This window comes from Dromiciops gliroides, chromosome 2 (genome assembly GCF_019393635.1).
Source record: "Dromiciops gliroides isolate mDroGli1 chromosome 2, mDroGli1.pri, whole genome shotgun sequence".
Lineage (NCBI taxonomy): Eukaryota > Metazoa > Chordata > Mammalia > Microbiotheria > Microbiotheriidae > Dromiciops > Dromiciops gliroides.
Genome location: NC_057862.1, coordinates 520607569 through 520895926, shown reverse-complemented (window position 1 = coordinate 520895926; position 288358 = coordinate 520607569). Strand labels below are relative to the sequence as shown.

The 288358-nt window shown below is 40.4% G+C and overlaps 6 protein-coding genes across 11 annotated transcripts in view; 2 read left to right on the top strand and 4 right to left on the bottom strand.

The window, feature by feature from the left end:
- Positions 1-2058, bottom strand: part of TMEM230 (transmembrane protein 230) — a 16854-nt gene extending 14796 nt beyond the window's left edge. The window contains exon 1 of one of the 4 annotated variants that reach the window (XM_043987419.1): positions 1882-2058. The gene's annotated coding sequence lies outside the window, so the exon portion shown is untranslated. Of the gene's footprint in view, positions 1-830; positions 854-1317; positions 1551-1572; positions 1743-1881 lie in introns of those variants that run through there. The other 3 variants (XM_043987421.1, XM_043987420.1, XM_043987422.1) reach the window with 3 other exon arrangements.
- Positions 2059-13230: 11172 nt separating this feature from the next.
- Positions 13231-18568, bottom strand: PCNA (proliferating cell nuclear antigen). The gene is made up of 6 exons (XM_043980047.1): positions 18175-18568; positions 17440-17537; positions 17285-17352; positions 16006-16200; positions 13917-14040; positions 13231-13822 (listed from the first exon to the last, which is right to left on the bottom strand). The coding sequence occupies exons 1-6, from the start codon at positions 18393-18395 to the stop codon at positions 13743-13745; spliced, it is 786 nt and encodes a 261-aa protein (XP_043835982.1). The 5' UTR covers positions 18396-18568; the 3' UTR covers positions 13231-13742.
- A 33632-nt stretch (positions 18569-52200) lies between these two features.
- On the top strand, positions 52201-89387 carry CDS2 (CDP-diacylglycerol synthase 2). Its single transcript, XM_043981043.1, is given in 22 exon segments — positions 52201-52341; positions 53014-53067; positions 54763-54883; positions 60392-60465; positions 60467-60517; positions 62748-62755; positions 62922-63018; positions 63663-63760; positions 66441-66580; positions 67592-67650; positions 68937-68957; positions 68959-69023; positions 78543-78630; positions 80354-80422; positions 86045-86132; positions 86135-86196; positions 86827-86874; positions 86876-86947; positions 87333-87386; positions 87389-87438; positions 87746-87788; positions 87791-89387. Coding segments are annotated over 22 exon segments (1602 nt in total). The 3' UTR covers positions 87890-89387.
- Positions 89388-120491: 31104 nt separating this feature from the next.
- Positions 120492-248007, top strand: ARHGAP25 (Rho GTPase activating protein 25). Of its 3 annotated transcripts, none has more exons than XM_043988591.1 (11): positions 120492-120947; positions 186416-186615; positions 198502-198589; positions 202631-202747; positions 222444-222651; positions 227531-227663; positions 231532-231605; positions 233477-233598; positions 236206-236402; positions 239084-239616; positions 246735-248007. In XM_043988591.1, exons 1-11 carry the CDS (start codon positions 120887-120889, stop codon positions 246946-246948), a joined length of 1947 nt encoding a protein of 648 aa, XP_043844526.1. In that variant the 5' UTR covers positions 120492-120886; the 3' UTR covers positions 246949-248007. The 3 variants fall into 3 exon arrangements, with proteins under 3 accessions (XP_043844526.1, XP_043844529.1, XP_043844527.1); XM_043988594.1 differs by lacking the exon at positions 120492-120947 and adding an exon at positions 122218-122274; XM_043988592.1 differs by lacking the exon at positions 120492-120947 and adding an exon at positions 186058-186160.
- LOC122743551 (40S ribosomal protein S25) lies at positions 176785-177284 on the bottom strand. The gene has a single exon (XM_043988595.1). The coding sequence runs from the start codon at positions 177222-177224 to the stop codon at positions 176850-176852; it is 375 nt and encodes a 124-aa protein (XP_043844530.1). The 5' UTR covers positions 177225-177284; the 3' UTR covers positions 176785-176849.
- Positions 248008-283780: 35773 nt separating the features above from the next.
- BMP10 (bone morphogenetic protein 10) overlaps positions 283781-288358 on the bottom strand; it is a 19292-nt gene continuing 14714 nt past the window's right edge. The window contains exon 3 of the mRNA XM_043987442.1: positions 283781-284156. The gene's annotated coding sequence lies outside the window, so the exon portion shown is untranslated. The remainder of the gene's footprint in view (positions 284157-288358) is intronic.

Sequence of the window (288358 nt, the reverse complement as noted above, 5' to 3'; positions counted from 1 at the left end):
CTGGGTCGGTCGGTCTGTCTATTTTTCTGGGTCCATTTATTACACAGCAGTGAAGGGATCAAAAGATAATGTGAAATTGAAGATGAGAGATAATAGATAATATTGGGAACAATCTCCTAGAGAAAATGGGGGCAGGATAGGGGGTACTGGCTCCTAAGTGGCTCAGTAGATGAGAGTGCTAGGCCTAGAATTAAGAAGACTCACCTTCCTGAGTTCAAATCCAGCTTCAGACACTTATTAGCTGTATAACCCTGGGCAACTCATTTAACCCTGTTTGCCTCAGTTCTTCATCTGTAAAATAAGGTAGAGAAATGGCAAACCACTCCAGTATCTTTGCCAAGAAAACACTAAAATGGCCTCCTCTAGTTGGAAAAGGCTGAACAACAACAAAGGAGCCAGGGCACATTTGTTTAAAAAAAAAAAGGTCATCTCTTCATCAGACTGGAACAAAGGGGATAGTGGGAGATCACCTCAAGGTGATATAATTTAAGAACAAAAGAGTGGGCTCTTGATTTTTCAGTGAATTACAAGGAAAAATCCTCAGCTGAGTAGATGAGGGAGGCCTAGAGAAGTTTTGGAACAGAGCTTTTTATAATGGGAGAAAAAAATCAGTTCGGGAAAAGAAGGATCGATTTGCATTATTGATCTATCCATTTTTAATATCATTCTGGAAGCTCTTTTGCCCTTTTTTTCCTAATAAGGAGGAAAAAAATGAAGAAAAAAACATTTGTAGGTAATGAAAATAAGGTTCTAGAAAACAATGAGACTGAGCATAGTAGACTGGAGAGAGCACTGGATTGCAAGTTAGATGTACTGGGTTTGATACCTGCCTGTTACTCCAGGCCCCTGGACAAATCATTTTATCCCTCTGTGCCTGTAAAACGACAAGAATGGACAGGATGATCCCTAGGTCCCTTCCAGCTCTAATGCCTACATTATGAATCGGTTAGTAATTACCACACCAATCACAATTCTTTGATATATAAATGTGCAATCAATGCACATCACGATATCACTTAAGCCTCATTCTTAAATCCACACAACCATCTTTCCCAAAACAGCCACCCTCATCTTTAGACACAATTACAGGTATAGATTTAGAGTTGAAAGATTAAAACCCTACTGGTTGCTGTGGAAAGACGGCATCGGAGTCCGAAAATCGAATCTCCCCTCTGACCCTAAACTGCCTGTGTGACAACCTTGGGCAAGTTAACCTCAATTTCCTTATCTGTAAAATTAGGGATAGGTTGTTTGCCCTCTGGGGGTCTCTTCGGCGCTAGATCTAAAAGATCCTGGGGTCTTCCCTCCTTTAAGGACCTGGGATTTGTTAGGAGTGGGTGCTCCCTCCGCTGACGTCAGTGAGAAGCCCCTCTAAGACTAAGGTCGTAAAGAGCAGAGGCGGCTGGGCGCGTCCAGGCCGCAGGTAACGGTTCAGGAGCCGCTGGGGCGTAGCCACGCAAGGCCGAGGACCGCGGGCCTACGCTCCCCCGACCAGCTTCCCAGGACGCGGCACAGGGGGCGTCGGAGAAGTGGGGAAGCGTAGCCCCGTGGGAGTGCGGGGGTCGTCCTCGCCTTAGAGGTCCACTCCGCAGCTCGCCCACAGTCGGCGCTTAGGCCTCGTCCTTCCGCCACTGTCCGGCCCAAGGGCGGGATCCCCTTCCACCCGGCCCCAGGGCGGATCACTACGCCAAGGCCAGCCCCGGCCGCGGCTTCTCTCCCCGACGCCTCCCCATGCCCCCGAGCTCGGCCACGTCCCCCCGCTTCCGGCTCCGGCTACGCCTCTTGCACGCCCAAATCCCAGCTCCGGCGTCCTCGGGCAGAGGAAGGACCCCGCAGGGTACGAATCCTGACAGAGCGAGGAGTGCCCGGTCCAGGCCCTACCTCCGGCCCAGTCCCATCTCTCTTTCCTCAGGAGGCGGCAGGACACTTCCCGAGCAACCGGTGAACGCTACGACCCACGGAGAACGAATAAACGATAGCCGGCCGGCAGGAAGGGGAGCTGCTTTCCTCAGAGCCCTACTTCCTCTCCCGGGGCTTCTGGGCCGTCGCCTTCTTAATAAGACGTCTCTTGATTGGTCAGAAAGAGGGACGAGGGACGTCTGATTGGCTCCTGGGTTTGTTTATGTCTGTGAGGGCCTGGGAGGTTCAGTGCATGAGGATCTGGATGAGGTAGAGGCGGGTGGGTTGGATCTTGGAATGTAAAGGTAGGCCGGCGCCTTAGAATTTTGAGCTTGGAATGTCAGAACTGGGAGGGAACTGAAAACGTAGACTGTCAGAATGGGAAAGGGATCTTAGAACATAAAACGGAGACTATCAGAGCTGGGAGGGAACTTAGAACACAAAATATCAGAGCTGGAAAGGAACCACAGAACATAAGCCTATCAGAACAGACTGGAAAGGAACCATAGAACATAGACTATCAGAGCTGAAAGAGAACATAATATGTGGGATATCAGATCGGAAAGTGATCTTAAAACATGGACTATCAGATCTGGCAAAAACCTTAGAATATAGAATGTCAGAACTGGAAGGGAGCTTAGGACATAAAACATGGAATGTCAGCTCTGGAAGTGATTTTAAAACACGGAATGTCAGAGCTGGGAGGGACTTTAAAACATAAAATATCAGAGTTGAAAAGGACCTTAGAACATAGAATGTCAACACTGGAAGGGAAATTAGAACATAGAATGTCTGATCTAGAAATGATTTTAAAACATGAAGAGTCAGATCTGGGAAGGACCTGAAAACATAGAACATAGAATGTCAGAGGTGGAAGGGACCTTAGAACAAAGACTGACTTTAGAATATGTAATATCAGCACTGCACAGCCCCTAGAAAATAGAGCAAAGTAAAACCAATCTAGCCAAAATTAGAAGGAAAACAATTTTTTATAGACAGTTTCTTGGTTAAAGACTTCATCTCAGTTATATAGAGAACTTTGCACAAATTTGTAAGACTATGAGTTATTCCCCAATTGATAAATGGTCAAAGGATATAAACATGTAGTTTTTGGAAGAAATCAAAGCTATAAATAGTCATATGAAAATATGCTGTAAATCATTATTGATTAGAGAAATGCAAATCAACACAATTGTGAAATACCAAAATGGTAGAAAAGGAAAATGACAAATTTTGGAGGGGATATGGAAAAATTGGGACACTAATACACTGTTGGTGGAAGGAACTGTCAATCAATCCAACCATTTTTGAGAGCAGTCTGGAATTTTGCTCAAAGAGTTATAAAACTGTGTATACCCTTTAATCCAGCAACACCACTGTTTCCCAAGATGATCAGGGGAAAAAGGAAAAGGACCTATATATTCTAAAATATTTATAGCAGCTCTCTTTGTGGTGGCACAGAACTGGAAATTGAGGGGGTGCCCATCAATTGGGGAATTACTGAATAAGTTGCAGTATAGGATTGTGATGAAATACTACTGTGCTCTTACAGAAATAATGAGCAGGTTGGTTTTAGAAAAACATGGGAAGACTTGCATGTAATAATGAAGAGTGAAGTGAGAACCAACAGAATGTTGTATACAGTAGCATCAATATTGCTCAAAGAGTAGCTGTAAATGACTAAGCTATTCTGAGTAAGATGAATATTCAAATCAACTACAAAGGGCCTATGATGAATGACGCTATCCACCTCCAGAGAAAGAACTGATATAGGGAAGCTTGCATTGTTTGATTCCACATATATATCTGTGTTAAATGTTGGCCTCCTTTAGTGCCGGGCTGGGAGGGAAGGAAACACAATATTATGTAATATTTTGGAACTCAAAATATAAAGATAAATGAATTTTAAAATTTTAAAAGAAAAAAAGAAAATAGAACAAAGAATACTAAGGCTTAAAGAGCCTTTAAAACACAAAGTGGCTGCATGCTGCCAGCAAAGAGTGGGGCTTGAACCAGATTAAAATGTAATTCGGGGGGCAGCTAGGTGGCACAGTAGATAGAGCACCGGCCCTGGAGTCAGGAGTACCTGAGTTCAAATCTGGCCTCAGACAATTAACACTTACTAGCTGTGTGACCCCAGGCAAGTCACTTAACCCCAGTTGCTTCACCCCCCCTCCCCAAAATGTAATTGGGAGGGGGCAACTAGGTGGCCCATGGATAAAGCTCTGGCCCTGGATTCAGGAGGACCTGAGTTCATATCCGGCCTCAGATACTTGACACTTACTAGCTGTGTGACTTTGGGCAAGTCACTTAACCCTCATTGCCCCACCAAAAAAAAAAACCTGTAATTGGTAAATTTTTAACAAAATAAATAAAAATAAAACACAACCCAGATAATGAATGTTAATTTGTGGTTTTCTAAATCAGTATGTGCCTCCAAGGATCCATTTCTATTTGATTTTGACACTTGTTTAGAGCATAAGATATTAGAGCTGGGAAGCCCCTCTGAACATAGAACAGAATGTTAAGGTTAGGAAAGGTCCTATAGATCACCTAGTATAATCCCATAATTTTACAAAGGGAGAAATTTAGGGCCTGAGTAGACAAGTAGCTTCAAGGTTGTGAGTTCTGCCTTTGGTCATCTGGTTCATCTTTACCTAAGAAAGAAGAGATGGTGTGGTGGAAAGAACCACGGACAGAGAAGTAGGAAGTCTTGGAGTCAAGTTCTTACATTAACCTGGGTAAATCATTTACCTTCTCTGGGTCTCCATCACTTTCTTTAAAAAAAGGAATTACCTCACCTCAGAGGTTCTTTCAATCCCTGAAGACAAAGCAGACTATGATTTCAAGATATGTTGGGGCAGGACTTTGCATTTGTCATATGATTTTCTTGCTTTTATATCACCTGGAGGTATCCTCATCTAAGAAGCTTAGGTAGGACTGGAATCAGGAAGCCTCATCTATCTGAGTTCAAATCCAGCCTCAGACAAGGTCATCCCAGTTTCCAAGTCCGTATCCGTTAAAAGCATCAGTTCATGAGGCCTCACCAATGTGTTTAACGTTATTAGTCAGGCAGGAGACGTAATTAGTTCAAAAATGGTATTTTTAAAATTATATAGCAAGAAAAGTAACAATAACCATTCCACTAAATTTGGGGTATACTGTTGGGTGGATGTGGAATATCTCTTTGTAGCTTCATACAGAGTACTTACTGTTTCTTCCTCAGAAGTCTGGCCTCTTTTTTCCCCCCTCAAGATGTAGTCTGTTTAATTCAGAATCTTGCTCAGAAAAGACTTTTAATTTCCAGCAGGAAATTCTTTGGGCAAAGATGCTGAGCTCCTTAGGATACAGAAGGTGATTTGCAGCTAACTAACTGGCTAGTGTCTCTTGATTATATTTTTCTGAACTCAACTTCCTAGTTTCTAGGCCTAGGATCTGTAGATCAGAGACCACGTTAGCTTAGGATAGCTATCTCCCCCATGCCTCTTTTTCTCTGAAGGTTAGACTGTATCTCATCAACTTCAATTCTAAAGGGTGGTCCCCAAAAAACTGTCAAGGGCTTTTGGGATACTGGATCCTAGTTCCTTAATACAAACCTCCTTTGCCTTGCTGTGAAGATGAATTGGTAGAGTGGGGGTGATTAATAAGACTCAGAGAAAAAACTAAGCCTGGGGCCATATTATCTTGCCTTAGTCTAGACAAATTTCTGTCTTTATTATGCATTATCCAATAAAGCCTAAAGCCTTTTCTGGATTTTGGTCCCTTGTACCTTATTTCATGTAAATTAAAGCAAATTAAGAAGTTTCTCAGTGGTATGATGAGTTAGGAGAATAACTGTAGTAGATTTTGGAGGCTGTTGGGAAGTTTGGGGAAGGAACAATCCATGATAAGAAGACTTGGTTGATATTAGGTGACTCTAAGCTATTGATTCAAATCCTGTGATTGAAAGGTCTGGAATTGTTTAGGCCAGTAATAATATTAGAGCTTGATAGTATTTTGTTCTGTATGTTTCTAAAGCAGTTATCACACGATACTGTGTATTATAGTTATCTGTATGACTGTCATTCTTCTACTAGACTACTAGTTCAGTAAGGGAAAGAATCATGATGTTTATTGAATTTGTGAATTAAAATCATTATAATTTTAAAAATTCAAATACATGCATTTAACAACTATGGAATCACAGAATCTCAGAGTTGCCTGGGTGAAAGGAATCGACTACCTTCCAAGGCAGCCCTTCATATTTATTAAAAGCCCCAGCAATTTCTACATATTGTCTGTTACTAATTCAGCCCTTTGGGGCCAAGCAGAGGAAACCTAACACCTTTTCCAGGTGACAACCTTTCAACTATTTGGAAGACATCTCCCTGACTCTTTTCTCCAAGTTAGGTTTCCTCAGTTCCTTCAACTAAACCTCTTATGGCAGAAGCTTGAGGCCTACTCTGCACACTTTTTACCATATAATTTTTCTTGAAATGTCACACCTAGAACTGAACACTCTAGATAATAATGACAGAAAACAACAGTACTAGATATCCTTATTTATACATGTTGTTTCTTTCTTAATGGTCTGCAGTGTCTACAATTCTTTTTTCACAGATACCATGAAATGGAAAGATTGGAAAGGACTTCAGATCCTGTTGTTAAGGCTAAAATTCTAGCTATACTGTCTAAAATATTTAATGAGTGGTCGTCAATAAATTATAAGCTTTAGCAAGAGTTAGGCTTTTAAGCATTTATTAAGGAGAATAAGAATTTGGTAGAGAGAAAGGCCTACATTCATCTATCTATTAAAGGGAGAGCGCATTTCTTCCTCCCACAAGCAAACGTCACTTCCTGACGCCAAAGAAAAGATGCATGGTCTGGCCCTCAAGAGACTTTCACCTCACGGCAGGGCTTTTCTACAGTAAGTCTCCGGCAGGTGGCGTCATTCCAATCATTACACTGTTTAAAGTCCAACCCCTTCCTGAACCAGAATTTCCTATATAATATCATCAACAAGTGGTCATTCAATCTAGAGATCTCTAGAGAAAAGGGAGCTCACTTTCCCCTTAGGAACAGGATTCCACTTTTCTAATAACTCTAATCTTTGGGAATTCTCACCACACATCAAGTGTACCTAAAATTGTCCCCCCATATATCAAATTTGTCCTTGTTATTGTCCAGTTGTTTCAGTCATCTAACTCTTCATGACCCAGTTTGAGGTTTTTTTGGCAAAAATTTTGGAGTGGTTTGTCATTTCCTTCTCCAGCTCATTTTACACATGAGGAACTGAGGCAAACAGGGTTAAGTGACTTGTCCAGGATTACACAGCTATTGTCTGAAGCCAGATTTGAATACAGGTCTTCCTGACTCCAGACCTGGCCCTTTATTCACTTTGCCACTAAATGTGCTAAACCTCAAGCATTTGGAAGTAAAATGTTGATAAATTTGACTGAGGTGATCTGGAGACAGTACCCTACCTGAATAAACGAAGATCACAAATTTGATAGGGTTCAAAACCTGCCTACTGTAACAGGCATTCCATGTCAGAATCCAAGGTTCCTATAATCAAATTACTCGTATCACTAAACTGAGAAAGTAAGAGTAATTCAGGTTAGAATTATTTAAAGTATTTCAGAAAGTAAGAATATTCTGGAGACTGCATTAAAGCATCATATTAACCAGCCAGCAGAGTTCTTAGAGAGATCTTAATGGTGATGGGCTTAATGCCAAGTACACAATTAAGAATACAACATTAATTTTTGTTCCTCATTATTAAACTAGACATGTAAACCAAATGGTCTAAAAATAATTAAAATAAAATTGGGCAAATGGTTTTAATATACCCCGTAGCAAAAACAAACAAAAAAACAAATTACTCATATCATATCCCTTTTTTTGTCTTTTTTTTTTTTTTTTTTGCAGGGCAATGGGGGTTAAGTGACTTGCCCAGGATCACACAGCTAGTAAGTGTCAAGTGTCTGAGGCCAGATTTGAACTCAGGTCCTCCTGAATCCAGGGCTGGTGCTTTATCCACTGCGCCACCTAGCTTCCCCTAGTGTGATACTTTTTACAAGGACATAGGCAAGGTCATCTTGCATCTGAGTTGGTCAAGTTATTTCCAACTATTTTCTTTTAGTTGGTGTGAAAGTCCTGTCCAGTCAGCACACAAAAAATGCTGTTTTTTCTTATGTGAAAATGCAGCTAATAATGCATCATCATGACAACCTAGTACTTTGTGGGTTCCTCCACTTTCTCCTATACAATTAAAATATATTTTCCCATAATTCATTCATAGTATCTTGTCCAGCCTTTCCTTTGTGACCAATGGCACTCATTCATTTTCCAAGATAGCCGTGGCTTAGATGTAGAAAAATAATGTTCATGGTAGCATTATGTGGAATAACAAAATGCTAGAAACAAAATGTGCTCAATAACAGGAGAATGGCTGAATAGACTGTGGTATATCAATGCAACTGTAAAGTAAGGAATAAAAAATATGAATTTAGAGAAATGTGGGAGGACTTCTATGAAGTGATGCAGGGTGTTGAAAGCAGAGCCAGTATTCATAATGGCAACATTGCAAATAAAATCAACATTGAGAAACAACAGAGGCAGCTAGGAGTCGCAGTGGATAGAGCACCAGCCCTGGAGTCAGGAGTACCTGAGTTCAAATCTGGCCTCAGATACTTAACACTTACTAGCTGGGTGAGCCTGGGCAAGTCACTTAACCCCAGTTGCCTCACTAAAAACAAACAAACAAACAAAAAACTGGTAAAATACAGTGATCTGTTTTAGTATCATAATATCAATGTTAAAGGATACATTGACTGACAGGGCACTATAAGGTTTGTATATTGCTTTAATACATTGTTGTTTGAGCTGCACAACAGACATTACATAATTTCCCCCATTTTACAGAAGAGGAAAGGTCAAAAAAGTTAAAAGTGATTTGTCCATATCACAAAGCTAGTTAAGCATCATAGGCAGGATTTGAATCCGTGTCTTTGTGATTCCAACTCTTATCTCTATCCAAGATTATACTTTCTCACATCTTTCCTGTTAATGTTTGATAAATTGTTTTCAGGGAATGTGGGAATACCTAGATGGTGAAATGGATAGCGTGCTGGAGTAAGAAAGACTCCTTCCTGAGCTCAAATCTGGCCTTAGACACTAGTTGTGTGACTCAGAGCAAGTTATGTAACCCTGTTTGCCTCCATTTCCTCATCTGTAAAATGATCTGGAGAAATGGTAAACCACTTAAGTATCATTGCCCCCCAAAACCCCAAAACAAGTCACAAAGAGTCAGACATGACTGAAAAACAAATTTCAGGGAATGTACTTTATAATGGAGTTTGTGAGGAAGTGTCTTTTGCATTGAGAACAAACTGTTTCAGACTGTAAGTTTAAAAAGGCAGTTTTGATTATGGAACACTCAAGTTTAAGTGACTCATTGTTTGAAAAGTCTTGGCTTTTCAGCACTGACCTTCTTAACTGTATCCAGTGGAATATAACAAGGGTCAAAGGACATGAAGATGTGTGAAAGGTGAATTAATGTTGGGGCACACTGTTAGAACTTCCTACTGCCACCCCTTCTCAACCTCCCAGCCACAAAGGTGTAATTAGATCAATAATAACTGGTATCTATCAGACTGAGAGACAGGATGATAGTGGAACACTGGACTTAAAGTTATAGATCTAGGATAAAATTCAGTCTACCTTATTTATATGGAACCCAGTCACCACGGAGCCTAATCTATAAAATGGGATAATTTTATGCACCTCAAAGGCTATTTTGAGGGAAATGCATTATAAAGCTTAAATTGTTATATAAGGGTTGCTATTTCAAGATCTTTGATTTCATAGTTGTTTTCCCAAACTACTATAATCTACCAAGTTTATGGGCTTAAGAGTGGCTGTAGCTGAAAAATTCAACTGGTGGCCAACATGGAGATGAGCCTTTTAGTAACATAAACAAGTGTGTCAGGGGCAGCTAGGTGGGGAAGTGGATAGAGCACTGGCCCTGGATTCAGGAGGACTTGAATTCAAATCTGGACTCAGACACTTAACACTTACTAGCTGTGTGACCCTGGGCAAGTCACTTAACCCCAATTGCCTCACTTAAAAAAAAAAAAACCCAAAACAAATGTGTCTCCAGGCTGTGAAGACTCTGGCCCATATCTGGAACCTTTCTAGTAGCTTGGGATATGTTGGTATAATCTTTGAAGACTTAGGTCATCTCTGTATCATAATGAGGCATTGGAATAATACTTAAAGAATCAAGTGTGAGATTAAAGTAAATCCATTTGGAGGCATAGTGATAGTGTTGTACCTCTAAATACCACCAATACATTTTATCTTGTACCCAGAAGTCCGGGCTGTGAATTATCACCTAGTAGATAAAAAGGAATCTCTGGAAATCAAACAGTTCCATTCAGTAGATGCTAGTGTGAAATAGGATTGAACAAACTTTGACAATTTAATGCTGGACCTAAACTCTCTTGGGTATGTTAGTTAACTAAGGAAAAGTAATTGTCCCTCTATTGCCATTTTCCAGAGTAGGAGGACATCACTGAAATTGTGTTAAGTATGAGGATGTGGAATAATTCTTTTCCTTTACTTCTTAGAATCCTTGGTTTCTGTCAAAACTTTCCTCAAATAGCACCTTTTTGTTTCCTACTTCCACCTTCTCTTCACCAAAATATTATTATATTAAATGTTTAAAAATTTAGTTTAATAAAAAAAACCTAATATATCAAAGTATTGCTTTGTATATTTTTATTTTGTACACAATTTATCTTACCCTATAATATTGAGAATTTTTTTCTACATAATGGGGGAGTGGGGCAGAACCCCCAGGTTAATTATTCCTGCTATATTGTGTACCTATATAGATTTTAGACAAGCAGGTGACAGTCTCTCATACTGTCTTCACTGAAAACATGAAATGATGAGCACAATAGCACCATTGAATAGAACTGGAGTAAAAGCTGACTGACTACAGCTGTCACGTTGTTGACTTGGGTTTCTAGTGGAGGACCTTTGGTCCTGTGCTGTTCATTTAAATCAATGAATCAAATATTTTCAGATACAAAGCTGAGGATAGCCAATATACTGGGTGACAGGTTAAGGATCCAATAGGATCCCGACAGGTTGGAACTCTAGGTTAAATCTAGTAAAATGAAATTTAATAAGGTTAAGTGTGATTTTGTAAATACTAGGTTTTTAAAAATTCACTTCAGAGTACAAGATGGAGGATATGTGACCATACAGCAACTTGTATGGAAAAGATCTGGGACTGATAAATTGCCAGTGCAATTGATAGTATGACAAGATGGCCAGAAAAGCGAAAAGAATCCTAGCCTAGAGTTTCCAAAAAGGAAGGAGATAGTAGTTCTGTTACAGCACTGTCCTGGTCAGACCATGTTTTGAAGCTGGGTCATTGTCTTATTTCTCACCTGGCTATGTAACTTTGAGACTTCTCTACCATGCTTCAGGGAGCACATTACTGGGAAAACTACTTCATCCTAGACCTATCAGCCTTAGTGTGCTGCCTCATTACTACACTCAATCCCTCCAGGTGGACAATGGATTTATTTAAGGAGCTCAGCTCAGAACATCTTTCTTAACCAGCTTACCCTATCTTGGTACTTCTATGACTTCATCTCCCTGCTGCAGGAACTTTCCTTGCTCCCTTCCACTTTTCAGCTTCTTTTTGTGGGTTGTCTTTCATTAGACTGTAAGTTCCTTGAGGGCAAAGATTGTCAATTTTTACATTTCTATCCCCAGCATTTAGCACAGAGCTTGGCACCAAGAGTTTGACTGACTCATCCAAATACAAGATCATAGAAGTTGGATTATCTACTTCAAAAATCACAGAACTGGGATTTGAACCCAAATCCTTATTCTGAATCTAGTGTTCTTCTGCCTAAATAACATTGCTTCAAAGCTTAGTCATCTGAGGCCTCTTCAGTTGCTGAAATTGCTTTTCTTAGGAATCTAACCATATACATGGGGCCAACGCTTTAAGCAGCTTTCTCTTTGATACTCAAAGTAAACCATTGTTGGCAGAACTACACCTAATTTACATTTCATATTTTTGTTATCATACCCACTAAGACCATACTGAGAATACTGGTCTTTTAAACATCCAACAAAAATGCAAACTAATTCTATTTTTAAGGGCTAACTAAATTTATTCTTGAACTGTAATATAACTATATAGCCTGAGATAATACAAAAGATACACTTGCAATGAGATTTATTGCTTACATTAATTAGGCTTTCAAAGTGCTTTGAAATCATTAGTAATTGACCTAGATTTTTACCTGACAAGAGGCCTCTCTGCTTTTTTACCTGTAGTGTAGTTGAAGAAAAACTCCAGGATCCTATGGAACCATAAACTCATTAAACATGAACTTTTGTTCTTTAAGTACTTAAGTATTCAAGATACAAAAAAATAAAGATCTTTTTGGTTATTTTATGACCAATATAAATCCAGATTAAGTTAGTCTATTATAAAAAATTATTTTAAAAAGGAATTTGCTAGTGACCACATTATCAAAGATGGTCAAGATGCTTACTGAGATTATCAAGGTAATTTTAAACCTATACTATAGCAAAGGTCACACAGTGTATTAAGACTTCAAATAGGGGCGGCTAGGTGGTGCAGTGGATAGAGCACTGGCCCTGGATTCAGGAGGACCTGAGTTCAAATCCAGCCCCAGACACTTAACGATTACTAGCTGTGTGACACTGGGCAAGTCACTTAACCCCAATTGCCTCACCAAAAAAAAAAAAAAAAAGACTTCAAACAGAAATAGGCATAAAAATAAATATATTGGTGTCAACCCATGCAACTTGAATTAGCATTCTTATCTGGGAAGAACTAAGGACATTCTCAAGCTGGAAATAAAAAGGACACAAAACATGAATTTCTGTATCAGAGAATCCTACATCTAGAGCCAGAAAAGATTTTGAAGGTCAGTCACTAGCCCAACTCCTTCCCTTTATGGATGAGGAAAGAAGCCCACAGAGGTTAAATGACATTACAAGGTGAGTAGCAGACTAGGAAATGGAACTCAGTCTGACTAATCTCAAAATCTCAAGTCTTTATCGAACACCCCACTATTCCATGATTCTAATTTCTTGATTCTTACAGCCAAAGCAAAATGCTACCTTATACTACCGACATGTTCAATATTCTTCACCTCTATATAAATTCACTCCTTCCCCACCTGCTTAAGTCTATAAACCTTAGATATGCACAAGCCCTACATGCCCCTAAATAGCTTCTTGATCTCCACTACTCTATATAAATACACATTTATGTAAACACCACACACTCACTAATATTTGAAATACCCTTTTATTGCTATTTCCACAATGCTTTATATTCAACAGCTCCAGGGTGAAAAATAAACGTCTGCAAGTAATTTTTACATAAACAATAGCTATAGCTGAGAATCCATGAAGATTTTTGCAGCAGAGCAGGGTCCAATTTGAAGGCACTACTCTGAAGAGCTCAATTTCCATACAACTTTATTTAAATCGAAGAAACCCCCTTTTTCTTAGAATTACAAAAGAAGTTTGTTGGTATAAAAACATCTAAAATAGAATTTCTAAATAAGGCATGGTCTAGGATAATAGTATTAAGAGCCAACTTTGGACTTTTAAAAACAAATTATGTGGAGAGAAGTAATATATTTACAGAAAATTATCTACATATATATGTACCTAGAGGTACAAATTGAAAGTTAAGACTGAAAAGACTTAACAGTTAAACATATTGTTGACTATCTCAAAAGCAGTTCTCTTTTCAAGAGCCTTTTTTCCTTTATCTTCTTAGAAATGAAATATGTCTAAGATCCTCCTTCATCCTCAATCTTGGGAGCCAGGTAATATTTTAAGTGTCCCATATCTGCAATCTTATACTCTACAACTATAAAAAAAAAAAGATGGTTAATCATTTGGTAGCATTATGAGAGGAAGATTTTAAGTCCATTGATTAAAGGTGATGTAATTTATTATCTTACCAAGTGGTACATCTGCAGACATACTGAGTGTTACTGTAGGAGAGAGTGGAGTGGCTTTGGTAAAGAAATTCAGGTATCTAAGTGCAAAGGTCAACTGAACTGGCTCATTCATCTCAATTGTTACCTAAAAGAATAGAGAAGTCTTAGAAATGTGTTCTGATTTTACAAAGAAAATTCAATTAGAAATTTGATTAAAAATTTAAATTTTATAGAATACCTCCTCCTTCAAAGTAATTGAAATGTAGACATCATATTGCCTTAGTACAGACTTAATTAGCTATGCAGATATCAGAAGGCCATTTAACCAGAAATATAACTACCTATTTTTCTTTGAGCAATTCCTTAAAAATTTCACTTTCATTTCCCTGGTTCTAAAATGGGATCGAATTTTTGTGGTAAAGGGAAGAAAAAGTAATGATTACAGTTCTTTGAAAATGTGTACTGTTGTAACGGAAAAAATAAAATACCTTGTATGTAATAAAAAAAAAAAAGAAAATGTGTACTGTTAGTATACCTATTTTTCCACATCCCCTCCAACAGCATTCTCACCCTCTGCAATCTTTTCTAATTTGCTGGGTATGAAGTGGAACATGATAGTTTGATTTGCAGCTCTTATTAGAAATTTGGATAATCTTTCATATGGTTCTAATAATTTAGTCTTAGGATATCAGCCTTTATTAGAGATGTGATAAGGTATTTTCCCTAGTTGACCATCTTCCTTCCTAACTTAGTTGCATTACTTTTTTTCCCATGCAAAATCGCCTCAACTTTTATGAAAGCAAAACTGTTTTAAATTGTCTCAACCCCTTGTTTGGAAAAGAACTCTTCATTGATGCAAAGAAAATTAAGTAGATCCAGGAAAACAACATTCACACAATGTAAACAGAAAGGACAACAGAAATTGAGACTGAATGCTGTGAAATTAGACTTGGCTTCAAGGAAGAGATATGTGAAGGCATCTCCCTCCCTTCTTTGCAGAAGTGGGTAGCACTAATACTATGGATGTGGAACACTGCATATAACATCAAACTTGGTTAAACTGGTAGGTTTGTTGAACTGTTTTCTTATTATAGAGGATGGATTAGTAGGAAGATAACAGTATATTGGGAAAAGAAGGTGATGCAAACCCAAGATATTACCTTAGTAAGGTCATACTTCTCGATAATTTGTTTAAAAAAATTCATCATTTTTTTGGGGGGAATTTATTGTTTACTCTGTTTTAATATCTAGAATCTAAATTATAATTAGATATCTAATTGAAAGATCAACTGAGCACCTACATGCAAAGCACTGTGCTAGATGCTTATGATAGTTTCTGTACTCAAGTTGCTTAAAATCTTGTACATGAGCTGGGAAAGATAATATGTATGCTTCAATACAAAGTGGTTGTAGTCAATTCTATGAGTAAAACCCACAAACTACGCCAAATTCAAGATAAGTAAAAGTAAGCTTATGTCAAGTCAGAGAACATGGTTCTTTAATTAAACTAGCCAACCACTACATGTGACCTCAGATAAATCACTTAACCTCTAGGGTTTAGTCTCCTCATTTATAAATGAAGGTGCTGATTCCAACTAACTCTAATTTTTTTGGTTTGATGTAACTTAACATTACCTGGATTCCATATTGAACTTTAAATATAAAAACAATATGGATACAACAAATTTTCCATTATGATACAGCTGGAGGTTAGGGTGCATTGCTGCAAACTAGGGATTCTGGCTCAAAATCATTTCAGGACAAGACTCTCAAAACTAGTTGCTTGTTTCTTTTCATTGGTAAAAAACAAGAGGTTAGCCTCAATGATCTATAAAGTCCTTTCTGATTATAAATCTACCATCCTATGTTCTACAGGTAAAAAGGCATGCCATTTCCTACCTTTCCAAATGTCATCGACCAAGGTAAAGCTGGAAAACACACCAAAGACAAAATAGGTCTCTAGCAATGACTTTCAGTTACATATCAAATTATACCCATTAAATTCTTAGAATTCCAACCTATTATTCTAGACCAGACAGGTTATTTTGTTTTACCAATATCATTCACTGAACTTAAAAAATTATTTTCTCAAGATCTAGATTTGACTTACAGCTTCCTCCTCTTTGTCAACATTACTTGTCTGTGACAGTTTTACATTTCCACTTCCCAGTTCTCCACTGGCAGAAAATTTTACACCATCTTTTGCACAGGAAATTACAACAGCATCTCCAATATGACTGAGATCCCGACAGATTCGTGCAAATTCACCAGAAGGCATTTTCACTACACAACTATATTCTTGTTCCTGTAATACAAAACCAGCTTTGAATATTAGGAGTTGAAATGCTTAGATTTGTCACTGATCTCATTTGGCGAAAAAAATAAAAGCTATGAAATTGCCTTTTTTTGAATAACATCTACCCCCAAAAGATAATTTTAAGTCATGACAATCAAAAAATCTATTTAGCAATGGTTCAAAGCTTAAGCGTACAAGTGTTTTTAATGGAATGTTTTATATAAAAGTAAATGAGAAACACATTTAATAATATTTCAAATATTTAATAACCATAAGTAGCCAAGCCCATTTTTCTTGAATGTGTTCTGGAATGACCAAGAGCTTTCTTTGATTCCAGTCACCCTACTAGATACTAGGTTATCAACATGAATAATCCTGACAGATGAATAAAGATGGGGAACAGAACTAGTCTTCCAAAAATAAATACATTATTTTATATTAGAAAATTTAATATACAATCACTCTTCTACTTTGATGTGGATAATAAAAATTTATCTTTCCCTAGAAATGATTAAAGCCAACTACAAGTCACTTATAAACTGTTATTAATTAAAACACAGCATGTCTAATGAGCTTAACAATTAAGACACACCAGGGCAGCTAGGTGGTGCAGTGGATAGAGCACCAGCCCTGGAGTCAGGAGGACCTGAGTTCAAATCCAGCCTCAGACACTTAACATGTACTAGCTGTGTGACCCTGGGCAAGTCACTTAACCCTCAGGCAAAATTTAACCTGTCTGGCTTTGCTGTATGGTGGTAAGGCCATGTACTCTCTTAAGGTGGTTTCTAGCTCTAAATCCTAACTGTATTATTTTGGTTGTTGTTATGCATTCTTAATTCAAACACAAGGAAAAATAAGATCTAAGCTCTGATTTTAGACCATTATTTAAAACCCTGTATTTCATTAAACAGATGAACAAAGCAGTACATAATGAACGCCACATTAAAAGTGATTTTTTTTCTCTTGACAAATTTTTTCCTTTACATTAGAACCTTAAGTGGATATGTATATGAAACCAGCTTCGGTCATGGTATTAAGTTTATTTTCTTTAACTATTATAATTACATGCATAGCATGAAACCTTGATACTTACTGGAATTCCAAGTTGTTCAACATCTAAATCCATTAATTTCATCTCGTAGTCTGATACTTTTTCCTGATCTACAAATAAAACACGATATGCCAAGTTACATTTCAGTATCCATGTATGCATTTAGTGGGGGTGTGATTTTATAGAAGACAACTTACTTGGTGCCTCAAATATCAGCGCGAGTGTATCTGCATTGTCTTCAGCTCTTAGGGTGATAATATCTTCGTTGCTGGCACATTTTAATATTTTGGACATGCTAGACAATGGAGAACAGGGAGCAAATAAATACGTTCGTCTATAAAGTCCAGAAAGTCCCAGCGGGACTACTGTGGTGATTGTACCTGGCCATCTTTACCTAAAGGGCACTGAGCTGTATCAGCGGGATGTCAACATGAGCCTAGCGCAGCGCAGCCACTTCGGTGGCAGGGCACGCAGCATCTTCCCTCCCGATACCGATCTTTTTCTAATGGTTAAGCAGCATAGACATCCGGGGCCCCCCATCACAGGATCGCCACGACCTCGGGCTACAACGCCTCTCATGGAGGGTGGCATGCTTTGACTTTAAATTCGGGTTTTCGGAACTGCTTGTGGGAGCCTTCCCGCCACAGCTTCTCAGGCCGCATTGTCAGCTTGGCGCCGAAATGACGTTGGGCGGGAGGCGGCCGGGGCGCGCTTCCACTTCCCCAAAACGCGCGCTTCAGCCTGGTCCCGCCCCCCGCTCCAGCTCCGACCAATGAGGTATGTCCGTCCCCCCCACAGTCCTCCAGGCCCGGGCAACGAGAACTACCCCGCTCGGCCGCGCTCCCGCCAAGAAGCTCGGGAAAAGTCAGGGGGAAGGAGCATTTTCTCTCCTCCACCAAAAAGTCCGAATTCGTGCCCACGGTCGTGCTTACCTGGTGAGATTAACGCCCATGGCCAGGTTGCGGTCGCAGCGGTAGGTGTCGAAGCCCTCCGAGCGGAGGGTGAGTTGCACTAGGGAGATGTGGGACGAGTCCATACTCTGCAGGTTCACCCCGCCCGAGCTGATGTCCCAGCAGGCCTCATTGATGAAGTCTTTCAGCGCCTCCAGCACCTTCTTGAGGATGGAGCCCTGCACTAACCTTGCCTCGAACATGGTGGCGAACAGGGATACCAGAGCAGAAGCGAGGCAAAACAAAGACGGCCTAGGCGCGAGGGGAGCACAGATTGCTGGGCTCACCCACCGAAGCGAGGTCCTCGACCCGAGAGGAGACGCGGGCGCAGAGAAACACGCACAACAACCGCTTCTAACCAAATGAGGCTCAGCTTCTTCTGCTCGCGCTCTCGCCGGCAAGTCGCTGTGACGTCACGACGTAACCGCCCGCCTCCTCGATAGCGCTACTGGTTCTCTGCCAACCAATCCCATTACGAAAGCCTCACCTAAACCCCTTGAGCCAATCAAAGGGAATGAGTTTACCCCGCCTTCCATATTTGCCCGGGCTTGTTCAGGTTCATCTAATTTATTCTCAATCTTTTTTGATTGGGTCTGGGGTATTTTGTAATTGCAACCTAATTCACTGAAGGTGACTTTTTCCTTGTAAAGTGGGATTTAGGGCTGGAAGTGACGTTGGAGATAATTTTATCCAATCCCTTCAATTTACAGATGAGGAAACTGAGGCCCCCTAGAGATGAAATGACTTGTCCAAGGTCGTCACTTAGGCAGTAAGTGGCAAAACGCATTCAAACCCGGGTCCTTTGGCTCCAAATCCTTGGGGCTTGTTTTTGTGGTTTTTTACCTCTCTTCGCTACGCCATCATGCATTTTTTAATTCGAAAAAATATACGAGACATAAGTTTCCGGCACAAAGTAAGCATTTAAGTGCTTTTCCCTTCATTCTAAGATAATGGGCAGTAATGTATCCCATAATTTTTCTGTTGTTGGCAGGTTCCTGAATATATTGGAACACAATATCCATCAGTTATTAGTAAAGCTAAGCCCCCACTAGTAACTGTTTTAATTTTTAATAACTATATTGTTTTGGCTAATTTGTGTGAAAATGTTGGATTAATTAAGGAAGGTTCTTTTAGTTCTTTTTTTTTTAAGTGAGGCAATTGGGGTTAAGTGAGTTGCCCAGGGTCACACAGCTAGTATGTGTTAAGTGTCTGAGGCCAGACTTGAACTCAGGTACTCCTGACTCCAGGGCCGGTGCTCTATCCACTGCGCCACCTAGCTGCCCCTAAGGAAGGTTCTTTTAAACTTGTTAGGCAGCAACAATTTCTTGAGTGCCTTAACTTTTTTGTATCCCATTAGTGGATTAATTAAACTAAGTTGAGCTATGTTTCCATGGTTGGAAGACAAAGTCCATAGCTACATTTCCTTTTCCATCCCCTTTTTACTTTTTTGTTTTATTTTTTGCGAGGCAGTGAGGGTTGATTTGCCCAGGGTCACACAGCTAGTGTCAAGTGTCTGAAGCTGGATTTGAACTCAGGTTCTCCGGAATCCAGGGCCGGTGCTTTATCCACTGCGCCACCTAGCTGCCCCACCTCTTTTGACATAAAGAAATTGAAGCCAAGAGAGATTAAATGACTGGCCGAAAGTCACAGAGGGATGCTGTACAGAGGCACAGATAAAATCCTGAAGTCTCTTTTCAGTATTTTCCAGTGCCCTCTACTGCAAAGCTCTTTTGTCTCCACACCAAAAGTTCCCAACTTGGAATATGTTTACTCTTAGGGGATACTGGGAGCTTGACGAAAAGGTAAGGGGATTATTTGGTAAATAACTATATTACCCTTTTGAAATATTTCCAAGGTAGTAGTGTTAGGGGGAAAAATGATCATTCGAGAGAGTATAACAATAATGCTAAAAGTGGTATCTACAGAATAAAATTTTTATTATAAAATTAATCTCTTGATTTTATTTTAATGTGCATATGCATAGTAAACTTTAGAATTTATTTCCTTTCATATTGAATAGGAAGTACACAGCGATTTATTGAAAGCCAGATATGGGGCTGAAAAGAGGTTGGGAATCCTTGTTTTTTTTCTCTTAATGACTTCATTAACTTTCATGGATTAAATTACTGTCTCTACTAAATTGACTCCTAGATATATATTCCAAACTCCAGTCCTACATCATTAACCGCCATTGGACATTTCAAACTGGATGCCCTATAGGCATCTCAAACTCCATATGTCTAAAACAGAACTAATTATCTTTTCCTCAAAACCACCTCTCTTCCAAACCTCCTTATTTCTGCAGGGGTACCATTCTCCTTCTAGTCACCCAAGTTTTCAATCTTGGAGTTATCCTCCATTTCTCACTCACCATGATCCCCTATGTTCATTCAGTTGCCAAGTCTTGTCAATTCTACCTCTGCAACATCTCTTATATCCCTCAACATCCCTTCTGTCCATTCACATGGACACCCCACAAATTCTGGCCCATGTCACTTTACACCTGGACCATACTGCCCCTTCATAACTACAATCAATCTTTCACATAGCTGCCAAAGCTATGTGGAAAAAATATTTTTTTTCCTCAATGTTCAAGCATTTGTTATTTTCCTCCTTCCCACCTCTATACCTACTTAATATAGAAGAACCCTGTATCACATAAGCACAGTCAAGCATTCACATTCAAGATAGTTTTATATTTTCCTCCATCCTATTTTCTACTTTTTTCTTTATTCCTCAAACTCTATTATAGATTATTATTATTATTTCTTTCCTTTAACCCCTTACTCATGATCCCTCTCTAAACTTAGGGTTTGTTTTGGTTTTGGGTAAGAGGAGGCAGGAAGTTGGGAGAGAATTTGGAATTCAAAATTAAAAAAAACATGAATATTCAATTTATTTTTTTAAATGAGAGGGGCAGGGGGCGGCTAGGTGGCGCAGTGGATAAAGCACTGGCCCTGGATTCAGGAGTACCTGAGTTCAAATCCGGCCTCAGACACTTGACACTTAGTAGCTGTGTGACCCTGGGCAAGTCACTTAACCCCAATTGCCTCACCAAAAAAAAAAAAAATAACGAGGTAAAAATGAAAAATGAAACAGATTATAATAATGAAACTTGAAAATTAAGAATAATATAAAAATATAAATGAGTTAAAAGCTATCTGAACATTCGGAGTCTGGAAGATATATGTGTTTTGCATTTAAGATCAGATTGCTTAGTATTATAATTTTCTCCAAGTTTTCTAACCTCTACTTATTTCACCTATATGTCCAACTCAGAGGCTGAGGCCTCTCCCCTTACAGCCCTGTGTTTCCCTTCTTACCAGAAGGCCACCCTGAAGGAAGAAGTCAGTACAAGAGAAGGGTAGATTCTGGTTAATTAGTGCTTTTTCAATGTACCTCACTCTGAGCTATGAAGCCACAGCCACTTAAAAACTCTTAATGGTAAGCAGACCAGAACCAGTCATAGAGTTTCTCCTCCTCTAAAGTCCTTGTGAGGATTGCATCAAAGACATCTTGCATATGTTCATAGCAATTGGGACCCCATTACAACCTATAAAAAAGCTCAAAAAATGATCTCCAGGATTTCTTGCAGCTACAACAGCCAACATAGTACAATTAGTGAATAATACAAAACAGAATATCTGTTTCCTAACAATAGAATGTAAGATCTTTGAATTCAGGAACTATTTTCACTTTAGTCTATATATCTCCAATTCTTAGCAGATACAACTGAGTGTATTTGAAAGGCAACAGGCTTTGAAGGCAACGAGTAATGGAGTTCTCAGTAACCTCATCAGCTCTCATAAATTTAATTCCCATCTCTATAAAGACTACTGACAGATAAGAATACCCAACCCCAATCTCTCCAAGTTTCAGTCACTAGTTGCTAATGGAACATTTCAAACTGGATCTCTCTGAGACAAATCAAGCTCAATAGGTCTGAAGCTGATTTCATTCCCCAAATTCTTCCCTCTTCCAAATCTCACTATTTCTGTTGAAGACACCAGACTCACAGGTTTATAAACTCGACATTATCCTTGATTCACCATTCTCTATTACATATATCCAATCAGTTGCCAAATCTTGCCATTTCTACCTCCACAACATTTCTTTCATGAGACTACTCTTTACTCACACAGCTACATCAAGCTGGTGGTGTAGTAGAGTGCTGGACCTGGAATCAGAAGATCTGAGTTCCAGTGTGACATTAGACACTTAACTATGTGACTCTGGGCACTGTTTGCCTTAGTTTCCTCATCTGTAGAATGGAAATAATAATAGCACTTACCTCCCCAGCATTATTTCGAGGAACAAATAGGATATTTGTGAAGTATCTGCCACGTAGTAAGCACTATATAAATGTCAGCTATTATTATTATTTGCTGTATGATTCTGGGAAAGTCACTCAAGTGCTGTCTGCCTTAGTTATCTCATCTGTAAAATGGAGCTAGTAATAGCATCTACCTAGTAGGGCTGATTTGTAGTACAGTGTCCAGCACAGAGTAGGAGCTATACAAATTCTTATTCTCCCCTCTCCTGCCTAGATTATTATTATCAGCCTTCTGATTAGTCTTCCTGCCTCACATGTCCACACTCTACTCCATCACAGAGAAGATCAACTAGTGCCTTTCTGTCCAGGAATCCATAGCCAATCAAAAAATCTCCTTTATGATAGCAGACCAGAAAGAACCACAACTACTGCTGCTAAAGACATTTTCTGAAAGTATAGATCTGACCATGTGACTTCATTAATCAGCTACTATGGCTTTCTATTGTTCCTTTGTTTGGTTTTTAAAGCCCTTCACAACCTGACTCCAACCTATCTTTCCAACCTTATTGGACTTTATTTCCCCTCGGCCAAACTGGCCTGCTTTTTGTTTCTTGAGAGATAACCCATCTCTCATTATTTCCATGCCTTTACACAGACAATCTCCTATGCCTGGAATGCATTTCCTCCTACCTCAGGCTCCCTCCCTCTTTAAGCTCTAGCACTGGGTTCTTTATGAAAGTCTTCCTTATCTCTCCCAATCACTACCAGTGCCCTCCCTCCCTAAAGACCTTGTATTTAACTACTTTGTGTTTCTATTTATTCACTATATACTGATGCCGTTTGTAAAGCCAGTATATATTTGTTGACTTCCCCATTAGAAGCTCCCCATTTAAGCTCCTTGGGAGAAGGGATTGCTTCATTCTCTGAATTTTGTATCCCCAGCTCCTAGCAGAGTGCCTGGCATAGTAGGTATTCAATAAACACTTGTAGATGGACTCCTTCCTAAAATTTCCCTCCTCCCAAATCTTTGTGGACTTGTAGTTGTGGCCTAGGAGGAACCAGAGGAGTCAAACTTTAATTGTAGAAATGTTACTAATATAATGTAAGGCAGAATGAGGAGTGGTGGCAAATCTAGAATTTGGAAGCAAGAACAGTATCTGGGGGATAATATGCGATCCTCCAATGACATTCTACCTCATGTCTGCACCTTTGAACAGGTTGTCCTCCTCTGCTTTTTGGAAACAGCTTCCTTCAAAACTCTGCTCATATATCACTTCTTGGCAAAGATACTGAAGTGGTTTGCCATGTCTTTCTCCAGCTCATTTTATGGTTGAGGAAACTAAGGCAAACGGTTAAGTGACTTGCCCAGAGACACACAGCTTAGTAAATGTCTGAGGCCAGGTTTGAAGTCAGGTCTTCCTGACTCCAGGCCCAGCACTCTCTATCCACTGAACTGCCTATCTGCTAGCAAGCAAGTATCCCTTCTCCAGAAACTACCTTGTATTTTGAATCTATCTATCTATCTATCTATGTAAATTTCAGGTCCCTTCCAAATTGGAGATTGTCATTTATCTTTGCAACCCTAGCATATCACAGCCAGTCACAAAGTACCTTCTATAAGAGTATATCTTTATATATAGTATTTCAAACACTAGATTAAATCCTGGGGATACAGTGAAAAGCAAAAAACCGGACAAGCAAAGCCACAAGTTTCTGCTCTCAAGGAGCTCAAAGTCTAATGTTGGAGAAAATGTGTCTGGGGTAGGCTGGAGCCAGCTCCTTCCCCCTTGTTAAATTTTCAGTTTGAGCATTTATACTTCTGAAATCAGAAAACCGATGGGAGCTGAAAAGATTACTGAGAAAGAGACAGAACCAAAACTAAACCAAGATTTACATGACAAGGTGCACCTAGGTAGTTCAGTGGATAGAGTGCTAGGCCTGGAATCAGGATAAACCCGAGTTCAAATTCAGATCCTGGGCAAGTCACTTGTTTCCTCATCTGTAAAAGGATAAGGAAAGGGCAAACCCCTTCAATATCTTTGCCAAGATTACCCCAAATGGGGGTTACTAAGAGTCAGACATGACTGTACAACAAAAAAAATCAATAATACATGCTTCCTGATTTCTAGCAAAAAACAATCAGGCTACAGATTGTTTTATTGTTTAGACTTGGGAAAATGATGGAGATATTTTTGATATTTAAATTCATAAGTGTTTTGTCTATATTTTTTAAACATTCACCAGAACACAGAAAAAAAAGGCTTAAAGTGGGTAGAAGTGAAATTTCAGACGATTATTAATAAATCACACTCCTCTTTCCTCCCTCACCCCCCCCCCTTTCAAATTTCGGATTCGGCCAATTGTCACTAGGAGAACCTCGGGGAGGGGTAGGAAAGCCAAAGAGGGCCCCCACCTCCCACCCCCGTGGAGCTGGGGGCAAGAGAGAGAGGGTCGCTCGTTTCCGGCTAGGTTAGGTAAAGAGGATGACAATCACAGTGCTCACTCCCGAATCGCCAGGGGCTTTTGCAATCAGCTCTTGGCAGCCGGATTTAGGGGTCGAAGGCTCGGCTGAGAGGGGGGAGGGGAGGAGGCAGGGATTGGTTGGGGGAGGGGCAAACGCATTACCGGCGGGAAAAACCTTGCCTAACTGTCACGTCACCCAGCCACCGGCTAGGATCCGAGCTTGTCAGTCTGCCAGCCCTCCTTCCCTCCCCAGGGAGAGCACAGGCATCCCCCCTGGCCGCCGGTATCCGGCATGGCGCACTCTCCCCGCAGCCAGTCCCGCGGCGGGGAGGGTCCACATCTCCGCGGATCCCGGTCAAGCAGCCCAGCTGCGCGCATCCCGTCGCCCCGCCCACCCCGGGCCGTTGGCGAACGGTCCTCTTACGTAAGCGCTGCGGCCCCGCCCTCTCCATTATTAAGCCTTTTCTCAACCTTTCTCCCACACCCCCTTCTCTATTCTTCCTTCGGTTCCCCAAACCTATTTATAGAACGATGCGGGAAGCACTGTGTTAAGGATACAGCGACTAAAATGGAATGTCTGCCCTCAAGGAGTTTACATTCTACTGCTCTCTGTAAGACTCAGGGACTCTTAACCTGGGGTCTGTGAACTTTTTTTCTTCACTATTTCAATTATTAGTTCAACAGAATGGGTTTCCTTTGTAATCTCATGCCCTTAAAAAGATGATTCTGAGGGGGCCCCGTTAAAGGAGCCCCGCCGTCACGTCTCCCCTAGGAGCTGGGCAGCCAATGAGAGCGCGCCTCCCAGCTCTCGGCCCTCCGCAGTAGCGTGCTGGGGTGATTGGCGGTCAGCGTGCCCACGCCCACTTGCGCGCTCCCGAGCCTGCTTGCACGCTCTCGAGTCCTGCGCCTGCGGGCTCCCTCTGGAGGGGAGGAGGGGAAGCGACGAGCTCGAGGCCGGCCTTGGTTAAAGGAGGGGGTGCGGCCCGGGGCGGGGCCGATCTGGGGGAGGTGTAGGGGGCGGGTGTCTCGCGTCTCGAATCTGGGCGGAGTCGGTGCAAAAGCAGCTTCCCAAAGACCCCGGCCGGCGGCTGTCTGTCTGTGGGGGGGGCGTCCTCGCGTGAGGTTCGGTGGCGTAGTTTCTCCATTGGTTTCCATCTCTTTGCTGCGCTTCGCTTTTCATTTGCACCTGGGAGGGGGGTGCCGAGCGGATCCGAGCCTCGTCGGAGGAAGCTGCGCTCCAGCGCAGCTGGGGGCGGCGGCCGGGGCTCGGCCAAGGCCGGGGAAGGTCCGCTCGGTTTTGCTTCTCCCTGGGGGCTGAGCCCCGCCGGGGAGCAGCCTGCGAGGAGGCAGAGGCCTTGAAGCTCCTGCTTCGCTGAAGGAAAAGAGCGTCCTTGGAGGGAAGGCGGGGGCCAAAGCGAGGATTGCTTCCCCACAATGACGGAGCTGAGGCAGAGACTGGCCCACGAGCCGGATGGGCGGCAAGAGGCGGAGGACAAGGTAAAAGGAGCAAGAGGGGCGGGCGGGTGCCCTCGTGCCCTTTCCGCCCTTTGCGGAAGGGAGGGAGGAGCGCGGGGCCGCGGGGATGCTTCACCCCCCTCCCCAGACTCTCTCCGGGGTCCTGGGGGGAGGGGGATAGGGACTGCGCCGGAGCGCGTCTGCAGTGGAAGGTGAGGATGTTAAAACACTGGGGAGGAAGCCTCGCTGTCCATGCTTGTAGGACGAGGTGGGCGGCGTGCGGTGGTGGAGAGCGCTGCCCGGAGAGGTCAAGGGGCCTGGATCCCAGCTCCCGCACTGCCTCTCTTACGGGCCTAACCTCGACTGAACCCCAGCTTGGGGGCTTCGGTTTCCTTATCTACCAATTGAAGGGGTTGGATTTGGAAGAAACCTAAGGGCCCTTCCAGCCCTACTATGAGTGTCTCTAATCCGTTGTGAGCTCCCAGATGCAAGAGTCGTGAAAGAGGCAATCCTAGGAAGGCATGTTTGTACTAGAGATGGACAGAAGGTGATCTCTGTAACAATAACAAGGAAAGGGTCTTGTGGTCACCTCCCTAAAATGACACATATCAGCATATGTCCCTTCTGAGACGTCCTGGCAAACATGGCTTTATGAAATGCTTATCAGTGAGAGAGGAATGGTTTACTCCACTTTCTCCACCACCTCCTCCCCAAAGCATAACACTAATCATGTGGAGATAACATTTGAAGTTCTCTAAGCATCCTAATCAAGAAAATATGTCAGTAAGCCATTCATTGTAGACACTATGTATTGATGAACTTGAGAATCTAGTTTTATTTTTTGTGTAAGCTGAGACTCATGGCAACTTCAGTGCAAACTATTCAATCTGAAGTAGGTGAAATACTCTGTGGTGTCTTCAGCAAAAGTTCCTTTTGTTGTTGTCACTGTCTGTTAAATAACATTGTCCTCTTTTGAGTACAAGACACCAATCTGTATGCTTGGGATACAAATTTATATACCAGATAAATTATCATAAGGGAATTACAGTCCAGTTGGAAAGAGAAGACGTTTCCAGTTTCAGTAAAGAGATAAATTGAGAGATGTGGCAACATAGGTTGCCTGATGGTAGTCTATATAGATAAGTGCTATAGGAATAAAATGGAGAAAAATGATTGTGGCCAGGAAAGGCTTTGTAGGTAAGGTGGGACTCTTATGGGTCTAAAAGGAGTTAGAAGACTTAGATTTGAAGGCAGGTTGGGGACAAGCAACCAGGTATAGGTAGGAATGTTCACTACTTCGAGGTATAATTAATAGGCCAATTCGAGTTAAGTGGAAGATTGTATTAGGAGTTATGGAAGATAAAATTGGAGAAGGAGATAGGGTCCAGATAGTGGAGGGTCTTATTATGTAGACAGTATGGTTGGTGCCTTTGAAAGTTTTGAGCAGGTTGGTGATGTATAAAGCTGGGTTTTAAGAAGGTAATTTGGCAGTGGGAAGTAGAATGGTTTGATGAGGAAGGACAACAACGTAGGCATCTTGAGTAGGTTGATAGCATCAGGAATGGAAAAAAGAGAAAGGATTAGTGAGAAGTTGGATCAACCACACTTAGGATGGACTGGGTGTGGAAGGAGAAAATGGTGCCTTCATTTTGAAACTGATTGATTCTAAGGCATGACAATACCAGCGATAGAAATGGGAAATTCTAGAGTGAGTCCTGGTTTTGAGGCAAGCTTGTTTTTAAACATGATAGCATAAAATAATCAGGACATCCAAGTGGAGCTATGTGGGACAAGGTCTTTTGGAGAGAGACTAGTACCGGACCTAGAGATTTGGGAGTCATCTGTGTAATTAAAGCCACAAAAATGGATGATGAGATGAGAGAATGAAAATGAAAGTGAGAAAAGGGGGCAGAGGAAGAAGTAGAAATAAAAGGAATAGCAAGAGACAGACAGACAGACAGACATAGAAACAAAGAGAGGAGTTTCAAGAAGGGAGAGAGACTTAAAATCAGTATCAGTCTGATACTTGGGAAGCATTGGTCTTGGAATCAGATTCCTAAAGGTGGAAGAGAGACCTCAGACATGGCATAACTCAAGCAGTCTGTACGAATTTCTGTTTGTAAGATGTCTGTTTAAATACTTCCTTGCTATTTTATGAGGTAACCTCTTTCCTAGTTAGATACCTACAATTGTTAGTAGCTGCATGTGTGGCTTAGGCCTATGGAAAAACACAGAACAAGTCTGTTTCCTTTATAGATACTAGTAGTAGTAGGCCTCCACCAGCCGCTGACGACCATGGATCAGCCCCCTGAAGAACCACAGACCACAGTGTGGCTGTGCATGTTGTATCTACCCCATGAGGAGTAGCTGGAGTGTCCTCTCCAGGGTGCTGGCCTGCGAGGATCAATATGGAAAACAAGCTGTTGCCCATGCAGCAGGTTTTCCCTCTCCGCGACATTGGTGGATCCAAAGGAGAGGCAGAGCAATACAGTTTGGCACCAGTGCCACCGCCGGAGTTGTCAGAGGGATGCGATCTCCAACATCCAACTGCCTAAGGGACTCCAACTCCTGATTTTTCCTCAGGGTTAACTCCTGAAGCCTTTCCCATATATGGGTATAGCTGCAAGGCAGTGGAGGTTTAAAATCAGGGTTTCCCTTCCCCTAGGGGAGTTGCCTGCCAAGGCTAACGAGCCCCACCTGCCCAAAACGACTGGTTTTTAAGGCGTCAGTGACTTGCCTTTGCCCCTTCTCCTGTTAGTGGAAACAGTTCTGCCGTGAGAAGGCCAGGAGTTGGGCTTCCGTTGTCAGAGGCTATTTGAGACGCATGCCATTGGAGCATTTTATAGAGAGTGGGAGCTTATCCCCACTCCCACCCTGGCATGACAACCTTTGGAACCTTTATAGATAATAACCCTCCAAATATTTGATGACTTTCTTTTCTAAGTTAACTTCTTTTATCTAGGCTAACCATCCTCATTTCAGTCTACCAATTACTTGTATGATCTGATTTTGAGTGTTGATTGTTCATTTCTCTGAAATATTTTATATTCTTCATTGTCTATTTTGAAATATGACCCCATGAACTACAAAATACGACTAAAATCCAGATGTGGTCTAATCAGGGCAAGATTTTATATTCGGTAATTACAGTGGAATCTTGTCTTCTCTGTACTGTCGGTCATGTTACTGTACATATGTGGCCTGCAGCAGAAGACAGTTTGCTAAAACCTGCCTGAAGTTCCTTTCTCATGTTTTTTTAAATTAAGGAGAATTCTCATTATATGTGTAAGATCATTATCATAGAGATTTTGTAAAGATGACAAAGTAGATATATAGGTCTGTAGTTAATGATTGATCTCTTGGTCACCTGTTTAGGCAGCTGGGTAGTGAAGTGGATAGGGTGCTAGGCTTCGAGTTAGGAAGACTTGAGTTCAGCTCTGGCCTCAGACACTTACTAGCTGTGTGACTCTGGGACAAATTACTTAACCTTTGTTTGCCTCAGTTTCTTCATCTGTAAAATGGGTATAATAATCACACCTATCTGCCATGTTTTTATGAGGATCAAATGAGATATTTTTAAGTGCTTAGCACAGTGTCTGGCACATAGTAAGACCTATATAAATGTTAGAGATATTATTATTGATAATATAAATTGCGTATATATGTTTTTTGTTCTCCATTCTTTTAATATTTTCCCTTCCATTAGATATTGTATAAGATGGCGCCTCCATGCTTTTAAAATGTATTCTCTCCAGCACAGATTTCCTTGTTTATTTGGGCAGATTCAACCATTTAGAAGATTCATCCGTTCTTTTTTGGGGGGAGGGGCAGCAATGGGGATTAAGTGACTTGCCCAGGGTCACACAGCTAGTAAGTGTCAAGCATCTGAGGTCGGATTTGAACTCAGGTCCTCCTGAAACCAGGGCCAGTGCTTTATCCACTGCGTCACCTAGCTGCCCCGATTCATCCATTCTTCCTGACCTTGTCTGCTAAGGGACAATTTCAGATTCCTTATATATAGCACATTAGTAACTGAGGTATTAGGTGTGGTGGATTTAGTAATAAAGATATGTTGTTTCCATAATCAGTTTATTCCATTTTAGATCTGTTTGTTGTCATCCTGCAATGAGTTGTCATTAATTCTTGAGTTCTTTGGAAGGTGTGGTTCATTTGGTTCTCGTACCAAGTATTTTCTGTAAAAATGTTTTTGTTTTTATTGCTTGTTTTCTTTTTCTCTTTTATGAAGTGTTATTAACTGTTTCAGTGTTGCCCTTGGTTGCCATGGTTTTCTTTCTTAGCAAGTAGATCATGTGACTTGCACAGGGTCACCCAGCTAGTAAGTACCAGGGGCCATATTTGAGCTCAGGTTTTCCTAACTCCAGGCCCAGGACTCTATCCACCGAGCCACCTGGCTGCCCTTGATAGAGTTCTGCTAGGGATGATTTTGAAATTTGGGTATATACACTTAGTAATGGTATCTTCAGGTCCAAAGGTTATGCATAATTTTGTGACTTTTTGGGTCATAGTTCCAAAATGCTTTCTAAGACTTTTGGACTAGTTCATGGGGACACCCATAGTGTATTATGAGCCTGTTTTTCCACATCCCTTCCAACATTTGTCATTTTCTTTTTTTGTCATCTTATCTAATGGGCATGATATAGAACTTCTGATTTGTTTTAATTTGCATTTCTCTAATTGTTAGTGATTTGGAGTATTTTTTCATGTGACTGTTCCCTCTCTCTCTCTCTCTCTTTCTCTCTATCTCTCTATCTCTTTATCTCTTTCTCTTTCTCTCTCAGCATTGAGGGTTAAGTGACTTGCCCAGGGTCACATAGTTAGTATCTGAGGCTAGGTTTTAACTCCAGTTCTCCTGACTCTAGGGCTAGTGCTTTATCTGTTGCACCAACCAGCTGTTCCTGCCTCAACTTCTCTTGATGTTTTCTGGATAATGGGGAAGTGTATGGACCATCATTGGGTTATCCCTCACCATTGCTATTTGACTGGCTCTTTGTTGTTGTTGGTTTTGTTTTGTTTTGTATTGTTTTGGTTTTGTTATAGTTTTTTTAAATAACGTACTCCAAACTACTTCTGCTTATTTTCCTCATTCTGTAACCTGCTGCATACCATGCAGCTCTTGACTACCTTTTCTGGTGATCATCACCTTGAGATCTTCAGAGATTGTAGTATTCTATGACTCACAGCCACGTACAATTATTGGATGATTATTTTGTTAAAAGGAGGAGCCTTTCTTCCAAAGAGTAACCTGGGGTCATGAAAAAAATAAAACCCTAATAACGTAAGTAGGGGAAATATTCCTATCTTTGCCGATGAAACTATAGAAATGGAGGCCCGGTGGTAGAGTAACTTGTCCATGGGCATGTAAGCTAAGAAGTGTTAGAAACAATTTTTGAACCCCAGTTTGTCTTGATTCCTAGCTCATTGATGCCAAAATTCATTTTTTGAGTAGTTGCTGATTTAAAAAAATTAATAACAGAGGAATTCAGAGAACCACTTCACATCAGTTCTATATAAGAGCTGGAAAATTTTTGAAAGATTCCTCTAGACATAGCTGTTTAACTTCTCTGCCAAACATTTCTTCCAAATAAGCCAGCCATTATTTATTTGAAAATAATCTGGAATATGTGTTTGTGCTTATGCAAGTAAGAGACATTTATAGTATTGAGAATCTTAGGGCTAAGCTTTTAAGGTCAGTTTTTACTTTTCTTTTTTTAAAAGCCAGTTTCTAATAAAGGAACTGCTCTCCTAGGAATAAGACTTATGATCTCAACATCCCAGTGTTCATAGCACTTGCCAAACGAAATGAAAACACAACTGTTTCATCAGTAACAATAAGGAAATAGAAAGATAAAGTATGTACTTCAAAAGGCTGGGTTATATTCAGCCACTATATCTAGTTTGTCAATCAGTCTTGGTATTGATAGCTAGAAGGAGGACTCTAGGGTTATCTATTTTGCCAACTAATTTGCTTGCTCTTAAATTTTTTTTTTAATTTTAGTTTTTTTACATTTAGTTTATTAATGCCAATCCAAGGATTTTTGTTATAAAAAGTTTCTAAATTCCTGCTCACAGACTCAGGTGCTGAAGGCTGAAGAGGCTTTAGAGATTATCTACCTCAGTCCTCTCATTTTACATAGGAGTAATTAGAGGGCCAGCAAAGGGAAGTGACTTTCCCAAGGTCATATGACTGTTTATGTCATCTTATTGATCTGTCTCACAGTTTCAAAACTAGTATGCTTCTTTACTCTTGTTTGCTATTTAAATTTTTAGAAAGTCTTTTTGTTTTGTTTTGTTTTGTTTTGTTTTGTTTTGTTTTTCAGGGCAATGGGGGTTAAGTGACTTGCCCAGGGTCATACAGCTATTAAGTGTCAAGTGTCTGAAGCCGGATTTGAACTCAATTACTCCTGAATCCAAGACCAGTGCTATATCCACTGTGCCACCTAGCTGCCCCCGCTTCAATACATTTTTAAATTGGGGTCTACTATGTGCAAGATTGTATGCCTACTCAGGTTCTGTAGATGATACAAAATATACAAGACATGATTCCTGGCTGCAGGAAACTAATACAAATCACTCTATAATAGTCAGGGAGAGAGAAATTCTTATGCTGAATTTAATAATAGTCCATATTTTTATTACATAAGATATAGTTGTAGTGTAGTCGTAGAAGCATTGGATTTGAACTTGAAAGAACTGATTTTTAATTCTGCCACTGCCACATCCTAGCTGTATAATCTTGGACAGGTAACTACCTTTCTCTGGTCTTAAGTTCTCTTCCAGTTCTAAATCTATGATGTTATGTATGGCTTGAAGGTTTGACAAGTGTGTCCCTCACAATAAGACTGGGAGGTAGCAATCATAAGTATTACCTCCATTGTGTAGTTCAGAGGGGTTGTGTGATTTCCTAAGGATCACACATCCATAAAGGGATAGAGTCCAGACTCCAACTCAAGTCTTTTTACTTCAAGATAAGTCCTCTTTTAAGTACTCCACAAGCTGTCTTTTTAGTGACAATCTGTATGACCTTTTAAGTTTTATGAATAATGTGCTTTAAATTTGTCTCTACTTTTTGTTCGGTTTTTGCTGAAATTCTCAATACTAGTACTAGTCCGTCTTCAACTTCTTCAGAAGTTGTGGTAATTTCTTCCCCAGCAATTCATCTTTCATATTAGTGACAGTAAATTTTAGACAAAAGTATTTAAGAAATAGGCTTGCCATGGCCTTTTAAAGAAGGCAAATGAAAGGAACTCTCTTACATGTTAGTATGGAAACAATTTAATCCAGCTGTTAGAAGTAGCAAGCACATTTTATTTATTTTAAATTGAGGAGAAATGGGAAAATATCCCCCCAAAGCCCTCCTTTCTTTCCCAGTTTGAAAGGGGGGGGTCAGGGAAGGAGGAAGGGAGGGAAGGGAAAAGGGAAAGATTCTCCCTACCACTCCACTAGGTGAGCTTATACTCTTCAATGAACATGACTTGGAAGACATGAATCTGCTGTACCCTCATTTGGGCTCCATTCCCCTTGTTGGTGTAAGCATCTTGCCAGGCTGTGTGGGATTCTACAATCTCCTCTTCTTCATACTCACAAACAGTCCATTCATTCTGCTCAGTCTGGTAGAACTAATAGCACACCTTTCCTAGTAGCATTTGGAGTCAATGAGAAGGCCCCTTCTTTGTTCTCTTTGACTTCCTTGTGTCTTATCTTGTAATCACTTTTATATGCCAAGCTTTTTCAAGATTATTTTCCTCCTAATCATCATTGTTCCTGCCAGCTGTCTTTACCTGTTTTTTGTTGTTGTTGTTGTTTTTTACATTTACCTGTTCTTTTACTTGAATAGATGTCTTGGTTCTTTCCTTCCATTCATTTATTTTCAAAGCAACTACCTGAGATTTTTCTGCTTTGGGCTACAAACTTCCTTCTTTTAAAGAGACCTTAAGTTTTTTTTTCAATAAAACTTTTGTAACATTTTTTTTTTTTCGGTGAGGCAATTGGGGTTAAGTGACTTGCCCAGGGTCACACAGCTAGTAAGTGTCAAATGTCTGAAGCCAGATTTGAACTCAGTTACTCCTGAATCCAGGGCCAGTGCTTTATCCACTGTGCCACCTAGCTGCCCCTATAAAGGATTTTTAAGAGTAATTTCGGCCGCATACAATTTTTACCTTTTGTTCTGACTTAGAGTCTAATGCCCACTTCAATTGTTGATCAAATTTCTCAAGTCACAAAATTTAAAATGTTCTTGGTTGGGGGAATTTTATTGAAAAGGATCCTGTAGGTATTATTTCCGCAATGTAATGTAACAATTGGAGTGATGCCACCTGTTGGAGAGTTACTGTAGGAAAGCTCTGCCATGAGGAGAAGGCGTCTGAGGGCAAGATATGCGGCTTGGAAGGAGAGTTTCTTGGCATCAGGAAGTGACATTTGCTTGTGGGTACTGTCTATCAAAGCTACCAGCCAATTAGCTTGGAGCTGTGTGTGCTCCTGTGGATGAGATGTTCCCAGTTTCACAGGAGGCTTCTGGGAGGAAGAATGAAGAGTTGGGTCCTTTTTTGTTCCTGACCTTGACATGGCAGGTCAGATGATGGGGTCTCTTAGAAATAGTTAGGTTTTTTTTTTACCTTTCTCTCTGATTATTAGATCCTAATGCTCTTTAAGAAATACTTAAACACTTAAATACTCTTGCTAAAGCTTCTAATTTATTGGCGCCTACTCATTAGATATTTTAGACAGACTAGCTAGAATTTTAGCCCCTTACAGTGAGCATTCACCTCTAATGTTTCTGTCTAGGCTTTCTGTGGGCAGGTTTCCTTATCTAGCAGAAAGAGTGCTGGATTTGGAATCCTAGGACTAAACAAGTGAAAATCTGCTCTTCCTTTTACTACCTGTGTCACCCTGAGCAAGCTTCTTTACTTCTTGGCCTGGCTTTCCCTCTTAAAGCAAAGGCATTGGGTTAGACATCTCCTGAAGTTCCACCCAGTTTTTTTTTTTTATTTGTTTTTTGTTTTTTTGGTGAGGCAGTTGGGGTTAAGTGACTTGTCCAGGGTCACACAGCTAATAAGTGTCTGAGGCCCGATTTGAACTCAGGTCCTCCTGACTCCAGGGCCAGTGCTCTATCCACTGCGCCACCTAGCTGCCCCAGTTCCATCCAGTTTTAAGCCAGTCTCTCTTTGGGCTTTGGTTTCTTCATCTGTAAAACTGGAAAATTACATATGCTAAATGATCTTCAAGGTCCCTTCTAGAGGCAAATTTTATCCTATTCTATGGTTTGGTTTATTTTAAAGTAAGGCCTGACCACTTTTATCTAGATAATTTTATCTAGATAATATTCAGATAACTAAACTGTCCTTTTCTGTTTGAGCAACTAATAGATTAAATGTGATGTTGTATATTCATTATGTGTTTCAAACCTTTGAGGCAAAAGGTGGCTAAGTACAGAGTGTGTCAGTAGATTTATTGCATATGTTTTTAATGTATGTAACTAACCAGGGGCTCCTTATGATTCACTGGTAATGCCAATGCTGTTTAAGGCTCCCAAGACCCTTTGGGAATGACCCAGAAAAATTCAGAACACTGGCTCTTAGAATCACTTGGTGAAAAATCATTTGACTGTAGCAGTGCATCAGCTTTAGGAGTGATGTCTGACTGAGATATTTACTGATTTTTCCTTGAGTAGTTAACATGCTTAGTGGGCTAAGCATGCCCACTGAGATCGCATCTTCATTTTTCTTCTTGTGTGCATTCCCTAACCGTGACAGCTGGAGGAACAGTGCATCTTCTGTAGTCAGCCCCTGTAGGAAGAATCCGTGCTGGTAGACCTTGGGTCTGTGCTAGGCCCCGCTTTGTGATTGGGAAGTCAGAGGATGAAGAGCTAGAAGGGATTTCTGTGATCTAGACTGAGACTATCATTAGCCCTCTAATTTTAGAAAGGAGGAGATAGAGGCCCATGGAGGAAAGTGGCTGGCTTATTGTTACACAATCACTAAGTGGCAGCCCTTGGAGTCAGACTCAGATAGTTGGGTCCTGGTGCCACTGCTCTTTCTCTCATGCTAAACTATTGCTCGACATAGGCTATGTAGAATAAGTCTAAATCTCCTTACTGGTAATAATAACTGTCTTGAGGTATTCGAAGGGCCATCATTTTGCCTCCCTCCCTAAATTTTCTCTTTTCCAGGTCCTTCAACCTGGCTGGCCTTGTTAGAATAATCTGTTTCTTTTAGCATTGTCATTACACATTGCACATTTTCCACCTTGTCAGTGTCTCTCCTAAAGTCTGATTTCCCAAAATGAACACAATACTCCACATGTGTGTCAAGACTAGGACAAAGGATAATAGAACTACCACCTTACTTGTTCTGGGCTCAGTGCCTGTCTTCACAAAGCCTACAAAAGGGCACAGTAGTTTTTTTGGCTAACATGTGGGAGCTGTGGAGTCAGTCTTGGCAGACTTGAGGCTTCACTGGATTTTTGTCTAATTGACATTTATTCACTTGATTCACTTCTCCTAGGCAGTAACAGAAGGTATGAGGATACCAGGTACAGCAAGGTAAATGCCCCTTTGCATTGCTTATACTTCTGAGGCTGATCCATTCTTGCCTAAACTTTGGGTTGGGGTCAGTATGGAAAACAGCCCCTCCCAGGCCCTTGAGGCTGTCTGTGCTATTGTGAGAGTTTCTTGGAAGTACTAGCTGCTCAGTACCTTGATACATTGATGGATCTGTGAGCTCTGTGGTGTGGGTATTCTGACTCCCAATGCCAGTCACAGTTTCCTCTCCATTCCTTCTCATTCTTTGTGACTTCTTATTCAGGCTTCTTGTGATAACATAATAATTAAACAGATTTAATAAAAGCACTATGCAAGTATAAGATAATATAGATTGAAACTTGCCAACTTATAGACAGGAGAAACTTATTTAAATATTTAATTGATGCATTTTTAAAAATTGCTATAATTTCCTAGTAACTCCCTCTCCCCACTCCCTACTCTCATCTTCCTTTGTCAAGTTAACAAACGTTTATTTATTATTTATACTATATTTACTTACATGTACCATATTTACTACATTTATTTATTTATATATACTATATGCCCTGGGGGCTGAAGTAAAGAAAACTTATCTTCTTGAGTTCAAATCTGGCCTCAGCTGCTTACTGTAGGCAAGTTACTTAACCCTGTTGGCCTCAGTTTCCACTTCTGTAAAATGAGCTGGAGAAGGAAATGACAAACCATTCCAGTATCTTTGCTAAGAAGACCCCAAATGGAATCACGGAAAGTTGGACATGACTGAAAATGACTGAACAACAACAATATGTGTGCCCTGTGCTAAGTACTGGGGATGGAAAGAAGGGCAAAAATCACTTCCTGCTCTTAAGGCATTCACAGTCTAATGAGGGAGACAATATGCAAATAACTGTATAAATCAGATATATACAATATAAATTGGAAATAATTTCAGGTGGAATGCACAAAGATTAAAGAGTATTGGGAAAGAATTCTTGTTGGAGAACTTGAAGCAAGGAGACAAAGATGAGGAGAGAGTTCTAAGCATGTATCCAAAGATCCCCGGTTGTAGGCGGCCTGGTGGTTCAGTGCAGTGGGCCTGGAGTCAGGAAGAAGTGAGTACAAATCCCACCTCAGTTACTTTCTACCTCTGTGGCCATGGGCAAGACATTTAGCATCTATTTGCCTTAGTTTCTTCCAGGATTGTTGTGAGGATCCAATGAGATAATGTTTGTAAAGTACTTAGCACAGTATGTGGCACATAGTAAGCAATATATAAATGCTAGTTGTTGCTGCTGCTGCTGCTGCTGCTGCTGCTGTTGTTACAAATGACTGAAATTAGGAAACGGAATGTCTTGTTTGAGGAATAGCAAAGAAGCTGAGTGCATAGAAGAGGGAGTAAGAAGACTGGAAAGATGGGAAGGGGCCAGGCTATGAAGGGCTTTAGAAGCCAGAGAACTTTTTATTTGTTCCTGATAGTAATAGGGAACTCCTGAAGTTGATTCAATAGGGACATGCCTTGGTCAGATCTGCATTTTAGGAAGAATACCTTCATAATTAAGTGGCGGGTTGGACTGGAATGGGGAGAGATTTGAAGTAGGTAGACCACTAGCATGCTATTGCAGTAGTCCAGATTTGAGGTGAGGAGGATTTATACCATGGTGCTGTCAGTAACAATCAAATATATTGGCCATGCCTTACAATGCATGGCTCATTTTGCATCTGTAGCCTTCTACCTCTCTTCTGAGAGAAAGGACACTCATAGTCCTTTTTGGGGGGGGGGGCGGGCAGTGAGGATTAAGTGACTTGCCCAGGGTCACACAGTATCAAGTGTCAAGTGTCTGAGGTCAAATTTGAACTCAGCTCCTCCTGAATCCAGGGCCATTGCTCTAACCACTGTGCTACCTAGCTGCCCCCACTCATAGTCCTTTGAAGTCAAGATTGGTAGCTGCCCTGAGCAGAGAAAAATCCAGTTCTTCTGACTCTCAGTCCACACCCATCTGGGAAGTGGCCTTTATTCACAAATCAAAATATCATTTGAATGTGAAAGAGGGTTTTATTGTAGCAAACAAAAGTCTTCTAGAAACAAAACTGTAACAGTAATTGAGACTTTGGGGCTTTTAAAGAGTTTTACCTTAATGGCTTTCCAAAGCATCGAGAGGAAGGACTGACTAGCTCCCACTAAGAGGTTTATTTGCCAAGCAGGATGAAGTTGGATCTAAAGGTCTGATTTTGAGTGATCTTAGTGGTTCATCTTAACCTGGGTGGGACCCAAAGGCCTCTCTGTGAATGGGCAATAATACCTACTTAATGGTTTTCTATATCCTGGTAGGATTGGGAAATGGATGCTTCTTTTCCATTAACCCCTTCACCCCATAGCCATCACTGTTCTTTGTACTTTAGTGTTCTGCATACAGAGTTATTGTAAGGATCAAATGAGGTTATGTGTAAAAGCAGTAGGCAAAGGCAAAGGATTGTTTTTATTAAGGTATTAAAGGGCTGCCATAGATCATTTGACCCATTAGCATTTTCAGAGGGCCTCCTTCCTGACTGTTTTGGGTTTTCTGAAGGATACAAAAGAAATAGAAGATGCCTTCCAGATAAATGGTATAGCCATTCATTAAAAACTGTATTGAGCACTTGACTGTGGAGAATGTTATGCTAAGGGATGGAGGAGACATCAAGTTTGGATAAAATATAGTCTCTGTCCCCAGGCTAAGGGGGGGGGGTATGGACAGTATGACACTTATTGAGGGAGAGAAATAAAACTTAATATGATAAACTCCTTAGCCTAGAATTCAAAGTCTTCCGTAATGTATCTCTCCCCTGCCTCTCCAGACACTTATTTTTTTGTTTTTGTTTTTTAGTGAGGCAATTGTGGTTAAGTGACTTGCCCAGGGTCACACAGCTAGTAAGTGTTAAGTGTTTTGAGGCCGGATTTCAACCCCTGCCCCCCTCTCCAGACATTTAATACAATATTTCTCCATACTTTTGCACAAGAATATTCCCCATGTTCCTCTTTACCTCACTCTCTTAGTATTCCTGGTTTAGCTCTGGGACCATGTCCTGTGGTCAGTCAATAAGCATTTATTAAGCCTGTTACATGTGCCAGGCATTGTGTTAAGTACTAAGGATACAAAAAGAGGCAAAAGACAATCCTACTCTCAGGGTAGCAATCCAGTGGGGGACACAAGCAAACAAATAGGTATAAATAAGCTATATATAGGATCAATAAGAAATTAAAAGAGGGAAGGCACTAGAATTAAGAGAAGTTGAGAAAGGCTTCTTGTTATGGTTTTAGTTGGAACTTAAAGAAAGCTAAGGAAGACAGTAAGCAGCTAAGGAGGGAGAGCATTCCACGTGTGGGAAACAGCCAGGAAAAAATTCCTGGAGCTGAGAGATGGAATGTTTTCTTTTCGGAGCAGTAAGGAAGGAGGCCACTGGATAATCGATGGATGGAAGAGTATATGGCTAAGAGTAAGGTGTAAGAAGAATGGAAAGATGGAGGGGGTCGATAGATTATGAAGGGCTCTGAATGCCTCAGGATTTTGTATTTGATCTTGGAGGTGATAAGGAACCACTGAAATTTGTTTATTAAAAGGGCAGCATGGTCAGACTGGCACTTTGGTGGCTGAATGGAGGATGAATTGGAGTGGGGAGAGACTGGAGGCAGGCTATGACAGTAGTTCCTACTGGTAACCCTTCCTGATATCTGCAGTTGTTAGTACTTTCCCAGTCCTCAAATTCTCTTGTACTTATTTAAATGTGAATATGTGTATCTCTTCTCCCCCAACCCTGCCCCAATCTAAGGTCCTCAAGAGATCTTTCCTTCTTTCCTCTCTCCTTTCTTCTGCTTTTGACCTCTTTTCTTTATCCCTCTCTTTCCCTTTTTCCCTTTTTTCCTTTCTTTCCTTTCTTCTCTTTTTCTTTCTGCCCTCTCTTCTTCTTTCCTCCTTTTGTTTCCTCCCTTCTTTCTTCCTCCTCTTTCTCCTTTTCTTTTTCTTTCTTCTATTCTTTCTCCTTCATTTCTTTGAAAATGTCTAGAAGAATATTTTGTACATAGCAAGTGCTTAATAAATGTTGACTGAATCGAATGGGGGCATTGAAAAGATAAAGTGCTAGGGAGAAGGTCCTTACTTGGTTGTTGTTCATGAGTGGAGTAGGGTTCTAAGAAGTTTTCAGGGAAGAGGTGGCATTCGAATTGGACCTTAAAGGAAGAGTTCATCAGATGAAGATGGGAGAGGTGAGGAGAGAGGACCTTCCTGAGCAAAGGCACAGAGGATAAGACATATTTGGATGACAGCTTGGAGCACTAGAAGGAGTATAAGAGAAAACTGGAAAGCTAGGCTGTGGTTGCCACATGGCTTTACAGAATGAGAAGAATGGGTTTTTGCCTTCCTTGGAGCAGATGTATATTGAACCTAGTAGAAAATAATTCATAGCTAAGGCTTTTTCTCTTGGAAACCCCTACATCATTCCCTTTTAGTAGGGGTGTTCCTCTCCTGTTTTTCTCAGACAGAGGACATGTTTTGTGTTGTTCTCTCTTATCTATTTCTTCATGCCTTAGAATCTTATTTATATTAATACTTTTCCTCTTTTCTTTTTTTTCCAGTCTCAGTAGAAGAGTTTGTTTTTATATTAAAGTGATTTCTGGAAATCTTCCTTTCTTCTCCCTATCCCCTAATATTGAAATTTCTTTTGCAACAAATAGTTAAGTAAATCCCTTATTTCACCCTTATCATAATTTCCTATACCACTTGATTCCTCCCCACACTTTGTCTGTTTTCTCCCTTCTGGCTTCACTTGCTGCCTCCATACTAAGTCTTGACCTCGTGTTCAGTGGCTTTATTTATTTATTTTTTTGATTATGAACTTGACAGACATCCTTTAAAATAAGTATACATTCATTTTTTTTTTTTTTTAGTGAGGCAATTGGGGTTAAGTGACTTGCCCAGGGTCACACAGCTAGTAAGTGTCAAGTGTCTGATGTCAGATTTGAACTCAGGTCCTCCTGACTCCAGGACCTGTGTTCTATCCACTGCGCCACCTAGCTGCCCCCCCATCTTGTTTATTTTTGATGCTAAAACATCAAGGTCTCAGTGCCCCGAAGAGACAGGCTGGCTGTGTAGTGAGAATGAGGAGGGAGTACTGGATGAGAGAATATGGATTGACATTGGTATACCCTAGATACCTTATAAAAGCAGAGGGAGGACTCCAGTGCTTAGGTTACATTTTTAGTGGAGGATTTCTGGTTCGAGAGAGTGTAGAAGGGAAGGGAGGGAGTATCTAAGCTGATGAGATCAGTGTTCCCTTAAAAGTTTCCCCCAAAGCTAATTGCAGTTGCTTCTGGTTTATTGGAAGTGCTCTGTACCACTCAACATATTAGGAAGCATTTATCCCAGAGGGAAGATTTGGTGGGGACTGAGGGAGGGGTGGTAGTGGTGTGATTCCATGTATTTCTATTCAGTTTGGTCCTTTTTTAACTCTCTAGTTCTGTATGGGAGAACAGCTAGATGTCTACTGGGTGGAAAACATAACACTTAATGAAAACTGTTAACAGCATATACTTGAATACCTTTGTATTATTTCTGCAAGATCCTGCTGTTTATGTATTGTGACCAGATTTAAAGAGGCAGATTGTCAGATATTGGTTTTATCACATACAAGTCAGAAAACATTTAGGTGCTTTCTTACTTTGTACAAAACATATTATTAATAAAACACATGTGACACAGGCCCTCCAGGAATTCATAGTCCAATGGGAGAGCCAACTATAGTTGTATAAGTTTGTGGGCATGAAGGATGAAGAATGGGGAGCTCACTGGAATCAGTGATACCATATGTTGAGTGGGATGAAGAGGATGGAGCTTCACAGAAAAGATGAATAACTGGCTTATAGTTTTAGAGCTGGAAAGGGCCTTATCAGTCATATAGGCCAACCTCATTTTATGGATGAGAGACAGAGTTCTATGGGTTGAGAAATATGCCAATCAGCACACAGTTCACAAGTGACCTAGCTGGGATTTGAATATAGATCCTAAGAATCCAATTAAAGTTTATCAAGTTCTCTCTCTCTCTCCCTTTTTTGTTGTTTTTTTTAAAGCCATTGTTTTTTAATTTTCTTTCATTCATTCATTCATTCATTCATTCATTTATTTGCAGGGCAATGAGGGTTAAATGACTTGCCCAGGGTCACACAGCTAGTAAGTGTTAAGTGTCTGAGGCCAGATTCTAACTCAGGTCCTCTTGAATCCAGGGCTGGTGTTTTTTCTACTGCGCTACCTAGCTGCCCCCCTGCAGAGTGTTTTTAAAAGCACAAAATAAAATACATAAAATTACAGAGGAAAGTATATTGAAATAAAATCATCAAAATATTAAAACGTTTGCAGATTCTATGTTAAGAACCCCTGTATTAAGCTATGAGATACCTTGTTGTCATCCACCCAGATCACTGGAAGTAGTTGCACAATTAAATCTTAAATCTTTTTAAGTACTGAAGAAGAAAAACTTATTATAAAACAACTATACCTTTTGATTTTGTATCCCCTGTAAATCTTCAATTATAAAAGTACCAGAACATGATCAGTGTACCTGGGGATGGTGAATGAAGGAATTATTAGTATGCATTTATTTTCATTGATTAGTGGGTGGGAGAGTGAAGCTGGAATTGAATCTGGATCCCTAAGTTGATCCCCCTGTCCTTTTCTCATTTGTTTCTCATGTGTTGACATTTCATAGATTCATAGATTTAGATTGGAAGGTATTGTAGAGGTCATAGAATCTGGCCTCTTTGTTTTGTTTTGTTTTTTTGTTTTGTGGGGCAGTGAGGGTTAAGTGACTTGCCCAGGGTTACACAGCCAGTGTCAAGTGTCTGAGGCTGGATTTGAACTCAGGTCCTCCTGAATCCAAGGCCAGTGCTTTATCCACTGCGCCACCTAGCTGCCCCTAGGGCTCTTTGTTTTACACATGATACCAAGACTAGTTATGTGGCTTGCTCAGGCTCAGATGGGCAAGCATAATTTGTAGCATGATTTGAGGTCTTCTGACTTAAGCCCAGTGCTCTGTCCACTTCAGTACACTGACTCAGACTTTGTTGTTCTCTTCTGATGCCTGGATATAACTTACTATTTCACTAGGGAAAAGTCATTGACATGCATGCAGTTTTTTCATCATGGTAGTAAGCCTTCCCTATGAATTAATAATAGCTAGCTAAAGATTCAGTAGTAAATGACCATATTAACCTAGTGTTTGGTAAACTGAAAAACCTCAGCCTTTGGGATGAGAACTCACCATCTGACAAAAACCTCTGTGAAAACAAAACAGTAAGACACAAACTAGATATAGACCAACATATCTCACATGGTAAAGGCCTCATTTCTCAAATATAAAGAGCACTGAGTAAAATTTATAACAATACAAGCCATTCCCCAATTGAAAAATGGTCAAAGAATGAACAGGCAGTTTTCAGATGAAGAAACCAAAGCTATCTATAGGCTTATGAAAAAGTGCTCTAAATCACTTTTTTTTTTTTTTTTAGTGAGGCAATTGGGGTTAAGTGACTTGCCCAGAGTCACACAGCTAGTAAGTGTTAAGTGTCTGAGGCCAGATTTGAACTCAGGTACTCCTGACTCCAGGGCCGGTGCTCTATCCACTGCGCCACCTAGCTGCCCCTCTAAATCACTTTTGATTAGAGAAATGCAAAATTTTGGCAAATGTGTTAGGACACTGGGAAACTATTTGGACTTGTGAATTTAATGCCACTGGAAAGGGATAGGGCATAAACTGAAAAAAAAAAAAAGATTTAGGTGTGGAAGGGATGTTAGCTGTTATCCACTAAAGCCCCTTTATTTTAAAGACATGGAAATGGAGGCCCAGAAAATCAATAAGTGCAGAGGTAGGATTTGACCCTGTGTCCTCTGATTCTCAATTTAATGTTCTATCCAGGTGTACTGATGCATATTTCATGTTCCTAGGCTACAGAGTGGGTAATGGGAACGGGAATGCTTTCTATTTTTTTGAATTAGGTAATTTGTGTACCTTTTATGTGAGTGGCCAACCAGGAACAGCAATTCTATTCAACAAATATTTATTCTCTGTTGTGTGCAAATTACTATACTGCTATACCAAGTGCTTATGATACAAAGATAAAAATCATTCCTGTCTTCAAGAATCAGAGCACAACCCTTCTCTTCCAGTTACCAAAACTTAGAATTCCTCTTCTATCCCCTTGTTGCCATAGATTCCCTTTGTAGCTCCCCAACTGTTCTTAAACAGGCAGTCAAGGAAATATGGGTTCTTTGTGCTGAGCATTTGATTATCTTCTCACTGAACCTGGTAATTCTTTGGAAATGTACATAAGTCTTACAGAAAGACCCAATGTTGGTAGCTGTGTAATTCCAGTTTAGTTACTACTTAACCTCTCTGAGCCTCAGTTTCCTCATTCATAAAATGACAGTGATTCTTGCCCTATTTACCTCATTGTATTGTGACAGAAGGACTTTGCAAACTTTAAGTTTTTATAGAGATGTGAGCTACCTACCCTGCAGCAATAATTGTGCATGGTTTATATTTGGAAACTTGCTTGTAAGCTGTATTTATATATATTTCTCAGGGCACAAGGCTCACTGAGACATTAGGAGTCTGAGGTGGGAGGAGGAGAAAAAGAAAAGTGATTGGGGCAGCTAGATGGTGCAGTGGATAGAGCACCGGCCCTGGAGTCAGGAGTACCTGAGTTCAAATCTGGCCTCAGACACTTAACACTAGCTGTGTGACCCTGGGCAAGTCACTTAACCCCAATTGCCTCACCAAAAAAAAAAAAGTGATCTTAGAAAAACACCTTCTATATATGTCTTATAGTTGGTATCATTAAACAATAATAACAACCCCCCTCCCCCAACCCTTAGAATACCTCTTGTTAGGGTTACTAATGTTAGGGATATGAGAATAGGTAAGAAATTGAGACTGCTCTCTGTTTTGCAGAACCTGGAATGAGAGAAGCTGTAGTTAGAAATAATAGGTGTTGAAGGCAGCTAGGTGGTGCAGTGGATAAAGCACCAGCCCTGGATTCAAGAGGACCCGAGTTCAAATTTGACCTCAGATGCTTGACACTTACTAGCTGTGTGACCCTGGGCAAGTCACTTAACCCTCATTGCCCTGCAAAAAAGAAAAAAAAGATAAAAAAAAATAATAGGTGTTAAAAGGGGGAAAGGGAAGCAGGCAGTCTTGTGATTTTTTTCTGGACGATGTTCCTGGATTCTCCTTGCCCTCTGATCTCTGTTTCCCTATGTCCACTCTTACCTTTCATCTTCATACTCCTCAGCCATAACTGAGTCCACAGGAATCACCATCAATGTCTTGGAGCTGAGTGAGGCCTTCTTCCTGTAGTTTGGCTAATATGAAATGAAGGAGTGTTTAGGATTAGGGATATATTTTGGAATGTTGAAAATGTGTTCCTATGTAAACACTCTTGTAAGAGAGTATGGTTGCTCTCTCCTCACTGTTAGGAATTGGTTCTGTGAAAATGATGTTGGGTAACCTGATTTTATTTAATATCGGTTAGTTTCACAGGAAGAAGTGAGCAGTTGTCAATATGACATTGCAGTGGAATTTCACAGTGTTTTGTGTGGCTGAACCTTCCCACTGGCACATCCCCAGGGGATCAGCAAAAGCACAGATGGGCAGGAGGAATGGAGTTACTGGGCATCAGAGCATCCATAAAGCGTCAATCACAGAATTCCCATATGTAACTGGAAATGACTATCTGTATGATTGTTCAGTACCTAGCCTTTGTGTAATTGATCTTAGCATATCTGGCTCAAGTTGTTTAGGGATACTAAACAGATCTATAAAATGAGGAATTTGGCCTAGATGATTGAGGTCCTTTTCAGTTCTCAGTTTATGATCTTGTGATTCCTTGTTAGACAATTCTGTGCTTGCCTTTTCCTTGAAACATTCTTCTTTTCTTTCATACTGATTTTTCCTATTTTGTATGCATCTTGGTTTAACAGAGACCATTAATTAGTGTTATTCAATATTCTTTTGAGCAGCATCAGTCCCACACTTGGTGACCTTTGATTATAATGTATTAATGATATTGTTTTAAACTAACATTGGTCAGAACAACATTATCTGGGATATGATTAGTCTTTTATGGGTTGACATGGGGACCCTATTGTTGTGTATAACAACATTATTCCTGTGAGAAAATGTGTTCCAGATTTTAGACAACTAAAATAAAAACTTCTAAAACACAATCCTTTAATAAGTTGGAAGGAATTTAAATAGAAAGAGGTACAAAGAGGGCAAAACATTAATTACATGTCAGTATGTGAATTAAAAAATATCTTACATATTCATATTCCCTCAATTCCAAATACATACCACCTTCCCTTTCCCTTACCAAGTGAGCCATTCCTTGTAATAAAGGATTAAAATTAAAGAGAAACAAAAAGCAGTTCAGCAGAACCAAGCAACAATCAACCTTGCTGCTAGTGTATACAATATTACTTGCCTTTGGGTCAGAGCAGCTCAGGTTTTGTCCAGTGCACTAAGACCTGTTTTCATGCATTGATTAGAATCAGGCCTTTATTCTCTCGTCTCTCTTTGCATAACTACTGTCCCTGTTGATGAGAGCATGATGTAGTGAAGAAATACTAGACTGGGAGGCAAGAGGTGTATTTAGTGTTTGCTTTGCTTAGTTGTATGATCTTAGGCAGATTGCTTCCTTACTTTGGTCTTCAGTGACGGGAGGGTAGCTATGTGCCATGATTGTTAGACCCATAGAATCTCAGTGTTGGAACAGATCTTAGCAGACATCTAGCGCTGAGGTGGAAATCCAGTTACTGTAGCCCCTACACAGTTTTCTTTGTGCCTGCCTAGCTCCAGAGGCAGCCCATTCTTCCATTTGGTGTTTGGTAGTTTTCCTTTGTGTGGAACAGCAGTTTGCCTTTCTGTAACTTCCCTGTTATTCCTAGTTCTGTCCCTAGGGACCAAGCAAAAATAAATATGTTGCCTTTTCCTTATGAAGGCCTTCAGATATTTGATAGTGGTTATAATCCTTTCCCTATCTCCCTTAATTTTTTCAAAGGTAAGCATCCCTATTTCTTTTAACTGAGTCTTCTGTAGTGTTGTTTCAAGTCCCTTCACCATCCCACTCTCATACCTGGCAGGATGTGCTCCAGATTATTAGTGTCCTTTCTAAAATGAGTTGCAAAATCATGGACAAAGTATTCCAGATATTGTCTTACAAGAGCAGAGAACACCATTCTTGTTTTGGAGACGGCTTTTGTTTAATGTAGAATAAGGTCACATCTTTAAAAAAAAATCATTCTGTTAATCTCAACCCTTTCCTAACCTGGAGGAATAAGGAGGAAAGGAAGAAGCATTTGGTTATAGTTGTGGCAGGAAAATATTGGTGGAGGCATAGTAGCCAGGGCTACATTGAACAATATGGATTTTTGAAGTTTAGAAGAAGACAGCTTAAAATATCCACAGGCACAAGGAGAAAATCCTGAGTAAATACTGAATCATCTGGCAGCCTTCCAGAAGTATGGTCTGACCTTTAATCCTGCAGGCATTGTTACTCCCTGGCCTCTCGTCCTCTTTGGGAAACAGCATGAGTGAGTTTCTTTGACAACAGGATGGGGAAGTTAAAAATAACTGTGCTAGTTCATCTTTCTCTCTGTGCAGCCTCTACAGTTTCTGGTGGGGAAACAAGGATGCCACTGTACAGAAGCCTCACTTTGAGAGGCAGAATGCTCTAGTGGAAAAGAGCATTGGAGTTGGTACCAGAAGGTCTGGGTTCAAGTCTCAGTTCTGATATCCTTTCTGGACCTTAATTTCTTCCTATGTAAAATAGGAATTCTATTTTTTAGTTTTATTTTATTTTTTTAGGAATTCTGATATTAATACAATCTGCCTCATAGGGTATGAGACTCAAATGTTGCTTTGTAAACCATAAAAGTGCTATGTAAACTACTTAATGGCAGGAATTATTTCATTTTAGTCTTTGCATAGCATAGGTGTTTATAATGCTTGCTGATTAGGTGAGATTATAAATGTCAATTGCTTTTATTATTACTTCAGGGGAAAGAACAGATGAAGGAGCTTACCCAGCTCAGCAGTATTTTGAAAATAACCTCTTTGCTACAGTATTGAGAAATTTTGCAGACTAACAAGTGCAGTGTTTGCTTCTTTGCCTCCTGAAGCTCTGTGAGATGTAGATAGCGATTCTGAATGATTAATTGTTTGACATAGTTAACAATATTTTATTGACAGTTGCTAACTAGATTAAAAAGTTATTTCCAGAGGCCCCAGAAGACCATTCAGCTTTTTTCCAGATAGAATAGAATATGTATTTCACCATGTAGAAGAGTGTGCTCTCCCTGCTGTATATACATTGTAAAGCCCCATATTATACCTTTGAGAATAATGAGTCAATACTTAGTCCTTTAGTTTTCCTTAATAAGCAGAAATTATAGAGCCTTCCCTGCTTTGTTAGTATACTGTGTTCTAGTGAGGAAGTATTTACTTCTGACTGCTTTAGTTTTTTCATTTTCCTTGCTGACACTTGGCCTGAAGCTCTTCTTCCATACTTACCCTCTTGACAGCCATCCATTCTCATGACTCCAACTATCATCTCAATGCAAATCTGTATAGGATCATAGATTTAGATATGGAAGGACCTTAGAAACAATCAATTCTAAACCCTTACTTTTTTTTGAGAAAAAAATTGTTGTATAAATTGTTCTGGTTCTGCTCACTTTACTCTGCATTATTTCATACAAGTCTTCCAATTGTCTCTGTCACCATCTTAATTTTCAATTCTTAAAGCATAATAATATTCTATTACATTCATATAACCATAATTTGTTCAACCTTCTCCATCTGATGGACACTCCCTTAGTTTCCAGTTCTTTACTACAACCAGTAGAGCTGCTTAAATATTTTTGTACATATGGGTCTTTTCCCCTTTTCTTTGATTTCTTGGAAAGTATGTGCTTAGTAGGGCTATCATTGAGTTAAAAGATAGTTTAGTGACTTTTTGGGCATAGTTTCAAATTACTTTCTGGAATGGTTGAACTAATGCACAGCTCCATTAACATTAATATAACAACTTTCTGCTAACCCCTCCAACAATTGTCATTTTCTTTCTTTAATTATCTGATGGTATGTGTGAAGTGGAACTTTAGACTTGTTTCATGTGAAGTTGAAAGCTTAGGATTCTTCTTTTGAGAACTCTCTTCTTTTTTTTTTTTTTAAGTGAGGCAGTTGGGGTTAAGTGACTTGCCCAGGGTCACACCGCTAGTAAGTGTTAAGTGTCTGAGGCCGGATTTGAACTCAGGTCCTCCTGACTCCAGGGCCGTGCTCTATCCCTGTGCCACCTAGCTGCCCTTCTCTCATATTTTTTACTGTATTGGGAATTGACTTTTGATCTTATATATTTGAATCTGTTCCTTATATAGAGGATATGAGACCTTTATTGGAGAAATTTCCTGCAAATATTTTTTGCCATTTAACTGTTGCCCTTTTAGTTTTATAACTACATTGGTTTTGTTTGTTTAAAACCTTTTTAATTTCATATATTCAAAGTGTTCATTATATCTTCTGTGATAATGTATTCATTGTTTGGTAATGAAGTCTTGTCCTATCCATAATTGGGAAAGGTTTTTCCTTCTTTGCTCTTAATTTGCTTATGATGTGACTTTTTATATCTAAGGTATTTATCCAATTGGATCCTTGACATGTGGTGTGAGAGATTCAATTCATCCAACTTACACATAAGGAAATTGAGACCCAAAGAAGTGAAATGACTTGCCCCCAAAGTCACTTAGGTAGTAAGTACCAGAGACAGAATTGGAACTCGGGTCCTCTGATTCCAGATCCAATATCCTTTCCAGCTTCTCTGTGATTTCTCCCAGGAGTAAAAAAGAGAATGTGTGTGAAATAAATTTTTTTTTTTTGGTGAGGCAATTGGGGTTAAGTGACTTGCCCAGGGTCACACAGCTAGTAAGTATTAAGTGTCTCAAGTCGGATTTGAACTCGGGTCCACTTGAATCCAGGGCCGGTGCTCTATTCACTGTGCCACCTAGCTGCCCCGTGAAATCATTTTGTAAACAGTAAAATGCTCTACAAATGTAAAGTGACATCATCATTGTCTACCAGATCAAGTCACTTCAATTTAGCAAATATTTAAATGCTTTTTCTGTACAAAGCACTGATAAGAAATCTTGAAGGAGGCATAAAGACAAATGAGAAGCATTGCCATCTTTGCTGTTAAGGAATTCACGGTCTAGTAGTCCATATTCCTTAGTTTGACTTTCTAGGCCTTAGAAAATATGTCCCTACATTTTTCTATGGTTCATATACCTGATGTTCCCAAAGACAGACATTTCATACTTAAAACCACATTAAGACTTTTGAGACATTCCATAGAACTACTTATTGCAGTCAATGTTTCCCTCCTGGTGCCAGCTCAGGTCATGCTATCTTGCCCTGTGACTTTGTTCATATTTTAGTCTTCCTTCCCTGATTAGATTAGTAAGGCTATTGGGTAATGGAACTAGGCCATGTACCACTTTCATATTCTGCACAGGGGTAGTGTAGTGGGAAATTAATGAATGTCAATTGATTTGAACTGCCTTCTGCCATGGTCAAGACTACATCCGGAATATTGGAAATCTGGGCATTATGGGATCATAGGATGATGCATCTAGAGCTAGAAGAGACCTGAGAGACTATTCTAATCCATCCACCTCAACTGAGGCCCAGGGAAATGAAATGACTTATTTCCTAAAATCAGCCTGGCTTCAGAACTAGTATTCCTGGCATTTTATCACTCGACCTCACAAAATGTCAGACTTGGAAAGGCTCTTGGAAACCATGTAATCCAACTCATACCTGGATCAGAATTCCTTCTCCAACACACCAAGCTCTTCAATGGCCAACTGACTAGAAGACCTTCAGTGAGGGGGAACACATTTCTTGGGGCAGCCCATTCTGCATTTAGACAGCTCTAGTCCTTAGGAAGTTTATTGCTTACAGAGAGCCCAAATGGGTCTTTTTGCAACTTTCTGTTGCTAGTTCTACCCTCTTGGACTGCCAGACAGACTAAATCTAATACTTTTTCCAAGTGTTGTTAGCCCTTTAAATACTTGGAGACCTCTTTCATGTTTCTTTCCTCCTATCTACTAGTCTTTTTTTTTTTTTTAGGCTGAACAGCCACAGTTTCTTCAGTCATTTCTCATATGGTGTGAACTTGAGACCCTTCACAGTTGTCTCTCTAGTTTGAGTGTTCTTCCTAAACATGGGGTTCTCAGAATTGAACATAGTATTCCAGATGTTGCCTGAAAGGTCAGAGTACAGTGGAACGAATACTTCCTGCTTGCTGGATACTATGCTTCTCAAGAGAGCCTTTAAAAAAGTATTCACATTTGGGGGCAGCCAGGTGTGCAGTGGATAAGCACTGGCCCTGGATTCAGGAGCACCTGAGTTCAAATCCAGCCTCAGACACTTGACACATAGCTGTGTGACCCTGGGGCAAGTCACTTGACCCTCATTGTCCCCGCAAAAACAAAAAAACAAACAAACGAAAAAGTGTTCACATTTTTGATACTAATCACTCTAGTGTCTCATGAGCTTTGAAGTATAGCTAACCTCCAGATTCCTTTCAGATGTTCTAAACTGTCATCCACAGCATAGAAGAACCCCAACAAACTGGAACCGTTTAGAGGAAGGCAGCCAGGGATGGGGAACACTAGAAGCTTGTGCCTTAGGGGGGGTTCAAGGTACAGGAATGTTGAGGGCTGGAGAGGAGGAGAATTACAGGAAATAGCATAGCTTTCTTCAAGTGTTGGCAGAGGAATTAAACTTGTGGTTCTTGGGTGCAGAGAGGAAGGCTAGCAGTAAAAGGGGGAAGGTTCTAGTTTTCCCACTTACTAGTTGTGTGATGCGGGGCAAGCAACTAAGTTCCCTGAGCTAGTTGCCTTATCCTGTAAAGTGGTTTAATACTTTCCTTCTTCTTCCAGGGTTTTGAAGAATCATTTGCAATATTGGATGTGAAAGTAATTAGAATCATAGACTGACGAGTCTAATTATTATAATTTCTTCTCATTTATAGGGTGAAGACTCAGAGCAAGAGACTGTGTCCGAGGTGCCAGGTCCACACATGCGAGTAAGGTATGAAGAAAGTTGTTGTTACTCATGTTAAGAAAACTGTCCCAATGATTAAAACTCTTCAAAAAGTGGCATGGCCTCGCTTTGGTAGGAAGTACCCTACCAATTGAGAGCTTCAGAAGAGGCTGGATGGCTACTTTGGGAAGTTGTTGTAAGAGGGGGATGCTGGTTCAGGTATGAGTCACAGTAGTTGAAGGCCCTAAAATGCCCTCCCAGAGCCTAGTTGTTGTGCTTTGTTTTTGTTTGTTTTGCCTTCAAGGCACTGTCATATGTTGTCTAACTATCCCCTGATAATAGGTAAGGGAAGGCATTACCATCCCCATTTTAGATATGCAAGAATAGAGAGGTTCAGTGACATTAAGTTGGCTCTGCAAGTATAATAGACGAAGAGAAGTCAAGGCTAAATAAGGTCAATTAGCTACTTAGGGGCAGGGCCAGTATAGGATCCAGGTTTCCTGACTCCCAGCTCATGTTCTTTTTCATAGGATCTTATTGGCTAAGGCTATGCACATTAACTTATAAAAGTGTCAGCCCTGAGAAGTGTGGAAGGGAAGTATGTGAAGGAATTATTTTTCCTTTTTGGGCATGACTTAGGCCCTGTTGTTCTCTTTCTTACTTCCAGGGGTGGATAAAGCCAGTTTGCAAAGTGAAAAGTTTCTTTGGTATGCACTTGAACAAATGGCGTTTCCAAGCAAAAGTCTGCAGAGGAGCCCTCCTCTAAACCTACTGTCTCACAAAACACCTTCAGCAGCCTAGCCCCTCCTCTTTCCTGCAATTGCAAGGGCTGCTCGGCAGGAGCTATAGCTTTTTCTTATTCCAAATCTTGCAGAGCAAACCATACTGGGTATGATGAACTCTTGAACTTTTGTGTTTGACTCAAACTTTAACAGTGGACACTGGGGCAAAATAGCTTCTCTTTTAAATTTTTGTCTATGGTGCTCATAAACATGTGAGGTTAGGGGACTGAGACTCATCATCTATCTGTTTACTTTCAGGGTCATGGTATATTTGTATCTGCTGGCTATCTGGCATTCTAGAGAAAGGCAAACACCAAACAGCAGGACCTCGGAGCTGAGGCAGTGTTTTCAGTGACAAAGGGTTCACTTGTGCCCAAATAATAGATTTTCCTGGTACAGTCCTTTGCTGTGTAATCTAGCATAAGGAATTTGACCTGCTATTCCCGCAATCCCTACTGCTATCTACAGTCCATTCAATTCATCAAGTATTTATTGAGTTCCTGCTGTTAGAAGCACTCTGGTGGATAGGGAAAAATTCTAACATGGGTGGATTCTGGGACCTTAAAGTCCCGGTGCAGAGACCAGAAGCACACAGTGAAACAATTGCTAACCGATGTGAGTTGTTCCTACATAGTCCAGTGGTGTAGTGTGTGACCTAGCGCTGGATTGAGTCAGGAGAGTCCTGGGTTCAAAGCCTCATTGCCACTCATATGACTCCAGATAATCACTGACCTCTATGACCATCAGCTGCAAAATGGAGATTATAGGCTTTACATGGAAGTGACTTTAGAGATTGTCTAGGTTAACTGTGCTCTCTTCTCCTTTTAAAGGTGAAGAAAATGAGGCCAAGAGATGTTAATAGACTTTCCCCAGGGTCACACATAGAAACATAATTTTATTGAGCTGGAAGGGAAGGAATCTTAGGGATCAGAGAGTACAGCTCCCTTGTTTTATAGATGAAGCAACTGAAACCCATAGAGAAGAAGTGGCCTGCCAAGGTGGAACATGAACCCAGCTCCTTCAAACTTCAGATCTGGTGCCCTCCTCAATATACTGTCAGACCAGACCTACACAGGAGCAATATCTGTCTCTCCTTCACAGGATTACACTGAGGCTCAAATAAAGTAGTGATGTAAAGCATTCTATAAAAGTGAGTTGTTATCAAGAGGCAGCACTGGATAGAGGAAGATGTGCTGGATTGGAGTCTGGAAGACCTAGGTTTGAATCTTAGACATTTCATAGCTGTTTGACCCTGCGTAAGCCACCTAAAGTAGTAATCTCTTTCATCCTCAGTATCTTCATTTCTTAATGTTGACAATAATAGCACCTCTCTTACAGCTATTATTGGGATAAGATAGAGACTAGACTTGCGATTTCATTAAACATAAGAGACCCTCCCAGTGAGGAAACTCCTTTATCACCTGCTTTTCTATGTACTCTGGAGTCACCTAGAGCAGTGAGAAGTGAAGTATCTCTTGCCCAAATAACCAGAGCCGTTATATGTCAGAGGCGGCCCTTGAACCCAGGTTTTTCTGACTTTGAGGCTATTCCATGCCAGCTCCATTATTATTAATGAATGCCAGACTTTGTGGTTCTTATCCTCTTCTGTGGATAACTAGCTCCATTCACCTAATGCTCTAGTGTTCTGTTCTGTTCTAAACAAATTTCCCTTGAGTCCCCAGTTTCTCTTAGATACCTTCTGCCTTGTTGAGTTCATTGAAATTTGTATTGGCCCTTGGTCCACATCCCTTGCAGCTTAGTTCAGGGTTGGTTACACTTTCCCTCTGGTGTCCTCCTCCCCCAACTTCTAATATCATTCAGTAGACCCTGCTCTCTTAAATTCTATCCCACCCCACTTTTTTATGCATGAGGAATTCTTCCCCTTCTTCAGCGACTTCAGCATCTAGTTTATAATCTTTCCCCTTTTCCCATCCCCTACTATCTTCTTTATTGATGTTAGTATTACATTGATTAAAAGTCTTAAAATTATCTCCACTTTCATCTCTACTCAACTGCTCACCAGAATGGGTACACTTTAGACCTTACTGTCATCTAAATGAAAAACTCCAAGATCTTGACCTACACAGATTCACTCTCCAACCATAATGGTCTATTCTAGTACCTTTCATACTCCCCAACTGCTCCTGAAACTGTTCGTCTCTCCCTTTTTGTGGCCTTGCTCTTTCCCTTTTTCCCCCAGTCCATTACTGACTTGGCTTCCACCAGTTCAGAGTTTTGACCTTAAGGTCATTCACTCCAACGTTGAACTTTCTACCCTTGAGTTTTTCCATCATTCTTTCCCTGTAGATCTCTAGCTTTTGGGTTACCTCTATTGATTTTCTTTTTCATTTGTTCCTCTTCTCTTGATATACCAGTTTAGTAAACTCTGCCAAGAAAGTGAAATAAAGTTGTTCTGGGATGTTGGACTTTGGTTTTTTGTTTTTTTTGTTTTTGGTGAGGCAATTGGGGTTAAGTGACTTGCCTAGGGTCACACAGCTAGTAAGTGTTAAGTGTCTGAGATTGGATTTGAACTCAGGTCCTCCTGAATCCAGGGCCAGTGCTCTATCCACTGCACCACCTAGCTGCCCCCGATGTTGGACTTTGTGATCATAACTTTCTTTTCTAGTTGTTCATCCACTCTTTTAATAATGTATTCTAGAATTTTGCCAGGAATTGAAGACTAGATCATCGGTCTACAGTTTGCATGCTCCATTCACTTTCCTTTTAACAAAATTGGGACATTTGCCCTTCTACAATCCTGTAGTAACTTCTCTCATTGTCCAGGGTCTATTCAGAGATCACTGACAGCTCAGCATTTACATCTGCCAGTTCTTTCAGTTTACTAGGTCATCTGGGTCAGGTGATGTAAATTCATGAAGGGCATCTAAACTAAATTGCTTTCTTCTTAAACGGTAGTATCAGCTTCCCTTTAGTTATTATTTTCCTTTCCATGCAAAGATCATTCTCCATGACTGAGAAAACAGAAACAAATGAATTGAACAGCTCTGTCTTTTTTCTGTTGTCAATTATAGTTCTTTTTTACCTTCAACAATATTCTCTTATTCCTTCTTTGATCTTTCTCTTCCCCAAAAATAGCTAAATAAGCCTTTTCTTATCCATAGGTTTCTTCACTATGTTTAGCTCATTTTGAGCTTTAGTGCTCTTAACAGTTTTTTTTTAAAGTGCTATTGATCTCCTCTTTTGTTTTCTACAGCACAGTCATTTCTTGTTCTACCTTCCTTTCTAACAGTTAAAGCAAAATAGTTTAAACAAAACCGCTACAATCCAGTCACTATTCTATATATTGTTCTCCTAGTGCTCCATTAAGAAGAGGGCAAGTGCATCTCATCATCTGTTCACTAATTTGGCTACTTTTAATGTTGTTTTTATTTACATTGTTGTAGTCCTAGGTGTATGCTGATTTGGTTTTGGATTCCTTCCTCTTCATCAGTTCATATGTCTTCCCGTGTTTCTCTGAATTTCTTATTTATCTTATTTCCTTATCTTTTTAGTTACTAAAAAAATCGATTTTCTCCTTCTACCTCCTTCCTACCATTAGAAAAGCAAAAGAGGGGTAGCTAGGTGGCACAGTGGATAGAGCACCAGCCCTGGATTCAGGAGTACCTGAGTTCAAATCCGGCCTCAGACACTTAACAATTACTAGCTGTGTGATCCTGGGCAAGTCACTTAACCCCAATTGCCTCACCAAAAAAAAAAAAAGAAAAGAAAAGAAAAGCAGAAGAGAACAAAAAACTCCAAGCCCCCTTCTAACAAATGTATGTGGTCAAACAAAACGAATTCCTACATTGGCTGTCTCCAACAAAGTATATATATATATATATATATATATATATATATATATATGTATATATATATATGTATATATATATATATCTCATTTTGCATCCTGAGTCTATCACCTCTCTATCAGAAAATGGGTAACATGCTTGACCATTTATCCTCTGGAGTCATGGATAGACATTGTATATTGATCAGAATCCTTAGAGCTTTTAATATTGTTTGTTTTCACAGTGTTATATTGTATAAATTATTCTCGGGGGCAGCTAGGTGGTGCAGTGGATAGAGCACCAGCCCTGGAGTCAGGAGGACCTGAGTTCAAATCCGGTCTCAGACACTTAACATGTACTAGCTGTGTGACCTTGGGGAAGTCACTTAACCCTCATTGCCCAACCAAAAAAAAAAATTATTCTCCTAGTTCTGCTCACTCACTTTGTATCAATTCATATACGTTTTTCCAGGCTTCCCTAAAACCTTCCCCTTCATCATTTTTTGTTACAAAATAGTATCCCATTACATTCATTAACCATAATTTCTTTAGCCATTCTCTAATTGATGGACACCCTCTTTATTTCTAGTTTTTTTTTTTCCTACCATAGAAATTTGTATGAATATTTTAGTACCTATGGGCACTTTCCTATCGTCTTTTGACCTCCTTGGAGTTGTAAAGTCAAGTTATTCTACTTCTTTGAAATAAAGGATAACTGTCTAGAGTCATATTCTCGTCATGTTGCCAAGTCACAGTGATACCTATGAAATTAAATTTGCCTCCTTGTGTTAGGCCCTCTAGTTCATCTTGGCAGGTCTCCATAGGCTATTTGTTTCCCCTCCACTTTTTTTTTTCTTTTTTTAGTGAGGCAAATTGGGGTTAAGTGACTTGCCCAGGGTCATGCAGCTAGTAAGTGTCAAGTGTCTGAGGCCAGATTTGAACTCAGGTCTTCCTGAATCCAGGGCCGGTGCTTTATTCACTTCGCCACCTAGCTGCCCCTCCTCCACTTTCTTTTTACTGAATTCCTTTGGATTACATTTATAGGACTCTGGTTCTCAATAGCCCTTGTTGCCCTTTTCTACCTCATAAATCTATCTAATGTTAATGTGTGTCTCTATCACTAACTTTTAATTTGTTGTCAGTGAATTGTGGAGCAAAAGAATTTCAGGTCTTCTGCTTTGGTGGTCAGTGCAGCTTCCTTCTAACCTTCCTCATAGAGTACTCAAGAATTAGTGGGTTTCTTGGCTTCTTCTTTGTGGGATGATGCTGGTAGTAGAATGAAGAAAGGGTGAAGCCAGTCCCACCTGGAACACTGACTATATTACAGTCTCAAGTCATATGTCTTAAGATTAACTTTTTGAGGGTTTGATTCCTTGTGTGCCCAGAGCAAATACACTAATTTTTCTGAATTGTTTGCATTAAACAGTTTTTTTGGGGGGGCGGGGCAATGGGGGTTAAGTGACTTGCCCAGGGTCACACAGCTAGTAAGTGTCAAGTGTCTGAGGTCAGATTTGAACTCAGGTCCTCCTGAATCCAGGGCCAGTGCTTTATCCACTGCACCACCTAGCTGTCCCCTACATTAAACATTTTAATTATGAAATAACTCCAATTTCAGTCATGCTTTAACGTTTACAAAGCATCTTCCTCACAATAACCCTGTAAGGTAGTATAAGTATTATTATCCCCAATTCTCAGATGAGGAAACTGAGGCTCAGAGTGGTTAAAGGAATTGCTAAAGTTCACATGGCTAAACTGTCAGAAGGAGGATTCAGACCCAGGTCTCTTGATTATAAATCCAGTGCCTTTTTCACTATATCATGCATCCTTTCTATATAGGGGAGCACATATTGGGTGATAATACTAATAACAGTTCATTTTTCTACGGTACTCCAAGGTTTATAAAATGCTTTCCTCACAACAGTGTCAGTAGAGATGGAGCCAGTGGCCAAAATGCCTCCTTTCAGTTGAAGGAGCCTTGCTCATACTTACTGTGCATTGCTCTTGCTTCTTTGCACTAGTCTCATCAGCATTTCTTTGGAGAACCTAAGCAATGCTGAGAGTCAAAATTATATAAAAAGAACTTGGATTCCTTCAAAGTCGGGGGTGACTCAGCCATGATAAGAATTTAGCACTGGAATTAAGTAGCGGGCAGATTTCATTTCTGGCTTACAATACTCCTCTCCCTCTCCTTCTTCACAAATGTCTGCCAGTTTCATTTTGTGCCTGTCATGCTGCTTGAACAGAGAAGGCTGCTCTGTTGTGAGTGAATTTCCATTAGACTTTAGTTTCCTCTCTTCCTCCTGGATTATAAACATGATAGTAACAGGGAATAGAGATTATAAGGGGTCTGCTCTACCTTTCCTTTTTCTGTGCTTTATATAAAGCACAGAGATTGTCCATGCCTTTAGTCCTGCCGACATTCCCTGTATGGCAAGGTAGACACAGGATCAGCATCCAGTGATGACAGGGAAACTTGGCCAGCAGTATAGAGTCTCTTGCCCATTTTCATTCATGTTCTTCAGCTGTGCTTAGATTGTGTAATTAAATATACTGAGTTGGAAAAGATCTCAGTGTGTTGGAGAGATAATCTCCCATTTTCTGTTGTGGAATCTGAAGAAGGCCCAGTGTGGTGAGAAGTGACTTGTTCAAGGTCCAGAACTGCTCACTGAGCTGGCATCCATCTATCTATCTAGTTCTCTTCTATCTATTTGTCTGTCTATCTGTCATCTCGCTATCTAGGTTATAGTTACTTAGGTCAGCAGTCGTTCTTTTAACATTCTGGATTTCCACTTGTTTAGAGTCTGAGGTGGAAACAAAGACAGAGGGGGAGACTGCAGCAGACAGTGAGAGCCGAGCTGAACCTGCACCAATAACCCACCTCTGATGATACTCCTGAGGTCTTCAACCGGGCACTGTCAAAATTGGTCCTCAAGGTAATTCAGATCATCAAGTATTTGAGAATCACTTAATATCTACCTAGTTTAATGGCCCCTGTAGGAGATACAGATGTGAATTGTCCATTTGTTCAAGTTAATGAGTATCTTTACAGAGGAATCATGATTATACAGAAAATAATTAAAGATAATCCTGGACAGTTTGTGGTCAAGGGTTAAGATTGCATGCATTCAGTTCTAAAGTGTGTGAAATAGATGATAAATGCTATTGTTGGTCTGAAGATAATGGAAGAGATTATCATTGGTCAATATCATTAGACAGAGATTTGTGAAGGGAAAATGCTAGAGCTTGGAAGAATGAGAAAAGGCACAGAGTTGGAATGAGTGTGGGGGGATATGTGTGTTGTGTGCGGGCGCATGCGCATATGTGTGGATGTGTGTGTGTATCTTTTGAATTCATTTGTTTGTTGTTGGGAAAACAGTGAGGAGAAAGAGCTGGTAAGCAAACTGCTCTGCCTTGTTCTTACTTAAGTGGGTATTCTCCCACTCCCAAGTATACCCTGATCATGTTTTGAAGTTTGGCTATTGTCCACAGTCCCATACATATAATTTTCCTCCTTTCCAGTTAGAGAAATTTTGGTTTAAATTAAGTTGAGTCATATAAGGATTGTAATTTGTTATAGTTAGATTTAGAAGCTCTGTGGTTGATTAAGTTTTGAACAGAATTTATGGCCCTGCCACACTCCACTAGGGAGATCCAGGTTGACAAGAATCTGTGAATCATGTTTTTTTGTTTTTTGGGGTTTTTTTGGTTATGGTTGGTCAATAAATTCCAAGTTTCCTAATTTCATTCTCCTCTGCTGCAACATTTATTTAATCTTGTCTCCATGTTATTGTGAAACACTCTGTAAAATGCCAATTTTGTAAAATGCCAATTTGAAATTCAGTTATATTTTGTATAATATTCCCCTTATCTAATAACCCTGTCCCCCCAAAAAAGGAGCTTAGTCTGACTTGACTTATTCTAAATGAACCTATGCTGGCTCTTGTTGATCATAATTTATTTCCTTTTCTAAGTGCTCATAACTAACCATTTACTAAACTGTTCTAGAATTTTGCTAGGCATTAAAGCTAATTTCTAAAGTGTATAGTTTGAAGACTATGCTTTCTCATTTTTGAAAATTGGTACATTGTCTCTTTTTCATCTTGCATCACCTTTCCTATTCTCTGTGATTTTTCAGAGATCACTAGCAGCAGCTCAATAGTCTTGTTCTTTCAGTAACCTGAGAGGCAGGTAGCATGTTTGGGCCTAGTCACTTTAACTCATGAGAACTCTAGAAGGTTGTTTTTTTTAACCATCTCCTCACTTATCTTGTTCAATACTTCCTAGTTTTAAATATCACTTTCATGCTTGAACTATCCAACGGGGATCAGAAATAGAAGAGTCCATACTTCTTACAAGTCCTTCAGAATTTGTTTGGGATGGAGAGCAGGGACATTGAGCCTGAGACTAGAGTTTATGCTGAGATGCGCAGTGATTCTCCTGGGGACCTTGTGTTCTAATAGATTTGTTCTTAATATCTCTTTTCTTCCTCTAGTAAGATAGAAGGAGTGGTGACCAGTGTTGGAACTTCTGCCTCATTATCAAAGTGGGGGCAGGGGGGAGAATCTGAGAGAACCAGCCATGTCATTAAAAAGAGAAGTTTTGGGCAACACTGGTTTTGGAGGACAAAAACCAAGCAGGGGATCAGTTGAAAGAAGCCCCAAAAGATCAATTCTATTTCCATTTATGTTTTACCAAAGCCAACATCTGTCATTAAAGTTTTAAAGAATTATTGTAATTCTGTAATTTTACCCTTTTGCTATTTTAAACTTCTGTTTCCACATGTTCATCATCAATAAAGTTTTGTTTTTTTCTAATTGGTTCAGAGCCTTCAAGAAAAGGGAAGACACAGAAATTTAAATTCCCTTTTCTGTGAAAGATCTGAGGGAGAAAGATACTAAAAAATAAAACAAAACAAAACGATAGTGGGAAAAATACCAAGGGATCTGAAAAGCCGAGTCCTGGGGCTTAGAGACAAGGATTTTGGGTCATAGGACTTGAGACTGGGACCATGTGGTATGTCTAGGATTTAACATTGGCAAGAGGCTTTGGATGACCCCATGAGCTCATTGCTTAGTTTCCTTCAGTACTTGGGACAAAACATTCATTTGGCTGAATGAAGGTCCTTTGCTCCCAACTTCTCTGAAGGTGTTCTAGAGTTCCTGGCTTGGGGGAAATATATTTTCTTATAAAGAAAATGCTTAATTTTCCTTAATTGTAGATATCCATCAAAGGTGAGTGATGTAAGAAGAAAAAGGGTTTGATTCTAGGTTCTACTTAGGCAGATTTAAGTCTCTTTCTGTGTACCTCACTGCATTTTCTCTGAATTAGGTGGAAAAACTGGTGGGTGAGAGGTATCCTGACTTTGGCTATGATTGTCTTTTTCTTCATCATCATCTATTTGGGACCCATGGTTTTAATGATGATCGTAAGTAGCATTTGCATGTAAATATAGTCTGACCTTGAATGCTATAGGGCTTGTCATCTTATTAATTGTGGGTCTGATTTGATCTGGAAGTGAGTGTTCTGTCAGAATTCAGTCACAGACATTTAGTAAACATTTATTAAGTGCCTCCTGTGTGTAGAGCAGTAAGGATAAGATCAGCCCAGCAGCCCAGCTAGAACCCTTTTTGATTTCCCAGGGCCCTTGTCTCACCTCTCAGTAAGGGCTCCAGTGTTCCTGGAAAGAGGTTTAGGTTTGAATAATGGAGTTATCATCTCTAGTAAAAGGAACACCTATGTCAAGGAAATCCCAGGTCTTTGAAGCAAGTTTTTAAAAAAGAGTATAACTTGTCCAGGATTTATGGGGGAAGGCAAAGGAAGTGTTATTGGGAATCAGAATAATGAGGATAGGAGTATCATTTGTAGGTCTGAGCAGGTTAGATCTTTGTTAGGTATTTGCTGTTTGGCCAATAGTTTGTGGGACAAGGCTACTGATTTCAAGTCTTGTACACAGACACACACACACACACACACACACATCTTGCTCCCTCAAATCATAAGGGTGGAGTGGAGGGAGTGGCTTAAAATATAAATAACTATAATAAATGGCTTAATTCTTCTGTCTTACAGGTGATGTGTGTTCAGATTAAGTGTTTCCATGAGATCATCACCATTGGCTATAATGTCTACCACTCATATGACCTACCTTGGTTCAGGACCCTCAGTTGGTAAGCACCTTGGTCCCCTCAGGGCCTATAAAAGCCCTAAATAATAAATCATGGGCTTTGTTGACTCCCAGATATTTCACCAACATCTACAAAGGTTTGCAGTGCCCATCTCTGCAAAGTGCTTCTACCCCATGGAAGCCAAGGAGCCATTAGGCAACTACTAAAAGTTTCAGTTTTAATTTGGAACCTGACTGGTCATATCTATGGCATGGAGTATGTCTGGGCTTTATAGCTTCTGCTTTAGAAACCTATATTTTCTGATCCACTATAATTTATCCACTAAAGTTTAGAAGATTGTTCAACTGGGGGTCAGGAAACCTGGGTTCTAGTCCCAGTTCAGCTACTAACCACATTTGTGAATAGGAACAAATCACTTCGTCCCAGGCACTTTTCCCCTTTCCTCCTTTCCTGTCAGTCTCAGTTTTCTCTTTTGTAAAATGAAGGTTTTGATATAAACTAGACTTTCTAGTCCAAGACTGAGATTTTTGGCTAAGCCAATTTTAGTTGTCAGTCTATTCTCTGATTCCTTTTTTTTTGGTGAGGCATTTGGGGTTAAGTGACTTGCCTAGGGTCACATAGCTAGTAATTGTTAAGTGTCTGAGGTTGGATATGAACTCAGGTCCTCCTGAATCCAGTGCCAGTGCTCTATCCACTGTGCCACCTAGCCCCCTCTGATTCCTTTCAATGTTGAATTTACTATCAATTTACTTTAGACACTGATCTGGCTCCTCCCATTGAGCCAGAATTTAGAGATTTAATATTTTATCTTTTCACAAAATCACTGAACTGCATATAATAAGATAATAAGGCTAAGAAAGAAAATATGCACAAAGTATAATGGGCAGTGGCAGGCCACTGGGAGGACTGCAAAATTTCTTCCTGCAGAGAACTAGAGTCTCCTCTGTGACTGACTAGGGTTATTCTCTGGGTCTTGTGAATAATCTCTGGGGGCCTGTGACAGAAGAGTGGCCAATAGGAGTTGGGGTAGTACCACTGAAGCACCAGGATTTGCACAGACAAGATATCTGACCTTTCTGGGTCTCAACTTTCTCCTTTGTAAAATGAGTGTTAGATGATTCCTTCTAGGTGTGTGCAAGTGTATACATGCTGCATACATATGTACATACATGGTGTAGTACAGTAAGTCAAAATATAGAGGCAGCAGGGAAGCTTGGGCAGTTGGATGGTGGGTTTACCACTTAAGGTAGAACTTCCCTATAGAAAGGTAGTGAGAGAGAAGGTTTGCAAGGTAGATTGGAACCAGAAATGGAGGGTCTACAATGCTAGCCTAAGTGGTTTACATCATTCTGATTTTTGCATTCCTGGTTAAGATTGGAAGCTTCACAAAAAGATCAAGAGCTAAAAATTTAATTTGTAGGATCTGACTTCTGTTCAACAAATATCTATTAAGCACTTAATATGTGCAGAATCTGGTGCAAGGTGCCAGGGAATAAACAAAGTTTAGTTATGATAAGGTCCTTGCAATCTTGGCCCTTAAAATCTGGTAAGGGAACTATCACACGTATATGTCATACAAACTGTGGTGTGACATCATACAGAAGTAACATATTTTTTATGTATTATTGTTAGTACAAAACAGTGTGAGAGCCAAAGGAAAAAAATCGGTATATCAAAATTGTATATTGATTTCAAACAGAAAGTGACATTTGAATAGGGCTTTAAAAGATGGGAAGGAATTCATTGGACCAAGAAGACCTACAAAAGAAGGTAGAAGAACATTCCAGTAACGGGAATAGCCAAGATAGGTAAGAAAACATGTGGCTGTTCAGGGGACAAGAGAGTAAGTCTGTTTTGGCTGCACCACCAAGTATGTGAAGTGAATTAATATTATAGAAGGCTGAAAAAAATAAGGAGATGCCAGATTTTGAAGGGCATTGAATGTGAGATTGGAGTTTAAATACTACTCAGATGGCAGGAAATGTCCACTGAAGAACTTTGGGCAGTTAGAGACAAGATATATTCTAAGGGAAGATTAGTTTGACAGTGGTATGAAGGATGGAGGAAAGAATAGGGATAAGATTTGTAAGGAGGTTTATTTCAATAATCTAGGTGAGCAGTAATAACGGCTTGTACCATAGCGGTTGTAGTGAAAATAGAAAGGAGGAAATATATGGATTTGGGGAAGAATTGAAAGGATTTTTAGTAATTGATGGATAAGAAAGTTGAGGGAAAGGAAAGTCAAAGATAACTAATGGTTCTGGATATAGGCAACCAGATGAATAGTGGTGTCATAACCAGGAATACTGAAATCATAAAGTTTTTGAAGGAAATGTGACTAAAATTTGGGATCTATTTAGTTTAAAATGTTGGTGATGTCTTGGAGGCTAATGGACTTACGGAGTTTAGAAGGTAGGTAAAAGAAGATCTGAAGAACTAGATTTGGGAGTCATTTGCATAATAGCTAGTATTTGTTTCCATAGAGGTAGTAATTGAAGACTCTGGAGTGAATAGAATTGCTAAGGATTGTTCCCAACTGAAAAGCCTAGGAAGACTTGAGGAAGTTGGAAGGCCCAGTTTTCCCCATCTCCATGTATAGGAAGCCATAGAACAAGGAGGATGGGACATCTGTTGAACACCTTCCTGCAGCATTGTCTGCTTCAGTTCAAAGAACATATTGTGGGTCCTTTTTTCATGGAAAGCAACTTTTCTTTGTTTGCAGGTACTTTCTGCTGTGTGTGAATTATTTTTTCTATGGTGAAACAGTGACTGATTACTTCTTCACGCTGGTCCAGAGAGAGGAGCCTTTGAGGATTCTCAGTAAATATCATCGCTTCATTTCCTTTGCTCTTTACCTAACAGGTAATTAATTATTACTCACTTCACTAATTGTGTTTTTGACATTTGCAGAGTTTGTTGAGTGGAAATAAGGCAGTCTGGGCAGCGGTAGCATGGTGTGGTAGAGTTTGGTACTAGGATTCAGGAAATTTCAGTTTTGATTTGACTTCTGAAATTCAGTAGTTGAATGACTACAGGCAAATCATAATCTCTCCTAATATCAATTTCCCCATCTTTAAAATAGGATTATATTTATACAGCTTTTCTGAAAGATTCATTGTGAGGAAGTGCTTTGTGAACTGTAGTAGTTATTTACAAATGAGCTGTCATTTTAAAATTATTAACAGGAATTATTTTATATAATAATAATTTTTTTGAAAGTTTGGACCTGAGCAGTTAGGTGGTGCCATGGATAAAGCACTGGCCCTGGATTCAGGAGAACCTGAGTTCAAATCCGACCTCAGACACTTGACACTTACTAACTGTGTGACCCTGGGCAAGTCACTCAACACTCATTGCCCCTCAAAAAAAAAAGTTTGGATTTGTTTCTCCATGCATAAAATGAAGGGATTGGACTCAGAGTTTCCTTATAACTCTAAATGTATGAGTATATAAATATACAATAAGTGAATATTTAAATTTATATATGTATAAAACATGTACATACGTGTACGTATGCACATATTTGATGAAGCTTGACCATAGAGTTTTACCTCAGTTGCTTGTCCAGAAGACAGGATAAAACCAATATCTATACAACATCAGTACCAACAGCTCAGTCTTGTGTTGCAGCATGAACAACATCTTTCTAGTGGGAAAGCTGCTGAAAAGAGCAGTCATGTGACTGAATCTGGTAGAAACATTAGTGGTAATGCTATTTTTTTGTTTCTCTGGCCTTTGTAACAAAGCTTTGAAATGTTGCCAGGAATTTAGCCAAAGGGCCACTAAGCACTGATAATGGAAATAATTAGAAAAGAGATGATCCTAGGAAGTGACTTATCACTATCTTTGTCTGTTTTCCTTCTTTCCATCTAGGGTTCTGCATGTTTGTACTGAGTCTTGTTAAGAAGCATTATCGACTCCAGTTCTATATGGTAAGAGGAAATGGTGGATTGTATGGGAGAGAGGGGCAAGTGGGAAGAGGCAGCTTTAATGCTTTTAGCTTGAATTAGATTCCAGTGTGGAAATTCAGCCAGTTTTTCCTGTCTTTCAATGTAAGGCAATTCGGTGTCCATAAGAACTCCTTCTCTGTTCTCAAGGCATCAGGAACAGATGCATGATGGGGGAACATCTTATTAATCTAGAGTATTTGGAGTTGCTTAGTTTCTTCAATCAGATGCCATTACTTAGTATAGTATGTAGGACAGATCTCTTGATGCCCTTCTGAAAGATTTGAGCAAGTCATTTTGTTACAAGAATCTTTCCCCTCCTATTCTTGTAGATTGACAACTTGGTAAATTCAGGAAGTGTTAGGCTTTTTTTTTGGAAAATGTAACTTTTTGGGGGATTCTGGTTCTGCTACATAATGATTGTGTACCTTGTGGAAATTGTTACCCTATTGTAAGCCTTAGGTTTCCACCTATAAAATGATGATAATAATACTTGTACTTTTTTCCCCAGTCATGGTTCTTTTAAGGAAAATATTTTTGTTAATCTTGAATGAAGTATAATTCAAGTATGAATTATTATGATTAGTGTCTGCCTAGGCTTTAAATCCCTATGCTTTTTAAATAAATGTTCCTCATAGGGCCTTAAGTTAAGGAGTTGGATTAGGTGACTCTGAAGTTATTTTCTGCTTTTGGATACCATGCTTCTAGGATAATGATTTAAGAACTCTTACACAGTATTAGAATGCTAGCATAATATGGTGTAAAGAACACTGGACTAGAAATCAGGAAACCTGGGTTCTAGTTTTGGCTCTGTCACTAAGACAATGAACTTTAGTTCCCTGGCTAAAATTTGGGGAACTGAAATCTAGCTCTAAATTTTCTGATGAGATGTATAGAAACAGTCATTAGTTGACAAACATTTTTTAAAGCACCTATTATGTGCTAAGTGCTGCTGATACAAATAAAAGCAAAAAACAGACCCCATTTTCAAGGAGCCCACAGACCATAGGTCTTCCCTGGTTTGGCCACATTGCTAATCTCGGTTTTCTTGAAAGGAAATTAAGATGAGAGGAAGTGCGGAAGGGGAGGATCAACATGAATAAGAGCTCAAAGGTATAGATTATGTACCTGTCTGCCAAAGGGAATAGAAAGGGACAGGAAGAAGAATTTCTTCTGTTCATAATTCACCATAGCTTTCTACCTCAGTCTGTTCTCTGAAATGAATTTAGAGAGGACTGGAGTCTAGGTCACTTTTTTTTTCTTTCCTACAGTTTGGTTGGACTCATGTGACACTTGCTTATTGTTGTGGACCACAGTCCCTATCTCATTATCCACAACTTGTTTGAAGGAATGATCTGGTGAGTTTGGAGCAAGGTAGATGTGTGAACATGTGTGCGTTGTGCGTGCGTGTGTGTGTGTGTGTGTGAGGTGTGTGTGTGTCTGTGTGAGAGAGAGAGAGAGAGAGAGATGGGAGTGGAGGGAGGAACAAGCTTACTCTTTCCATGTGAGATGAGACCTTAAACTAAAGAAAAATATTTTGTGGGGATGTCCTCTTGAATATTTGGACCAGGTTTCAAATCATTTCGTCTCCTTGCAGGAATCCAGATTTAAAGTCAATCACCAGGCACTCTGTTAAACACTGCATTTACAAAAAGAATCTCCCTTCATCCCCCCAAATTGCCCTTCCTTTCAGAGAGCTTACATTTTAATGGGGAAGGCAACATGTAAATAACCAGGTACATACAAGATCTATAGAGTAGATGGAAAGTAGTTTAAGAGGGGAGGGCACTAGCAGCTGGGAAACTGGGAAAGGCCTGCAGAAGGTGGGAATTGAGATAAATGAAGCCAAGGAAGCTAAGAGATGGAGGGGAGTATCCCAGAGCATCCCAGGTGTGGGGGACAGCTGGTACAAAGGACAGGAGATGGAAGTGTCATGTGTGGGGAGCTGCAAATAGGCCAGTGTAACTGGATCATAGACTGGAAAGGCAAGAAGGGTCAAGATTGTAGAGAGCTATAAATGACAAAGAGAGGACTTTATATTTGATTCTGGATATGACAGGGAGCCACTGAAAAGCTTTGGGATAGGAGAGTGAGGTTGATGTGACTGGGCTTAAAAGTCACTTCATCAGCTAAGGGAAAAAATTGAGGCCAGTATACCATTGAGAAGTAATCATATGAAAAACCAGAGTATCCAAAACCACATGATCATCTCAATAGATACAGAAAAGACCTTTGACAAAGTACAACATTTTTTTATGCTAACCCACAAAGTATAGGTATAGAGGGACTTTTTTTTTTAAATAAAGTATTTTTTTTTCCAGTTACATGTAAAGATAGTTCTCAACCTTTGTTTATACAAGCTTTCCAATTTCAGATCTTCCCCCCCCCCCCCAACCCTCCCCTAGACAGCAGGCAATCTGATATAGGCCATATATATATGCGCTGGCTCGGTCATGTGCATCGCATGCAAGACAGGCGCATTCCTAAAGACCTACTCTATGGTGAGTTAGCCCCAGGCCAAAGACCTGCTGGACTCCCCCAGCTTGGCTACAGAGATGTATGCAAGCAAGACTTGAGGGCTCTGGGAATAGACACTTGCAGCTGGGAGGAGATGGCCAAGGACCTCGCCTGATGGAGTTCAGTACTCAGGAGCAGCTTGCATACAGCTGAGATGGGCCTCCAAGCTCTGGAGGAAGAAAAACAAATGAGACGCAGGAACCGACGGGTAACAGAGCGCAGTTTTCTGATGTTTTCGTTGCGGCAGGAGCTGCGGCTCCCATATCGGACTGTACAGCCACACTGTGGTCGTCCGCGACTGGTGGAAGCCTTCTACTACTATATATAATAACATTAAACCTATTTCTGCATTAGTCATGTTATAAGAGAAAAATCAGAGCAATGAGGAAAAACCTCAAAATAAAAAAACAACAGCACCAAAAACAAAAGAAATAGTATGGTTCCATCAGCATCTATACTCCACAGTTCTTTTTTTTTCCTGGATTTGGAGATCCTCTTCTATCATGAGTTTCCTGGAACTCTTCTGTATCATTGCATTGGTGAGAAGAATCTAGTCCATCACAGTAGATCAACATACAATGTTGATGATACTGTGTACAATGTTCTTCTGGTTCTGTTCATCTTACTCATCATCAGCTCACGCATCCTCCAGATTTCTCTGAACTCCTCCTGCTCATCGTTTCTTACAGCACAATAGTATTCCATTGTATTTATATACCACAACTTGTCCAGCCATTCCCCAATTGATGGGCATCCCCATAACTTCCAATTCCTTGCCACCACATAAAGAGCAGCTATAAATATTTTTGTACATGTGGGTCCTTTTCCCTTTTCCATGATCTCTTTGGGAAAAAGACCCAAAAGTGGTATTGCTGGGTCAAAGGGTATGCACAGCTTTATAGCCCTTTGGGCATAATTCCAAATTGCTCTCCACAATGGTTGGATCAGTTTACAGCTCCACCAACAATGCATTAGTGTTAAAATTTTTCCACAGCTTCTCCAACATTTATTATTTTCCTTTTTTGTCATTTTAGCCAATCTGATAGGTGTCAGGTGGTACCTCAGAGTTGTTTTAATTTGCATCTCTCTAATCATTAGTGATTTAGAGCATTTTTTCATATGGGAATAGATAGCTTTGATTTCTTCATCAGAAAGCTGCCTGTTCATATCCTTTGACCATTTCTCAATTGGGGAATGACTTGGATTCTTATAAATTTGATTTAGTTCCCTATATATTTTAGAAATGAGGCCTTTATCAGAAGTACTGGCCATAAAAATTGTTTCCCAGCTTTCTGCCACCCTTCTAATTTTGGATGCATTGCTTCTGTTTGTACAAAATTTTTTTAATTGAATGTAATCAAAATCATCCATTTTGCATTTTATAATATTCCCTATCTCTTGTTTGGTCATAAACTGTTCTCCTTTCCAAAGATCTGAAAGGTAAACTATTCCTTTCTCTCCTAATTTACCTATGGTATCACCTCTTATGTCTAAATCATGTATCCATTTTGACCTTATTTTAGTATAAGGTGTAAGATGTTGGTCTATGCCTAATTTCTGCCATACTATCTTCCAGTTTTCCCAGCAGTTTTTGTCAAATACTGAGTTCCTATCCCAGAAGCTGGAGTCTTTGGGTTTATCAAACTCTACATTACTAGTGTCATTTACTACTGCATTTCCTGTGCCTAGCCTATTCCATTGATCCTCCACTCTATTTCTTAGCTAGTACCAGATAGTTTTGATGACTGCCACTTTATAGTAAAGCTCCAGGTTTGGTACCATTAACCCACCTTCTTGTGCATTTTTTTTCATTATTTCCCTTGATATTCTTGATTTCTTGTTTTTCCAGATCAATTTTGTTATTATTTTTTCTAGCTCTATAAAATAATTTTTAGGTAGTCTGATTGGTATGGCACTGAATAAGTAAATTAATTTAGGTAGAATTGTCATTTTTACTATATTAGCTCTACCTATCCATGAGCAATTGATATCTTTCCAATTATTTAGATCTGATTTGATTTGTGTGAAGAGTGTTTGGTAATTGTGTTCATAGAGTTCCTGGGTTTGTCTTAGCAAGTAGACTCCCAAGTATTTTATATTATCTATCATTACTTTAAATGGAATTTCTCTTTCTATCTCTTGCTGCTGGACTTTGTTGGTCATGTATAGAAATGCTGATGATTTATGTGGATTAATTTTATATCCTGCTACTTTGCTAAAGTTGTTAATTGTTTCAAGGAATTTTTGAGTTGATTCTCTAGGATTCTTTAAGTATACCATCATATCATCTGCAAAGAGTGATAGTTTTGTTTCCTCCTTGCCTATTCTAATTCCTTTAATTCCTTTTTCTTCTCTGATTGCTAAAGCTAACATTTCTAGTACAATATTAAATAATAGGGGTGATAATGGACATCCCTGTTTCACCCCTGATCTTATTGGGAAAGCCTCTAACTTCTCTCCATTGCATATAAGGCTTGCTGATGGTTTTAGGTAGATACTGCTTATTATTTTAAGGAAAGCTCCACCTATTCCTAAGCTCTCTAGTGTTTTTATTAGGAATGGGTGCTGTATTTTGTCAAAAGCTTTCTCTGCATCTATTGAGATAATCATATGATTTTGTTTAGTTTTCTTGTTGATGTAGTTGATTATGTTAATAGTTTTCCTAATGTTGAACCAGCCCTGCATTCCTGGTATAAATCCCATCTGGTCATAGTATATTATCCTGGTGATCAATTGCTGTAATCTCCTTGCTAATATCTTATTTAAGATTTTAGCATCAATATTCATTAGGGAAATTGGTCTATAATTTTCTTTGGTTTTGCTTTGCCTGGTTTTGGTATCACCACCATATTTGTATCATAAGACGAATTTGGTAGAACTCCACCTATTTTTCCAAATAATTTGTATAATATTGGAATTAATTGTTCTTTAAATGTTTGGTAAAATTCACCTGTAAACCCATCTGGCCCTGGGGATTTTTTCTTAGGGAGTTCATTAATGGCTTATTCAATTTCTTTTTCTAGTATGGGCTTATTTAAGGATTTCCTCTTCAGTTAACCTGGGAAGTTTGTATTTTTGTAAATATTCATCCATTTCACTTAGATTGTCAAATTTATTGGCATATAGTTGGGCAAAATAGTTCCTAATTATTGCTTTAATTTCCACTTCATTGGTGGTAACATCACCCTTTTCATTTTTGATACTGGTAATTTGTTTTTCTTCTTTTTTTAAATCAAATTAACCAATATTTTATCTATTTTATTGTGTTTTTTTTCCATAAAACCAGCTCTTAGTTTTATTGATTAATTCTATAGTTTTCTTGCTTTCAATCTTATTAATTTCTCCTTTAATTTTCAGGATCTCTAGTTTAGTATCTAATTGGGGATTTCTAATTTGTTCTTTTTCTAGCTTTTTAAGTTGCATGCCCAATTCATCAATCTCCTCTTTCTCTTTTTTATTCGTGTAAGCATTTAGAGCTATAAATTTTCCCCCAAGCACTGCTTTGGCTGCATCCCATAGATTTTGGTATGTTGTCTCATTATTGTCATTCTCTTGGATATAGTTATTGATTGTTTCTATGATTTGTTGTTTGACCCATTCATTCTTTTTTTTTTTTCCTCTCTTTTTTTTTTTTTTTTTGCGGGGCAATGGAGGTTAAGTGACTTGCCCAGGGTCACACAGCTAGTGTCAAGTGTCCGAAGCCAGATTTGAACTCAGGTACTCCTGAATCCAGGGTCGGTGCTTTATCCACTGTGCTATCTAGCCGCCCCCGACCCATTCATTCTTTAGAATGAAATTATTTAGTTTCCAATTGATTTTCAGTCTACTTTTCCATGGCTTACATGTAATTTTTATTGCATCATGATCTGAGAAGGATGCATTTACTATTTCTGCCTTTCTATATTTGACTATGATGTTTTTGTGCCCTAATACATGGTCAGTTTTTGAAAATGTGCCATGTACTGCTGAGAAAAAGGTATATTCTTTTCTATCCCCATTCAGTTTTCTCCAGACATCTATCATGTCTAACTTTTCTAGTAATCTGTTCACCTCTTTCACTTCTTTCTTATTTATTTTTTGGCTAGATTTATCTAATTCTGAGAGGGGGAGATTCAGATCCCCCACTAGTATAGTATTACTGTCTAATTCCTCTTGTAACTCATTTAACTTCTCTAAGAATTTGGATGCTATACCACTTGGCACATACATATTTTATATATATATATATATATATATATATATATATATTAGTGAGGCGATTGGGGTTAAGTGACTTGCCCAGGGTCACACAGCTAGTAAGTGTTAAGTGTCTGAGGCCGGATTTGAACTCAGGTACTCCTGACTCCAGGGCCGGTGCTCTATCCACTGCGCCACCTAGCTGCCCCATACATATTTAATATTGATATTACTTCATTATCTATAGTACCTTTTAGCAAGATGTAGTTTCCTTCCTTATCTCTTTTAATGAGATCTGTTTTTGCCTGTTCTTTGTCTGAGATAAGGATTGCTACCCCTGCTTTTTTTACTTTAGCTGAAGCATAATATATTCTGCTCCAGCCTTTTACCTTTACTCTGTGTGTATCTCTCTGCTTCAGATGTATTTCTTGTAAACAGCATATTGCAGGATTCTGTTTTTTAATCCACTCTGCAATTCGCTTCTGTTTTATAGCAGAGTTCATCTAGAGGGACTTTTAAAAATATCATGAAAAATCAGTATAGAGCCAGGAGCAAGCATCACATGTAATGGAGATACAATAGAACTTTTCCGCATAAGTATAGAAGTGAAGCAAGGATGCTTACTCTCCCTTCTATTTAATGTAGTTCTGGAAAATGTTAGCCAAGAAGTAAGACAGGAGGAGGAAATTAAAGGCAGTGTAGTTAGGTAAAGGACATAAAACAATTCCTATTTGCCGATGATATGATTGTTGACTTGGAAAGTCCTGGGGAATCAGCAAAGATACTAATTGGAACAATTAATAGCTTCAGCAAAGTTGCGAGTTGCAAAATAAATCCTCAAAAATCTACAGTATTTACTATATATTGATAGAACATAAAAAGGCAATAATAGAAAGGGAAATACCATTCTAAATAATTACAAAATGCATAAAATACCTGAGGATCAGCTTCCCAAAGCACACAAAAGACTGGTATAGATTTACTTACAAAGTGCTCCTTAAATAAACAAACAATTTAAATGGCTGGAAGAATATTCAATGCTCATAGCTAGACTGTGCCAATATAATAAAAATTATAATCCTACCAAAATTAATTTACACTTTTTAATGTTATACCAATCAAATTACTAAGGGGATACTTTATAGAACTTGAAATAATAAAATTCATTTGGAGAAACACATAGCTAAAACATCAAGGGAAATGATGAAAAGAAGTATAGATGAAGAGAAAATAGCATTTCTAGACCTCAGACTATATTATAAAGCAGTATTCACCCAAACCATTTGGTATTGGTTTAAAAATAGATCAGACTAGACAAGGGAGATTCAGAAACAGTAGAACTCAACCCAGTATTTGATAAAATAGAAAACATAAATAACCTAGGACAGAACTCTTCATTTGATAAAAATTACTGGGAAAACTGAAAAGCAATCCAGAAATTAGGCTTAGATTAACACCTTACAACACATCTCACAATACATTATAGATATGTGGCTTTAATATTAAAGATTATACTAGAAGAAAAGTTAGAAGAGAAACAGATCATATGCTTCACAGCTATAAGTAGATATATCCTTAACCAAATAAAAGATAAAATAGAAAGCTTTGATTACTTGAAACTAAAAAGCTTCTTAACAGACAAAATTACTTAGAATAAGAAGTGTACTGGTCAACTGGGGAAAAATCTTTGTATCAAATTTCTTTGATAAGGGTTTGGTATCCAAGTGTCCAAGATACATAAATAACATATGTATGTATATGTATATAATGTGTATATGCATGCACATAGATACAATATCTATGTTCACTCTCTCTGTAATGGCCATTCTCCAGTAGATAAGTGGTCAATGGATATGAACAAACTCTCAAAAAGAACTGCAAAGTATACACAACCACAAGAAAGCATGCCCCAAATCACTGATAGTCAAATGTAAATCAAAACAATTCTTTCACCCTATAAATTGGCAAAAATGACAAAAAATGGTAGTAGTGAATGTTGGAGGGGTTGTGGAATGATAGGCATCCAATACCTTGATGGTGGACCTGTGAACTGACACAAGCATTTTACACTCTATTTTGCAAATAGAGTGACTAAATATCTATACTCTTTGAACCAGAGATTTCATTACTGGGCTTATACCCCGAGGCAGCCATCAATAAGAAGAAAAGTCCCCACATACTCCAAAATATTTACGGAAGCACTTTTTGTAAGGGCATCTAGGTGGCTTAGTGGATAGTGTCAGGCCTGAAGTCAGGAAGACTTCTTCCTGAGTTCACATCTGTTTGCAAACATTTACTAGCTGTGGGACCCTGAGCAAGTCACTTCACCCTATTTGCTTCAGTATCCTCATCTGTAAAATGAGCCAGAGAAGGAAATGGCAAATGTCTGCCAAGAAAACTCCAGTGGAGCCAGGAAGAGTCAAACATGATGGAAGCGACTGTACAACAACAGGAATTGTGAACAAAGTAGATGCCCATCAGCTGGGGACACATTTTGGTGCATAAGTGTAATATAATATGACTGGGTCCTAAGAAGTGACATGTGATGACTAGAGAGAAACATGGAAAGATCTAGATGGAAACTGAAGAAAGCAGTCAAGAAAACTATACAAAATAACTCATAAATAGATAGAACAATTGCACACTGAACAAATCAAAAGAAAATGTAAATGGGGGCAGCTAGGTGGCACAGTGGATAGAACACTGGCCCTGGATTCAGGAGGACTTGAGTTCAAATACAGCCTCAGACACTTGACACTTATAAGCTGTGTGACCTTGGGCAAGTCAAGCCCAATTGCCTCGCAAAAAAAAAAAAAAAATCAGGGACGAATAGAACGTTTGCCTTGAGGATACAGTTGAGATTAGCTGCCATAATTTGTAATGAGACCAGTCAGCAGTTTCATGATTTCTTCTAGCTCAGTTCAGCAGCACATCAATAGGAATGGAAGAGACAGATGGTGGGGGTAATCCAGAGTTAGGCTTGGCAAGGCATGATCACCAAGGTTTGGAAAAACTAATGTGAGTTTTAGAATAAGAAACAAGACTTTTCAGGATGTTTTCCCCACTTCTGAGCTAGTGCTTTAGCAGCAGCTTTTAAAAGTTATGCATAGGGCAGCTACATGGCGCAGTGGCTAAAGCACCAGCCCTGGATTCAGGAGTACCTGAGTTCAAATCTGGCCTCAGACATTTAACACTTACTAGCTGTGTGACCCTGGGCAAGTCACTTAACCCCAATTGCCTCACTAAAAAAAAGAAAAAAGAAAAAAAAAGTTTTGCGTGTCTTATTCTCCCAAAGGCCTCCTCTTTGCAGATGAATCACAAATCTCTCTCTAGTTCTCTTGAAATCTCTTGAGTCCAAACAGATACATGACTTAGACTAAAAAGGTCACATCAAAAACAAATTAAAGGAAGAAGGAAGGAAATGTTAGTGACACAAACTCAAGGAATTACTTTGAAGTTAAAGAGGCTTGGAGTTCAAGTGTTGTTTCATCCGAGACTCAAATTAGTTCAGAGAGGCTTATTCCTTGTCCAAGTGATCTGTGTTGATAGAAGGAATGTTCACAACTGTGAATTTGTAGATCCTTACAGTGTGGAGGTGTCTCAACTATGTTGGTATTGTTCCATTATGGTCACACTTGTGATGCTGATGAGAGGATGCTACAGACATCAGAGATGATACTTGTTCCTGTATGGAACAGATCAGAGGAGAGAACATCAAAACTGAGATAGCCAGGGCCACTTTTTTTATCTTTTTCTTTTTTCTCTTTTGGAGGGCAGTGAGGGTTAAGTGACTTGCCCAGGGTCACTAGTAAGTGTCAAGTGTCTGAGGTCAGATTTGAACTCAGGTCCTCCTGAATCCAGGGCCGGTGCTCTATCCACTGTGCCACCTAGCTGCCCTCAAGGACAACTTTTAAAGATATTCTTTAAAAACAAATGTTAGGAGGGGCAGCTAGGTGGCACAGTGGATAAAGCACCAGCTCTGGATTCAGGAGGACCTGAGTTTAAATCCGGCCTCAGGTACTTGGCACTTCCTAGCTATGTGACCCTGGGCAAGTCATTTAACCCTCATTGCCCTGCAAAAACAAACAAACAAAAAACCAAATGTTAGAGTTATATGTACTTAAATAATCTTCACGACTTGCTAATGATGCTTCTGACTTCCCTCTTTTTTTCATTCCTCCTAGGTTTATTGTCCCTATTTCATGTGTGATCTGTAATGACATCATGGCCTATATGTTTGGCTTTTTCTTTGGTCGGACCCCACTCATCAAGGTGAGAGAATTTTCCTTGACATGAAATATCACAGGGCAGTTCTTTCACTGGGAAAAAGTTGCCTTGTAAGACAGAGAAAAACCTAATTGATATTTTAAAATCTTTTTTTAAATTCTGAACTCAGCAAAGACCAAATAAAATGAGCATTTCCATATAAAATACAAAGTAGAATGGAAAAATAGAACTGTGCATGAAACTGTGAATCTATATTATGTACAACTTCATTTTTTCTATTAAAATATAATATATTTAATGTGTAACTTTCAGAGCTATCTTGCTTGTCTTTGTTTCTTTCTGCTCTCTCCTATGTGTTTAAAAAATATTTCAATGATCCTCTTTTACTTTCTTTTCTTTGGGTAACATCATTAGGTGTAAAGCTGAAAGGGACATTATAAAATCATCTATTCCAATCCTTTTAAAAATTGTTGTTATTGTACAATTTGTTCTTTTGGTTCTGTTTATTTCAGTCATACAAGTTTTCCCAGGCTTCTTGGAACTCATCCCTTTTATAAGTTTTGGGTTTTTTGGGGTTTTTTTGGTAGCATCATAATATTATCTTCCATTCACATACCACATATATATTTTTTAATCCATTCCCCAGTTGATGGGTATGGTCTTAATTTGCACTTCATATGTATATATATTAACATGCAAAGTGCTTTTGTGCTTAGGGGTCCTTCTTCTTTGATCCCTTATGGTATAGATTTAGGATTGGTACTCAAGGGTAACTTTTGGGCCATAGTTCCAAATTGTTTTCCAGAGTGGTTGGACCAATCCACAGCTTCTCCAGTGTATATTAGTATGTATTTTTTTTATGCAGCCCTCTTACAGTAGTTATTTTTCGTTTTTGTCCTCTTTGGCAATTTGATGAGGCTGAGTAGAACCTGAATTGTTTTCATTTTCTATCTCTAATTATTCATATTGTCCATTTTATCTTCTCATATCTTCTCTACCCTTTTTTTGGTCATGAACTTCCCCTGTTCATAGTTGTGAAAGGTATTTCCTTCCTTCTTTAATTTTTTTATGATGTGACTTTTTTAGACTTAAGTCATGTATCTGTTTGGAGCGCAAAAGCGATTTCAGAACTAGAGAGAAAGATTTGTGATTCATCTGCAAAGAGGTGGATGAAATGGATGAAATTGTTATGGGAGATAATGTAAAGAGAAAAGAGGAAGGTTGAGGACAGAGCCCTAGTGAACACATAGCCATTTAAAAATATCAAAGTTTAAGGAGCAAGTGAAGAGCTGAATGGCCGGAGAGGTGGAGGAGCTCTGAAAACAGTGTTACAGATACCAAGGAAAAAGAGAATGTGCCAAGGGAAGTGTACAGTGTTAAGTGATACAAAGAGAAAGGGGACCGAAAAAAGGCCATTGGGTATGTTAATTAGGAGTGTATCCTTGGAGCAGTTTCTCTTAGTGTGAGGGAGAGAGAAGCCAGATTACAGCAGTTTGAGGTAGGAATAGGCAGTAACAAAATGTAAGCACTATTCTTCCTAAAATTTGACATTAAGGGGGAATAAAGAAATTGGATAGTAGTTTAAGAAGCTAGTAGGAGTGAGGGATTTCTGAGCATGTTTAAATAAAAAGGAAGAAGCCTGTGGAAAGGGATTCATTAAAGGTGTAGAGAAAATCAAGCTATGGTAGGATACATGCAGGTTAACAAATAATGTTGTCAATCAAATTCTACACTCATCTTTTTTTGTTTTGCTTTTTTCTTCCTGCAGCTTTCTCCAAAGAAGACATGGGAAGGCTTCATTGGAGGATTCTTTGCTACCGTGGTGTTTGGGCTTCTGGTAGGTAGTTGACAATCCCAAGTGTGAAAATGTTTGTTGTTGAATTATTATTGCAGGTAATGTGGTCAGTGAGCCATGAGTGTATCAGTGTCTGTGAGGTTGGGAGGGTGCTGAGTGTTCACCTCTAGGTTCAGTGACTTGTTAGAGGAGAGAGAAATGGACCAAGAGTCAGGAAGACCAAAATGTGAGTCTTCCCTCTGATGTTTGCTTACCTACCCATCTCTTAAATTGAAGATAATCATAACACTTACTTGATAGGGTTATTGTGAAGGATCAACTGAGATATAAAGTATATAAAGTGATTTGCAAACCCTGAGACATAATATAAATATGAACCATTTGTCTATCTTTCAATTTTACATTTTGCAGACAAATCTCCTTATAAAAAACATTTCTCAGCTAGAGTATGTCCATATTATAGTTTTGTAGCTGCCTGAGTCTGTGTCAGGGTAAGCAGGGACCAGCTGGGAAGCAGCCAGCTAAAGAATGAGAGGACCTTGGATCCATTTGAGTTGCCAGCCTGTTGCCAGAATGTCAGTGCTTTAAGACATTGAGAGAGCTACTACAGTCACTAACTCTTTTTTTTTTTTTTTGTGAGGCAGTTGGGGTTAAGTCCTTCTGAATCCAGGGCTGGTGCTCTATCCACTGTGCCACCTAGCTGCCCCCAGTCACTAACTCTTTTTTTTAATTTTTAGTGAGGCAATTGGGGTTAAGTGACTTGCCCAGGGTCACACAGCTAGTAAGTGTTAAGTGTCTGAGGCCGGATTTGAACCCAGGTACTCCTGACTCCAGGGCCGGTGCTCTATCCACTGCGCCACCTAGCTGCCCCTAGTCACTAACTCTTAATGGGTCATAGGAACTAAGTATTTTCTTCTGTGTTCTAGGTTCCTGCTCCAGAATCTGGCATGTTTCCATACCTCCTTAAATTCTTTGCTCAACCCTCTTGTGACCAGTCAAAGCAGTCAGCTCACTGAAAGGGAGGAGGATTTGGGGGAGGGATATGTGGGTGTGACGATTTATTAAAAAGGAGAGGATGGGAGATCGTGGGCCTGGGTAGGTGGGAATATCCCAATGTTGCCCTCTGCTGCCTCTATGTAAAAATGCATTCCATGGCCTGTATTCCTGTATTTAACCTCTTAATGACCAAGGTTCCACTTCTGAAAAATACCCTGACCAAACTCCCAATGTTTGGAAGAGTCAAAAAATATCCCTGAGCAGGGAAGATTCCATCTTTTTGGAGACAACTCAAAATCCCTCCCTCAAGTCAGTAATTGTGCTTTTCCCTGAAGAACCCACATGGCAGCATCACCTTGTTTGTTTATGTGCTTGCACACCTGTATGTGATCTGAATATGTGATTTTATCAGTGTAGGGAACTCCTGGTATAGACATTCTATCCAGAGATGTAGATCATCTGTTCTTTTTTTGTTTGTTTGTTTTGTTGTTGTTGTTGTTGTTGTTTTAGTGAGGCAATTGGGGTTAAGTGACTTGCCCAGGGTCACACAGCTAGTAAGTGTTAAGTGTCTGAGGCCAGATTTGAACTCAGGTACTCCTGACTCCAGGGCCGGTGCTTTATCCACTGCACCACATAGCTGTCCCCCAACTTCTACTCTTAAAGAACAGATGATGGGGCAGCTAGATGGTGCAGTGGATAAAGCACCGGCCCTGGATTCAGGAAGACCTGAGTTCAAATCCGGCCTCAGACACTTAACACTTACTAGCTGTGTGACCCTGGGCAAGTCACTTAACCCTCATTGCCCTGTCTCCTCCTCCCCCCCCCTGCAAAAAAAAGAGTAGAAGTCACGTATGAGTTGATGTGGTATTAGATGAGGACCTTAGTAGACATTTAAATAACTGAAACAAACCCAAGGTTGAAGCAGCAGATGGTACTTTGTTACCAAGAACCCCCAAATCCTCCCTTCTCAGTTCAAGTCCACCAACGAGTCAGCCTGTGATCTTCTAGGGGCAGGAAGCACCTCTAACATTTTCAGAGAAAGGAAAGAAACAGATGATTGCTATTATTATTCCCATTTAATTGAAGTCAGCAGGTTAAATGATCTGTCCAGGGGTCATAAAACTAGTAAGTGGTCAAGGCAAGATTTGAATTCAGGTCTTTTAGACCAGAGCTTCTTAAACTTTCTGTTCACAATCCTTTTTCACCTGAGAAATTTTAATGCAACCCTGGGTATATAAGTATGTAAAATAGGTATACATAAATGTTTACTGTTGCCAGATCTTTTTTGACCCCCACATTCAGTTATGTGACCCCATTTGGGGTTGTGACCCATACTTTAAGAAGTTATGTTCTAGAATACATGCCCGATGCTTTATCCACCATGTTCCCTGGTTGCCTAAAGTATATACCCTTTAAGAGCCACATTCTAGGTATGGTTATCCCAATTTCAGTGATGACTATGAGATTAAATTTGCCACTTTGTGTTAAGACTCTCGTTCATCTTGTTGCCTAAACTTTTGTATCTCATCAGCTCCCATGGATTTAGTGATCATCTCAGTGCTAATGATACTCAGATCTGCTTATCCATCCTGACCTCCAATCTTGTATCTCTGGCTGCCTATTGGGCATCTTGAACTGGATATCCCCTTTACATCTTAAACCTGATGTCCAAAATGGAATTCATTACTTCTCCCCCAAAACTCTCCCTTCTTAATTTTCCTATTCAGAGGGTTACACTGTCCTCCCAGGCTCATAGCTTAAGTCTCATCCTGGACTCTTCTCTTTTAACCACTGTCTCCAGTCTGTTGGATATGGCCTGTCCAGTATGCCCTCTTCTCTCCTCTGACATTGCCAGCACCCTGTTGCTGCTTCATCACCTTATGTCTGGACTACTGCAATACCTTGCTCATTGCTTTCTCTGCCATAAGTCTCTCCCTATTTGAGTCTGTTAACGTGATCTTCCTAAAGTGCAGGTTTGATTGTGTCACCCCTCCCCCCAATTCAGTAAACTTCAGTGGTTCTGTATCATTTCCAGGATCAAATGTAAAATCCTCTGTTTGGCATTCAAAACTCTTAACAACTTGGCCCCATCCTACTTTTCCTTTCCACCTTCCTCCCCTCTCTATACCCTGCAAACCAGTGATCCTGGCATCCTTGCTGTTACTTAAAAAAAGATTTCCCTCCATGTTGCTATTGTGGATGTTTTCACTGATTCTCCCTCCTCATCTCCCCCTCATGCTTCTGTGGCTGCCTTCGATCCCTGCTAAAATATCACCTTCTACAGGAAACTTTTCCTGATACTACTTAATTCTAGTGCCTTCCTCTGATGATTATTTCCAGTTTATCTATACAGCTGGTTTATACCCATTTGTTTACATATTATATTCCCCATTAGAATGTGAGCTCCTTGAGAACAAAAACAGTCACTATCTTTGATTTTCATTGCATCTCTAGCACAGTGCCTGGCACATAGTAGATACTTAAGAAATGTTTATTGACTGACTGACATACATTTGAAGCAATGGTTTTTAGGGTTGATTCCTTTTCTGATTTTGTCTCCCATGAGAATGAGGACCTTTTTTTCTCTATAGAGAGTGAAGACTCTTTTCAAGTTTCTGAGATAATGTACTTGTGGGCAATGAAGTATTTGCCTGCTTCATGACACTCCTTCATGTAGACCGGGTGTTAATCAGGTTCTCTGGACCACTGGATACTGACAACATTTCTCAGAGCATGCACTAAGCAGGTAGCTTTCTTGTTCAGATAGTAAATGTTTTAGAGTGAGTTTAAGTGGCCTACCCTCTACCAAAGCCTTGTTCAATACTTTATCATGATGTGGAGGTGACTTTGCGTTTTAGAAAGTAAGATCATTCTCCTGAGCCCTTCCATTTTGGGTGGGACAGATTTTATCTTGCAGGATAAGCAGGGATGGATGGGTTATAATCTACAGATTTCATTACTTTAACCTTCCCTCCAAACCTATCTCTCTTCTATACTTCCTTATTTCTGTCAAGGACACCCAAATCCTTTAAGTCACCTGTCATCCTGAACGTCCGACTTTCACTTATCCCATCTATCCAATCAGATCTTGTCATTTCTACCTATGTGGCATCTCTTACATCTGTCTCCTCACTACTCACACAGTTCCCATCTTAGTTCAGGCCCCCATTACTTCTCACATGAATTACTACAGCAGTCTCCTAATTGGTCTCCCTGTCTTAAGTCTTCTCTTCAGTTTATTATCTATACATATGCTAAAGTGATTTTCCTGAAGTGGAAGTCTGACTGTGTTCCCTACTTGCTCTATGGTTAACTATTTAATGTGTTTATGCCCATAATTATGAGTAAAGTAGTACATCTGTATCTTACAAATAAGTAAAAATACAGATATAAGGGATATGTGGTCAAAAATGCTTTTTATTAGTAAAGCTGTTCAATTGAAAAATGTTTGGGGACCACTAGTTTAAAGAATCAGCTTAAGAAAGTGTAAAGAGGCTGTCACCAGATGTTTGGCCTCCAGGTGATGAATTCTTTTTGCTTAAGCAATTCAGGAAGACCATCTCCCAAGAGACAGCAGAGTGATCATCTGCATTCCTAAAGGGAGTATCCACATGGATGAAATGATAGATTCTTGAAGCAGCCCTCAAGATCAAGAAACATTCTGTTATATAAAATCTCAGAGTATCCTCTGAGAGATCCACAAGGGAATCTTTGATCCTAAAGCATGAGATGGAACAGGGATAGAGCCCTGGGCCTGGGGTCAGGACAAGTTCTAAGTTCTTATCTGGCCTCAGACACCTCAAGCTATGTAACCCTAAACAAGTCACTTCCCCTCTGTCTGCCTCAGTTTTCTCAGCGGTAAAACAGGGATAATCATAGCACCTCCCTTCCCTCTTTTCCCTCCCCTCCTCTTTTCCCTTTTTCCTCCTTTCCTCTGCTTTCCCTCCTTCCCTCTCTTCCTCTCTCTGTTCATTGTGTGTGAACAACATGTTTAGTGTGATGTTAGGATTTTGTTTGTTGTTATTGCTATTGCTATTGTTCAATTCTTTTAGATCCCAGTCATGAGAGGTGTCCTGGTCTGCTAGATAAAAGAATGGATTTGGAATCAGAGGAGCTAGGTCAAATTGCACCCCCACCTCTTACTCCCTGTGGGAATTTGTTGGTCTAGAGAGTCTCTAAGTTTCCATTGAGCTCTGAATCTATGATCCTTTTGTTTTTGTTTTGGGGCTGGATGCCCTTAGTCACCAAGCACTTATTAAGTACCACCCCTATGCCCATCAGGTTACAGAAGATTCGGACATAGCCTCTGTCCTCAAGAAACTTAGAGTCTGTTTGAGATGACGAGGTATGTAGTGAGCACAGAACAAAGAGTTAGTTGTGTGTCATGGATAGTGAGTGTCTTAAGAATTTGAGAAACAAGGTCAGTATAAACTGAAGTCACCAGGGGTGTTTCGCAGAGAGATGAAACTTGAGGTGGTCCTAAAGGACTGGTAGGATTTGGAGAGGAGGTGGGGAGTTCCTTGTACATGGACCTGAACTAGATGGATAAGTGGGAGCAGTTATAGTTTGAGGATACTGTGTGTGTTTTGGGGGGGTCACTTTGGAGGCCTAGAGGAGAGACAAGTTGTTATCTTATCATTAACCTGGTGCTCTTTTTCCTTCAAATAGCTCTCCTATTTAATGTCTGGATACCGATGTTTCATCTGCCCTGTGGAGTTTAACAATGACCCCACCAGCTTCACTGTGGATTGTGAGCCTCTGATCTCTTCAGACTTCAGGAATACAACATCCCTTTGGGGATTCAGTCTGTCCATTGGCTGGTATGTACCTTTTAACTTGGCATGAATGAATCCCAACTAAGGTCATGTATTTGTTTAGTCTAAAAGTGAGGGGTCTTGTCTACAAAAATTTTCCAAAGGTATGAAGATGAAGATGCCAAACTAGAAAAAGGTAACTAACTATAAGGAGTCAGGGCAGGTTCAAAGTGAGGGTAACCTTCTCTCTCCTGCTATAACCCCTTATTCCCCCCCCCCCCACGCATTTGTTTAGAATGATATGGAAGGTATGTGTGTGCATCTCTTGTATCTTGCATGTATTAAGCACTTAATAAATAGTCTTTGAATCAAATTTTGGAGGAATAAAAAAGTCATCATGGGACTATTTGTCAATTTTGTTAAGAAATAATCTTTCATTAATTCCAATTAATGATTACTTCCTTGTTCAAGGTCTATTGATGTTTGAAGCAAAACGAAGCCAAATATGTTTATTTCTCTTACAAAGAAAAATAATCAAAGATTATGGGGTTCTTTTTTGGGGGGGGTTATATGTTGTGCTTTGCACATTGGAGAAACTGCAGACCTGGCAAAGTTAACTTCTATTAGGAATGTTATTAAAGAAATAAGGTAAAAACTGAAAGCAGCCTCAACTTTCTTTTGCTGTATCTTTTGCAGAAACAGTTCGGGATGTATCCCTTCCAAATACATAGCATTGCTCTCTCCCACCTTTGCCTCCCTCATTGGACCCTTTGGAGGTATTTTTGCAAGTGGATTCAAACGGGCCTTTAAAATCAAGGTAGGAGAACCTCCTTACTTTTCCATCTTTCCTCTCCCCAAAGATGAGGTCAGTCAGGCTTTCTGAATCTATTTGGCCTTCATATACATGTGCTGAATTTAACTGGATCAATTCAAAATAAGCATGCAGTTGTTCAGGAAATAGAGTTTATAATGGCAGGCTACTTAATTTGTCTGTATTTTTTAAAGTTCCTTTGCCACAAGCCCCACCATGGTCCATCTGTCTTTTAATATGTACATCTTTGTTATCTGTTAGGGACAAGGGACACAATGCTTAGTTTTTTTCTATATTGGAAGCTATTTGGGCATGTGGGTAGGACTTTTAGATGGGTATGTGATTGCTGTGTTGAGTTAAGATTCACAGATTCTCTCCTTAACTCTGATAGGACTTTGCCAACACCATCCCTGGCCATGGAGGTATCATGGACCGCTTTCGACTGGCCAGTACCTGATGGCTACTTTTGTTAATGTGTACATTGCCAGCTTTATCAGGTAAATACAGCTTTCTTCTTGCATCCAGGGAAGGTTCTTTAAGTGTGGTTGATCCAGTTTGTTCTTGCAACATTGAGTTTATTAGAAAGTCAGGACAATTCCCTATTCAAACTAATAGCACCAAAAAACATGTCCTATAGCCTAAATGTAAATGAATTTTGGGATTCACCATGCTACTGCTCCCTTGCCACTCAGTTGACAAGGTATTTACTGATAGTGCAAGAAACAATAAGCCATTGGGCATAATCAGTTTCAAAAGTGCCTTCGACCATGATTTCGTTCTTTTTTTTTCTGATTTTCCTTTCAGGGGACCCAACCCAAGTAAGCTGATTCAACAGTTTTTTGACCTTGCCGTCCGGATCAGCAGCTTCAACACTTCAACACGTTAAAGGCTCACCTTATTGACAAGGGGATGTTGACTGCCAGCACTGAAGACCAGGGGACAACCTAGAAAGAGGACAGTAGGATCAGAACTGAGCTCTAGGGCAAGTCTTCACGTCAATCCCAGCTTGTGTGACTTTTAAGACCATTACAAGACCTCATTTCACTGTTTTCCTTTTTTTGGTAAATTTTTTGTGTCTGTGCTGTGGGTTTTAAAGAACAAAGAGCTGTCTATATATACACATACTGATATGTGTATTTATATGATGTGACTAAGTGCATAAATTAGAACTTTGAATTGGAAGGAAATCACAGGAGTTAAACCTATGTGGGTTTAAACAAAATAAAATACAAAACCCATAATCCTGGGGGCATCTGTTCCAAGGGTTGTTCTGGTGGATCCAAGCCCCTTTAAATTTAACATTCCTTCTGTCCTGTTTACTTGGAGATCAGAGCCGCCAAATACAGACTGATGGCCACACCAGAGAGTAAACTTTTGCCCAATGCTGCAGCCTTTCTAGCTAGCCTAAACTCACGGCACAGCTGAACTACTTTGCAGTCACAGAAAGCTTTTACCCAAACCATTTTCAGTTCACAGTATTACTCTGATTGAAAGCAAAGTTGTCTTCTGCTAGAAGGAAAACATGGTGTCTGACAAATGCTATATTTATTGAAAAAGCATCTTAATGAGATGACATTTCATTTAAGAATCCCATTTTGTGTGAATATTACTATAGTTTGATTATAACCTTTGCTCAGTGCACCTTAGAAGATATCTTTCAGTTTTAAATTAAAAAGCAAACAAGAAAACCATGGAGCACGAAAAGTGATTAAAAATAAAGTCTGGAGGAGGGAAATGCCCACATACCTGTCTGTAGGAGAGAATACCTAGCCTAATATACAGACTTCTCATATTATTAGACTCAAGTCCTAGCTGAAAATAGTATTGCTGGTTCTGTTCACTCTTCAGGGATCAAGTCCCTCAGGTCTGTCTGCTGTATTTATTAAGCTGGAGACTTGAATGCTGCTGATCATTTCTGTTGATTTTGTGTTTTTCTTTGAGCCAAAGAGGAGGGATTGGCTTCTAGCCCATGGGCTCTTTGCTTTATCATTTACTTGGTTGACTTAAATTATACTTGTTGCACTGGTAGTATCTGTGTAAATATTCACCTATTTGCCTAACTGTTATGTTTATCATCTAAATGGAACCCTGCTGCAAACTCAGTCTGAGTCCTTGAGAACCTTTTGTACAGTTCTGGAATACCTTGATGGTTAAATACATAATCAATCTCTGACATGCTAATGTCAGCCTACAATTGTCTTTTCCCAGGGGTCTTAAAAAAGAAAGTAAAAAGTTAGTGACATTTTTTTCTCCCTGAATATAGGATGAAATTGACAGAAGAGACAAGCTCTCCACCTCCCTGGACAATCATCCAGGGCAACCAGGGGTGATTCTGAAGAACTTGGTAGCCTGATAGAGGTTGTTCAGATCACACTGTGCCAGTGTGATCCACTTTCTCTGTTGAAAATAGAGATGTGTAATCTAATATGATGTAATTTCCTTGGCACCTTGGTCTGTTTAGCTGTCTTTTAACTAACTTTGTTACCTTTCTGTACTCGTTAGGCCAAAACCACTGGGGCCTTGGCACAGGCCAAACCACTTACTGGGGGACAAATGGATATTCCGGGGGGGGGGGGAAAGCAGAGTTGAGTTACAGCTTTAAACCTCCTTCATGCATGTGGAATAGAAGCAAATTCACACTGTGTGTGTGTGTGTGTGTGTGTGAGAGTGAGAGAGAGAGAGAGAGAGAGAGAGAGAGCCGAGCGAGCGCACGCACATCAGTATACTTTGGTGGTTAGTACCAAGACCTCCTTATGAGGTAGTTCTGGTGCAGTGGAAGGGTTTTTGGAGTCTGAAGACCTGTGTTCTAGCCCTGACATCTAATTAGTAGAAGATGATTTAGCTTGCCTCTAATTCAGTTTCTTCACCTGTAAAGTGAGAGGCTTGGGCTAGGTGATCTCTAAGGTTCCTTCTAGCTCTAAAAGCTCTGAAACTGGCTGAGCAGGGATAAACATAACAAGGTCACCTTTGTTTATTGAGTTAATTTCCTGGCATCCCAAATAAACTCTATCAGAGCCTAAAACTCTTAAGGGGAAAAAATCAACAACAAATGCTTGGTTTTCACATTGAAATGATGTAACTGTATATCTAGTCTGAGAATCAGACAAGTTTATTTTGGATTTGGTGTATTGGCTGTCTTTCCTTCAATTGATGGAATTTCATTTACAGTTCAAAGAAGGAAACTGGAATGCTACCCCTGGGAAGACTGTTGAAAGAATCTTGAAAAGAGAAGGAATCTGACAACCCAAGTGCATGCTGGCACAGTTAGTGAGTTTGGACAAGGAGGACATTTTGACTGAATGTGAGGATCATTGTAGGACTTGGTATGGGAAGTGTCAGCTATTAGATGAAAATTAAGGTCATGGTATGGCTTTTGAGGATGGCAAAAACATAGGTATTAAACTTCTGACTGAAATGAAACTTCTCGATTTTCTGTAAAGACATTTTGGTTTAGTCCTTCTGCTCTCACCTTTCCGTCAGGGTTGCTAGCATAGCAATTTGCTTTGAGTTTCATATTTCTCTTCAAAGATAAGTGATATCATTGTGGTGTGGGGTCCACCCCCTCACCACCATAGATCCCAGCTCTTCAGTGTTTTAGAAGATGAATATTTTCAGCCCATGCAACTCATAAAGAACCTCACCTCTTGACCCAACCTTTGATGGTGTCTCATTGACCTTAGTCTTGAACTTAATTGGTCTTTGGATGATTATGTGCAGTACGTAGCTAGATCTTTGTTCAAAGATTTTTTCATCTTCATATAGGACCTACCAGAGTTTACAGTGCACTGGCATAGTGCTTGAGAGCTCAAGTTACTCCCATAACCTGATAGTATTGAAATTTCTCTTTTGCTTATTTCCCCTTGTTTGTACCCTGACTATAGGGTTTACAAGAGAAGTTTTCAAAAGTCAGGCAAGCCAGAAGGAGAAGGCTGCACAGCCTGGATCAATCTTACAGGATTATCAATCCCAGAATTAATTTGGAATTGGACTGTATTTGAACATTAGCCCTCCTTTACTGCACTCCAGATAGGAGGCAACCTGCTGCTTCCAGACTGGAAGAGTAAAGTCAGATTTAGGCTTGTAGATAGTATTGTGTAGTTAGCATCCATTCAGGTAGAGAGGGTAAAGGAAACAATTGAATGGGTTATTACACACCAAGCAATTGCTAGGAAGAGTTAACCATTAAAAGCATGAGCTGGGTACTTCCTCCCTGAAGCCATAAGTCGCATTTGACAGCATATTAACATCTCATCAATTTCTCTTGTTAATGTGACTTTGTAACCTAATATCTTATTTTGTGTACATAACAGTACCATTTCCATCAATTCTCTCCTGACTGCAGATATCTAAAAGGTCTGGCAAAGACACATTTCCATTTCAAGACAATAAATTTTGCTTTAAGAAAAATAATCCTAGGGCATATTTCTGTGAAGGTTTTTTTGTTGTTGTTTTTCATTTTTGTTTTTGTTTGTCTGTTTTTTGTTTTTTGGGGTTTTTTTTGCTTGTCTGCAGGCTTCAGGCATTTTCAGTAGCTGTTGGTCAGTACAGTGGGTAGAGTGTTGAACTTGGAGCCAGGAAGACCTGAGTTAAATCCTTCCTCAGATTCTTCCTAGCCTTGTGACTCTGGGCAAGTCACTTCATATCTCTCAGTCTCAGCTTCCCATTTGTAAAATGGGGATAATAGCACCCACCTCCTAGGGTTTTTGTGAGGATCAAATAAGATAATATTTGTAAAGTGCTTTACAAACCTTAGAGTGCTATTATTAATAGTGTGGCCATATTTAAAATATATCTACTTCTGGTATTAATATAAGTATGTGTTATGGGTTTTCTTTAAAAAATGGATCTTTTATTTTAAAAAATTTGTTTTCAATTAATAAGCATTTATTTTCTTCTCCCTCATTATAAAAAAGAAAAAGCTTTTGTCACAAATATGCATAATTAAAAAAACAACCCCTCCCATTAGCTGTATCTAAGAAACATGTCTCATTTTGCATCTTGAGTCACAGATCTTTTTTTTTTTTATTTTTTTAAATTTTTTTAATTTTTTAAAATTTTGCTGGGCAATGAGGATTAAGTGACTTGCCCAGGGTCACACAGCTAGTAAGTGTCAAGTGTCTGAGGTCAGATTTGAACTCAGGTCTTCCTGAATCCAGGGCCGGTGCTTTATCCATTGCGCCACCTAGCTGCCCCGAGTCACAGATCTTTTTAAAGTTCATTTTGAGCTCACAGATAATTGGAGGTGCCCCCTCTGTTAGCCTCATGGTGGAATGAAATTTTGAGTTACTGAAGGCTCTGTCCATAGAGCCCAAACTCTACTAAGTCCCACCAAGCTGGGAAGGGTTCAAATAGAAGCTTGGAGACCGACTTGTCTGTTCGTCTGAGAACAAACTTAAATCTAAGTTTGGCCACAAAATGATGAACTTGTCAATCACAGTATCTCAGGAGGACCATCTACTGTGGTGTGAAGAGGTGATAATCTGCATCAGCTGAGGAAGTATATTTATTGTACCCTTTTTATTTTATTTATTTACTTTTTTTTCTCACCCTTCTGCCCTTCATGTGGTAATTGCCTATAGTTGAGCAAAGAAAAAAAAACCCCATCAATTGAAAGTATCTAAAACGTATTAAAATAAAAGCTCATAAAACTATGAGGTGCATTATGATTCTGAGGTGGTTAGCTTTGTTGGCTAGAGTACCATGGATCAAGGCCAGACACCCTCCCTTATCATAGCTTTTGTTTACAACAGGCAAGAAGTCGTAAAGGACTCCGTTCAAAGCCAACACCACTACTTCAAAACTAATCCAAATGTATTTGCCCTATTGGGTATATAGAAAATATTATCTTATAGTGACAGGCCACATTTCTACAACACTTTCAAGTTTATAAAATGCTTTCCTCACATTAACCCCATGGGGTGAGTAATACAAGTATTATTGCCCTCATTTTACATATGGGGAGACTGAGGCTCAGGGGTGAAGTAACTTGGTTTTGGTTAGATAAAGAGAGTTAGAAATAGATTTCATACATAATCAAAGGAGAAAGGACTACAAACTGGAGGTCTGGAAAGAAGAGACTTGAGTTAGTCTGACTAGGGCAGGCAGAAAAAAAAGAAACGGGGAGGCTTCTAGAGGTTAGTAAAGAGTGTTTTGAAATAATGAGGGTCAATAAAGAAAGGCTCTAGTGGCCTTTCTAAAAATTGTTTGCTGGGGCCAGCATTTCAGGTTCTGCTTCTGGCAGGACTTTGCTAATTGCAAATCTGTTACTCTCTCCACCAGACAGAACATTTAATGTGTACAATGTGTGCGCCAGAGGGCAAAAGATTTCTTGAGTAACTCTCTTCAGTCTCCTCCTCATTTAACAAGCCATAGGTTTGTCTTTAAAAAAACAACAAACCAACCCCATCCATTTGGTTCTTTATCCATTCTCTTTGATACCATCCTTTTCCACTATTAATTGCAAATAAGACATTTTTAACCCACTTTTTGGGAATTCTCATTAATTTGCCAATTTTCAAGGACATTATATAGATATGAGAATAAGTACTAAGAAAAGGGGCCAAGAGGAGAAAGTTTATTGTTTTTTGAGTCTATTGTTCAAATTTAGATTCAAATTTCAAATGGGGGGGATGGGGGTAATACCTTCATATGAAGGCAGTGGTCATGAATTGACCTACCAGAGCTGCATTATAGATATTGCCATCAAGGTTGGTAGCCGTATGTTACAGTAAGAGCCCTGGAGTGGGAGTCAGGAAACTTTGGCTTGAGTGTTGGCTCTACCACTTAGTAGTCATGTGACCCCTTGAGAAAATCTTCTTCAAAGCCTTAGTTTCTTTAACATGAGAAGTTTGGACTAATTGATTTCTAAGGTCCCTTCCAATTTTACTATTTTGCATTCTGTGTTCTAAGATTCCCAGTAGTGCTAATATTCTGTGATTTCCTATGACTGGAACAGTGCAAAGCTTAGAAAAATTCATCCTCTTTTCCAGGTACAGTGATTTTTGCCAGGAGTCCCTTTGTAAAGAAAACCAGAGTACAGTTTGGGAAAACAATCCGTTCCAGAGTCTAAGAATTATGTCCCATTGGCAGTTATGGATCAGAGCATTGATTAGTTGTTCTTTTCTTTCCCTCTCCCTCTTCAAGAAGACGAAGACTAACCCTCTCAAATTTGTGTTTCCCTTGGCTCTGTGTTTTCTTCAGTTGGGAAAAGCAAGTTGGAAAAGTATTTGTTGATTTGTTGTAGAAGTTTTTCTTTTCCTCATCAAGACCTCTTTTTCTTTTCTTTTTTTCCTAAAGTTGATTTGATTTCTGGTCTTGAGAGTCAGTTTGAAATTGTTAATACGATCTGAGTGCTAATGGCTTCACCCAATTCCCAAGCTGAAAGTATTATTCTCATAATCTTTGTGGAACATCTGGTGATGATGCTGATAGGAAACATATTAAGGACAAATATTATGGAATGAAATAACTTGTAGTAGTCAGTGCTGAGGCTGAAGTTCTCCTTGAGAGTAGAATGACATGCCGGTGATGAGGTCATTGTTGTTTTGATAGTGGGAAGGAAGGTTCTGGGCCCAATAGTGAGTTATTCCACATCTGATCTGTTTGATTTCTTGTCTCCAGCAGCCAAACCATTTCCTGTTCCTCACCAAACATGGCAATTTATTGGCTTGTACCCTTGCCAATTGCTGGTGTGGCAACTCTTCTCCAGGTTCAGTGTTAGGATCAAAGGGGTTGGCTGAGGGTTAGACAGATAACCATTACTTTGGATGTCTGAGCTGAGAGGACCAGAATGTATGTTCTGCAAGTGAAAACTAAACACATTGAAATTTGCATTAATAACATGCTGACTTTGTCCCTCAGGCAATTTAATTATAATTCTTTGAATTAATAGATTTTTATTAAGTGAGACACTATTAACTGCAAACACAAAGAGTTGTAGGAACACATCATGAGTTCTGGGGCCCTATTGGTTCCGCATCAAGGATAATGTACTCAGAGATCCTCTTTAGAAACTGAAGTTCCCCTTGAGTGAAATGAGAAGAAGCTTAACTGATTCTTTAAGCTCAGCAAAATCAATTTTTGAACATCAGGGTTGTAAAGCCGGCACTATCAATTTGTCTTTGAGTTCTTTGATTCAGTCAAGTTCTTCATTGAGATTTCTTGACTAAAAAAGAGGTGGCTTGACTTTGCCTCCTATAGATTCTACCTGGTAGTTAATGCAGTATTAGTTTCTAGTTTCCAGAGATTTGGGATTTACTAACACTTTCCAAAATTTGACATGTAAAGTTAGGATCTGGGCTAGTGGTTACTCCCCCTTCTTCCCCTCTAACCTCTTCTTCTTTGTGCAGCTATTACATTCATTCACGGGATTTTGGCTCACAGACTTCAAGGTCTGGCAGTTTCATGTGTATTCATCTCCTCCCCCAGTGTAACATTGTAACCCTTTAATACCTTTCCCTGAGTCTCCAGAGCTGGAAAAAAAAAATCACTAGTTTGCCAAATGATGAGCCTGTCCAAAGTTAATTAGATTTTACTACTCTGATATCAGACATTCTATTGCCAGGCTCCTATTCAAAGCCTTTCCAGTTCAGTACACAGCTTGCCAAAGGTTGCCTGGGAGAGCCCAGGGTCAGCTCCACACCTGGAGAAGGCACTGAAGCAGGGCCTCAGTGGAGGCCCATGTTGTAGTTATAACCAAAAGAGAAAGTCCATTTTTATGTAGTAAACACTGTATTTATGTTAAAGGGACAGAAGAACAATTTCAGAGAATTATGCTCCTTCCCCAACGTTGGGGTTCATGAAGAGATGTGTCCATTCAGAGACCATCTTAACAGTTTTAATGAACTCATATTATTGATTCATATTGTAAATTCAGCTTTTTAGTGTGCAGAGTATTGCAGACTTGAGTCTGAGCCTCCTGTGGGGCTGGAATATTTCCATTTCCATTTTTGTGTTCCCAGTGCTTAGCCACAAATGCGTGTTGAATGAGACACAGGCCCTGAGACCACGTTGTGGGGAAGTCTGATATAAATACACAAATAACTAATATGAGACCATGGAGAAATGTGTCCAGTGAAATTGAATTAATGGCATATCTTGTAGTTTAGATTAAATTAGTTAGCTTGCTACTGGTTCTCTTCAACTGTGAGATTTCTTTTTAAGGTATAGTATTATTAAGAGAGACCTGGTGGGGCAGTGAGGCATAGAAGTGGATAGAGTAAACTTCAAGCTAGGATGCCCTGCATTCACTCATGTTTATGTGAATCCTAGGCAGTTCACTTCACCAAGACAGCTCTGTAAATTGTAGAGAGTGTATCAGTTCTTATTGGTAGAGGGAGTTTTCTTACCGTGGCACTTCTTATACCAAGGAGATCACAGGTCCTGTCCCTTCCTGTTGTAATAGCACAGTGAGACATGTGCATTGTGATCAGATGGAAAAAAGTCTCAGCCTGGTAGGATAGGAACCCTTTCTTTTTGTTCAGACTCTGCTCCTGACTCTGTGCCTTTGGGTAAGTCACTTGACTTGATATATCTTCTTTTGTAAAATGATGATGCTAATACCTACCCTATCTATTTTATAAGTTTTAGTGATCTAAAAGATGAAAAAGCAGATGTGAAAACTGTTTACAGGGTTCTAGGAAGGAAAAATAAATTATTTGGCAATTTTGAATTAAAAGGATTCATTTACAGAAGAAGAGTGTTGTCACTGCAAACCAAGTGTTGAGGCTTTCAGAGATTCTTGACTCATTCTTTTATTGGCCTAAATCTTGAATCCAGACTATTTTAAAATTTTGGGGGAGGGGGATAGTGAGGGTTACGTGACTTGCCCACGGTCACACAGCTAGTAAGTGTCTGAGGTCAGATTTGAACTCAGGTCCTCCTGAATGCAGAGCCGGTGCTTTATCTACTGTACCACCTAGCTACCCCAAATCCAGACTATTTTTAAATACATTTGTAAAGTGACTAGGGTGCCAGACACTTTACAAATTTAGCAGTGTTTAGAGTTGTATTCTTCCTATTTCTTAGCATGTTCCCAGAATTGGGGACCATGATATTGGTCTAAACCTAGTGAGACATTTCTTTGAGGTGTCAAAGGTGCATGTTTTCCCTTAGGATAGAGGGTTTCCCCCACCAATGCAGGTCATTGCCCCTTCTGCAGTAGCAGACTACTCTTCATGAAGTGCTGTGACCAGTTCATTGTCCTGGTGCCAAGCTTTTGGTGATAAGCCTTGTGTGGCCTCGACAGACTGGCCCTCAGACAACAGGTACCTGATCCATTGCTGAGACTGTCTATGTTAGCCAGACCTGTCAAGCAGAGCTTGTACTGTGCTGACATGGTCTCAAGGTACCCACAGGCACTTCCACATTGCATCGAGGAGGACTTCAGTAGAGTGTGCTTGCTGTCTATGTTTGCACAACATTTTGCCCCTCTTGTATCATCCACTAGAAACCCTGAATCTTCACAATGACACAATCATCTTGGAGACACTACAAAATATCTTTGGGGAAGCATTATTCTCTGGCAGCAAAAAGTGATCCTTGTACCCCACCATATTAGGGGTTCTGAATCACGGTGTCCTCATAGTTCCATCCTCTACAACTTAACAGGTAGCAGGGAAGGAGATCTCTAACAAATATTTATATCACGCTTTAAGGTTAGCGGAGCCCTCTACCTAATTAATCTCTTTTGATCCTCACAGCAACCCTGGTGAGGTAGGTGCTATAATATTAATCATCCCAGATAGGAAAACAGCCTGAGAGAGGCTCAGCTAATAAATGTCTGAGGCAGGATTTGAGCCCAGGTCATCCTGACTCGAGTAGGGCTTTTGTTATTCCACTGTTGCTGCCTATGTTGGTTAGGGAATTGACCCTGGGAACTGCTTCTGACAGTATGAAACCAGGCCATTGTTCTGAAGCTCCTGCTGTAATTTCCTCCAGTAGTGATGCTTCTGAACACTTGGCCAGAGTTATTGACACCTTTTTAGTCACTGCCATTTGTCAGACTGCATCCATCTTGAGCCACTGGCAGGTTTTCCAAATTATTTTCATGTTTACCACAAGGTTTAAAGAATCAAAACAAAAGTTTGTTGGGGAAAGCATCAGTAATTAGTGTAGGTACTTGAAGATCTACTTGACAAAACAGCAGGGCAAAATTTCACTGAATTTCTTATCACATGAATTATTCTTACCAGATTAACTTGTGAGAAATGTCTGTAAAATGTGTTCTTGGTTGCCATTAGGCAACAGGTCTAGTGCATGGATTTGTCGTTGCTTTGGGGAACTTTTCATGGGGCAAGCAAACCTTTCTTTATACAAATAAGACACTTTTGGTGGTGATCCATTCTTGTGATTTAACATCATCAGCTCCCAGAATTCTCCAGGTTTTACCTGATGATAGGAAACCCTCGGCAGAAACCTATATTCAACTACATGGTTTGGGATGCAATTATGTGTTCCCCTCATAGTTGATAAATTTCCTATGGCCATCTGCATATTTCCCAATTAAGGGTTCTTTCATCTTTTCCTCAACCTTAGTACTTGGAACTCACCAACCACCAACGAATGCACTGATTTACTCACTAGTCTTTAGTTGCCACTATGTCCACTACTAGGAGTGGTAAAGTCTTAGCTCAGTTCAATGCAATAGACATTAAGTACTTGAAAAGCTTATATTCTACTGGAGAAAAAGGGATATGACAAGTTAGCAAATAAGCATAAAACAAAGTAGAATGCTGTCAGGGTAAGAGCTCTGGACAAATGCTTTAAGAAAATTTGAATATGTAAAAATCATTTGGAGAGCTGAGGGAAGGAAGGTGGAGGAGATGGCTGAGTTGTTCAACCATTGTTAGTCACCCCATTCTTTTTTTTTTTTTTTTAGCGAAGCATTTGGGGTTAAGTGACTTGCCCAGGGTCACACAGCTAGTAAGTATTAAGTGTCTGAGGCCGGATTTGAACTCAGATACTCCTGACTCCAGGGCCGGTGCTCTATCCACTGCGCCACCCCATTCTTAAAATGGAGCTTGTATGAGATCAGTGCTTTGCCCCTCTCCATCCTGTTTGACTTCCCCCTTTCCTTTGATTCTCAAGAAGATAACAAGCCAGTAGTGCTTTGATGAACATAATGCATTGAATACAATGATTTTAATAGCCTACTCTATCCAAGTCTCTTTAAGGGTAAAGAATCAAATCACTGACATCCTCACAGATTCAAAGAAGGGAATGGGACTTGGTCATTCAGTCCAACCAACCTCTTCATTTGGTAGAAGGGGAACGACTTGCCCAATATTGCCTAATGCATTAGTGTTAGAGCCATGTCTGGCTCCCATTTTGGTTGTCTTCTCATTAAAGCGTGCTCTCCAGCGCCAAGTCTGATGCTTTGTGCCTCCGTTGAAATGCCCGCTCAGTAAGGTGGAAAGGAAGAAGACATTGCTCAACAATTAATTCCTACAGGCTTTTGTTGGTATAGAGTCAGGACAGAAACTTACTCATTTTCTGTCTCCATTCTCTGATCACATTTGGACATAGCCTTGCTGAGTAGTGTTCTCTGTGGGTAACTGAAGCTTTCTTTTCATTTGACTAATACCAAATTACCCTGTTCTAAGAAGGCAGCTTTAGTTTTACAAGGGGCTGGTGTCTGAATGCATGCTGGAATAAACCTATTTCTCTGAAGCCAGCAGAGGGAGCTGACAAAGCTGGGCTTTACCTTGACTTTTAATGTTAAATTTCAGTAGGTTAGTGCAAGAAGGGTCCAAGGAATGCTTGCCCCAGTAGATCTTTGTGTGAGCTAGATCAAGTTGGAAACATGAAATTCTGACCAGATAGACCCTAGGAAGTTCATGTCTTATGCAGCTCTGGCCCAAAACACCCTCTCTGTGCCATTCTAGGGTATTCCAGCAACACAGCACTGCCAGTTTTGGGGTTGGTTTGTTTGGGGTTATTTTGGTCTTTGAATTGTGATTTTGCATGTGGGGCAGAGCCAGCAGGAGTTGATTTAAATAACATTGGGCTTTGAACCAAAAGAAAAAAGCTCCCCTACACTCCAAAAGGCATTCTTTCCTTATCACCATCTTTTTCCACCTCCTCTCTCAGCAGGAAACGCCTCTTCCCACCATTTATTTCTTCAGTACTTCAATGGAGCCACAATCCTTTCCATGTAGGAACTGTCTCTGCCAGTATAGATTGTAACCTGTCCGTATAGTATGGTATAATGTATAATGTTGGACATGAGTCAGAAAGACTTGGGTTCAAATCCCACCTTAGACACTCACTAGCTCAGTGACCATGGGCAAATCACTTAGCCTTTCTCGCCTTAGTTTCCTCATTTATAAAGTGAGGGGATTGGATCCATGACCTCTAATATCCCTTCCAACTCTAAATGTATGATCCTGTATAGAAACTTTTGTCCATTTTTAAGTGGGGAGGAATGAGGAGGGAAGAGATGGCTAAATCTTCCGTAGAGGATCTGGCCCTGTGAAATATACCTACATGTATTTTTAAAAATAAAAACTAAACTTAAGTATTTCAGGTTCTTGAAACATATTGTCTTTAAGAGAATAACTCATTTCTATAGCACTGTATGATTTTACTAAGCGCTTTCCTCCCAAAACAGGGGTGAGAGAAGTAGGGTTCTTTTTCCAATAGATGCTTTGCCTAAGAAACACACTTGGGGAATTCAGGCCTCGAACTCTTTGATTTGATTCTTGTTAAGAGAAGCAGATGGTTAATTCTTCCCATTTGACTTCAAGGGAGAAAAGGAAGCCGCTTGGGTGACTCCTGAATAAGGGTAGGAGAATAGTGCATGAGGAATGCAGTGAGGAATGGTGCTTTTCACCTGGTCTTCTCAGAATGGGCCTGTGAACTGCACCTGTTGAAAGGGACTGATTTTGGAGCAGCTGCTGGACAAGAGGATCCATCAGATCCCCAAGCAAGCTGAAGTATTCAAATCATCCTCTGGGGATGAGTGGTGGTAATTGACATCTAGGGACAGAACCAGACTTCATCTTCATTGTTCCTTAGAGGTGTGTGATGATTTCTGGGTGAATGAGGAGGAGAAAATGTGAATGAAGGTCTCTTTTCAAAGAAGTGGTTAATAAGAATAGGATTTGGGAGGTTGGAGCTCAATGTCCAGAACTTTTGCCAAGATGACACAAATTCTTTGTATATCCCGTCTGATTAGAGGAAAAACACTTTAAAAGGCTTGTTTTTAGAAATATCTTAATTTAAAGACCCCCTGATCCAGGTGGTTCTGAGCCCTCTGCCTGGGGAATGTTTCTACAGTGGCCTTGAAGAGGGATTATGCTGAAACTCCTTAACCTTCATTTTCCTAAGAAGATACCCTAAATGGGAAGTATTATCACCTCACCTCAATACAACACCCAGAGAATTGAGGTCAGTTTTCCTGCTCCAAATAATAAGCTATACTCAGTCAGCAGGTCATTTGCCAGACTTGACAATTCTTGTTTATTGAGCTGGACCTTGGAGCAGTTTTGTGCTTTAGGGCCTCCCCCCACCACTTTCCTTTCTCTGGCACCTTTCAGGAAGAGTAGTGCAGGCCAGGCCTCTTTTTGTCTTTGCAGAGAAGGCAAATTAGGAACCACACAGACCGGTAAACATCCTGAAGCTGGTTTACACTCATACCTGTTCAAGTGTTTTGTGTGACGGTTCTCAAAAACCATGTGAAAAAGAACCAAATCGCTTGGGGAAACTGTATGTAATGCTAATTTGTCACAGCTGGGAATGGGCAGAGGTAGAACCGATCTGGGACCAGAATAAAGAAGAAGGCCGGCGGAGAGGCAGTAGAGTGTGGTAGAAACTACACAACCAGGGCATTGGAATCCTGGCACTGATTCTAGGCTGTTCACCCTTTTGTTCTAAGGGCCTTTGTGTTGGGGTAGGAAATTATCTCAGGGTCCAGGCCAGCAAGTATGTGGAAAGTAGATACCATTTGTTACTAAGAGAATGTAGGGAGCTGGAGCTGAAAATAGGCTCCTAGTTATATGGCATCACAAAACATCAAGATGAATTGGAATGCTATAAATGATCTCTTCCAAGAATCAATGCCAATACTAAACCTCTGTTTAATGCTGGTTAACTCCTAGCCCATTCCAAAACAACAATGGGGACAAGAAATGGGACCTAGGACTATATTGAAACATACTTAAACTAGACAGACAATCCCTGGCATAAAGCATTCCCAACTCTGATAACAAGGAGCATAACTGGGAAGTGCCACCCAGTGCTGTGGATATCATTAATTACTCTTCCTTCCCTGGAAATAACAGCCTTTAAATGAAAGGGTCCCTGCAAAGAGTAGGACCCTGAAATCATGAATGATCTCACAGTCATTAAATCTGGCTGTGGGGGATGAAAAGCACTCTGGGGACTCTGGGATCCATGTCTTAGCTCTTCTGCTCTCGCCTCTCCCTTCCTGGTTTGGGCAGATCACCTCCCCTATTTGAAGACTGCTGGTTCTGCCTCTGCCGTGTGGGGGGGCCTGTCCTTCCTCAGCATGGTGGTGTGAGATTTCGTTTAGTCATCTCCTGAATTACACTTTCATCTGCATGAAAACGTTAGGTTTCATCTAGGCCTGCCCCTTGTATAACTCTGCAGTGGCTCTTGTGTTCCTGTGAAGACCAAATGGCTTTGGGGCCATCCCTTGTAGATGCCGCTGTTCAGTTGTCTAACTTGTCATTCCTCCAGACTGATGTGTTTGGTAACTCAGCTTTATCTTTCTCTGTGCACTGTTTGATCAATGTTTAACAAACCCTGTAAAGGTCACTTCGATTTTTTTTAACTGAATGTCAGAATGTGATATATTGTATATTTTAAAAGTACTTACCCTATTTATGTACCTGTATGTTACTGTTATATAAATAAATATCTCTATCTATTAAGTTTGGGGTCCTGTCCTTTATGTGGTTGGAGTGAGGAGCACCAACGGCAATTGATGTGCCAAATTCTGTTCTCTTGTTGATTCTTTTTAGGGATCTGTTAGAAGTCATTTTGGGCAAGTTTCTTCTCTCCCCTTCCATTCATCTATTGGGAAGCCAGGGCCTGCTTAGTTGTGGGCATTCTGCTATCTGCTCTGCTACCATTCATGAAAGCTCCTATCGCGCTCTGGCATCTTCTCCACCGGGATTGCCCATTTCTTCCTTTGGAAACAGTAATCAATACTACAAGTTGCTCTTGAAAAGAGTGAGACAATTGCTGTCCTATAGTTCCACCTACTGTCCCTTGTAGATCAAAACTCCCTCCCCTGGGCTCCACTCCCTGATGTGTTGTATCCTCCTATGATAATGTAAGGGACTGTCTTTGTATCTCAGTGTCTAGCGTAGCTCATAGCACATAGGTGTCTAATAAATGACTTCTATTAATTCATTCTCTGCAGACCTCTGTCTGGCTCCTATATAAAGGGCACATAGGAGGCATTTAATAAATGTTTATTGATTGATTATAAGATAATGAAAGTATTCTCTGCCTCTTTACAGGGGAGATGCAGGGAGGGAGGGAAGGAGGTTGAGATGGAGACAGCCTGGTATAGATGGAGAAAAGCCTTTGCTGGGGGAATCGAGAGGTCTGGGTTCTTAATCCCATTCAATTTAATTTTTTGTGTTGCTGTTCAGTCGGTTTCAAGTATTTCAAGTAGTTTCTTTGTGACCCCAATTGGGGTTTTCTTGGCAAAGGGTACTGGAGTGGTTTCCATTTCCCTCTCCAGTCATTTTATAGATGAGGAAACTGAGGCAAACGGAGTTGTGACTTGCCCAGGGTCACATAGCTAGTAAGTATCTGAGGCTGGGTTTGAACTCAGAGAGATGAGTCTTCTTTTGGGTTTGTTTGGGGGGGGGGGAGGGGAAAGGCAATGAGGGTTGTGACTTGCCCAGGGTCACGCAGCTAGTAAGTGTCAAATGTCTGAGGCTGGATTTGAACTCAGGTCCTCCTGAATCCAGGGCTGGTGCTTTATCCACTGAGCCAACTAGCTGCCCCCGAGATGAGTCTTCTTGACTCTAGGCCTGGCACTTTATCCACTGAGTCACTTAGCTCCCTGCCTGGCATATAGTAGATGTTTAATAAATGCTTATTGATCAGTTGAATGAAGTGTAGTATTCTCAGGCTTGAGATTACAAAGAGGCATAAGACTTTGCTGTGGATAGGTTTTTAGGATTTAGAGCAGGGAGAGGCCCTTAGAGATCTCCTAATAATTGCTAGCTTTTATATAGTGCTTTAACATTTTCAAGGCATTTTACAAATATTAACTCATTTCATGCTCACAACAATCCTGGGAAGGAGGGTTATCATCATCCTCATTTTATGGATGAAAAACCAAGGCACAGAGAGTTTACGTGATTTACCCCAGGTCACACAGCTGGTAAATGTTTGAGGGAAGATTTGAACTCAGTGTTTTTAAACTCAAGTCATTTTCTTTCCATGTGCACCGTAACAGCCTAACTAGCACAACCCTGTTCCCTCCCCCTTTCTTTTTTCAAGTGAAGGAACCGAAAGTGACCTTGTATATTGTGAGGTGCAGTGGATAGATTGCTGGAACTGTGGTCAGGATGACCTAGGTTTGACTTTGGTATGTAGACATTACTAGCCGTGTAATCCCGGGCAAGGGTAACAATCTGAGCTTGGTGTCCTCATCTGTAAAATGAAGATAATATTCTATAGAGCCTTCCCTTCACAAGGAATGGAAGGGAAGAAAAGGGAAAAGAAAGGAAGGGACGGAAGGGAAAAGAGGGAAAGCAAGGGAGGGAAATGAGAGATAGGGAAGAGAGGGAAATGAAGGGAAGAGAAAAGGGGAAAAAGAGGAGAAAGGGAAGGAGAAGGAGGGGAAAAGTGGGAGTATCAAGATAATGTGTGTAAAGCACTTATGGTGATATAAATGACCACTATTATTATTATAGACCTTGAACTTATATATCCACTTGAATAGTCAGTAAGGGAGCCTATTTCTTCTTTTTTTTTTTTTTTTTTGCGGGGCAATGGGGGTTGTGACTTGCCCAAGGTCACACAGCTAGTAAGTGTCAAGTGTCCAAGGCCGGATTTGAACTCAGGTATTCCTGAATCCAGGATCCAGGGCCGGTGCTTTATCCACTGTGCTATCTAGCCGCCCCCTCAACATTTGTTTTTATAAGATTTCTAGTTTCAAATTTTTCTCCCTCTCCCTTCCCTAAGGGGGCCTATTTATTCTAATGATATTCAAAACATTTTTTTTAGGATTGCCTTTAGAACAGATTCATGAGAGAGAAAACCCATCTCATCACTTAATAATCATACCTTTTTTAAAAATCAAAATGGTATTCTACAGCTTGGGCACTCACTCTACTCAGAAGATTTTACTCTGAATAACTTATGGCTTTTTCCAAAAGTCAGATCCATTTTGAAAAGATGAAGATATGTCACAATTGAGGATAGTGCAATGCACACAGTAGGTATCAATATTTGTTGAATGATTAAGTGACTGGATAGATGGGTGAATGAATGAATGGCCCAGGGAGCAGAACTCAATTATTTAATGTTTGTTAACCAAGTGACCAAGGAGGGTCACTAATCAGTCACTGCCTCCTTATGTGAACAGAGACTGAGCCTGTGATTTCAATGGTATAGGGAACTCCCAGGTAAAGAAATACTTCAGACCTGTACGGGTTGGCACTTTCTCTGAAACTTACAGTATTTAGAGTATTCTAGAGCATTGAAGGATTAAGTGATTTCTTCAAGGTTATATAGCCATGTGTCAGAGGTGGGATTTGAATCCAGGTTCAATGGGTGTTGAGGCCAGCTTGTTAGCCACTGTGCCCCTCTGTGGTCTGCTCATAGGAGGCAGAAAATGGGACGTGAGCAAAGACCATTCAGGGCCCTGAAAGGCAGCCATGTCAATAGGTCATGGGAAGAAAATTAGATTATGAAGTTGGAAGCTCTGGTTCTGGTCAATCAGCTAACATTTATTAAATGCCTACTTTGTGCCAAACGCTAGGGATACAAACAGCTAAATCATCTCTGCTCTTGAGCTTGACTCTGCCACAGACGTGGAGGTGATAACTGATAAAACCTAATCTCTTTTATTCACATTGTCTTTTTTTTTTTTTTTCCCACATCAAGCCTTATTGGACTCTTGATACCTTCTTGACCTGGAACAAGTCCTGTCCCCCTATCTGCACCTCAGTGTCCTAAGCCATAAAATGGGGATAATAATTCCCATCCCATCTCATGAGGCTTTTGGGAAGATACGATATTAAAAAATGTGTGTGAAATTATTTTGATCAGTGAAAAGTGATGTACAAATACCTGGTACTATTTATTATTTTATTGAAATGACTAATAGAGATGCACTTTCTCACCCCACCCCTCTCTGTCTGCTTTGTATCTCACATATAAAGCTACAAACACCAAGCTGGAGACCTTTCATATCACAGGAAGAAATCAGCACCCTTGGTACTTCCTGCAAGACTGAGAACCTTGTGATAAGTAGCTGTGGGAGCAGGCACATTCCACAGGGTGGGGCCTGGCTTCCTCCCCTTCAGGTTCTTGTTCCCATTTGTCAGTGGGTCTAAGCTTCCTCTCAGCCAAAATCCCGAGGGAAGGACAATCTTGAATGCAAAATGGAAGAGGGGGGGTGGGTTGGGAGGGGGGCAGGATAGGAATCTACTGCCCTTTCGCCAAGGTATTGCAGTTCCAGTATTGTAAAAGTCAAATTCAAAGCTGAGTGTGTCGCTGCTCTTTGCTGGTGGGAAGGATGTTTCAAATCATACCAACAGTTTGTGGACCACAAATCATCCCCACCACAGCTTTTCACCCACAAGCCTAGACAGGAACACTACACTTTCTGTTCAGGCACTGGACTAGTTTGGTAGAGACCCAGACTAAGGTAGGCTTGATTGGTCTGCATTAATGAAGAATATGAACTATAGATCTTTAATTGTATTTTTTTTTGTGAGGCAATTGGGGTTAAGTGACTTGCCCAGGGTCGCACAGCTAGTAGGTGTTAAGTGTCTGAGGCCAGATTTGAATTCAGGTCCTCCTGAATCCAGGGCCAGTGCTCTATCCACTGCGCCACCTAGCTGCCCCTTATAAAATTTGTTTTTTGTTTTGTTTTGTTTTTGTTGCAGGGCAATGAGTGTTAAGTGACTCGCCCGTGGTCACACAGCTAGTAAGTGTCAAGTGTCTGAGGCTGGATTTGAACTCAGGTCCTCCTGAATCCAGGGCCAGTGCTTTGTCCACTGCGCCACCTAGCTACAAGGGGTAGCACCGGCCCTGGATTCAGGAGGACCTGAGTTCAAATCCAGCCTCAGACACTTGACACTTACTAGCTGTGTGACCACGGGCGAGTCATAACGCTCATTGCCCTGCAAAAACAAAAAAATAAAAACAAACAAACAAACAAAAAATTCCATTTTTACCTTCTGATACACAACAGGAGAAATATATATAAAATAGATGTTTTTCATATATAAAACATGTTATATACACGATATATTATATATTGTGCGTTCTATATGTACACATATGTGTGTATATCTATGTGTTCCACATTTCTCTATGTAACCCATATATGTTAGAATGTAAGCTCCTTGAAGGAGACACTATTTGGTTTTTATGTTCCATGGGCTTAGCACAATGCCTGGCACATTGTAGGTGCTTAATAAATAAATGCTTGTTTATTGGTCCAGATAGATAGGTAATTCCTACTAATCATCTTATCTAGTAGTGGCCTCCAAGTGATCCACGGTAGTGAATATCACCTGGGGACACCTCTAATTTGCACAGCAGATGACCCAGTGCTGGAAATCTCAGATTCAAGTTACTCTGTGGATCCACATCCACCAAAACCATAGCAGTTCACAAGCCCCAACCAGTGTGTTACATTTAATATTTTGCCAAAGCATAGTTAGGTTGTTTTTTTTTTAAAGCCTTCATTGAACTAGGGCATTAAGAAGAGTAGGAATAAAATTTTTTTCCCTCTTAAAACAAAGCAGCTGGGTGACTCAGGGATAGAGCACTGAAGTCAGGAAGACCTGAGTTCAAAATCCAACTTCAAATGCGTAGTAGCTATGTGGCCCTGGGCAAGTCACTCAAACCTGTTGCCTTATCCCATGGGAGAAGAAATGGCAAACCACTCCAGTATCCTTCCTGAGAAAACCCCCTGGACAGTATTATCATGGGGTCATGAAGAGTTGGACGTAACTGAACAATACCAGTACTCCCACCAAGACATGACACAGTAGGAAGAGTGGACACAAAGGGAACATTCGTGGTAGGGCACACACCCAAAGATAACAGGTATGGCCAAGACAGCCCCATGTGGGCTCTAGGTCCCCCATAATGTCATTATGCCTGCTCCTTCTGGGCTTGCTCCCTTATGTCACTAGCTGGTGTAGGCATTCTTTGTGAGATGCTGCTGTCCACAGCTCTCCTGGACACATAGTAAAGGAGCTTCTTTCTGTGCCCAGCTTCTGGCATTAAATGAAGAGCTTGGTTGTGGGCAACTTCTGCTATATTCTTGTATTTTAGGTAGCTGGAAGGGAAGTGGAATGGGTCCTGCACCTGAAGTTAGGAAGAAAAGGTCAAATCCACTTCAGACACTTAGCTATATAACCCTAGGCCAAGTCACTTAACCTCTATGTGCCGCCTCAGTTTCCCCATCTGTAAAATGGGGATAAAATACTATCACCTCTAGGCGTTTTCTTTTTTTTTTTCCTTTTTTTTTTCTTTTTGCATGTGACAATGAGGGTTAAGTGACTTGCCCCAGAGTCACACAGCTAGTGAGTGTCAAGTGCTGAGGCAGGACCTGAACTAGGTCCCCCTTGAATCTAAGGCGGTTGCCCCCTTTCCACTTCGCCACCTAGCTGCCCCCAAACTCTTGGCATTTTCACTGGCTGTCCCCTCCTCTCTCTCTCTCTCTCTCTCTCTCTCTCTCTCTCTCTCCTCTCTCTCAGTGTTTAATGCTTATTGACTTAACTCACTCCCAGAATTCTGGTGAAAATAAAATGAGATAATATTTGTAAAGCATTTTGCAAACATTAAATAGTATATAAATGCTAGCTATTGATATGATTAGTTCCAAGCCAGGGATTTAAAAAAATAGTTCTTTTGAAAAAGCAGCTGTCCCAAAATAGCCACAGGGGGGAAAAATCCTTCTAGACTTTTTTCCTGTATTCATTAACCCAACTTCTTCCCTTTAGAGTAACAGTGTCGCCTTGATTCTCAGTCCTAGGTGCCAGACTGCTTAGAATAAACACAATCTTTTTTTTTTTTTTTTTGCAGGGCAGTGAGGCTTAAGTGATTTGCCCAGGGTCACACAAGCTAGTAAGTGTCAAGTGTCTGAGGCTGGATTTGAACTCATATCTTCCTGAATCCAGGGCCAGTGCTTTATCCACTGTGCCACCCAGCTGCCCGAACAAAGCCAATCTTAACTAAGTAGTTACTGTTCTCGTGTGTGTGTGTGTGTGTGTGTGCGTGTGTGCGCGCGCGCTTGTGTTTCTGCATGTGTGTATGTATATATGTACACATACACACATATATACACACACACTTAATTCACATATGTGTACACACACATATACATATATACATACACATACATATATATACACACATATATACTTAATTCACTTTCTCAGTAGATGTGGTTGGGGTCCTCTATCAGAGAGAATTCACCTTTATGGTGATAATTCACCCTTGCTTGTGATAAGGACTTACCCTAGTTTATTGGGTGCATTCTCTATGACTCCTGATTTTATTATTTGGAATCTAGGTTACCTTTTGGCCATTAATCAAGTAAAAACGATTTGCCTAACAGCAAACAGCTGTAGGGTGGAGTGCCACTCTTTTTCAACTCCAAAACTTCTATATTCTTCTATAGTTGAGTTGGGGAGGGGGCAGAGGAAAGGAAGCAGACGCAAGGTTAAGTTGGGGGCAAGGTCATCATCTCCTCTACCTGTCTATACACAGTCCTGGCTTTACTTATGTTGATATGCCTGCAAAGCCCAGCCTTGCTTTAAGCTCATCTTTTCCAAGAGATGATAACCTGTAGTTAGCTTCTCTCATTTTATTTGTGAGTTTCTAAAGACAACTACACACAAAACATGCTGAGAAGTTCTCAAAGTTCAGTGATTTATAACTCCTGAAAAGGCAACATTCTTCTCTCTTTCAGTTTGCAATCAGTTATGGAGATGAAGCCAAGTTCCAATTTTCCCAACAGTGGTTGGGTCCCATTTTCTTTTTCTTTTTCTTTTTGTTAAAGTGGGGCAACAGGGGTTAACTGACTTGCCCAGAGTCACACAGCTAGTAAGTGTAAGTGTCTGAGGCTGGATTTGAACTCAGGTCTTCCTGAATCCAGGGCTGGTGCTTAATCCACTGCGCCACTTAGCTGCCCCCAGTTGGATCCCATTTTCATTGGATGCTGGGCATGGGCACAAGTGTGATAATAGTTCTATAAAGTAATTTTCATTATCAACTACAATATTACACAGATGACACTTGGACGTGGTCAGCTTGAGGGTGCTATGTCTATTGCATTCAGTGAGAAAAGCAGCTTAAATAATGCCAGAAAGAGAAAAGGCCCAACCACAAAGCTTGCTTTATGCATCACATTCATGACCAAAACTTAAGCAGCAATTTAGCATCTGAAGGAACCATGTTGGAGGCAGAATCTTTCTATGTTTCAGGAGAGGCTGCTGAAATACCAATTCTTTTATGACCACTGTTCCACCCCTATCCTTCCCAAAGAATGTGTTTTTATAGGTAGATCTTTTTTTTTTTTTTTTGGTGGGGCAATGGGGGTTAAGTGACTTGCCCAGGGTCACACAGCTAGTAAGTGTCAAGTGTCCAAGGCCGGATTTGAACTCAGGTACTCCTGAATCCAGAGCTGGTGCTTTATCCACTGCGCCACCTAGCTGCCCCCAGGTAGATCTTTTAGTACAGATAAAGAGCTGGCTTCAATACCTTCCAAAGTCCCTTAGGTGAGCAGGAAGAACTTCTTAAAAATTACTTACAAATTCACTTCCCCACGTAAGGGCCCGTCAAAATGCCCAACTTCTCCATGTAAAGCTTCTCTCACCATAGTTTCCCATTGCTTTCCATCCTCACTCCAGCCAAGAAAGTAAGTCATGTGTCCCTCAAATTTTCTTTTCCTGGACTTCTCCTTTTGTACTTCTCTCTTTCTCCAATCATGTTACCATAGTAGGATGAACACCACATTCAGTAGTGCTCATCTTGCTTCTATATCTAGCTTGCTTTGGGTGGCATTGGGACATTGGTGTTGATTAACTCTCTAGTCATGTGGTGACCCATCATCACATGTACTTGATTGTGTTGGTGGTGGTGGGTAGTAGTTCAGTTGTATCAGAAATGTCCAAGTCTGGGACCCCATGGACCAAAGCATACCAGCATCGTCCCACGGGGTAATTCTTGGCAAAGATACGGGAGTCGTTTACCATTGTTCTTTTCGTGTCATTTTACAGATGAGGAAACTGAGGCAAAGAAGGTCTAGTGACTTGCCCAAGGTCTCACAGCTCGTGTCTGAGGCCAGATGCAAATTCAGGAAGATGAGATGTACAGTCCAGTCAAATGAATCACAGTTCATCTGACATAGTGATTTAAGGCTACATCGCTTTTCAGGCATACTATTTGCTTATAGATCATTCTTGTATTCTCTCCCTACTTCCCCAACCAGTCATGGGGTTTTCCAGGACTAAAAGGAAACAACTCTAAAAAATGGGGAAAAAAAAGCTTCCGTAGGGCTCCTACATATTACTTTAAAAATAGTTCCAGTATTGTTTTTTATGTTTTTTTTAGTGAGGCAGTTGGGGTTAAGTGACTTGCCCAGGGTCACACAGCTAGTAAGTGTTAAGTGTCTGAGGCCGGATTTGAACTCAGGTCCTCCTGACTCCAGGGCCGGTGCTCTATCCACTGTGCCAACTAGCTGCCCCCCCCTTTTTTTTTTTAGTTCCAGTATTATTGAATTAGAAGCCCCCAGGGTAAGAACTTGTGGGGGAAGGAGGAAGAATTCACTACCTTGTTCCCATGACTTTCAAGCCAAGATGGAGTTCAAACCCATAGCCAGCCTCAGACCAAACTGTTGTGGCTAGGGCAGTCAGCCAATGGTGCCAGTTGAGGTCATCGGTTCAGGTCACAAGGTTAGGAGATGTAGTCAGAGTCAAGGCCTAAACTTTCTGCCTCTACTTCCTTACTTCCTACTCTCTTCTCAACCTCTTTTCTCAATCTGGCTTCTACACTGATGACTCTATTGAAACGACATTTTCAAAGGTCACCAATACCCCCATGACCTTTTCTTCAGTCCTAATCATTTTTGATCTTTCTGTAGCATTTGCTATTGTTGACCACCTCCACTTTGGAAAGACTCCCTCCTCTCTCGGCTTCAGGGCCATCATATGCTCCTTGTTCTCCATCAAGGTCTTTAACTGATCCCTCTCTATCTTCTCTTTCCAATACCTCAAGGTTTTGCCCTTGCTCCTCTTTTCTCTACACTCCCTCATCTGACAGTCTTTTTCACGATAGTGGCTTCAGTGGTCACTGCTTTGAAGAAATCCCTATCTAAATCCCCAGGCTTGATCTGTCCTCTGAGCAGAAGCGGCATCTGCAACTGCCTATAAGACTCTTCTACCTAAACGTCCTATCTCTAGACCTCAAACTCACCATGTCAAGAATGGAAGTTATTGTCTTTCCCCTAAAGGGCCTATTTTCCTTCCAATTTCATGATGTCCTCAGTGACGCCACTATTCACACAGATTCCCACTATCAAAACCATGGTTATCTTTGACTCTTTGCTCTTTTCTCACTTCCCTCAAAGCTATTAAGTGATGCTAGTTCTATGTCATTCAAGTGAATCCAACTCAGTAAACATTTATTAGCACCTACGATGTGTTAGGCACTGTGCTAAGGTGTTTAGGAGATCAAAAGAGCAAGAGACCCATCCCTGTGACATCTCATCCACTTCCTCCTGCCTATTTTCCCCCAAACCACCCTAGCACAGACTTTCAATACCTCCTGCCTGCACTGTTGCAATAGACTCCTAACAAATGCTCCCCCTTTCTACCCTTTGTCCCCTGTGGTCCCTCCTCCATCCTCTATAAGCACAGATCTGGACATGACCTTGTCTGCTCAAAACTATGCCTGTCGACTACCGGGGAAACTTATTTTGATAATATGAGGCCCTTTGCAATCTGGTGCCACCCGACTTTCCTAGTCTTATCTCCTGCTACTCCCTCCCAAACTCTGTTTCAACAAAAGTGGTCTATTCACCCTCCACCCATCTATAAGTGCCTTGTGACTTCATGCCCTCACCCACATCATCCCCCATGCCTACAGCATCTTCATTACACCTGATGAATTCCACTGTCTTCTTCAAGAAGCTTCCCCTGAATCCTCCATCTCTAATTCTTTCTCCCTTGGGCCCTTTGTATATCTGTGTATATGTTATAACTGCATGTTAGGACTAAAGACTATAAAGGCCAGAGACTGTCTTTTCTAATTTCAGGGGAGGAGCCTGGATTTAGAAGACTTTAGGATCATCTAGTCCAATCCTCTCACTTGACAGATGAGGAAATTGAGGCACAGAGAGGGGTTAAGTGACTAGCCCATGATCATATAGGTAGAAATGATGCAGCTGAATCAAACCCTAGGTCCTCTGACATAAAATCCATCACCTCTTCCATTTATCTCCTCAAACTAAACTTTGTCCCCTCTTGCTCAGTACAGTCATTGTACACTGTATATGCTTAATAAGCATTTGCTGAATTATCCCTTCTCTCTGTTATTTCCAATTTATCTTGTATTTAGATTGTACATAGGTCTTTGCATGTTGTCTCTCACATTAAACTGTGAGCTCCTGGAGGGCAGGAATTTTTTATTTTTTATTTTTTTTGTATCCCTAGCACTTAGCATAGTGCCTAGCACATTTGTTGTTCACTTTTTGTCTGATTCTTCATGATCTCATTTGGAGTTTTCTTGGCAGAGATACTAGAGTGGTCTGCCATTTCCTTCTCCAGCTCATTTTACAAATAAGAAAACTGAGGCAAACAGGGTTAAGTGACTTGCCCAGGTCACACTGCTAGTAAGTGTCTGAGAATGGATTTGAACTCAGGTCTTCCTGACTCTAGGCCCAGTGCTGTATCCACTGCACCACAGAGTGTTTAATAAATGTTTTTTGACTGATTGAATTAGAGGCAACTAGGTGTTACAGTGCTTAGTGCTAGACTTGAAATATGGAAGCCCTGTGTTCAAATCCTGTCTTAGACACTAACTGTGTAACGTTAGTTCAGTCACTTAATCTTTCTTAGCCTCATCTATAAAAGTTAGGTTAAAAACACGACCTACCTCATAAGATCGTGAGGATCAAATGAGATAAAATACCTTCCAAACTTTAAGTGCTATATAACTGTTAGCCATTATTTTTATTGAACTAAAAACTATGTGTTTAGGATCCATACAAACCTTGACTATAAATTCGAATCCAAACAATAATAATTATGTTCATAATTGTATAGTTCATTGAAGGTTACAAAATGTTTTAGTCATGGCTCTGTGAGGTAGGCAGTGCATTGTTATCACCATTTTACAGATAAGGGAGCTGAGTCTCAGAGATCCTGTGACTTTCCTAAGGTCACACTGCTAGGAAATGTCAGAATTTAGACCTAGCCCAGTCATTTGGGTCACTTTAGTCTCCAGTGGTATGATGGTAGCATTCAGGGGGCGGCAACACTGGAGACATCCTGCATCCAGCTTTTCATGAGCCCACACTCTAAAAATAGCACAGCTGAATCAGGAGGGGAGTGTTGCTGGACTTGGTTGGTCCAGTGCAGGGGCAGGAGCAGGGGGTGAAGGCAGCTACCATAAAAGACATGCTTTGTATAAGCAGGTTGAGTTCAGCTCTTCTGATAGATCTTTATCTCCAAATGGTATTTAGTGTTAAATGCGGAGGCTGAATTTCCACTCCAACTCTACAAAGAAACCCTAGTACTCACTTAGCTCGACCTTTTGGTTAATGATAATTTAGATTTCATTTTAGGGTTCCTCTCCGCTCCATAAAGGAATTGCGTTTCCCTTGTCCTAGTGTTCCCCATATCACGGCTATGAGACAGTTCTCAGAGAGGTTATCTATCCCGTGACAGTTAGTGCCAAGAGTTCACTTATTTGCCATTATGATGTAAGTAGTATGTTCTTTCATTTCACATTTTTCTTTAAAAGAATTGGCATTCAATCATCAAGAGTAACAAACATTTCAGAACACAGAAAGGAATCAGGAAAGAGGAATGTACAAAGAGCGTTATATAAACTGCGACCACATCTAGTAATTTTTAGAAGATAGACAGGAGTATTCTACAATCTGTTCTTGCAGTTTTAAACTTTAGTAACTTTTGGGGTACAATTCCAAAGTCTTTTCCAGAATGGGGGGAACCAATTCAGGAGCGCCACCAGTTAGGAACTGGTTTGCCTGGTCTTGTTTTTTTTGCTGTGGGGGAAATGGGGGTTAAGTACTTGCCCAGGGTCACACAGCGAGAACTGTTAAGTGTCGGAGACCATATTTGAACTCAGGTCCGCCTGAATCCAAGGCTAGTGCGCCACCTAGCTGCCCCAGGTTGCCTGGTTTTTTGACACTTGAACAATGTCTGTTTTCCTCTTTTGCCATGTTGGCTAAGCTGTAGTATGTATAGATCCTGTAGAGGTTAAGTTTAAAGATTCTTTTCTCATATCGCTTAATGGCAACTTTTTCCCCCATATGGTTCTGGATTAATTGTATTTCTTCTCTGGGAGCTAGTAATTCGCTTCAACCCCTTATCTATTGGGAAAGAGCTCGTGTTGTATACATACTTGTAGCATTCTTCAGCAACAGTGGTGTATCATGTGAACAGAGACCCAGGGACCACTTGTAACAGAAAGTATAGAAAGACATGGAATGTCTCCCTCTCCCCCCTTGTCTCATATGCTCTTGGATTCTTCTAGGCAGAGCTTCTTAAACCAGTTTTTGTGCATGGAGCCCTTTGGCAGTATGGTTAAACTTGTGAATCCTTTGTCAAAATTATGTTTAAAAATGCATGAAATAGAATACATAGGACGACAAAGAAGATTAAATTGTTTAATGTAGTTTAATATAGTTATTATTTATTTAATATAGTTATCAAAAAAAGAAAAAGGTGAGGAAAAAATTGAGTTCATTAATCCCATGTTAAGAACCTCTGCTCAAAGAGCAACTTGAAGGCAGAGCTTGGGTTTTCATTTGTGGTCCTAAATCTAGGGCCTGCAGTGACAACTGCAGTTAATAAAGGTTTTTGGACTGAACAGTAGGTAAGGCAGACAACATAACTGGTTGATTAAACCAAATTTAATAAGAGTATTGAACTATTTAATTTCTGGTTTGGTAACAGAATTAATCCTTTTTTTCCTCTCACTGTTTGGACGGGACCTTGGTTTTTCAAAGACTTTACTAGCAGAGCAAAGGGCTTGGGGAGTTCTGCCCTACTGAAAAGGTTGTCAAAGTGTGTGTTATTAGGATAACTGCTGTAGTGTGGTTTTGATCTCACTATGTAAGGGTGGGGGCTTGAAACCACCCATGATAAACTGCATATAGACTGAGGACCAGGAAAGCTAAATTCAGAGTCTCAAACCCCAAAAAAACTTGTCAAAAGGGTTTGGCTTGGGCAGCAGTCTCTTTCAGTCCAAGGATGTTATGGCTCTTCCTTGGGGTTCTGGAACACGTCTAGGGGTTTATGGTGTCTCTTTTCTCTGCCATCAGCTTAAGCCCCTACTGGTTATATTCTCCCAGCTTGTTGGGGGACTGGTGACTAACACTGTAGTTCTATCACTGTTGCATTCTGTTGGGCTGAAGTCCTGGATCTTTGCTCCTCAAGGCACCTAATTCTCACTGGCTGGCTATAACACACAGCCTGTATTCCTAGATTCCTGGATCCCCATGGATCTTACTCCCAACCCAGATTAGAGTCTCCTCTCCCTGCACCTAAAAAAAAAAATGAATGCAAAAGCCAAAGACTCGGGCCTGTTTCTTGGGGAACACATGACCTGATTGGGGTAAGGGAAGAGAGGCCCCATAGTCCTTCCCTACAGCATAGTTCTTTCACCAGAAGTCTTAAGCAAAGGAGTTACCTTGCTGCAGTCATAATGAGAAGTAGCAAAGCCACAGTGAGTGCTGTCTCATGCCTTTTTGATGATTCTGATAGTTTGCTAAATAAAATCATAAGAGGAACTGACAGTTAGAATGAAAGATCAAGAGGAGATGATTTTTAAATGTCCATATGAAGACCATAATAGAAAAATCAACAAATCTGTAGAACAATGGATTTGCTACAGTAGAATACTGACATGTACATAAATGCAGAGCAATTAGATTCATGAAAAAATAGCCTAGTTTACTCTTCAGCTTCATGTGTTTATCCCTTCTCCAGTCCCTCTTTCACATCATTGCTCAAGGAATCTTTCTAATATACTGCTCAGATCTTGTCTCTCTTCTATTCAAAAGCCACCAAACTAAGTATAAACTCTGGCTTCTAGCATTGAGAGACCTCTACAGCCTGGTCCCCACTACTTTTCCATGCTTCCTCACATTAGTCCCCTTTACATACACTATACTCTGATCTCTTCATCACTCTCCTCTGGCCCACTATTGTCTCTGTACTCTTCTTCATGCTGTCTGCCCTTCCTGAAATGGTCTTTTCTTTAGCAATGGTCCCATTTGATAAAGTCCCTCCTTCCCCCTGAGTCCAAATTCAGGTGCTACCTCCTCCATGGAGCCATCCCTGAACCTGTGGGAGTCCTCTTTGCCTAAAATGATCCCATCCACCTCAGATTTCTCAAAGTAATTTGCCTATATATATATATCTCCTTTGTACACATCTCACTCTCTTGTATTTCAATTATTTGTATTCATGTCTAATCCCCCCATTAGATTGTGAACTCTTTGAAGGACAAGATGTATGGCACCTATTTTTGTATCCCCAATATCCAGCACTTTGAACATAGGAGATGATTAAAAATGTTTGCTGAAAGTTGACAAAAAAAATAAAAATGACACTTTGTGGGAAATTAGGTACATTAATCCGCTGCTGTTGGATTTGTGAACTAATCTAGCCATTCTGGAAAGCAATTATTAGACTGTGCATACACTTTGACCCAGTAATATTGCTACTATGCCTATACCCCAAAGAGATCAGTGAAAGAGGAAAAGGACCCATAATTACAAAAATATTTAAAGCAGCCCTTTTGGTGACAACAAAGAATTGGAAAACAAAGGGGTGCTGGTCAATTGAGGAACAGCTGAACAAGTTATAATATATGAATGTGATGAAATGCTATTGTGTCATAAGAAATGATGAGGGAAATGATTTCAGAGAAATCTGGGAAGAAGTGTGAGCTGATGCAAAGTGAAGTGAGCAGAACCAGGAGAACAGTTTCCATAACAACTATATTGTAAAGACAAACAACTTTTAAAGACTTAGGGATTTCAATAAACCCAATGAACAACTGGGAGTCCAGAGAATTTATGCTGAAACATGCTTTAGACGGAGAGGTTATGGACCCAGTGCAGATTGAAGTATTTTTTTCTTCTGGAAATGGTTAATATAGGGTTACAGATTGAAGTATTTTTTTCTTCTGGAAATGGCTAATTATAGGTATTTGTTTTGCTTGCTCACAGAAAGATTTTTTCTTTCGCTATGGTTGGGGGGGGCGGGAAGAAATATAGGGAGAGATTCAGATCTAAAAATAAAATAAAACTGAATTTTTTAAAATTGTTGAAAAAAAGAATGAGCAGGGGTGGATCATAGGGCCTCAAGGTGGAGCGAATCTTAGAGATTGTCTAATTCAGATGCTTTGGAACCTGGGTCCTTGAGCTGTTTTTTTCTTTTTAAATTGTGATCACTCTATTTCAGTGTGATTGTTTTCGTTTGTAAGATCCATATATTTTGTGGTATACCTTTAAAAACAGTGTTCTGAGGAAGGGGTCCGTGGGCTGCCAGACTGCTAAAGGAAGCAGCCACGTAAAAAGGTTCAAGAACCTCTGATTGAGTCTTTTGAGAGTCCCTTGGACAACAAGGAGATCAAATCAGTCGATAGTTAAAGAAATTATCCAGGCTATTCACTGGAAGTCAAATATTGAAGCTGAAGTTTAAATACTCTGGCCACATAATGAGAAGATAGGACAGGTGTGAAAAAGACGTTGATGTGGAAAAGATTGAAGCAAAGGAAAGGAGAATGGCAGAGGTTGAGATGGATAACATCATAGAAACAATGAATGTCAACTTGGACAGACTTCAAGAGGTAGTGGAGGATAGAAAGGCCTGTGTGCTGTGGTCCATGGGGTCGCAGAGTAAAACATGACTCAACAACAACAACAACAACAATAACAACGATTGGTCGAACCTTCATTTTCCAATAAGAAACGGAGACCCATGTAATGAAATGATTTGTCAAAGTCTACACAGGTAGTGGGATTAGAATTGGACCCACTTTCTGTGATTCTAAATTGAAAGAGTCATAACTAACTGTTTTCATATCTAGGCAAACACCACAAAATGCAGCCCAAGGAATCAAAACAAATGGTGCCTCTGAATCATCATTTAAGACAAATACTAGCTGAGCTAGGGTAGTATGGAATAAGAGATCTTAGAGCACAAGACCCTGTGGAGGAGATGCAGGGATCTTAGGATAGTCTGAAGCAAGTACTGGGCAATCACTAAGGATGAGAACATAGTTCTAGGCTGGGCATGGGAAAAACTTTCCTAAGGGAGGAAGCAGCCATCTGATAGCTTTCTAGTTGTTCAGGCAAATCTAGCTTCCTGCCCCATTCATTTATTCATTAATTCATTCAATTTACCTATCTATTCATTCATTCATTTATCTATCATCTATCCATTCATTCATTCACTCACTTATTTTTTGTGGGGCAGTGAGGGTTAAGTGACTTGCCCAGGGTCACACAGCTAGTGTCAAGTGTCTGAGTCTGGATTTGAACTCAAGTCCTCCTGAATCCAGGGCCAGTGCTTTATCCACTGCACCACCTAGCTGCCCCCATCTGGTAGCTTTCTATTTAAACTAATCATTCTTGCTAACTAGATGTCAAGCTCAATTGTTTCTGCCTATAAGAGGAGTGCAAGCGCTTTTAATGTTTTCTAGACTTTGAGTGCCTGGTTTAAAGTTCCATTCACCTCACCTTAGTTACAACTCTAAAATCCAGTGCTTGTTCCACTCCAACTCCTTGTTATCTGGAGAAATTGAGGGCTAACAGTGTTCCTATCAATACAGGCTTTTCCACCTGATAGCGTTGGGGATTTCTTACCCAATGGACCAAAAGGTGGGAGTAAGAAATAACTCAACTTTTTTTAAAAATCAGAACCATAGCAGTTTGTCATGAGAGTGGGTGTTTTGCTTTCTCAAGCATATATGCAGAAGCCATTTTCTTAAGAAGAAAAAAACCCAGTATTCTCATAATGCATCATCCACCCGGAGTGGCTACCCACTTCCTCAAATGCACGGAAGCAAAGGCTTCAAGAAAAAGAAAAAAAAAATAGAGAAAAGACAGAGAGAAGCAAGGCCAGACACTGCTTATCACCGCCTCTCAGTGAAGTCTGAGATTCAACACCCAAGTCACTTGACCTCACAAGGCTTCAGTGAGGTCCTCAGTGGGGCACCTGCCAGTGAGAACTAAAAGAGAATCTAGCACCTTGGGCAGGGCTTTTTAGAGCCCTGGCTGACTTCTCTTGTCCGGGGGCCAGAGCAAAAGAAAGGTACTTTCTGTGAGGTGCTTACCAAATGCTTGAAAAGGAGGAAGCCTTCTGGCAAGTCTTCTACAAGTCCAAGGCTGGTGGCTTTCTTCAAGCAATCTGAAGAGAAGGCTTGGATCAAAGCTTGGATAAAAGACCGAGAACGGCAACAGGCCCTCAGATACACCCAGCTGCTTCCACCTGAGACCAGTTACGAAAAATGTCTCTGAAGTTACCGAGGAATTGGGAGTTCAGCCTGAGAGCAGAGTCTGGGAAAATAGGTATGGTGGGTTTTCCTGTGTCTTGTGTGTGCTTCTTACCTTATGACTTGCCTCCCAACCATTTGCATGTGGGTCAGCAGAGAGAGAATGAGTGGCTTCCTTTAAAAAAAAAAAATTGAGTCAGGCTGAACTTAGGAGGAAATTTGCATTAAAGACCAGATATAGTAGGCCCCTGGTTGAATAAAGAGCAAGTAATCTCGAGTAAAGTGGAATTGATTCCATCATTCATTCAGTGGGCTGCCTATCTGTGAAGCACCCTGTAAGGCAACCGTTAGTGAGACTGCTAATCCACAGACCAAGCACCCAAGTCACCCTCTCTAGTCCTTGGTTTTCTTTATATGTAAAACAAGGCAGTTCTTATTATTTTTTTGGTGGCACGTACACCTTTGGTAGTCTGGTGAAGCCTGTGAACCCCTTCTTAGAATATCATTTTTAAATGCACAAAACAATACAGGATTACAAAGGAAATTAATAATGTTAAAATGTAGTCATCTAAGTATTAAAAAAAAGTTCACAAACCCCCAATTAAGAACTTTTGGACCATCTAGATGATTGCAAAATTCTTTTCAGCTCTGCCATTCTATATTCTAAAGTATATTCTAGCTTGGACATTTTATGTTTTGCATTCTAAGTACTTCTGCACAGTAGAGATTCTGAAATCCGTTCTAAACTATTTTTTCAGGTAAGACCTTTTGTATCCCATATTCTGCCTTCTTTTTCAGCTCTGCCATTATCTATGTTTCATTCTAAGGTTACTCAAGCCTGAATTCAGGTAGAGCTGCTCTAAATCTAATCATCTCATGAGTAAATAGAAATGTTCACTGCATGACTGCACACATAGGCTCTAGGTTTTGATTCAATAGCTACTGAATAATATACAGAGTTACTGTTATGAGAGAAGATTGCTTAATAGTCAGACACATTTATATCAAATATATATCTTTGGAAACCTGCCTCATGACTTTTATTTGTTTTATTTTTTATTATTATTTTTTATTTTTTAGTGAGGCAATTGGGGGTTAAGTGACTTGCCCAAGGTCACACAGCTAGTAAGTGTTAAGTGCCTGAGGCCGGATTTGAACTCAGGTACTCCTGACTTCAGGGCTGTGATCTATCCACTGTGCCACCTAGCTGCCCCGCCTCATGACTTTTAAAACCTCAAGGCTTTTACCTTTTTCAATTCAATTCAAGAAACCATTTATTAAGTGCCTGCTGTGTGCAAGGTGCTGCAAGAATTAAATGATGAAATAAGATAGTCTACACTCCAGGTGTTTATACTCTAAGGGGGATGTGACTTGTTTACGAATAAGCATGATATGAAGCAAAGGTGAGATATAATTCATTTTGTAAACTTTAAACTGCTATATAAATGCTAGCTATTATTTAGGTGATGTGTGGAAAGGAGATGTACAGACACACTTTTCTTTACCTCCTCAGATTTCTCAGATTACTTTTATCTAGGAGGATTAGGGAAAGCTTCATGGAAAATGTAGTAATTGAGTCTACCAATCCATATCAAAAAGCCTTTAATTGAAGGTTTTCAATAGACAGAAATAAGGGTGAACCTTCAATTACACACATGGAGGATGGGGTGAGCAAAGGCATGCAGATGAAGGACAATGGGGCTTCAGAATTGTAGATTAGATCGGAAGAAAATGTGAGAGGTTCATTTCTATTCCACCCGTTCATTTTACAGATGAGGAAACAGATGAAAAATGGTCTAGTTCTGTTGGCACATAGAATATGTGAAGGGGTGTAGTGTGAGATAGGGCTAGAAAAGTAAATTAGAACCCTATTGTGGAGGACCTTGAAGACTGGAAAAGGAATTTATGTAAAGATTTAGGTAAATAATGTGGAGTCTCAGCATGGTGTCGTGGATATGAGAGCAGCCTTAGAATCAGGAAGACCTAGGCTGAACTCCTGCCTATTAACCATATTGGTTGTATGTTCAAGTTACCCAACCTCTCAGTGTCAAGGATAACTTGCAGGACTTGCCTCTCCCTCTGTCTCTGCATCAGTAAAGGGAGTTTCCTTACTTGGAATTCCCTGTACCTGATTCAGTCCAAAAAATGTTCAGTTAATGAAGGTTTTCGTTAGAAGAGTAAAGTGATCAAATTGTGTTAGAAATATTATTCTGGAAACAGCAGGAAGCATGGATAGGACAAGGTAGGGAACGCAAAGTATAAAGCCAATGTGGAGGTGACTAGGGCCTGAACAAGTGTAGTTGTTTTGGGAGTAGAAATAAGATGACCATTTTATAGAAATTTGGGAGTAGAATCAGTCCCACTGAGCAACGCTGGATGGGCTGAAAGTCAGAGGACAGGTTAAGAAGAGGGCAGACTCAAAGATGACCCGAAAGTTTCAAGTTTGAGTAGCTGTGGGATGGTGTTGGTACCATCAACAGAAAGTTTAAAAAAAATAATAATACTAATAAAAAACTTAAATAAAAAAAATTTTAATAAAAAATAACGAAAAGAGCAAAAGGGGTTTTTTAGAGGTTTTTTTTTTTGGTGGGGAAAGATGAGTTCAATTTTGTACATTTAGGGCTTGAGGTGCTTGTAGACATCTGGGATAGATTTTCCATCAGGTATTTGGAAATATCTAACTGGAGTTCTGGGAGGCTTCTGGGAACAGGCTCTAGAGCTGGAAGTCAAATGTATAGATGTGGCAATGGAGAGGGCTATTGATGGAGCCCTTGGGGGACACTTGTGCTGAACAGGAAGTAGGAGGATGAAGAGACAGAAAAGGAGTACACAGGTAGAGTAGTTTCTCTTTTATTTGGATCTGATTTTTTTTTTTTTGATCTGCATTGCTGTGGTCCTCTATATATTGAATGACTTTGTGAAGGGGATTGTGAAAACATGAACTACTAATAAATCCATTGTAGTAGCTCAGTCATTTCATAAATACTATGTAATATCATAAAGATGTTAGAGCTGGAAGGGGCTGTCAAAACCATCTCATCTGCCTCATGATTTTATTTTATCTTTTGTTTTGTTTTTTGGGGGTTGTTTGCAGGGCAATGGGGGTTAATGACTTGCCCAGGGTCACACAGCTAGTAAGTGTCAAGTGTCAGGCCAGATTTGAACTCAGGTCCTCCTGAATCCAGGGCCGGTGCTTTAGCCACTGCACCACCTAGCTGCCCCCGATTTATTTATCTTAAAGACGTGTCTTCCCATCTTGCCCATGTTGCAATTCCAAGACTATTTATTCACAGGCCTGATACCACTGCTCCTAAGCAGAGAAGCCTTGACCTACTCTGTTTCTGACCTGGGCTGATTGTCCCCGTCCTTGAGCAGTCTGGTGGCCCCCTTGCTCCCAGAGGCTTACCATATTGATGCAAAAATTAGGTGTGGACACTGGATCAACCGCCATATACCAGGCCTATCTACGTCATTGTTTTTCTTTTGGTGAGGCATTGGGATTAAGTGACTTGCCTAGGGTCACACAGCTAGTAAGTGTTAAGTGTCTGAGGTCGAATGTGAACTCAGGTCTTCCTGAATCCAGGGCCAGTACTCTATCCCTGTGCCACCTAGCTGCCCTCCATCTACCTCATTTTACGGATGAGGAAACTGAGGATCATGAATTGGCCCATGATTGTGTAGATAGGAAAATGGTGGAGCCATGACCCAAACTCGGGCCTTTGACTCCAAATACTGGATTTTTTTTATTACATATCCCAGGGTTCTAAAAGAATCATTCCTAATTGAGAAGGCTTCAGGTTACCCGGAGCCTAGCAAAAAGAAGAGGAAAAAGAGAAAGAATCTGGAATTATTTTAAGTTATAGGAAAGGAAAATGGGCTTGGGCACTAAACATGACAGAAAAGTTGAAAGGAGAGAAGTATCCCCAAAGTTTAATTATTTAGGGTAATGTAGCTAATATCCATCCCATCAGATTATCTCCCCTTTCCCTCAGGCTCTACTTCCTTAACCTTCTATGTCTCATATCCTCTTGGTCCCTAGTTTTCTTCTACATAAACTTCCTATTTGCCTCACTGTGTATGCTTGCATTTCTTTTTCAACTTATATATCTTTAAACCCCCAGTCACCGTCACTATTCTGGGTCCACGCAAATCAGCTTCACTTAACAAAAGTGGTTTCTTATCAGCATTAAACTGATTGTTCTCCCAACAGAAAGTTGCTGATAGTTATGTTGCTATGTTTGGAATAAAGAGTTTAGAAGATGCGTTTAAATTTATCTCAGATGTGCTTAAATCCCCGCTCTCATAATGAAGAAAACCCATAAGATAATGTATTTAATTAAAAGGGAAAAATCATTGTGGGGGGCAGGGAACGGGATGAGAGAGGGGGGAGGGAGAGAGATATGCAGGAGAGATTGGTGTGGGAGAGAGGGGAAGCAGATGCACTCATACCTTATCTTCCTATGTGAGCAGGAAGAACATCTAGTTAGTTAAACTCCCTCAGTTTACTGATGAGGAAACAGAAGCCAGAGAAGGGAAGTGACTTGGAGGAGGTGGAGTTAGAATTGGGCCATCAAAGACAAGTAGGAATTCAACGGGTGAAAAAAGAGAGGGGGGGCTTATAAATGGCAATGCTGGGATTTGAACATTCGCGGCAGGGGGGTGCTTTGTTAAATTCAGGGGATCCAAGGTCATCTTTGTAGTGTTTCTGAAGATAATGGGATCGTCAGAGCTTTGCTTTTCTTCCACCTTTAAATTCATATCACACATGATGGATAACAGAATTAAAAAATGACTGTTGCCTTGGTTGTCAAGCAGACACCGTGTCAATGTTCATGCTTCAATAAGTGACTATATGAGAGATGCTGAGAGAGGAGCTGTAGCCAAGTAGTAACTATGATCAAGCAGAGGTCAAATAAATCATCTAGCAATGAGAATAGTTGATATCTTAGTCAAATGAGATAAAAATAAAGGGTCTCTTTGTGTGTGTTTTTTTGGGTTTTTTAGTGTGGCAATTGGGTTAAGTGACTTGCCCAGGGTCACACAGCTAGTAAGTGTGTGTTAAGTGTCTGAGGCCGGATTTGAACTCAGGTCCTCCTGACTCCAGGGGCTGGTGCTCTATCCACTGCGCCACCTAGCTGTCCCTGTTTTTTTAAAGTAATTTTATTTTAACTAACAAGGATCTATTTTCTCTCCTCATCACTCTCTTCCCCCACCATTCAAAAACAGGAGAAAAATAAAACCCTTTTTTAAAACAAATATGCCTACTCAAGCGAGACAAACTTTCACATTAGCCATAGTCAAACAGCTAGGGGTTTTTTTGTGCTCTCTGTTAGAAGGTGAGAGCATAAGGGGCAGCTAGGTGGTGCAGTGGATAGAGCTTCAAATCCGGCCTCAGACACTTAACACACACTTTTACTAGCTGTGTGACTCTGGGCAAGTCACTTAACCCCAATTGCCTCACTAAAAAAATAAAAAAGAAGGTGAGAGCATGCTTCATCATTATTCCTCTGGAATCATGGTTGGTCATTGAATTGAACAGAGTAAAGGGTTTCTTTGCTGCCATATTGAAGGCAGTCTTCTTAGGTATATGTTATATTCATTCAGTCAAAAAATATTTATTAGGCACTCATTCTTGCAGAGTACTGTACTAGGTGCTAGGGGTGTACATTGTTTAGATAAGGCCTGGTTTCTGCCCTTATGAAGCTTATAGTTTACTAGAAGGAACAAACACAGTTAAAGAGAAAAGATTTTAAAAGTGTACATCATTAGATAAGTACAGAAAAAAGGGTGTTACCTAAAGTCAAAGAGGGAGGTTCCCTACTAACTGGGAGATATCAGGAAAGGCTTTCTGGAGGAGTTGGCATTTGAGTTGAGTCTGTAAAGATAATTAGTGAGTCAACAGGTTAGAGGATGGACTAAGCAAACATAGAAAGCCCTGTGAACATAACCCATGAGGGTGGGAGAGCAGAGGATATTTTTAGAGGGTAAGACGTCAAGTAGACTGGAGATAGAGTGCTTGGAAGGGAGTAATATGAGATAAATCTGGAGAGGTAGGCTAACATCAGACTGTGGAGAACTTGAATGAGAAGCAATAGAGAGCCATTTAAAATGAGTGAACAGAGGAGATCTGTACAAAGGGAAAAAAATAATTCGGACATGCATGTATGTATATATGCATGTGCATGCATGTATGTATATAAGCATATGTCAACACACAAACAATACATATGACACACACCTACACACATACAACATGCTCACAAATACACACTGCTTACATTGCAACACACACATGTGTATATATGCATCTACATATACACACACAGAGTTGGTGTGGGAGAGAGGTGAAGTAGATGCACTCATACCTTATCCTCATAGTTGAGCAGGAAGAACATCTAGTTAAACACCTTCATTTTATAGATGAGGAAACAGAAGTCAGAGAAGGGAAGTAACTTGGAGGAGGTAGAGTTTGAATTGGGCCATCAAAGATGGGTAAGCATTCAACAGGTGAAGAAAGAGGGGCTTGTAAAGTAGCAGTGCTGGGATTTGAACATGGCCTGCAGTGGAATGTTTTGTCAAGAGCACTGGACCCAGATATAGAAGCCTGGGATTTGAAGTCACTTCCTTCTCTGGGCTCATTTTCTAATCTGTAAAATTAAGGTATCTTGTTTCTGATACATTCTGTGTGACTATGAGTATTGTATGTGACCTCTCTGGGACCCAGAAAATCCTTTAAGTAAAAATTACAGAGGAGTGACAATCCTCATAGGTGCAGGGAGTTTCCAACATCAGGAGTTCCTTACACTGATGAAATCACAGGTCTGAGTTAACCAACACCCCCTCCACTCCCCTCCAATTTCTACCTCTCCCCACTCCCTCAGGCCCACTCTTCCCATACCATCCATCATGGGGCCAAGGAAATACTTTATAAACCTTGAAGTCCTTTGGAAATGTGTCTTGATTAATTTTGAATAATGCTTTGATACTTGAAAGAATTATAATTTTACCCTTGCCTCTACCAATACAGATTATAACTCCTCTGTACCTTTGGCAGATGGTTTGATGAGTGGGGGAAAGGGTGGGGTGCTAAAAGAATTCTTCACCTCATGCTCACCTTTATGTCTGTGAAGTTCATAAATCTCACTCTCTGTCTAATTTGTGAGGGCCTATCATTTTTTTTTTTAAGTAAGCAATTGGGGTTAAGTGACTTGCCCAGGGTCACACAGGCTAGTAAGTGTTAAGTTCTGAGGCCGGATTTGAACTCAGGTACTCCTGAATCCAGGGCCGGTGCTCTATCCACTGTGCCATCTAGCTGCCCCCAGGCCTATCATATTTTTTTTTTTAGGCAATTGGGGTTAAGTGACTTGCCCAGGGTCACACAGCTAGTAAGTGTTAAGTGTCTGAGGCTGGATTGAACTCAGGTACTCCTGAATCCAGGGCCGGTGCCTTTAAACACGGCGCCAGCTAGCTGCCCCAAGCCTATCATATTTTATACTTTATTGTCATAGCTTCAAGAACCCAGATCCTGCTGTGATTAGCCACCCCGGGAAGACTTTAGTGAAGAGTATTATTATCATCAGGATAGCTAAGTGGCGCAGTTGATAAAGTGCAGAGCCTAGAAGTCAGGAAGACTCATCTTCCTGAGTTAAAATCTGGCCTTGGACACTTTGTGTGACCCTGGGCAAGTCACTTAATCATGTTTGCCTCAGTTCCCCTCATCTGTCAAATGAGGCTGGGGAAGGAAATGGAAAAAGTACTCCAGTATATTGCCAAGAAAACCCTAAATGGGGTCACAAAGAATTCAGACATGACTGAACACAACAACAATTATTATTTCTTCCTCTTCATATTCTTTTTATTTGCTTTCAAATTGGAACCCTTCTAGATAACAGGATTATAGATCTATTGAGAGGACCTCAGAAGTCACATAAATCCAACGCCCCCATTTTACAGATGAGAAAATTAAAATGTAGGGAGATTGTTTTCACACAGTTGAGAAGCACCAGAGGTAAGATTTGAACCCAGAACAACAAAAATTATCCTTAGATAATACCTATTATAAATGCACATCCATACCTCAGCACAAAGAAGCATCATGGCCTAGTGGATCGAGAGCAGGCCTCAGAACCAGGAAGACCTGGTTTAGGTCCCACTTCTGACATGTACTGGCTACGTGCTAGGTAGATGCTTCAGATCTCTGGGCACCTTTCTAAAACTAAGCTGCAAAGGAGGCGCTGACCTACATTGGTAGAAGGAATTACCTCGTCCAGGTTGCTCCATATACCAAGAAATCACAGGTCTGGTCCCTCTCCTTGCCATGCTTCAGGAGGGCTTATGTATTCCTTCCAGGATACCTGTCTTGCAGTTGTCACTTTGTATTGCTGAAAGCAGTGATATAGAAAGAGAGAATTAGCCTTATCAAACATTCTACACAAAGAATCTCTGTTTTTGTTCGTTTGGGTTTTTTTGCAGGGCAATGAGGGTTAAGTGACTTGCCCAGGGTCAACAGCTAGTAAGTGTCAAGTGTCTGAGGCTAGATTTGAACCCAGGTCCTCCTGAATCCAGGGCCAGTGCTTTATCCTCTGCACCACCTAGCTGACCCCTGACAAAGAATCTGTGGACAAGTATAGCTAGAGGAGAAGTTTCTGACGTCCCTTCCCCACACCTTTTGATTTTGCATCCTTTTCTTCACCAACAGAAATGGTTTCATAATCTATAACACAGAACTCACCTCTGAGAAGGAGACAGTGAGAAAGAAAATAAGCCGGAGTGTGCTTAAAAAAAAAATACCCCACTTTCCCAAAGCACTTATCCATAGTTCATATAATCTGGGCTGATCTATATACTGTAATTGCAAAGGCCCAGTAAAACCTGTGCACATATACAGAGAGAGCAAAATACCCTATCATATTATATTTTATATTAGAGATTTTCATTTTAAGGGTTATTGATTAAAATGCTCCTGGGAGAGGACTACCTCATCAGATATTAGCTGACAGCAATTTAAGATCAAGATGCTGAGGGAGTGAAGCTCTTGGGCAGGTAGAACCTAAGACATGGGAAGGTGTCAGTTTTGCACCTTTTGTTGTTGTTGTTCAGTCATTTCAGTTGTATTTGACTCTGTGTGACTCCATTTGGTTTGCCATTTTCTTCTCCAACTCATTTTTTTTAGTGAGGCAATTGGGGTTAAGTGACTTGCTCAGGGTCACACAGCTAGTAAGTGTTAAGTGTCTGAGGCTGGATTTGAACTCAGGTACTCCTGACTCCAGGGCTGGTGCTCTATCCACTGCGCCACCTAGCTGCCCCCTCCAACTCATTTTTTACAGATGTGGAAACTGAAGCAAATAGGGTGAAATGACTTGCCCAAGGTTACCCAGCTAGTAATTGTCTGAGGCCATATTTGAACTCAGATGGATCTTACTGACTCCAGACCCAGTACTCTAACCTCTATGTCACCATTTAGGATGAAGACGGCTGAACCCTTACCTACTTTATATGATGAAGTACTCTTTTCTGTCCACCCCTACCCAAGCCTTGAGGTAGCTGGTATCTGTAAATGCAGTGCTGAGGATTCGAGTTGTCAATACTGGCAACTATTAGTTATTGTTCCAACCGTGTAGAGTGTAGCACAATTCCAAAGACTGGCTAGGCTGTCAGCCCACTGAGGCTTCAAGATATGTGGGGACCACTGTCTCTATTGAGGGAGCTTTCTATGGCCATCTCACATTTGATCACAAGGGAGTTACCTAGCTTTTGTTTTTGGTTTTTTTTTAATGCAACCATTGGTCACCATCCACTACTTGACCTGGCCAAACCACTTTCACTTTCTTGGTCTCGGTTTTATCTGCAAAATGAATGAGGTGAACTAGGTGATTTCTTCTCACTCTTAACAGTCTGTGATCTCTTTAGGAAAGAATCATTCTTCAGTGTGAGGATATAATGAGAAGGCAAAGAAAGAGGACTTGTCTGGAAATAGATCAAAACTAACAATCTTCCTTTGAATTCTAGATCATATAATGCCTGTAATATTCACCTTCCTATCTCTCAGGGTGTTAGAAAGTACTTTATAAACCCAAAAGTGGTATTTCAATGTGATATAATGATAATAAAAATAATAGCAATAGTTACTATTATTTGTTTGAAATTAATCTTATGTGACCTTTTATCTATCATTTTGATTTTTTTAAGTATTTATTATTTCCCAGTTACATATAAGGATAGTTTTTCACATTTGTTTTCACAGGATTTTTAGTTCCAAATTTTTGTCCTACTCTCCCTTCTCTCCATCCTCCCAAGATGGAAAACAGTCTGATTGATATAGGTTGTATATGTACAAAACACATTAAACATATTTCTACATTAGTCATCTTGTGAAAGAAGAATCAGAGCATGGGCAGCTAGGTGGCACATTGGATAAAGCACTGGCCCTGGATTCAGGAGGACCTGAGTTCAGATTTGGCCTCAGACACTTAACACTTACTAGCTGCCCTTCTTGCCCACAAAGAAAAGAAAACAAAAGAAGAATCAGAGCACAAGGGAAAAACCTCAAAAAAAGAGGGGAAAATACAGTCCAAAAGTAGAAACAGTATGGTTCAATCTACAGTCGTAATTCACAGTTCTTTTTTCTGGATGGTGAGAACATTTTCTATCATGAGTTCTTTCAAACTGTTTTGGATCTGCACTGCTGAGAAGAGCCAAGTCTATCACCATTGTTCATCACACAATGTTGCTGTTACTGTGTACAATGTTCTCCTGGTTCTGCTCCTCTCAGCATTAGTTCATGTAAGTCCTTCCAGGTTTCTTTGAACTCCTCCTGCTCCTCATTCTTAACAGCACAATAGTATTCCATTGCATTCATATACCACAACTTGTTTAGCCATTCCCCTATTGATGGGCATTCCCTCAATTTCCAATTCTTTGCCACCACAAAGAGAGTTGCTATAAATATTTTTGTACATGTGGGTCCTTTTCCCTTTTCTGTGGTCTCTTGGGTGTATCTATCATTTGATCTGGAATACTAGCTAGAACCCTGGACTCAGAGACAGGAGATCTCTAATTGAATCCTATCTGACACCTAACTACTGTGGCACAATGAGCAGAGTCATTTGACCTCTTTTAGGCTGGATTTTCTAAATATTAAGGATGAGATTAATAAAGTGCTAAGTCACAGGGTTTCAAACTGATGTCCAAGGAGATAACACATATAAAGTGCTTTGCAAACCTGAAAGCACTAATAAGTCTAAGTTCTTGTTATCATCTAACATTATATTTAAAAATTTTGTATGTTTCTATTGTTTTCTCTCCAACTAGACTGTAAGTTCTTTGAGGGCAGAGCCATATCTATTATTATGTTTTTGTGTCTTCTTCAGTGCCCAAAACATAGTATGTGCTCAATAAAAATGTGTTGATCCTTAGGGTTCAGCAGAACTTCTCATTAGCCTGCACGCTTTTACATATGCTCTCTAGAAGACAGTGGATTATGTCTCTCTATTTTTTCTAGATTCTCTCAAAATGAAATAGTGGAGAATGTTAGAGGATATATGACAGATGTAAGAAAAAGAAGTATTGAGAGGCAGTGCGATCCACTAGAAAGAACATGGGCTCTAGTCTGAGGACAGATGCTCAAATCCTTATTTGATGGTTATTATCTGTGTCACCTTGGGAGCAAGTCACTTAACCTCTCTGGCTCTCAGTTTCCTATCTGTAAAACAGGAGGTCAGTTAGGTCAATTAGGCCTTCGTCTACCAAGAAGTATATCAAAGTGGCCCATGTTTGCTATATGTATGAAAAATTAGTTCATTCTCTTCCAGCAGGTACTCAGATGATAAAAAGAATGAAATCATAGCAACATTTATTTATATAGTAACTCAAGGTTTTCATGTGCTTTATATATAGAGGGTATCCCAAAGTTTTAGTAGCAGTTTAACCTATTAAAGCTTAAATCAGCATAACTATGTTTCCATTTAGAGAAAGACTAGGCATTAGATGATAATATTTGTTTTGTTTTATTTTGTGTCATGGTGGTGGAATAATGGAAAAAAGGGGTGGAAGGCTAAGAATTCACAGTTCTTAGACTTTCTATAGATTTAATTTTTTTTTTTTTGGTTTTTTTAGTGAGGCAATGGGGTTAAGTGACTTGCCCAGGTCACACAGCTAGTTAAGTGTCTGAGGCTGGATTGAACTCAGGTACTCCTGACTCCAGGGCCGGTGCTCTATCCACTGTGCCATCTAGCTGCCCCTATAGATTTAAATTTAATTAATGGCACTCTTAATGTGTTATCTTAATTCAATAACCAATTAGTTGCTAGCTGTGTGACCCTGGGCAAGTCACTTAACCCCAATTGCCTCACCAAACACACACACACACACATACACACACACACACACACACACACACACAAAACAATTAGTTGAATGCTATTGGAAAGAACTGAACATATTGAACACATTATCCCTAAAAGTGGAACCAGAAATTTCAGCTGAATGAAAGGATTGTCTTTGAGATCCTGTTGATAGTTTCACTGAAAGTATAAAGACAAAAGGAACATCATTTAATGGAACAATTCTTTACCTCCTCTTTTAGGGCTCACAACGAGAGTAACCAAAAAGCCTAGCATGACGATAATTGCAGCTTATGTGTCAACATCTGTTATAGAAGATGAAGACATGGAAATTTTATGAGGAACTTGACAAGATCTGAAATTGTCAACATATAATTTGATATATGATAACTTCATTGCAAAAATAGATACTATATTGGAACAATCTTAACTCAACTAACAGTTAATGTGCCTGTTTTCCACAGCTTCTCCACATTGCATGTTCCCATTTTTGTCATTTCTATCAATTTTAAGGGTGTGAGGTAAAATGTTAGTTATTTTAATTTACTTTTCTCTTATTATTAGCCATTTGAAACATTTTTTCATTATGGTTGTTGATAATTTGTGGTTTCTTCCGAAAACTCTTTATATCCTTTGCTCACATATTTGTTTAGGGAACCTTGAATATTTTTTTGTTCATTGTTTTTAACTTCTATTCCCCTTGCCTTAAAAAAATACAGTATATATGTTCCCAAATGACTTTTATCAGTAGAAGACCATTAATTTCTTTTTTTTAGACCATGAGTTTCAAAAAAATAATAGCACTTTGTTTCTCCAGATATTGAATACTTTTTTCAAGATGAATTATAAGGCTCTGAACATGGCACCATTGAATGAAACCATAAAAATTAAACTGATAAAGCTTAGTGAACAGGAAATGATTGGTTTCAGGCATACTAGTCATTCAGAATCAGCTGTATGTGTGCAGTCACAGCAACAACTAGTCAAACTGAAGGTCAAAATCAACACCAAGTTGAGGAAAGAATAAGATGAATTTAGGTTATGTACAATTGCAGTTTAAAATTTGATCTACTAGGGGACAGCTAGGTGGCGCAGTGGATAAAGCATTGGCCCTGGATTCAGTAGGACCTGAGTTCAAATCTGGACTCAAAACACTTGACACTAGCTGTGTGACCCTGGGCAAGTCACTTAACCCTCATTGCCCTTCAACCAAAAATAATAAATAAATAAAATTTGATCTACTTAGGCAAGTTTGGAAAATTGAAAATGAACAAAAACACAGGCAGACTATAGCTATGAAGTATTTTCTAGAGAAATTTAAATTATGTAAAAATGGGCACAACAACTAAAGAGGTTAGCACATAGTTCATCACCAAGCAGAGACATGGCAACCAAGGTCAGTCTTGTTTTCAAGCAGTACGTCTCAAATGTTTGGCCTTAGAATTCCTTTGTAGGATCCCCAAAGAGCTTTTTTTTTTTAAATGTGGGTTATAGCTATCAATATTTGTATATTAGAAATGAAAATGTCCTTAGTTTTTGCTTTTATAAAAATAGTTTTTACCTTGGTAAACCATTTAAAGGGCATTAGGGTGCCCAGTTTCCCTAGACTGCACTGAGAACTACTAGTTTAGAATAAAAGCTCAGTTACTAATCAATCCATTAACATTTATTAGTACGTACTATGTGCCAAGCCTGTGCTAAGTACTGGGGGACACAAAAGAGGCAAAAGGCACTCCCTACCCTCAAGGAGCCTACAATCAAAAGGAGAGACTATGCAAAAAAAAATACATACATACATACATACATACACAATCTATATACAAGATAAGTAGGAAATAAGAGGGGAAAGCACTAGAATTAATTTTTTGGACACATAGTTTATTTCAGTTTCTAGTCTGTAATCTTAAAACAAAAATAACATAAATGTCAATGCCCATTCATAATACATAAACAAACATAGAAAAAGACAATATGCCAAAGAAATTATTTGTTCCTAAGAGTATCAAAAGTGCAAAATATTCACTTTCTTTTCAAACTAACTCCCAGGTACAATCACACCCTCTGCAAACTTTAATTGAACTGAAGCCTATCTACCAACTGTAGGATGCTGCTGGCTATGCCACAGTCAGTCTGTACTCAGTGGAAAACAGCTACATTCTATTTGTTGCAAAGATGTTTTGCATTGGCTTCTAAGAATTATCAAAACAAACAAAAAACAATAGGATCTGTGTGTTTGTTTCCCCATCTCTTTTTCTAAAACACATTCACATTCCCACACATGCAAATCTACTGCTTTTTCAAGAAGGGTAGCACTTACATACAAATGGTAGTTGTAAATGGATTCAGATGGCATCAGTAAAGGGAGGGTGATGATGTATAGCTTGCTGTTGCCAGGTAACACTCTTCCAGTCTCAAAGGGAGCATGCTATGATATTTTATGGATGATAGGGTAGCTGTTGTCATGATATTATTACTCAGGTGAAGTTCATGTCTTTGAAGACTTTGTGTGTGCAATAGAAATAAGCATTTTTCTTTTGAAATGGAGGAATATTCTGCACTGACTTGTTTTGGATCAGTTGTCATGTTCTTATGAATCAATTCTTGGCAGAAAACATGATTACTACATAAAGAGTCTTTACCAATCAGGAAGAAAGAATCTAACATTGTAATTTGCTTGATCAACTTGGTAATGCCTCAAAATTCACCTCAAGTAGAAAGCTGGTTTAAATACACAGTTCATCCTTTCTATTGGTGCGTACAATACCAGTGACATTTATATCATATTTGGACGAAAGGCTTAGACTACAAGGGGTTTAGTTTGAAAAGAAAAAAACAAAATCCATATTGTATAAAAGGATCATAAACACCACAAACACAGAATGGTAGGGGTATCCTAATGGGCCTTAGAAGGTCGAATGTCAGAACTGGAAGGGCTTTTAGATCTGGAGGGACTTTAGAACACAGGATGTCAGAGTTGGGGGGAACCTCTGAAAAATAAACTGTTAAGAGTTGGGAGGTTTCTTAGAGATAATGTACTAAGCCCCTCATTTAAAATGTTTCTTTTAACTTGGCAAAACCTCTTTCCTCAAAAGAGACTTCTGGGAGAGTTGTCAGGATTAGCACCTTCCCCATCAGTAACTCCAGTTCAAACACACAGAAGCTTTGTGTTAGTAGAAGGGGGATGGTAAGTACATTTGGCCACTGGGTTTGCACTGTCTTTGTACCCAAGACAAAATGTAAAAAAATGAAACAGCAAGTTTCGGTTGAGGTTTTTGGTTTTCAGTACCCATAATGAAGAAGCCCATGAGAACAGAAATTAAAAACAGATATCTAACCCTGTGCTGGAACACCACGTGAATGAGCAAACTTATCTTCTATAGCACTAGTCAGGCTGGCCCCAGTGGACAATGCTGATCATTGCTGTATCAGGAAAAAAATCAGAATGATTACTTGATTTCTAATACTTTAGTTCTGAAATCAGGTGAGTTCTAAGAAATGGGCTGCCAAGACTACTCAAACATTTCTGGAAGATGGAGAGAAGAATGAGACCTGACACAATTTTTTCCTTCTTAATGAATAATATTGGAAGGACCTTGGTTTAAATCATTCACCAGGTTAGCCCTGTAGGCATTCAGGATGTAATTCAACTACTTCCAGGTTATTTCTAGCCAAATGTATTTAACCTAAACTCAATTATAATTAAAAATTATTCAAACATTATAATTGTATTAAGATGAAAAACTACAGGCAGCATTGCTTCACAAATAGCTGTTCTCAAGAATTTGAGAAGAAAAGAAGCCTAATATGGTTTGGCATAAGAGCCAGTTAAACCAGTTTATCCAAGAACGTTTTATAGATGAAACTAGGAGGAGAACAAACAGCTGGGAATGGAAGAGAGCTGTTGTTTTAGTACTGATCCAGTCTCCTCGACAGCAATAGAGGAGCTGTGACTTTTGGACTGTATTACCTTATTACACAGCATATGGAAGGAAGTAACAATGGAATTTAAGTAGATGAAGTGAGGAAGAGCATCTGGACCTTACCAAATATACATAGAAAAATTCCATGCCAGATGTGATGTGATTTTATTTTCATTCTTTGTTTTTTTAAATCAATTTTATTTATTTTTTGTTATATTTAAAGTTTCAAACTGTCTCCCTCCCTCCCCACCCTGTACCAGAGAAGGTCATTATTTGACATAGATACATGTGAACATATGCATGTGTTTGTATATATATATATATATATGTATATAGAAATATACATATAGACATGTGTATACATATACATAATATAACATATATACACACATGCATATATATATATATGTACACATACTATGTGTACTTCAATGTCAGTTCTTTCTCTGGAGGTAGATCACTTCTTCCTTAATAGGTCACTTTGTAGCTGATTTTAGTGTTTACAATGCTCAAAATAACTTAGTCATTCATTTTAGCCAATATGATCAGTGTGAGATGATATCTCAAAGTTTGTTTTAATTTGCATTTCTTTAATCAATAATGATTGAGAGCATTTTTTCATATGACTATATATAATTTTGATTTCTTAAAAATGGCTTCCATATCCTTTGGGACATAACATATTCTCAACAATTTGACAAAATTTTCTATATAGTTGAGATATATGAGATCTTTATATGAGAAATGGTCTAAAGTTTTTTCCTTTTTAAATTTTTTTCTAACCTTGCCTACTTTGGTTTTATATGTATAAAACCATTAAAATTTAATGTAATCAAAATTATTCATTTTACATCTTGCAATTCTCTCTTTCTATTGTTTATTCATAAATTATTTTCTTATCCATAAATCTTGTAAGTGTTGTGTTCCATATTCTTCTAATTTTCTTATTATATCTCCCTTTATATCTAGGTCGTGTATCCATTTTGACCTTATCTTGGTAAATGGTGTATGATATTGGTTTATACCCAATTTCTGCCAAACTGCTTTCCAATTTTCCCAACAATTTTTACCAAATAGTGTATTCTGATCCCCAAAGCTTAAATCTTTACACTTGTCAAACACAAGATTACTATAATCATTTATTATTGAGCATTGTATGTCTACTCTGTCCCACTGATCCACCTTTCTATTTCTTAGCCAGTACCAGATAGTTCTGATAATTATTGCCTTATAATGTAGTTTAAGATCTGGTGCGACTAAACTTTCTTCCTTTATATCTTTTCATTAACTCCTTTGATATTCTTTTTTTTTTTTTTACTTTTTTTTGGGGGGGGCAGGCAATGGGGGTTAAGTGACTTACTCAGGGTCACACAGCTAGTAAGTTTCAAGTGTCTGAGGCCGGATTTGAACTCAGGTACTCCTGAATTCAGGGCCGGTGCTTTATCCACTGTGCCACCTAGCTGCCCCTCCTTTGATATTCTTGACCTTTTGTTCTTCCAAATGAATTTGGCTATTGTTTTTTCTAGCTCAGTAAAAAAAATTTTTGGTACTTTAATTGGCATGGCATGGAATAAGTAGATTAGTTTAGGTAGAATTATCATTTTTATTACAATGGTTCTGCCCACAAACAATTAAGATTTCTCCAATTATTTAAATCTTACTTTATTTGTATAAAAATATTTTTATACTTATGTTCATGTAGTTCTTGGGTTTCTGTTGGCAGGTATACTCTGAGGTCTTTTATACTGTTTACAATTGTTTTAAATAGGGTAGCTCAGTATCTCTTCCTGCAGGGTTTTGTTGGTGATATTTAGAAATGCTGATGATTTTTATGGGCTCATTTTATATATCCTACCACTCTGCTAAAATTATTTTTTCAACTAACTTTTTAGTTAAATCTTTAGGATTTTCCAAACATACCATCATATTGTCTGTGAAAAAGAGATTGTTTTATTACCTCATTGCCCATTCTGATTCCTTCAATTTCCTTTTCTTCTCTTATTGTTAGCATTTCTAATATGCCATTGAATAATATTCATGATAATAAGTATCTTGCCCCATTATAAATAATACTTGCTGATGGTTTTGGGTAGATGCTTCTTAGGGATCTTAGGGAAAATCCATTTGTTCCTAAACTTTCAAGTGTTTGCGACATGATTTTAAAGGCACCCAAGGACCAGTTCTAAAGCTACTGTGTCTCAAATGGGGAAGATGCAGAAGGAATGAAAACCACCATAGGCAGAACCTTTTCCAAAAGGAAAAAAGTGACATAATTGTATAGTAACATAATTGTATAGTAACTGACTCTTCAGTTCCCATTCTTTATGAGAATTGTTTGTATGCAAATTAAATGTAAAACATGATAAAAACATGAGATGAGAAGAAGCAAACTTTTTCAAATAATTCTATATAGTACAATACATCTTCAGGGTTGTATACCTGGTTCAGAGGTGTAATAAAGTATAAGATGATATTGTACTTATTATTTGTTTACTTTAAGAAAGCATTTGAATTGATAAAAGTCATTTGGAAAGAATGCTGTATTTGTAATCAGGAGAGACCTGGGTTCAAATCCCACCTCAGGTACTTACTAGTTATGTAACTATGGACAAGTAAGGTACCTATGAGCATAAATTGTTGTTTGTCCCTCGTTTTGGAAGAGGACCAATGACACCATGGGGTGATGTCTTGATTTGTGTGTGAATTGGATTAAAGTGAGGCAGAGTTGCACAAATTTATCAGCCTCACTCTCTCTTCCAGAGTCATTGAAGTCCAGTGGCAGGACAAAAGTCAAGATGACTGGTGATGACCAGGCATAACATGGATGATCTTGACATCTTTGATGTCTGACCAAGCTATAAGCACTCATGCCTATGGAAACAAATTGTTCTCAATTGCTCTTTATGCCAGGGAAAGTCTTCACATACTTGGGGTAGACATCCCCCTAACTCATCGATAGGTTTGAGGCCTGTCAGTTACCCTCAGTGTGGTTTGGCTAGTCTGCTGAGAGTGTTTTTACTGGGATGTGACTGCTATGCATGCTAAAGCTTCTTAGAGATACAGGTGAGAGTTGGGTGCATCAGGTGGACACAAAAAGAGCATCCCTGAAAAGGGCTTAACAAGCCTTCACATCAGAGGTGCTAGTCTCTTCCTGAACACCTCATATGCCATGAATATACATTCTAGACAGGCTAAGATAGAGTTGGATAGATTTTTTCATTGTTGTTGTTTGTCCTTCATTCTCGAAAAGGACCACGACATAGGGGTGATTCACTTGCAGTGAACTGGATTTAAGTGAGGGCAGGCTGTGCAAGGTCACCAGACTCACTCTCTCCTCAAGAGCCATCTGCATCCAGTGGCAAGATATACATCAGAATGACTGGAGATGGCCCTGGATGTTTAAGGCAATTGGGGTTAAGTGACTTGCCCAGGGTCGCACAGCTAGTAAGTATCTGAGGTGAGATTTGAACTTGGATCTTCTTTCCAACTTCAGGGCCAGTGCTCTATCCACCATGCCACCTAACTGCCTCTTAGAGTTCCTGTACTGACATATGGATGTATTATGTTTGACTAGATGGAAGAAAATGATAACAATAGATATTTACACAGTACTTATAAGTTTGAAAAATGATTTCTCAACATTATTTCTTTGAGCCTCACAAAAATTATGTGAGATAGGTATGACATCTATTGTTATCCCTATTTTTACAGAATAGGAAATTGAAGCCCCAAGAGGTTGAACAACTTACATGGGTCATCCATCTGTTAAGTATTGGAGGTGGGATTTAAACCCAAGTCTTCCTGATGCCAAGCCCTGTGCTGTATCCACTAAGCCATGCTAAAAGGAAACTTTGAAGTCCTTCTCAGACAAGGTGTTTCTCATGTTTACATTAAAATCAATGGCAGATTGAGATGACTTTTGTTCAACCGTCTGCTGAAGATTGATACCAAGTAATATCAATGTGTTCAATGATGCTTAATACAAACAGGGAGACATTAAAAGGAGTTTAACCCTGTATATTGAAGCATGTGCAGCCAGGGCCCAAAACAATGGGCTGAATTTTGAAGGAAAGCAGGTAGGCACTTGATAAAGATTTGTGGAATTGAATTGAATTGGATTGAACTAAACCTTGTGCCATCTTTGGATCTATTCTCTATTTAGCCAGCTCAACCAACAGTTGACTCAGTTGCTCTTTTGATTTCAATTCCAGATAATACTAGTAATACTTTAGTACAGGAACTCTGATAATCAAACATCTCTGGGCTCTCTGTCAGGTGTCAGGGCAGTTCTGAAAGAGAACTCTTATAACACACTATCCATTCCTCCCGCTCTTTCTTCTGTGGGAGGAAGAAGACTTGGATTGTTACATCATTAGGCCAATGCAAAATATTTTGCTCCATGCTCTGGGGAAGCAGATTCCTTCTAATCAATAAATCAACAAGTATTTATTAAGCACTTAATACCTGGCACATGGTAGGTGCTAAATAAATGCCTACTATGTGCCAGGTGTTAGTTACTTCATAATTAGGGGATGCAAAACCAAAAGTGAAACCATCCCTTCACTTGAGGAGCTTATATTTTTTGAGGAAAACTATGTGAATAAGGTAAGCAATTATATATATATATGCATATATATATGTATATGTATATATATAAAGTGAGTGCAGAGCAATTTTTTTGGTGGGGGAAGCACTGACAGCTGGGGGTGGGAACAGTAGTGGTGGGAGGAAGAAGTAAGGAAGAAGTCCTTTGGGAGTTGAATTAGAGGAATCCAGGGATTCCAGGAGGTGGAGGTGAGGATGGAGGCTGCTCCAGGTGTGAGGCACAGCCGGTGCAAAGAGATGGGAGATGGAACATTGTGTGTGAGGAATAGCAAGAAGGCAAGTTTGTCTCTACTTTACTGGGTGAAGGAGATTGATATAGAGTAAGCCTGGAAAGGTGAGCTGGAGATTATTGAGATCATCCTGGAAAGAAGTGGGTTACCAGGGCCTGAACTAGAGAGACTGTTGTATGAGTGGAGAAAAGGGGACAGAGTGATGAGAGATATTGTGCAGGTAGAATCAACAAGACCAGATAGCAAATTGGAAGCAGCAATGAGGGAGGGTGAGGAGTTAAGGATGGTTTTCAGGATGTGAGCCTGGGTGACTGGAAGGCTAAACACAGGGCTGAGCATGTTGTAATCAATCAATCACCAAGCATTTATTACGCACCAGAGACTTGGCTAATTACTAGGGATATTGTTGCTCTCTGTCCCTTGTTCTTGAAGAGGACCAATGACGTCACAAAGGTGATGTCTTGACTTGCTTGTAAATTGAAGCGAGGCAGAGCTGTGTGAGCACAGGCCAGGAGAATGATGACCACACCTCTCCTTGGATCATGCCACCTTGGAAGAACCGAGGGCTTGCAGACCCCCATAACTACCCTTGAAAAAACTATCTAGCAGGAATGAAAGTCTCTCTTGGAGAAGGGTGGGGGAGATGAGGCTAGAGAATCACTGGGGATACAAAGACAAAAGTGCCTGGCTTCAGATTGGTTACATTCTAAGTGGGGAGACAACACTACCCTTTATAAATATATACAGAAAATACACATGCATGGATACAAGGTAGGACAGGAGGACACTAACAGAGGAGAAGCTGGGAAGGATTTCATGAATGTGGTGCTCGAGGTAAGTTTTGAAAGAAACCAGGCCTCAAAGAAGAATTCTAGCTAAATGAACTGAACTTTGACAGAAGTAGGAAAATTAGGAAGAGGGGTTTGTTTTAAAGAAAAGATTGGGGCAGCTAGGTAGCGCAGTGGGTAGAGCACCGGCCCTAGAGTCAGGAGTACCTGAGTTCAAATCCGGCCTCAGACACTTAACACTTACTAGCTGTGTGACCCTGGGCAAGACACTTAACCCCAATTGCCTCACTAAAAAAAAAAAAAGACTATGTGTTTTCTAATTGTAAAAGGGGGACATTGGAAGAGGAGGCAACAAATGGGGTTCAGTTCAAGATGATTCTGCTGCATATAATAGTTATCCTCACTCTCCAATTCTGCCACTACCTGTTGAGTGCAGAAGGAGTAGTCAGGAGCAGCATCTCATGACCGGAAACACCCTGTGTATACCTGATTTTGGATTTAATTCAGTAACTTCCTTTCCCTCTCCCATTTCATATAGCACTCATGCAATTTTTATAAATTGTAGTTACCTGAAATTGCGTCTCATTGCTCTAATAGATGGTGAGCAAAATGAGGACAGGGACCCTATCTTATTTAAACTTCATATATTTCACAAAGCTCTGCTTACTGTAGGTCAAGTCAAGTGAACAAGTTTTTGTTAAGTCCCTACTATGTGCCAGTTACTGTGCTTAGCTAAGTGCTGGGGATACAAAGAAAGGCAAAAAAACTCAGCCCCTGCCCTCAAGAAGCTTACATTCTAATGAGTAGACAACATGTAGGTACATCATAAATGTTTTCTGATTGCTGTTGAAGGAATGCTTTTAGTCTCACTTACTCTCAGATCTCTTTGAAACTGCATGGTGATTGCCCCTGTACCTTTGGCACAGTCTTGTTGTCTTTCTCCTCCTACTCTCCCATCCCTAGTACATAACTACACCCTTCCCATACAACTGGCACCTCATAGTATCAAGGAAGAGAGAGTGATCAACAGTGTCAAAAGCTGCAGAGAGGTCAAGGAGAATGAGACTCGAGAAAAGACTATTGGAATAGGCAACTGAGAGATCACTGGTTACTTTGGAGAGAGCAGTTTTGGTGGAATCATGAGGTCAGAAGCTGAATTTATAGGGAGTTAAGAAGAAAGTGAGAGGAGAGAAAGTGGAGGAACCTATTTATTATAGACAGTATTTTCCAGGAGTTTATCTACAAAGGGTAGAATAGATATAGGATAATAGTTGGAGATGGAAGGACCAAGTGAGAGGTTTTTTTTTCTTCAGGATGAGGGAGACATGAAAATGAGCCAGTAGAAAGGGAGAGATTGAAAATAAATGAAAGAGGGAGGGTGGCAGAGGGGACAATCTGCTGGAGGATGGAATGGGGTTACTTGAACAAGTAGAGGGGCTAGCCTTGATAAGGGGTAAAGCTACCTCATCACGTGAGATGAGTGAAGGAGGAGAGTGTCAGGTGAGTGATACTGAGATGAGGAAAAGGGGAAAAGAGGAAGCTCACAGCAAATGACCTCACTTTTTTCTTTTTTTTCCTTTCCTGTGTGTGTGTGTGTGTGTGTGTGTGTGTGTGAATCAAGGTTAAGTGACACAGCTAGTAAGTGTGTCTGGGGCTAAATTTGAACTCTGGTCTTCCTAACTCCAGGGCCAGTGTTCTATCCACTGTACCACCTAACTGCCCCCGACTTTTGTCTGTAAAATATGAAGCAAGGCTCTAAGCTGAGAGGAGGGGAGAGCCTGGGGAGATTTGAGGAGGGATGGAAAGGTTTGGAAGAGGGGGATAGTGAATTGAAAGGGAGGTGTAGTAGGATTGCCTATGTAACGATTGGAATGACTCCACTTGCTGGAGACTTACTGTAGGAAAGCTCCGCCTTGAGGAGAAGGCATCTGAGGGCAAGCCATGGGACTTTTCTTTGGCGTCAGGAAGGTCTGACATTTGCTTGTGGGAGGAAGAAGGGGCAAGGCTGGCTCTCTCACTCTCTTTTGTGAGGACTCATGGGGAGAGTGGAGCTAAAATGCGCTCTCCCTTTGATAGATAGATGAATCTAGGCCTTTTTCTCTCTCTTCACCAAATTCTTATTCTCCTTAATAAATGCTTAAAAGTCTAACTCTTGCTAAAGCTTATAATTTATTGGTGACAACTCATTAGATATTTTAGACAGACTAGCTAGAATTTTAGCCCCTTACACCTAACAGCAGTGAGAACCCAGTTGAGGTTGGGTAACATAAATAGGACCCAGTCAGGACAATTGCACATTTTTCCTCTACCTTTATTTAGCAGCATGTGTATAGGAGCAAAGGTAAGAAACGGTGGGAATGATCCAACACTGAGACTTGGCTGGGCATAATTGGTGATATGGGTATATATAAATGTAAGGGGACTAGGGATTCAAAAGAGGAGAATAATGTAGAGTTGACTAAGTAGTCAAGACAGGGAGAAAAAGAATGGTTAGTGCTTACAAGACGTAAGCAAGATAGAAATTAAATATTTTTTACATTCTCTCAGTCATCTGTGTTAATGCCTAGCATGGTGCCTTGTACTACAAATATGTATATGTGTATATATGTCTTAAATATTTATCTCTATCCTCATTGTCTCCCCAGACTTCCATTCCTGTATTTCTATCTGTCTTCTGGATAACGCCACTTACTCCAAATGTATTCCTCTCCCTAAGGTCTTTATTTCTGTTGATAGCATCACTAGTCAGCTAGTCACCCAGGCTTAAAACTTCAGAATCATTTTTGATCATTCCTTTTCTCACTCCCTCTCCCCCTTCCCATATTCCATCAGTTGCCAAGTCCTACCATTTCAATGGCTCTCCACTGCTTCCTTAGTAAAGTACAAACCCTTTATCTGAACATTTAAGGTCATCCATAATCTGGCTTCAATCTTCTTTTCTGACTTACTTCCTCAATCATCATATGGCATTGCTAGCCACTAATCTGATTTCTCTTTATCAGGAGGGGCTAGAATCTGTGAAATTCCATGTTCACCCTAGAAGTTAGTGTTCTTTAACTCACTGAGCAGAAGTACCAAGCTGGAGGAAGTATTAAACTCAGTAAGATTCTCAGCTAACCTCTTATCCTCTAGCTTTTTCTTTCTCTGAGTAACTGCACTATTTTTTCAGTTTAGGGAAGGTGGTTAGTGTGGATTTATTCAATTGGAATTATTTTTGAGATTACATCCTATTGGAAACTCCATCTTCCTCAATCTACCATATTTTACTAAGTCTTAGTTACAACTGTGACATAATAGCATTACTCCCCAAAGAAATAAATAGAACATGTCCAAGTGTATATGGTATTTTATTCTTAGGACAGGTACAACTAAGGCAATAAATAATAAAATATATACTATGAAGCTGCAACCTAGGTCATCCTCAGATATTAATTACACAGACTGGTCCAAACCTCTGTATTCTAAGAAACTCATAGTTCTGTTTGATTGGTACGCCACTGTGGCTCTTCCTGCAAGCAAACAAAAGAGTATACCAGATGAAGAAGAGAATGTATGGAAGAGTTTGGATTCACTCTCCTTCCCATCTAGAGTATCCTTTCTGTGAGCTGCATTTCAAGAAGGGCATTAATAAGCTAAACAGCTTCCAGAAGATGGCCACTAGGATGGTGGAGAGCCTAAAGATCATGAGATGGGGGGATCGTTTGAAGGAACTCAGGACTTTCAGCCTAAAGAAGAGAATCTAGTAAAGAGTCCGAATTTCTTCTTCTAGAGTGAGGCCACCTACACATCTCTCCCTCACGGTTCTAGTGATAACCATGGGGTGATTGGGATCTTCCTTTCTCCAACATTTTTGGCTTGATCCCTCATTCCAGTGTTTACATCCCAGAGTTAACCACCAATAATTAGTGTTCCAGTTTCATTTAACCTAGCAACATCAATTAGCTTTTTAAAAGGGATACTTATTTTGAAGAGCGATCAAGATCAGACGTTACAAAGCATTTCCTTCCAACATTGAGGGACATGCTCCAACCTATGCTGCCTCCGGCAATGGGTGAAGTGGGCTCAAACTCAAAGTTGTTTATGTTAAGCAAACTAAGCAAACAGAAAATTTGCTCCATCAAGTTCACCTCCAAATTTGGTATACGTGATACATAAATTGTGATAGGTCCTCTCGGCTGCCTTTTAAACTGTCCTCAGTCAAAGAGGGTGCTTGGTGTTTTGCTTCTCTCCATCTGGCTTCCGGCAAATCCTGACATGGACTTCAGCTCTGGGACTTCGGGCACTTGCTACTGTGACCTTTGAAAGCCACAAGATTACAACCACTTCCAGTATTCTTTCACATAAAACAGGAAGCAACAGACACAAAGAGGCAAAGAACAGAGACTCATATCCATAGGCCATGTATTGACCCCCAGGTAGGAAGGGCCCGAAGCCTCTCTTCATACAGAGGCTTGCAGCTCACACAGCCAGGGAGAAAAAGATGAAGAGGCTTGCTTTGTTTCATTAGTGACTTCTGAATGATCTCCAGTTCTGGCTCAGCCAATAATCAAAAGTCCAGATCTTTAGATGACTGGGACCAATTACAGAATGTGTGCATGGTCTGCACTGGGGCCTTCCCTTCCACATCATCTTGCTTCTGTGAAAAGCAGGCTCCCTACAGGGTCTAGCTGCAGGCAGAGTCCACTGAACACGCTCTGAAGATGGAGCACTCATTAGCTAGTTTCCTCTTACATGTACAGTGCAATTCCCTGGTGAGGTTTGACTCTCTCCATTTTACAAAGCCAATAATTAAGGGAAAATTCAGGAACTCTGAACCAGGGACTTTGCTTTTCTTCCTTGTGTCATGGTCTGTCAACTTGGGATCCGGTGCAGCTTGTAATTTCTGATGTCTGGCACATTTCTGTTCAGTGTCCTGTTTCTGGCAGTAAACTCTGTCAGCTTCTCCCTGCAGCTTGTTAATTGCTCCTAGTGCAAAACTGCAGACAAACAGGCCAGACTCAGAGAGAAACTCCCTCCTTTCTACTTGTCTTTTTGCCTGTTTTCCCCCTTTTTTGCCCAAAGGATGAGAAAACGGGTCCAGGAATGGTCCCTGAATCTGCAGTCTTAGGACCATCCTTCCCCAGGCACTTGGCATATTCTTCTAGGTGTCAAGTAGAACCCAAATCCTACCTAGTTTTCCTTGTTGCTGTGGGGCTTTTGTTGAGGTCAAGGGCTACAAATTTGCTGACCTAAAACTTGATAGGTTGTTTGAAGGTGAACTTCAATGAAGAGACTCTCCTTTAGGTACATTTAGGCTTTATAAAGAGAGGCAGAATATCCAGGCCTAGTAAAGTGTTAGTTCTACTTTATTCTGCCTGTTCAGGCCACATCTAGAATATAGAACCAAATTTCAAGCCATGGCATTGATAAGTTAGACAGAGGCCAGAGGATGGCTACCAGGGACAGTGGGGCACCTAAAGATATTGTGATAGGAGGATCAGTTGAAAGAATTCAGGACTTTTACCTTGAAGAAGAGAATACTCTGGGGGACATGCAAGTTGTCTTGAAGAATTTAAAAGACTGTTTTGTGGAAAATGACTTTTCATGCTAGGCCCAAGAAGGCAGAACCACAAGTGCCAGGACACATTTAAAAAGAGTCCAATTTAGGACTGACTTAAAGAAAAAACCCCACCTCCTAACAGCTGGTTCCATATGGGACCAGCTGCCTCAAGGAGCAGGGGGTTTTCTGTCCCTAGATGTTATCTATCAAAGGCTGGGGGACTATTTGGGAGGTGAATTCTAGATAGGATCCTTGTTCAGGTCTCAGATGGACTGGATGACCTCTGAGTCTCCCACATTGTTTACTTTGTAATGAGCCCAGCTGGATCAACATGAGGTTTCCTCCCCCCTTTTCAAGCTCACCCTCAAGTGCATGCATAATGCCCTCAACAAACTTGTCCATTAGTTCCACCTCATCCTGGGTTCAGCATTGACTCAGTGTCTAGGAAGTATTAGAGGAGCATGAGAGCTCTACCCTTGCCCAAGCTCCCAGATCTATTTGTTCCTTGTCACAAACTGGATTGAGTTCTCAAAGATAAATCCCAAAGATGGAGTGTTGGCCTTGGAGTCAGGAAGACCTGGGTTCAAATCCAGATCCAGACACATAGAGCTGTGTGATTCTGGGCAAGTCACTTAGCCTCTGTTTGTCTCCATTTCCTCCTCTGTAAAATGGAGAAAATAACTATTTACCTCACAGGGATGTTATGTGCATCAAATAAGATAACATTTGTAAAATGTTTTAGGAACCTTAAGGTGCTATGTAAATTGTGGTTGTCATTGTCATCCTCCTCCCCCTTCCTCCTCCTTCTCCTCCCCTCCCCCTCCTCATCACCACCACCACCACCACCACCACCACCACCACCACCACCACCACCACCACCACCATTACCATCATAGCCTGAGTCCTGAGATAAAATTTCAAACACTTCCAGCAGGGGGCTCTCTTCTATTATCAATAGTGCCACCTATTGTTGTAGTGCCAATATAGACAAGTGGGAAATGACCCAGCAGATTTTGGCTTGACTTGGGGGATTCATTGGAATGGTGTCACAGATATAATTTAATCTGGGCCAGCTCTTCTGATTCTCCAGGAAATACTTCTGGCAGTTGGAAACAGCTTATCCAGGATTGGTTCCAAATGTTACCATATCCCACCAGCTTCTCTTTCAGGGTGTCTGCCATGCGAGATCAATGGCCGGTGGCATCATTAGGTTGTCACTACTCCCCTGCTGGAGGGTTACAGTACCTTAGGCTTCCTCAGCTTCCACTGAGAGCTGTCCCATGAGCAGAATTATGGGTGATTATCATCTATGGGGCTTGCAAGAATGGTAAGGTAGGGCTGAGGCCAGGGTGAGAATCTTGTGTGTAAGGAAGGTAGTGCTATGTGTTCAAATGCCAGTTCTGCTACTTACTCCCTGCGTAACCATGGAAGAGTCACTTGACTGACTTCTCTGGACCTCATTTTCCTATACAGAATGAAGAGTTCAGTCTCAATGACCTCCAAGGTCTAGATCCCATGAAACTATGAGGAAGATCTGCTGAGTGGGGCAATGGAGGGGGGAGGGGGGAGGAGAGGCTGGGGTAGGGGACAGCAAGTACAGGATTGTTGGTGAGGAGAGTCTAGAGACTAAATTAGGGAATGTAATCAAGACAAGAGGGAATCAATTGCAGTGGGATATTAGACTTTTTGCCTGCCAGTGGGTTGATTTCCATTCTTGAATCTAGGGATCTGAAGACACTCTTTTTTTTTTTTTTTAAGTGAGGCAATTGGGGTTAAGTGACTTGCCCAGGGTCACACAGCTAGTAAGTGTTAAGTGTCTGAGGCCAGATTTGAACTCAGGTACTCCTGACTCCAGGGCCAGTGCTCTATCCACTGTGCCACCTAGCTGCCCCTGAAGACACTCTTTATCTGTGTCATCCCTCCGGGCCAGGGGCTTTGCCACACTTGTTCCAGATGTGGGATTTGGGAACTGGCCCTGAATGCCTGAATAACAGTTGGTGAAAAGAGAAGTCTGGGCACTTGGGGATGGGAGCTGGTGACATAGTATCAAGAGTGTTGGATTTGGAATTGGAAGACTTGGTGCCAATACTGGTTCCTTTGATACTTACTGCTTGTGTGGCCTTGGGCAAATCACATCATTAAAAGTTACATTCGATGATCTTTTGTATCTTCCATTATAATATTCCTTGTAGTTCTGAATCCTGTGCTCTCTGACTATTGGGCAAGCTGCATGCCCTAGGCCCTGCAGGGAAACTGGGACTCTTTAAGAAGGGGAAAGCTACCTCAGCTTACTCTCACCTCAGTCTCTCATCTACCTACCCTCTTCCCCCTCTTTACTTATCCCATAGACATCAAAAGTGCATGGATGGGGGGCAGCTAAGTGGCTCAGTGGATAAAGCACCAGTCCTGGATTCAGGAGGACCTGAGTTCAAATACAGCCTTAGACACTTGATACTTACTAGTTGTGTGACTGGGCAAGTCACTTAACCCTCACTACCCCGCCAAAGTGCATGGATAGTCCTAACTTTCTACAGCTGTCAAGCATTGACTATTCCCATCACTTGTTAATTTTGCAAATTTTCTTGCTTTGAGGCAGTCCCTTATGGGTCTAAGTCTATGATTTCCTCTTCCAAGTGGGTCTAGAGGAGCACTGTTTGAGCCCACACAAACTTTATGTTGCCTCAAGTGCATGAACCCTATTGTTTGAGTCAGCAGAATGTGGCCAACCCCAGCTGCCAGTTGGTCAGGTGGATGGATGCTACTTGACTGGGCTCTATGGCTGAACCTTATCCAGAATTCTTGAGCTTATAGAGGGGTTCTTAACCTGTTTTCTCTTTAAATATTTTGATAGTTGTATTTCAATATAGTTTCCTTTGTAATCTTGTTTGCTATTTTATGCCTTTTAAAACATTATTCTATCACTGCTAGGTTTATATCCCAAAGACATCCCAAAAAAGAGAAAAAGACCTATTTGTACAAAAATATTTATAGCAGTTTTTTTTTTGTGGTGGCTAAGAATTGGAAATCAAAGGAATGCCCATCAATTGGGGAATGACTAAACAAGCTGTGATATATAATTGTGATGGAATATTATTGTGCTATAAAAAATGACAAACAGGATAATTTCAGAAAGGCCTGAAAAAACTTGTGTATGAACTGATGTATAGTGAAGTGAGCAGAACCAGGAGAATGATGTGCACAGAGACAGCAATATTGTTTGATGAACAATTGTAAATGTCTTAACTATTCTTAGCAATACAATGATCTAAGACAATCCCAAAGGACTAATGATGAAGCATACTATCCACCTCCGAAGAAAGAACTGATGTTGGTTGAACACAGACTGAAGCATGCTATTTTTTCACTCTTTCATTTTTTCTTTTATTCAAGTTTTCTTATACAAAATGACTAATGTAGTAATGTTTTACATAATTGCACACGTATAACATATTTGATTGCTTACCACCTCAGGAAGGGGGGGAAGGGGAGGGGGGAAAAGAGGGACAACATTTGGAACTCAAAACTTTAAAATGTTTATTATTATTTTTTTAAAAAGATTAAAAAATTATTCTGAGAAAAATAGGTCCATAGGCTTCACCAGACCACAAAACAGGTCCTTGACCCCCCAAAAGGCTAAGCACCCTGATAGAGGGATCTTGCTTGCCAGTAGCAAGCTAAGACCCTCCCCTTCATTGAAATTTCAGACTTGGGGCCTGAGTAGTGTAGCTGATGGTGAAAGGGCACTTCTTTGCTTGTCCTGACACTCAGACCCTTTGACATTTTTGGTACCAAACTCTGACCATATACCTCCTTGATGGGGGTATGTGTGTGATTCCTATATTATTCACTAAAAAATCCAGAGTGGGTAAATCTGAATGTATAAGGAGTATTGAGAATTGAATGTAATTACTATCCAGGGCTGCTGCCCTTTGACTTGAATTCCAGATCTACTAGAATGACTAGAGTGGGCTGTGGGATTTGATATGCTATATTTGGAACCTGGTTCTCACCAGCCAGGGCGATGGTGAAAACCTGATTATTAGACATCTTATGGATGATTTAAATACTGCATCATGCTCTTTGTACTTTAAAATATGCCCACCTATTGTGTACATGTTTTAAAATTTTTCTTTAGAGTGTTTTTATATCTCCTTTTCCATTTGGCTTTTCAAGCTATTGACTTTTTTCTCATGACTTTCCTGCATTGCTCTCATTTCTCTTTCCATTCTTTCCTCTACCTCTCTAAATCTTCCTTCTATCTCTCCTCCTTTCTCTTCAAAGTCCCTTTTGAGAGCTTCCATGGCCTGAGACCAATTCATATTTTTCTTGGAAGCTTTGGATGTAGGGGCCCTGAGGTTGTTATCCTCTTCTGAGGGTACACCTTGATCTTCCTTGTCACTGAAGAAACTTTCTATAGTTCTCAACTTTCTTTGCTTGTTAATTTTGCTGTTTTTTACTTGACTTTTAACTCCCTCTTACAGTGGGGCCCTACTTCCAAGCTATACTGTCCCAAGCTTCAGAGGGTCCCAGGTGTTTTGGTTTAAGGGAGAGCAGGTTTTTCTCTTGCCTGGCCTGTTCTCTGGTCTTAAGACAACCTCAAGCCAATTTACTAATTAACCAGCCAGCAGAACTTTGTGTGCTGTGGTTCTTAGCTTTGAGGAGCCTGTGCCCCTCCCCAACCTGGGCCTCCCACTGCTCAGGATTTCTTCCTGGTTCCCTGCTGGGGTGGGATAGTCAAATTCCTCTCTAGGTTCCTCAGACACCCCTGTACTCCCCCCACCCACCACCTCCCAGCCATTCAGCCCTCTCACCCAACTGTAAGCTCAGTTCCAGAAGATGCCTGTGCCGCAGCTGATTCGGAGGCTCTGGGGTAAGTTCCTCTGGCACAGCATGGGTGTGCCTGGGGTCTGTGTCAGCATGATCTTGGGGTTGGATTTTTTTTGCAGCCCAGCATGGTCCCCTCTAAACTGTATTTGGCTGGAAAATAATCTCAGATCATCTTTTTGTGGGTTTTGCTGCTCCAGGGGTTATTTTATTGCTGTTTTTTGGGTAATTGTGTCAGGAGCTCTGTATGCTTAAAGTCTTTCCTCTGCCATCTTGGCTCTGCCCCTGTAAATCTTTTTTAATTAAAATTTTTCATCTTGAATTTATGAAACACCAAATAAGGTGGGCATTTCCATATATATAGAAAATCAGAAAAATGGGATTTTTTATGAAGCTACAATTTTGTATTATGTACATCTTGTTTTTCTTTATAAACATATAACTTTCAAAGCTGTCCTTTTATTTAGGATTCCTTCAGTTCTCTTTGGTGCATTTAAAAGAATGCTTTAATAATGCTTTTCTTTCTTTTTTCTTTGTTTTCCTTCCTTATCTTAAACCTCTCTCTTCCTCCTGCCTCCCATCTCTGTTGGGAAAAAAAGGAAGAAAATCAAAACCCTTGTAACAAATGTTTTTGGTTTTGGCCAGGCAATGAGGGTTAAGTGACTTGCCCAAGGTCACACAGCTAGTAAATACCAAATGTCTGAGGCCAGATTTGAACTCAGGTCCTTCTGAATCCAGGGCTGGTGCTTTATCCACGGTGCCACCTAGCTGCCCCCTTGTAACAAATGTAGGCGGTCAAATAAAACAAATCCCCTCATTATCCAGGTGCAAAAGTGTCTCATTCTGTAACTTGACTCCATCTCCTCCCTGTCAGGGGGGTGGCCACCATGTTTCATCACAGAGCTTCTGGAGTTGTGCTTGTTCATTGCATTGACCTGAGTTTTAAATCTCTCAAAGTAGTTTTTCCTTACAAACTTGTTGTTATGGTATAAATTCTCCTGGTTTTGTCACTTCAGCCTACTCCAGTTTATGCAAATCTTCTCAGGTTTCCCTGAAACCTTCCTTTTCACCATTTCTTATAATGCAATAATATTCCATTACATTTATATACCACAATTTGTCCAGCCATTCTCTAATTGATAAACATGCCTACCAGTTTCCAGTGGTATATTTTCCAGGATATGTCATAATATATCTATCTAGATGACGTTCTGATTTATTCAACTGATCTCAGAGAGCACTTCTGGTTGGTCAAGGCAGTGTTGGGTCACATAAGAGATCTTGCCTAGAGCTTTAGACATCAGCTTTCTAACTGGTTTCCCTGCTTCTGATTTCTTTCTAATTCATCCACCCCACTCAGCTGTCAAAATAGTCTATCTAAGAAGGAAATCTTACCAGGCCATTCTGCTCAAGCATCTTCAATGGCTCATAATGACCTCTAAAATAAAATATAAACCTGACATTCCTCAATTGTGACTTTCCATCTCTTGCCCTCCAAGCATTTGCACAAGTTGTCCTCCCATTTCTAGAAGGAACTCTCCTTGATTCTTCTTTATCTCTTTGAGAAGCCCTATCTTTCTTCAAGGCTCAGTTCAGGGGACACTTCCTCTGTGGATCCTATTTTAGATTCTTCCAGTTTCTAGTTTCCCCCTCCCCTCCCCCTCTCCTTTCCTTCCCCCTCCCTTTCCTTAAATTACCTTGTACATGTTGCATCCCAGCAGAATGTAAACTCCTTGAAGACAGAGACTTTTATTTCTGTCTTTGTATCACTAGTGACTAACACAAAGCAAATGACATGGAGATGGGAGAGTGTAGGTCAAGAGCAAGGGATGGTGAATAGTACATTTTTTTTTGAGTGGGGCAATGAGGGTTAAGTAAGTGACTTATCCAGGATCACACTGCTAGTTAAGTGCCAAGTGTCTGAGCCTGGATTTGAACTCAGGTCCTCCCGAATCCAGGGCTGGTGCTTCATCCATTATGTCACCTAGCTGCCCAAAATAGTACAATTTGACTGGAACATTGAATATCTGAAGGGAGGAATGAAACAAACATTTATTAAGGACCTACTATGTGCCAGGCACTGTGCTAAGCACTTTGCAATTATTTCATTTGATCTTCACGACAACTATGGGAGGTAGATGCTCTTATTAGCTCTATTTTATAGATGGGAAAACTGAGGCAAATAAAAGTTAAATGACTTGGCCAGGGTCACACAACTAGTAAATGTCTGATGCTGAATTTGAACTCAGGTCTTCCCAACTACAGGTCCAGTTCTCTATCCATTGTGCCTCCCAGCTGCCTTAACTAAAAGTGGTTAGTATGACACAAGACTTGACAAGTATATTGGAGCTAGATTATGGAGGGTATTAAATGTCAGGGTGAAGATGATGGTGCAATCTGTTCCTTTTAAAGAAGGTGTACCCTTATACTACTGCCATATTCTAGCCACAAACCCAATCCCACTTAATCTTAGAATATATTGTGCAACAAGGATAATAATGAAAAAAATGGCTGATATTTAAACTGGAGTTCATATAGCTTACGAAGTGTTATGTTATCTCATTTTCTGTGTCGTATACCATCTCACTGGAGTCTCAATACAGCCCTGGGGAATAGGTAGGGCTGGGATTTCTAAGCTTTCTTTTGTAGATTAGGAAACCAGGGCTGAGAGAGATCCAGTGATTTAGCCAAGATAAGGGTATGGTTGCTGCTTTTCTTTAAAATCAGGCTACTCTCATAACTGTACACCCCTCTCTCCCTGCAGTGAAGTCTAAAGAATAATAGCTTCTCATCACCTGCATTTACATGATGCTTTTTTTTTTTTTTTTTTTAGTAAGGCAATTGGGGTTAAGTGACTTGCCCAGGGTCACACAGCTAGTAAGTGTTAAGTGTCTGAGGCCGGATTTGAACTCAGTTCCTCCTGACTCCAGGGCTGGTGCTCTATCCACTGCACCACCTAGCTGCCCTACATGATGCTTTGATTCAAGAAGTACACACACAGTCAGATGGCAGCTAGATGGTGCAGTGGTTAGGATCTGACCTTAAATAACTACTTCAGATGCTTTCCTAGCTGTGACCCAGGAGGAGTCACTTATCCTCTCACAGGCTCAGTTTCCTCATTTCCTCATCAGTAAAATGGGCATAATAATAGCACTTCCCACCAAGAGCTTTATGAACATTAGTTATTGTTATTGTCTCTTTTGACCCTCACAATAGCCTGGAGAAGTACTTAGTATTATTATCCCTATATTACAGATGTGAGAATTGAGGCACAGAGACCACCAGGACCTGGATGAGTCCATATTCAAATCCAGGTCTTCTGACTCAAAGTCTAGGACTCTATTTTACCCCCAATACTCAAACAGACCTATGATCTCATCAATGCGGATGTCTCTTCCGTAAAGGCATCCTTGTCTTTTCATCCCTTGTCGAATGTCCTTATCCTCCAACAGTTCATCACATGAGGCTCACTTCCTCACTTTCTCCTGATCCTGGGAAGATGCCAATGGAACACTTGACCAACTCATTTTCTTCTTGAATCATGTCTTTCTTTGTGATACCCTTCACAGTTCTTTTTCCAAGTTTCTCATCAATTACATGATGCAGCTTACTCACATCCACTCTAATGTATCTATTGTCCTCTATATGATAATGCATGTTCAATTTTTCCAAAACTATTGTGTTTTATTACTCATATTCATTAAACATGTTCTAATCCAAGTCATCTCTCGGTAACCCCATCAGAGATAGATCCCTGGTTCACACAGAATATTGTTCTGACACAATGGGTCAATTCTCATGTCCTGGTAAAGAGGAGAATTTCATTTTCTGAAGAGTGGTTGTGATTATTCCTACCTAATTTGGACCTTGCTGAGAGTAATCAAGCTGTCAGCTCTCCTTTGTGCTAAGTGCTGTGGCTCTGAGTCACAGTGACCAGTGGAGAGTAGCAGCCTCTCATTGGAATTGAATGATTGTGGATAATAATAAATAGCTCATATTTCTTTAGCATTTTGAAGTTTGCCATGTGCTTTCTTCATAAGAACCCTGTGAAGTAGATAGTATCATTATTTCCATTTTTCAGATGAGAAACATCAAGGCCCAAAGAAACTATAAATATCTGAGCTAGAATTCAAATCTGGGTCTCCAACTTTCAAATTCAACATTCTTATTGCTATTACATTCTGCCTCTGGATGAAGAATGAGTTCATTTTGTGTTTAAGAAGGACAGGATCTTTTTGATTCTTGTTGTTCAGTTGTTTCAGTCATGATGCCTTTTAGAGTTTTTGTGGCAAAGATACTTGAATGGTTTGCTATTTCCTTTTCCAGCTCATTTTACAGTTGAAAAATCAGAAGCAAAGAGGGTTAAGTCACACAGCTAATAGTAATTCTTAGGTTGGATTTAAATTCAGGAAAATGAGTCTTCCTGGCTTCAGACCTGGCATTCTATCCACTGTTCCACTTAGATGCCCTCTCTTGGATTTAGTTCTCCCAAGCTTCTCTTAATATTCCTTTCCCTGTTCCATCATTTTTCAGCTCTGCAGGGTTTCCCTTATACCTTTAATCCAGGTAATGGAACCTTCCTATTGAGTTCTTTTTGAATTCTCTCTTCCCATACCTGTTCTGCCCAATCATTCAAATGATTCAAATCACAGACAAATGACAATTTCCTTTAGGTTTTATTTCTATAAATCTACACACATGTACACACATACATATGAGTTTGTATGTGTAAAACCTTCAACTAATCCATTTTCAAAATTAAGAACTGGAAACAAAACTTTATTCAATAAATACAAATACTAACAATATATTTCATTTCTCTGTTATGGCCATTTAAGGGGAACTGGAAAAGTATGAAGAGATTGAAAGGACAAAGGAGAAGTGGAGGCAGACAAAGATAAAAAGAACAGAGGAGGAGGGATAGATGCATAAATAGGAGAGTGACACATAGAAAGGGGAAGAGAGAGGAGGGAGGAGGAAGACTCAGGGAGAGGAAGACAGAGGAAGAATGGTTCGGAGGTTTGATGGGGGAACATTAGAGGTCATGTTCTGCTGTCTCCTTGGGTTGTGGAATTCAAAGTATCATCACTTGTCATTTACTGCTCTTTGATTTTGTAATTCTGTGAGCTGATTGACCATCATTCATATACAATTGTGTTGCTTAAGTCTTCAAACCTTCTCTTCTAGTAGGAAAGTCATAGCAATTCATACTAGGTGAAAATTATGGGATGCACTAGCATTAACCATAGCAATTATCACTAGGAGAACTAGATGAAACCAAGTCTAGAACTGTGTCCGGTCCCTTGGCTATAACTTTCTTATTTGCACTCTAAATGTTTCCCAGTCTTGAAATTTCATTCCAAATCTAGTGCATTTGTGGTGATGTCACAGTCTTAGAGTAGAATCATTGACCCCTAGAGAATTGTAGCACATACAGCTTCAGCAGGGGTGAAAGTACCCCTTTCTGTAGAAGATTCAACCATGCCCAGTCATCTCCTTAACTAGACTGGGGAAACTCATTAAATTGCCTTCTGGGAGTATGCCTGTTCCCTTGCCTATAATCATAGACTCATGGAATCTCAGAGTTGAAAGGGCCTGAAGAGGTCATGTATCCTAATATTAACTAAATTGGAATCTACTCCCAGTGTTCTTAGATGATCTTTTTTTGGCGGGGGAGGGGCAACGAGGGTTGAGTGACTTGCCCAAGGTCACACAGCTAGTAAGTGTCAAGTATCTGAGGCCAGATTTGAACTCAGGTCCTCCTGAATCCAGGGCCAGTGCTTTATCCAATGTGCCATCTAGCTGCCCAGTGTTCTTGAAAAGGGTTTTTCTAGAATATACTTAAGGATATTGGCTGATAGGGAACTCTACCACCTCTAGAGGCAGACCATCTTACTCTTGAACAGTTTTAATTATTGTCAAGTTTTTCTTCACATGCACTTGAAATCTAGCTTTCTGGAACTTCTGCCCATTGCTCCTACTTGCTTCTAGCTTTTCATGGTCTAATAAAGCAAGTCTAATCCCTCTTCTTCTTTTATTGTGTGGCAATCAGGATTAAGTGATTTGCCCAGGGTCACATGGCTAAGTAATAATCAAGTGTCTGAGGCTGGTTTTGAACTCGGGTCTTCCTGACTCCAGAGCCAGTACTCTATCCACTGTGCCACCTAGCTGCCCATATTTTAATTAGTGCTCCTCTCCCCAACAATCTAATCAAAACTGGTTTGGGCTGCCATGGATTAACTGCTGCCTCACATTGAGTTCCTGGTCTATTAAAATGCATCTATTTCATATGACTTATTCACATGGCTATTCAAATATCAACTCTACTTATATAGTTGATTTTAAAAAAATAACCCAAGTATAGAATTTATATATCTATATATATCTATATCTATATATCTATATATATATATATCACTGTTACTCTTCTTAAGTACCAGTGTGTATAAGCATAGGGCCTCATGTGTAGTGGGCCCTTAATTAATGCTTATCAGCCTGGGTTTTATCTTATTGGATTCAGGTCTTAGGCTGATGAAATCATCTTAAGAGCTGGAAACAAAACTTTATTAAATAAATGCAAATACTAAAAATATATTTCTATTATGGCAATTTAAGGGGAACTGGGAAAGTATGAAGAGATTGAAAGGACAAGTCAAGGACTGTCATCTTATATGTTAATTATCCCTCTAAACTTTCTGTTATCCTTGTGGTTTTAAAAAATTTAATATTTTATTTCCCCCAACTACATGTAAAAGCAATTTTTAGCATTCATTGAAAAAATTTTGAGTTCCAAATTTTCTCCTTCTTTCCCCCACCCCCAACCCCACCCCACATTGAGAAGGTAAGCAATTTGATATAAATTATACATGTACATGTGCAGTTCTGCAAAACATATTTCCATGTTAGTCATGCATGTTACAAAAGAAAAAACAAGAAAAATAGAGAAAAAGTATGCTTCGATTTGCATTCAGACTCCATCAGTTCTTTCTCTGGAAATGGATAGCATTTTTCATCATAAGTCCTTCAGAATTGTCTTGGATCATTGTATTGCTGAGAATAGCTGAGTCATCTACAGTCAATTATCATACAATATTGTTATCAATGTATACAACGTTCTCCTGGTTCTGCTCATTTCACTTTGCATCAGTTCATGTAAGTCTTTCCAGGCTTTTCTGAGAGAATTCTGCCAATCATTTCTCATAGCACAAGAGTGTTTCATCACAATCATATATAACAACTTGTTCAGCCATTGCCACCCAATTGATGTACATCCTCTCAATCTCCAATTTGTTGCCACAACTCAAAGAGCTGCTATAAATATTTTTGTACAAATAGGTTCATCCTTGTGTTTGTTAAGCATTCCATCTATGCCTTTTTCCAAATTACTGATAAAAATGTAGACTAAAGGGGAGAAAAGGGAAGAAATGTTTATTAAGCACCTGCCATGTTCCAGGCACTTTAAAAATATTATCTCATTTGATCCTCACAACAACTCTGGATGTAAGGGATATTATTATTCCCATTTTACAGTTAAAGAAATTGAGGTAGATGGTGGTTACCCCATCTTTTTGATCTGGAAACTAGGTGAATTCGTCTGTGGTTCCTGTTGTCTTTGAAAGATTGAAAAAAAACCTTTTGACCATAATACTACTCACATCAGTATTTGTACAGTGCTTTTAACTTTTTAGGATGCCTCTCGATCCATTATCATTTTTGATCCTTACCACACCTTAGGGAGTTCTGTCCTCATTTTGCAGATGAGAAAAATGAAATTCCATCTAAATCCCAGTGAATTAACAGGAGAGCCAAGAGTGAAACACAACTCTTGACTTTTTTTAATCAATCCATAATGCCCCTCTGAAAGAGATAGCCTGCAAGTGTGGGTAGAAACCCAAGGGAAAATGCAAAGGATTATATGATCAAGGATGAGTGGCACCATGGAAAGAAGGACACCAAAGTTTCGAAGCAAAGTCATCAGATGAGGCTGGACAATCAATTCATCTACAGATGTTACCCGAAGATCTGATAAGCATTGCTCTCTGTGCCTTTATCCAAGTCATTGATAGAAAAAAAAAAAAGAACATTATACAGAACAGGGCCAACCACAGATTTTCTATCTCAAATCCCAGAGCTATTGTGGGTGTGGACCCTCACTCATTCTTCTGCTGCCCCCATTTAGAACCTGTCTAGTATATTTGGGAGATTCAGAGTAGCTCAGAAGCCAAACATACTGAGTTGAGAGGAAGGGGTCATCACCCCAAAGGAAAGGGCCAATTAGAAAGGGCCAAAAAAGAAAACCTTAGGTTCAGATCTGGTTTTTGGATGTCAGGGTTGAGCCTCTTCTGGCCTAGTAGTGTTTGTTTCTCCCCTCATTAATCTAGATTCCCTCCTGAATCTTTTTTTGGGGGGGGGCGTGTCAATGGGGATTAAGTGACTTGCCCAGGGTCGTACAGCTAGTAAGTGTCAAGTGTCTGATATTGGATTTGAACTCAGGTCCTCCTGAATCTAGGGCCAGTGCTCTATCCACTGTGCCACCTAGCTGCTGTTCTGAATCTTTACAGAGTTGTTAGGGCAGCCACTACCATGGGGACTTTTTTTCAGGATCTAGGACAATATTCTGAGGAGCAAAGAGTATATAAGTGGAGGAATTTCAAATGAGAGAGAAACCTCATCAGCTGATCCAGGCTTATACTCCCCAGATCATCATTAGCAGCATGATGCACATTGAGAGAAGACATTTATCTCTTTCCTCATAGACAGTCCCCCACCCTCCATATTCTTCTTGTCCTTATGTTTTCTTTGCTGAGTCACCAGACTTAGGTCACCAAAGGATATGCTGTGTCACCCATACTGTTATCTTTTGAAGGTCAAGAGAAGGTGAGAACAGCAAGCTCATGTGTGGTAACAGAGCAGTGATGATGTGTGGCAAGTGACAAGAAAGTTGGCCCCTGGGATCTGATTTCCCCAAATCAGAGTCATTCAGGTCACAAGAGTCACAGATGAATATTTCATAAAACTATCTACTCCTGAGATTTCAAAGTCACCTAGGCAAGTGGTCCTGAGATCTACACTTCTCATTCCCTCTGTTTGCTCTATGCCAAGATTGGGTTTTCAGAGATCCTCTAGTTCCACCCATACCTGGTAACATTTTACATTTCTTTCTTAGCCCACTGGGGCTAGCATAATTCTAGGAATGCAGCAGGTGTTGACTGAATTCTGACCAGTGTATTGAATTTTCAACATTTCTTTGGACAGTATATCATTTGCAAATTGACACGTCAAGAAATCACTAAGTTTAACTGGATACCTACTGAATACAAGGCACTGGACTCCCTTGACCTTTAAATCTTTCTGTTTCTCCTGATACCATAGTGCAATGGATAGAGAACTCAGTTTGGAAGCAAAGGACCAGGTTTCAAATACAGACTGTCACTTATTACCTGTGTACTATTGAGGCAGCTAGGTAGAACACTGGAGTAGAGCTCTGCCTTGGAGTCCTGAAGACCCAAGTTCAAACTCAACCGCAGACACCAGCTGTATGACCCTGACCAAGTCACTTAACCTCTGTCTGCCTCAGTTTTCTCAACTGTGAGAATTAAATGATCAAATTATATAATGTTTGTGAAGTGATTAGCACTGTGCCAGGCACATGGTGGTGCTTAAACACTTGTTTCCTTCCTTCCTATTGGGTAAGCCACTTACACTCTCTGGGACTTTGTTTACCTACCTGTAAAGTGAGGGAGTTGGGCTCCATGACTTCTAAGGTCCTTTTCATGTCTGAAATTGATGATCTTCTATACCATTCCTACCTTCTCCATAGCCTTTTTTTGCCCTTGGAAGTGTGCCCTGCTTGAGAACTCTTAGATGTAGATTTTGTTGTTCAGTCGTGTCTGACTTCTTTGTGTCTCCATTTGGAGTTTTTCTTGGCAAAGATACTGGAGTGGTTTGCTACTTCCTTCTTTAGCTCATTTTACAGATGAGGAAACTGAAGCAATAAGGTTAAGTGACTTGCCCAGGATCACACAGCTAGTGTGTGTCTGAAGCTAGATTTCAACTCGGGAAGATGCCTTCCTGACTCCAGGCCCAGCACTTTGTTCACTGTGCCACCTAGCTGCCTCCTTAGATATAGATATGTCTCTTTAAATTGTATCAAATAAATGAGTTAGAGGAAGTTTATATTACTAAAGGATTTTTACTTAATGGCCTTTACAGTACAAAAGAAAAAAAGGTTTTTAGCTCAGGGTGTATTTACTTATGATAACAGTAAGTGATCATTTGGTTAAACTTCCTCATTTTACAGAAGAGAAAACTGAGGTTCAGAGAAATTAAGTGACTTGTCTGAGGTCATATAGGTTGAAAGTATCCAAACTAGGATTTGAATCAAAGTCTTCTGACTCCAAATGTAGTATACTTTCTAATGAACCTGATGTGCTTCCTTAGTGGTTTTAATCATTGCTCACTGCTATGTAGAAATTAAAGGCTTGAAAAAATGTTTAATGTGCATTATTTAACTTGCTTCTCACAACAATCAGGTGGGGTAGGTACTACAGGCATATCTTAGAGATATTGTAGATTCAGCCCCAGACCACAGAAATAAAATTTTTGGTGCCTATAAAAGTTATGTCTACACTATCCTATAGTCTATTAAGTGTGCAACAGTGTTATGTCTAAAAAACCCAATGTATATACATACCTTAGTTTAAGAAAATACTTTATTGCTAAAAAAAAAAATTGCTGACCATCATCTGAGCCTTTAGCGTGTCATATTCTTTTTTTGGGGGTGGGGTGGGGCAATGAAGGTTAAGTGACTTGCCCAGGGTCACACAGCTAGTAAGTTTTGTGTCTGAGGTCTGATTTGAACCCAGGTCCTCCTGAATCTAGGGCCAGTGTTTTATCCACTGCACCACCTAGCTGCCCCGCATTGTAAATTATTTTTGCAGGTAGAGGGGCTTCCGTAGATGTTGCTGGCTGCTGACTGATCAGGGTGGTGATTGCTAAGGGCTGGGGTAACTGTAGCAATTTCTTAAAATAAGGCAACAGTGAAGTTTGCCCCATGGATTGACTCTTCCTTTCACTTGAACACTTAGAGAAGCCATTGTGTGGTTAGCAATTGGTCTAATTTTAATGTTGTTGCGTCTCTGAGAATAGGGAGGCTTGATGAGAGAGACAGGGAGGGTCAGTCAGTGGAACAGAATGCACACGACATTGATCAATTAATTTTGCCATCTTATATGGGCATGGATCATGGTGCCCAAAACAATTGCAATGGTAAAATCAAAGATCAGTGATCACAGGTTACTGTAACAGATATAATAATAATGAAAAAAATTGAAATCTCATGAGAATTACCAAACTGGGACACAGAAACATAATGTGAGCCCATGCTGTTGGAAAAATCATGCTGAAAGACTTGCTCAATGCAGGGCTGCCATAAGTCTTCAATTTGTAAAAAAATAAAATGAGGTATGCCTATATGGTCATTATTACACCCAGTAGATGAGAAACCAAGGCTTGCCTGTGGCCTTACACATACTAGTGCCAGGAGTAGAGTTAAAACCTAGATCACTCCTGATTCTCAGGTATTTTTTCCATTAAACTATTCTACCTTTCAATTATGAATTGTATTTGGAGTCAGAGGACCCACCCGGGTTCAAGTTTGCCATTTACTTATGTGCCATTGGTCCAGTCAAAGCCTCTCTGGTCCTTAGTTTCTTTGACTATAAAATGAGGGGATTAGGTTAGATGATTTCTCAGGTCCATTCCATTTCTCATTTGATGATGTTGATGATGGATAATAATAATTAACATTAGTATTTAAGGTTAATATATGTATGTTTGATTTATATTCTGTTTTCAAGGAACACATCTTATGTTTATATCATAGAATGTTGACTATAATGGAAAGCTTCACCATACTCTTATTCTGTTTACACATGGTAAAAATTTGCAATTTTCTAATGTCTTAAGTTTAGAAATATTTCCCTCGAAACAGTCTTCTGTGGGAAATTGATAGAACAAGTATTATCGTGCCCATTTTACAGGTGAGAAGACTGAAGCTTGGAGAGGTCCAATGACTTGTCCAAAGTCACAAGGCTTGTAGATGTAGGAGCCAAGACACAAGACTAATGTTGGCTGAATCCACATGTAAACTTCTGCATAATCTACCACACTGCTTGTGTGTTTTAAAATGCAGTTCTGTGCAGCTGATCAAGGGTCAGTAATTGTGTGTGTGTGTGTGTGTGTGTGTGTGTGTGTGTGTGTGTGTGTGTGTGTGTGTGTGAGAGAGATAGATAGTGACAGAGGACAATATGTCCAATGGGGAGGAAGGGAGTTGGCGCCATACAGCCTGTCTCAGAGAGTCCTTCCTGAAGGACACTTGCTTCTCATACCTCTTTGAGGCAAGTTGGGTGGGACTACACTTGCTCTAGGGAGGAATCATGAAAACATATTCCACTTAGAAGTGAGTGGTATCTCAGCAACCACATTGGTGCTTAGAGCAAAGGGGCCCTAAGCCCATGCTAGTTCTGGTTCCTGCTATGGCAGTCCATCTTAGTGGACCTGGAACTTTACAAGTATCAGAATCCTTTTTTAACATTCAAACGTTTTTTGGATTACCATGGTTAGATAATTGTACTGTTCATGTCTTGCTTCAGGAAAGACTCAATAACAAAAAGTTACTCTGAATTCCATGAGCAAATTTTTTTTTTTAGTGAGGCAATTGGGGTTAAGTGACTTGCCCAGGGTCACACAGCTAGTAAGTGTTAAGTTTCTGAGGCCTGATTTGAATTCAGGTACTCCTGGCTCCAGGGCCGGTGCTCTATCCACTGTACCACCTAGCTGTCCCCGTGAGTAAATTTTTAAAAGTAAATTTATGTTTTATTACTCATAAGAGAATCTACATCCATTTGAAGAATAGGAATGCATGAATGTGTAAGACATATTACCTATCCAATTTCCAGAAGGCATGTTTGCTTATTTATGGATTCACCTATGGATTCATGGACTTCTTGTCATAACCACATGTGGCTCTCTACCTTCCCCCCCTTCACCCAAACATGGCATCAGGGGATGACCTCCAGGTTGGAATCAGCTGTAGGCAGTGTATTCCTCAGCTTTGGGGAAAGGATTTGGGCTAAAAGTCTATGTTGATTTAACCTCAATACTTAGTTATACTCTGGTACTTCCATTTCACATGATTTAGAGCTGGAAAGTGCCTTAGAGATCACATATTTTATCTTCCTTCATTTATTCTTAAAACTGAGGCTGGAGAAGAAAAGTGATATGTTCAAGGCCATATAGTTAATAAGTGGTAGAGACTCAGCTTGAACCCAGGTCTGAGGATTACCTCTTGGACTTTAAAAGCAACAAAATAGAATGTATTGGTAAACTGAAAGCAGTCACAGGCCCTCACAAATGGACACACATACTTTTTTTTTTTGTGTGGGGCAATGGAGGTTAAGTGACTTGCCCAGGGTCACACAGCTAGTAAGTGTCAAGTGTCTGAGGCTGGATTTGAACTCAGGTCTCCCTGAATCCAGGGCCCATGCTTTATCCACTGTGCCACCTAGCTGTCCCCACACATACGTTTTCAAACTAAGATTAAGAAGGAAGAGCTGAAGGAAGGGGATCAATGAAGGTGAAGAGTGAACAGGGCAGTGGAAGGTTGGATTTATAAGCTCTGAGTTGGAATATTGACTCTCCCACTTCTTAGCTGTGGAACTCTGAGGCTCTCTGAGTCTCAGGCTTGCTATCTTGGATTTGAGTCAGTTCTCTTGCTTCCTAGACCAGTATTTTCTACTCTTGCTTTTTCCCAAGGCAGAGTTGTAGTCAAATACTATGACTAGGTGGTGTCCATAGTGCTGGTTGAACTGAGTCCCAAAGAGTGCCTTGGCCAAGTTAGTGGTAGAATTTGGACTTGAGTCCAGTTTTCTTAGTTCCTAGACCTGCATTTCCTCTCCTGGCAAGGCAGAGCTGGAGTCAAATCCTATGACTGGGTGGTGTCCATGGTGCTGGTTGAACCTTTTCCCATTTGGCAAGTAGTAGAATAGTTTGGTTATACCTGAGAAATTACTGCATAGATGTGGAATGCACATATGTACTTAGACAAATGATGTCATTTATGTGGGGAATTCCTGGTGTAGAAACATCCTCCACTCAAGTGGATCAACAATTTGTCTGTAATTCATAGTCTTAGAGAGTATTTTAGTGGTACCAAAAAGTTAAGTGGCTTGCCCATGATCACCAAAGGATATAGAATGATATCTAATGCTCAGCATTTATGTAGTACAAAACACTTTATATATGCTAACTCCTTTTATTCTCACTACAGCACTTTGAGGTAGAGACACACTGGTAAGTGTTATCATTTTCCTCATTTTACAGATAAGGAAACTGAGGCAGAGAGAATTTAAATGACTTATCCAAGGTTAGACAGGTAATAAATATATAAAACAGGATTCAAAATTAGGTTTTAAGGTTCAGAATTCAAATATTTAGAAGTCAAAAGCAAGAACTGCACAGATGACACAATGAAAGCTGAAAGGGCCAGAGGTGGGAAACCAAATCTTTGAAATGGAAGCAAGATCAAAATCAGGAGCCATAGCAAAGTTTAAGTGGGGTGGGGGTGAAGTAGGAAAGTCCCAGGGGAAGAGTTCAAGGTGAAATATGTTGATATTTAGCTAGTAGTAGGGTGTAGAATTTCACCAAGTTATTTTGAGTTGCCACATCTGATCTGTGGAGATGTTTCCGTTTTTATGTCTGGCCATGTGTGACTACACTCAACCTTCAGTTTCCTCTGAAACCTTTTGAAATGGAGAGTCCCTATTGAGAGCTGATGAGGTTACTATATATATATACACACACACATACCTATACAGAGAGGGAGAGGGAGAGAGAGGGGGAGAGAGAGAAGAGAAGAGGAGTCCTAGGAGGTCTTTACAGATTGTACTGGGTCAAATTGAATAGAACAGATTATAATTGTAATAAATAGAACTTTTTACCCCTAGATTTTTCAGATGAACTATTTTCCATCTTGAACTTGTTTCCTGCTATCCCATTTTAATCACTTACTATTCTCCTACTCTCTAATCCCTTATCCTATGCAACCAGATCTCAGTTATTTATACATTAGCATAAATGTAAGTCACTGTGCTCCTTCTCCCAGGGACATTTGCATTTAAACTAAAAGGTCAATCATTATAACTGAAAAGAATACTGGATTTGGAGGTCATTTACTGATTTTGTTTTTGTTTTTGTGGGGCAATGGGGGTTAAGTGACTTGCCCAGGGTCACGCAGCTAGTAAGTGTCAAGTGTCTGAGGCCAGATTTGAACTAAGGTCCTTCTGAATCCAGGGCCGGCGCTTTATCCACTGGGCCACCTAGCCGCCCCTACTGATTTTTTTGAACCCGGGAATAAGACTTTGTATGTGGCATTTCTATTCTGTTGACTCCCAGATCTAGGTGGTGATGAATATTGCCATCTATGCCTTTATCCAAATTACCAATAATTATTAATAGTGGATAGGGAATAGATTTTGAGTCAAGACCTGAATTCAAATGCAACTTTGGACATTTACTAGCTGTGTGACTCTGAGAAAGTCATTTAACCTCTGTCTGCTTCAAGTTCATCCTCTGTAAAATGTGGATAATTGCATCTACCTCCTGTGGTTATTAGGAAGATCAAATGACATAATATTTGTAAAGCACTTTGCAAACCTTAAAGTACCATATAAATGTTTTACTGTTATTATTATGTATAGCCCCAATTTCCTGCATTACCAGTTGCCAGTTGATCACTCCAAACATCTTGAACTCAAGATGTCCAAAGTAGAACTCAGTTTCTTCTCTTCCACCAGAACCTACCTGTTTTACAAACTTCCCTATTTCTATTGAATTTATCACCTTTCTTCAACTCTACCACTGGTATTATCCTCAACTCCTCATTCTCCTTCATCCCACCTATGCGACCCTGGGCCATCACTAGGCATTTTGACTCTTATCTTGCCATGAGACTCAGATGACTCTGGAGGAGAGAGTGAGGCTGATGACTCTGTGTAGCTCTGTCTCACTCAAATCTAATTCACTTGCAAGTCAAGACATGATCCTCACGAGGTCATTGGTCCTCTTTGAAAATGAAGAACAAACAACAACAATCTATGTAATCAATTGCCCAAACTGTCATTTATGCTTCCACATCTCTCTCCCCTTCCACATCACAACCCTCCTATTTATTTACCCAGCTTTCATCTTACTTTAGACTCTCATTAACTCTCTACTACATGACTGCAGTGGCCTTTTCACTAGTTTCCCTCCATCAAGTCCCCTCTACTTTAGTCCCTCTTCCGCACAGCTGATTCTCCTTAAGTGTAGATCTGGCCATGTCATTCTCTTTTTTGATAAGCTACAGTGTCTACCTATTGTCTCTAGAATAAAATATAAACCCTTTTGTTTAGCTTATAAAAACCCTTAACAAACTTGTCCCAACTTTCTATTTCACACTGTAGGTTACTTTACCCAACTCTCCCTGCACTCCAACCAATTTGGACTTCCCTCTTTTCCTCACACATGGTGCTCCATCTCTTGTCTAGATGTCTTTGATGTGGCTGGCCCCATTCCTGGAATAGGCTCCATTCTCACCTCCTCATAGAAGTCTCTTTTTCTTCAAGGACCACCTACTATAGGAGAGTTCCCTCAATTGCTTGTGTCTTCCTTAAACTACGTTGTATTTATCTACTTCTTAACTTTAAAAAATTATTCTGCATATACTTAAATATGTAATTGCTGTTTTCCCCCATTAGAGTGTAAATACCTTGAGAGTAGGGATTATTTCATTTCTTGTATTTGTAATGCCTAAGGGCAGTGCAGTTACTATTTAATAAATGCTTTGCTGTTTGATTGGTGGATTTTTCCTGTTTCTGTCATCCTGTATTTGCAAATTTCATTGGCAAATGCCAACTATCTAGTAGAGTCTAGTATTTTTCTATTACTGTTATTGTTGTTGTTGTTGTTTTCTGGGCAATGAGGGTTAAGTGACTTGCCCAGGGTCACATAGCTAGTAAGTGTCAAGTGTCTGATGCTGAATTTGAACTCAGGTCCTCCTGAATCCATAGCAGGTGCTTTATCCACTGCCCATATTATTCTATTACTACTCTACTTTCTCTACCTTGTCACTATGAGCTAGGACCTCTATGACTAAAATATAATTAATCTTTAATAGGTTCAGAAAATGTAACTCCCATAGAAAAGAAAATACCACCATCTGTTTGATTTGAACTAAGGTCTTTCTGACTCCAGGCCCAGCACTCTATCCACTGTGCCACTGCGCTTCTACCATATGTTTGAAAAAAAGGCTAATTTTAGGTAAAACACCACAGATGGGAATACCCAGGATGCTATTTTCATAACACTTTGTTATCAGATAACATGCTCAGGGAGGGAGAAAAGAAGAGAGATAATAAATCTATAAAATAGTTTGGATATGGGGTAGAAACATATATTTCCCTTATCTCGTGGCAGTAAGCAGCAGATCTATAAGTAAAGGTCAGGGAAACAGTGTGGGCGATGGTTAGGATGTGTAGGATTATCTGTGAGAAGAATAAGCCTCAGAAAATCTTTCCATTAAGGCTCAATATGAAGGAAATTTACTCTGTGACCTAAACTCCAGAGATGTCTATGTATAGGCCTGGATGGGGAAAAACCAAAACCCCCAAACAAAAAACTGGAAAACCTCTAATGGTCATTCTTTATTACAAAGTTGAACAATTAGCAAATAAATGAATCTATTCTGTTCATCTATATCTATAATCTTTTGATGTTTCTTCTTTTAAAAAAATTTTACTTTTCCCCAAATTACATGTTAAAACTATTTTTTTAACATTTTTTTTTTTGGGTGAGGCAATTGGGGTTAAGTGACTTGCCCAGGGTCACACAGCTAGTAAGTGTCAAGTGTCTGAGGCCGCATTTGAACTCAGATCCTCCTGACTCCAGGGCTGGTGCTCTGTCCACTGCGCCACCTAGCTGACCCAAATTTGGGTTTTTAAAAAAATGTTTTGAGTTTGAAATTCTATCCCTCCCTCTCTCCCTCTTTCCCCTCCCCTTTCCTTGAGATGATAAGCAGTCAGATATAGGTTATATATGTGCAATCATGTAAAACATTTCCATATTACTCATTTTGTATTAAAACACTTGAATAAAAGAAAAAAATGAATAAAAGTGAAAAATAGCATGCTCCAGTCTGCATTAAAACAATATCATTAGGGGCAGCTAGGTGGCGCAGTGGATAAAGCACCGGCCCTGGATTCAGGAGTACCTGAGTTCAAATCTGACCTCAGACACTTGACACTTACTAGCTGTGTGACCCTGGGCAAGTCACTTAACCCCCATTGCCCCGCAAAAAAAAAAAAAAAAACCAACCAAAAAAACCAATATCACTTTTAGGGGGCGGCTAGGTGGCACAGTGGATAAAGCATTGGCCCTGGATTCAGGAGTACGTGAGTTCAAATTTGGCCTCAGTCACTTGACACTTACAAGCTGTGTGACCTTGGTCAAGTCATGTAACCCCCATTGCCCCGCAAAAAAACAAAAAAACCCCACAAAAACAAAACAAAACCAACACCACTTCTTTCTCTGGAGGCACATAGTATTATTAGTCCTTTGGGATTGTCTTGGTTCACTGTATTGCTAAGAATAGCTAAGTCATTCATAGGTCTGCATCATGCAGTATTGCTGTTACTCTGTACAGCATTCTCCTGGAACTGCTCACTTCACTTTGTATCAGTTCATGTAAGTCTTTCCAGGTTTTTCTAAAATTATCCTGCTTGCCATTTCTTATGGTACAATAATATTCCATCATAATCATATACCACAGCTTGTTTAGCCATTACTCAATTGATTGGCATTCCTTCAAATAATATTTGATTGTAGAGGTGAGTACTATCAGAGTCTACCAAGCTGAAAAGGTTTCAGGTAGTGCCTAGGGATGAGCTGTGTCTGATGTCTACAGATCAGCCTTGTTAAAAGTGCAGAAGATTATTGCCAACAGGCTGGATGCAGGGTGTTGAAATTTTTATTTTTATTTTTTGTCACAGTAGTTTTCTTAAACTAAATGACAAAGGTGGTTGTAGTGATATCTCTGGTGTCCTAATCACTTGTTAAGCTAAGCTTAGTGCTTTGATGGTGGATGCAGGAATTTGAAAGTGATCAATAATCCTTAGTATAGAATACAAGGGTTACATAATTCAAAAATACTTAGGGAAATTCAGACATGCTCTTATTTATATATCATTTACTGTTATTTTTAACAGATCATTTCTTTATAGTTACACAATTGATGAAAGGTATGGGGAAAGCAGGATCCTATCATACTTATTCAGTGATCACAAAAAGCATTTGATTGGCTACAGCAAAATCAGGCCTGAAAGGCTGTCTTCCAACAAATTGTGTGGGTTAATGTTAGAGGAAGGACTAATGCTTCCACGAGTTCAGGTTCGATGTTGGGATAAAATGAGGTACTCACAAGTCTGAACAGTTCATAAAAGGAGTTTTAAGGATATGCAAATAGTGCATTTTCTTTCTTTGGTCTCAGTGCCCCCTGTTCTCCCTATGGAACTGATTTTGGTCAGCAGGGCAGGCAGGATGTGGTGAAATTCACCAAGTCTACGGGATCCTTATTCTATGTGAGTGGGACTTTTCATGCCCTTCAGTGATCAGGGGGCAGGTCAAAGGAAGCAAGGGCCATTTGGGTCTCAGGGACAGCTTTGTTGATTGTTGGACAAAACTAATCTAGGCTGAACAAGGGAAAGAGCCCCCTTCCCTTAAGGAGTGGGCTTAATCCATGTTGGGGGGAGGATATTGTAGAGGAAAGCATCAACCTTATCCATATGTTGTGGGGAAACACTGGCATGCATAGTAACACTTAAGCTAGTCCAGTTGTTCAGGCTTGGGATTAGAATGCAACAAGACACTCTTGGGTTATAAAATATTCTACCAAGCTGTTTACTTAACCATGAAAAGGAGAATCAATAAAGATACAACACTGATTCAAGTGAATGTTAGTCCCCTCCATCTATGTATCTTTCATGGAGGCAAATCACAATCAGAGGAGTATACTAAATGACACAACAGTGAGAATTCTGTCAAGCCCAAAGGACAAGGAAGGATTCTTTTTTTTTTTTTTGTGAGGCAATTGGGGTTAAGTGACTTGCCCAAGGTCACACAGCTAGTAAGTGTTAAGTGTCTGAGGCCGGATTTGAACTCAGGTCCTCCTGACTCCAGGGCTGGTGCTCTATCCACTGCACCACCTAGCCACCCCTAAAAATCAGAACACTAATGCATTGTTGGTGGAATTGTGAACTGATTGAACTATTTTGTTTGTTTTTTGTTTTTTTGTGGGGCAATGAGGGTTAAGTGACTTGCTGTGTGACCACACAGCTAGTATCAAGTGTCTGAGGGCAGATTCAAACTCAGGTCCTCCTGAATCCAGGGCCAGTGCTTTATCCACTGTGTCACCTAGCTGCCCCCTTAGGAAGGATTATTCTTATAGGCTAGGTTTTCATACCTAACCTTGGTCTTCCAGCCCAAGTAGATCCTGAGAACAGCTTCCTTTAAAGAGAAACCTTCCCAGGCTACACAAAATAAGATGCAACGTCCAACTCTGCCCCTGTACTCCCCTCCCCCCCTACACACACACACACACACACACACACACACACACACACACACACACAGCAGTTAGGTAGCTTAGTGGATTAGAGTGGTAGGCCTATAGTCAGGAAGATCCGAGTTCAAATGTGGCCATGTTTGGATAGTAGTTGTCTGACTCACTAAGACTCTGCTTCATTTTCTTCATCTGTAAAATGGGAATGATAATCAAATGAGATAAAAATTGTGAAGCACTTAGCACAATGTCTGGCACGTGGTAAGTGCTACAGAAATGTAAAACAAAATAAATACCCCCTCCAAAAAAAAACCCAACAGCAAAATCATACAAGATTCCATCAAAGACATATCTTTGATAACCTTCCCTTAACCATTAATATTAAACAAGACCTAAAATAGAACGAAAGGTGTCAAGGTTTGGGTTTTTTTATGTGTGTGTGAACACTATTTTCATGGAGGATGTCCGCAGGATCCTGTTGGAAGAACGATTTCCTGTAGATGTTGAGTAGCTCCTCCAGATGTTTCTGTTGGCAGATGGCATGGTGCTGATTACTCCAATCCCCTGGATTATCACAGAAGCCTCTTAAATGACATACATAGTCACTCAAAAGAGTTTGTTCCATGTAGAATAAGAACAAATGGATGAAGAGTGAAGAATGCCCCCAATATAGAGTATATTCTGTAGATGTCTGTAAAACCTATGGAAATAGATTGCCTGTGTGTGCATATGCACATATGCATATATGTTATATATGTATATATGAGTGTACACATATATAAACACAACTGTGGCAAACATGTGGCCCTCTCTATATCTTAGGAATTAATTAGCAGATCTATAAATATACATACTTATGCATATATATATATATATATATATATATATAAATAGACATTCTTTTAATTGTGCCAAATGACCATCAGCCTGGAAGACCCCAGACTCCAAAGCATTAAAATCAAAGCCAATGGAGAAGCACCTGGTGGGCAAGAGTAAGCTGCAATATAAGACCAACAAGGAATTTAGCAGAAGTGGAATAAAGGACTAGAGCTTTGTATTCCTGGGGATAAAAGATGGGCCAGTAATATAGGGAGAGTGAGAGAGAACCAGCCAACACCTCTCTTTAAATGTTGCCTCTTGTTAGGCAGCTGGGTAATGCAGTGGATAGAACACAGCTTGAGGTCAAGAAGACCTGAGTTCAAATTTGACCTCAGATACTTACAAGCTGAGTGACCCTGGACAAGTTACTTATCATCTGTTTTCCTCAGCTTCCTTATCTGTGAATAGAGATAATAATGAGGTAATATTCCTAAAACATTCCATACAGTGCCTGGCACATAGCAGATGCTATGTTAGTTATTATTATCTTTTGTTCCATTGATATCCACGCAATGTGAAGAGGTCTAGACTCTAGTAACTAAAAGGAGGTCCCACATCATGCTGGATGGATTCCTAGAGGATTAATGGGAAGCCATGCGTGTACTCAGCATACGATGAGAAGGCATGGATGGGTTCCTATATGTATTGGAGAAATGGGATTACAGTTAGTATCCTTACTGAAGAGATCACATACATCCCCCCCCCCCCCCCCCCCCCCCGGCAATGAGGGTTAAGTGACTTGCTCAGGGTCACACAGCTAGTAAGTGTCAAGTGTCTGAGGCCAGATTTGAACTCAGGTCCTCCTGACTCCAGGGCCGGTGCTTTATCCACTGCACCACCTAGCTGTCCCCTCACATACCCATTGAAGTATCATTCACTTATGAACACAAATGATTAATGAAGCAAAACATCTTACCTAAAACAAATGATCATGTTTAATAGCAGATTGAATTTGCCAAGTATTTACTAAAGAGAACTAACCATTATTCCTTCTAATGCAAATTGTACCCCACTTGTTATAATATGTTATAATATGTTGGGACTTCAGCTGAGGGACATGGGGAGTTCAAATTCAAATTGTGATTCCTGGACTAGCAGATCGTTTTGTTTGCACAGATAAAATTAATGAACTAATTGTCAAATTTCTCCTTCACCATGAGGAAGAGAGTGTCTGAGGCAACTTAGAATAGGAAGCTGGGAAATGTTTAGAATTCTGCAAGCTCCTTGTTATTACTATCAACTTCCTGTTATGTAGAGATAGACAGAAAGGGCTAGGTTAAATGTTGCAACGGATGTTGACACTTGGGTCACACATGTATACGCACCAGAAACAACTGAGTTCTGTATTCTTTAGGGAGATTAGGAATTAGATTTGGGAAAACCAGGATTTAAAGCTATAAGAGAATGCAGGGGCCTTCTGCTCCAACCTCATCATTTTGCAGATACATAAATTGTGTATTTGCTCAGTTCACACCAGTAATAAGTCAGAATTTGAATTCAGGGCTGTCTCTGAATCTGGCTCTCTTTCTATTATATTTTTGCTTCCTGGATGTGGCCTTAAATGTTTATTGACTATCGGTAGCCATCTCTAGGGTGGGGGCAGGGCAAGGAGGGGAAAAAAAGAAAGTGACAAGATAACTTTATTGTATATTTAAAAGGAATAGCAAGTTGTATATAATAGATCTGTAGTTTCATGTAGTTTCATCTTTTTTCTATTCCACTTTGTTATAGAAATACTTGTTTTATTTCTTAAGTTCAGAAATTTAAAAATTATATTCAAGTTGTTTTAAAAATAAAAAAATAAAGTCATAGAAATAAAAATTCAGCAAATGAATTAAAAAAAATTAATTGAATAGTAGTAGATCTGTAGTGGCAATGTGCTATAGTGAACAGTCTCAGACTAATGAAGTCCTGGACTCAAGATCCTGTCTCTGACCCATACTGGCTGTGTTACCTTGGGCAAGTCACCTAACCTGTTAGTGCTCCCAGGTGGCTCTCAGAGACTATAAGCAGATCAGTTACAAACCTCTACTGGTAGTCTCAGTGCCTTTGTACTGGCTGAGGGTACCTAGAATACTTTTTTACTTCACCTTTGCTTCCTGGCTTCTTCAAGACTTAGCTCAAATCCCAACTCTTTTTTTTTTTTTTTAAGTCCAATAAGTTTATTTTTGAAAATGTACACAAAAATGTTGAACCATTTCATGCATCTTCAGCAGCTGGAGCATCTCCACCCTTGGTGTTCCTAGTATATATCACTTGTGCTCTGTGTTTGGAAACCAGCTTAATCAGACCTTTACTAAGCAGTTCTTGGAGGGCTGCCCGGGCTAGAGAACCCCGAATCTTCAGTCTTTCTGAGACCACTGCAGGGGTAATAAGTTTATAGTTGGGGACCTCCTTGCAGAGTTTGTCATACGTTGCTTTGTCAAACAGAACCAGATTGTTGAGTTTGTCTCGAACTTTTCCCTTGGACCACTTCTTCTTCTTAGCTTTGCCCCCAGACTTGTTCACGGGGTCCTTGTCCTTCTTGGCCGACTTGCCGGCATCTTTCTTCTTCTTATCGTCCTTGGGCGGCATGGTGAGGCTCCAGGAACTCCTGCTGCTGCCGCCTCCAAGGTAAGATGTCGGACAGAAAGGAAATCCCAACTCTTACAGAAGGATTTCCAAGTCTCTCCCAGCAACTAGAGCTTTCTTTTTAGAGATTACTCTGCATATATCTTGTATGTTTCTAGTTCTTTCTATTTCATCTCTTCATTATAATGTGAACCCTTTGAAGCCAGGAAGTATTCTGGCTTTTTTTTTTTTTTTTGTATCCCCAGTGCTTAGCAAAATGCCCGGAATATAGTAAGCACTCAATAAATGGTTGTTGACTAATTGACTTGGGATTTCCTTACACTGATGAAATCACCGGATCTAGCAAAAAAAAAAAAAAAGAAAAGAAAAGAAAAAAGAAAACAGAGCAGCAGACCTGTAGTCTCTTCTTTTCTTTTTTTTTTTTTGGTGGGGCAATGAGAGTTAAGTGACTTGCCCAGGGTCACACAGCTAGTAAGGGTCAAGTGTCTGAGGCTGGCTTTGAACTCAGGTCCTCCTGAATCCAGGGCCAGTGCTTTATCCACTGTGCCACCTGGCTGCCTGACCTATAGTCTTTTATTTGTTTTTTGTTTTGTTTTGTTTTTTAGTGAGGCAATTGGGGTTAAGTGACTTGCCCGGTGTCACACAGCTAGTAAGTGTTAAGTGTCTGAGGCCAGATTTGAACTCAGATCCTCCTGACTCCAGGGCCAGTGCTCTATCCACTGCACCACCTAGCTGCCCCTACCATAGTCTTTTAAAAAATTTTAATAATATCTTATTTTCCCTCCAATTACATGTAAAGACAATTTTTAACATTCATTTAAAGATATTTGAGTTCCAAATTTTCTGTCCCTCCTTCACTTCCCCCCTCCCTGATGATAAGTAATTTGATAAAAATTATATATGTTCAACCATATAAAACATATTTTCCATATTAGTCATGTTGTGAAAGAAGAAACAAGATCAAAAAGAAAAAAAAGACATTAGAAAAACAAAGTGAAAAATAGTATGCTTCAATCTGTATTCAAACTCTATTAGTTCTTTCTTTGGATGTGGACAGCATTTTTATCATGAGCCCCTTAAAATTCAGACGCATGGTCTTGAGGCCCTGTAAATTTTCTGACACTTCTAAAGGGAAAAAGAGAAACAAATTATATTATCACCTTTTCATGACTTCAGATTAATGATATGCTGATAGCATTGTCAGCCTCTTTTGGCATTTGCAGGATTCAGTCAATCGATTAGTATTTATTAAGGACCTATTATGTGGCAGGTATTATGTTAGGTTTGGGTAATACAAACAGAGGGATTGAAATAATCCCCACTCATAAGATGCTTCCTCTCAAACGTGATGACAGTGGCTAGGAAGATGGGCTGGGTTTGGCTCAGCTCCATGTATTAGTCTTCCCTTTTTAGAGAGCTCTCCCTGGTGGGATGATAGGAAAAGATGAACTCTCATAGTTATAGCTTTGAGCAAGATCTTTGCCATTCACAGAAACTGATGACAAAATGTCAGAGCAAGGACAAACCTCACCTGGTCTACTACCCCCACATCTCCCCATTTGATGGACACAGAACTGGAGGCCCATAGAGGTGAAATAATTTCCTTAAGGTCATAGGGATAGAGACTAGACCCATGATTGGTATAGGGAAACTACCTTACCAATTCCATTTGACACCTTCTCTACTTGTCTTAGAAAGTTTCCCTGAGCATTGAGAGGTTAGGTGACTTGTCCAGGGACATGCATCTAGTATGTGTCAGCGACAGTACTTGAACCCAGGTCTTCCTGGCTTTGAGGCCTGTTCTCTATCTACTCCATCTATAACTTGCCAGGATTCAAGCCTGAGTCTTCTGAATTCTTTAACTATAAGGCATCTCATCTTTCCACTATATCATTTTTTCAGAGGGGATAGATAAGTGTGCCTGGTTGGTGAAGCCAGTAGGGTTGCTAGCTGGGCCAGCCTTCTAGGGGAGAATGAATGGGTATCTGCCCTCCATGTCCCATTTACTCAGCCAGTGCCTGAAATTGTTTTTTTTTTTTCTTTCTTTCTTTCTTTTTTTTTGCAGGGCAATGGGGGTTAAGTGACTTGCCCAGGGTCACACAGCTAGTAAGTGTCGAGTGTCTGAGACCGGATTTGAACTCAGGTACTCCTGAATCCAAGGCCAGTGCTTTATCCACTGCGCCACCTAGCCGCCCCCTGAAATTGTTTTTTACAGGAGACAAAGCCATTCAGTTGAAGATCACAGTGTCATAGGATTTAGAGCTAGAAGAAATCATGGCCATCATTTAATCCTACCTTCTCATTTTACAGATGAGGAAACTGAGGCCTAGAGAGGAAAGTGAGCTGCTCATAGGATTACACAGCTAAGCAAATTGCCAAGTGGGTATTCAGATACTGGTCTAAGCAAGTCACTTAACCTTGCCTCGGTTTCCTCATCTATAAAATGATCTAGAGAAAGGAATAGCAAATCACTCTAGTATCTTTACCCAGAAAATCCCAAACAGGGTCATGAAGAGTCTGAAACAACTGAACAACATCTGTCTCTGTCTCTGTCTCTGTCTCTGTCTCTGTCTCTGTCTCTGTCTCTGTCTCTGTCTCTGTCTCTGTCTCTCTGTCTCTCTGTCTCTCTGTCTCTCTGTCTCTCTGTCTCTCTGTCTCTCTGTCTCTCTGTCTCTCTGTCTCTCTGTCTCTCTGTCTCTGTGTCTCTCTGTCTCTCTGTCTCTGTGTCTCTGTGTCTCTGTGTCTCTCTGTCTCTCTGTGTCTCTGTGTCTCTCTGTGTCTCTCTGTGTCTCTCTGTGTCTCTCTGTGTCTCTCTGTGTCTCTCTGTGTCTCTGTCTCTCTCTCTCTGCCTCTGTCTCTCCATTACATGCAAATACAGAGGTGCAGTTAGTCTTCCTGCTTCCCTCAGGCAATATCAGCCTTTTGAGGTAGGCTGCACATCAATTTTAATTAAGAGCTTGGGCCGGATACTCTATCAGGCATCATCAGCTTACCTAATATGGCAATTCCTCTTGGTTTATTCACACAGACACTGTTGGTAGGGTTGAGGTTAAAGTACACCTTACGTGGCTTTAATTCATTTATTTGTTTATTTGTTCCAGAGCCCAGATGCATGCTGGGTGGAAAAAAGTAGTGTGCTGGTGTTTGTGCAGGATACTGAGGCAAAGGAGGTGGTGATATTGAGACAGAGGTGTCAATTTTAAAATCTATGATCTAAGCAGGAGAAAGATGGGGGAGCCTTCCCTTACAACCCCAGCCCGTAGAGACTGATGTCTTTTCCTTCTGAGACCAGATAGCCTTTATTGTTTAAAGCAGGAGTTCTTAACCTTTTTCATGGACTCCTTGGGTAGTCAGTCTGGTAAGACCAATGGCCCTCTCCTCAGAATAGTATTTTTAAATGCATAAAATAAAATGTGTAGGATTACAAAGGAAACCAACAAGATTGAAATAAGGATACACACACACACACACACACACACACACACACACACACACACACACACACATATATATATATATACATACATCCCTTTATCTATTTACTTATCTATCTCCCATCCAAGTTCATAAAGGCCTTGAAATTTAAGCATGATTCTATCTGTAGAGCTTGTGGACCCAAGGTTAGGAACCCCTAGTCTATAAACCTTGGTCATCAAGCAGCTGGTGGCGCAATGGACTGCTGGGCCTAGAGTCAGGAAGACTCGGGTTCAAATCCAGCCTCAGACACTTACTATCTGTATGACCATGAGCAATCTTAATCTTTGTTTGCCTCAGTTTCCCAAACTACAAAATGGAGACAATAATAACATCTACCTCACAAGGTTGTTTTGAGGATCAAATGAGATAACATTTGTGTTTTTAAAAAAGAAGCACTTAGCACAGTGCCTGTCTCATAGTAGGTACAATAAAAATGCTTATTCTGTTCCCTTATAGCATTCATTGAAATATGAGCATAAGTGGCCTAGTGTTAGGTATCTTTTTTTTTTTTGGTGGGGCAATGGGGGTTAAGTGACTTGCCCAGGGTCACACAGCTAGCAAGTGTCAAGTGTCTGAGGCCGGATTTGAACTCCGGTACTCCTGAATCCAGGGCTGGTGCTTTATCCACTGTGCCATCTAGCACAGTTAGTTAGGTATCTTTTTATGTCATTTATTCCTAGATGGCAAGCACCTTTAGGAAAAGACTGTGTAATGAAAGATATTCTCCCTATTCGTGAGGATATATTCTAAATAACCTCACAAATAAGGAAATTCTTCCAGATGAATTTTGTTATTTTTTCTAGCTCTACATAATATTTTTTGTAGTTTGGTATGTTAAAAGTTGTTTTTAACATGTTATTGGGGAAAACAAAATATTATTAAAAAACAAACAAGGAAAATCTCATTTATCCTAGTGAATGAAGGTTGTAGAGACCATGCTATGCAGTTGGATGGATAACCCATAGAGCTTGTTATCAGTATATGTATCTTGGGCAGACCCTGTCAATGAGTCTGCAGTAGAATGGAGCAGGAGGTACAGAGTAGGCTGAATTGTGTTTTACTTTTGTTTTTGGTGAGGCAGTTGGGGTTAAGTGACTTGCCCAGAGTCACACAGCTAGTAAGTGGTAAGTGTCTGAGGTCGAATTTGAACTCGGGTCCTCCTGAATCTAGGGCTGGTGCTTTATCCACTGCACCACCTAGCTGCCCCACTGAATTGCTTTTGAAAGTGTGCACATGGCTTTTAATGAGCCAAGCTCCCTTTAAAAACAGAGCTTTGTCTTAATATTAAGGTTTTTCTGATGATGTTCACTCTAAGTCATGGAAGAAAACAGCCTCCATAGAACTGAGGATGACCATGACTCGAAGGTTAATGTAGTGGGGCATGGTGGGTGGGTGGCAGCAAGCATCGATGGACTACAAATGAGGAGAAGTATTGGAGAAGTGATATAAAAGATGTCATGAGAGAAACATATGACTGAAAGAAAGATGGGGACTGGTCGTATAATAAGACTGAGAGATAACTAATGGGCAACCCTCCTGCTTCACTGGAAACTCTTCAGTGTAAAGACATCTCTGGGAAGATCCTCACTGAGCTGGGTGAACTTCCCTGTCCAGGTGAATCCTAGGATTTGCAGCTCAACTAGACCACAGATTTTATCTAGTACAATGACCTCATTTTGTGAATAAGGAAAGTGAGACCCAGAGAGGTTGTTACTTTTCCAAGATGGCACTGATAATAAGTGGCAGAGCTAGGTTTGAAAGCTAGGCCCCTTGGCTCCCAATCTGAGACTCTGTCTAGGGACAGAGTAGATTTCTTGCAAGATGATGAGGTTCCTAAGGCAACTAGGTGGCACAGTGGATAAAGCACCAGCCCTGGATTCAGGAGGACCCGAGTTCGAATACAGCCTCAGACACTTGACACTAGCTGTGTGACCCTGAGCAAGTCACTTAACCCTGTTTGCCTTAGTTTCCTCATGTGTAAAATAAGCTGGAGAAGGAAATAGCAAAACCACCCCAGTATCTTTGCCAAGATAACTCCAAATGGGGTGATGAAGAGTTGGACATGACCTGAACAATGACATTTTTGCTCTCTAGTACTTGAGTACAGAGCTCATGAACCCTACAAATCTTCTCTTCTTTGGGTTAACCATTCCCAGTTCCTTAAAGGGAGACTCAGAAAAGAGTAGTTGTGGACTTAAACTGATTATGTGTGAATGGGGTAGGGGGGTGTGTGAGTGGAAAGGAAGAGAAAGAGGGGAAATCCCTCCACTTTTGATTCCTCAAATGGTGATAAGGGAAAGTTAACAAAGGTGGTAGTGACTGGCAGGCCAGCTAAATTAGTTTTCTTTTTGATAGCTGCCTGACTGGGATGGGGAGTGCCCCATTTTGTCATGCCTAATTAGCAGTTGCTGAGTGGTTTCATGGTCTATGTCTTGTCTTCCATCTTTGTCTTTAAGACCTGACTCATCTGTCTACACAGAACTTTTCCTGGAAGTGTGCGGACATTATTGAATTGCAGAGATGGGAGGTACCTTGGAAATTCATCTAGCCTGTCCTCTTCATTTTATAGAAAAGGAAACTGAATCTTAGAGAAGGGAAGTGATTCATCCAAGATTATACAGCTAGTAAGTGGCACGTTTGGGAGGCACCAAGTGCAATGGTTTTGGAATCAAAGGTCCTGGGCTTGAATTCATCTCCTCTACTAACTGACTGTGTAACTTTGGTTCATCGACCTGCCTTTTTGGGCCTCAGTTGCTTCATCTGTAAAATGAGAGGGCTGAACTCAGTGACCTCTGTGGTTCCTTCCGGTTCTGAAATACTATGACTCGAACCCAGGACTTCCTACTACAGAGAGTTTCCTCTTTTCCCTAAACCACATCATCATTACATCTTCTTTGTGATTCATCTCCTCTCTGATCCATAGTGCCACTGCCTGGCACACACACACTAAGAGCTCCGTGAAGGCCTAGTGATGGACTGAATAGTTAGACCAGGGCATGTTTACCTCCCTGCTCTTTGCATGTTATTGGTCTAATTTAGATTTTACTCCTGAAGGGCAGGAAATATACTGGGGTCTGTACAATGATTGGCATGGGATCAAAGTTTATCACTTTGTCTGTTTTTGTTTTCAGGGGGGAAAAACCACTAGTAACAATGACATGTCCCTATGAGCTTGCACTTGTAAGTCAATGGGGACAACCTTGAAACAGAAAATTTGCCAAATGAAACTAAAAGGGAAAATGAACAAAACCAAGCATACAAAACAAACCCAGAAGCTTACTAGAGTCTAGGCTACATCATGGGAATCATTCCCCTGCTAGGCTGGACTGACTAACTCTATTGAATGAATCCCAGTTCTATAAAGGTCAGGGTCATTGTTTTCTTCTATTCAATCATAGGATCATAGCTTGTAGAGCTGAAAGGGACATTGGCTATCATCCAATCCAATCTCCCCATTTTACAGATGAGGAAATTGAGGATCAGAGAAGGAAGCACCTCCCTACATCACACAGCTAGTACATGGCAGAACCTGGGACTAGAGTCCAGGCCTTCTAACTACCAGCTTAATTCTCGATCCATTGTAGACACTGACTACTACTGACAGAACCTGCAAGTTCCTAGTTGGTCTCAGTCACACCTTGACCTTGACCTGACAAAATTACTGCCAGAATCCTTTTATTGAAAAGCATTCAAACTAGGGGGTTACCTACGGCAGCTCTGGCTTTAAGCCTGTCCAGTGTTGTTAAGTTAGCACTAGGTATGTCTCTTTTCCTTTCACAGCCTGCCCCAGTAGGGGTTGGGAATCATTTAGAGCAATCCATTATAAAGTCTTCTGCCCAGTATAAAGTGTTCCAGACATTGAAACTACAAATACAAATATAACAAACAGTAAGTGCTTGGGCACTGAAGAAGATATAAAATTTAGATGACTCAGTCTCTATCATCATCATCTTCTTCTTCTTCAACATCATCATCACCACCACTCATGCTTATAGCACTTTTGGGGCCACTAGGTGGTACAGTGAGCCTGGAGTCAGGAGGACCTGAGTTCAAATGTGGCCTCAGACAATTACTAGCTGGGCAAATAAATCACTTAACTCTGTTTGCCTCAGTTTTCCCCTCTGTAAAATGAGCTGGAGAAGGAAATGGCAAACCCTTCCAGGATCTTTGCCAAGAAAACCCCAGATGAGTTCACGAAGAGTCAGACACAACTGAAAGAAACATGCTGTCTCTTTTGATCCCCTACTAGGGAGATGGTACCAACCCAGATAACAATGATGAACAATGTTATATGATAAGTAAATTAAAGAGGTAAAAATCAAAGTGCTAAATGAGGTCCAAAAAGAGAAGATTTGCTGACCTGAGTTGTGTCTGGCACATAGTAGGCCCTTTAATAAATACTTGTTGATTTGGTTGACTTTGAAGGAGGGATAGGAATTCAACACTTGAAAAGTTGTAAAGAGGCCTTCTCAGGCATAGGGAACAATATGAGCAAAGCCATCAAGGTAGCAATATGTAGGATGTATTCAGGGATAGTGAATAGACTGGTTTGGCTGGAAGGTAGAGTACATGGAGGGGAAATAATATGAAACAAGGGCAGGGGCTTCTAGGTGGTGCAGTGGAAAGAGCATCAGCCCTAGAGTCAGGAGGACCTGAGTTTAAATCTGGCTTTAGACATTTGACACTTACTAACTGTGTGAATCTGGGCAAGTCACTTAAGCCTGATTATCTCACTAAGGAAATAAATAAAATCTAAAACAAAAAGAAAAGAAAAGAAAAACTAGGCCCAAAAGATTGAGATGGTCCTTTGAATACCTGATGGAAGTGTTGAAATTTTTCTTGGGAGGGTACAGAGCAGCCACTAAAGACTTTTGATCAGAGGAGAGATGCATGAGAAAGATCACTGTAGTAGGGGTGTAAAACCCAGATTGGGGGGCAGGGAAGGTGAGAATGGAAGTGGGAAGACCTGTCAATAGGCTGTTGTATAGCCCCAGTGGGTGTTCATATAGGCACTCTCCCGTAAACAACAAAGCATCCCCAGACCATGTTCTTATGGGTCATTTTCTAGGACATTTCAGGAGTTAGTTTCCTTGCTTTGATTATCTGGGCAGCAGCCAAGCATTGCTGAATGGGTTCTCATGCCAGGGAGTGGTTCTGGGGTGATAGCAAGGCTAGAGAGAACACAACCCCCCTGTTCCTCTGTGGGGCTGGTTGATATGGACCGGTACTAGGGCTGCTTCTAGCTACCTCCATAGCTGCTGCGTGGGGCTCACCCCTTGCCCTCTCAGCAAAGTTTTAGTTTCTTTCTCTTGTGAGATACTCACTCCCACGCAGGAAAAAGGAAGCCTCTTTTGTCAAACGCTGCGGCCACTTCCTTTTCAAAAGCCTCCAGCCAGCTTTGCCTTCTGCAGACCAACCCGGCTGTGATCCGTAACTGGGCTGACTGTCCTCTAGAACCCAAGGTCTTATTTTTGTTTTTTAATTTTAAGCCTTGGCTTAACTACTTCTTTAGCTTTGTGCCTACTGCCCTCTCCACCCGATCCCTGAACCCAATTAAGCCTTGGGCCTGATCCAGATAAGAGTCCCCGGGCTGACAACCCAGCCCTGCTTATTCCCTGCTCCTCTGTCTGTGTTCCCTCCTGCTCTTCTGGCTGAGTATCATGAGTATCCATGCTTCATGTCCTTCAGTCAGACTGCCTCTCTCTTGCTGTCTCTAGCTCGGTCAAGGAGTGTGATGACTGGAGAGCAGATGGCCTCCTTCCATCAGCCATCCTCCCCCAATGCCCTGGAGCGGCCCCTGAAGATCGGCTGGCTGAAGAAGCAGAGGTCCATCGTGAAGAACTGGCAGCAGAGATACTTTGTGCTAAAAGGTCAACAGTTGTACTACTACAAAGATGAAGAGGATGTCAAGCCTCAGGTATGATCCTGGGGGAGTGGGGGGGGCGGAAGGTTACTTGGATACCTTCTTTAGTGGTATCTGCTATAGCATGGAAGGTCTTACACTCAGACTAGAAATTCTGGAAGGAAGTAATCCCCCCTTCACGCTTTCCAGATTTGTAAATCAAAGTGCAAAGAGGGCAAAATGACATGTCACAGAGAGAAGAGAAGCATTTATTAAGCACCTTTAGGGTGGGCCAAAAGTCCTGAAGAGGTTTCAATATTTAATAACTCCTTTTTTCTTGTTTTTAATGTATAATAACATGGCATTATATACAGTATATATAGGAAATGAATTTATATTATATATGAAAAATAAAATCTCATAAATGGTGAAAAATAAGGAAAAGATAATTTTCAAAAAGTTATTAAAACATTGTGACCCTGTATTGTGTGCCAGGCACTGTGATAAATAACTCACATATTTTATTTTATTTGATCCTCAGAACAACCTTATCAGGTAGAGGCTACTATTATCCTAATTTTATAGTACTTAGCACAGTGCCTGGGATAGAGTAGGTGCTTAATAAGTGTTTATTGATTGAGATAGAGGTTAAGTGACTTGCCCACAGTCAAACAGCTATTAAATATATGAGGTCACATTTGAACTCATGTCTTCCTTATGCTAATCCCAGGATTCTGTCCCTTGTGCCACTTGGAAGGAAGGAGAAGCATCAGGATGAAAGTTTGGGAACGTCTAACCACAGCTTTGAGTCATTTCAGTAGTAGTGGGGCTTAATGTGATAGCTGAAGAGAACACAGGATCCTAGGATTTTGAGCAGGATGGGACTTTAGAGATAATTTAATCCATGGATTCTTAACCCAGGGTCTGTGAACTTTTAAAAATACAGTTATATCAATAGAGTTGGTTTCCTTTGTAACACTGTTTATTTTATTTTGTGCCTTTAAAAAAACATTCTGAGAAAGGGTCCATAGGGCTTCAGGAGACAGCTAATGAAAGGGTTGAGTGCCCCTGATCTAGTTTAATTCCCTTATCTTACAGAGAAGGAAACTGAGGTTTACAGAAGGGAAGGTCTAAGGTCACAAAGATAGTAAGCAGCAGAACTGGCATTAAAACCATGCCCTCGTGACTAAGTCAGCGTTCTTCCTATACCCCTCACATTGTTAGCTGGTAGATGTGGGTGGTAGGAGATTAAATTTAGGTCTTGATCCTACATTTTTGATTGCACCCATGATTTCTCCATGTGTCTTTTAGCACCAGCTTCAGTTCTCATAGGTTCTATCGGACCACAAAACGTGACTCCCATGAATTAGGTAGTGCTTCTTAACTACTGGCTAGTGCTGGTCAAGGTGAATCTATGCATAGAGGAAGAAGAAACTAGACAGGACAACAAGGCTTGGCAACTAACTAGAGCCTAGAAAAGCCTGGGAAGGGAGAGAAAGAGAGGAAGAAAGAAAAAAAAAGATAATTTTAGAAAGAGGATAGTTCTCTTTAAATCCAGATAAAGGAACTGAAAGTGAGTCTGTTCACCCACATGCCCAGGCCATTTTGAAGTTGCCTAGTTAAAAAATAATGACATCTGGAGTTGCACCAGTGTTGGGGGAAGGGCAAGAGAAGTTCAGGCCTTCAATGATGACTTGCAAAAGGGCTGGGCATAGATACAGTCCCACCATACAACCCACGCCTCCCCACTTACATGATTTAACCTGGTTTTTGGAAAAAGTGTCGGATGCAGTCAGGAGGTCTGGATTTGATTTCTTTCCCTCACTAGGCCTCAATTTCCTCACCTCTAGAGTGGGGATAATAATCTTCTTACTGCCCCATTTCACTACTCCTCTTCATACTTCTTGTGCTTTGTAAATCCTAAGGAACCAATAGAAATGGTTGTCGTTATGATTATTTTTGTTGCCATTCTTCCCTTTCTCCATGAAGAAACTGGATGACATTTAAGAAAGAGGGTAAGACCATTCCCCAGATTAGAAGAGGTACAGTAATCCCCGCTGAGGCTAACTGAAACTAAGAAAACCCTCATGGAGATGGTTCTGAGTGGGAGAGGTCAGAGCTGGTCCCTTTTCCCATTGAGGGGATTTCCTTACAGGTGATAACAAGGAGCCATGAGGAAAACTTAGCAGAGGGCCAGAAAACTGACTTGTAAGCAAATGTTCCAGGTGGGAAGGGAAACACTATAATTATGAATTAATTAGTCAATTAATTTGAAAAGCTTTTATGGGTGCTGTGGGACTATGTTCAAGGTTCTCATCTGTTTTAGCTATTAGCTGAAAACATCTTAGGGTATTAACCTTCATGAAGTTTTTGCATTCTAGTGGGTTATTCGCAAATTGGGCCTTAAAGCACAAATCTCTGACCAGAATTGCAAGCCCACTGAGATGCAGTGGAAGAGGTAGTTTTGTACAAAGCTGGTTACCCATAGCTCCTAGGACAATGCCACGTAAGTGGGCTGCTGGTCTGAGCAGTCCTTCTGGCTAGTGCATGCCATTTTTTCAGCTCTCATAATAGAAACAGGGATCACAGAAGTCAGGAGTCAGGGAAACTGATGCTCAGGATGAAGCAGCATGGTGTCTCTCGAGTGAAATATCCTCCTTATGGTCTGTCTGAAAAGAGTGGAAAGAAGACTAGGAAAGATTGTAGAGAAGATTTCCCGTGTGGGTACAGGCTGGACCTTCCAACTCTGAGATTCCAGGATTCTATGAAAAAGAGAGAGAAGAGGGGCAGCTAGGTGGCACAGTAGATAAAGCACCGGCCCTGGATTCAGAAGGACCTGAGTTCAAATTCAGCCTCAGACACTTGACACTACCTATGTGATTCTAGGCAAGTCACTTAACCCTCATTGCCTTGTTAAAAGCAAAAAAACAAAAACAAACAAAAAAAGAGAGAGAAGAGAAGAAGTAAGGGAGAAATGAAGGAAATGGATCAATAGCTCAGACATCATGATTACAGGGTTCCATTCTCAGATCTATGTGAACCCGGGATGGGGAGGGAACTAATTCACCCTGCTGCTCAGCTACTGGCCTCTCTGTTATTAGAAATTCAGGGCCTGGGCAGCTAGGTGGCATAGTGGATAGAGCACTGGCCCTGGATTCAGGAGGACCTGAGTTCAAATTTGGCCTCAGACATTTGACACTTAGTAGCTGTGTGACCCTGGGCAAGTCACTTAACCCCGATTACCTCACCAAAAAATAAAAAAAAATAAAAAAGAAATGCAGGGCCAAAGTCATATATCAAGTGCTTCCTAAATGTTTAGTTAATCAAATCAGAATCTTTGCCTCTGCCTTCATGTAGATCATAGAAAGATACCTGATAATAAGACTGACAAATCATAGAATCATAGAAACAAGTGTTTAAAATTGAAAGGGGCCTTGGAGATTGTCATTCAGAATCTCTATTTCATAGATGATAGATTACATTGTTGCAATACCTGAAGATTACACAATTTATTATGTGAATTGTCTCATTTTTTACTCATGAAACAGGTAGGATAAATTTTATTCTCATTCTAATCTTACTAATGTATAGATCTGGTCATTTCTCTCAAAATCCCAGAATCCAAAGGCATCTCAGGTGCCATCTAGCTCAACCTCCAGCTGCCTCCAAATCCCCTCTTTAAGATACTCAAATGATAATTGCAAACCTTTACATGCTCTACAAATGTCATCTACTAAGTGCTTTAAATTTGTTGTTCAGTTGTTTTCAGTCATGACTGATTCTTCATGACCCCATTTGGGGTTTTCTTGGCAGAGATTCTGAAGTGGTTTGCCATTTCCTTCTCCAGCTCATATGACAGATGAAGAAACTGAGGCAAACAGGGTTAAATGACTTGCTTAGGATCACACTGCTAGGCCAGATTTGAACTTGGGTCTTCCTGACTCCATGCCTGGTGCACTGCACCACATAGCTGCCCCTGTGCTTTATACACACGATCTCATTTGAAGACCAGTCTTCATTCAGCCTTAGTTTGAATACCTCTAGGGAGGGGAAACCCTCCTTTTTCTGGAGGCAGACCAATCTACTTTTAGATAATTGACCTCATGAGCAAGATTTTGTCCTACATCTAACCTAAGGTGGCCTCTTGGCAACTTCTCCCCTTTGTTACTTGTTTTGCCCTCTGTAGTCAAGCAGAATAGGCCATTCTTTTTTCCACTTCAGAGTTCTTCAAATAGTTAGCCATAGCCAATACACACCCTCTAAGTTTTCTCTCCTTTGGGCTCTAAATTTCCTTCAAGTTCTCTCCATAGGGCACAAATCTGAGGCCCTTCACAATTCTGGTTGCTTTATTGATGTTCACCAAATTGCAAATGGGCTTTCTAAAATGTGGTGCCCAGGGGCAGCTAGGTGGCACAGTGAATAGAGCACTGGCCCTGGAGTCAGGAGTACCTGAGTTCGAATCCAGCCTCAGACACTTAATACTTACTAGCTGTGTGACCCTGGGCAAGTCACTTAACCCCAATTGCCTCACTAAAAAAACAAAAAACAAAAAACAAACAAAAACAAAAACAAAAATGTGGTGCCCAGCCCTAAATAGGATACTCCAGATGGGTTCTGATAAGGGCAGAGTACAGCCGTACTCTTTCCTCCTCTTAGTTCAGTTTGGGATTACATAGTGGCTGCTACACTTTTGACTCATATTGAGCTTGCAATCCACTAAAATCCCCAGATATTTTCCAGATCTAGCCATATCCTCTATCTTGTATTTGGGAAGCAGACTATTTGAATCCAACTATATAACTGTACAGTGGCCTCTATTAAGCTTCATTTGGTCCAATGTCTGGGTCCTTTTGGGTCTTGACTTTTCCCTTTAACATGTCAATAATCCTTCCCATCTTTGTGGCTTTGTCCAATGCACATTCAAAAATATTAATAATGGCTATCATTTACATAGTGCTTCAAGGGTTACAAAGAACTTTACATTTAATATCTCATTCAATCTTCACAATAGCCTTGAGAGTTAATAATAATGATAATATTTCATGTTATTATTATAATTTATAAATGTGTCTGGCACTGTGCTAAGTGTCTTATAAATATGATTTCATTTGATCTTCCCATGAACCTGGGTAAGTCACTTTGCCCTGTTTGCCTCAGTTTCCTCATCTGTAAAATGGACTGGAGAAGGAAATGGCAAACCACTCCAGTATCCTTGCCAAGAAAACCCCAAATGGGGTCACAAAGAGTTGGACATGACTGAAATGATTGAATGACAACCACTGGTAACCTTATCTAGAGCCTTGAGCTCTGAGGCCCTATCCCAGACAACAAAGGATACAAGATTAGTCTGCCATAACCAGATCTTGTTGAAGCTATGATAGTTCTGTTGATCACTGCATCCTTTTCTAGATGCTTACAGTCACTTTAATGATACTTCTAGAATTTTGCTAGGAGTGAATGATAAAAAATTTATTAATTGGTTACTATATGCCAAGCACTGTGCTAAGTGCTAGAGATAAGAGAAAAGTAAGAGAGTCCTTCATTTCAAGGAGCCCCCTTCCATGCTAGTTGGAAAAAATAGCACATATCAGAGGCTTCAGGTGCAGGGACGATGGGAAGACCTAGTGTTACTTAGAGTTCAGTGGCAAGGCAGATGGCAAGGCTGATGAGTACTTTTGACACACATTACAGGACTAAGCCATGCTTTAATATTTATCCTGATATCTTTTCTTGCTTCCATTTTCTATGGGTCTCATTTAAAAATCTAAGTTGGTTATTAAATTCTCAGTGTAGCCACACAAGTATCTTTTTTTTTTTTAGTTAGAATAAGGTAGTAGTTTATTTAGGAGCAAGGGAAGGGAAGGGAAGGGGGGAGGTACCAATCTCCACAAGTATCTTTTTTTTGAGGGGCAATTGGGGTTAAGTGACTTGCCCAGGGTCACACAGCTAGTAATTGTCCAGTGTCTGAATCCGGATTTGAACCCAGGTCCTCCTGAATCCAGGGCTGGTGCTCTATCCACTGCGCCACCTAGCTGCCCCTACACAAGTATCTTTTAACAATTCCTCCTTTCCCTCCTCGTTATAACTTTCTTTGTGTCTCCATAATTTTAATCTTGACAGTTTTTCATCTTCCTTGACCCAACTTCTTTTGTGGAATTTTGACCCCATGGGATCCTATCTAGTCTTCTCCTGAACTATTTGAAATCTGATCTTTTAAAATTTGTGGTGCAGGTCAGGCTATGCCAAGCTTTCCTTCTGCCACCAAATCCGCTGCTCAAAAATTTTCTGTTCCTCCTCATTGCTTGTAGAATAGGATGTGAATAATATCACATGGCAGATAAATCCTTTACCATGTGGTTCCAACCAACTTTTGTAGACATATCATATTACTCCCCTTCACCCACTCTTTTTTTTTTTACAGGGCAATAAGAGTTAAGTGACTTGCCCAGGGTCATAAAGCTAGTAAGTGTCAAGTGTCTGAGGCCGGATTTGAACTCAGGTCTTCCTGATTCCAAGCCTAGTGCTTTATTCACTGTGCCATCTAGCTGCACTCCTCCCCCTTTCCTAACATTTAAAAGATTTTAGGTATCATTTTATTTCTCTTTGTTATTGTCATACAGTAATGGATGTTTATACAGGAATCATGATTTAGTGACTACTTCTGGTATGGAGATAAATTATTTGTTTCTTTGATGGATCTGTGATGTCACATGTATAAGTACTTTCTACACAGATATAGATTGGAACCCATCCATGCTTCCTCATCTTATTTGCCTTTTATCTATGTCTTTCCATACATTTTCCTTAGGGATTTACCTAACACATTGGAGGGCTTCCTCTGGCTCTTTTAATGTTTTGAGCAACCTAGTTGTTTGTTGATATAAATAAAACCCTCTGTTGTAATGATGCTACTGATTTAACCTATACCCCTGCTGGGAAATGCTTGACATTTGAAGTTGAAACAGATTTTGCAACATACCATTGATCTGCTGCTATGGATGAGTTACTTTAATGAAGGTAGAAAATGTTATTTCAGGCAAACCCTCTTTTCTGCATTTGAAACTTTGGTATAGAAGTACAAATAGGAGTCTAATTAGTAAAGCTGTGAATTGTTATTTTGTGATATAGATATTGGTAGGCAAGGAAGCATCATGCAGGAAAATTCAATTTGGAGTCAAAGGACTTGGGTTTGAATTTGGTTTCTGCTACCCACAACCCGTCTTGCCTTGGGAATATCATGTAACCCCTCTGGGTCTCAGTTTTCTCACCTACAAAATGAGGAGGTTGAATTCCCTTCTAATTCCCCAGCTTGGTTCTGTGATATCTAGGGTCTCTTCTAGCTGAAAATCCCATGGTCCTTCATTGTGACACTTGGGTTCTTTTCCATATCAGTGTTTGTAGAAATAAGCTTAACAGGGGGCAGCTAGGTGGCACAGTGGATAAAGCACTGGCCCTGGATTCAGGGAGGATCTGAGTTCAAATCCAGTCTCAGACACTTGACACTTACTAGCTGTGTGACCCTGGGCAAGTCACTCAACCCTCATTGCCCTACCAAAAATAAAAATAAAAAAAGCTTAACAGTGATTAAAGATATGCTTCTTCATCCACTCATCTTTACTTCATATTAAACTTAATAAATATCAATTAATTTAATATTAATATTTAATATTAAGAAAGGATTATATTATGACCTCTATGGAAAAGGTTAATTGAGCAAAACAAATGTGAGTCTAATCATGGTCCTACATCAGGGAGAGAGATTTTTGTTTATTAGTAGAAAACCTGACATTGAATTGATTTGGATTAACTTCATGACCTTTAACTCCCAAAGACTTTGCTCATGCAGCCAGTATATGTAGTGTTTGTCCTTTAAGGTGTACTGGGTTATGGAGAGAGCCCAAATCAGTGAGTATATACAGATACACTTTATTGTCTCTGCAATTTTCCTAATTTGTAACCTCACCTTATCCACCGACTGGCTCATTCTCTGCTGTGTCTCCCCCATCACTGAAAAGCCTTCGTATGATTCAATCATCCTCTCAATCTATCTTCTTATGTCTCTCCCCAATTTAGCAAATTCCCAGGAGAAAAAAACAAACCCAAACAACAAAACAGTTGCTAGTCAGGTGTTCTTATTTTCTCACCTCCCACTCACTTTTCAACGCCTTGTAATGTGGCTTTTGATGGAACCACTAGACTGAAACTGCTTTCTCCAAGGTCACTGATGTCTTTGTTGCTTTAATCCAGCAGCCTTTTCTTAGCTCTCATCCTTACTGATTTCTGAACTTTTGACTAATAATTACCCCATCCCCATTTTGACTTTTCTGCATACTAACTTGCCCCTGAGTTTTCATGACACTGCTCTGTTAAGTCCCTGAAGAGAACACGTATAGAACACATATTCTCTCTCTCTCTCTCTCTCTCTCTCTCTCTGTCATTATCAGTCTCTTTTGAAGGATTATTATCCATGTTGCACCCCTCTTTGTGGAAAGTTTTATCTTGGTCCCTCTTCTCTACACCCTTACAGCTCTTTTGGGTTCCATTATGTAGATGACTTCCAACTCTATCTATCTAGCCTGCATAAGTCCCCTAAGCTCTAGTTCCTCATCTTTAATCACCTGTTAGATATCTCTTCCTGGAGGTCCCATGAGCATTTCAAACCCATTATGTTAAAAAAAAAATCACTATCTTTTCTCCTAAACTCACCCTCCCTCCTATCCTCTTTATATCCTTTGAAGACATGGCCATTATTCCAGTCATCTAGGTGTACAATCTTGGAATCACTTGACTCTTCAACTTCCCTCACTTCCCATTTAAAATCTATTATCAACTTTTGTCAACTTATATCTCTACATCTCTTACATTAATTCCCATTTCTCTGTTCATCCTTCAACCCTCCTAATCCAAGGCCCCATCACTACTCACTTAGATCTTTGTAATAGCCTTTTTTATATTTGGTGAGGCAATTGGGGTTAAGTGACTTGCCCAGGGTCACACAGCTAGTAAGTGTCGATTATCTGAGGCTGGATTTGAACTCAGGTCCTCCTGAATCCAGGGCCTGTGCTTTATCCACTGTCACCTAGCTGCCCCAGTAATAACCTTTTTATAGGATTCTGTGCTTCCTCCTTCTCTATTTTCCCATCCATCCTCCACATAGCTGCTAGCACAATAGTGCTAGATTATAGGTCTGACCACCCAGGCTTCCTATTCCCTGTAGGATAAAACCTAAGCTTCTTCGGCATTTAAAGCCCTTCACAGTCTGCTTCCAATGTACTCTTCTAGGGTTAGTATGCATTTCAACCTATTTTCCATTATATACTCACTGTTAAGGGCTAAAATTCTAGCTAGTCTGTCTAAAATATCCAATGAGTGGTTGCCAATAAATTATAAACTTTAGCAAGAGTTAGGCTTTTTTTTTTTTTTAGTGAGGCAATTGGGGTTAAATGACTTGCCCAGGGTCACACAGCTAGTAAGTGTTAAGTGTCTGAGGCCGGATTTGAACTCAGGTACTCCTGACTCCAGGGCCGGTGCTTTATCCACTGTGCCACCTAGCTGCCCCAAGAGTTAGTCTTTTAAGCATTTATTAAGGAAAATAAGAATTTGGTAAAGAGAGAAGGAAAGGCCTACATTAATCTATCTATTAAAGGGAGAGCGCATTTCTAGCTCCGCTCTCCGCCAGAGTTCCCAGGAAAGAGAGTGAGTCAGAGCGCCAGGCTCCCCCTTCTTCCTCCCACCAGCAAACATCACTTCCTGACGCCAAAGAAAAGACGCATGGTCTTGCCCTCAGAGACCTTCACCTCATGGCGGAGCTTTTCTACAGTAAGTCTCCAGCAGGTGGCATCATTCCAATTGTTACATCATTCATCACATTCCTTACATATGTTGCGGCATACAGACTGTTTTACTCATTATTCCCCATGGGTGATTCTCCATTTCCTACCTCCATGATTTTTCATGGGCTATTCCTCAAGCCTAGGAGTCTCTCCTTCCTCACCTCTGTCTCTTAGAATTTCCAGTTCTTTTCAAAGTTCAACTTAAGTGCCAGCTCCTTTAAAAGGCCTTCCCAGATTCCCCGAGCTCTTAATTCTTTCTTCCCTAAGATCAGTTTTTTATTTATTTCATTTGCATCCTGCTTTTACTTATGTGAGAATTCCCCTCTGTAGAATGTAACCTTCTTGAGGGAAATCACTCTCTTGCTGTTGTATTTGTATCTCTAGCACCTATTATGCTGCCTGGGACATAGTAGGTGGCTAATAAATGTTAAATGATTGATTGATTGAGGGAAATGACTTTCTTGCTTTTGTATTTCCATTGTCAGTACCTAGCACAGTGTCTGGAATGTAGTAGGCCCTTAAGAAATGTGTGTTGTCTGACTGCTAGATCCATGCAGGACTCTGGCTTTTGGGTTGACCTTTCAAGTAGGCATATGACTAGATGACTTAATTTCTGGATTAGAACCCATCAGATTTAGACCTTACTGCTAACTAGTTGGACCTTCTTATTTTATTTTATCTTGGGACCAGAAGTGAGGTGACCTGCTTATGCTCATAAAAGTTGTCTGTGGCAATGCCAGGATGTGAATGCAGGTTTTCTAATTCCAAATTTGGTGAAATTCTATTCTAGGGGACTTTCCCCCTTTCTGTCCTTCTCCTCTCCCCATGACCTTCTCTACCTACTTGCTAATTCCTTGAAGTGATTTAACACAGACAGAGTCTATCATTTTATAAAATCCAAATACTCCTTGCAGAGGGCTTATCGTCACTCATTTACACTTAGACATAAATGACTGATAACAACTCACATTTATGCAGCACTTGAATGCATACAAAGCCCCGTCCACCCATCCCTAATGTTCTCACTGTGACATGGAGGTGATCTCAGGTTTTTATAGCAGAGAGACACAAACTCTGGCAATTTTTATCAAAGGTAAAAAGACTTCGAGTAAGGGTCTGGTGATGGACTTTGTGTGTGCCCTGGGAGGACCAGGCAGACTAAGGAAGGAGAGGCTTGTCTCCAGAGGCTTAGCTAGCAGAGTATTAATGTTTTCACCTAGAGGAGATCCTGAAAACATCTGAGGTGAGAGGCAGTGTGGCAACATGGATAGAGAACAGAGCTGGGTTCAAGTCCTCCTTGTGACACCCTGTTGTATCACCTAGGACAAGTCACTTACCATTTCAAGGCTTTAGGTACTGCTCTAAGACTTATAAGCTGCAGTTAAGATGCTGATCTGTCTTGGTAGAGGGAGTTTGACCACCTGGAGTTCCCTTTGCCATTGGAATTGCAAGGGGTGGAAGGGTCCAAAAAAAGATAACTTTTGACAAGTCACAGCATCTTTCAAGGCTTTATTTTTCTCATATGTAAGATGAAAGCTTATGTTAGCAGATCTCTAAGGTTCTGAGTAAGGAAAGGGAGGGAACAAGCATTTATTAAGTACCTGCTATATGCTAGACATTGTGATAAGTGCTTTTAAAAAATATTATCTCATTCGATCCTACCTGTGAGGTATGTGCTGTTATTATGCTTATTTTATAGTTGAGGAAGCTGAAGTAGACAGAGGTTAAACAACTTGCCCAATGTCACACATAAGGTAAGTATCTGAGGTTGGATTTGAGCTTAGGCCCAACTCCAGGTCCAGTGCTCTATCCACTGTGTTACCAAGCTGCCTCTGAAAGCGTGGGGACCTGGAGTCAGCAAACACACCTGTGCTTTAGGTGAATGACAAGCATTCTGTTGAATCTCCTAGTTATAGGATTTAGCCTTAGAGGAATCATGGAAACCATCCAGTTAAACCCTCTCATTTTTCAGTGTACTTGCCCAAGGTCACACACCTAGTGAACGGCAGAGTCAGGATTCAAACCCAGGGCCTCTGACTCCAAATTCAGAGCTCTTTCCATGCATGGTGTTGATGGAAAGCATTCTGGTGTGGACTCTTCTCAAAAATTCCATTGTTTGTATTGACAGGGCTCCATGTATCTATCAGGAAGTACCGTCAAAGAGATTGCCACAAATCCAGAAGAAGCTGGGAAATTTGTCTTTGAAGTCATCCCAGGTGAGCAGATGTGCATCAGGGGGACCCTCCTTGAGCCTCTAAATAGCTCCAGGTCACTTATTTCCCTATAATTTAACTGAGCATAATGTCAACAACAACAACTCACATTTCTTTTTCTTTTTCTTTCTTTTTTTTTTTTTTAACAACTCACTTTTCTATAAAGTTCATGTAACTCAGAAGACCAGAGGTGGGACTTAAGCCTGGGTTTCTGGATTCCAAATCTAGTGTTTTTTCTACTTAACATGCTTCTCCCTTCCCACTACTAGAAGGAAGGAAAGAAGAAAGGAAGGAAGGAGGGAAGAAGGGAAGGAAGGAAGGAGGGAAAGAAGGAAGGAAAGACAGACAGATAGGAAGAAAGAGAGAGAGAGGGAGGGAAAAAGGGAGAAAGAACAAAGGAAAGAGAAAAAAGAGAGGAGGAAGAAAGGGAGCAAAGAAGAATGGAAGGACAGAAAAAAGAAAGGGAAGGAGGGAGAAAAGGAGAAAGAGAGGAAAGAAGGAAAAAAGAAAGGAAGGAGGAAGAAGAGAGGAAAGAAGGAAGGAGAAAGAAGAAGGGGAGAAAGAAAGGAGGGAAGGAAAAAAGAAAGGGAGAGAGAAAAGGAGGAAGATAGGAAGGAAGAAAGAAGGAACAAGAGGAAAGAAGGACTATAAGGAGAAAGGAAAGATGGAAGGAAGGAAAGAAGGAAGGAAAGAATGGGGGAAAGGAGGAAGAAAGAAAGGAATGAAGAAGAAAGAAAGGAGAGGGAGGAAGAAGAAAGGAAGGAGGGAAAAGAGAGGGAAGAAAGAAGAAAGGAAAGGAGGAAAGGACAGAAGGGAGGAAGAGAGGAAAAGGAGGAAGGAGGAAGTCAAAAGGGAAGAACAAAGAAAAGGAGGAAGTTGGAAGTAAAAAGGGAAGAAGGAAAGAAGGAAGGAAGGAAGGAAGAAAAGCTTTGTCATGCACTTACTATATGTCAAACCTATAATAAGCACAGTGAATAGGAAGAGAAGTGAGCAAGTCTGTGCCTTCAAATGGAGGGAGGTGGCACCTATAGGAATGCTGGGAAGTAGGGGAGGGGGAGGAAGGGGACCCACACAGGCAAATCCAGTAGGCTAGGAGAAGGAAGTGGCTAGGGTCCTTCCTAGAATAGTGGTCCTTTAGTAGGAGTCAGACTTCACCAATGGCAAGCCCCAGTACAAAAGTTGGCAATGCAGCTGGTGAGGAGAAGAAAGGGAAAGTCTGGAATGAGTTGAGACTAGAGTGAAGAAGGAAGGAAACCCTCACTTGCCTTATTGTGCTTTAGTGTTTAGAAAGTAGGGTGGGTTTTTTGGTCATTACCTAAGGAGTGGATAATACCCCAATAGCTCAGCATTGTGCTGGTCTAGAACACAGCTTCTAAAACTGTGGGTCACACCCCATATGCGGTCATGTAGCTGAATGTGGGGATGGCAAAGAATTTGGCGACAGTAAAAGGTTATGTATACCAATTTTATATGCCCATATAACTGGGGTTGTGTAAGCATCTCTCCGGTGAAAAGGGGCTGCAAGTAGAAAAATTTAAGAAGCCCTGGTCTAGAGTATTAAAATAGAAATTAGCGGCAGACAATGCTAGATCAATTCAGATTAAGTGTTTATAGGTATGTGGTTAGGGCTAAATGGGGAAAGGGGGAAGGATCCATAGATTCAAAGAATCCAGAGTTGAGGTTTCAGGGATCATCTAGTTTAACTTATAGTTGAGTAAGAATCCCTTCTGTTGTTGTTGTTCAGGTGTGGCCAACTCTTCATAAGCCCAATAAACCCCCAAGGTTTTCTTGGCAAAGATACTAGAATGGTTTGCCATTTCCTTCTCCTGATCATTTACGGATGAGGAAATGGAGGCAAACAGGGTTCAGTGACTTGCTCAAGGTTACAGAACTAGTAAGTGTCTGAGGCTGGATTCAAACCCAGCTCCTTCTGACTCCATGCTTGGTGCTCTATCCACAGCATCACTTAGTTGCCAATAATAATCCCTTCCATTATACTCTTTAAGAAATGGATATGCTGCTTTCTCTTGAAGACCTCCAGGGATGGGAAATTCACTGTCTCCCAAGCCTTTCTTGTTCAGGTAATCATTAGATCTGGAGCTCTGCTTATCCAGAACCACTATGAATGGGACGATATATTTTCTTATTAGACTTTTAAGTGAAGAAACAATGGCAGAAGATACCCTAGACAGTGTTAGCTGAGGCCCTGTATTATATAACAATATGCTGGATACATACATACATATATACATAAACATACATACATACCTATATCTATGTCTGTTTCTGTGTCTCTATGCCTGTGTCTATGTCTATGCCTATGTCTATATCCTAACCGCCCCCACACCTATACCCTGACATTAAATGGATCCTGATATTTTACTTGGCATTTGATTTGACCCTGACATTAATAAGAATATGTATGTATTGTGTGTGTATATATATATAGTTACATATGTATGTATCTATGTAATATGTACACACATATTTAAGTGTATATATATTTAATGTCAGGGACAAATGGGGAATATATGTGTTCTAGTGGAAGGTGTGTTGGGAGTGTGGCAGTCAGGGTTGGGGTCTCAGCTTTGGCATTAACTTGCTCTGTGATCATAGAAAAGTAATTTTGTTTCTCTGTATTTTAGTTTTCTCATCTGCAAAATGGGCATAATAATTCCTATCTTACAGGAATTTGGTAAGGATGTAAAAATGTTTGTAAATTTTTGTAAAACTTTTAAAGTATTCAAAAGAGGTATTATTTCTTGATTTTCCTAAGACCTTTTTTTAAATCCTACCCATTAATCTCTTCTCTATGTTGTTAATTAATTTCCTCAACTCACATTTATTAAAAAATGAGAGGCCGGTCAACTCCATTGGAGATGATTAGAGCATTATAAATTTAGAAGTTAGAAGGAATCTTAGAGGTCACTGAATACAATTCCCTCATTTTGTAGATAAGGAATCTGAGACTCAGAGAGGTTAGATGACTTGTTCAGGATCACACAGCTAGTAACTGAGGCAAGATTTGAACCTAGGTCTCCTTGATTCCAATTCTAGCACTACAGCCACTATGGAGGCAGGAGAACCCCAGGTTTGAACTCTAGCTCTAAAGTCCCTTCCAATTTTAAATCTCCAATTCTATGATCCAAAGGGAACAAATAATGGACATTTACCTTCTTCTTCTTTTTCCATTTACCTTCTTCTTACTGAATTGTATGTCATAAGACCATAGAATTAGAGCTGGAAGGGACCTTGGATGTTATGTAGTCCAACTCCTTCATTTTAGAGATGATGAAACAGGCCCAGAGATATGGAGTGACTTACCTAGAGTGAGTGGTAGAAATGGAGTTCAAACTTAGATTCTGTCTCCAGATCCAGTAGGCTTTTCCTCTGTGGTGTCAGAGCTGGAGAGACAGAGAGACAGAGAGAGAGAGAGACACACACACACACACAGACACCCACACAGTGAAAAACACAGAAAGACAGAGAGAGAAAGAGAGAATGGGAGAGAGAGGGAAAGAGAAATGGAGAAAAAGTAAGAGAGGGAAAGAGAGAGACAGAGAAAGGGAGAGAGAGGGAAAGAGATTAACAGAGACAGACCGTAGAGACAGAGAGGGAGACAGAGAGAGGGAGGGAAAGAGAGAGAGGGCTTCAGTCAACAAATGGAATTTAACAGTGCTTTCTTTATTAAGCATTACTATGTGCAAGGCACTCTACTAGGTACCTGGATGAGGGTTGGAGAGGGAAAGGGTTAACTTATCTCTTCCTTTTTCAGCCCAGTAGACATCAATAAGATCATGGCTTTTGTGAGGAAAGCACTTTGTAAGTCTCAAAGTGCTATGTAAATAAGAATGATGGTTATTATTACTATTTGGCTTTACTTGGGTGAACCAAGATGAATGTGGGTATGTATTATTTCCCTGGCTCTTAATGGCACAAGTCCTTGATCCATTGATCAGTTAATAAACGTGTATTAAGCGCCTATTTGGTCCCCTTTTCCTTTGCTGGTCCTAACCCCTCACAAGTTATTTTTATTTCTGGCAGCCTCATGGGACCAGAATCGAACGGGACAGGACTCCTATGTCCTTATGGCCAGCTCACAGTCAGAGATGGAGGAGTGGGTGAAATGTATCCGAAGAGTCACTGGAACGCCATCTGGAGGTAACTGGCCCCTGAGTGTCACTGTTATCCAGAAGGCAATGGATGAACTCTATTCATCATTGGGGCACTATGGGGATTTGGAGGATGGAGAAGGCAGGTCCACATACATCATTCAATATAGCTGAGGGAACAGAATGTGGATCCAAGACATGGTTGGGGTATATCTCACTGGTATTTGCTTTGATGTGAGCTAAAAGACTTGCTCCCTCTAAAAGGTTTAGCTTGTCAAAGCACTTTTGTTTGCAACTTTCTTTGGGGGTGGGTAGAAAGTAAAGATACTGTGATCTTTATTTAGGGAAACCGAGGCCCAGCTTACAATATTTTCTCCTTGACCTGAGAGCTCTGGAATTTGGCTATACTATTGCTAGGAGTTTTCCTTTTGGGATCTCTCTTTCAGAGGTGATTGGTGCATCTAGAATATGAGGACATTTTTCCATGACAATTTCTTGGAAGATGATGTTTAAGCTCTTTCCTTGTTCATGGTTTTCAGGTATACCAATAATTTTCAAATTATCTCTCCTGGACCTATTTTACAGGTCAGCAGTTTTTCCCAGAAGATATTTCACATTGCCCTCTATTTTTTATTAATTTGGATTTGCTTTATTGAGTCTTGGTTTCTCATAAAGCCACTGGCTTCCATTTGTTCAATCCTAATTCTTAGGCAATTATTTTCATCAGAGAGCTTTTGTACCTTCTTTTCCATTTGGTCAATTTGGCTTTTCAAGCTGTTGACTTTTTTCTCATGTCTTTCTTGCATCATCCTCATTGCTCTTTCCATTTTTTCCTCTACCTCTCTAACTTTATCTTCAAAGTCCTTTTTGAGTGTTTCTATGGCCTGAGACCAAGGAATAATTTTCCTGGAAGCTTTAGATAAAGGGGCCCTGACATTGACATCTTCCTCTGAGGGTGCACCTCGATCTTCCTTGTCACTGAAGAAACTTTCTATGGTCCTCACCTTTCTCTGTCGGCTCATCTTGCCTTTTTTTACTTGACTTTTAGCTCCTTAAAGTGGGGCACTGTTTCCAGGCTGCAGTATCCCAAGCTTCAGAAGTCCCAGGTGGTATGATTTAAGGAGGATCAGGTTTTTCACTTGCCTGGCCTGTTCCCTGGTCTGTAGATGACATCCAGACCAACCTGCTAATCAACCAGCTTTGTGTGCTGTGGGTGTTAGCTCTGACGAGCCTGTGCCCCTCCCCCACCTGGGCCACTGCTACTCAAGCCTACCTTTTGGTTCCCAGCAGGGGTGAAAAACCCAAGTTCTGCCTCAGCACCAGCATCGACCTCTGTAGTCTCCCCACCCTGCCAAGGTCTCAGCCCTCTCACCAGACTGTGAGCTTAGTTCCAATGACACTGGTACTGCAGCTGATTCTAGGGGTCTCTTTCTCTGGCAAGGTCTTCCTGGGACTGTATCTGTGTCAGGGTGATTGTGGGGTTGAGCTCCACTCTTGTCTCAGCATAGCAGTTCCCTCCTTTCAACCTTCTAAGCTGTCCTTTGTTAGATGATTTCAGCACATTCTTCTGTGGGTTTTTGCTCTGAAACTTTTCTAAATTCTCTTTCAAAAACCTCCATATCAGGCTTTTTGCTTATTTCCTCTCTTCTTCCTTCATCCTCATAAAATATGATTGATCTCAAAGAACTTATATTCTAATGGGGAAGATCACATGAACATATAATATGATATATGTAATGGGAAGGGATAATACTTATAGGTTGGGACATAGGTTAATACCTGTTTGTTTGAGAAAGTGTGCCTGTCTGGTCATGGGAATAATTCTGTGGCCAAGGAGAACCACAAGCATGGTTACTTTTGAAAAATCACACTTTGTCTGGTGTTTCTAAGGTATACAGAGCACTTTCCTAACAACATTTTTTAAGGTAGGTAGTTTGAGTATTATAATCATTTTACAGAAGAGGATCTAGAGGGTCAGTGGGATAAAACAACTCACCCATGATAATATGGGTTGTAAATGTATGTCAGCTACGTGAATTGATGCTCATACTCTTTTTTTCTTCTTCTTTTTTTTTCTTTTGGTGAGGCAGTTGGGGTTAAGTGACTTGCCCAGGGTCACACAGCTAGTAAGTATCAAGTGTCTGAGGCCAGATTTGAACTCAGGTCCTCCTGACTCCAGGGCCAGTGCTCTATCCACTGCGCCACCTAGCTGCCCTGATGTTCATACTCTTGATCTTGCTATCACCCACAAAAGTTCTACTTCCATTGTCATGAGGTCTGAGATTCCTTTCTCTGGTCATAATTTGTTGTCATTCCACCTTTCCCTCTCTGTTACCATCCATAATCCTCAACTTTATTCTTATGACTTCTAGTCTCTCAACCCCTTAGTTCTTTCCCAGACCATAAACCCAATACATTGGCTATACTCTCCTCCCTTCTCCATTTTTACCCTTTGGTGGATGAATTCAACTACACTATTCTCTTCTCTTCAGTCTTTTGCCCTTTATCTTGTCACTGATGTTGCTTTGCCAAGCCCAAGTCTTGGATTACTCCCAACTTCCACTGACTTCACTGCTATTCACATACTCCCGAACAAAGCTGGAAAAAATCCCCAAAGTCTGGTTATTGTGTACTCCACAAATTTATGTAACATAATCTTAATTGGGCTCTTACTTGGGTAAGGCAATCCTATCTAATTGATTTATTATTGCCCTGACCACAGCAGTTTTTCTAAACCCTTTCATTCTTCCTCAAACCTCTCTTGGTGGGGGCAGCTAGGTGGTGCAGTAGATAAAGCATTGGCCCTGGATTAAGGAGGATCTGAGTTCAAATCCGGCCTCAGACACTTGACACTTACTAGCTGTGTGACCCTGGGCAAGTCACTTAACCCCCATTGCCTGCAACCCCCCCCCCCCCAACCAACAACAACATCAAAAAAAACCTCTCTTGGCTTCTCTCCCCCCACCTCCTCAGGTGAGAATCTTGCTTCATATTTCACTAAAAAATGAGGCCATTTGCAGAAAGTTCACTCTTCTCTCCTCATCTAAAGTCATTCAGAAGCCTTCTGCTACTTTCTCCTCCTTTGCCCTTTTTTTACATGAAGGGGGTGGGGGAAAGGTAATTAACATTTATATAGTACCTACTATGTACCAGGTTGTTGTTATCATTGTTCAGTCATGTCTCACTCTTCATGACCCCATTTGGGGTTTTCTTGGCAAAGACATTGGAGTGGTTTGCCATTTCTTTCTTTAGTTCATTTTATAGATGAAGAAACTAAGGCAAACAGGGTTAAGTGACTTGTCCAGGGTCACACTGATAGTAAAAGTATCTGAGGCCAAATTTGGACTCAGGAAGATAAGTCTTCCTGATTTCAGGCCTGGCACTCTATCTACTGTGTCACCTACCTGGGCCTTTACCTTGCCAAGCCAAACTGTTATATATGCACAAGTGACCCATTTCATCCTTCTCCAGCAGATTGCCCCTCTATTACCCCTACTCTCACTAATCTTCAGTCTCTCCATTTACTTTCCCTGATACATACAAACACGAAAAAACTTCCCACTTGATTTATCCATCCCTGCTAGTTATTTTCCTATATCTCTTCTCCCTTTCATGGTTAAACTTCTTGACAAGACCATCTACAATTAGTTCCCCTTATTTCCCTCTCATTCTCTTCTTAACGCTGTAGTTTCTGCCTTGTGGCTTCAGACTTCGTTATTCAACTGAAATTGCTCCCTCCAAAGTTAGCCCCTATCTCTTAATTGCCACATCTAATGTCCTTTCCTCAATCCTCATCCTTCTTGGCTTCTCTTCAGCCTTTAAGATTGCTGATCACTCCCCTTTTCCTTGATATCCTCTTCTCCCTAAATTTTCATGACACTACCCTATTCTGGCTCTCCTCTTACGCATCTGACCATTTTCCCCACCTCAGTCTCCTTTGCTGTTTCTTCTTCCAAACGGAATCTGCTAATTAGAGTATCATTCAAGTTTCTGTTTTTAGCCCTCTTCTCTATTTTCTATGTACTTTGCTTATTGATCTCATCAACTTCCAGGGATTCAATTATCTTCTCTATGCAGATGATGCTAAATTCTATTTAGCCAGTCCTAACTTTTTCCTGACTTCCAGTCTTGCATTTCCAGCTACCTGTAGACACCTTGAATTGGCTGTCCCATGCATCCTAGCTTCTTAAACTGTAGGTCATGACCCCATATGGGGTCATGTAACAATGTGAGGGTTGCAAAAAATTTGGCAAAAGTTAAAGGTTATGTATACCTATTTAATATACCTATGTGCCTGTGGTCGTGTAAAAATTTCTCAGGTGAAAAGGAATCACTAGTGGACAAAGTTTAAGAAATCCTACCATAGACATTTTAGACTAAACATATCCAAAATTGAGCTCATTGCCTCTGCTCCCACTCCAAACCCTCTCCTTTCCCTACTTTCCCAATTACTATCAAGAGCACCACTATCTTCCCATTTCCCCAGGCTCACAACTTAGGTGGCATCCTCAATTTCTCACTGTCTCTCACTCATCTCTCCCCAGCCTCTCCATATCTATTCTGTTGCCAAATCTCATTGATTCTACCTTCATCATCTCTCTCCTCTATGCCTGTTTCTTTCCTCTGACACTGACACCATTTTGGTGCAGGATTTCATTACTTCACACCTGGGCTATTATAATAACCTGGTGCTTGGTCTTCCTGCCTTAAGCCTTTTCCTACTCCATTCTCCAATTGGATATCAGATTGATCTTCCTTAAACGAAAGGCTGTACATGTCTTCCCTCCCCTCACACCCCATTCAATAAACTCAATTGACTCCCTAGTACCTCCGGGATCAAATATAAAATCATCTCTTCCTACTTTTCCAGTCTTCTTACACATTACTCCCCTCCACATACTTTTCTATCCAAAGACACTGGCTTCTTTGCTGTTCCTCACACAAGATATTTCATCTCTTGACTACTCAATCTCTGACTCTACTCCATGCCAGGAATTCACTCCCTCCTTGTGTCAACTTCCAGGTTTACCTGCTTCCTTCAAGTCTCAGCTAAAATCTTACTTTCTTCAAGAATCCTTTACCTGTCTCCCTTAATTCAATTGCCTTGTCCATGTGATTATCTACAGTTTATCTTGTATATATCTTGTTTGTACGTCATTGTTTACAAGTGTTCTCCCCAGTAGATTGTAAACCCAATGAGGGTAGAGCCTGTGCTTTTGCCTTTCTTTGTATCCTTAGTGCTTAGCACAGTGCCCAACACATAGTAGGTGCTTAATGCTTGTTGACTTGACTTGAAATAAAAGAAAGAGAATAGAACATTAGAGTTTCATGACACCTTAGGACCTTCTACTCTGGGGATATCTCATTGAATAGGAATGTGAGGAAGGGAATAAGATCATAGATTTAGCACTGAGATAAACTTTATCCAGTTCAATCCTTTCTTTTTTACTGGTGAGGAAACTGAGGTTAAGTGACTTCCCCAAGGTCACAAGTAGAAAAGGTGGGATTTGAACTCAGGTCCTCTGACTACAGGGCCATTGCTCTTTCCATTGCACCAATCTGCTTCTTTTATAGTTAATGCTATTCAGCAGTTCATTATCCAAAGATAAGATATTATTAGAGCAACAGATCCTCAAGGAGGAACACATTGCAAATATATTAGTATTATCAGCTTAACAAATATGAAATTGGTATTGGAAAGCAATGATCTAGCCCAGTGGTGTTGAAATCTAATAGAAATGGGAGCTATGAAATAATACCTAAGGATCCCTGAAGGCTACATATTGACTTAGAAAACCTCATATTGACATTATCTGTGTTTTATCATATTTTAATTTATTTTGTTAAATGTTTCCCAATTTCATTTTTTGTTCTTTTGGTGAGGCAATTGGGGTTAAGTGACTTGCCCAGGGTCACACAGCTAGTAAGTGTTAAGTGTCTGAGGCTGGATTTGAACTCTGGTTCTCCTGAATCCAGGGCCGCTGCTCTATCCACTGTGCCACCTACCTGCCCCCAATTTCATTTTAATCAGTGGCACCCAGGAGTGTTGCAGGTTTTTCTGTTTGACTTCTGGTCTAGACCAACATTTTCATTTTACAGACAAAGAAATAGGCCTAGAGAGATAAAGTGAGTTACCCAACGTCACATGATTGTGACAGATACAGGACAAGCAATAGTTCACTTTTCTAAAGCACTTTAAAAATTACTTGTTAATTGGTTCCTCCCCACCCCAAAGTAGCTTAAGCATTCCAGAATAATCCTGTTTTATAAATGAGGAAAGTAACAGAGAGGCTAAGAAGCTTGGCCAAATGTTTCACAGCTAGTGCTTATTGGAACCCAAATATGAACTCAATTCTCCTGACTTCAAGGGAACTCTTCCCTAAAAATAAAATAAGATAAAACCCCCAAGAACAAAACTGGAAGTTTCACATGTGGTTTCCTGCGTTTTGTTGTGTTACATGACAGACAGTGGTCTGGATCTGAGACACAACAAGGGCAAACTCCACAGAATGGTATGCTGTGTCTGTTGGTCAAGTTGATGCTCTGGTTGTAGGGCCTACCTTAAGAGAAGCCCACGTTCAGAAATCTGAACTTAGCAAGAGTGAAGTTCTTAAAAGGGCACTTACAAGCTTCCTCATTCAATTTAAAAATGTAATTTCACACGACTCTGCAGGAACATATCTTTTATGAAAAATGAGATTTGCCTACATAGGCTTGGAATTTTAGATATCATTTAATCCTAATATGATCAGACTGAGATGGAAAGGACCTTCGAGATCCTCCAGGTGATGAGGGAGCTCCCTTGATCAGCACCTTCCACAAATAACATCTTCCACTTTATATATAAGGACCCGAGCCAAGGTTCTCACTATATGCATACAACTGTTCTTGTCCTTTGCTTGGGCTTTGAATGTGTCTTCTCCAGGAATGTGTGAAAATGCCCCTGGGTGCCTCTTCTAAGAGTTGGTTTCATTGATCTAGACTAACCCCAAGGTGAACCGGTCAGCTCCAGCTAGTATGGGATAGACTGTTTTGGAAGCTGGATCCCATTTGTGCCAGCCTGTAAAAGGGAGGCTCCAAACCCTTTTGGCCTGTTCTTTTCCCTTTGACTTTCTTTTTTCTTAAGCTCTTAACAGTACTGCAGAGCTAAGAGCATGGCTTGGTCTAGGGTGGAGATCTTCCCAACTAGGAGCTGTTTATCCCGTGCCTAGGGTGGAAGCATCTGGGAGCTACCTATGCTCTCACCCACATGGCCCAAGAGGAGAGTTCCTAGACAATTGTCAAATTCTTGGCACTAACCTTGGGAAGGTAGCAGTGAATTGGTGAGTTCCTGAGGATAACCTTTCTAGCAAGGTCAAGAGTTCTTGTTTCTGGCCTTCTAGCTAGAGAAGGGGGTTTTCTGGGCAATGTGATCTCAAAATCTAGCCTTTCAACCAGCTAAGGGGAATTTTTTTTGACAGTGTCATCTTTAGGAGTTGCCTCAAGAGTAACCCCAAGGTCAAGAATTTGGCCATCTGTCCTAAGGGGATTTCCTTAGAAGTACAAGAGGAGAGGATTGTACAGTTGGCCCCCACTGCCAGGAAAAGCAGTTGCATGGGACTAAAGTCTTGATAGGGGAGGAGCAAGTGAGGTGGACTTTACCCTACACAGTTACTCTGGGGTGTTGATCGATCCCTGCTCTAAGTGTGATTCCCTTCTGGGGGAGTCCAAACCCTCAGAGTAGTTATATAAGGATGAGTATCTGGATAGGTTTCTGTGGGGTGAAAGAGGCACTCTCCAGATGTCAGGATGTTGCTTTGTCTAGCAGCCCCAAGTTTGTTTCCCTTCTGGGGACAGTCCAAGCCACAGAGCGGTGCTTTGAGTTGGAGGGGGTGTGACAGCCTTGGAAAGAGGAAACCTGTGGACAGAGAGGGAGAGTTTCTGAGACCGTCTCTGCAGAAGGCTGAAACTTCAGTCTCTGAATCTGGATTACTAGATAGGAAAGGCTAGATTCTTGGAATGTATTGTCCCAAACCCCAACTTTTCTGACTAGGAGGCTAGATTCTGAGACTCACAAACTTAGGACTTCTAGGCATCTAGAGAGGCACCCCCCCCATATCTCTTACCATTGGCCATATGGTTCCTCTCTTCATGGCGGGCATGTGGTTGAGAAGTTACATCACTGCTCCCCAAGGCTGGGGCTAGGGACTTTCCTCTTGAACCAGGTAACTACTATACTCTTCTGCCTCAAAGATGCCATTAATGGATCCTGGGGTTGGGTAGGAACTTCTCTGAAGATAGGCCTGTCCTTTGCTCTGTTGCAATCTCAGATTTCTTCAGAGGAAAAGCAAAAGAGGAGAGGTCCAAAAGGTTCCCTTTTATAGATCAGTTCAAGGTGGCCTTTTTCAAAATTGTTTGTTTGACAACATTGGGAGTCAATCAATTCATCTTGGTGATAGTTCCTATCAGCGAAACCCATCCTGTAGGAAGATGCCAAGGGGCTTATCCATATCATACATAAAATGTCTTAAAGTTACCCCCCAAAACTCATTTCCCTGTAAGCTTTTCAAGGTGGTGGTGGTGAGGGGAAAGGGAAGTTGTAGCTTCCTGGACCAAGTCCCTACACTTATACTAAACACTTTTATTTTTATAAACTTTAAAGCATCATACAAAAACAAACTATTATTATTTGTGAATCTTTCCAATGCAATAGATCCCTTTCAGTGAGAGAATGTGTGCTACAGTGGAAAGAATATTGGAGCTAGGCTCAGAGGATCTGGGTTAAAATCCTCCTTTTATTTTGATTACTTGCATGGTTAATTTGGTTCAAATTGGGCAAGTCATTTACTCAGTCTTAGCTTCAATTCCCCATCTATAAAATGAAGGGACTGGACTAGACGGCATCTAGGTATGTTTTACCTCTAAATCTTTGGTCCTCCAAATCTTTAAATATTCCACAGATACCAGTGCTATACTTGGATAATCTATTTGTTATACCTCACTTTTCCTTTCTGGTCCTATGTTTCTTGGATCATGCCTTTTATACCACCTCTTGTGCTCAAGTCATGGTCATCACATACCATCCTTCCTCTTTTGGATCAACAGCAATTTTGATTCTTCAGAGATTTTGGTATTTCATGAGACTAGGACATAGAAAACCTCAACTTAACCATCTCTACAATACCAACAAACCACTGTCAAGACCATTATCTCAGAACACAGAATGAGACACATGCAATGGGGAAAACATTCTATTTTGAGAGAAAGGACTTTTAAATAAAAACCCATGTGCTCATGAAAATGGATGATCTATAGAGCAATGCTGAAGAAATAATTTTTCCTTGTGGTCTAGTGTCAAGAGAAATATAGATTTAAATTGTATCTCTGACACCAGCTTTTTGACCAAGGAAAAATTATTGTACTAGAGAAAGTGGCCAATGTTAGACTTGGAGTAAGGAAGTCCTAAATTTGAATTGCACCTCAGACACTAGCTATGGAGACTGGGCAGTTCCCTTCACCACTTTCAGCCTCAGTTTCCCCATCTACAAAATGGTGTTAATAATTACACCTACCTCACAAGGTTGATGTGAGGACTGAATGAGATAATTTGAGTAAAGCACTTGGCAAAATTTCAAGTGCTACATAAATAGTAGCCATTTTCATTCCTTCTATGAGCCTCCATTTCTTCATTTGTAAAATTAGGATAATAATTACACCTATGGCAGCTACCTTATAGGGCTGTTATAAGGATTACATAAAACAATGTACGTATAAAGACTTTGTGACCCATAAAGCCTTCTATGTATATCAGCTACGGCCCCTAGATACCCTTGATGAATTCATGTTAACAGGTTTATTTTCAGTATCCTAGGATACTGGAAAAAAAAATAGTCACATAGGATTGTTGAATCACTGTCAATAATCTTTGTAAAAACATAGAGAATGGGAGAGGAACCACAGGATTGGAGAAGGACAGATTTTTAAAAAGGGAAAAGAATGATGGCTACAAACTATAAACCAGTGACCTTGACTTTGATTTGGGGGAATTTTTTTCACATGTATTACTAAAAGGGTGGTGAGTGTAATGGGAGCTTTATTCTACCCCCTGTATTAGTGCATACTGATCCATCTCATAGACATTAAATCCCCATTGCTGCACATCCCTATTCCAGCACTGAAGAAGACTTGAATAGATTGTTAATTCATTTATACACATACATATATGTTATTTACAAAATAAATATGAGAGGTTTTTTTTTGGGGGGGGAGCAATAGTCACTGGGGGAGGGGAATCTGGAGGAGACCGTGCTTGAGCTGAACGTTGGAGGAAACTAGGGATTCAAAGAAGCATAAGTAAGGAGGGATGGTGTTCCAGGCATGGGAGACAGCCTGTGCAAAGGTCCAGAGATGGGAAATTGAATGTTATGTGCAAGGAACAGTAGTAAGTAAGCCAGTTTTGTTGTACCATGAATCACATGAAGGGATAGCTAAGTGGTATAGTGGATAGACTGTTGGACCTGGTGTCAGGAAGACAGTTCAAATCCAGTCTCAGACACTTACTAGCTATATGATCCTGGGAAAGTCACTGAAGCTCAGTTTCCTCACCTGTAAATGAGTTGGAGAAGGAGATGACCAACCACTCTAGTATCTTTGCCAAGAAAACACCAAATGGGGTCATGAAGAGTCAGACACGACTGAAAGCGACTGAACAACAGCAATAGGACATTTGGCTAGAGATGTCCAATAGGTAGTTGATGATATGGTACTAGAATTCCGGGGAAACACTATGGTTAGCTGGAGGCAGTTTGGTGATGTAGTGGGTAGAGTACTGGGCCTGGAATCAGGAAGGTGTGAGTTCAAATCCTGCCTCAGAAACTTACCTGCTGTTTGATCTTATGCAAACCACCAAAGAATCTGCCTATCTCAGTTTCTTCAACTATAAAATGTGGGTAATAGTAGTATCTACCTCCCAGGGATGTTGTGAGGATCAAATGAGATAATATTTGTAAAATACTTACCACAATGTCTGGCATATAGTAGGTGTTTAATAAATGCTTCCTTCCTAATAAAATCTGGGAGTCTTCTTCATAGAGATAATAAATAAATAAATGTGAGATCATGAGATTACCCGATAAGAGAGCATATGTAAGGTTTCTTAACTTGGGGCTTCATGACCTTGTTTTGTAAAATATTTTGATAACTGTATTTCAGTATCATGGATGGGAAAATTACATTATTTAAATTCAACACAGCTGGTTTCCTTTGCAATGCTGTGTACTTTTTAAATGCATTCATTTAAAAACATCATTCTGAGAAAGAATTCATAGGCATCACTAAAATGCCAAAGGCATTCATGACTCAAAGAAGGCTTAGAACCTTTGTTATAGAGACAGGAGAGAAGAGGGTCCAGCATAGAGCCTTGGGGTATAGCCCTAGTTAGGGAATGGGGTCTAGGAGATGATCCCTCAGTTGGTACTGAGGAGTGGTCAGCTAGGTAGAAGGAGAACCAAGAGAGGCCAGTGCAATGAAAATCAATCAACTAATTAACATTTATCAAGTTCTAGACACTGTGCTAAACTCTGGGGGTACAAAAATGCACAATTGTCTCTGCCCTCAAGGAGCTTACAATCTAATGGGGGAGAGAACATCAAACAACTATATACAAAGTGAGCCATGTAAAGGATAAGTAGAAAATAGTTTAAACAGGGAAGGCACTGGAATTAAGATGGCTGGGGAAGACTTCCTGTAGAAAGTGGGACTTTAGTTGAAAGTAAAAGGAAGCCATGGAGGTCAGTAGTCAGACTTGAGGAGGGGGAACATTTCAGGAATGAAGGACAGCCAGAGAAATGCCCGGGACCAAGAGACAGAGTGTCTTGTTCATTGGACAGCTAGATGATAGAGTACATGTTTGTGAATAAGGTGGAAGAAGATTGGAAAGGTGGAAGTCTAGGGTATGAAGTTCTTTGAATACCAAACAGGGAACTTTGTATTTGTTCCTAGAGGCACTGGAGTTTTTTCAATGTTATTGAGTAGGGGAGCCAGTGACCAGTTTGGTCAACAGCTACAATTGCTTCAGAGAGGTCAAGAAGAATGAGAACTGAGAAAAGAACATTGGATTTGGTAACTCTGGAGAGAGCAGTTTCAGTTGAATGATGAGGTCAGAAGCCAGATTGCAGATTTAGAATGTTGTTGTTGTTCATCCTTAGTTCTCAAAGAGGACCAATGACATCAAGAGCGTGATGTCTTGACTTGCTTGTGAATTGGATTTAAGTGAGGAAGAGCTGCAGTCATCAGCCTCTTTCCTCCAGTGTCATCAAAATCCAGTGATAAGACAAAAGTCAAGAAGACTGGTAATGGCCCTAGATGCAGTGGGTGACCTTGGCATTTCTAAATTAAGGTCTTTCTTTGTTTGAGGCCGTGCCCATTCAATGATTAAGGGCTAGGTAAGAATGAGAGGAGAAGAAATGGAGGCAACAAGAGACAACTCTTAATACAGGAGTTTGGCTGAGAAAAGGACAAGAGATTGGACAGTCATTTGTGAGGCAAAGTGAGCTTTTTTCCCCAGGGATGTGGGAAATCTGGATATGTTTGTAGGCAATTGAGAAGGACTCAGGAGATAGAGACAGACAGTTAAAGTGATAAAGGGCACAATTGTGGGGACAGTCTGCTGGAGGAGACCATATGGGATAGGATCAATGGATACAGTTGGAACTGATGACCTCGGTAAGAATGACCAGAATAAAAGAGGAGAGAATGGGTTTTGTTGGCAAGGGTTTTTGAGCTACAGTGTAGAGGAGGCTCTATCCATCCAACAGATTTGGAAAACACTTAATTGCATTACTGTCAGTATCACTCCATCTTTTCTACCAGAATATCAATGTGGGTCTTTATCAAATACTTTGCTAAAAATCCCTGTCATCAGTATTCCTCTGCTTTACTAACTTGTGACCCTGTCGGAAAAAAAAAAAAGAAGAAGAAATGAGGTTAGTGTGACACACTCTGTCCTTGATGAAGCAATGCTTCCTTTTCTAAATGCTCACTGTTTTAGGAGAAGGTAGAATGATCTTAGACTGCCTCTGGGAGGAGATAGGTAGGTAGAAGATTTCCTTCCTTTGATCACTCCAAAGCATCTCTGAGTCTGGTCTGTGTAGCCTTGCATGCACAACTCCTAAAACCAACTTACCCTCATCATTTGCCTCTTCCACTCACATACTCCTGAACAGGGGTATAGGAAGTCACTCAAACATGTAGTTTGGGGCTCATCTCAAAGATGTAGGCCCCTGTTCTAATTGATTCTCTATCACGTCCCCCACAGTGGCTGTTCTCTCCTCAAGCCTCCCACACTACCTTGGGGTAGGAGAGGACCTCATTGCATACTTCACTGAGACACCAGAGACTATTTGCTTATGAGCTCCTTCTCCCTTACTCTATATTTTTGTTGTTCAGTTGTTTCAGTCATGTTTGACTTTTCATGACCCCATTTGGGGTTTCTTGGCTAAGATACTGGAGTGGTTTGCCATTTCCTTCTCTAGCTCATTTTACAAATGAGAAAACCGAGGCAAACAGGGTTAAGTGACTTGCCCAGGGTCACATAGCTAGTATCTGAGACCAGATATGAACTCAGAAAGAAGAGTCTATCTATTGTTCCAGCTAGTTGCCCATTACTCTATATAGAAAGAGGAAAAGTATCCAGGACTAGGGAGGTGATGTTTCCATTGTACTTTGTCATGGTGAGACTAGAACTGGGTTATATGTTTAGTTCTGGGTACTTAGGGCAGCTAAGCGACATAGTGGATAGAGTGCTGGGCCTGGAATCAGGAAGACTCATCTCATCAGCTTCTTAACTGATCTCTCTTCATGTACCCTTTCCCTACAATCTCTCTCTAATAGCACCAAAGTAACCATTCTAATGCACAGGCTTGATTATGTCACTCTTTTGCTCATAAGTATTCAATGGCTCCCAATTGCCTATAGGACAAAATCCAGATTTCTGAGCTTGAAATCTAAGGGTTTGCTAACATGAAATTTCATAAAGAACAATTCATTCCTTTGACTTAAGGCAAAGGATTCAAAGAAACTTTGTCTGTTATAATGCAAAAAGCCTTGGAAAGGGGACTTATCAATCCCTGTCAATCACAGGATCATAGAATTTAGAACTAGAAAAGATTAAAGGCCATTTAGTCCAACCATCTCATTTTAAAGATGAATGATAGGGGCAGCTAGGTGGCACAGTGGATAGAACACTGGCCCTGGAGTCAGGAGTACCTGAGTTCAAAGCCGGCCTCAGACACTTAACACTTACTAGCTGTGTGACCCTGGGCAAGTCACTTAACCCCAATTGCCTCACTAAAAAAAAAAAAAAAGATGAATGATAATCCATCAAGTTATGAAGTAAAGAATGATGACAACAATGATACTAATAACAATTGCTTTCATTTATATAATGCTTTAGGATTTGAAAAATGTTTTAATGCTTTATCACATTTGATTCTAACAATAACCCCTTAGGGAACATGCCACTATTGTCCCCATTTAGCAGATGAGGCTCACAGAGGTCATGTGATACTTTTAAAAAGTTCAAGGGACATAGTTTCTAGGTAATTTAATAATGTTATTAATAATTCTAGCCTTTTATTAATAAAAGAGGTCAGTGGCATTCTTGAAAGCCAAAGATGAATCATAGTCAGTCAGGATGAGAAGGGCCCTGGACATGGAGGGGGATTGAGTGGAGGGCTAGGTAATAAATAGTCTCAGGTCTCTGTGGTCCCAGGATTTGTTTTGTTTTGTTTTATTTTTGGATCATAAACTATTTAGACAAGATCTAGGAATTCCAAACCACTTAGTAAGTACAGGAAGTATGACGAATCTTGACCTGGAAGAATTGTAAGGGAAAAAATATGTTCTTTAATACATGAAGATGAGATAAATGTCCTCCCTGTCAGGAAAAAATGTGTTCTGAGTTTTTTCCAGCTTTGGGAATGGCATCACACTAATCCATACTTTTCACTTGGTCCCTTTTGAACACATTATCTAGGAACCAACTAGAGGAACTTAGGGAGGTCAGTTGCCTTTTGTGGAAAATATGTTGGGTTTTGAATGAAGAGACTTGGGATCTAATCTTAGCTTTGCTGCTTAAATCCCTGTGTGTCTTTGGGCACATCATCCAATCTCTGTAAGTCTCATTTTTCTCAAAGGGCTAATAATACTCATACTAGATACCTTGAAATCTCTGCATCCACTGTTCCCTGCATTCCCTGTGAATTTAAAAGCTCACTCAGAATAATTTGAATTAAAGAGAGTGTGGTTGGGCAGGTTGAAAATGGCACTGAATCCTGGAGTAGAATAGACTGTGGACGGTGTTTAAGTCACCCAGTGGCATCCTTGAGTTCAAAGATGGCTTCAGATACTTTCTAGCTGTGTTACCCTGGGCATGAAACTTAACCTCTGCCTCTGTTTCCTCATCTATGAAATGTGGAGAGCAATAGCACCTACCTCCTAGGGTTATCATGAAGATAAAATGAGATAGTATTTGTAAAGTGCTTTGTGAACCTCAAAGTGCTATATAAATGCTAGCTGTTCTTAATATCTCTGTGTTCAAATTATATCTTCTTCTGATCCCCTTGACCCCCCTCTTGCAGCCCTAGCTTCTAGTCAGTAAAGTAAGTTTTAGCAGGAAATAAGATTGCAAAGGGAAACCTGCACATATAAACTATCCCCCTTCCAAATCAAAGGAGCATAATTTGCAAATTGTATCATATATTAAATAAAAATTCACATCCTGGTATTATGTGCTGAATTAGGAGAAACCACCTAGGTGCTGCTTATCAAGGTTCTGGTCCCATGATATATAAATTCCTGACAAATTTCAGACCTCCCCAGTTCCAGACCAGCAGAAGATAAAAAAGATGCTGATAACTTTGAGATGACTTGGATATATTAATGAACCAACCCCAAGATGGGACACATAAGAGTTGGTCTGTGTCCCCCTCCCCCCCCACCCCACCCCAGCCAAAACCCAACTCAAAACTCAAAAATGAGACTGGAAACTCCTGCCCCCTCCCCCTCCCCCAAGTACTCTTCCATCTCCATTGGATCCACGTTGCCAAATGCTCTCAGCTCAAACCCATGGTTACATGAGTAATCATATTCTCCGCCCTTCTCTCTCCCCATCCTCTTCCTCATACTGCCTCCTTTCATCATCCCATTTCCCGGATCCGAGCCTGGCCTTCTGCCTCTGTACTACTTTTCCCTACTTGTCTCTGTGCCTCATTAAAGTTGATTGCTGCCGGTTTCCTGATGTCAATTGTGATCTTTCTCAGAAGGCTTCCACCATTTCATAATTTCATAAATTAATTATCAATTCAGTCTCACAGGATTGCAAAGGGGAAGATGCTTCCTGAGCCATCCATCCCTCTTCTGCCCAAGTTTCAATTTGCCCATGGTCACTTCACAGCAAAGTATGAGGGGCAGGATTTGATCCCAGGTGTTCTTGGCTCCAAGTCCAGCACTTTCTATCCTGCCAGTGTTTTCTGAGTGGTTGTGGTAGTATTTTTATCCCCATTTTACAGATGAGGAAGCTGGGCAAACGGGGGCCAAGTGACCTGCCCAGGGTTACACAGCTAGTAAGTGTCTACAGCCAGATTTGAATTTACGTCTTCCTGATTCCAGGCCCAGTTCTCTGCTCACTGCACTACCTTGTTGCCTAGAAAGTACCTCAGAAAGGAAGTTAACAGTGCCTTGTATGCCTTGGGGGATTTGCACAATTGGAGTTCCCCTCCAAAAGTTGTTGCTGCAGCAGCAGCACGTTTTCAAGAGAGTGAAACTGGTTTGCGGAAACCAAAGACATGTATAACATATGGGCAAGGGGCCAACGGGGATTCTGCCCCAGGGGAGCCGGTCACACCTTGTAGTGGGTCCTTGTCTTGGCCTCTCTTGGCTCGATTATCATAAAGCAGTTCAGTCAGTCGATCAACAAGCATTTATTAATTGCTTACTGTGTGCCAGGAACTGTGCTAAGCAATGGAGATAAAAAAAAGAAAGGCAAAAAGATGGCCTGTTTTTAAGGTCCTCACATTCTAATGTAAATGTAATATATTTTAAAAATATAAACAATACATTTAAAAATATATCCCTGCCTCAAGGAAATTAAATGATATTTTGGGTAACCCCATTTCTATGAATCCCAATGCTGACACTTATAATCTGTTTGATTTGGGGGCAAGGCACTTACCTCTCTGGGTCTCAGTTTCCTCTTCTGTGAAAAGAGACCTCTGAGGTCCATGCTAGCTTGAATTTTGTGCTCTTCCTCATTTCTGGGCAGCTGGTGGTGAAGTAGATAGAGCACTGGGTCTGGAGTCAGGAAGACCTCAGTTCAAATATGGCCTGATATACTTACGATCTGTGTGACCCTTGGCAAATCACTTAACCCTGTTTGCCTCAGTTTCCTTATCTGTAAAATGAGCTGGAGAAGGAAATGATAAACCATTTCAGTATCTTTGCCAGGAAAACCCCAAATGAGGCCACAAAGAAAGAGTCAGTTATGACTGAAATGACTGAACAGTAACAACCACAAGGGATTCTGGGAGGCAGAGATGAAAAGGGGATACATCCCAAGCATTGGGGGACAGCCTGTACAAAGGCCCAGAGATGGCAGACAGTGTTCTCTTTAAGGAAAAGATTAGTTTGATTGGACTATAGAGTATGGAGACGGGACTAATTTCTTTTCTTTCTTTCTTTCTTTTTTGGTGAGGCAATTGGGGTTAAGTGACTTGCCTAGGGTCACACAGCTAGTAAGTGTCAAGTGTCTAAGGCCGGACTTGAACTCAGGTCCTCCTGACTCCAGGGCCAGTGCTCCATCCACTGCACCACCTAGCTGCCCCCAGGACTAATTTCTAATAGGACTGGAAAGATTGGTTAGGGCCAGGTTGTTAAAGGCTTCAGATGCCAAGCAGAGGAATTTATATATTATCATAAAGGAAATAGGGAACTGCTGGAGTTTCTTGAGCAAAGGATTAAAATGGTCAGACCTGGACTTCATGAAGACCACTTTGGCAGCTGGATGGAGGATGTATTAAAAAGGGTAATATCTGTGGCAGGGAGATCATTGAGAAAGCTACAGTAATGTTCCAGGTAAGATGTGCAGGCAAGGTGAGGGTGGGGACAGGGGTGGTGATGGTGTGAGTAGAGAGAAGGGGAGGGATGTGAGAGATGCTGTAGAGGTTAAAAGAACAAGATTTGGCAACTGATTGGACATACTCTGTAAGAGACAGTAAGGAACTGACTATAACATTAAGGTTCCAAACCTGTGTGACTGAAGAGATGAATATATCCTCCTCAATTGAAATAGGGAACTTTGGGAGAGGGGGTGTTGAGTTTGATCTGTTTCTAAACATCCAATTTGAAATGTCCAATAGGTAGCTTGCAATGTAGGGAGAGAGAGTAGCACTGAATTTATGGATTTGGTAGCCTTGTATAAAGATGATAATTAAAAAAAAGATAATTCAACCCGTGGAAGGTGATAAGGCAGGGAGATAATATAGAAGGCTGAGGATAGAGTCCTGGGCATGGGTGGGTGGTGACAGCCATAATTATGGGGAATGCTTTGGATAAAAAACAGGCAAAGGACACTGAGATGTAGTGGTCAGACAGGTACAAGGAGAAATTGAGAGATTGAGAAAAGAGCAGGCATTTAAGAGACCACTGGTCATTTTGAAGATGGCAGTTTTGGTCACATGATTAGGTTGGAGGCCAGATGGGAGTGAGATGAGAGGAAATGAAGGCAAGCAGCAGAGGCAGGATTTTTAATTTTTTGTTCCTTTCCCCTCTCAGGACTTTGGCTATGAAGGGGGAGAGAGGTAGAGATTGGTGAGGGATTTTTAAGGAGAGACCTAGATATATTTGCAGGCAGCAGGGAAAGAATGAATAGAGAGGGAGAGACTTGAAGCTAAAGAATATGAAGGAATGATTGTGAGGACAATCTGTAGAACAAAGAAGTAGGGTTAAAGATCAAAAGTACATGTAAGACCCTGGGTAAGTCACTTAACCCCAATTGTCTCACCAAAAAAAAGTACATGTAAGTAGATGATGGGGGAAGGGAAGGTAACAATATTAATAATAGATAATACTTATATAGCACTTACTATATGCCAGGCATCGTACTAAGCACTTTATAATTATTATCTCATTTGATCCTCACAATAACCCTGGGAAGTCCATGCTATTATCACCCTCATTTTACAGATGGGGAAACTAAGGCAAACAAAGGGTAAGTGACTTGCTCAGAATCATACAGCTAAGGTCAGACTTGAACTCTGATCTTCTAGACTCCAGGCCAAGCTCTCTATCCATCCTGCCATATCTTTCTGTGATGGGAGTCCATAGTCTTCCCTAGACTGCTAAAGGTGTTCATACTGTTAAAAAGGTCAAGAACCTCTAACTGTCCCATGAGTGGAGGGATAGGGCAGAGGAAGGAGTATTAGAATTGGAGCCAAAAGATTAGGATTTGAGTCCCAACTCTGCATTTTACTACCTATGGCATGTCATAGGCACTTACTAAATGTTTATTGATTTTATTGATTGACCTTTGTGGTCTTCAACAAGTTTCTTTCCCTCTTTGGGTCCCAGTTTCCTAGATCATCTCTAAGGTCCGTCCCAGCTCTAGAATCTGTGTTGGCATTTGGGAGAGGGGTAGGTAAAACTGGCAAAACCATTGAGAGGAAGCCAGGACCAGCAAGTTTGGGAGTTTTATTTTCCTTTTCTCTTTTCAGTGGTATTTGGTCAGCGACTGGATGAGACTGTGGCATATGAACAAAAATTTGGACATTATTCGGTGCCCATCCTGGTAGAGAAGTGCATGGAGTTCATCCGAGAACATGGCCTAAATGAGGAAGGTATCTTCCGACTGCCTGGACAGGACAACTTGGTGAAGAAGCTGAGGGATGCCTTTGATGCTGGGGAGCGACCCTCCTTTGAACGGTAAGTCCAACTCTTCCTGACTACTCATGTGCACTTGGGTCAGCAGAGGGAGTTGCTGTGTGCCACTTGTACTGAGTAATATGAGAAAAGAGTAGAGTTATAAAGTAGTACCAGACTGTGAAAGACCCCGAGTGCCAGGAGTTTAAACCTTTCTCAGTAGGCCATAAGGCACACTCCAGATGTGTGCTCCCCAAATGAACCTTACTGGAGCAAGTTAGGATTGTCCCTCCCTCCCTCCCTCATTCCCTTCCTCTCTTCGTTTCTGCCTTCCTCAAACATTTATTAAGTGCCTACTGGGTACGGAACACTGTGCTAGATCTGGAGGAGATATGAAAAGAGGTGTGCTAGAACCAATTTAGACTGGTTCAGGAGAACTGAATGTTAAATTTTCAGTATGAGTATATTCACTTTGGAAGTCAAAACAAATCATGGTTTGGTTTATTGTTTTTTTGATGGTCTACACTTAAGAAAGAAATGAAGAAAATGTTAATCATGCAGATTAAACTTAAAAGAGTATCACAAGGACAGCTAGGTGATAGAGCACCGGCCCTGGAGTAAGGAGGAACTAAATTCAAATTCGGCCTCAGACACATGACACTTACTAATTGTGTGACCCTGGACAAGTCACTTAACCCCAATTGTCTCATAAAAAAAAAAAGTATCACTCATGAATTTTATTCCCAAAGAGCTGGTTGTTAGACATTTTCTTAGCACACCATCCCCCACCCTGGATTTAAGGTTTAGATAAAATAGTGAGTTAATGTTACACTTGGCATCCACTTTGCTGGTGATCAGTGGGCTCTTTAGACAACCAAGAGACATTACTTTTTGCATAAGTAGTCTAGGGGGTCTTTATGGAACTAAAGGTCCAGCAGGAGAAAGAAAAATGTTACCTAAAACACATAATAAATAATAAGTGTATAGAATTTAAAGCTAGATGGGAATGTAAAGATCATTATAGTCCAATACCCTAATTTTATGAATAGGGAAACTGAGTCATTAAAGAAATTCAAAGCAAAGTGCTAGCTGAATTCTATGGAAGAAGGTTGTTTTTGACTTGGAGGAGAGGGTGTGGGCTCAGGGAAGGCTCCTGGAGGAAGGGGCATTTTACTTGGACTTTAAGAATGGATAAGAATTCAATAATTAGTGAAAGAGAGGGAGAACACTGCAGACATAAAATAGGTAGAGCAAAAGCATGGAGACAGTTAAACATAGGGTGTGTTGAAGAGGTAGGAATAGACCTGTTACGAGAACATACTGGAATGATTATGGAAGGCCAAGTAAATCAATTAGTCAAAAAGTATTTATGAAGTGCCTACTATGAGCCAGGCATTGTTCTAGGTGCTTGGAATACAAAGACAAAAATGAAATGGGTTCTGAACTCAAGGAACTTATTTTCTTCTTGGAGTTAAGGATTTTGAACTTGACTTGGTAAGTAATAAGGAGCCACTAGAGATTTTTGAACAGAGGAGTGGCATGCCAAGATCTATGTATGAGAAACATTTGGGCAACAAAGCCCTAGACCACTGGACTCAGTATCAAGTACCTGGTTTTTAGACATAGCTATTCTAGGAACTAACTATGTGACTTTGGTGAAATTGTTCAACCTCTCTGGCCAACAATTTCCTTATCTGAAAAAAGAGGGTTTAGGATTAGATAATCACTAAGGGGGGCAGCTAGGTGGCACAGTGGATAAAGCACCAGCCCTGGATTCAGGACGGACCTGAGTTCAAATCCAGCCTCACTTGACACTTACTAGCTGTGTGACCCTGGGCAAGTCACTTAACCCTCATTGCCCCGCAAAAAAAAAAAAAAAAAAGATAATCACTAAGGTCTTTTCTAGCTCTCCCATTGTTTTTTCCTATGAAACAGACAGGCAACTTAAATGCTCTGTACACTTGGACAGTATCCATCTCTTTGTCCATAGAGTAGGTGAGGGTCAACCTTTAGGCTGAAAAGTATTGGTGGAAGACCTAGCCTAGTGTTGGAGGCAAGGGTTATGCATGGCGACAGGAAAAATCCTCCAGCCATTAGGGTGAGTTCATAGGATTGAGAACTGGAAACAACCTTAGAAATCATGAAGATTAGGAATTCATTAGATTATAAACTCATTAGATTGTAAACTCCTTGAAGTTGGGGACTGTCTTTTGCCTCTTTGTGTATCCCCAGAGTTTAGCAGAGCGCCTGGCACATAGTAGGCCCTTGATAGATATTGATTCATCAATGTAGTTCCACACCCTCATATTTAACAGAGGAAGCCCAGAGAAAGGAGGTGATTTTCTTAAGATCACACAACTATTATGGAGCAGCACTAGAATTCCAATCCTAGGTCTTTTGACACAAATCCAGTGATCTTCCCAGTGAACTGGGAAATGGTTAGATCAGTTGTCCCTTCAATTCAGTATTCTTAGGCTAGGATTGGTGCTGTACTTTGAGAACTTTGTGGAGATGGCTCTCAGTGGAAAGTGAATTCAGAGGATACTACCTCAAATTTTAGCTCTCCTATTTATGAGCTGTGTGATCTTGGACAAGTCACTTAACTTCTTTTGAACTCAGGTTCCCATAAAACAAGGGAGTTAGACTACATGATATGTAAGGTCTATTTCAGTCCATTATCCTATGAAGTGACCCACCTAAAGTCAAACAGCATGTTACTATCAGCACCAGAACTAGAGACCAGGACTCCACTCTTGACTCCTAGCCCAGGGCACTTTCTTCAATTCAAGATCCTCTCACTGTCTTTTTAGGAGTCCTAGAGAATAAATCTTCCACCTCTTTAGAATGGCATCACTATCCTAATAAGTAGTCGAGGAGATAAATTAGAAGGCCCATGCCCATTTCAATCAAACAGTTAACCAAATATTTATCTAGTTGTGTGCCTGGCACCACAGGATTACTAAGGCAGAATCATGGAGGTGGTAGGATAACATGTCACTGCTAGGAAAGGATGCTATCTTGGCAGAGAAATTGCATGAGGCTGTGATAGAAAATGTGGTAGGGTGGAAGCCTGTATTTAAATCCCAGCTTGGACACTGGCTAGCTGTATGACCACATACAAATTGGTTTCCTTCTCTGGGACAGTTTCCTCATCCATAAAACAGACTACCTATCCATTATGGAACTACCTACTTCACAGGATAATGTGAGGGAAGTGTTTTGTAAATCTGTAAATGTGAGTTGCCATTATAAACTGGCACCTTTGGGTGGGTTCTCCCAGCTTCTGTTCTCTGATTTTAGATCAGTGCTACACATGCCTCTTTGTCCCTCCTGCTTAGCCCTAGGACTTGGTTACCCTGTCTACTCTATGCTTGACCTGGCATGGATCCTTGTTTATTCTCTCAGATCATGATTCAGACAATATCTTCCTTCCCTAGAAGGGTTTTTTCCCCAAGGGCCCCATTTGACTGGCCCCCAGTCATTGGCATAGTGCCCCATATCCTCCCATTGGAAAAAAGTGCTCAAAGCTGGCAAGATGAGATTAACAGCGAGGACAGAATTAAAGAATAATGAGGCACCAGACTGAGTGGTTCTGACAGGGACCATTAGAGTTTAGACAAGATGACAAGGGAGAGATGAGTGTGGCCTGATGTAGTGAGGAATGGATCATGGGACACCTGGAAGTGACCTTAGTGGTCATCTGATGTCCTTGTTTTACAGATGAGGGACCAGAGATGTTAAATGACTTACTCAAAGTCAAGCAGATATCAAGTGAAGGAAATGGGATTTCAACTTGAGTCATCTGATTCTAGCTAGGGGGAAGAAGTGGGCTTTGAGCTATGCCTTGGAATATAGGTAGTAAGATTTGGATAGGTGAAGGGCATTCTGGGCTGATGGAAACTTTAAAAAAATTCACATGGAATTCATGATTTCTTAAATTCCTACAAAACTTTAGCCCCCTGCCTAATTAGACAACACTCCTTGGGTTTAGGAATGAATGGAGAGGCCTGTTCTTTGTCCATGGAATGATCTAGATGCTATGGAGATTCATTTAGTTTATGTCCCTCATTTTAAAGATGAAGACAAAGGCCTAAAGGGGCCTTGAGAAATAGGTGTGTGACTTGAGAAGCAGGATGAATAGTGGAAGACCTGCATTTAAATCCTAGCTCTGAGACTAGCTAGCTAGCTGCATGACCCACAGATGAGACACTTCACCTTGCTAAGCATCAGTTTCTTTATCTATAAAATAAGGATAAATTATATTTCCACTAACTACTTCATGGGATTTTGGGGAAGAAAACATTTTGTCAACATTAAGGTGCCATAAATGAGATATTATCATCCAAAGTCACTTAGAAATTCATGGTCATTCCAAGACAAGGGTGTAGGGCTGCTGACTCTCAGTCAAGTCCTCTTTCCATACCATAGACCTCACAGATTTAATGCTAAACTGTTGGGTCACCTTCTTTTGCAAATGTGAGGGTCCAGTGAATGTGATCTTTTTGTCACATTGCACAAATAACAATATCTCTATAAAACTTCACTCGTGCATGCTGATAAGCAAGGAGAACCATACATCTCGTGCTTGGCAGTCTTCAGTTATGTGAATGTTTTTCTGGACTATGCAGACACTGTATTGATCTTTGACCAGATTTTATAAGACACTGATTGTATATTGATCAACGTGACTTGCTCCGGGTGAGATGGATTTTTAAAAAAACATTCTTGCTGTTACAATCAAAATCCAAATAAGGGAGGCAGAAAAAATGGTCTCTAAGGTCACGTTTAGCTGTAACATTGCAGAATCTTTGCTCTAAGGGATCCTCTGGCTGTGACTTTTCATGTTCTATAGTCGAACTCTCTTCTATCTCTAAGATTCGCTGACTCTGAGATGTGGATTTTAATGTTTCCCTTTAAGTCAACATTATCTGTTATCTTGCAGAGATACAGATGTCCATACTGTGGCCTCCCTGTTGAAGCTTTACCTTCGAGAACTTCCTGATCCTGTGGTGCCATGGAGTCAATATGAAGGATTTCTGCTCTGTGGCAAACTTATGAATGCAGATGAATCAAAGGTATTGTTGTATGGTCCCTGGGTCTAGGCTTTTTTTGCTCAAAAAGTGATTTCTAGGAGTCAAAGAATTCATCCTAAAGCAGGTTCATTTTTTAATTCCATTTAGCACAAGATGGCAGCTAGTTATTACTTATGTGACCTTGGATATCCTCTCTTTTACTCTCTTACCTTGTTTATAAAGTGAAGGTCCTGAACTTGACCTCTAAGCCCTTTTGGGTCCAAATTTTATGATTGTATGAAAGCCTATATCTATCTAAACATCTACATCTATATCTATATAATATTTCTATAGACTTCTAGAAATTAGGAATTTTTGAAAAATGACACCAGACTTCCTTTGATAACGAGGATAATTTTCTCCTCCTTCAATAGAATATTGTATTGGGAGCATTAAGTCTAAGGGATTATAAAATCATAGGACCCCAGAGGTCATCTAGTCCAACCTTTTAACTTTTACAGATGAGGACCTTAAGGCCAAGAGGGGTTAAGTGACTTTCTCAAGGTCATACAACTAATCAGTGTCTGAAGGGAGGAACTGAACTCAGGTTTTCTTGACTCTAAGCCCAGCACTTTATCCACTGTGAATTTTCAAAAATTGTATTTGATTTTTCCAATTATATGTAAAGACAATTTTTAACATTCATTTTTGTTTTGTTTTTGTTTTTGTTTTTGCAGAGTAATGGGGGTTAAGTGACTTGCCCAGGGTCACAAAGCTAGTGTCAAGTGTTTGAGGCTGGATTTGAACTCAGGTCCTCCTGAATCTAGGGCCAGTGCTCTATCCACTGCGCCACCTAGCTGCCCTCCTAACATTCATTTTGACAAAATTTTTGAGTTCCAAATTTTTCTCCCTCCCTCTCTCCCCTTTCCTAAAATGGTAAACAATTTGATGTAGGTTATATATGATCAACTGCGAATTTGGTACCTATCTGAGCTGTAATTAAAATGGGATAAATTTGTTAGACAGCTTTTCCTTTTTAAAGAGCCCCAAACCTGCTTCCTTTCAATTTCCATCCTTTGTTTTGATCCCTGGGGAACTAATTCCTCTCCTTCCATCTGAGAGTCTTCCAAACACTTGAAGACATCTGTCAAATCTCTTTTGTACTTCTTCATGCTAACATCCATGCTGGCAGGTGCTTCCTCACCTTCCCCTCCTTTACCAGCTCACTCAGACAAGAAGTGCAGCCTCTTCCCCTCCCCCCCAGACCTGTCACAGTGCCCCGCCCCCCCTGCTTTCTTCAGCTTCGTCCAAGGGCAAGTTCAGGAACTCTTTTCTTTCTTCCTTCCTTCCTTCCTTCCTTCCTTCCTTCCTTCCTTCCTTCCTTCCTTCCTTCCTTCCTTCCTTCCTTCCTTCCTTCCTTCCTTCCTTCCTTCCTTCCTTCCTTCCTTCCTTCCTTCCTTCCTTCCTTCCTTCCTTCCTTCCTTTCTTCCTTCATTTCTTTGGTGAGGCACTTGGGGTTAAGTGACTTGCCCAGGGTCACACAGCTAGTAAGTATCAAGTGTCTGAGGCCAGATTTGAACTCAGGTCCTCTTGACTCCAGGGCCAGTGCTCTATCCACTGCACCACCTAGCTGCCCCAGGAACTCTTTTCTAGCATGATGGGACCCTGCTGCTCACACTGCCTTCTCCATCCTTGCACCACCTCCACCCCCATCCCAACCCCTCACTGTTAACTGTTTTTGCCTCAGATGAAAATATTTCTCATTGTGGTTATTACCATTGTAACCAGGTGCATTTGGAAGGGATGCCTCACTGCCTCTAGACAAATCAAGGGAACCATAATCACTTTGACTTCTTGCTATTTGATGGGGTAGCATGGAGTTAAAGGGGAGAGAGGGCAGGACTTGTGTCAAATGGGTAACTCTCTATAAATCATAAAGAAAAGAACATGGGGCTGTGAGTCGGGGGTCCTGGGGTCTAGTACCAGTGGTGCTGCTCATTTACTACTGGATCCGGGGTTTAGTTCTCTGTCCTCAGTTTTCTTCCCTATAAAAGGAGGGGAGGTGACTAGATCTTTAAGGTCTCTACCTCATTTTAATGGTGTGATAACTTTAAAACAATAGCTCTTTGAGAAGTGAAAGGAACAGCTTGAAGGTAAGAGAGAGCAGCTGTGGTTTTATAAAAGCAAAGGGCTGGGTTTTTTGATCCTTGATGAATTCTTTTCACCAATCTATGCATGAGCAACAACAAACTCATAGTAATCAGATTAGCAAATTAACCACAGATCCCTACCCCACTTTAAAAAACTAAGTTTCCCCAAAGGAAGAACTAGCAAATTCTCTCCTTAGCATGATATAGTTAATCCATTGGTGGATTTGAAGGGTTGTTTTTTCCTCTCCCCTTCATGTGGTGGGTCCATTTTGACACTGGGTCCTCATATCAAGATCTCCCTGACTACAAAGTAAAGTAGAAAGAGCCTGGGGCAGGGATTCTGCTCGACTTTGGAAGAAGAGTTTTCCAGTAGATTAAATAGACAATAGAATTTTCTTGGTGGTGGTGTAGTTACTGTCTCAATGAATAATGACAGACTCCTTCCTAGCTAGACAGACCCTGTAGTTCATTTCCAACTCATTGACCTAGCTACCACTGCTAGGTTTATATCCCAAAGACATCCCCCAAAAGAGTAAAAGACCTATTTGTAGCACCTTTTTTTGTGGTGGCTAAAAATTGGAAATCAAAGGAATGCCCATCAATTGAGGAATGGCTAAAACAAGCTGTGGTGGGGCAGCTAGGTGGCGCAGTGGATGGAGCACCAGCCCTGGAGTCAGGAGTACCTGAGTTCAAATCTGGATTCAGGCACTTAACACTAGTTGTGTGACCTTGGGCAAGTCACTTACCCCCGATTGCCTCACTAAAAAAACCAAACAAATAAAAAACAAGCTGTGGTATATGATGATGTTGAAATATTATTGTGCTATAAGAAATGACAAGCAGGATAATTTCAGAAAGGCCTGGAAAGACATGTATGAACTTATGTATAGTGAAGTAAGCAGAACCAAGAGAACATTGTGCACAGTGACAGCAATATGGTTTGATGAAGAACTGTGAATGACTGAACTATTTTCAACAATACAATGATCCAAGACAATCCCAAAGGACTAATGATGAGACATACTATCCACCTCCAAGGAAAGAACTGATATTGACTGAACACAGACTGAAGCATGCTATTTTTCACTTTCTTTCATTTTTTTCTTTTATTCGTTTTCTTGTACAAAATGACTAATATGGCAATGTTTTACATAATTGCACATGTATAACCTATATCTGCTTACCGCTGCAGGAAGAGTGGAGGAGAGGGAGGGGTAGAGTAAAATTTGGAACTCAAAACTTTAAATTAAGGAGTATTTACTGAGAAAAAAAGAAGTAAAGTGAAGTGCCCTGGGGTCACTTAACTGGGGAGATGACATCTGTCATGGTCCCCTTTGAGAACAAAGGACAAACAACAACAATCTTGGTCCAGAAGACTCTCCATTATACAATGTTGGTTACTCCCAATAAAGTTTATAAAGGGCTTTCTTTCTTTAGACTCTAGCTCAACATTCTAGGGATCTGTTTTTGGCTTGGTGTTGAATGTTTTTGTCACTGTCTTGGATGGAGGCACATTAAATTGCAGATGATGAGTGAGCAGGGGTGGCATTGGGTGTGATTAACTCACACACTAGACAATAAGAATCGAGATCCAAAATGATATTCACAGGATGGAACAGGATAGCTAATTTTGCTTAATCAAATTAAACGAGAATGAACAGAGAGAATATCCATTCTTCCGGAACTTCAAAACACTAAGGAAATGTGAGCTATTGTAATATGAGCTTTAGGACTTGAGGGTTGTTGGTTTTTTAACCACTTTTTATTTTAATTCTGTCTAGGCCCACCAGGAGCTAATGAAGCAGATTTCCAATCTTCCCAGAGACAATTACAACCTTTTGAGTTACGTCTGTAGGTATGTATTCTTTGGGCTTGGCTGGGAAGATCAGTACCTAAAGATATAACATTCCCAATTTTTGGTGAGACCAGAAGGAAACACTTTTGTCAATAAGGGGGCTGGGCAACATAAACAGAAGTTTTTGAGGGCCACCATGATAGACTCCAGGAAGGGACCCTGAATCAGAATTTCTTCTGTGGAACCTCCATGATCCCACATGGCCTCTCTACCAATGGCAATCTTCTGGCATAGGCTGGATGACTAGGCATCAAGATTGTAATAGAGATGGGTCTAGGAAGGTTTCTAAGGTCTCTTCCAACTCCAAGATTCCATGTGGTTTTGGTGGGCTAATGTCTACTCTTTCTCCTGCAGACCTTACCCTAATACTACTCACAAGACTGAAATCCAAAGCCTGGGACCCTGGGTTTAAAAGGCAATATCAGAAACTCTCTCAGAAATCAGAAAGGTCTATTTCATCTCTACAACAATGGGTTTGGAATAGGGGGCCTGGGTTCAAATCCCATCTTTGCTGCGTCCTATTTATATGACATTGGGCTGGTTACTTCAACCTCTGGCCTTAGGTTTCTCCTTTGTAAAATTAGGAAGTTGGGCTAAATAACATTTTTTTTTTTGTGTGAGGCAGTTGGGGTTAAGTGACTTGCCCAGGGTCACACAGCTAGTAAGTGTTAAGCATCTGAGGCCGGATTTGAACTCAGGTACTCCTGACTCCAGGGCCGGTGCTCTATCCACTGCGCCATCTAGCTGCCCCTAAATAACCTTTAAGGTTCTAATCCTAGCTCTAAGATCCTATGATCCTGACTGATTGTTGTGACCTTATTTTAAAAGTTCCTGGAGTAACAATTATTTTAATATCCCCCTTGGGGAATCAGTTCAATGTACATAGTGAACCTCAGGAGTCTTTACCTTGGGTCCATGGAGTATGTGAAATATATTACTTAATAATATATTGTTTAATCATCTTCAGTTGTATTCTACTCTTTGTGACCCCATTTGTGTGTGTGTGCGTGTGTGTGTGTGTTCGGGGTTTTTTTTTTTTTTTTTTGGCAAAGATACTGGTGTGGTGTACCATTTCCTTCCCCAGTTTTACAGATGAGGGAATTGAGGCAAACAGGGTTAAGTGACTTGCTCAGGGTCACACAGCTAGTAAGTATCTGAGGCCAGATTTGAATTCAGGAAGATGAATCTTCCTGACTTTGGGCCCAGTACTCTATCCACTGCGCCACCTAGCTGCCCTTAATAATATATTAGTATATTACTAATCTTTGCTACTTATTAAGTATAGTATTACATACTTACTGAGTGCTTTATATACCAGATGCTACAGAAAATCTGGGCCAAATTGGCCAAGTATTTTCAAGTAGAGGTCTCTAATACTTTGTGATCAATCCTTCTTAATCCTCCCTCCTCCTCTCCTCCAAGAAAAAAAGTAAAAACAAACTTTCATTCATTGTCATTTCTGGGTTTAGAAATGTGAGAGCTGCTAAGAAAGGGAGGGGAAATGGAGGAGGGGATAGAGACTATACAAGTAGATGAAAGGCCAGTGAGACCACTCCCTCCTTTCCTTTTCCCTGTGATTGAATGCTATTTCTATGTATTCCATGCCAGTACCAGCATTCCCAGAAGATTCTGAATTAGGATTAGAGTCTCTTCGACTTTTCTTTAGTGAAACTAAGGCTGTCAGTGGTGAGCTAAATCTCTCAGACCTGATACTGTCCTCATACTGCCTGACACAGGACTAGGAGAAGACTGACTATATTCCAGAGACTCAGGAAGTTGGTGGTCACTCCCTGGGGTTTTGTAGACACCACAAAGGCTTTCTTTTGCCAAGCTTCCAGTTTCCCCCTGTGGAACTTTTTTTTTTTTTTCAGATTCCTATATGAAATCCAGTTGAACAGCGCAGTCAATAAGATGTGTGTGGACAATCTGGCCACTGTGATTGGTGTGAACCTCATCAGGCCCAAGGTAGAAGACCCTGCCGTGATCATGACAGGTATGAAGTGGTTCATGAGTTAGAGGGCAAGCCAGAAGAAAATCCATATGTCTATATAAACATGTAAACAATATCTGTTATATGTACAAAAATAAGCAATATAAAATAATTTCTATAATACCACTTTCTTCTGATATTCAATGGAGATAAAATCACTTACGCCCTACTGAATCTCGTCTACATTTATTTTGCAAACTTTAGCTCTATAATATGCTTGATGTACACACACACACACACATACACACTACACATACATGCATATATGACATAGTAGATGCAATACCTAATTTCAAATCCTTGCTCAGATACTGACTATGGGCAAGTCATTGAATCTCTTTCAGCCTCAGTTTCCTCATCTGTAAAATGAGGAAGTTGGATTCTCTATCTTTGAGAAGGACCTTTCCAGCTTTAAATCTATGATCCAGTCTTCCATACTGTCCATTGCCCTCACAATGGTGCAAGACCAGGATTTGAGTTGTCTCTGACACATATTAACTGCGTGTCCAGTGCCCCAAAGCAACTGTCTATGAAGGAAGGCGTTTGCACCACTTACCATGTATGATGTTAATGTACTCATCAGGCACATGCCTATTTTGTGTTTGTGTTTGATCTCCCATTAGACTGTAAACTCTAGGCAGAGCAGGACCAAGTCTTTTCTAAACACAAGAGACATTTAATAAATGTTTGTGGGATTGAGCTAAAAAACATGTTACAGTTCTGCAAGGTATTATCTCATGTACTAACATAAGTTCCAGGGACTGTTTCACTTTTATTCTTGCATCCTAATACCTTCTAAAATGCTTGGTGCCCAGGAGACATGGAATAAATGTCTGCTAAATTATCATAACAACACTGTGAGGTATCAGGGTGACCATCTCCCCATTTTACAAATGAGGAAAATAAGGCTCCTACAGGTAGAAAGGGCTTCCCGATGGTAAAGCAGACAGGGCAAAAATAATTTTCTTCTAACAGAATGTAGGTTCTTTGAGGGCAAGGTCCCTTTTATCTCATTATTCTTCAGTTCCTAAGCCCAGGCTTATAATAGGTGTTTACTAAATGCTTGTTGATTAATTGATCATCCTCGTTTTAGGACTGAGGAAACAAGTTGAGAAAAATTAAGCGACTTCCTATAGGTGAGATAGGTAGGTCAAATCCTCTGAGTCTGATTTTACAGATTAGGAAAGTGAGCTTGCAGGGGCTAATTGACTTGCCACAGGTATACTTTCCAAACCAAGATTAGGCCCTAGGTCATCTGACATCACAATTCCTAGTGACACTTTCCACTATGTCAGAGGAAGTAAGTGCTTGTGGGTGGCATTAAAAGATGGTCAGGATGTTTTGTTTCTAGCTTAGTGACTGACTTCCTGGAACAAAACTCGACCCAGGTCATCTTAGTCTCAGAATTTAGTTCAGGGACCTTAGTGATCATCAAGTCTATCCCCATTTTACAGAGTAGCAAACTGAAGCTTAGAGCAGGGAAGTGACTCTCATGGGTTCACATGTGAGGACAGAGTGGGATTGAAATTCAGGTTCTCTGGGGCAGCTAGGTGGCGCAGTGGATAGAGCACCGGCCCTGGAGTCAGGAGTACCTGAGTTCAAATCCGACCTCAGACACTTAACACTTACTAGCTGTGTGACCCTGGGCAAGTCACTTAACCCCAATTGCCTCACTAAAAAAAAAAAAAAAGAAATTCAGGTTCTCTGAATCTAAACCTGGTGCTTCTTAAAAAACTTGTAGCTACTGCTGCACTTCCCTCCCTGTGACTCCCCAGCATTTCAAGGGCTAGACAAAGGGAAAAGTACATCGTGTATGGTAGCACACTCAACACACCTGGTCCAGTCTCTCCCATCAACAGCTCTGTGAGACAAATAGTGTATTTTTATCCTGGGTTTGCAGATGAGGAACTAGGATCTGAGAGGCCAAGTGATTTGCCTGGGATCACATAGCTAACAAACACAAAGCCAGGATTTGAACTCAGGTTCTCCCACAGCAGATTCAATGCCCTTTCCGCTGTACCATGCTTCTTTCCATGGCTAAGAGGAAAATCCCCTTTTGGTCATGAAAGAGAAAAACAAACCAACCTCCTTTTTAGATTCTTTTTACCTCTCAGACAATGAGCTTGGTTGGTTCCACATTTCTTGAGTCAGCACATGCCCCTGTTTGAATAGGGAGAGAGTGCCCAGGAGCCAATGAGGAGCTAGAGAATCCTGGCAGAGGATTCCTATTGGGTCTTCCTCCGTTTAACTTGTATTATCCCAATAGGCCTTAGAGAAACGGCTTAATCTTTCTTAAAATTGGTAAATCTTTTGGTGATGTGGAACCCAAACCCAAATTCATTGGTTTACTCAATTTGGATGTTCGATAATGGGTTTTCTTAAAATGGAGTCCACCTGTATCTACATGGGTGGGCAAATGCACACACAGACCATCATTTTGGATTGCAGGAAAACTACCAAAAGATCACCTTCAAAGTATTACTAGGATTCAGTCCAATTCCATGGATTCAGAACATGTGAATGTGTGTGTATGCACATGCACATTTGTGTACCTGCATATATACCTGTATGCATGGGCTTGGAAGTACTTGGTCATGTCTTCTCTTTCAGGGACTCTCCAGATACAAAGAGTGATGACCATGATGATTCGGGACCATGAACTGCTCTTCCCCAAATCCAAGGACATCCCCCCATCACCACCTGCCCAGAAACATGACTCCAAGAAGTCTTCAGTCCCTCGGAGCTCCGTTGGCTGGGATGCTGCAGAGGATTCCTCAATAACTCGGTCAGACAGCTTTAATCAGACGGTAAGGTACAGTTTATCTCAGAGAAGAAAAGTTCTTTTATCTACTTCACTTTGATCAGTCTGATGTTTTTGTCTGACCAGTCCAAAATACAGATTCCCTCTAACTCCCTCTTTTCTTTCTTTTTTTTTTTTTGGTGAGGCAATTGGGGTTAAGTGACTTGCCCAGGGTCACACAGCTAATAAGTGTCAAGTGTCTGAGGTTGGATTTGAACTCAGGTCCTCCTGAATCTAGGGCCAGTGCTCTATCCGCTGCACCACCTAGCTGCCCCTAACTCCCTCTTTTAAGAAACATATACAGCCAACTCTCCAGACCATCATCACCTCTGCCCTGGATGACAGAAAAACTCATAAGTAGTCTCCCTGTGACTAGTCTCTCTCTTTTCTAATCTGTTTTTCACATAATTGTTAAAATCCTCTTCCTAGGGTACAACTCAGTCAGTGTCCCTCCTTTTCTCGGTAATCTCCAAAGGCTCCTTATTGAATGAATGGGGATAGATGATAAAGCATTTATCAAGTGCTTACTATGTGTCAGGGATTGTGCTAAGTAATGTCTATAGGTACACACCCAGTGTGGTAGCTCCTCTCCTTAAAGTAAGGAGGCTTATATCCTGAGGCAGGATGCAAGAATTTGAAAGTCTTTTTTTTTTTTTTTTTAAGTGAGGCAATTGGGATTAAGTGACTTGCCCAGGGTCACACAGCTAGTAAGTGTTACATGTCTGAGGCCAGATTTGAACTCAGGTGCTCCTGACTCCAGGGCTGGTGCTCTATCCACTGCACCACCTAGCTGCCCCTTTGAAAGTCTTTTTAATTTAGGCAATACCAGCTTTTCATAAGAATTCTGTCTAGCAGAAACATATGAGCTTTAACAACCACCTATTTTAGGCATCATTGAGGTTCAAATGAAAGATCATCTGTTTCTAGGTAACCAAGTCCAGAATGTCAGCCATCACACCACCCTGCTCTCTAGTAGGAGAGAAAGGTAGTCAGTGGTGGTGATTTTTCATAGATTCTTTTGCCACTTATTATGGAACCTTTTCAGTTCTTCTTGACCACTTCTCTGGTTTCTATTTCTCCAGCTTGTCATTAAGTGTTCTATGTCCTTGGTAGAGCAGAATCAAAGGACTTCCACAGCTGTTGATTAGATCATAGTATTTAAAGGGAAAGGTGTAACTAATCCAATTCCCTAATTTTATTTTTTTTATTTTAAATTTTTTCATATTTTACTAATGCCTTTGTTTTTATATCACATTCGTTTCTGACTATGTCTTCCCTCCCTCTCTGCCAAGGAGACTTCCTCTGTAACACATTTTAAAAGAAGGGGGGGCAATTCAGCAAATCAAACCCATCAATCTTCTCTGACAACATATGTGATATTCTGTACTCCTGAATCTCCAATAGGATGAAAATCCCTCCCATTTTAACAGATGAGGAAATAGAGGCTGAAAGAGATAACATGACCTGCCCAAGGACACACCCAGTGAATTCATGGCAGGGCCTAGATTCAAATCCACATCCTTAGACTGAAAGCCCAGTACTCTTGCCAGTTCACAAGGTCTTTCTCCTAAGACAATGGCGAAAGCCCTAGACAATGCTGCCCAACAGCTTTCGTTTATCTTTTCCCTTTCTATCCTTCCTTTAGGCTCCCTTTTCTGATCCTTCCTTCTTTCCTCTTGGGCTATCTTGCCAATTTATTTCTTTTTTCTTTTACCTGTTCTTTGCATTCATTTATTCAGCAAATGCTGATGAATCAACTGTGTGCAGGGTAAGCGGTAGATGGGAGAAGGTATAAAATCCACATAAAACTTGAGCCCTGCCCTCCTGGAGCTTATGGTCGGGGCAGACTTTCTTCCCTGCCTATGCTTTGTTGTTGCTCAGTCATTTTCTGTCTTATCCAATTCTGTGTGATCCCATTTGAGGTTTTCTTGGCAAGGCTACTGGAGTGGTTTGCCGTTTCCTTCTCCAGCTCATTATACAGATAAAGAAACTGAGGCAAACAGAGTTAAGTGACTTGTTCAGGCTCACGAAGCTGGTGTCTGAGGCCAGATTTGAACTCGGGAAGAACAATCTGCCTGATTCTAGGTCTGGTGCTCTATTCAGTGTGCCATCTAGAAGGCCTTTAAGGTTAAGCTTTCTGGGGGTATCCCAGGTACGGTGTCACACATACAGACACACACACACTCCATAAAAACCCTAATGCCACTCAAAGAGATCCAAAGAAATATATTTATAGATTCACAGAATTTAAAGCTGGAAAGGACCTTTTTGAGATGATTTAGTCCAGGCCTATGATTTTTTGTTTGTTTGTTTTTTGTGGGGCAATGGGGGTTAAGTGACTTGCCCAGGGTCACACACAGCTAGTAAGTGTCAAGTGTCTGAGGTCGAATTTGAACTCAGGTACTTCTGAATCCAGGGCTGGTGCTCTATCCACTGCACCACCTAGCTGCCCCCTCAAGCCTGTGATTTAAAAAATGAAGAAATTGCTGCCTAGAGTTAAATGGCTTCTCGAAGCTAAGGGACTATTGACCGGCAGAGGCTGGATTTAATAAAGAAAAGTAGTTATAATCAGGAGGCCCAGACACAATGCAGTCAATGAGGGAACGTTCATTTTGCACATTTCGGCTTTTTATCTTAGCACCCCTGAGTTTATAACATCCAGTTAAGATTTGAAGCTTTATTTTTCAGACCAATGACTCTGATAGCAGCGGCTCCACCGGCTTAAAGGCGGCCGATGGCAGTCTGGAATTGGAGACCAGCAAAGCATCGAAGGGGCTATCCGGATCATGGAAGCTGCAGTCTCGAAAAAGGACTCAAACGCTTCCGAACAGGAAATGTTTCTTATCTTCAGCCTTGCAAAGTACCAACAACACCAGCAGCAGCAGCAGCAAGGTGGAGATCTTCGACAATGAGTTCTGGTCCTCCTCTACTGAAGGCAAAGCCGGCGGCCACAAAAGAACACTGTCTCAAGATCTACGTTACTTTCCAGAAGCCGAGCCGACCTCCCTGTGCCAAAGAGATGCCCCCTGCTCATCATCCGCCGCGGATAAAACGAGCCCACCTGATTCCCAGCCAGCCCCCGCCACTGACACTCCGACCAGTTTAAGCACTGAGGAAAAAGGGTCTGTTCAGAGGGACCACGAGTCTCTGCAGAAGGAGATCTTAGAACTGAAAAAGGAAATGGAAGCACAGAGGCAGGGCTATGAGGAACGAATCAAAAGGTAAGACGTGGGCAACGTGGCACATGGGAATTCACCAGCCTGGCTGTGCGAATGCTCTCTTTAGTAGCCCCAAGGGCATTGCCCTTTGTCAGAGTGGGTGCAGAAATGATCGTTGGGGCACGGCATGCATTCAAGTCACAGCATCCGGGGCTAACTGCAGGAAGAGCTCCCTGCATTATAGAATGTATTTACTTACGTCAAGATTCTAGGATGGCCCAAACTAGCAAATTTTGTATCTGAGGCAAGCTTTGCAGAAGTACCTTCAATCCCCCCCCTCCCAATACTATTAATGTTGGGATATTCTCTTTCCCCTGAAAACCTTCTCCTCTTCCCAACTTTCCTATTACTGTTGAAGGCACCACCATCCTCTCATAGTGACCCAGGCTCACACCTTCAGGATCATGTTGGATTCCTCATTCGAACTCACCCCACGTTTCCATTCTGTTGCCAAGTCTTACCATTTTCACCTTTGCAACATATCTCTAGAATGTGTGTCCTTCTCTCAGTTCACACAGTCACAACCCTCGTCCAGGTCTTCATCACTACATGCGTGGACTATTTTTTTGGTCTTTTAAAATGTTTATTTTTATGTATGTATGTATGTATTTTTTTTAATTTTTTTTTTTTTAGTGAGGCAACTGGGGTTAAGTGACTTTCCCAGGGTCACACAGCTACTAAATGTTAAGTGTCTGAGGCCGAATCTGAACTCAGGTATTCCTGACTCCAGGGCCCGTGCTCCATCCACTGTACCACCTAGCTTCCCCTATGTATGTATTTTTAACGGGGCAATGAGGGTCAAGTGACTTGCCCAGGACATAGCTAGTAAGTATCAAGTGTCTTAGATTCGAACTATGGTCCTCTTGAATCTAGGGCCAGTGCTTCATTCACTGCGCTACCTAGCTGTGGACTATTTTTAAGGTAAAATGTATTATTTTATTTTTCCCAATTGCATGTAAATTTTTTTTTAACATTCTCTTTTTGAAATTTTGAGTTACAAATTCTCTTCTTCCTCTTTCCCCTTTCCACTTCCCTGAGACAGTAAGCAATCTGACATAGGTTATATAATGTGAGGACTATTGTAATAATGTTTTCTAATTGGTCTCCCTGCCTCAAGTGTCTCCTTATTCCAGTCCATCTTCCACTCAGCTGCCAAAGTGATCTTTCTATAGAGACATCTGGCCATGTGCCCCTATCTCGGGCCTAGACAAATCCCAGAGTTTCCTTATTCTCTCCAGAATCAAATATAAAATCCATTGTCTTTTAAAGCCCTTCATGACCTGACCCACTTTTATACTTCTGGTCTTTTTATACTTTACTCCCCAACACCTACTTTATGATCCAGCAACACCCCCTTAATGCTATTCCTCACAAAGGACACTTCATCTCCTAATAACTTTTCTCACTGGCTGTCTCCCATGTCTAGAATACTCTTCTTCCTCACCTCCACTTCCTGGCTTTTTTTTTTTCTTGGAAAACTCTTCTTCAAGAGGACTTTCCCAATCCATCTGCCCTTCCTCCCACACTCCAATACCTTCTCTCTGAGATTACCTTCCATTGACATTGTATATGTCTGTCTTTCTGTCTATCTATTCTAATATTTATAACTTTTTTGCATTTTCTTTCTTTTTCTTTCTTTTTTTGTTTTTTTTTTTTGCAGGGCAATGGGGGTTAAGTACTTTCCCAGGGTCACACAGCTAGTAAGTGTCAAGTATCTGAGGCCGGATTTGAACTCAGGTACTCCTAAATCCAGAGCCAGTGCTTTATCCGCTGCGCCACCTAGCCGCCCCCCCCCCCATTTTATTTCATCTAATAGAATATGAGTTCCTTAGGGTCAGGGATCATATTTTTTGTTTTTGTTTGTGTGCTAAGAACTTAGAATAGTTCCTGGCATACAATATGGATTTCATAAATGCTTGTTGATCGACATAAGGCCCTGAGATGAGGGAAGAGAAACTCCAGAAGACTTTGATACCACTTCTGGGAAAGTCTGTATCTGGAGGTAGATATGCCAGAGGCAGTGAAGCATGTCATCTGATAGCTTCCTATTTTAGTCAATTATTCTTGCCCACTAGATTCTAAGTTAAGTAGTTCTGATTCTGCTGAAAAAGTGTAAGTGAACCCTTTAAATTTCAGTGACCTGGAGACAAAGCCCTAGTTGTCTCATCCTAGTTATGGCTACCAATTGATTTCAGAGATTTAGGTATTCCTCCCACCCATACAGATTGCAACCCCTCCTCTTAGCCTTAGCAGATGGTGTTTTGACAGGAAAAAAAATCACCAGTAATGGCCAAACTTCTGGTGTTGAACCTCTCTGACCTTGGGAGTCAGTCTCCTAGATGACAGATACAGAATCTACCCCCAGGCCCTTATTCACAACCCTTCCAGCTCCATAGGTGTGAGCCTGAGCACTGTTGGTATAACCTTCCAGAATTCAGGATCACTGATACACCTTGATAAGGCATCAGAGTAGGACTTCTGTGCTGAAGACTGTGCTTAAGAAAAAATAATGTTAATATTCCCAAATTTATGTAGGAACTCCAACAGGGTTCCAACTTGCCAAGTCTTTAATAAAGTGTTACAAAGTCCTGATCCTTCAGGCATCTCAGTTAGTAATTTCAGAAGAAACTCTTGTAATTGACATATCAGTTATGCATGCAGGTATAATTGTGCATGGAAATTATCTGTGTGCTATAGGGAAGGAGCACTCTGGGTCTGTATTAGCACCTACGTATTAGACAGTGATATTTCCAAATGGAAGTCCTGGAAGCATCTTGAAATCAGCATGACCAAAACAGAACTCACTATGCTTCTCCTTATCTTCCCCACTCTCCATTCTCTCTCCCTCTTGCTATCCTATAGGAACATAGCTGATTGAGATAGCAGGATCTAGAGAACATTTTTCTTTTTTCTTTTTTTTAATTGTCATTTTATTTACTTATTTAGAATTTTCCCAAAGTTACATGTAAAAACAAATTTTCACATCGATTTTTAAAACTTTGTGTTCCAAATTCTCTTCCTCCCTCCCTTCCCACTGCCCCTTAAGAACTCAAGTAATTCAATATAAGTAATACATGTGCAGTCATACAAAACATTTACACATTAGTCAGGTTGTAAAAGAAAACAGACAAAAAAAACTTTAGAAAGAGGAACTAACAAAAAAAATTATACTTCAATCTGTATTCAGATACCATCAGTTCTTTCTCTGTAGATGGATTGCATTTTTCATAGCATCCTGCTCATCATTTCTTTTTTTGTTGTTTTTTGTTTTTTTTTTAGTGAGGCAATTGGGCTTAAGTGACTTGCCCGGGGTCACACAGCTAGTAAGTGTTAAGTGTCTGAGGCCGGATTTGAACTCAGGTCCTCCTGAATCCAGGGCTGGTGCTCTATCCACTGCGCCATCTAGCTGCCCCCTGCTCATCATTTCTTACAGCACAGTAGTGCTCCATCTTAATCTCATCCCACAATTTGTTCAGTCATTCTCCAATTGATGGGCATCACCCCAATTTTGAATTCAACTTTTTTTTTCAGGGCAATAAGGGTTAAGTGACTTGCCCAGAGTGACACAGTTAGTAAGTGTCAAGTGTCTGAGGCCGGATTTGAACTCATATCCTCCTGAATCCAGGGCCGGTGCTTTATCCACTGTGCCACCTAGCTGCCCCCCTGAATTCAACTTTTAAAAAAATCTCTTTTAGGATACCAAACTAGTAGTGGTATTGCTAGGTTGAAGAGTATGCATGGTTTTATAGCCCTTTAGCCATAGTTCCAAATTGCTCTACAGAATGTTTGAATTAGTTTACAACTTTACCAAGAGTGTGTTAATGTCTCATTTTTCCCATATCCCCTACAACATTTGTCATTTTCCTCTGCTGTTCTATTATACAATCCAGTAGGTATGAGGTAGTACCCAGAATTATTTTGACCTGAACCTTTCTAATCAATAGTGAGTTATAGCATTTTTTTCATATGGCTATAGGTGGCTTTGATTATTTCATCTGAAAACTTCATGTCTTTTGATTAGAGAGCATTTTTCAGTGATGGGGCAGGCTTGGGTGTGTTTGAAGTCCAGAAAGAAGGAAATAGGAAATAGGGAAATACAAAGATTAATGTGATGAAGTTGTTCTCAAAGATCTTAGAATCTTATAGAAGGAAACACCTAGAAACAAATAACTATGAAACAAAGGAGGATGAGATGAGTATAAAGAAAAGGTCCAGGCAAAGCGCTATAAAAAATATTCCATTCAGAAGTCTTTGAGCAGTGAGATGTCAGGTAAGGTAGAAACAACTCAAGGGACAGTTAGGTGGTATAGTAGGTAGAGCTCTGATCCTGGAGTTAGGAAAACCTGAGTTCAAATGCAGCCTCAGACACTAGCTGTGTGACCCTGAGCAAGTCATATAACCCCAATTGCCTAAAAAAAAAAAAAGAAAAGAAAAGAAAAGAGAACTCAGCTGAAGGACATATAGAGGGCTTGAGAATCTTAAAACATTGATATTGTTTCAATCAATCAAAGTGATTATTCATTGAGAACATAGGGATTCAAAGACATATAGGACCAGGCAGATATCTGTAATTTGGGCAGACAAAAGCATAAACATGAAAAGTTATAGAAGAATACATGTCAAAATTGTATAAAAATGGCAAATATGTCATAGACAATTAGGGTTGTGAGTTCACAAGAGGGAGAGAGTACCTTAGGCTAAATGACTGTGGAAGGGCCTGGAATCATAAAACATCAAACCTAGAAGAGACCTTAGGACATAGAAGACAGAATTCATTGGACACTTTGAACATCTTCTATGTACCAGACACTGGGCTAAGCACTGAGGATACAAAGAGAGACAAAAACAGTCCCTGGCCTCAAGGAGCTCAGAGTCTAATGGAGAAATACAACGTGTAAATAACTAGGCAATACCAGATATGAAGAGTAGCTCAGAAATCATCTCAGAGGGAGAGGAATTAGCAGCTTAATGCAGAAGGTTGAATTTGAGCTGAAGAAAGTGAAGGAAACAAAAAAGTCAAGGTGAAGAAAAAGTATTCCAGGTATGGAGGCATCCTTTGCAAAGGAAAGGAGACAGGAGGAGCATCGTGTTCAAGGAAATGTAAGTAGGTTAATGTAGTTTCATCTTAGAGTTCATGAGGAGGAGTAAGGTATGAGAAGAATGAAAAAGCACTCAGTGGCCAGGTTATTAAGAGCTTCGAATGACAAAAAGAGAAATTTAAATTTTATTTAGCTGGTAAAACCAGCTAAATTGAGGATGGATTGGAGTAGAGAGAGACTTGAGGCAGGGAGAACAGTTATAAAATGTTATTATAATAGTCTGGGAAAGAGTAAAGGTCTGAAGTAGGGCTTTGGCTGTGTGAGTGGAGAGACAGGAACATATACGAGACATTTTGTGAAGGTAGAAATGACAAGACTTGGCAACAGATTGGATATACAGGATGAGTGAGAGTATGAAGTGAAGGATAATATTGAGGTTGTAAGTTCAAGTGACTGTGAAGATAGTGGCAGTCTTGACATGAATACAAAAATTGGAAATGGGGAGGGTTTGCAGGGAAAGAAAATAATTTCTGTTTTGGAGACGTTGAGTTTGAGGTACCTATGGTAATCCAGTTTGATGTGTGACTATATGGAGAGAGAATAAGGCTGGACATGTAAATCTGGGAATTATTTGCATAGAGATGATAATGGAACTTATGGGAGCTGATGAGAGCATCAAGTAAGGTAGTATAGAGTAAAAAGATGTTTCAGGATAGTATTGGGGAACACAGACAGTTAGTGGGCATGTCATGGATGGAGCACCAGTAACAAAAATGAGGAGTGGTTGGATCCAACACTAAAATGAGAACCGAGAGCAGAGTCATGAAAACCTAGGGAAGAGAGAGTATCCAGGAGGAAAAGGTTAATTACTAGAGAGAGGTCAAGAAGTATGAAGATCAGGAAAAAGTCATTACATTTTTGGCAATTAAGAGATCATTTGTAACTTTACAGAGGGCAGTTTCAGTTGAATTATTAATTCAGAAGCCAATTTACAGAGGTTTAAAAAAATAATTTGTTTTTACAAGTATTTATTATCTCTTCCCCCATTGTCCCCCACCACTGAACAATTCAAAAAAGAGAAAAACAAGACCTTAATAAAAATATATGCATAACCCAGAAAAGCAAATTCCCACATTGGTCTCTTTCAAGATGGGTGGCATGTTTCAACTTTGGTCATCTGGACTTATGATTTTTAAGTCTTACTTTTTTTTTTTTTAGTGAGACAATTGGGGTTAAGTGACTTGCCCAGGGTCTCACAGCTACTAAGTGTTAAGTGTCTGAGGCTGGATTTGAACTCAGGTCCTCCTGAATCCAGGGCTAGTGCTCCATCCACTGTGCCACCTAGCTGCCCCTTAAGTCTTTCAAAGTTGTTTTTCTTTTCTTTTTTCCCTTTTTCTTTCTTTTTCTTTTATTTTTTTCAAAGTTGTTTTTCTTTATAATGTTGTCATTGTAGAAATTGTTTTCCTGGTTCTGCTTACTTCTTTCTATGTTGATTCATAGAGGTCTTCCCAATTTCCTCTGAAACTGTTCATTTCATCATTTCTTATGATACAGTAACACATGCAAAAAATGCAATTCAATTACAATCACATACCATAGTTTGTTTAGCCATTACCAAATAGATGGGTACTCCTTAAGTTCCATTTTTTGCTACTATAAAAAGAATTGTTGTAAATCAGTGAATGAAGGAATGAATGAATACATAGATATCTACTTTCCCTTTTTCTTTGATCTTTGGAGTATAGACCAGCTAGTGACAAATGAAGAAACTGAGCCTCAAAGGAGGTATTTTTGACTAAGCGGCAGAATCTGGATTGAGCTCCATGTCTCCCTAACTGTACTGGTCATGAAGGAGGTGGGAATTTAGCTAATCCCTGAAGCATGGGTAGGATTTGGCTGGATGGACAGGGGCACGAGTAGATTCAATGCTAACAAGAGGACAGTAGTACTGGTGTTGGGGGACTGGGAGGTCCCTGGCTGAAAAGAGGCATGGGAGAGGGCTTCTAGGGCAAGGGCTCGGGAAGAGCGCAGAGACAGTGCCTCAGACCTCTCACCTCTTTTCCTTCTTTCCATCTTCTGCAGCCTGGAGAAAGAGAACTATGACGTTTGGGCCAAAGTAGTGAGACTGAATGAAGAACTGGAGCAAGAGAAGAAGAAGTTCAAAGAGCTGGAAATCAGCTTGCAAAACATGGAATGCTCACGGCAGGACATGGAGAAGAGGAACAAGGTCCTGGAGGAGGAGCTCAAAGAGTGCTCCAAGTTGAAGTTGACAAAGGAGCCCAATTCAAATGCTTGATGGTGGAGAGAGCCGACGGCTGCCCATTTAGGGCACAGTTTGACTTCTTGTGAGTAACTGGAAGGTGATTCAGACACCGTTGCCTTTTATTTATGTTGGAGGATTTGGAAGCAAAAATACTTCCTGGAAGAGAAAGGACTATTCGGTAAACAAACCAACAAAAAGCCTTCACCTTTCCCAGGAAGTTAACTTGGTAGTCTATGGCAGATGTGTCAGGTTGCCACACGGATGTCCCTATTGGATGAGTTTGGAAAGGCTTTTTCCTCTCTGTGTCAGGATGAGGGAAGATGACATCGGTTCCTCTGATAATGAGTGAATATTTCTGACTCAAAAAATTCTGGACAAGCTGCAGTTCAGGAGAGCTCAGAAAAGCAGTCGGTTCTGGGCCCTTCGGTTCTGGGCACTTTGGTTCTGGGCCCTTCGGTCTTCGCTTCTGGGATCTCTGAGTCTTGAGAGACAAAGGACAGATAATGACAGTTAATCAACTTGTTTATCTGTACTGTGATTGAGATGCTTTTTGGATCTTTCAAGTTTGAATCTTGACCACCACTATCTCAAATATGAGGTGGTATGACATGGTGGGACTCAGGACCTGGGTTCAAGTCTCATATTTGACACCTACTGGCTGTGTGACCCTGGGCAAGTGAGTGCTCTAGGCTACCCACTAAGACTTGTTGTAGTTGCAGAGATGGTACTGATTCGCATTGATAAATGGAGTTGTCTCATCTAAGAATTCCATATATCAGTGAAATCAAAGATTTGGTTCCTATCCTTGATAGTGCCTAGAAAGGCCCTAGGTGATTTCCTTATCACTCAGCCAATATGTTCTTAAGGATTGGAAACTACAATGGAAAGGCAAAACTGGGATATATGGGTGTGTTTGGTATAATTTATCATTTTACAAAAGAGGAAACTGAGGTCCCAGCAGGGGATGTGTTTCCTGATGTCATAGAACAAGTTAGTGGCAAAATTGGATTTAGAACCCAGGTCTCTTTGTTTCCCAATTGGTGGTTCCCCCCCACCCCCAATGTACAACACTGCTTCTGTAAGAAGATAAATCTGCTGAAAGAAAATATAAATTGCATTTCAAAGCTAAAAAGAAGCACCTTTTGCATTTTGTGTTTTTTAAATTATTGGGGCTAGATTGTACTTTCTTAAATATTTGCTACTTATAATATTAATGGCTATTTATATAATAACAGCTGTTGCACCAATTTTGGCAGTAATTATTTATTAGTAATATTATATATTAGTCAAATATTGACCATGTGGCAGTTAACACAAGCAGAAAAGCCCCAGTGCCGTAGTGTCTTGCCGTATTGTCTCTCAGAGAGCACACGGCCTACCAACCTACCCTGTCCTAAGAGAGCACACCAAGCGACAGCAGGTCCTGGAAGCCAAGAACACCAAGAAGAATGACGTCCCTCATGTGGTCAGTCCACTATACCCTGGTCAAAGCTAATTGGCTGGTATCATTCAATTCCATTGGTTGACAGGACCTGAGGGTTGTCCACATTAAGATGATCTCTACAATGAGGGGGAGATGTGGGGGGGAGGGGGGGTGGTGGAGTGTGCAAAAAGACTCTTCCCCCTAAGGTGCTCAAGGCAAAGTCCATTATCTAGGTATGGTATAATCCCATCAGTCCTTCAATGAGCTGGACAAAAGAATTTACCTCCATTCCTATTGAACACTTGGGGCTGGCCCCAAAGTGGTTAGCTAACATTCCTCTAAGAATTGAACTTTCTGGGGTGAGGGGGAGAGAGCCAACTAAAATTGGGTCTTTGGGTCCTCAAGGAATCCATTATTAATAATTATTTTCTCAAAATTATCTATTGCTTTTATTATACGGGGCCCTCACTACTTCTCCATCATAGGGACCTGGCTTTGGTTCATTGGAAGGAAAAAGTTACTAGCAAAGAGAGCTGTGGAAAAGGACAGTGGGTTGCGTTGGAAGGTAATGAGTTCCAGTTACTGAAAGTTTCTAAGTAGAAGCTGTAGCACTGTTGTCTACAGGTATTGAAGAAAGGGATTCCTATTTGACTAATGGCCTTTAAGAGAGCTGAGATCCTCTGACTCTGCAATAGTGATAATGCATATATGTCAAGAAGCACTTATTAAACCCTTACTATGTGCCAGGCATCGTGCTATAAACATTTTGAGGATTTCCAACCCAGCCAATGCCATGCCTTCAAGTTAACAAGCATTTATTAAGCCCCTACTGTACACCAATTATCGTGCTAAGTGCTAGGGATACAAAAAAAGGGCAAAAGATGGTCTCTGCTCTCAAGTAGCTCACAGAGGAGGCAACATGTAAGCAACTATGTACAAACAAGATACAGACAGGATAAACTGTAAATAATCTCAGAGGGAAGGCAACTAACATTAAACATTTATTATATTCTAGCAGTTCCAGGTCATTATAGCTGAGCTGGCTGTTTTGTCTCTGTGGAGGTAAGGGGAGGAAGGGCTGGGTTGGGGCCAAATGACAAAGTCAGGATAGTTTGTCTTTGGCACCCTCGCCTCACCTTTTATCTAGCTGGTACCAATGCATCTAAATTCACTGTACCTCTGTTCCCCAGGGAAATATTTTCTTGGGAAACAATCTGTTATCTAGGTGATTGACACTTTGGTGAGAATTTAGGTCCCAGTGTTCCTTCCCCTTTCCTACTCTCCCAAAATGTGTATTTTCAGCCCTATGGACTTTATCTCCTTAAAAGACTTCCAGGTTTTAGATAGGGCACAGGGCGGTGATGGGCAGCTGGGTGGCTTAGTGGATAGATAACTGGCTCCGGAGTCAGGAGAACCTCAGTTCAAATCCAGCCTCAGATACTTCCTAGCTGTGTGACCCTGGGCAAATCACCTAGCCTGTTTACCTCAGTTTCCTCATCTGTTAAATGAGCTGGAAAAGGAAATGGCAAACTGCTCAAGCATCTTTGCTAAGAAACCCCCAAAATGGGGTTATAAAGAGTCAGATGCAACTGAAATGACTCAACAAGGAGTCTTTTGGATTTTCTGGCTCCATGAAACTGGTGACAAGAATCTACTTTGTCATCCCTGGAAATGGCACCTTCCTTGTGGGGATGTTTCTAAGGTCCTTTACAATTCAAACCTTCTTTCCTCTTTGAAGATTGATATGCCTGCTGCCCTATTGCGCCATGAGCTGTTCTCAGGTTGCTGTTCCTCTAGTTGGCCACCAGGTGTCAGCAGGAGTGTAGAGCTCTAAGGGAGTCCTTTGGTGTTCTAAGGCAATCATTGATGACACCTCACCATCCTCCGCTTCTGGGTGGTGCCTTGCTCTTTTCCTTTCCCTGTCCTTCTCTACAAATACCTCTTCTACTCCTCCCCCCTCTAGCTTGGTATAGTGATAGGGCATTGGACCTGAAGTTAGGAAGACCTTGGTTCAAATTCCTCTTCAGATGCCTATTAACCTTGGGCTAAGTCATTAACCCCTCTGTGCTTCCATTCCCTCATCTATAAAATGAGGTTGGATTTAATGGTTTGTACAGCTCACTTCCCGCCCTAAACCTATATTTCTATAATAACTCCCATTTGCACAGCACTTTAAGGTTTATAAAGCACTTTCCTTAAAATAATTACAAAAGCCTTTCCCTAAACTAAGACAGGAAATTGTCAACTCATGCTACTTCTTTGGGACTGGGAAGAAGGGTTGGATTGTTGTTTTTATTTACTTGTCTCAGTTGGGTCTGACTCTTCATGGCTGTGTTTGGGGTTTTCTTGGCAAAGATACTGGAGTGGGTTTTCCTTTCTCCAGCTCATTCTACAGATGAGGCAAACAGGGTTACATGACTTGCTGAGGGTCACATAGTGTTTGAGGACAGATTTGAACTCAGGTCTTCCTAACTCTAGACCCAGAACTCTACTTAAATCCACCCCCATTTTAAAGATAAGGAAACAAGAGTCTCAGAAAACTGAAGTGATTTGTCCCAGGTCACTCAACTAGTAAGGGTTAGAGTCAAAACTTGAACTCAGGGCTTTTGATTCTAAGTCTATGGAACTTTCTATGATGCCACACTTTTTTTTCTTTTTAAAAAATGAATTTTCATTTATATATTTTATGTTGCCTACATTTTTCTATGTAAACCCACCTTCTCCCCCCGCCCCCTCCAAGAGGGCAGTCCTTTATAGCAAAGAATAAAAAAGAAGGGAAAACAGTTGATTAAAACCTAACCCTCATATTAAAAAAGCTTAACATTATATACACTATTACACACCCACAGTCCCCCACCCCTTTAAAGAAGTGAGCAAACAGTCCTTCTTATATCTTTTCTTTGCAGCCGGGGTTAGTCATTAGCATTCCACAGTATTCAGTTTTGTTCTTGTTCTTTCCATTTGCTTTCCTCATTCTTTATACCTCACTTTTTATCTGTGCAAATGTCTTCCCTTTCTCTTCTGTAGTCAATATTTTCATAGTTTCTTATAGCATAGTAATATAACGTTACATTCATGTATCACAAATTGTTTAGCTGTTCCCCACTGGGTGGGTGTCCCCTGTGTTTCCACACCTCTTTCAACATGCTTTTTCCTTCTTCCTTGACTGCGGTTTTAGGCTGTTGGGGGCATCCCAGGGATCCTGAAACTGGTGGCAGAAGGGATTCATAGAGTCAGAGGCAGCTAGCTTGTTAGACCTGCAAGGGACCTTAGAGATAGTTCTAACACCTTCATTTTAGAGATGAGAAAATTGAAGCCCAGAGACCAAAATTAATATTAATACTATTAATAATAACAACTAAGCTTTATATAGTGTTTACTGAGCGTCAAGCACTATGCTAAGTGCTTTACAGTGATCGTTTTATTTGGTCTTTGTGTAGCCTGGGCCTTTGAACCCACCCAGTTTGTACAGCATGGAGTCAATTGTGTTTCCTACCACGTAGGTAGGGGTAGTTGCCTTGATTGGTTGCCTGTGTCTTTAAAATATTGAGACTAAATCCATTACTCTTTCCACTATCTTTCAGTTGCCCTCTTTTTGGCTAAGCATAAAGACCTCCAGTGGGAGGGGGGAACTTGCCTCCTCTTGTATACCTCTCTTTTACCCCAGCTGTAAGAAGCGGCCTTAGGGGTGTTTGTTTCTGTTCTGTTGCTCACTCTCACTTTCAGGTGCCAGGTATGATCCTCACAGACCTGGGAGTTCTAGCAACGGCAACCTTGGAGCCAGAGAATAGGGCAACATAGAAGCCCTGAAAAGCCAGGATGCCTGGAACCAGCCCAAGGTGGGTCTTGGATTTGTTTTGTTTTGTTTTGTTTTGGGGAAGGGCAATGAGGGTTAAGTGACTTGGCAAAGGTCGCACAGCTTCTAAGTGTCAAGTGTCTGAGATTGGATTTGAACTCAGGTCCTCCTGAATCCAGGGCTGGTGCTTTATCCACTGCACCACCTAGTTGCCCCCTGGGTCTTGGATTTGGAATTGGGACGATGCTCTATAGGAACTGAGTTAAACCATGAAGCTAATTTTCTTTCCTTCCCCAGGGACTGAGGTGGTACAAAAGGAGGAGGGGTGGAGTCTACGTAGTCACTTGATTCAATGCACATTCCATCCTTTCTCAGTCCTCCAGGCTCCACTGAATGTATGGAAAAGGCTTTTATTTGTTCATTGCATTCTGCTAACTCCTAGGGGCGGGGTACAAACAAAAATACAAGATACCGCCAGATCTCAATGATTTGCCATTCTAAGGGGGAAGACCACACATAGAGGAGGTTTGGGCTGAAAGTCAGATAGAAAGGCTATAGAGGATGGGGTGCTATTCTTGAAGCTCTTGGCTTTATCAATCCAGTGACAGTTGGTAGGTGGTTGTTGGGTATGGGGAGCAAGGGTTGCTCGCCTTGATGATGATGGCTTTGGGGACCAGGCTAGAAGTAGAACCAGGGTTCTGGGAGTATGTTGAGATTCTCTCGGTTCGTGGACTCTAGATCGTAGGCTGTTTCCATCAGGGTCTGAGGAGTCGATGTTTGAGGTGGTGCACATATTAATCAATAAGTGGATAGAACACTGGACGTGGATTTGGGAAGACTCTGTGTAAATCATTTAAACTTAAGGTCTGCCTTAGTTTCCTCAATCATAAGATGAGAATAATAAATAATAGCACCTACGTCCCACAATTGTTGTGAGGATCAGATGAGATATTTATAAAGCTCTTTGCAAAACTTAAAGCACCATAAAAATACTAACTATTGTGATAATGACCTACTAGATGCATGGAAAATGCTGCCTCCTGTTTCTTAAGACACCTTGCCATGTGAGCTAGGCTGGATCACTTCCTCTTCCTTGCTTTAAGTTTCCTTTTGCGTGCTGTCTTTCACCATGAGACTGTCTCCTTGAGGCTAGGGAATGTCTTTCTTTTTCATATCTATATCTGTAGCACTTAATGTAGTGCCTGACACATAGTGGGCACTTAATAAATGTTTATTGACTGACAGTTGGTCCATGGTTGGTGGTGGTGGTGGTGATGGGGGTGGTGGCCCCATTTCCATAAGATTTTCTCCCCCCAATGATGACTATGGGAGCTGATTTAGGAACAAGGCTGGTGGTCTAGGGTGAGGGGCGGGGGCTGCTATTCCCAGGGTTCTTGGGCTTATTTGTATGTATATGGCCGTAAGCTGGTGATGGTGATTGTAGGGACAGTTAGCTCCTTCTCCACGTGATTCATGTCATACTCCATATATCCCTCTACCCAAGAAGTATTCATGGGAAATTCTTTTCTTTACAATGCTCTGAAGACAGTAATAAACATTCTTGCTTAGTGCTTAGCAATAGAGAAAAGGCTATCACTTCACATGCTTTACCTCATGTAGGGCCCAGTTTTCATTCTTTCCCTTCTGAAACGGGATGGTGTTGGAGGCCCACTCATATAATAACAACACGATGTTTTGTTTCCTTAGATGTGCTTGTTTTTGACAGGAAATTGAGACTCTGCATTGATATTTATGGTAAGCTTTACATTCACCCAGCTGTGAACAGGCCTTTGTAATTAGTAATCTCTCATGGTCAACTTGTGAGTCATGAAGGAAAGGAAAGGAAGACCTTCCTGGACAGGAAGCCAGAGTCTCTCTTTGCCTTATTGGGTGAACTTGAAAAATCAAGGGCCCAAATACTGATCCATGATGTCAACATATTGACAAATGACTCATAGAATCTTGGATTTAGGAAGAACCTTATAGGTCATCTAGTTTGACCCCAGCTTGTTGGTGGAATCTTCTCTTCTACATTCCCAGTAAGCAGGCACACAACCTCTTCTTGAAGATCACCACTGAGCATCAACTACCTCCTAAAACAACCCATTCCACTTTTAAATCCTTTTGAGTTTTTTCTTATATCAAGAAAAAAATGACTACTTTTCACACATTGCTCTTGTATTGAACTTCTATTTCCAAATAGACTGAGTCTCCCACAGGACAATACTTTAAAACAATGATTACGCCTCTACTAAGTTTTCTCTAGGCTACACATCTTCATTTACTTATTCAATCCTTATATGATATAGTTGCAAAGTGCCTTATCATCCTGATCATTTTCTTCTAGATTCTTCTTAGCTTGTCAACGTCTTCCCTAAAAATGAAGCTCTAGAAATGAATTCAATACTCCAGACAGAGCCTGGTCAGGATAGGATATAATAGGACTCTCAACTCCTTTATTCTGGATTTTTATTTTTTACTACAGATTAAGATGAAATGAGCATTTTTTGCTTCCACACCACATTGTTGACATATATTCATTTATCTTGCACTCCAAGTCCCTACCTTAAATTTTATTTTTCATTTATCAGGTATTCCACACCCTACCCCTTTCTCCCATCCCCACCACTGGGGGGAAAAGCCTTGTAAGATATGCAGAGTCAAGCAAAAAAGTTCCTATGTTGTTCATGTCAAAAAAATGTGTGTTTCTTTCTGCATATTTTAGTCCATCATCTCTCCGTTAAAAAGTGGGTAACATATTTCATATGAGGTCCTCTGGAGGAATGGTTGATAATTGTGTTGATTAGAGTTCTTTAAGGTTTTCAAAATTGTTCATTTTCATAATATTATCCTAGTACAGATTGTTCTCCTGGTTATATTCATTTCACTTCTGCGTCAGTTCATACAATTTAGGTTTCTCTGAAACTGTCTCTTTCATCATGTCTTACAGCAGCACAGTCTTCTATTACATTCATATGCCATAATGGTTCAGCCATTCCCCTTCTTAGTTTATAGTTTCTTACCACTAGCAAAAGGGCTGCCATAAATATATTTTTTGTACATTTAGGATATTTTTCTCCTTTTTTTGAACTCTTTGGGCAGGCTATAGGCTTAGTAGTGGTATTACTGGGTCAAAGGGTATGCCCAATTTAGTAACTTTTGGGACATAGGTCCAAATTGCTTTTCAGAAAGGCTCCACCAACAGTATATATGCATGTTTTTTGGAAGCCCCTCCCATATTTGTCATTTTTCTTTTTTGTCAACTTTGCCAATCTGATGGGTTTGAAGTAGAACCTCAGAGTGGCTTTACTTTGGGTCTCTCTAATTATTAGTGGTTTGGAATTTTTTTTCATATGGCTATAAATAGCTTGGATTTCTTCCCTTGAAAATTCTTTCACAGTCAGTAGTCTGTGTTCTGGGTTCCTTTCCAGATCTTCCAACTCCAGGTTTTCACATGTACATTCTGAGGATCTTTCTAGCTCTATTAGATTATGTTCTTCTACATTCTAACGTCCTTTCCAAAACTGACATTCTATGGCCTGTTTCCAGTTGGATTCATAGAAGTGAAGTCTTCTCTTGTTGGTCCATCCAGATGCCCTTCCCACTCCTAGAAACAGCAAATAGGAAGGAGCTTAGCAGTCTCAGGTCCCTTTCTGGGAGGGGCTGGCTTGGTGACAAGGCAGGGTCAGCCTTTGGTAGGCTCTCCAAACCTTCTGAGATGTAGACAAGTGCACATTACCACAATATAAACTTCCACATTCCTCCACTTCCTTTGCAGATAGGAGCAATGGGGCTGTGTCCTGGAACAACTGTTTTCTGAGCAGCAGCAAACAGAGGAAGTACCGTAGGGCCCCTTTCTTCCCATTAAAACAGAAGGGGTTTGCAAACATCCTTCTAAAGTCATGTGTACCCCAAGAGCGAGAGCAAGCCACTCCAGCTGACTCCAAATGCAGTTGGCTACTAGAGGGGGATCAAGATGAATTACTTTGGGACTCAGGGACATTGAGGATCCAGCAAAATTGTCCTCAGTTGGGAAGCATGGCTCCTTAAAAAATACTGGCCTAATCTTTTTTTTTTTTTTTGCAGGGCAATTGGGGTTAAGTGACTTGCCCAGGGTCACACAGCTAGTAAGTGTCAAGTGTCTGAGGCCGGATTTGAACTCAGGTTCTCCTGAATCCAGGGCCGGCGCTTTATCCACTGTACCACCTAGCCACCCCCAGGCCTAATCTTTTAAGGGAGTTAAGGAAATAAGAAGAAAATTTCCAAGTGAAAGCATATCTTTTGTCTCACCTTTTATATCTGTGAACTTTTAGAAACAGACTGATGGAGCTGGAAAGTACCCCAGGCATGACCATCATTCAATACTTCTGTACCCCAAACATCTTAAAGTGGGAATTTCCCTTCCTGATCAATCTCTTCCATTCCTCAACTCCTCCTGAAGCTGCTATTTGTCTTTATCATGACCTCTGGTCCCTCACTCCCTTTTTATTTTCCAAATTCATCAAGATGTATGGTCACTTCAGTTCAACAAGCTTTTATCAACCTTCTCCTGCACTTTATATGCCAGACACTGTGCTAGTTGTTAATACCAAGACAGACAGACAGACAGACAGACAGACAGACACACACACACACACAATGGAAAAAAGAAAAATTCCTGCTCTCAGGGAGCTTATACTCTACCAAGAAGCAAATAAGAAAATCCATCATTTATACAAGTAGATATGAGGAAATTTGGGGAGAGGATTTAGAACTGGAAGGGAACTTGTAGATCTGCTGTTCCCCCTCTTGTTTTATAACTGACAGATCTATGACATAGACAGGTGAAGTCATTTGCCCAAGGTCCACTGAGGCTGAGCTGGAATTTGAACTCACATGTATCTAACTCTTCAAATCCAAAGTTCTTTTCGTTATACCACAGCTGTCTTCCCAGACGGTGCTTCTCTTTGCCATTTTGTAAATGGAAAACAGAGATTCAGCAGAGATAAGTAGCCTCACATCAGGATAATAGCTAACATGTATATGACCCTTGGGTTTGCAAAGTAATTTCCACATACAGTCTCGTTTGATCTGCACAAAAAAACTATTAAAGTAGCTGCTATTATCCCTATTTCGTAGTCGAGGAAACTGAAGCTGTGAGAAGTCGTGCCTTTTTTTTTTTTTCTTTGTATCCTCCGCTTTGAGCACAGTGTTGACTGATCTGTTCAGGGTCACTCAGCTAGTGTCTGAGGTAGTATTAGAATTCAGTCTTCCCAACTCTAGCCCTTAACTGCCTACCTCAGGAAAGGCAGGGGATGAGCCATGAATAAAAATCAGGATTTCTTGCATTTGTACACTTTCCATTACTTCCTCAAGTGTCCACTCTCTCAAGGTGCAGTAAAGGTTAATCTTATATATAGATTGAACAGGTGGTCACTTAAGTGGTGGGATTTAAAGGGTACTGGGCTCTAGGTAGGTGAGGAGCATAACTGTTGGTTGGGTGTGTTTGGCATACCCACTCCATGCTCTATGCATATCTATATAGTCTGGGAAAGGCCCAATGAAAACAACTTCTCTTAGGAGACCTTCCCCACTCAGGTGTCAAATTAATCTTCCTAAAATACAGATATGATCACATCAACCCCGAATCAATAAGCTCCAGTGTCTTCCTACCACCTCTAGGCTCAAGCCTAAAATCTTCTTGTTGGCATTCAAAGCTCTTCTAAAGCTGTTCTTTCCCTTCATTTCCTTTCCAGTTTTACACCTCATTCCTCCCCTCTGCTGAAGTACTTTGGGATACCGTGATGCTGGCTTTCATGCTGTTCCTCCCCTAAGACACTCCATCTCTAGGTTCTGGGTATTTTCTCTAACTGTCCCCCTAACCCTCAACAAGCCTAGGATGTTCCCCCTCCTCATTTCTACCTCCTTACTTCCTTCAAGTTCTAGATAAAAATCTATCTTCTATGAGAAGTCTTTCCTGATCCCCTCTTAATGTTACTGTCTTCCTTCTATTGATTATCTCCAATTTATCCTGTACATATCTTGTTTGTACATAGTCCTTTTCATATTGTCTCCCTTAGGCCAGCTAGCTGGCACAGTAGATAGAGTGTTGGGCCTGGAGTCAGGAAGGTCTGAGTTCAAATCCAACCTTAGATACTTACCAGTGATGTGACTCTAGGCAAGTCATTTAACCTGTTTACCTCAGTTTCCTCAATCTTAAAATAAGGATAATAATAACATCTACCTCACAAGGTTATTGTGACAATCAATTGACATAATATTTCTAAAGTGCTTAGCACAGTGCCTGGAGCTGTTTAATAGATGCTTGTCCCCTTCCTGTTCCCCCAATTAGATTTTGAATTCCTTAAGAACAGGGACTTCCTTTTACAATTCTTTCTATTCCAAGTGCTTGGCGCATAGTAGGAGCTTGTTATTGTTTAGTCATTTTTAGTTGTGTCTGACTCTGGGGTTTTCTTATCTAAGATCCTGGAGTGGTTTGCCATTTCCTTCTCCAGCTCATTTTACAGATGAGGAACTGAAGCAAACAGGGTTAAGTGACTTGCCCAGGATCACACAGCTAGGTAACTGTCTGAGGCTGCATTTGAACCCAGGTCCTCCTGACTCCAGGCCTGGTTCTCTATCCACTGTGCTGCCCTGCTGCCCAAGTAGGTGCTTAATCAATGCTTGTTGACTGACTTAATGCCAGAAATTCCTATCTCATGAGTATTCTGTATTTCTCATTCCTTTTGCTGTGATAGAAGTCCTATTCCTTTGGTTACCTTGAAAGCAGTTAAAATTACAACGCAATATAGGAATTATAGTTAGTTCCCATTTAAATAATCTTTAAGGTGGACAAAAACCCTTCAGGTAAACAAGCTGAATAGCAGGGCAGCTAGGTGATACAGTGAATAGAGCACCAGGCCTGGAGTCAGGAAAACCTGAATTCGAATCCAGTCTTAGACACCTACTAGAACTAGTGATATGACCCTGGGCAAGTCACTTAACCCTGTTTACCTCAGTTTCCTCATCTGTAAAATGAGCTAGAGAAAGAAAGAGCAAAACCACTACAGGATCTTTGCCAAGAAAACCACCAAATGGGGTCACAGAGAGTTGGACATGACTGAAAAACAACTGAATAACACCAATTAGCTGATATCAGGGCCTTGAAGGAATAAAGCCCAGGGTGGGCAAAGTTCTATAATGGTGGGTGGGGTGTTGGAGGGTAGAATGGGCCATTGGGTGAGAGAGTGTTTGAGACTAAAAAGAAAGGTGAGATTACAAGGAATGATAGAGGATCAGGCTGATCTGATTTAGCCAAATTGTGACACGATTGGGTTCTGTCTTGCTTACCTCCCCTTTTCTTCCTTTTCTCTCTTTTTCATCCTTCTCCTCTCAGTAGCCATTTCTTCCTTGGATTATTTTTTAGAAAAGAAGGTGATCCAACAAATTAATGGGATCCTAGGATTTAGAGCTGAATGGGAAGACCTAGGGTATTTAGTCCAACTCACTAGTATGCAGATCAAGAAACTGAGGCCTACAGAAGACAAGTGGGCTTTGCCAAGGTCATACAGGAAGCAAGGAAGAGACGTAGGATCCAAGCCTAGCTCCTCTGCCTCCAAATACACCTCTTTAAACTGTATAAATACTATATAACAAAGAAGGTGGTGGGGGTGACATTTACCTTTTAAAAGATATCTCATCGACACTTACTAGCTGTGTGACCCTGGGCAAGTCACTTAACCCCCATTGCCCCGCCCCCAAAAAAGACAAAAAAAAAAAAGACATCTCACACTCATTTTGGACATCTTTGGTTTATCCACCCCACCCCTATGCCAGGTACCACCCCATCCCTCTTTCCCCCTTTTCATCCTTTTTTTGGTGTGTCTTCCTCTGTTAAATTGTATGCTCTCATGTCACTGTAACCTCAGTACAGCGCCCAGCACAAAGTAAGTGCTCAATAAATGTTGATTGATTGACTGACTAAACCTGGAAAGGGCAATGATGAATGCAAAGAAATGAATCTCTAGTGGTGGAATTTCAGGTAATTTTGTGGAGGGGCGGGGGTGAGCTTCAGCCAAGCTGAAGTTGCATCAGGGATAGAATCACCTAGTCCACCTGTGCATAAAGTTGGCTTTGGGCATCAGAGGGTACAGGGAGGAAGGGAGTGGTGGTGCAGAGAGGCAAGGCAGCATCTTGTCCAGAGCTGGTGCTGAGCACACTGTCCTGGGCACTGTCATCCAAAGCACCTACTGGATACAAGTTGTAGAGGAGCAGCTTTCAACCTTATATATGGAAAAGCTTCCTAATAATGTTGGCAGGTTATGTTCTTTTTTTTTTTTTTTGCAGGGCAATGAGGGTTTAGTGACTTGCCCAGGGTCACACAGCTAGTGTCAAGTATCTGAGGCTGGATTTGAACTCAGGTCCTTCTGAATCCAGGGCTGGTGCTTTATCCATTATACTACCTAGCTGCCCCCAGGATTTTTTTCGACAAAAAATTGACACAAACAAAACGGCTCTACCTCTAAGCCCCCACCCTGGAGAAAAGGCCTTTTCTCCCTAAAAATACTCTGTTCCACAGCATAATTGGACTTTGCTTACTCATCCCTTGAAATTCTGGTCATTCAACTGTTTAGCATGTGTGAGAACTAGGCTTTTGTGCCCAAGACTCTTCCCTGTTTTGACAAGGGTGATTTAAGCATCTGGTATATTTATTTCCTCAGTTCTTAACAGGTTGACGCAGGTAAGCTTGGCCTTCTGCCATTGCTATGGAGATAATTTATGTGTGGACGCACATACTGCTTGATGCTCAGCACCACCTTCTCACTCTTTAGGGGAAAAGGATTCAGGAATCAAAAGAAATCAGGAATCATGTTCCAAAGACCTCTGGAGAACAGAATAATACAGAGATCAGTGAGACTCATGATGTTAGCATCACCTTTGGATCTCAGTTTATAGGCATGAAACCAATCTTTTTATGCCAACATCCATCCAGTGATCTTAAATAGCCAAGAACCATAAAACCCCATGATCTCAAAGAATAAAAATTGGAGCTTGCTAAAAGGGCAACAGAAACACGTGGTTGCATACATAAACTCTGGGGTCTTGTCAATGATGCCTGCCATCAAGGGTTCAGACTTGGTCGGCTGGGCCCCAGAGGGCACAATCAGGAACAATGAGTATATGCAAAGAGGCAGATTTAGGCTTGAGTTGAGGATACAATTCTTTATAATTAGAGATGTCTCACAATGAAATGGACTATGCTGAGAGGTGGTCAGTGCCCCCTCCTTAGAAGTCTCTAAGCAGAAGCTGGATGCTCCCTTACTGGGTTTGGGTTGTATTTTTTTTGGGGGGGATTCTATTTCTGGTATGTCTGAGACCAGTTTTGGAAATCTCTAACTAGGCACAAGACCCATTCCTATCGATTCCTGCCAAAGTTTTAGCTGGTAAAGCTGTCCTTCATACAAAATAATCCATTTCCCTACCCTGTTCCTTTGTTCAGGCGGTTCTGCATGGCTGGCATGCCTTTAATTTTCTCACCTCTACCCCTTAGGATACCTAATTCCCTGAAAGGTGAAAGTTCAAGCGTCACCTCCTACACAAAATCTTTCTCCATCCCCCAATTGTTAGCGGTGCCCCTTGTTTATTTTGTATAAACTTTGTATTTATTTATTTGTATATATGTTCCGGCCTCATCCTAATAGAATGCAAGCTCCATTTGGACTAAGGCCGTTCAATTCTGTCTGTGTCCTCAAAAGGTGGCACAGTCTCTGGCATATAGTGGGCATCTCATCAATGCTTTTTAAAATGGAGTTGAATTGTATTGAACTTGGGAGAAGGCAGGGCCAGGAAGGGAAGAGGGTCATGAGGAGGGAATTACAGTAATATCATCAATGGCTGCTGGTCCGGCTTGTGAAAATGTGTTTTATCATGCGTAAAAACATGATGTGAGATTTCAACCCTCTTGACACAATGTACGGATAACAAGCCCTAGGGATGAGGGAATGTGCCTGTAATCACTTCAGTTGGCTGGGTGACACCATTCCTGCCTGCTGTCTTCCAAAAGTTATTTTCAAACCAGGGCACTTAGTGTGGCCGGAAACAGCTGGGAGAGGTGGAAAAGCCAGGCTTCTGTGAAGCCTGACACTAAAGTCTTGTTTTTCAAAGCTGTCACATCATAAAGAACTGCCTTTTAATTAATAAAATTACCTTTAGTTAATGATTGGTGGTAGAAGGAGGCAGTTTCCTAATAGTGGCACCAACACCGAGTTTGGAGCCAGAGATTAGAATTTAGCTGCCGGTTCTAACACTGTCTAGCTCTGTGACCTCAGGTAGTCATTTAACTTCTCTGAACCTCAGTTTTCTCACCTGTAAAATGGAATATTTGTTCTATAGACTTCATGGGTATTGTGTGGAAAATGCTGTATAAATTTGTTTTTATTTTTGTTTTTATTTTTTGAGAGGCAATGGGGATTAAGTGACTTGCCCAGGGTCACACAGCTAGTAAGTGTTAAGTGTCTGAGGCCAGCTTTGAACTCAGGTTCTCCTGAATCCAGGGCCGGTGCTCTATCCACTGCGCCACTTAGCTGCCCCTGTATAAATTTGAACCTACTATCAATGCTCACAATAGTCTTCTAGGATCATAGATTTAGGACTGGAAGAGTCCTTAGAGATCATCACGGTGGAAAGGGAGCTGAAATGAGAGGATTCATTTGGTGGCGTGGAGAGTCTGAAACATGACCAGCAGGCCCCTTGGGGAGAGCTCATCGATGGGAAAAGGGGGGGGTCAGCATGGCAGAGGGATGTTCAAGGGTGAGAAGACTCCAGGTGCTGAGGAACTGTCTGAGTCATGATAGCCAAGATTGAAGAGTCAGAAGCACAGCCAGGAGAGGCAAGAAGCAGGGATGTCCTGGGCCCATCCCCTAAAAGGAAACCCTCCCTTCCCAACCCCCACCCCCGCCCCCAGTCAGTCAGTCAGTCAGTCAGTCAAGAAATATTTATTAAGCACCTACTGTGTGCCAGGCATTGTCAGGCTAAAGTGATTTGTCTAAAGCTACATGCATAAAAATGATAGGGGAAGGATTTTAAGCTGCTTCTGACTCCAAATATAGGGCTCTTTCCACTGTACCAGCTGAGTCAAATTTTATACTTGGGAAAATGGGGACCTTTATGCTCTGCCAGGAGCCCAATTTAAAGTGTCACATTCCATTAATCTCCCTCACCTTATTGCCACATCCTTCTTTTTATAATTGTCAAATAACCCTGTGGCAAAATAGAACTTCCCCTTTCCCTTGCAGGTGGTGCTCTGGTGGTCTTTATTTCCTAATATTTTAGTAATGGCTCTATTTCCGCCCCCCCTCCTTTGCTACAAGATTAAAAAAAAACCCTAAACTAAAAGTTATGATGAAAGCAGAGGACTCTAATAATATCAGAGATAAACAGGCTATTCTATAGTCTTAGAACTAGGAGATGTAGATGAGAATTCTGGCTCTGCTGTGGGACATAAATAAGTCACTTGATTTTTCCATGCCTCAGTTTCCTCATCTGTCAAATAAGAACAATGCCTGCCCTGATTCCTACTTTGATGGATCTGTGATCTCAGCAACATGGCAACTTATTCCAACAATACAGAATGTAACCCATCCATGGCTGCCTGACCTGCATGACTTGTTTATGTCCTACTGAAAAATTCACCACCAGTGTGATGAAATAATGGGATTTAGCAGATACTCAAAGACCCACCTGGAGATTAATCTATACTGATCGAATCAAGTGAGAGTGATTGACTGCTGATTAGCCTACTTCAAGTTAATTGGATTGTAATCACACCTGACTAGCCCTTAAGAAGGTATTGTTCTCAGAAACTAGACTGTGAACTCAACTTGAGAACACCTTCAAAGACAATGGATTTGGTTGACACCGACCAATCACCTTGAAGCAGTGTGTAAGGACCGCCTCTGTTCCAGATCTATAAAAAAGCTTCCACAGGGGCAGCTAGATGGCACAGTGGTTAAAGCACCAGCCCTGGATTCAGGAGTACCTGAGTTCAAGTCCGGCCTCAGACACTTGACACTTGACACTTACTAGCTGTGTGACCGTGGGCAAGTCGCTTAACCCCCATTGCCTAAAAAAAAAAAAAAAAAAAAAAAAAAAAAAAAGCTTCCACAAACAGCTTGCTAGGGTGTTCCTGATTAAAGCAGGCACGTGGAGGAGGACTTCAGGAAGAACCCAACCAGGCTGGAACTCTAGGCTAGACTGGAGCTGAAGCTTCTGATTTAAGGTGACCACAATTTAGATTTTTTATTTTTTAAAATTTTATTTATTTATTTATTTTTTTAGTGAGGCAATTGGGTTTAAGTGACTTACCCAGGGTCACACAGCTAGTAAGTGTTAAGTGTCTGAGGCTGGATTTGAACTCGGGTACTCCTGACTCCAGGGCTGGTGCTCTATCCACTGCGCCACCTAGCTGCCCCCACAATTTAGATTTTAAATATCACACCAGGAATCTATTAAATGTGCTTGGGGTCTTTGCTCTAGTTATCTTGACACTGCCTAGATATCAGGGGAGTACATGCATAGACTATACATTAGTTATCTCTTGCTTTTTTACTATGTGGCCAACCCATCTTTTTCTCCAATCACACATTTCTTTGATGACATTCATTAGTTCACTTCTTCCATGCAATTCCTCATTTGCAATAGTGTTGCAAGGTATTCACTCCCAACATTTCTTTTCTGGTTGCCTTTTGGGTGATGTTAGAGTTAATTCTGCAATTGTATTTTATTCCATGACCCAAAAGCCATAGAATATAATTGGAAGTACAATGGAATTCTAAATCTAACTCAGAGTTTTGGGAAAATCAAAAGTGAGGGAGAATACAAGGGTCTTTTTAAAAAAGTAAACTTGACAAGCATAAAAAAATATGTACATTTTAAAAAAGAAGGAACAGGAAAGAGGATTTTATATGCAACTCTAGAATTTAGTTGTGTGTTTTGTGTGTGTATATATACATTCATGCACACATATACATGTACATACACATACATGCATACATATACAATATAGTACACTAGTAATAAAACAGCTCTGTTTATCTGCGTCTTCTTCTGGAGTTCTGCTTTTCTGTATAATTTTAAATGGTTCATTGGTGCTCTCTTCTTTCTTCTTTTTTTGCATTACTATTACTGTTCACCAACTCTTCCTACCTCTCTCCTCTTGGAAGTCCTCTTTTATGTAACCAATAATTACAGTCAAGTAAAGCTAGTTATGACATTGGCTGCATCTCTTTCTGCACATCTCTGCCAAGAGCTGGGAAACATGCATCGATATCAGTTTTCTGAGTCTTAATTAGTCACTAGATTGATTGGCTAGGTAGTAGCTAGGTGGTTCAGTGGGTAGAGAACCAGACCTGGAGTCAGGAAGATCTGAGTTCAAATCTGAATTCAGATACTTACTAGCTGTGTGGCCCAGGTAAGTCACTTAAACCTATTTGCCTCAGTTTCCTCATCTGTTAAGTGAGCTGCAAAAGGATATGGAAAACCACTCAAATATCTTTCTCAAGAAAACTCCAAATGGGGTCACGAAGAGTCAGACGTGACTTAGCAACAACAGCAACATTGATCAAAACTCTAAGGTCTGTTAAAATTGTTTTCCTTTTTATTATACTCATCATGTAAATAGTTCTCCTAGTTGTTTTCATTTCACTCTTTATCAGCACGTGAGAAGTTCTCCAAACTTCTCTGATTCTGTCATATTACTTCTTTCTTATGATACAGTAACTTTTGGTTATATTTGTATACTATAGTTTTTTCAGCCATTGCTTAATTGATGGCATATGCTACACTTTATTATAAAAAAGTATTGCTATAAATATTTATGTATTTATGAGAACTTTCTTTATGCATGCGATTTCTTTGGGGTCACATATATTAAGTAGTGGTATTGCTGAGTCAAAGAATTTGTATGTAGAGTTTAATGACTTTTGGGGTGTAGTTTCAAATTACTTTACAAAATAGACCAATTCACAGCTCTACCATCAGTGAATTAATGTGACTGTCATCTATCCACAGCCTCTCCAGAAATTACAATTTTCTTTTTTTTGGTCACTTTTGCTGATCTGATGAATGTGAGATAAAATCTTGGAGTAGTTTTAATATGCATTTTTTATTAGCAATTTGGAACTTTTTCCATACCATTATTGATAGCTTGCATTTTTTTTTAAGGCAATTGGGGTTAAGTGACTTTCCCAGGGTCACACAGCTAGTAAGCGTCAAGTGTCTGAGGTCAGATTTGAACTCAGGTACTCCTGAATCCAGGGCCAATGCTTTATCTACTGCGCCACCTAGCTGCCCCTTAAAGATTCTTTTTTTTTTTCCAGGGCAGTTGGGGTTAAGTGACTTGCCCAGGGTCACACAGCTAGTAAGTGTTAAGTGTCTGAAGCTGGATTTAAACTCAGGTACTCCTGACTCCAGGGCCAGTGCTCCATCCACTGTACCACCTAGTTTCCCCTCTTGCATTTTTTTTTTTTTACTTGTGTAGTTCATTGCAGAAACTTCAATATTTCAAGGATTCATAAGTTCATGTGTGTTGATGCAACCCTCTGGAGGAGAACTTCTCCCTACCTGTTAGACTGTCATCAGACAATATACCAGGAGTCCATTAATGGTATTCCTCTGCTCTAGGGACATAGCTTTCAAGAACCAGTGATTACTTCCATTCCATGATAAGGCGTTGGTTGACTTGACTTTAATAATGGGCATTGCACTGATAACTACAGTAACCTGTCTGCCTCGTGTCTCTCCCCACTCCAATCCATCATCCAATCAGCCATGGAAATAATTTTCCTAAAATGATCATGTCAACCCCCCCCCCCCCATCCACCCCCCCCCCACACTCAATAAACTCCAGAAGCTTCCCATTACCCCCAGGGGCAAATGCAAAGTCCTCTGACATTCTAAACCATTCATAACCTGGCTTCCTCCTAAATTTTCAGTCTTCATACATCTTACTCTCCATCAAACACTCTTTGATCTAGTGAAAGCATGAACCTGAGTCAAAATAAAAGCATGGCTCTCAGTTTCCTTAGCTGTAAAATGATCTCTTAAGTCTCTCCCAGCCCTAAATTTCTTTTTAATGTCCCTTCAAATTTTGACAGTCTGTGTTCTAAGGTTCTGTCCAGCTCTGATATTCTTTGATTTTATGCCTTTCATATAATCATATTTCTAAGTAACAGGAAACATATCCTCCATGGAGAAGAGGGGCTTACTATTGGGGCAGTTAGAGAGCAGAAACAAGGGGGAACAGATCAAGTGGCTTAATCCTTCTGTGTTTATTCAAAGACACATAAACATATAGTAGTTTTGTCATAAGGTCAGCCTTCCCCTATCTCTGCAATGTGTATGAAATATACAGTTCTGTAGAAATTTCCTTTTCTCAAGCTGGATGAGTCAGTTGGGAAGAATGCATTATTCATAAATCAGCTGACACCCAGCCATTCATTTGGTCCTTCTTCCCATCTCTCAAGTGACATGGAAAGCAAAGTTCTCCAGAGCCTGTGGGGGATGTTCTTTGAGGCCCATAATATACAAGGATTGTTGTCCCTCCCCTTCTCTGCAGGAAGAAGGGAGTGACTCCTTTGTTTAAACTGTCTTTTGGGTGTCCAAGGCTAAGCTCATTAGTCGGGTCCAGGGAAGAAGCTGCATGGCATCCTCATGCAGTAGCTCACGTAGAAAATATAGGAGGTGGCCATATTTATATTATATTTTCCTACTTAGATAAAAGCAGAGTTGAAAAGTTTAAAGCTATATATTCAATCAATGGAATCCAGATAAATGTAGCCTTGGGCCATTATGCTGCAGAATAGTGGACAGGGCTCTTTCCTCCTATAAGGTCAATAGTCAAGGTCTGTCTTCCTCTTGGAGCTATCATAAACCTCTCTATAGGGGCCTCTGTTAGGTTCTCCCCTCTCTACCTTGCCTCCACCATAGTTGAGGTCCAGTTTTTAAAAAATACATATATACACAGATGATCAATACCTTTTGTTTTTATATCACATCCATTCCTGAATATATTTTTCTGCTCTCCCCTACACAGTGAGCCATCCCTTAAACAGAGAACAAAAAAGAAAGAGAAAAAAAGCAGTTTCAAAAAACCAATAAACAAATCAACCATTCCTGACAGTAATATTCCTCATCCATAATTCCCCTCCTTTGCAAAGACGGGAGGAAGGTGCATTTTCCCAACTCTTCCCTGGGGCCAAACAGTCATTATAATTATATAGCATTTTGCTATGAACCAATCAATAAACATTTATTAAATACATACTATATGCCAGGCACTGTGTTTTCTGTCAAAGAGCTAGGGTTGATCAAAGAACTCCTGATTACTTGAGTTGACCCAAACCATGAAATTATAGGAATTAACGGATAAGCAACAGAGACATAAGATGTAAGAGTTCACCCCTTTTAGACTTTAAAGTGGCCCATTTACAAAGGGTTTGCTTCTTTCAGACTTTGATTAACTAGTGGAAAGGGCTTCTTTTAGGAAGTGTGATGGGTAGGTGCATTGGTGGGGTTAGACTCACAGTGATATCTTAAACATGGAGTAGTCATCTTCTGGGGCCCTCAACCTGTAAATACAATTTGTGAGGATAGCCCAAAAGGATGTTTTTGTTGTTTGTTTTTTTCTGTTTACATTATTGTAGTCAATGTTTATTGTTTTCTTGATTCTGCTTAGTTCATTCTGTATCACTTCATGTAAATTTTTCTACACTATTATGGATTCTTCCTATTCATTATTCTTATGTTATAGTAATATTCCATTACATCCATGTACTACAATTTGTTTAACCATTCCTTAATTGGTGGGCATCTATCTACTTTGTAATTGCTTCTCCTTATAGACTGTAAGGTCCTCGAGGATAAAGACGGCTTCTTTATTTTTGTCTTTGTATCGCCAGAGTAGTTTGTTCTTGCTTTGTTGACTGATTGGTTAAATAATCGAATTCAGGTCCCATACCTCCAAATCCAGTGTTCTTTTATTGAAACACAGCCTAAGATTTCATTTCATTCACAGTTATTCCTCAATACCATGTTTTCTTCATTCCTGTCCTTGGGAATTACTAGTATCCAAAGTCCAGTATCACTATTGTAGGAAACAACATTATTTATCTGAATCAAATAAATCCAATGGTACCCTTGACCCTCAGACAAAATTCTAGGAAAACCAAAGGGAAAGCAGAACAGAATCAGTTTCTTTTTTTGGGGGGGGGCAATGAGGGTTAAGTGACTTCCCTAAGGTCACACAGCTAGTAAGTGTGAAGTGTCTGAGGCTGGATTTGAACTCAGGTCCTCCTGAATCCAGGGCTGGTGCTTTATCCACTGTGCTATCTAGTGGCCTCCAGAGTCAGTTTCTTTTCCATCTCAATAGAACCCGCCCTGCCCCCATTTCTCTAAGTCAGCATATGAGCCAGGATTTATGTTTTATTTTTTACTAGAAACAGCTTGAGCAACGATTTTGGCCCAGATGACAATTCTCTTGGCAGCAAATGACTATATACACTGACCCTATATACTGACCTCTGACTATGTCTCATTTGCTTTTGGAGAAAAATGACAACATCTGTAGACTTTAGAAGATGTAAAGCTTAGTGCTGTTTGTATGCACTAAAGAGTGAACATGTTCTGTAACCTAAAATGGGTCCTCCCTGCTGCACAACAGTCCTTTTCTTAATCATCTCATTGGCAATCTCTCATCTCTACTTATCACATTCCCCACAGTGGTTGTTACAAACCTTGCCCCCTTTTTCAACTCCAGAGAGTCAGGCAGTGATGCTATACTCTAGGGGAAACAGTATAAGGATACCACAAAAATAGAAAAGATATCTGGGTTTTGCAGTACCAGAGATGTGAATTATCTTGGCCATGTGTGTGGTTCCATCATCCCTCCTGCCCACCTCCACTCTCAGTAGATGGCCTAACCTACTTCACTGAGAATATTGAGACAATCTAATGTGAACTCCCTCAACTTAGTACATAATGACTCAAAGACCTCTATGTCTTTACCAATTCTCTCCTCCTTTGTTCTAATCTATCATTTTACATTTTTCTTTTACACTGCTAAGCTTCTAGAAATATTCATCTACTCTGGATTTTTCTACTTCCTCCTAATCTGTTTAATCTTCAACCCTAGCCATAAGTCTTCAACTCACTCACAGGTCACTGGGTTCATTTATTTACTTGATTTAAAAAGTTTATTTTATTTTATTTATAGTTTTCAGTTCCAATTTTATCCCTCCTTCCCTCCCTTCCCTCCCTACTCCCTTAGGCGGCAAACAATCTGATATGGGTTATAAATGTATAATCATGCAAAACATCACAATATTTGTCACTTTTTACAAGCAAATTAAATCATAAAAAATGTGAGAATGTGAAAAATAGCTTGCATCAGTCTGTTCCATCAATATCAGTTCTTTCTTTGGAGGTAGATAGTATGTTTCATTAATAGTCCTTTGGAATTGCCTTGGATCATTCTATTGCTGAGAATAGTCAAGACATTCACAGTTCATCATCAAACAATATTGCTGTCTCTGTGCACAATGTTCTCTTGGTTCTGCTCACTTCACATCAGTTCATATAAGTCTTTCCAGGCCTTTCTGAAACCCTCCCGATCATCATTTCTTATAGCACGATAATATTCCATCACAATCATATACCACAGCTTGTTTAGCCATTCCTTAATTGATGGACATTCCTTTGATTTCCAATTCTTAGCCACCACAAAAAGAGCTGCTATAAATATTTTTGTGGGTCATTGGATTTATAATGCTAAGTTGAATGACTCTTTCTTAATCCACTTTCTTCTTGACCTTTCTGGAGCATTCAAAATTGATCACTACTTTGTCCCAAATACCCTCTATTCCATTATTATTATTTTTTTTTGGTGGGGCAATGAGGGTTAAGTGACTTGCCCAGGGTCACACAGCTTAGTAAGTGTCAAGTGTCTGAGGCCAGATTTGAACTCGGGTTCTTCTGAATTCAGGGCCGATGCTTTATCTACTGCGCCACCTAGCTGTCCCCCCTCCCTCATTAGTTTCTGATACTCTTCTTTCCTGTTTCTCTTCCTATCTGACCATTCTTTAAGTCTTCTTCAATGGTTCATTGTCATTCTCATGCCCCCTACGTTGTTCCAAGGCTCTTTCCTTGGCTCCCTTCTCATTTTATATCCTTTCATCTGGCAACCTTATTTACTCTCTTGGGTTCAATTATCACTGTTATTCTGATGGCACTCTTGAAATGTAAAAATAGACTTGCAGGAAGGCTCCCACAACTTTTGACAGGTTTTATATGGAAGATGTTTGGAAGAACCACAAAAAAAGTTCAACAAGATAAATAAGCATAGGTGGGTTGAGATTAGAATGTGTGGAGGGAGTACCTCTATAAATGAGATTGCGTCTCCATTGTGATATCAAAGTAAGTTTTGAGTAAGCAAGAGGTTATTAAAAGTTTCCTCAGTTTTGATATCCATTCATATTTCACACATTTATATAGACACACAGATATACAGAAGCATTCAGTCATATGCAGAAACTTATGCTATCATCCTTTCCTATATTTGTATGCTACAATCTAATTGTGAGCTTACAAAGGAAAGTGAAGTCCTATCACAGTTTCAGTGGAATAGATGGGTGGCAGAACACTCAGAAGCTTCTGCTCTATGTACATTGGACTCCTTCCTGGATGCCCCATTTCACAAGAGAAGTTTTTCTAGTCTGGTTCAATCAAGCCACCCTTATTTGTATTTTTTTGGTTTCTACATCCTTTAGGATTTGTGAGGGTAATGAGTCATCCTGATGTGTTGTTTCAGATGTGGCCATAAACTGGCTTGGACCCTGCCATGTTACATAGTTCTCAGTTGGGTGGGAGTGTGTCTTTATTGAATTTAGAGTCCCTTTCCTTATCTGAGTGCAGTTTTCAGAATGTTATCTATTTCCTGGCAATTTGGATAATTTGATAGCAAGCATGAACCACACACACACACACACTTTAAATGAGGAATCTCTAGTTAAGTACCCCCAGGGAATCTGTGCTTGGCCTTATGCTATTTAACATTTTTATAAATGTCTTGAGTAAAGATGGAAATGATATGCTTATCAAATTTGCAGATTACACAAAATGAGGAAAAATATTTAATGAACTGGAAAACAGTCAGGATTCCAAATAATATTGAAAGGATAAAACAATGGGCTAAAAATCAACTGAGATGAATTTTCACAGGAAGTAGTTCATCTGGAAAAGATGTGAGAGCTTTAGAAGACTTACAAACTGATAGAAGTTAACAGTGTGATATGACAGTCAAGGAACAACTGTGAATGAAATGAAATCTTAGGCTGTATTAAGAAAAAAAAAAAAGCATAGCTTCCAGTAATAGAGATAATTCTTCTGCTATTCCCTGCCCTTGTTTGATCACATCTGGAGTATTATATTCAATTCTGAGTGTCACATTTTAGGAAGGATATGGATAAGCTGGTGAGTATCCCCAAGAAGGTGACTAGAATGAAGAAGTATCTTAAGTTAATACTGTATGAGTTGGTTGGAGAAACTGGGGAAATTTACTTAAGTTGGGTGTGACCTCTGTCTTGAGTATTTGAGGGGCTGACATTTGAAGGAAGAAAGAATGTTGTTCTTTTTGGACCTAGAGGGCAGAAGGAAAAGCAATGGGTGAGTTACAAAGAGCTAAATTAAGGATTGATGTTAGCAAAAATTTCCTGACCATTAAAGTTATTCTGCCAAAGGAGGTAACAGGGTCTCCTTTTTTCAAGTGAAGGTTGGAGGACTACTTACTTAATAGATCTGATGAGGAGGAATTTATTTTTCAGTTACAAGTTGAACTGGATGACCACTGAGGTTCATTTCAATTCTATAATTCCTTGGTATGTTTGGAGTGCTGTTATTTGGAAGCAGGATAATTAGATTTGTTCTGAATCCCCCTTACACAAGTTGCAAAGAGGAATATTCTGGTGCAGTGTAAGAAAAAAAAGCTCCTAACAATACGAGATATTGCGAAGCAGAGAAAAAAAGCCACTCACTATGAGTTCCATGGTGTCTAATACTATAGAACTCAACACCTCCTTGATGTCATCCCTCATTTTCTCCTACTTTGCACTTATCAGACTTATGGATAGGTGAACAATTTATGAATAAACAAGAGATAGGGAGCAGAGTGAGGTGTAAAACGGATAATTTTGATTACATTAAATTTAAAAGAAGATATAAAATAGAGTAAATATCATGGGAAGGGAATAGAAAAATAAAATAATCTATTTAACTCTACAGGAAAGTAGGAAGGGAAGAGGATAAGGAGGGAAGGGTGAAAGAAGGGAGGGTAGAGTGGGGGAGGGGCAGTCAGAAGTTAAAACACATTTGAGGAGGGAATAAGGTAAAAGAAGAAAGATTACATTAAATTAAAAAGGTTTTGTACAAAAAACCCAAATGTAGCCAAGATTAGAAAGAAAGAAGAAAATTGGGAAAAAATTTTGTAGACAATTTCTCAGATAAAGATCTCATGTCAAATATACAAAGAACTTTGTAAAATCTCTAGTTCATTCCCCCATTGATAAATGGTCAACGGATATGAAGAGGAAGTTCTCCAGTGAAGATATCAAAACAATATATGCTCATATAAAAATACTTTAAAGCATTATTGATGAAAGAAATTCAAATTAAAACAACCTCGAGGTATCATTTTTCACCTATCAGATTGCCTAAAACGATTGAAGGGGAAAGTGACAAATGTTGGAGGGGATGTGGGAAATCGGGACACTAATGGGCAGAACTGTGAAATGATCCATTTGTTAAAAAAAAAAGGGGGGGGGGCAGCTAGGTGGCGCAGTGGATAGAGCACCGGCCCTGGATTCAGGAGTACCTGAGTTCAGGTCCGACCTCAGACACTTAACACTTACTAGCTGTGTGACCCTGGGCAAGTCACTTAACCCCAATTGCCTCACTGGAAAAAAAAAAAGAAATGATCCATTTGTTTGGATATATTTGAGTTGAAGAAATATTTATTTAAGGAATTTGTTTGAGTTGAGGAAACTGAGGCATAGAGGGGATTAAGATTAAACCCACAGTTCCGAGGTCCAAGCCCAGTGTGATTTCTGCTCACTATACCATTGTTGCTTCTTACCACAGCAGTCTCTGTCCACAGTCCCACTATCTTTCCACTTTTCCCAGTCACTCACTCATACTAATCCTCCTCTTCACTCTTCTTGTGCTCGTCAGTCCCTTGACCTTTTCCCATTCTTCTCATCTATCTCCACCACTCTGGCTTCACTTATCTCCCTATCAAACCTTGGCCATGCTAATCAGCCACTTCAAGAGTTTTCTAGCTGCCACCTTGGAATCCCAAATCCCCTTGACCTTTGGCTATTCTCACCTTTCTAAACCTCAACTCTGGCTAAGTGCCAACCTCTGATTTCTCTTCTTTCCCTGGATTGCTGAGTATTGTTGAAAGAAATCATGCAACTATGCTAGTTGCATTCATCATATCATATGCTGCAGAACCTTAGCTGACACTCAGCAATCCTACTATTGAACTTTTAAGGGATTCACAACCACATTTATAATGGTTCCAAACCTGTTCATCTCCCTTCAATCAATCAGTCAGTTATTAAACACCAATTTATTTTGCCAATCACTTGACTCCCAATGACACACAGGGGGGTCCAGCTTGGGGTGCAAACAACAAATTATGTCATCTTGGGGTAAAGAGGCAGGCTTTGTCTTTGACATGCCCAGGGCCTCTTGCATACTTTGAGACCAGTGTTTCTGGAAAACATGGCAGTTCAAAAGAACAAGTTTGGGGGACTCCTTAACACAAGGTACTGGTAATAAAAATACAAAAATGAAATACTATATGGCCCCAAGGAGCTCACATTTTAATGAGGGGATATAACATATTCACAGATCAGTAAATATAGGACATGTACCCTTCTTCACATTTCTACAGAGTCTACTGAGGAGCTTTTTTAGGATTACTGGGCTTGATGTATTTAGTATAATATCATCTACAAATAGGTTCATTTGGATAACCTTGTCATCAATAGATAATCCTTTTATTTGGATTTTATGTAGGATGGCTTCTATGACCTTGGTAAACATTTTAGTTGAATTAATCTTAGAAGTACAAAATACAAGAGCTGAAAAGAACTTTAGTGGGGGCTAGGTGGCTCAGTAGATAAAGCACCGGCCCTGGATTCAGGAGTACCTGAGTTCAAATCTGGCCTCAGACACTTGACACTTACTAGCTGTGTGACCCTGGGCAAGTCACTTAACCCCCATTGCCCCGCAAAAAAAAAAAAAAGAACTTTAGCAATAATTTAATCTAAGTTCCTTATTTTGCAAAAGAGGATATGGAAGTCAAATGGGAGACCCTGTGTTTAGGGTCATTTAGAAGAGCTATGCCATGAATCAGGTCTTCTAACTTCAGGTCTATGCTCAAATGTTTCCCCATAAGCATTAGGGCTCCAGTGTGCCATAAAACAAGCTTACTTACTAGGGTTAAAATTAATGGTGATAATAACTCCAGAAAATTCAAACTAGTTGCATCCAAGGAAATAACCCTATCTTGTGGTCACATACAACATGTACAGGATGGGCCAAAAGTCACAAAGGGGTTTCAATATTTAATAACTCCTTTATTTTTTGTTTTTAATTTACAATACCATGGCATCATATATAGTATATATAGGAAATGAATTTATATAAAGAAAAAATAATTGTCAAAAAAGTTATTAAAACATCATGACTTTTGGCCTACCTTGTACTTGCTGTCTTCCCCAATGGAGTGTGACCACCCTGAGAATGAAGATTCTTTTTTCTCTTCTTTTCTTTTCTCTTCCCTTCTGCTCTCTTCCCTCCTCTCTGTCTCCCTCCCCCCCTCTCTCCCCTTCCCCCCTCTCTCCAACCCAATATAGCTCATGGCAGGTGCTTAATAAATTGATGTTGATTGATGTCTCCCCCACATCCCTCCCCTGAGCATTGTAAACTCCTGGAGAATAGGGTTGGTGTCATTCTTTGTATTTTTTATCTCCAGGGCTGAATACAGTAGCTGGCAATTAATACATGCTTGATTATAAACTCAAAGCAATTCAGAAATGGAGTTATTTTGAGTGCAAAAAAAAAAAAAAAAGGTTCCTAGTGATCCTCTGTCCAGGGGTTCTTACCATTTTATGTTATGGTCCCCTTCGACAGTCTGGTGGAGACTATGGACTCCCATTTCAGAAACAACTTTTTTATATGAGATCACAAAGGAAACCAATTATATTGAAATACAGCTATCAAAATATAAAAAACAAAAACAAACAACCCCCTCCCCTCCAGTTCATAGACTCCAGGCTAATAACCTCTGCTCTGCTTTACAGAAGACAATATTTTAGGGGCCAAATCACAGGTAGCATGAAACAGAAATTGACTCTCACTCCGGGGCCAGCGCTCTTTCTACTATACCAAGCTATTTATTATGTGGAGAAGTTCATTTATAGCTTGCACCACCCTGGGAACAGAAGTGGGATGAATTTTCTGCTGGAATTTTTGTCTTGAGCTCTAACATTTAAGTCCACCCTTGGTCCAGCTTCCTAAGTTAAAGTAAAAGATTGAGTCTTTTTCTAGCCCATTGAGAAAACCCTTCCCAAAGTGTCAGCCACTGATCCAAAGCATGTATGGGAGATAAATAGTTGCTATAGCAAAACCAACATAAACCCCAAAGCCCCAGGGATCATGGGACTGCTGTCCCTAGTCAGCTCCTGCTCTGGCTTTGCAATCCCAGCCCTGTACAGAGCCTTATTCACTTAGCTCAACACATGGCTTTTTAGCACCATCTTCACACAGTGTTCTGCTTAACCTCAGGCACACTTGGCTCCTCTGGAACTTCCCAAACAAATGTCATTCAGCCAAGTTTGATAGGCCCCTGCCTACTACAAAGTGCTATTATTCCTGCAGCCATTTGCTGTGCATACATAGATCCCCTGAGCTTTGGCTTTCTTATCTGTAAAATGGGTGGGTAACATCTACACTTTGGACCTTGTTAAGATTATTGTGAAGAAATCATTTTGTAAAGTGCAATAGGGAGGTAAGTCTCCATCACCACCACCACCACCATCACCATCATCATCCATCTTATTCTTCTCATATTTTTAGTAGAGTTCAGATTGAAATGATTCTGGACTAGTCACTATTCTGCTATTATTCTTGTACTTTTAATATTTGGGGGACTATTGCCCTGGTGGATAAAATCAATGCTTTTTATAAATATGTAAGAGTATTGGGATGAAAGCTCAGTTTCTGTAGATTCGGTGAAAGAATCTCTAAGACTACTCTAGGAGCAGATAGTATGACAGTGAACTATGCCTTTCCAGTGTTCTTTATTAAGGTTTTAATTTCTTCCACTGAAGTCACTGTATTTTTTGTTTGTTTGTTTTTGGGGGTTTTTTTGCAGGGCAATGAAGGTTAAGTGACTTACCCAGGATCACACATTTAGTAAGTGTCAAGTGTCTGAGGCTAGATTTGAACTCAGGTCCTCCTGAATCCAGGGCCAGTGCTTTATCCACTGTGCCACCTAGCTGCCCCCAAAGTTGTTGTATTTTAAAAGCTATTCAGTTGATATAATTTGGAAACATTTGAGTATTTTGCATTGTGATATCTATTACAATGTTGTTAAACTTTTATGGGTCAATGCTATGAATAACTGATCGTGAGCAATGGTTCAGTCTATTATAATGCTTTAGATTTAAGACAGTTTGCTGAATTCTCATTCTCTCTCTCTCTCTCTCTGCAGGACAATGAGGGTTAAGTGACTTGCCAAGGGTCACACAGCTAGGAAGTGTCAAGTGTCCGAGGCTGGATTTGAACTCAGGTCCTCCTGAATCCAAGGCCGGTGCTCTATGTACTGCGCCACCTAGCTGTCCCCAGTTTGCTGAATTCTCAAAGATATTTTGATGTTTGTATTTGTGGGATGTTATTCCATCTTCACTAGCTCCCTCTGAAGAGAAGAGGAGGAATACCCATACCCAGGAGACCCAAAGAATACAGGCTCAGGCCTCTTTCTGGGCCAGGTCCCTCTGCAACATCCATTGGAGGCTGTGAATGTCTGTGCTAGACACTCCCTCAAACCCCTTTGGACTCTACTGTTTCTCTCCCTATCTCTGTAATATTTAATCAGAAAATTGTCCTCAGCCTCCTCCTTTATGTTCTTTTATCCCTATCTCCATCCACTCTACCCCACACATGTCCCAACCCAATCCTGCCGCACCCCTCCACCTCCTTGCCACAAATGGATTTAATTATCATCTGTATGTAGATGACTCCTAGATCCATATTTCTACATATCCAGATCTGGTCTCTTCTCTGAAGTCTAGCTCCACGTCATCAATTGCCTGTTGGACATTACAAACAATATATCTTGATATGTCCTAAATATGGAACTCACCTTTCCATCTAAAACCTTCCCTCTTCTGAACTTTCTTTTTTTTTAATTATGAAAGTATTTTATTATTTTCCAGTTACATGTAGAGATAGTTTTCAACATTTGTTTTTATAAGATTTCTAATTTCAAATTTTTCTCCCTCTCTCCCCATCTTCCCTCCCTCCCCAAGACAGGCAGGTAATCAATATAGGTTATATATGTACAATAGCATTAAACATATTTCTGCATTAATCATATTATAAGAGAAGAATCAGAGTAAAAGCACCAAAAACAAAAGAAATAGTATGGTTCAATCTGCATCCATATTCCACAGTTCTTTTTTCTTAACTGATGAAGACACCAACCATCCTTTCAGTCTCTCACCTTCAAAATCTTGGCCTTACCCTTGATTCCTCATTCCCTCCACATATATAGTGAGTTGCCAAATCCTTCTGTTTCTATTTTCACATCTCTCACATCTGATCCCTTCACTCCACTCATATAATTGATTACCTTAGTTCAGGCCCTCATCACCTTTCCTTAGATTCTCACAATAGCCTCCTAATTGCCTTTTCCCTGTCTCGAATTTCTCACCACTCTAGTCCGTGCTATGTACAGTTGCCCAAAGTAATTGTCTTTAAGCACAGAATGCACCATGAGACTCTCCTATTCAATTAGCTCCAGTTGCTTCCAGTTTCAAGTTTGTTTCAGTAGCTATCCATTGAAAACCTATTTAACTTATTTTGCTAACCTTAAAGTGCTATATAAATATTAGTTATTAGCATATCTTTGGGACCATTAGTTTTAGAAGCACAGGGTAGGTTCTGGGGGTGTAGGTGGAAAGACGACAGGACTTGGTTGAATCAGGAGTCTTAGTTTAGATACTTCTTACCTGTGAGAATGTGTGTAAGTCATTTTACCCCTCTGAGCCTCAGCTTAGTCATCTGTGAAATGGGGATATTAACAGTGCTACCACCTATCTAATAGGGATACAATACCACACCATGCCAACAACCAATACAAAACCCTACTTGTTACATATAGCCTTTTCTGAGTACCCCACCCCTAGCTGTTAATGTATTCTTCTCACCACCAAACTGCTTTGTATGTAGTTTGTATATATACTCTGTATACTTATATATGTGCTTGTTGCCCTCCCCAATAGAATATAAGCTTATTGAGAGCAGGAGCTATTTCATTTTCTGTCTTTGTATCCCCAGTGCCTAGTACAGTTCCCAGAATCTAGTAGGTGCTTAATAAATGCTTATAGAATGTGCAGTCACTTTATTACACCAAACAGACCATGCTGCCTGCAATCAAGCATTTATTAATTAGGGGATTTATGAAATAATCCTCAAGGAGTTTACTCTCAGGGGAGAAAACAAGCACACAGAGGGTAAATAATGAAGCATCTTTAATAGGCAGGGCTCACACTCTGAGCTGGTGAGGAAGTGACAGCTTCTGTCCTCAGGGAGTTTATCATCTAATAGGGGATATGACACTAATACAGTAACTCTAATATACAATATGACACAATGAGTACATTAGAGAGGTGCTGAGTACTTCTAGAGGTCTGAGGAGGAAGCTCATTACAAACTGGAGGGAATGAATCAGTTTTGTTTTCTTATACAACCCACTGAGGGGTTTATGAATTTTAAGGTTTTGCCAACCTTAAAGTATTTTAGAAAAAGGAATTATTAATATTCACAGTATGGGTAGCTAGGTGGTATATGGATAGAGTGCTGGGCTGGAATCAGGAAGATCTGAGTTCAAATCTGGCCTCAGATACCTACTAGCTATGTGACCCTGGGTAAATCACTTAACCCTGTTTGCCTCAGTTTCCTCATCTGTAAAATGGGCTGGAGAAGGAAATGGCAAACCACTCCATTATCTTTGCCAAGAGAATCCCAAATGGGGTCACAAAGAATCAAATACGACTGAAACAACCAAACAACAATATTCATAGTATTTAGCCCTGGAAGGAAACTGAGGCCCAGAGAGTTTAAATGACTTGTCTGCTTTGCAAAGCTGCTGGAGTCTAGATTTGAATCCTGTTCCTCTGACTTCAATCCAGAATTCCCTTAAAATCTATGGACTTTACCTTTGGGTTTCCCCCTTAAAACAGCAAGGCCTGCTGGATCCCAGACTATTTCAATGTTTGAACCAAACCCTAGCGAGTTATTCTCTTTCCTGTTCCATGTCCATTTGGGGCCTTGTTTTGTTTTTAACTTTCTAGATGAACAATAAAAACATGTTGTAGTTGTAGGGGAAGATGTCACAGAAGCTGGTTTCCTATAAATATTATGTTAATTAAGACAGATGGGTTCAAAGTGTAAACACAACAATTTCGGGGGGTGGGGGGCTGGTTTCTGTTTTCTGGTCATGTTTCTTAATTTAGTAACCTAGCATCAACACAGTTCCCATCCTGTTAGCATTGTTCGCTTAGCAAACAGAACTAGGGTATGAGGAAGTTTAAATTACCAACGATTGAGGATGTGTTTTCTAAACACATGGAACAGAGGGCTAATTGCCTACAAAGCTTGCTTTATGCTGAAGAGTAGAGTGTTGGGTTGCATTGTTCCCAGAACATGATAAGGCAGAACAACATGGAGGAAAGATCCCTGGATGTGGACGTAGAAGGCCATGGTTCTGATCCTAGCTATACTACTTACTCCTCTCCTTTTTGGGACTCAGTTTCCTTATTTGGAAAATGAGGGGGTTGGAAGAGCTAGTTTCTAAAATCCTGTCCAATTTTAACCCTTATATTCTACCATTTCAGAGAAAGCTAACTACTATAGCAGTTAGAAGATAGCACTTGTGGTTCAGGAAGACCTGGGTTCAAATTCTACCAGAGATATGCACTAGCTGTGTAACCTTGGGGAAGTCATATAAGCTCACTAAATCTCAGATATCTCATCTGTAAATTGGGGGGGATAATAGCAACTACCTTACTAGGCCATATGAAGATCAAATGAGATAATGTGTAGTAAATAGGTTCTGTTGGCTCCTGAAATCCTTCTCTTGGAACATGAGTCAGGACCACAAGGCCGAGCTGAATGGATAATAAGTCAAAGAATCATTGGGAGGCACAGGAGTCAGAGGAACTGGATGAAAATCTCACTTCTGAAGCTTATTACCTGCGTGACCTTGAATCTTCAAACCTCCTTCAGTTTCTTAACTGAAAAATGAATGGGTTGGAGCAGATTACCTCTGAGGTTCCTTCCCTAGAAAAGAACTCTAAAGATCATCAATCAGACTCCCCCAGTTTACAGATGAAGAAACTGAGGCTTAAATAAGTGAGGTGATAGGGGCAGTCAGTAAAAAGAATCAGTATTGGACCTGGGGTTTTCTGCCTCGTGGGCTCTTTGGATTATACCATATGGCAATGATCTCTATGCTCCTTATCCTTGGAACCTCGGTGATATAAGTGCTGGCATCCATTAGGACAGGGACTGAGGTTAAGGGGGAGAAGAAATCAGAGTATTTAGAGCTAGACTGGACAGAAGAGATAAATTAGTTCAACCCTTTCATTTTATGCAACTACAGACACTTGGCCCAAAGTGACTTACCCCGGCCAAAGTTCTCTGACCCCTGCTTTACTCAGGCTGCTTAGGCTGGGCTTCTGTATTCTGAAGGGCTTGTATCCTAATATTTTCCGACCTGAATTCTAGTTAGGGAGAGGATCTTTTGACCTTTTTCCATTTCATCTCCTCTCCCCCCAGTCTAAAAAAATTTAGATAATACTAGGATAGAGACCATTAACAGTCCCATAAAATAGCCAAGTAATATGGTGGATAAAGCGCTAAGCCTGGCATTAGGAAGACCTGAATTCAAATCTAGTCTCAGACACTTAGTAGCTGGGGAAGTCACTTAATATCTGTCTGCCTCAGTTTCCTCAACTGTAAAATGAGGATAATAGCTGCACTGAACTCACAGGGTTGCTGTGAAGATCAAATGACATGATATTTGTAAAGCACTTGACATAGTGCCTGGCACATTTGTGGTTTAATCATCATTTTTCAGTCATTTCTCATTCTTCCTGATTCCTTTTTGTGTCTCCTTGGCAAAGAGACTGGAGTAGTTTATCATTTCCTTTTCTTACTTATTTTACAAATGAGAAAACTGAGGCAAATGGGGTTAAGTGACTTGCCCAGGGTCATATAGTTAGTAAGTATCTGGGACTAGATTTGAATTCAGGTCTTTCTGACTCTAGGCCTAGCACTCTAACCACTATACCATCTAGCTGCCTATCTTGGCATATAGTAGGTGCTCAATAAATACTTATTCCCCTCCATCCCCCTCCATGCACATAGCATTTCTTAGAACTAAAAAAATATCTAAGTGTGTGTGTGTGTGTGTGTGTGTGTGTGTGTGTGTGTGTAGCTAAGCATTATTGATTGAGGAGAGGGTTAATCCATTTGGATTTGTGTTGATTGAATGAGAAAAGCTCTACTGGTGCTTGAAATTGATAGTGTCAGTTGCAGAGGGAAAGTTAAACATAATATAGGTTAATAATCCATCCATCACTCAACTCATAAGCATCTACTAAGGATTTACTATGACAGGTGCTTCCTTCAGGGTACTTATATTCTATTGGAAAAGATCATATGTATATTTACTTACACAAGATTTATGCACAATGAACATAGGGTAATTTTGAGGGATAAAGTTTAGTAGTTACAGATCAGCATAATCTTCATTAATGATATTTTTAGACCCAGAAACTCATAAAAGCCTGGTTTACCAATGTCTGGTGGGGTTGCAATCTGCCTCGGTAGAAAGAGGAACCATAGTTTTGAAATCATGGGCATTCTAAGTACGGAAGTCATGCCAATAACAATCATTCCCATGTGTACAGTATTTTAGGGCTCCAAAGGAGGGATTCTTGTTCTTTTTTGTGTCATGACAATCTGGTAAAGCCTATGGACCTTTTTTCTGAATAACGCCTTTAAAGACCTAAAATACAATATAGAACAATACAAAAGAAACCAATTATTTTGAAATACCATTATGAAAAAAAATGTTCAAACCAAGTTCATGGACCTCAGGTTAAGAACCTTTGCTCTCTATATCTTGCTCACATCCACTAATCTCACTTGATTTGGCCCCTGGGAGAAGCAGGAAGGGCAGAAATGACCATATTTACTATATATGACTCAGGTGACACAAAAGACATTTCAATAGCCATTCCTTGCTTTATTTTTTCGCATGCCATAGGAAAAATGAACAAATTTACATCAAGAATTTTGTGCTCATATTATGTTGATGATACATTTAAAACGTTGGAGAGTCTTACATTGTTCTTCCTTTTCATGCTTTATTTCAAAAAAACATTCTCAAGTACCTAAACATGATTATCAGATGTCAGTGAAAACAACACTTAACATTCCTGAATTCAATATTACCCAAACTATAAAAAGAGGACTGGTTTCAAAGTATGAAGAGTTGAATTCAAATCCTGGTTTTGTTGCTTGCTACTTTATTAAATTAGGATAAATCAGTTCCTTTCTCTGGGTCTCAGTATGCCCATCTGTACAATGATGGGGTTAGACAAGATGATTTCTATTGCCTCTTCCAACTCTAAAATCCTACAGTATAAAAGAAACAAAGCAAATTTACTGAAGAATAAGATCTCCAATTTCCAATCCATGCAAGTATCTGCATTGACCAGAAAGCTTCCAACAATGAGAAAGTGATGCACCAGGTAAGAAAGGATGGTAGCTTCAAAATTCAGTTATCTGTTATCTGTTTCTTTAAGTTATACTTTGCTAAGGATTTGAACTAAAATTTGTAATTGAATTTCATAGTAATATTCTGTTGATGAGAGAGGAAACCAGATGGACAAAATTAGAAATGGCTTTTAAAGTTAAATTAAGCAGCAAACAATAGTCCCCCAAGTTTTCTGCTTCAATATTTCTTCTACTAGGCGATTTTTTCCCTGAATGTGCACATTTGGTTAATTGACATAGTAAGATGTTAGTTTCTGGCTTGGTTTGGGGCTAGGAATTAGTGTCAGGAAATGATTTTTTACATAGGAGCATGATGGTACTGAATGAGATCCTATTTAGCCACAATGCCATTGATTCTTTCCAAAGCATATGTTTGTGGCTTGCTCAATAAATGGGTACCATTACTTTATACTGATTATTTCCCCACCAAAAGTACATTGGGGGCTAACAAAGTTGGGTGCCCATGGGAAGTAGAAACATGTTTACAATAAAAAATAACCCATAAATCTCTGGTGAGAGACAGCATGATATGATGCGTAGAAAGTCTGCTTCAGGATCAGCAAAAACTAGGTTCAAATCTACTTCCTACATGTGATGTAGCTTTGTGATCATGAGCCAGCCTTAGTGCCCCAGGTAGTTCTCAAAGTCTATAGTTTATAGACAGTTGCTATTCTGCATAGGTAGAGGGAGTTCCCATGTTGATGTACTGTTCTGATGAATTCAAACAAAACGAGAATGGTCTGAGAACCTTTACCTTCATATTATATACACAGAGATAATGGATCTCATATTTTTTGTAGAATAAATTATTTTCAAAATAACAAATTCATCAAACATTTAATAAACACTGTGTGCAGAACACGATATATCAACTCAAGGAGACACAAAGTCTAGATAAGACAGTCTTGTGGAGCTTACATTCTAGTAATTATTCAGCTAAGACAAACTATTTTTTCTCATTGCCTGTGATATCATGTGTTACTTTCTTCTAAGACATTAATGAGAAGTTTTCTTGGTTGGAGTAAGAAAAACAAACTAGTAGAGTTTATACCACAGAGTTGGTTCCTTTCTTTTTTTCTTAGAATGTGATAGCTTGTAGAAATACAAGACTCTAAATTGAACTGATGGGTAACTTTGTGACATGATATTGATAGCCTTAATGAAAGTTGGAAAGGTAGTATATGAATTAATCTTTTCTCTTTAACTAGTCAATTGTCATCAATCTATCATTAATTAATCATTAATGGTCACTAATCAATAAGCATTTATTAGGTACCTACTATGTGTTAGGCACTCTTCTAAGCTGTAGAGATGCAAAAAGAAGTAAAAGACAGTGCCTGCCTTCAAGGAGCTCACAATGTAATGAAAGAACTCATTAAGGAGAACTAAGTCTTTTTCCTCAGCTATTTAAAAGGTCGTCATGGGAAGTGGGATTAGGCTTGTCCTGTTTGACTCTAGAGGCTAGAATTCGGAATAATGGGTGAAAATTACAGGCAAGTGAATTTTGCCTTTATATAGAGGACCTTCTTAATAAATGACATATCTAATAGGAGAGCAGCCTGCCTTGGGAAGGTATGAGCGCTCCATCACTGAAGTATTCCAATAAAGGCCAGATGTCACTTTGTCAGGAAAACTGAAGAAGGAATTCCTGCATCATACAGGTGGTTGTACTTGATAACCTAAGAGTCTACTCTTCATCTCTCAGTGGGTTTTCAAAAATAATACTTCTAGTGAAGATGATGATTCCCATAAGGAATGGTATTTGATGTCTTAATGGATAAAGATGATTTCTACTCATATACCAACATCTTGGGACTGAAATTTGCAGTTAGTTTTTCTCCAGGGCACATACGTAAGATCTGTCCTGAGAGTAAATTAAACATGTTGGGGCCACATCTATGTGACATCACTAGATGAGTCATTTTGACCATTCAGTCAAAACTGAATTCAAACTGCTTTGCTCAGTAACTTCAGGGTCAACTGGTCAGTTCAGCAACATAGGGAAGAAAAAGCATAAACCCTTGGGGACCAAAAGAATCTACTAAATATTGATATTAGTCAATGCACAGACTAATGGGTACTCACTTATACATTACTTTCAAGAATCAGTGATCTGTAGTTTCACTGATTTTCTCTGTCCATGCAGATTACAACTAATTTATGACTCAGTAGATGGTCTTCAAGAATTTCCATGTCTTGAAAAATGCATCATCCTTCCACTAACTCCGTGAAAAGACTCCCCCCCCAAAAACCCTCCTCTCTTTTTCTGGAGGTGTGTTATGTGAATAGTTACACTATATTACAGAAAGGAAAGTATGATAACATAAAGGTATGAGACAATAGGACAATCTACATTTATTGGCTAATCTTTTTTTATAACCTTCCCACTTGAGTTCAATTTTCATTATTTACAAAAAAGTCAAATATTTCAAGAGACTGACAGCATGCAAAGTAGATGGTATTATGTGAAGTTTGCCTAAAATAACAAGAGTCCAAAGTGAGAAAAGATGAAACTCGAGGCAACAATGGGCTATAAATGAGTCATCATCTACAAACAAAACAAAACAAAATAAACCATTTGGTATTCTACAGTATATTACAACAATAAATACATCAATAAATAGTGGGGAGAAGAGAAGAATTCACATGGGTGTTTTAGCTGAAGGCTGATAGTTTTTTCATATGGATTCCCATGAATGGTTAGAATGAGCCTGTTCAGAGACAGTCCTTTATCACTTGCAGGTAAGATAATTTTGTCATAAATATGTACAGCATATGCGTGGATGCATGAAGTAGGAGTTGACGGTGACCAGAGAAGGGATCACCAGGCAGTTAGACTTTCCCAAGAATCTGACAAATTTGCACCTTAGTATAAATAAAGTGAAGGGTCTATTGTTTTTCAGCTCTGACACCTTCTTATCATCTACATTTATTGCAGAAGAGTGGTGGAAAACATGGCATGTGACACCACTACACATGGGGTGGGGGTGGGTATCAGGAACTTCACAGATGTTTCCATTCAATACATATGTGGACAGCTCTGTCCTTTTTTCTCTTGAGAAGCCACCAAGCTAACAGAAAAACAAGGGTAAACTGCATTACAGTTCACTGGAACCCTCAATGAATCATACTTTTTTGCATTTGTTGTTTACCAGGAAGAGGTAAATCACATGCAAACAAGCTCGTATTGGGGACTTATATAAACTTCTAGAGATGTCCTGGGTTTAGCCACCCATCATTTCAATTTCCCACATCTTTATGAGAGATTCTATCTTCCCTGGTTGGTCTTCTTATTGGAGTTGGGGGCGGGGGGCCGGGGCTGGCACAAATCTATGAAGTAGCCTAAAGTCTGATCTCATCAGTGGCCACCTCATAGCTTACTCTATATCTGAGTCCCTCCAGCCCACAGAGAAATGCCCAGACAAGCAGATATCAGTCAGGGACTCTGCTCTCCTAGGAACATGAAAGACAAAGCAACATTCCTACTGGGCTTGTGGCCCTGGGGATGGGTTTTGGTCTCTAAACCAAAGCTCCAAGTGCTTTCTTTTTTCCTCATGTTCACTAAATGTCATCTTGTCAGACCTACCCCATCTTTTCTTCATTGCTGTTGATTCTCTAAGTCCAGTGATTTCCGTATCAAACACCACCTCCCCAATACAAATACTTAGCATCAGCACTAGGGCCCTTCCACAAGAAGGAAGGACCAATGAATAATGAAGGAATTTTCATTTGAGAAAATTAAAAAAACAAACAAACTATATTTATCATAAGGGATTAGGGTGATATAATTTTATATCAATTTTTTAAAAGTCCTGGTCTGCAGTATTTTGCTCAAATATAGAAACTTTTTAGAGGCATGTATACATATATATATTTATGTAGATATAGATATATTTATCTATATCTATATGTAGATATATATTATACCTCTGAGGCCTTGGGCAAATCATTTAACCTCTTTAGGCTTCAGTTTTCTCATCTATAAAATGGTTCATTTGGATTAGATGATTGCTAAGGTCCTTTGCCTCTGTAACATACAATGAATTTACTATTTTGATAAG

Excerpts from the sequence above, each read along its gene's own strand:
- PCNA (XM_043980047.1), bottom strand. The coding sequence starts at position 18,395 with ATGTTCGAGGCAAGGTTAGTGCAGGGCTCCATCCTCAAGAAGGTGCTG. Across the intron at positions 17,353-17,439 it reads GCTGATATTTGAGGCACCAA|ATCAGGAAAAAGTATCAGAC; the intron begins GTAAGTTGTCTT and ends TTTTATTTGTAG. Across the intron at positions 13,823-13,916 it reads GTCTGCAGATGTACCACTTG|TTGTAGAGTATAAGATTGCA; the intron begins GTAAGATAATAA and ends TTTTTTTTATAG.
- ARHGAP25 (XM_043988591.1), top strand. The coding sequence starts at position 120,887 with ATGTCTCTGAAGTTACCGAGGAATTGGGAGTTCAGCCTGAGAGCAGAG. Across the intron at positions 202,748-222,443 it reads CACTGGAACGCCATCTGGAG|TGGTATTTGGTCAGCGACTG; the intron begins GTAACTGGCCCC and ends TTCTCTTTTCAG. Across the intron at positions 227,664-231,531 it reads TGAATGCAGATGAATCAAAG|GCCCACCAGGAGCTAATGAA; the intron begins GTATTGTTGTAT and ends AATTCTGTCTAG.
- LOC122743551 (XM_043988595.1), bottom strand. The coding sequence starts at position 177,224 with ATGCCGCCCAAGGACGATAAGAAGAAGAAAGATGCCGGCAAGTCGGCC.